General features: G+C 47.6%; 3 protein-coding genes and 1 long non-coding RNA gene across 4 annotated transcripts; 3 read left to right on the top strand and 1 right to left on the bottom strand.

The window, feature by feature from the left end:
• The first annotated feature begins 3,413 nt into the window (after positions 1-3,413).
• NGRN (neugrin, neurite outgrowth associated) lies at positions 3,414-22,901 on the top strand. Its single transcript, XM_075342797.1, has 3 exons — positions 3,414-3,713; positions 12,067-12,177; positions 22,237-22,901. Exons 1-3 carry the CDS (start codon positions 3,541-3,543, stop codon positions 22,859-22,861), a joined length of 909 nt encoding a protein of 302 aa, XP_075198912.1. The 5' UTR covers positions 3,414-3,540; the 3' UTR covers positions 22,862-22,901.
• Positions 22,902-32,118: 9,217 nt separating this feature from the next.
• On the top strand, positions 32,119-46,209 carry HDDC3 (HD domain containing 3). The gene is made up of 4 exons (XM_075345904.1): positions 32,119-32,320; positions 35,392-35,447; positions 40,057-40,297; positions 42,373-46,209. The coding sequence occupies exons 1-4, from the start codon at positions 32,203-32,205 to the stop codon at positions 42,501-42,503; spliced, it is 546 nt and encodes a 181-aa protein (XP_075202019.1). The 5' UTR covers positions 32,119-32,202; the 3' UTR covers positions 42,504-46,209.
• A 4,740-nt stretch (positions 46,210-50,949) lies between these two features.
• On the bottom strand, positions 50,950-58,554 carry LOC142303975 (uncharacterized). Its single transcript, XR_012753059.1, has 3 exons — positions 58,473-58,554; positions 58,149-58,375; positions 50,950-51,657 (listed from the first exon to the last, which is right to left on the bottom strand). It is a non-coding gene; the product is annotated as an uncharacterized LOC142303975 (long non-coding RNA).
• On the top strand, positions 58,252-222,644 carry VPS33B (VPS33B late endosome and lysosome associated). The gene is made up of 24 exons (XM_075345903.1): positions 58,252-58,325; positions 73,201-73,317; positions 89,787-89,867; positions 92,568-92,629; positions 109,563-109,612; positions 112,174-112,241; positions 112,330-112,375; positions 127,756-127,850; positions 153,539-153,643; positions 156,206-156,302; positions 160,470-160,547; positions 161,264-161,337; positions 182,137-182,223; positions 182,921-183,011; positions 186,106-186,180; positions 188,548-188,612; positions 188,704-188,758; positions 188,833-188,879; positions 205,685-205,817; positions 206,097-206,170; positions 216,954-217,055; positions 217,882-217,951; positions 218,057-218,173; positions 220,777-222,644. Exons 2-24 carry the CDS (start codon positions 73,225-73,227, stop codon positions 220,854-220,856), a joined length of 1,845 nt encoding a protein of 614 aa, XP_075202018.1. The 5' UTR covers positions 58,252-58,325; positions 73,201-73,224; the 3' UTR covers positions 220,857-222,644.
• The last annotated feature ends 22,099 nt before the right edge of the window (positions 222,645-244,743 follow it).

Raw genomic sequence — 244,743 nt, 5'->3', positions numbered from 1 at the left:
CTAAAGGAAGAGCTCTGCAGACATGTGACCAGGGCCTAAAGGAAGAGCTCTGCAGACATGTGACCAGGGCCTAAAGGAAGAGCTCTGCAGACATGTGACCAGGGCCTAAAGGAAGAGCTCTGCAGACATGTGACCAGGGCCTAAAGGAAGAGCTCTGCAGACATGTGACCAGGGCCTAAAGGAAGAGCTCTGCAGACATGTGACCAGAGCCTAAAGGAAGAGCTCTGCAGACATGTGACCAGAGCCTAAAGGAAGAGCTCTGCAGACATATGACCAGGGCCTAAAGGAAGAGCTCTGCAGACATATGACCAGGGCCTAAAGGAAGAGCTCTGCAGACATGTGACCAGGGCCTAAAGGAAGAGCTCTGCAGACATGTGACCAGAGCCTAAAGGAAGAGCTCTGCAGACATGTGACCAGAACCTAGCAGAAGAGCTCTGTGGAGAAGTACATGTGACCAGAACCTAACGAAGAGCTCTGCGGACATGTAACTAGAACCTAACGGATGATGTTATGATTCAGTGACCGAGGAGGATCTGAAAAAGGACAAAAAGTCAGAAACCCAAAAAATAACCAGAGTGGCTGGAACCTTAACGGACTGCAGACCTAATACTGACACACAACTAGGAGTAGCCATGGGGCGTGGCTACGATGACCTGGTCGCCTCGACACAGCCGGAGAACTAAATATTCTTACAGAGAGAAAAATTAGAAAAGCTAATCTGCCTCAAAGCAGTTCCCAAAGATATAGATAGCCCCCCACATGTAAAGACTACGATGAGATAAGAAAACACAATACATAGCTAGAAAACAGATTCAGCAAAGATGAGGCCCAAACTATCTGCATAGGAAAGGATAGGAAAGAGCACTGACTGCAGCCGTAAAAACCCTAGTAAATACCAGCATGCCGGATATGGAAAAATACTGAGCCTACACAGGCTATCCCCCACTAAATCAGTACTCTGGTGTTACTGGGATCCAAGAAAAACACTGATATAGAGGAGGGACTGAATTTTGTACCAAGCATGACAAAACACAATACATAGCAGAACATGGAGCAAGGTACACAGATACTCCCAGCAGGGAATGATCCAACTCCACCAAGAACTCCACACAGGCAAATAACAAGAAAGTGGAAACCATAAGCAGAGGTACAAAGACCAACTTATCTGAGAGGAGTTCTGGTAGACATAGAGAAAAAGGCTGGTTTCAGAATGTCCTTAGCACACAGGAGATACATTGAGCACCGGCAAGGAACAGGCGGAAACTACTCAGTTATATAGGCCCAATCTGAATGGCCTGATTGCCAATCCTCCTCAGCTGGCTGGTTCCCATTCAGCAAGTCAACTGCACTACCAGCACTGACAACAAGAGGGAGCCCCAAACTGGAATCTAATTCAAATGTATTCACAACAGGATGAGCTGTGTGGACATGTGACTAGAACTTAATGGAAGAACTCTGTGGACATGTGACCAGAATCTAACAGAAGAGCTCTGCGGACATGTGACCAGAACCTAACGGATGAGCTCTGCGGACATGTAACTAGAACTTAATGGAAGAACTCTGTGGACATGTGACCAGAACTGAAAATAAAAGCTGACAGGTGAATACAGCCTTAGGCCTCTTTCATACGTCCGTGAAAATCACGCACGTTTTTCTCGGATGTACATTTTTCACGGACGTGTCAAAGATGCGTATTGCCCTCCGTGTGCCGTTTATGGCTCACGTGTGTTGTCTGAGTGCTGTCCGTGATAACACATGGAGAACAGGAACTTTCTACTCGCCTGTCCCTGGCGTTCCTCCGATGCGTGTCACACGGATCACATTCGTGCGGTCAGTGTGCGGTCCGTGTGACACCAGTGATGCCGGAGAAAAACGGACATGTCTACGTGTGGAGCATGCATACGTATGCTCCACACGGACACATGGTCCATGGCAAAACACGCACTTGAGCACAGACCCATTGATTTTAATGAGTCTACGTGTGCCTGTGTCTCCGCCACGTGAGGAAATGGATCAAACGTACCGGAGACACAGACGTGTTAAGGATGCCTTAGTGAAGGTGTGGTACTGGCCAGTGGGGATGACTATTACAGAGCAGACAGGATGCCCCATCATGAGAGGTGAAGATTAGGCGGCTTTCACACTACGCTTTTTTAACATGCATCCTAAACGTTTTTTTAATGTAAAAACGGATTCAGTGCAAATGCGTTTTCATTTCAATGCATTTGCAATGGACTCGCGTCAACATGCGTTCACCTGCGTTTGCGTGCAGTTTAGTCAGGATCCAACGAGTTGCAGTTGTTTAACTTTTTTCAAGAACGCTACTTGTAGCGTTTTTGAGCTGCGTCCAAATACGGCAAATTGCTGGATCCTGACTATACTGCATGCAAACGCATGTGAACGCTGGCATGCTGATACAGGATCCTGCTTGGCCAGAAACCAGCCTGGCATGATCACAGTCTCTCTCTCTCTTCTCTCCTCTCTCTCTTCTCCCCTCTATTCCTCTCTTCTCTCCTCCCTCGCCTCTCTCTTTTGCCCCCAGCTGTGTCTGAATTTCCAGTCTATCACGTTCAGTTCCTGTCACTCCCAATCACATGACTCCAATGCCCGCCCATAAACTTCAAATGACAGGATCCTGTAAAATAACCCAGGCATTTGCATGCGTTTCTCTTTGCAAAAACAGGATCCGCTTTTGGCTACTTTCACACTTGCGTTGAACGGGATCCGTAGCATTGCGTTGTGTGACGCATGCAACGGATGCGTTGCATATAGTGGCACAACGCAATGCTACAGATCGTACAAAATAACGCAGTCCGTTGTAGTTTTTTTTCCTTGACTTTACACATCTGAGCATGCGCAGTTGTGTAAAGTCAGCTGCGTTAACGGAATCAGTCAAATGACGCATTCTAACGGAATCCGCCACCATAGGCGTCCATTATAAAAACAACGGACGCCTAACCGATTCCTGCAGATTGCGTTTTTTTGACACTCCGTCAAGCGCAGAAAAACGTTACATGCTGCGTTCAATCCACTAGACGCGTCAAAATAACGACGCTGCGTCGTCTAGCGGATGCAACGCAGACACTTGCTTAACAGTGCGTCGTCCATACAACTCTATGGAGAATAGCGCGGTCCATTAACGGACTGCGCTATTTTCCATAGTGACGGAATGCGCTGAACGCAAGTGTGAAACTAGCCTTTGCAGCAAAAGAAAACGTTCATGAGGCATGTACGTAGTGTGAAAGCAGCCTATAATTCATAAAACGTGATTTACAGGGGGTGTCCACTGAAATTAAGTTATCACCTATTTTGTAGGCGGGACATCATTTATTGTCACTGCACAGCCCCTCTAATTACAATGCGCTGTAATGTGCGATTGCTAAGCTTCTTCTGGTCACTCCTGCCCCCCGTCCTAATAGCCCCCCCTGATCCGACACCACCGCGCTCTGCACTCTACAGGTCACGCCTGGCCGCTACAGGAAGTGGATTGGATCAAAGATAATATCGCTGAGCTCAGACTGAAGCAATCGATGTCTCGATATGGCGGCCTCCCTGCTGGCTGCAATGTGGAGACTCCGTATCTTCGGTGCCTGTCATCCGTCTCTTGCTGGCGGCCGCGGTTTGCGGACCCGTGTCCCAGGAAATCCGTTCTCCGGAGACGAGCAGGAGCTGGAGAGTGACGAGGAGGAGAACGTGGAGCAGGAGATAAGGAGGTAACGAGCGCCTGTAACGTGGTCACTCCATCAGCTGTGAGTAATCACAACACGGCACTACCACACTCTGCACCCATTATCCTGCAGACTGTGCCCCCCCCCCCCATTATCCTGCAGACTGTGCCCCCCCCCCCCATTATCCTGCAGACTGTGCCCCCCCCCCCATTATCCTGCAGACTGTGCCCCCCCCCCATTATCCTGCAGACAGTGCCCCCCCCATTATCCTGCAGACTGTGCCCCCCCCCCATTATCCTGCAGACTGTGCCCCCCCCCCATTATCCTGCAGACTGTGCCCCCCCCCCCATTATCCTGCAGACTGTGCCCCCCCCCCCATTATCCTGCAGACTGTGCCCCCCCCCCCATTATCCTGCAGACAGTGCCCCCCCCATTATCCTGCAGACTGTGCCCCCCCCCATTATCCTGCAGACTGTGCCCCCCCCCATTATCCTGCAGACTGTGCCCCCCCCGTTATCCTGCAGACTGTGCCCCCCCCCATTATCCTGCAGACTGTGCCCCCCCCCATTATCCTGCAGACTGTGCCCCCCCCATTATCCTGCAGACTGTGCCCCCCCCATTATCCTGCAGACTGTGCCCCCCCCATTATCCTGCAGACTGCCCCCCCCATTATCCTGCAGACTGTGCCCCCCCCATTATCCTGCAGACTGTGCCCCCCCCATTATCCTGCAGACTGTGCCCCCCCCATTATCCTGCAGACTGTGCCCCCCCCCATTATCCTGCAGACTGTGCCCCCCCCCATTATCCTGCAGACTGTGCCCCCCCCCATTATCCTGCAGACTGTGCCCCCCCCCATTATCCTGCAGACTGTGCCCCCCCCATTATCCTGCAGACTGTGCCCCCCCCATTATCCTGCAGACTGTGCCCCCCCATTATCCTGCAGACTGTGCCCCCCCCCATTATCCTGCAGACTGTGCCCCCCCCCATTATCCTGCAGACAGTGCCCGCCCCCCCCATTATCCTGCAGACAGTGCCCGCCCCCCCCATTATCCTGCAGACAGTGCCCGCCCCCCCATTATCCTGCAGACAGTGCCCGCCCCCCCCCCATTATCCTGCAGACAGTGCCCGCCCCCCCCCCATTATCCTGCAGACTGTGCCCCCCCCCATTATCCTGCAGACTGTGCCCCCCCCCCCATTATCCTGCAGACTGTGCCCCCCCCGTTATCCTGCAGACTGTGCCCCCCCCCCCATTATCCTGCAGACTGTGCCCCCCCCATTATCCTGCAGACTGTGCCCCCCCCATTATCCTGCAGACTGTGCCCCCCCCATTATCCTGCAGACTGTGCCCCCCCCATTATCCTGCAGACTGTGCCCCCCCCATTATCCTGCAGACTGTGCCCCCCCCATTATCCTGCAGACTGTGCCCCCCCCATTATCCTGCAGACTGTGCCCCCCCCATTATCCTGCAGACTGTGCCCCCCCCATTATCCTGCAGACTGTGCCCCCCCCATTATCCTGCAGACTGTGCCCCCCCCATTATCCTGCAGACTGTGCCCCCCCATTATCCTGCAGACTGTGCCCCCCCCATTATCCTGCAGACTGTGCCCCCCCCATTATCCTGCAGACTGTGCCCCCCCCATTATCCTGCAGACTGTGCCCCCCCCATTATCCTGCAGACTGTGCCCCCCCCATTATCCTGCAGACTGTGCCCCCCCCATTATCCTGCAGACTGTGCCCCCCCCATTATCCTGCAGACTGTGCCCCCCCCATTATCCTGCAGACTGTGCCCCCCCCGATTATCCTGCAGTCTGTGCCCCCCCCCCATTATCCTGCAGACTGTGCCCCGCAGGCTCCGCTCCCCTCTGTCATCAGTAGATTGTTCATTGTACAGTATATCCGTATATTGTATGTCACCTCTTCTGTACAGCACATGCGATCAGTGGTGATCTATAAATAATAACAATGTGATGAACTAAAATGCTCAATACCGGAATGGAGCAGTCGGATGGGCTCGACTATACGGAGTATAATGGAAGTCAATGGGAAACTCCAGCATTTTTATGGCAGATCCTAAAAGGAGGGTCCGGGGGGAATCACTGAGATGGATGGAAACAGCCTGGGAAGATCTGACTGCCAGGTCACTGCTAAAAGCGTAGTACACCACTTTTACCGACTGACAATAATAAAATATACAAAAGCGATGATAACATGGATTTTACAGGAAAAATGTTAGGAAACATTATGTCCTGTATAATGATGTCTATATTATTTATAAGGTAAATTAAAGAGAAATAAACAAAACTCCTCCGCGCCCCACCCCCGTCGGGTATGTGCTCATTATCAGGTTTGTTCAGGCCTCACGCAGCTGAATTTCCGCATGAACCTCTCACCTCCACTCATCTGGCGTTATTTCAATGAAGTTGGTCAAAAGACATGAAACAGAACAAAGTAATGTCCACCCCCAACATATTATGGTCTTGCACAGTTTAGTGCTTTTCATGTGGAAGTAAAGGGCGTTTGGCCTGGTTTACTGTAATAAATAATAAAAAAAAAACCCCGCTGTGGAGTCCCTCCTATTTTTGATAACCAGGAAAGGAAAAGCAGACATCTGATATTATCAGGCTGGGAAGGTCCATGATTATTGGGCCCTTCCCAGCCTAAAATTACCATTCTGCGGTGGCCCCAGAAGTGGAGCATCACATTAGATGCAGAATTTCTGGCGTTTTAGGGTACTTCCACACTTGCGTTTTTTTCCTTCCCTCACAATCCACCCTTTTGGAAAACAGCAGAATACATTAACGGATTCCGCTGTTTCCCATAGACTTGTATGGATGACGGATTGTGCCAAAAGGACCTGCGTTGCTTCCGCTGGCCAACGCTGCGTTGCTTCCACCGGGCGGAAGGAACGCAGCATGTAACGTTTTTTTGAGCAGCGGAATCCTTAGGATTTCACTGCGCATGCTCTCTCTGGCTCCCTGCACTCGTAACCAGGGTACAAATCGGGTAACCAAGCAAAGTGCTTTGCCTAGTTACCCGATATTTACCCTGGCTACGTGTGCAAGGAGTCAGTGCTAAGCGATGTACGCTGGTAACCAAGGTAAATATCGGGTAACCAAGCAAAGTGCTTTGCTTAGTTACCCGATATTTACCCTGGCTACGTGTGCAGGGAGCCCGACACTTCCCCGCTTGGCTCCGCCCCCTCCTGCACTCCACATGTACACATGCGTACACGCGCGCAGGCGTGCGTACACGCGCGCAGGCGTGCGTGCGCGCACACACACTCACCTGTCCTCAGCGCCATGGCCCCGCTCGGCTCCACCCACCCCGCACTCCACCCCCCGCACAAATTCTCAGCGGCCGAACAATCAGCTGATCGACCGGCTGCTGTGAGCGATCAGCTGAGCGCCTGGCAGCTCGGTGATCAGCTGATCATTCACAATAGTCTGCCGCCGGTAAAACTGTTAAAAAAAAAAAAAAAAAAAAAGCTGATTCCGATGGTTTGTACGATCCGTTGCATCCGTTATGCCACTATATGCAACACATCCATTGCATCCGTCACACAGCGCAATGCAATTGATGCCGTTCAACGCAAGTGTAAAAGTAGCCTTACTCAGCGCTTCCCTATGGCCATGGTGCGGTAGCAATCTAGGTAATGGTCTTTGGGGATGGTGTCAGCTGTGTAGTGTCAGTTGGCAAGAAGCCCATGGATTAATAAGGGAGAGGTGTTTATTAGACACCCCCATTACTAACCCAGTAAGTTAAAATTAAAAATATTTTTTTTTATTTAAAAAAAATAAAAATTAAACACATCCCAACTTTAGACATAGTTCACAAATTTATTAAAAAAAAAAAAAAATGCAGATCCGAAGTAGTCCACCAAAGCTGATGTAGTCTACAAATGGAAGCCTGAAAGACCTAAAAAGACTAGAATACTGTTCCTCGGTCAGCAATTTACAAAAAAAAGTACCACCCATGACGTCCACCAATTGTCTAGTACAACCTATAGAGCCTTGTTCGAAGAACGCAGGGTCACATAGAGGGCAGCACGTAACCCAGAATATATCACGAGCGGTGACATCAGTGACTCCATGACGTCACTGTTCTCGCCGGGTCACACAGAGGACAGCGTGAAACTCGTAATGTCTCACAGGCGGCGATGTTACTGAGTATCTGATGTCAACACTTGAAAGACATTCTGAACAACACTGATCGCGTGCACATACCCTAATGCAATAAACCCTGCCTATATGCCTCTAATCCAAAACTATCCCTCCACTATCCCTACACTGATTGCAGCTAAGAGTGGGTTTACTGGATAAATGCCCTGAAAAAGACTCTTGCTTTAATGGTGCAGCGGTATACAATCACTGCAATAAACAATTCAATGATATCTATATACCTTCTCTAACCTAAGCTCTCCCTGAACTGATTCCAGAGGACAGTGGGCCTAGTGTCTCGTCACCAGTTATTCTATAAGACGCAATGCAGTCAGCCAATCACAGTTATGCCAGCAGCCAACATGGCTACAGCTTTACCATGTATTGCAGGTAACCCCACATATTGATGGGCTAACAGCTGTGAAACGTGGGGCGGTGACTTGAACATGGCGATCGAGTACCCATGACACTCTGCCAAGTAACGAGCAGTGCCAAGCACACTCATCATTAGTTGTGGCAGTTGAGCCGCAGTTCATACAGTCGCCACTAGCTGGCGCCAGACACATTTGCTATGTATTACTCTATCTCACACTTGGGTTACCGCTGTAGACAATTTGTCTAATATTCTTAAAAATATTACAAAACAATAAAATATTAGCAACCTACCTGGGGTGATGCCTGTGTTCCATGTTACTGGTTTGTGGCCCAGTATCTCCAGTTGCATGGATGTTATGGCTTCACCAGTTCTATTACTGACAGTCATTATGGATGCCGATTACACTTGGCTGCATTTTGTTTGCATTCTGCACATCCAGCTAAGTATCAGCATAATACAGGCACAGCCTGCAGTCTGAGCATGGACCCCGCACAGGAGAATCTGTGACGTTTGCTTTACCGCTCATTCAGACAAGTGTATTGTCACACAGACCACACATACACCTTTGGTGGGGTACTGCAGATGAATATATTTACAGGTGGACCACGCACTACTCTGATCGCCCATTAAACTAAAAGTGAATATAAAAAAAAATGGCTACAATACAGATGAAAAATCATCCATCAGACGTATACTCATCTGACCCTGCCATTGCCATATACAGTAAAGTATACATGAAACCTGCAAGGAAACAACCTCTCCACAGCCCTGCAGCGTTATTCTCCGCATCGTTCCCTACACTTCATGTAAAGTGCTTTCATATCAAAAGCAGGACTGGATTGTTGCACAGGGGAGAGGAGTTACATCAGATCCTGTTTTTAAGTGAATGTTGACGGTAGGATCTTATCTGCAGGTAAATTGTGTATATGTAATACAGCTGGGGGAGCTGACCAGATTGATATATACTTTTATGGGAAAAGTTTCTGTAAAACTTGCATTTCATTAATTAAAATTGCTGGCGTTTGTGTGTATAGTCCAGTGGGCGGTCCTATCCAGTGATTATGAAATACAACCTACACTTAATCTTTTCCCATAAACCTTTAGGCTATGTGCACACGTTGTGTTTTTTCAGCACGGAAAAAACGCACCCTCTGGCAGAGGGGAGAATTGTAAACAATGCGTTTTGGAACAAACGCATCAAAAACGCGTGCGTTTTTCGTGCGTTTTCCATGAGTTTTCTTCAGGTGCGTTTTTGACCACATGATCCAGTGACAGTGCCACAGTACATCCAGTACACAGTGCCAGCCTTCCTGCAAAGATGTGAGTGTTGTCCACGGGAGAACGCAGCTGCCCATGCCCACGATTTGGGTTCAGGCTGCTGTGGAGCTCTATGCTACCTGCAGAGAACACTCTTGTCTCCGCAGCATAAATTGATATGCTGAGGCTCGGGAAGCTGCACCACAGGTCAGTTTATGCTGCGGAGAAGAGAAGCACAACGAGCACAGGATTTCTAATATTCCTTCCACTGTGCTTCTACTGCACAACCTAGCGTTATGGACGCAGGGAAAACACTCTGCGCCCATAACGCTGCAAACCCTGATTGTGGGCACACAGCCTAAAATGTGTGAATGGATATCAAACATATATATAACGTCCCCCCCCCCCCCCCCTGCATATTCTAAGCTGGCGCCCTTTAGTGCCTTTCATGTGGCACTAAAGGGTGCCTAGCCTTGTATTTAGCCCAAGAAAAAAAAATTAAAATAAATGACGTGGGGTCCCCCCTATTTTTGATAGCCAGTCAGGGTAAAGCAGACAGCTGTAGCCTGCAAACCTCAGCTGACAGCTTCATCTTGTCTGGTGATCAATTTGGAGGACTCCCCAAGCTGTTTTTGTTTTTTTTTGTATTTATAAAGAATTAAAAAAAAAACAACAAACGTGTGGTCCCCCCCAAATTAGATCACCAGCCAAGGTGAAGCTGACAGCTGGGGTCTGGTATTCTCAGGATGGGAAGAGCCATGGTTATTGGACTCTTCCCAGCCTAAAAATATCAGGCCACAGCCGCCCCAGAAGTGGCGCATCCATTAGATGCTCCAATCCTGGCGCTTCGCCCCAACTCATCCCGCGCCCTGGTGCGGTGGCAAACGGGGTAATATATGGGTTTGATACCAGATGTGTAATGTCACGGCGTCTATTTGATACCAGACATAACTAATTGACAGTAATAGCAAAAAAAAATTGACAACCAAAAAAAAATTTATTTGAAAAAACACTCCCCAAAACCTTTCCTCTTTCACCAATTTATTGAAAAGAAAAAAAAATTGGGTCCGCAGTATCCATTTTTGACGTCCCACGTCGCCTCTGGACCTTTTAGAATATGGGGGGCACGCTCAGGGAACGTGTCCCCCATTTTCTAGTAGTGCAGACCCTCCATTTGAGGAGAGTGCGTGCAAAGAATCTGCACCCACTCTCCCCGGGTCACAGCTGCACAGTGCCGAGCAGCAGCCAGCGCAGCTCACACTGAACACAGGAAGCTGTCAGCTGCTCGGCACATGTGACCGGCGCGCACTGTGAAGGAGGAGGGGGCCGCGGGGGATCAGCGCTGTGACAGGTACGGGGGTTACCGGGGGACACCGGGGGGAATAGGGGGTGACCTGGCAGGGCCTGGGGAGCAGTTTTCTGTCGCATGTGTTATTGCACATGCGACAGAAACAGAGGAGTAGGGCGGCCGGTGCGCTGCTGTGTGCGCGGCCATGTTGGATTTTCGGGAGGGGGGTCGGGGCGGCCACTTTGGCGACACCGGGGGCTTTCCTGAACTTTGCCAGGAAGTGAGGTCAACAGGAAACCTCTTGACCTCACTTCCAGGTAAATGCCTGCGTTCTGTATGCCGACAAAGCTCGCGGACCGCAACAAAAAAAGCAGCTCACTGGGGTGTAGCTGCGTTCTGACCCGCGTGATTGATTTCAATGGGGGGAGAACGCAGCCACAACGCACAAAAGAAGTGACATGCTGCTTTTCTTTCCGCACCGATTTTTGGCATCCAAAACGCTGCGTTTAGAAACGCAGCGTGTGCACTGATTTTTTGGCTTTCTCATACACTTTGCTGGGAAAGCTGAACGCATGCAATTTGCCACTGAAACGCTGCAGTTCTAAACGCAGCGTTTCCGCGGTAAAAAAAACCAACGTGTGCACACAGCCTTATAATATTCTGATCCTCTTCCGTATACTGTGCTGTCCACAGATTGCACTGCATGTATAATCTGACAGGCTCCCTTTAATCTAAAAAGGTATAGAAAAGCAGAGATCGTGTATGTGTAAGGAGGCCTTCTATAGACAGTCAGTGAGCTTCTGCTGCTGAGAACTCGCTTATGTCCACAACCTTTCACTTTTCTTGCTGCTCCTACATGCCCTTTATGCCTGGGTTCACACATTGCATATTAGGTATGCATTTTATTTTCTAGATGTTCTGAAAATAAAATTCACAACGTTTTTCAGTACTAGTAAAATAATCAATGTGCTGGGAAAACCAGAAAATACATAAATAATCCAATATTCCATGTTTTCTCTCATGTATACGACTAGAGAATCCTTAGATTGGTATGCCATATAAGTATGAGAAAAAACAGGTACTAAAATCTTCAAAGGTACTGAGGGTTCCAGGAGCTGTGAAGCGTCTCACAACACCCATTTTTCTGATATTCGTGTGGTTGTGGTCTTGAGAGGAGCACAGTGTAAGACATGTCTTCTCTAATGCCCACAATAGGCCTCTGTCACCAAATAGTCCCATTCAGCTACAATACTGTCGTATCTGGAAGCTGTGGAAGAAATCTAATGATTCAGTCTTTTTCTGGCTGATTTGTGTCCTCAGTGCACTGAAGAGAAGTCGGAAAGCAATCCTGCTGAAACGAATGAAGAGGGAGATGGAGCCTCCGGAGCCGGCGGAGAGGCGTCTAACCTGGAACGCAATCCAGCAGATTAGGTAGGAAATGAACATACGAGGCCCGATTCATCATTGGTTATTAGTGATGACGAGCACTACCAAGCTTGGGTGCTCGGCACTCATAACGAACAGTTGGTCGCACGGACGGGCACGACTCATGTACCGAGTATAATGGAAGTTACTGGGCAACTCCAGCATTTTTTCTTTAGAGCTTCTGGAGACTGCTCAAGTTCACCATTGACTTCAATTATACTTGGTACACGAATCGTGCCCATCCATGCAATCCACTGCTCGTTACGAGCACTGAGCACCCGAGCATGGTAGTGCTCGCTCATCATCATTTGTAATTTGTTGAAGTCGCCTCTTTTTCTCTTTTTGTTTTGTAGTATTTGCTGACTTTTTTGCGCCAACATCATCAAAATGGTGCATGCGGTTCATCGATTTGTTGCAAAATCAAACTACTTTTTATTTTAGTCTTTAGCCAGTTTTGTTACTTTTTAGTACCAAAAGTACAAAGTCTGTTTAAAAAGTAACAAAAATGAGCCAAATTGAAAACTCCTCCAGTAACCTTAGGCCGCTTTCGCATTGCGTTCAGCTCTCCGTTCAGTGATCCTGTTGGGGCTTCCATCTGAACCCCCTGCAAAATGGGTTTCAGACATCTGCGCCAATGACAGGGCCATTGACTATAATGATGCAGATGGAGTCACCGTGTGCTGTGTCGTGCACCATTTTTAGGAGTATACGCTTACTGGAGATGGACACTCAGATGCAGTCTACTACGTCTGGGTGTCTGCCTCCAGTAAGCGTATACTCCTGAAAATGGTGCACGACACAGCACACGGTGACTCCATCTGCATCATTATAGTCAATGCCCCGTCGGCACATAAGTCCGTAACCTGTTTTGCGGGGGGTTCGGACGAAAGCCCTGGCTGGGCTTGTGATCGTTGAGAGGAACGCAGTGTGAAAATGGCCTTACTTCAGGGCAACACTGGAGTGAGATTCACCAAAAAAATGCAGCAAATGGTAAAAGTCACATTTCATGAATTAATCTAAAACATTTGGTTAAGCAGAATTGTTAAAGAAAAAAAACCCCAAAACTTAAAAATGAAGACAACTTAAAAATGACGTAAATACTAAAGCCACTTAAAAGGAGCAAATTATTCCAGAAAAATAGAGGAACAAAAATGATGAATTGGGGCCAAAGACTCTCTAAGGCCTCATGCACATGTTGAGTATTTGGTCAGTATTTTACCTCAGTATTTGATCAGTATTTTACCTCAGTATTTGATCAGTATTTTACCTCAGTATTTGATCAGTATTTTACCTTAGTATTTGGTCTATATTTTACCTCAGTATTTGGTCTACATTTTACCTCAGTATTTGGTCTACATTTTACCTCAGTATTTGGTCAGTATTTTACCTCAGTATTTGGTCTACATTTTACCTCAGTATTTGGTCAGTATTTTACCTCAGTATTTGGTCTACATTTTACCTCAGTATTTGGTCTACATTTTACCTCAGTATTTGGTCAGTATTTTACCTCAGTATTTGGTCTACATTTTACCTCAGTATTTGGTCAGTATTTTACCTCAGTATTTGGTCAGTATTTTACCTCAGTATTTGGTCAGTATTTTACCTCAGTATTTGGTCAGTATTTTACCTCAGTATTTGGTCAGTATTTTACCTCAGTATTTGGTCAGTATTTTACCTTAGTATTTGGTCAGTAGTTTACCTCAGTTTTTGGTCAGTAGTTTAGCTTAATATTTGGTCAGTAGTTTACCTCAGTATTTGGTCAGTAGTTTACCTCCGTATATGTAGCCAAAACCAGGAGTGGAACAATCCACCACTTCTGGATTTATCACCCACTCCTGGTTTTGGCTACAAATACTGACCAAATACTCAACGTGTGCATGAGGTCTAGGATTTAATGTAGATGGTTTTCTTTTTCGCTCCTAATTGGGAGACCCAGACAGTGGGTGTATAGCTACTGCCCTCTGGAGGCCGCACAAAGAACTACACTTAAAAGTGTAAGGCCCCTCCCCTTCTGGCTATACACCCTCCCGTAGGAGTACAGATTCCTCAGTTTTAGCTTTGTGCGCAAGGAGGTCAGACACGCACGCATAGCTCCATTGTTTTTAGTCAGCAGCAGCTGCTGACTATGTCGGATGGAAGAAAAGAGGGCCCATAAACAGGGCTCCCAGCATGCTCCCTTCTCACCCCACTGTATGTCGGAGGTGTTTGTAAGGTTGAGGTACCCATTGCGGGTACGGCGGCAGGAGCCCACATGCTGATTCCTTCCCCATCCCTTTTTACAGGGCTCTGGGTGAAGTGGGATTTACTGGTCTCCAGGCACTGAGACCGTGCTCCATCTACAGCCCCTGGAGAAGATGCTGGATGGAGCGGAGTACATCAGGGACATGGCCCTGCTTCCTCAAGGTACTCTGTGTCCCCGTGCAGGCGCTCACACCGCAGCATGCTGGGTGTTGTAGTGCGCCGGGGGACATCAGCGCTACGGCGCTTGTGCCATGGCCTCATTCAGCTTCGCTGAAGCAGGCACACTTCTAGGAATCGGTCGCGCCGGCCGCTGGGACTGCGGCGCGGCTGGCACTTGTGGTGCGCCGGGGACTTCAGCGCGGCCCGCGCTTTTACGGCGGCCGCGCTGATAACTCGAGTCCCCGGCTTTTGCGGCCTGCTTCCGTTCGTTCCCGCCCCCGGACCTGCCAGTCAGGAGAGGGGCGGGACGCTGGCCACGTCTAGGAATCGGTCATGCCGGCCGCTGGGACTGCGGCGCGGCTGGCACTTGTGGTGCGCCGGGGACTTCAGCGCGGCCCGCGCTTTTACGGCGGCCGCGCTGATAACTCGAGTCCCCGGCTTTTGCGGCCTGCTTCCGTTCGTTCCCGCCCCCAGACCTGCCAGTCAGGAGAGGGGCGGGACGCTGGCCAGTGCATCAGCGCTGAGGGCTGGAGTCGTTTTTACATACTCCAGCCCTCACAATCGGCACAGAGGGGACACTGTTTCCCGCACTTTCGTTTGGGAACTCCCACGGACCGCCCCTCTCCACAGACGCCGGCAGCCATTCCTGCTGACACGCTGAGCTGCAGAGGGGAGCCGGGGAGACCCAGACAAGGAATTCTGCAGCCTCTTACCCGCTATTCAGCGGGCGGTAAGCAGCCCTCAGGGCTCACCCCCTCTTGTGCCAGTAGTATTCTTAGTATTTTGTTTCTACAAATACTTTGTATTGCATAGCGCTGGTCGCCCTTTGGCTATAGACTCTCTCACATTGCAGAGAGCCAGCAGCATGTCGTCCGTAAAACGCAAGGGTGCCAAGGCACAGACATTATATGCTTCCTGCACCGCATGTGGGACTTTTCTACCGGCAGGCTCCACGGACCCCCATTGTGTGCAGTGCTCGGCCCCTGCGGCGCTTGCACAGTCGGGACCTCTGCTGGACGTGACCCAGGGTGTACCACCTGTGAATGCTGTCCAGGTGACAGGAACTGAGTTTGCAGCTTTTGCTGACAGAATGTCTCTCACTATGTCACAAATTCTTGACACATTGCGAGCTAGGCCTGTACTTCAGGCCACGGACACTGTGCAATCATTGCCCCCTGGTCCCCCTCAGCTCCAAGCTCCGGGACGGGCATATACACCTCAGGGTGAAGACTCTGACTCGGACGATGGCCCCGGGCAGCCTAAGCGGGCTCGCTATGACGGGCCTTCACATTCATCTCAATGGTCAGGATCCCAGCGAGATGAATCTATGGGTGATGAGGCGGACGTAACTGATCAGGATTCTGATCCTGGGACCGCTCTCAATCTAGATACACCAGATGGTGACGCCATAGTTAATGATCTTATATTTAACATCAATAAGATGTTAAATATTTCCCCACCAGCTCCTCTTGTGGAGGAGTCAGCTTCGCAGCACGAGAGAATCCATTTCAGATACCCTAAGCGTACTTTAAGCACTTTTCTGGACCACGCTGACTTTAGAGACGCAATCCAGAAACCCCACGCTTATCCTGAAAGGCGTTTTCCTAAACGGCTTAAAGATACACGCTATCCTTTTCCCCCTGAGGTGGTCAAGGGTTGGACCCAGTGTCCAAAAGTGGATCCTCCAATTTCCAGGCTTGCAGCTAGATCCTTGGTTGCAGTTGAAGATGGAGCGGCACTTAAAGATGCCACTGACAGGCAGATGGAGCTCTGGCTGAAATCCATCTATGAAGCGATTGGAGCGTCATTAGCGCCTTCTTTTGCAGCCGTATGGGCACTCCAAGCTATCTCAGCCGGGTTTGCGCGAGTTGACTCCGTCACACGTGCATTTGCCCCGCAGGTAGCACCATTGACCTCGCAAATGGCGGCATTCGCGTCGTACGCGATTAATGCTGTTCTTGACGCTACAAGCCGCACGGCAGTGGCGTCAGCCAACTCCGTTGTTTTGCGTAGGGCCCTGTGGTTGAGACATTGGAAAGCAGATTCTCATTCCAAGAAGTGCTTAACCAATTTGCCTTTTTCTCGTGACCGATTGTTTGGAGAGCGTTTGGATGAAATCATCAAACACTCCAAGGGTAAGGACTCATCCTTACCGCAACACAGACAAAACAGACCCCAACAGAGGAAGGGTCAGTCTGGTTATCGATCCTTTCGAGGACCGGGCAGGTCCCAATTCGCCTCGTCAAAAAAGACTCAAAAAGACCAGAGACGCTCAGATTCTTGGAGGTCTCAGTCACGCCCAAAAAGGACAGCCGGAGGAACCGTTGCCAAGACGGCGTCCTCCTGACTTGCGGTCTCCGATTCCCACACCCGCGGTCGGTGGGAGGCTTTCCCACTTTGGCGACATCTGGCTGTCACACGTCAAAGACCGTTGGGTGAGGGATATTCTGTCTCACGGGTACAGGATAGAGTTCAGTTCTCGTCCGCCAACTCGTTTCTTCAGAACTTCTCCACCACCAGACCGAGCCGATGCTCTGTTGCAGGCGGTGGCCGCTCTAAAGGCGGAAGGAGTGGTGACCTCCGTCCCTCTTCAGGAACAAGGTCACGGTTTTTACTCCAATCTGTTTGTGGTCCCAAAAAAGGACGGATCGTATCGGCCCGTCCTGGATCTAAAGTTGCTCAACAGACACGTAAAAGTCAGGAGGTTCCGGATGGAATCCCTACGCTCCGTCATAGCCTCAATGTCTCAAGGAGATTTTCTAGCATCAATAGATATCAAAGATGCGTATCTCCACGTGCCGATCGCACCAGAGCATCAGCGTTTCCTACGCTTCGTCATACACGACGAACACCTGCAGTTCGTAGCGTTACCTTTCGGTCTGGCAACAGCCCCCCGGGTCTTCACCAAGGTCATGGCAGCAGTAGTAGCTGTTCTGCACTCGCAGGGTCACTCGGTCATCCCGTATCTAGACGACCTGCTTATAAAGGCACCCTCTCAAGAGGCATGCCAACACAGTCTGAAGGTGGCACTAGACACTCTCCAGAGTTTCGGGTGGATTATCAACTTTCCAAAGTCTCATCTAACCCCGACCCAATCTCTGACTTATCTTGGCATGGAGTTTCATACTCTCTCAGCGATAGTGAAGCTTCCACTGGACAAGCAGTGCTCGCTACGGACTGGAGTGCAATCTCTCCTTCAGAGCCAGCCGCACTCACTGAGGCGCCTCATGCATTTCCTAGGAAAGATGGTAGCAGCAATGGAGGCAGTCCCGTTCGCGCAGTTTCATCTGCGCCCTCTACAATGGGACATTCTACGCCAATGGGACGGGAAATCGACGTCCCTCGACAGGACTGTCTCCCTCTCTGACTGCCAAGGACTCTCTGCGTTGGTGGCTTCTCCCTACCTCATTGTCACAGGGAAAGTCGTTCCTTCCCCCGTCCTGGGCAGTGGTCACGACGGATGCGAGCCTATCAGGGTGGGGAGCGGTGTATCTCCACCACAGGGCTCAGGGGATGTGGACTCTGGAGGAGTCCACCCTGCAGATCAATGTTCTGGAAATCAGAGCAATCTATCTTGCCCTGCGAGCCTTCCAACAATGGCTGGAAGGCAAGCAGATTCGGATTCAGTCGGACAATTCCACGGCGGTGGCGTACATCAACCACCAAGGGGGAACACGCAGTCGCCAAGCTTTTCAAGAAGTCCAACGGATTTTGACGTGGGTGGAAAGCAGAGCGTCCACCATATCCGCAGTTCACATCCCAGGCGTGGAAAACTGGGAAGCAGACTTTCTCAGTCGCCAGGGCATGGACGCAGGAGAATGGTCCCTTCACCCGGACGTGTTTCAGCAGATCTGTTGCCGCTGGGGGACGCCGGACGTCGATCTGATGGCGTCACGACACAACAACAAGGTCCCAGTTTTCATGGCACGGTCTCACGATCACCGAGCACTGGCGGCAGACGCCTTGGTTCAGGATTGGTCGCAATTCCGACTCCCCTATGTGTTCCCACCTCTAGCATTGTTACCCAGAGTTCTCCGGAAAATCAGGTCCGACTGCCATCGAGCCATACTCGTCGCTCCAGATTGGCCAAGAAGGTCGTGGTACCCGGATCTGTGGCATCTCACGGTAGGCCAACCGTGGACACTACCAGACCGTCCAGATTTGCTGTCTCAAGGGCCGTTTTTCCATCTGAATTCTGCGGCCCTGAACCTGACTGTGTGGCCATTGAGTCCTGGATCCTAGCGGCCTCAGGTTTATCTCATGAAGTTGTTGCCACAATGAGACAGGCTAGAAAACCATCCTCAGCTAAGATCTATCACAGAACGTGGAAGATATTCTTAGCGTGGTGCTTGGCTCAAGGGTTTTCTCCCTGGCCATTTGCATTGCCAATTTTTCTTTCCTTCCTGCAGTCTGGGTTGGAAAAAGGTTTGTCGCTTAGCTCTCTTAAGGGTCAAGTCTCCGCGCTATCCGTATTCTTTCAGAAACGCTTGGCACAGCTTTCTAAAGTACGCACGTTTCTCCAAGGAGTTTGTCATATCGTTCCTCCTTACAGACGGCCATTGGAACCCTGGGATCTGAACAAGGTTCTCATTGCTCTCCAGAAGCCGCCTTTCGAGCCTTTGAAAGAGGTTCCCCTTTCTCGGCTTTCACAAAAGGTAGTTTTTCTTGTGGCGGTCACGTCTCTTCGAAGAGTGTCCGAGCTAGCGGCGTTATCTTGCAAATCTCCCTTCCTGGTGTTTCACCAAGACAAGGTAGTACTGCGTCCAATTCCAGAGTTTTCTCCCAAGGTGGTTTCTTCTTTTCATCTCAATCAGGATATCACTTTACCATCTTTGTGTCCGCATCCAGTTCACCAATTTGAAAAGGGTTTACATCTGTTGGACCTGGTGAGAGCACTCAGGATTTACATTTCTCGCACGGCGGCTCTACGCCGTTCTGATGCGCTCTTTGTCCTAGTCGCTGGTCAGCATAAGGGATCGCAAGCTTCCAAATCCACCCTGGCGCGGTGGATCAAGGAACCAATTCTTCACACATACCGTTCTGCTGGGCTTCCGATTCCATCTGGACTGAAGGCCCATTCTACCAGAGCCGTGGGTGCGTCCTGGGCATTGCGGCATCAGGCTACGGCTCAGCAAGTGTGCCAAGCGGCTACCTGGTCGAGTCTGCACACGTTTACCAAACACTATCAAGTGCATACCTACGCTTCGGCAGATGCCAGCCTAGGTAGACAGGTCCTTCAGGCGGCGGTGGCCCACCTGTAGGAAGAGGCTGTCTGACAGCCCGTTCATGTGGTATCTTTTTACCCACCCAGGGACTGCTTTTGGACGTCCCACTGTCTGGGTCTCCCAATTAGGAGCGAAAAAGAAGAAGGGAATTTTGTTTACTTACCGTAAATTCCTTTTCTTCTAGCTCCAATTGGGAGACCCAGCACCCGCCCTATTTGTTCTTAGGGTTTCGTTTTTCGGGTGCACATGTTGTTCATGTTGTTTCTTAAGTTCTCCGATCGTGTTATCGGATTGAATTTGTTTTTGAAACTGTTATTGGCTTTCCTCCTTCTTGCTTTGGTACTAAAACTGAGGAATCTGTACTCCTACGGGAGGGTGTATAGCCAGAAGGGGAGGGGCCTTACACTTTTAAGTGTAGTTCTTTGTGCGGCCTCCAGAGGGCAGTAGCTATACACCCACTGTCTGGGTCTCCCAATTGGAGCTAGAAGAAAAGGAATTTACGGTAAGTAAACAAAATTCCCTTCTTTGTTTTTCTCTTGTACATGAAAAAAGGGAGTGATTTTCAACAGTGTTTTACTAAGTTTTTCTCCTATGCAAAAACCCCCTAAAAATTAGAGAGGTTTCCTCTGGTCAGTGAGAAACGAAAGCACTCGGCTGCAACTAAGATGCCACCCACACACTTTCTAAGTTTCTCATGGACACATAGACTTGCATTGGTGAGTTTGATCCATGACCTGGAATAAAATCTTATGTCTGCTTTTCAGTCAGCAAAAATACACAGACAAGTGAACCGCCCCATAGACTAAAATGTGTATGTGTGTTTCATTGATGGAACATATGTCTGAATGAGGCCTGAGAAGGTGTGAGTGATAATGATTCATGGGCCCTTTTCATCAAAGACAACCTCTTCTCTGGGAGTCTTGCTTCCGGGATCCCAACAAACCTCTGATTTTCTTGAAATACACCATGGGCAGTCGGGCAGGCAGGCAGTACAGTGCTCATCTACTTAATGCAAAGATGGTTTAAGTACACTATAATAGGAGCTGCTGTACAGAGTGGTCCTCTACACCTGTTTATAAAGGGGCGTCCTACTGGAAATTCCCCTTTCATAATGTCCACATAACATAATAGGCCATAAATGGGGTTGTCTTTTATTAGCCACATAGAAAAATAGTAAAAATTCCAGCACCGGGCCGTGGGCAATTAAAAGTCCATTTTATCAGAATACATTAAAAAACAGAGTACTACTTACGCGTTTCAGAACTAAAAACCAGGTCCTTAATCATAGGCGATTATTACTATTATTAAGGACCTGTTTTGTTTTTTTTGTCTGAAGAGTACTGTTTTTAAAGACGTGTGTTTTTTATTATATTTTATAAAACTGGACTTTTAATTGCTATTTTTAATTTTTAAAAGCAGGCTCCAGTGCTGGAATTTTTTTTATTTTTCTATGAGCTAGTTACCCGAGACTGCCACCTCGAATGTCCGTGTGTCAATATTGACTCAATTCTGGCTAAGGCATGGTAGGCTGATATATTTGGCTGATATATTTTTCTTTCTTCTATACAATTTATTAGAGACACCTTTTCTTGAAAAAGCAATCCCCAAAAAGTATTGTAACCTCTTAGGCCCCTTTCACACTGCATTCTGACCTATGTTTAGTGGTCCGTCGGGGCTTTCGTCTGAACCCCCCTCAAAACGGGTTTTGGACGAATGCGCCAACGGAGCCATTGCCTATAATGGTGCAGACAGAGTCACCATTTTCGGGCGTATACATTTTCTGGAGGCGGACACCCAGACTTACTAGACTGCATCCAGGTGTCCGCCTCCAGAAAGCGTATATGTCTGACAATGGTTCACGACCGAGCACACGGTGACTCAGTCTGCAGCATTATAGTCAATGGCCCCGTCGGTGCATGGGTCCGAAACCCCCGTTTTGGGGGGGGGGGGTTCAGACGGAAGCCCCGACGGGACCACTGAACATAGGTCAGAACACAGCATGAAAGCGGCCTTAGCAACATGTATTCATATGCAGTGTAATGTGCATGTGTTTACATTCTTACTTCTTGCCATCTTCTCTGGATCTTAATCTCCTTTAGTCCCATCTGACTCCAGTTCTATCTAGTTTGCATAATTTGCTTTCTCAGTGATGTCAGTCTTGTTGTGATTCTTATAGACTTAAATTGGGAAAACAACTACCGATCCGCACAATACGCTGTGTGATGGAGCTAGTAAGCTCCTACTCATCTCTGATTTTGCGTTGGTCCAAACATCCACAACCAAAAAAAATACTTTTTAACTGTTTGATGCCATTTTCTGGACGATGGTAAAAACTGTAGAATCAGGCACATGATATAAACTGAATGATTGATTTTTTACATTCATCTTTAAATGTTGTCCCTTTTTAGGGTGGAAATTACATTGTCATTATGTTTTGCAGGTATTTAAGACAGGAGTTTCCGGAAGAATGGCCACTGTCACGACTGGCTATAGGTTTTAATGTGAGTACCGATGTCATAAAAAAAGTACTGAAGTCAAAATTTGTACCAAGCGAAGCAAGAAGAATGAAACAAGATGCATCTGCTTTCAGAATTCTTGGACAAAATCCTCAAGTTTCCACAACCAACCAGCTACAGCTTGAGTCATCTTCCAAAAACCCAGAGCAGCCATTATTACCCCTTGAGCGGAATAAAGGACAGTTACTTCTCAGCCAGTCTGCCCACCTTCTGCCTCCACCAAAACCATCAGGCTCTTCAGAATTGGCTTTAAGGACTGGACATCTCACAAAATCTCCTGCCTTAGCACAGGGTTCTCAAGACATGGTGCAAGGTGTCTTACCCACTGTGCCTAGTCAGGGTCCGGCAACACGTACAAAGGCAGAACCTGACCAGACTGTGAACAAGGAAAGGGACGAAAGAACGGTGGATGAAAAATGGGACAGAGAAGTATTAAGTGACAATGATCTGGAAGAATTGGCCAACGTTGGTGCTCCGAATACCATGAAGGTTGTGCGACAAGGAAGAGAGTTTTTTGATAGTGATGGTAACTTTCTGTACAGAATTTAATTTTAATATCTAAGAATAATAATTCATTCTAATTATAAAATGACATTGTGCTTGGTTCTTATTTTTCAGATAATTAGCTGGTTTTGTAGTTTTTCACTGGTGAAATTGAAAACTAATGTTCTAAGTAACCAACTCCTTGGTGAAATTTGGTAGACCCCAATATGAGACAGGTGGACAGAAGCTACTCCAGGTGTGGGGACACCGTTACATTTACTGTTTTCTCGCAGTTTTTTTAAAGCCAATCGACAGTAGACATAAAGAGAAGAGAAGTATACAGGAGAGGTTCTACCTCTTCTTTTTTTAACATATTATTTAAATCCACTCTTAGTTTTCGCTTTAGTGTCGCAATCAAATAGGCATGTGAGGAATCATCAGAACTCCTCGCCATCCTGACGGTCTCTCTATACTATGGTCTCCAGCTGTGATTGGGCAGGGAATGGTGACAATGTCACAGGGAGGCTGAGGAAGCAGGTGGGGTACCTAAGCCAGGCCGGCTGTGGATGTGCCGAGGATCTGGTTTATTTGGGTTTTTCTCACTGCAGACGGCTGTCCACTGATTGTCAGCTAAGCTCAGCACTGAGGAGCTTTTTCAGATATGAGAGCAGTTTTTGCATATGGATAAGTGGCAGTGGACACATCTGGTGCCATTTTTTTTACCCAGGAACAAAGGCTTGTAAAATACACATGTCCAATGCTTGTTCCTCCTGATAGAAAAAACCCTTAAAGGGAACCTGTCATGATGAGAATGGCATCTGATCTGCAGGCAGGATGTTATTGAGCAGGTGGAGCTGATCAGATAGATGTACATTTATTTTCCCGACGTTTCAGTAAGTCTTATTGATTGAAATTCCTGGAGTTTGTATACATACAAGTCATGCTAATGATTGGCAGTCTTCTATGTATGATTGTGCATGCAGACAGCTGGCAATCACTAGTAGGACCGCCCACTGGACTCAAGTTGGCAAACACCAAGGATTTCATAAATAAAATAAGTTATACTGAATCTTTTCTAACAAACATATTTCTCATTCTACATCTGTGCCCTTCTCTATACAGTGCTGTGTACAGACCGAACGGCATATTGAATGTGACCGGTTCCCTTTAAAAGGGACTCTGTCAGCACAGAACGAGTGTTCAAGCCAAGTACAGGCGCTTGTTAATGATGAGCAAGCGTACTCAATGGAGCATCGGGTCTGCTCTGTACTTTACCGAGTATCGTGGGTGCTTGGATGTGTAATTTGTAAACCAGCAGTTATAGATCCGGCTCACTTCACTGCATGATGTGTACTCGTACCCCAGTGACGGCAGCTTACAGTCTGAGTGGCTCTCACTGGGGGTCAAAATAACGTGTTTAGATGTAGTGTTAAAATCTCCCCAGTCCACCCTGTCTCTGAGAAACTCTCTTTATGGCTGGCTGTATGTGGATGGAGAGCCGACCTGTCCAGTGACTTCAGTTATACTCGTTACTGTAGTTGAGCCCGTCAGAGCATCCAACCTGCTCTACTCGAGTAAAGAGCACTCATCATTAGTGCTCATGCATCATGGCATGGCCAAACACCTTAAAGAGGATTATCTGGACCTATTATTATACTCTGCCTAAGCACTAACAGGCAGGTAGTTGCTGTCTGCCTGTTGTGACTGGCATCGGAGGGGTCACAGATCGCTTCTTCCAGCAATTCAGCGGCTTCCATTGACGTTACTGTCTGCTCTGTTGACGAGGTGTGACTGCTGACATCATGCTCATTTACAGCCGGCTACACGCTTCCTAACTGCATGGAGCCAGCTGTCCGTCAACATGACAGTGTCCTTCATGCCTGGTATCAGCCTGGTAAACTAAAGGTGGCTTTATACGCTACGAGATCGTTAAAGCGATCTCGTTGGAGTGACGGAATTTGTGACGCACATCCGGCCACTTTAGCGATGTCGTTGTGTGTTACACCCATGAGCGATTTTGAATCGTCGCAAAAACGTTCAAAATCGCTCATCGGTGACATCCCCCCTATTCCCAATTATCGTTGCTGCTGCAGTAACGATGTTGTTTGTCGTTCCTGCGGCAGCACACATCGCTATGTGTGACGCCGCTGGAACGACAAACATCTCCTTACCTGCGTCCACCGGAAAAGGAGGAAGGAGTTGGGCGGCATGTTCCGGCCGCTCATCTCCTCCCCTCCTTTTGTATTGGGCGGCGGTTCAGTGACAGTGCTGTGACGTCGCTGTGACGCTGAACGAACCGCCCCCTTAGAAAGGAGGCAGTTCGCTGGTCACAGTGACGTCGCAGAGCAGGTATGTGCGTGTGACGCTGCTGTAGCGATAATGTTCGCTACGGCAGCAATCACCACATATCGTGCCACCGACGGGGGCGGGTGCTATCGCACGCGACATCGCTAGCCGATGCTAGCGATGTCGCAGCGTGTAAAGCACCCTTTAGAGTTGCTCTGACAAGAAGCGGTTCAAATGCCAGCAGGAGCGGTCAGTGAGTGCTCTGTGCTGGGTATAACATCCTGGGAGTTGCCGCTGTTAGCAACTACCTCCAGCCCCACCTGTAATGTACATGCCCCAGCCTCTCCTGTGATGTATATGCCCCTCCAGCCTCGTCTGTGATGTTTGCCCCATCCCCTCCTGTGATGTATATATGCCACTAGCTACTCCTGTGATGTATTTGCCTCTTGTGTCTTCTATGTGATGTATATACAGCAGTCCCAGTGTCTCCTATGTAATGTACATGATATACCAATCTTATTCTCACAAAGAGTTGGCTGGGCTCCAGACTGAGACAAACCTGGAAAAACAGTTGTGTGAAACAACATGATCAATATCACAGCGGCACCAAAGAGAAGCCGCTCCGGCCATCATAGTAGGCGTGAGTTTATTAACTGTTTGACTAAATATAGCGGGGTCATTTTCACATTGATAATTTTGTGCGGCCCCCGAAGGTTGGTAGAAACTTCCAAATGGCCCCCGGCTGAAGAAAGGTTTCCACCTCTGCTGTAAAGCATAGAACCTGCTCATGCTGTGCTGCTTACCTAGGTAACTGACCAGGTTAGTATTGCAGGGTCGCTGGTAACCTAGGCAACAAGCTGTACACTATAAAATTATAAATCCTTATGTTCTTGAGAATGGATGGGATTTTCAAATATTAGGAATATACAACGTTGCTTGTTTCTATCAAACACTCATACACATGTAAACTTGAAATGAATAACAAAATGATCACACAACTTGTAATATAAAGAAGAGAAAGAAAGCATTGCACCATTGATATGCTCACCTTAATTTTATTATACAGAAAACATGTAAACACCACACCATATAACATCAATTAGAACAGATATGTGGAATTCATATCAAACAAAACAGTGCAATCACACAATAGAACAACAATATAGCGGTCAGAGGTTACCTAAAAGAACAGCTGTAAGTATCAATCCTGAGTGTGCTAATATGTAATGCTGACCAGCAGGCAATGCACAATACACACCACAGACCATGTTAAGGGTGCAGTTCCCTGAATACAAGGCTATGGCAAACAATAAATGAGTCTGTATCAAAATACATGAATAAATATCCATAGAAAATTCACACAACCTGAATGGTTATCAAGGTGCTGGATTAAAGTGCCGAATACCTATAGGCTGCTATTACGATATAGCAATAAAATATAATAATCCTTATGGCAATGGATAAACAGCCATGAGAGTATAAACAGCCAGGGGAATGCCAGACATAGTTCATATAGAATAGATTCCTTCACCCGGGTTCCAACGCGTTTCGCTGTGCTACTCACAGCTTCATCAGGGGAATGTTTGTAACATTGTGGTGTTTATATCCAGGGAGGAAGTAGACGAACTCTAGCGCCACCTATTGAAAGTGGCAATCCTCAAAGTCAAAAGTGACTCTCCAACGAACCTTTTCATATGACTTAGGATTTATACCAGATCAGAACCCCAATTTGCAGACATGGTGTTTTGGGGTGATTGCCCCTCGTCAGTGCAAAGTATTGGAACTGATCTGGCTTATGAGACGCTATCGTGGGATCTAAAGCCTGCTTTACACGCTACAATATATCTTAGGGCTGCTTCTCGCTTGCGAGTTTCTCGCAGTAGAGCAATGCAAGAAAATCTCGCATTGGAATCGGACACATGTTAGTGAATGATTCAGCTCTCATCTGCGATTTTTTTTTCTCAGTCCTAATCGGACTGAGAAAAAAATCGCAGCATGCTGCTTTTTTGCGAGTTTCTCCAATGCAAGTCTATGGGAGCGTGTAAAAAATCGGATGTCACGGGACAGCACTCACACCATCCTAGTGACATCCGATTTTCTAAATACATTTCTCGCATGTTTCCTAAAACACTGGAAACGAGCGATGTCTCCCAATGTCTGTCAATCACTATTCTCTGTCAGTCGGTCTCTCCCTCTCGGTCTCTATTCTCTCTCTGTCGGTCCGTCACTATCTCTGTCCCTCTCTCACAGTCTGTCGGTCATTTTCCCCTCCTCTCTCATACTCACCGTTCCCCGATCTCCGGCGCGGCGCTGCACGGCTTTCTCACTGCTGCGGCGGCTTTTACTATTGTGAAAAAGCCGGCCGCTCATTAAACAATCTCGTATTCCCTGCTTTCCCCGCCCACAGGCGCCTATGATTGGTTGCAGTGAGACACGCCCCCACGCTGAGTGACAGGTGTCTCACTGCACCCAATCACAGCAGCCGGTGGGCGGGTCTATACTGTGCAGTGAAATAAATAAATAAATAATTAAAAAAAAATGGCGTGCGGTCCCCCCCAATTTTAATACCAGCCAGATAAAGCCATACGGCTGAAGGCTGGTATTCTCAGGATGGGGAGCTCCACGTTATGGGGAGCCCCCCATCCTAACAATATCAGCCAGCAGCCGCCCAGAATTGCCGCATACATTATATGCGACAGTTCTGGAACTGTACCCGGCTCTTCCCGATTTGCCCTGGTGCGTTGGCAAATCGGGGTAATAAGGAGTTAATGGCAGCCCATAGCTGCCACTAAATCCTAGATTAATCATGTCAGGCGTCTATGAGACACCCTCCATGATTAATCTGTAAGTTACATAAATAAACACACACACATGAAAAAATCCTTTATTAGAAATAAAAAACACAAACACATTCCCTCATTACCAATTTAATAAGCCCCAAAAAGCCCTCCATGTCCGGCGTACTCCACGGACCTCCAGCGTCGCTTCCAGCATGAAGGTGACAGGAGCTGCAGAAGACACCGCCGCTCCGGTCACCTCCAAGCAGCAACTGAGGTGAGTAGTGCGATCGGCTGAGCTGTCACTGTTGGAGGATCCAGCGGTGTCCGCGATTAACCTCAGTGACAGCTCAGCTGATCGCGCTACTCACCTCAGTTGCTGCTTGGAGGTGACCGGAGCGGCGGTGTCTTCTGCAGCTCCTGTCACCTTCATGCTGGAAGCGACGCTGGAGGTCCGTGGAGTACGCCGGACATGGAGGGCTTTTTGGGGCTTATTAAATTGGTAATGAGGGAATGTGTTTGTGTTTTTTATTTCTAATAAAGAATTTTTCGGGTGTGTGTGTTTATTTACTGTCACTTACAGATTAATCATGGAGGGTGTCTCAGACGCCTGACATGATTAATCTAGGATTTAGTGGCAGCTATGGGCTGCCATTAACTCCTTATTACCCCGATTTGCCAACGCACCAGGGCAAATCGGGAAGAGCCGGGTACAGTTCCAGAACTGTCGCATATAATGTATGCGGCAATTCTGGGCGGCTGCTGGCTGATATTGTTAGGCTGGGGGGCTCCCCATAACGTGGAGCTCCCCATCCTGAGAATACCAGCCTTCAGCCGTATGGCTTTATCTGGCTGGTATTAAAATTGGGGGGGACCGCACGCCATTTTTTTAAATTATTTAATTATTTATTTCACTGCACAGTATAGACCCGCCCACCGGCTGCTGTGATTGGGTGCAGTGTGACACCTGTCACTCAGCGTGGGGGCGTGTCTCACTGCAACCAATCATAGGCGCCTGTGGGCGGGGAAAGCAGGGAATACGAGATTGTTTAATGAGCGGCCGGCTTTTTCAAAATAGTAAAAGCCGCCGGAGCAGTGTGAATGCCGTGCAGCGCCGCATCGGGGATCGGTGAGTATGAGAGAGGGCTGCTAACTTCAGTCACTCGGGGGATTAGTGGTCACCGGTGAGCCCTTCACTGGTGACCGCTAATCAGGACGCGGCACAGACAGAGCCGCAGCATGACAATGAAGTCGGGTTAAGTTCACCCGAGTTCATTCTGATTGTGCGGCTCTGTCTATGTCTGCTGTCATCTGCCGTTCAGCTCTGCTACATGGCTGTCTGTGTCTGCTGTCAGCGGCCATGTAGCAGAGCTGAATGGCAGATGACATAGTAAAAAATACGCATTACACACGCTAGTAAAATTATTAATTTATTCAGAAATAGCATCGCACTTGCGTTGCACTCGCACCTAACATGAACTAAAATCAGCCGAGTTTTTTTTCAGCCCAGTCGGACCGATTTTACTCGCATAGATGTGTTTCCATCCTTACAATGTGTCGGCGGGGTCACGTCGTAAGTGACGCACATCCGGCATTGTAAGTTACATTGCAGTGTGTGACAGATACGTGTGATTGCGATTGAACATTAAAACGTTCATCGCATACACATCGTACCTTTCTCTAGAATTGCATGTCAGATTGTTCATCGTACCCGGGGTAGCACACACCGCAGCGTGTGACACCCCGGGAACGATGAACAGATCTTACCTGCGGCTCCCGGCCCACAATGCGGAAGGAAGTAGGTGGGCGGGATGTTTGTCCCGCTCAGCTCCGCCCCTCCACTTCTATTGGCCGGCTGCCGCGTGACGTCGATGTGACGCCGAACGTCCCTCCCACTCCAAAAAGTGGATGTTCACCGCCCACATCGAGGTCGTACGGAAGGTAAATGTGTGTGACGGGGGTTAATCGTTTGTGCGGCACGTTCAACAAATTGAACATGCCACACATACGTTGGGAGCGTTGCAAATCGCATACGATATCGTATGCGAAATTGCAACGTGTAAAGCAGGCTTTAGGGGAAAACTTTTCTCCTTGCAGAGACCTGACAAACTAGTTTGGCTGCCAGTGAGGGGTCTTATAGCTTCAATGCCCCTCTGGGAAATATTCAAATTGTATCTTCAGGGAGGAAGGAGGCAAACTCTAGCGCCACCTATTGAAAGTAGCAATCCTAAAAGTCAAAAGTGGCCCTATAACAAGCCTTTTCATAAGATTTAGGATTTATACCAGATCAGAACCCTAATTTGCAGACACGGTGTTTTAGGGGTGATTGCCCCTCGTCAGTGCAAAGTATGGGAACTGATCTGGCTTATGAGATGCTATAGTGGGATATGTTTTCTGTAGAATACAATTATTGCATGTCAATGATATAAAGCTGTTTTTCTTCTTCATTGCTCCTATGGTGGCTGGATATTTAGCACCCTACATTGTTGCTGTGCACCTCTTTTCGATTACACAACCTATAATTTCGCCCAGTCCTGCACTTAAAAAAACGGTCACACGGGGCACTATTGCGATCCTCGCATGACACTGCTCACGCTGGCAGCACAGTGGGAGCTGAGTGTTATTGCGACTGAGGTCCGATCGTGCGATCAGACCTCTGCTGTGGAGGGGAGAGAGGGATTTATCTCCCTCTCTCCTCCGTAGCCGGCCATTGCCACTCGCCCTGCACTTGCAGAACACCGGTGTATCGCGAGTGCAGTGCGACTTTTCTCTCGCCCCATAGACTTGAATGGGTGTGAGAGAATCTAGGATCGCATTAGGCCGGGGCCACACGGGGCACTAGTGCGATGCTCGCATGACACTCGGCGCACGCTGGAAGCACAGCAGGAGCTGAGTGTCATGCTAGTATCCCTGCGACTGAGGTCCGACTGTGAGATTTTTCTCCCTCTCTCCTCTGTAGCCGGCTATTGCGATTCTCGCTTTGCACGCGCTGTATACTGGTGTACCGCGAGTGCAGTGCGATTTTTCTCTCACCCCATTCACTTGAATGGGTGCGAGAGAGAGTCTCGCATTACAATCGTAGCATGCTGCGATTGTTTTCTCGGTCCGATTAGGGCTGAGAAAATAATCGCTCTTGGTTGCTGGCACACAGACTAATATTGGTCCGAGTAGAATACGATGTTTCATCGCACTCCACTCGCTCCAATTTTCATGCCGTGTCTTAGAGTGCTGCCCAGATTCATCAGGGGATTACGCCAGAAATGTGACAGAAAACAACTTTGAAAAGTTGCATGTTTTTTGTGCCGTGTGGTGCAAAACTCTTGCAACATTTGGTGCGGCGCCAAAATGGAAGATTTTGGGGAGTGGGGGTGGACAAGGGCATGATCTGGGTGTGATGCCTTGGCTCGCCTCATTTATGGTGTCCTGGACTGAAAGGCGCAGGGCACAAAGAATTGGAGGCGACATGGACCGGTGTGTGAGTGACCTGCAAATGACAAAAATCTGCACCAAATACGTGACTCTTCAGATTTTGTGTTATACCATGCCTGATGAAGAGACCTGAGTAGTCTCGAAAGCTTGCAATTATTACCATCTTTTCAGTTAGCCATTAAAAGGTATCAACCACTGAGGACTCTCTGTTCTTTTAAACAATTTTTTCACCAAACTCCAGTGATTTCATTATTTTTTTTTTCTTGTACAAATCATAGGACTGAATCTGCAGCTCCAGCGCTGCGTGTCCGGGGCGCTGCGTGTCCGGGGGCGCTGCGTGTCCGGGGGCGCTGCGTGTCCGGGGGCGCTGCGTGTCCGGGGGCGCTGCGTGTCCGGGGGCGCTGCGTGTCCGGGGGCGCTGCGTGTCCGGGGGCGCTGCGTGTCCGGGGGCGCTGCGTGTCCGGGGGCGCTGTAATCCCAGGCTATGGGCTCTGGAGGCAGCATCCTCCATCCGTACTGAACTCTCCGGAAATCTGTACAATACAATCAGGTCTTATAAACCTCATCCAAATACAGTGCACAAACTGCATTGTCCCCATCCTGGCTGCTATTCACACTGGGCAGCTCCGTGTAATGGAAAAACTGCTCAGTCAAAGCCGGAAAGATATGTGACCTCAGGCACAGAGACCTAGGAGTCCCGCCTGAATCTGTGACGGACAGCAGCGGTCACACTCGTCCTGTGATAACAGGTGTCACTGTCCCTGCTGGGCGTTGTAGTCCCACCACTGCCGGTGCCCGCCCTCCTGACACACCCCGGGGATTCCCGGAAGTAAAGTGTGAAACAGCGAACGTCCTGCGCATGCGTACTGAAGAAGCCGGCGTGTGGATAGTAACCTTGTAAATGCCGGGCTGGTGATGACGGTAATGGCTGAGGTTGCCGCTATTCTGGAAGCAGCGAACTTTGCTGCTGAAAAGCATAAAGCACAGAGGAGGAAGGATGCGGAGCAGACGCCATATATAAACCACCCCATAGGTGAGTGTGTGGTATAGCCTGTGTGCCCGGGCCGGCCATGCTCCCAGCATCCTGATTCTGTGGGGTGAGTGGAAAGGTGAAATGCAAACGAATGGTGGGGAGCAAAGTAGCTGTCCAGACCCCATGATATTAGGGACGTCAGTGTGACTGCGGTGGGCGCCAAAGCAATATGTCCAAATTAATGATATTCAGCATTAACATATTATATTATTTCATTGCTTACATGTGATCAGACAGGGGCGTACATAAAAATCATGGGCCCCATAGCACAAGTCCTAACTGGACCACCCCCCTTCCCCCACACACACACAATTAAATAATATTGAGTGGGTTCATAGAAGAAGAGTATCACACAGCCATTACAAAGTAACCATCCTCCTATTGAAGCCCCTTCGTGTTCTTGCACATTATGGGGGCAACAAAAGAGGTATAATACCAACAGTGTACCCCCCCCACACACTGTAAGATGCCCCCACAGTGCCCTCCACACATGTACTGTGTGAGGATCTTACCCTCCACCTCATAAGGCATTGCAACCCCTACCCAACACAGCATGGCTCCCATATGTCTGCACCCTGTATGATGGGCCCAACACAGCAATGCAAACTGTATAATGCTCCCCATTTAGTTAAAGGGAACCTGTCATCAGAAATTTAGCTTTAAACCTAAGATTCCCCCTCTGCAGCTCCTGGGCTGCATTATAGCAAGGTTCCTGTACTTTTTGTGCCCCCCTTTGAAACCAAATTAAACACTTTATAAAGTTGTACCTTTTTGTCTGTAATACTTGTAAATTATCCATGGGGGCAGACTCTCTTGCGTCCGTTGCTGTCCCTCCTGCAGATTGACGCCGACCCCCAATGCTCCATTTCATATCTCTGGATGCCGCCCACTGCGCCTGAGGTCCCGTGCACGCGAGGACCGCTGGTGACGTGGTCACAGGCACGAGAGTATGGGCGGCGCTGTGATTGCATCGCAAGTGCCCGCCCTTTCCCCTCTGCCTCCAGTGTTCTGCGCAAGCGCTGGCCAAATGACCCGACGTCACCTCCTTCCCATCCTGCCCTGCAGCAGGAAATAGATGGGAGGAGCGGAGCAGCACGGCACAGGATACGAGAAGATGCGGAGAGGATCTGAGCGATGTACACAGTAAAAAAACGTAAAATCAAACAAAGACACACATTGTCTTCTGAAAAGTACTAAACGTTTTTGTTTTTTTTTTTGTATCCTGTGCTGTGCTGCTCCGCTTCTACCATCTATTTCCTGCTGCAGGGCAGGATGGGAAGGAGGTGACGTCGGGTCATCTGGCCAGCGCTTGCGCAGAACACTGGAGGCAGAGGGGAAAGGGCGGGCACGAGATTATGGGCGGGCATTTGCGATGCACTCACAGCGCCGCCCATAATCTCGTGCCTGCGACCACATCACCAGCGGTCCTCGCGTGCACGAGACCTCGGGCGCAGTGGGCGGTGTCCAGAGATATGAAATGGAGCATTGGGGGGCGGCGTCAATCTGCAGGAGGGACAGCAACGGACACCAGCGAGCCCGCCCCCATGGACGATTTACAAGAATGGCAGACAAAAAGGTACAACTTTATAAAGTGTTTCATTTGGTTTCAAAGGGGGGCACAAAAAGTACAGGAAGCTTGCTAGAATGCAGCCCAGGAGCTGCAGAGGGGGAAACTTTTAGGTTTAAAGCCAAATTTCTGATGACAGGTTCCCTTTAACAAAACCCTTCCCCCTCCCCTGTTGCTCCGGTCTCTGCACCGCACTCGCTGTGTAGTGATGTCATCGCACCCGCTGCACTGAGATGTCAGAGCTCAGATTCACAGGGAATGGAGCTGCTGCCTCCATCTTCCATCATTGCTTTCAATAGTGTCAGCATCCATGATGGAGAGTGACCGCACCTCTGGGGCTCTGTGTACTAGCGCTCAGGCTCCCACTAATATTACAATTATTCATCTCAAACCCTATAAATGTGTGACGTAAGATGTGCGGCAGCAGGGTAGGTGTATGCCGTATGTTTGCTTTGTGTGTGGAGTAGGGGGATGTTCTCCCTGGAAGCTGTTATTTAGGACCGTCCTGAGCGCAGAATAAACCCAGCATGTGAAGTGCAGAACGCTCTGAGTTACTTAGTTCAGTACCATCCTATACTGTGCGGATTCTTACTGCGTGCCCACTCACTGCTCAGCGAAGTATATTAACTGTAACAGAATTCTTGGAGAAATTCAGTATCGAGGTGGGAAAATAAGATGTTTAACATCTGGATCCGGCCATATGATGAACAGTTCATTAGTAAAGTCCAGATAACAGAAGTAGCGAGCAGAGGTGGTAAATCCGAATAGCTTCTTAATCCTGCTTCTATATAATGTGAGGAAAAGACGTCATGTTACAATACCAAGGATGTTAGGCTGCTTTCACACCTCCGGTTTTAGCAGAGCCGGCCAATCCGGCTCTAAAACCTATGTGGCGACAAAACCACATCCTTTGCATACGTTTTTTACATGCTGTCCGTCCGATTTTTGCCGCTTGCGGCAGGCTACTGAGCATGCAGAGTGGAAAAAACCTCATGCGGCAGCCGGATGCGGTGTTTGCCGCAGGACGCCGCATGCGTGCATTGCAAATCGCGCCGCATCGGCTGGATGGGGAGCGATTCAGGGGTTTTTTTTCGGACAAAAAACCGTGCCAGGCAACGTTCCATCCGGCCGCCGCATTGGCTAAATATGCAGAAAAAAACGGACGGAACACAAGCCCATGCGGCACAATACGGCACTAATGTAAGTCTATGCAAAAAAAACGCAATCAACGGCAAAAAAAAATGGTTGCGGTTTTTCTGCGAAGCACCAGATTGTGCCGCACAGGAAAAACCGGATGTGTGAAAGCAGCCTTAGAAAGACAGGAAAAAGTACAAAGATCAAAAGTACCAAAATATAAGCACAATTTGTAGAGTTGAAATTGGTTTAGTTATGGAGTGGAGTGGCTTAATGCACATGTTACATTGTGGATCATAAAGGAGGACTGTCATCCCTATAGCTTTCTGTAATAGCGATATATGATTGTTTATCCTTCTTCACACTGTAGGTGTCGCCAGAATCCTGTCTCATGAGGCTGGTGTCAGTGATGTGGCGGTGCTGCAGGTAATCGTGTGCCGCATTAGCCATTTTAGAATTAAAAATTCTGTCTTAAAATGTATATACATTCAGTGTGGGAACTTAACTTTAATGTAAACCTGTCAAAAAACGCTATTGTGGTATGTGGCCACGATCAGCACTCATTGTGTCCTGGACGCAGCAGGTCCTGACCTGCGGGGCCACGAGTCTCCTCTGCAGGAGACCGCAGCTGCTTCTGCCCACGATCAGGGTTCAGTGCGAGGCGGTCTCTCGCTTGTGTTCTCCCTACGGAGGACGCATGCAAATCCGCAGCAAGGAATTGACATGCTGCAGTCTGGAAAGTCAGTGTTTGCTGTGAAAAGAGAAGCACAATGGGCACGGGATTTCTAGATATCCCATCCACTGTGCTTGTACTGTACAACACAGCGTTTTGGATGCAGCTGAAGCATGCTACATCCAAAACACTGCAAACACTGATCGTGGGCATAAACCCTTAACTTTGAGATATGGAGTAAATCTACAGGTCAGTAGAATTTGGAAGCTTCCTGGCTGACAGCCCGGCTACTGGGAGGAAACGAACATTATTCCTCCCAGCAGCCATCGGCTTTCAGTGGTAGAGGCGTGACATCAGTAACCGCTCAGTAAACAGTAAGCGGTGGCTATAACCACACCCCCGGCACTGACTGACAGCCGGCTCTGCAGTGCATTATTGAGCAGTGACTGAAACTACTCGGAATGCCATTAACCTGTAGATGAATCCCACATGTCTAAGTTGTAGGTTGTTTTTTTTTTTTTACAGGTTCCCTTCAGTGTATCTGCACACGCTGCAGAAAATTTCTCCACCTGCGTTTTTGTGTAAAGTTTTTTTTTTTTTTTTTTTTTTTTTTTTTTTTTATTCAATGGCTGGAAGGGCTAAAACTGCAGAAAAAACACGCACAAAGAATTGACATGCTGCTTCTTTTTTCTTCACCCAAAACGGCAAGGGAAAAAAGAAGTAACGTGCGCACAGCCTTTCTGATCTCATACACTTTGCTGGGAGAAGAAGAGATATACAGTTTTGGGCAACAAACTATACCAAAAAAGCGGCAAAAAACGCAGCGTACAGTAAGTGCTCAGCATAGAGCACAGGATAAATGTGATCCAAAAGTTTATGTAAAATGCGCCCAATAAAAGCTTCAACTTAATACAGAAAAAAAAAAAGTTCCCACTCAGGTCAGTCATCTGTCAATGTAACGGGGGTTTTCACATTACTGTTAACAAAGGCTCTGGAAAGGTGCTATGGCTTCCCCCAAAAGAAATCCAGCAAAACCTGCACTCCCAAATCCAAGCGTACCCTCCTTATGAGCCCCACAGTGTGCCTAAACCACAGTTGGCATTACTGTAGTGATGAAGCACACTTAATTTACGGGGTGTATGACCCCAGAAGCACGTGCTGAGCACAATGTAGAGCACTACAATGGCAGATTTGCAATATTCACTCATTCAACATTCATTGGTGTTTGTTTCTGGGAAAACACCCATGGAGTCTAAATCGCCACTACACCTGTAGTTAAATTCTCAGAGGGTTGTAATTCCCAAAATGGGGTCACTTGAGGGGGTTTCTGCTTTTCTGACACTTAGTTGCTCTGTATATGGAGTGTGCAAAATATTCTTGGAAAACCTGTGCTAAAAGAGTCAAATAACACTCTTTCCCTTCTCAGTTTTGCCGTGTGGCTAACCAGTACTGTACAGCCACATGTGGGATATTGCTACATTTATCAGAAATTGTTACAAATTTTGATGCCATTTTTTTCCCCGTTTTCCCATGTGAAAATATTAAATCTAAGGCTAAAGCCAAGTTTTTGTGATTTTTTTTTTTTTTTTTTTTTTTTTTTTTTTTTTTAAAAAAAAAAAAGTAATGACTTTTTTTTTCACTGCTCATGGTATAAAATTTACTTTTACATCTGTGGCATTAATATGCTCAATGCACCACTAGATTAAATTATTGAGAGGTGTAGTTTGTAAGATGGGGGCACTTTTGGGGGTACTGTTAGCTAGGGAACTCTGCCAAAGTGACAGGGCACCCACAAACCATAAAAGAAAAATTTGCACTGGTGCTATTTCCCTTCTGAGCTTTACACTGTGCTTCAAATAGTAGTTTCTAACCACTTATATGGTACTGGTGTACTCACTAGAAATTGCCCAACAAACTGTGCTTCCAATTTTTCCTATTTAATCCTTTTGAAAAATTAAAAACTTGGACGCTAAACAACATTGTAGTGAAAACAATACAATTTTTTTTTTTCACCTCCCAGTGGTATAAAATTCTGACACATCTGGGGTGTCAATATGCTCACTGCACTCCTAGATACATTCATTGAGAGGTGCAGTTTGTCAAATGTGGTTGTGGGACCTCAGGGGTACTGGCAAAGTCACATGGCACCCTCAAACCATTCCAGCAAAATCTGCACTCCAACATGGCGCTCCTTCCCTTTTGAGCTTTTTTTGCATTGTGACTCAAAAGTAGTTTTCGACCACATTAAGGCCTCTTTCACATGTCATTATTTTGCATCAGTGTTTTATCAGTATTTGGGTGCCAAAACCAGGGGTGGAACTTACACAGAAGAACTATAAGGCCAGAGTCACATTTGCGAGAGACTCGCGTTGTCACTCGGTACGGCCTGCCACCCCCTGAACAGGAGCGGGTCTGCTGTATAGAAATACATGCCGGAGAGCAGCAGGCCGTGCCGAATGACGCAATGCGAGACTCGTGCGCGTCACTCACAAGTGTGACTCCGGCCTAATTGAAATACTGACTCCTGTTCTGTGTTTTGGAGACACTCCTGGTTTTAGCATCTAAATACTGATGCAAAATACTGACATGTGAAAGATGTCTAACAATATCAGCGTATAAGTATCCGGTTTAATGGCACAAAAAAATTCAAAGTTCACAAATTGCAAAAAAAAAATGTTTTTTTTTTTTTTTTTTTAGAAATGCAAATAATATTAACAAAATTTACCACTAACATGAAGCACCATATATCATGAAAAAACCTCCGAATAACTGGGATTTGTTGAAGCGTTCCAGAGTTACCAAACCAAAAATGAAGACACTGGGGAGCAAAGGCTCAAATAGGGTCTTATCTGACATACATGGATCACCTATTTAAGTTGTGTGACACACCAATACGTGTAACTGCTGCAGATACTCGTTTACACCAATACAGGTAGATGCAAAAAGAAAGGGAACGTGTTACATTTGTGTGCTGCTGTAGACCTCTGATAAGAAGATCCAGGACACACCAGTGGAGATAATGCGGTATTTTGTTTCAACACGTTTCAATGCTTCTTCAGGAGAAGAACCACGATTTCCTGAAGAAGCTTTGGAACGCGTTGAAATAAAACATCCCATTATCTCCACTGATGTGTCCTGGATCTTCTTACAGGAGGTCTGCAGCAGCAGCACAGATTGCCACATTAAGTGACACTGGTCAGAATTGAAAAAAACAAATGGCCCGTCCTGAAGGCAAAAACAGGCTCTGCCGAGAAAGGGTTAAATAACATCCAGTCTTATTTCGAGCACTACTGTGTTTTTCCAAAAATAAGACTTCCCCCAAAAATAAGCCCTAGCAGGGATTTTCAGCATTTTTGAAGCAAGACTTAAATATAAGCCCTCCCCTGAAAATAAGCCCTAGTCGCGGTTCAATAATAAAGTGTCCGTGCAGCTAAAAAAGTTAGATACTGCAGAACACTTCATTATAGACAGTGGACACCCCGCAATCACACTCAGACGCAAGGGCAGAAGACCTGCAGTGATCGCACACCCACACACATCCGATCTCAAACACACAGGTCTCACACACAAACACCCGATCTCACACATAATCAGATCGCACACACAAATATCGGATCTCACACACATCGGATCGCACACATACTCCCCACATCCAGCAACACTGATTTCCTCTCGCCGGCAGAATCCTGAGAGGCTGTGCAGTGGAGCGCAAGGACCTGCCGCAATGCTTGCTTACAGGACCTGCGGACACGTGACTTCCTCCCATCATTCCCTGCGGCCGGAAGCATTCTCTAACGCTGGATGGGATGGGATGTGATGTGTGTGTGTTCATTCTGCGATCTGCTGTGTGTGTGTGTCAGCCAGAAGCTGGGGAGGAGGCGTGGGTGCTGGGGAGGAGGCGTGCAGCACCCACAGGAGGACCTGGGAGCCACGCAGACGTCCGGATCTGGTAAGTATGACTCTCCTGAGAAGTGGGGGGATCTTCTTTTTTGGGGGGTAAACTAACTCCCCAACCGTGTTTCTCCAAGAATAAGACCTCCTCCAAAAATAAGCCTTAGTGATTTTTTGGGAGGCAAAAAAAATATAAGACAGTGTCTTATTTTTGGAAAAACATGGTAGTAATCTTCTGTATCTGCCAAGAATGTCTGTGTATTATAGAATTTATTCAGATTTGTTTAGCTACTATATAATATTTTTTGCTGCGTATTAGATTTGTGGTCCCAGAAGTAAAATTATCAGAAATATGGAACCCTCCCAGTGGTACTTCACTTGGTACATGGGCTATTTCGGCTAGAATGCAGCACCATGGACTTTATTGACCAGACAACCCCCGACTACTCATTTGATTACCTTGTTTCCTAGGCAGCTCTTCTGCACGATACAGTTGAAGATACAAACACAACGTTCCAGGAGATTGAGGAGCAGTTTGGCCTAGAGGTCAGGCGGATAGTGGAAGAGGTGACAGATGATAAGACCCTGCCAAGGATGACAAGAAAACAGCTGCAGATAGAGCACGCGCCACACTGCAGCCACAAAGCCAAGCTGGTTAAATTAGCCGACAAGCTGTACAATCTGCGGGACCTGAACCGCTGCACCCCAAGAGGTACTGGGACCAGCAACACACTTGTTTTTAGTTTTGTTTTTCAATTTTTAGCCAGTTTTATTGTTTAGCCCTTTGTAGCAATTTTGCTTAAAGGAACCAACTACTAGTATTTTTCTATATGAAGTATAGGCACTAGGACGCTGAATGTAAGCATACCTGTTATAGAAAGATCCGATGCTTTGTTGTGGAAGTATCTGTAATCAAAGTTGCAGAAATGTGCTGTACTTTGACAGGTGCAGCGGTGCGGGCCTTTTGTGGGTCAGGTCCTCGGTGTTTATTCCTCCTCCTGCTTCTTGTATTGCATTCCCCCCTTTTCCTTACTTAAATGTAGCGCCATGCCGCCATTGCTACTGTTGGCATGCAATACATAATGCAGGAGGAGGAATATACACAGAGGACCCGACCCATAAAGGCCCGCACCGCTGCACACGTCAATCAAAGTGCAGTGCATTTCTGCAACTCTGATTTACAGATATTTCAGCAACAAAGCATCCGATCTTTGTATAACAGGTATGCCCGGATTCAGTATCTTAGTGCCTGTATGGCACTGCCTTTACTTCATATAGCAAAATCCTGGTGGTTGTTTCTCTTTAAAACTGTGACTGACATTACCTTTGGGTTACTCTACTTTTGTCACTAAAGGTCCAGTTGATAACTACAGAAAGAGCATTCCAACTGCATGCGGATATCAAGGATTAGCTGGCATGGGGAAGGGTTGGCACACTTTTTTTCCCTTCTCTTTTTAAATGCATATACTTGGAGCTAAAAAATAAATTTTGCAAGTCTAAGAATTATTTTTTTTTTTAACCATTTGCCTTTTATAGCCTTTCTGTTGTACTATTGCTGGTTGCAGAATGAGTTTACCAAGGATCTGTCAGCGAGCTCATTCTGACCAATTTATAGACGAGTTTGTAGATCTTGTATCTATTGGTATTTTTTCATGGCTGCCTCCTAGCTGATTAAGGCTATGTGCCCACATTGGTTTTTGTAGACGCTGCGTTTTGTACGTTTTTTGCCGCTAAAAACGCACTCGCAGCATAAACGCATGCGTTTTTGCCGCGTTTCGGTGCATTTTTGGCTGCATTTTGCTGCGCTCTTGATCAGTTTTGCTGCGTTTCTCCAATGCATTGCATGGGTGGGAAAACGCAGTAAAACACAAAAGAATTGACATGACCATTTTTTTCTTTTATTATTCTTATTTTTTTTTTTTTTTCAGCTCAAAAATGCAGCTAAAAAAAGAAGCTGTGTGTGGACAGCAAAAATGAATACTCAGACTTTGCTGGGGAAGCAAAGTCATGCAGTTTGGAGCCCAAAGACGCACCCGAAAAACGCGCAAAAATGCACCGTGCACACATAGCCAAAAGGGTTCTTTACACGCTGCGACATCGCTAGCGATCTCATTAGCGATGTGACACACCAGATCACAGATGCGATCTGCCGAGATCGCACATGTGACCGGCGCTATAAAATCGACCTATGTGGGATCTCGGCAGATCGCATCTGTGATCTGGCATGTCACATCGCTAATGAGATCGCTAGCGATGTCGCAGCGTGTAAAGAACCCTTAAGGCTAGGTAGCGATAGTGTCTGCTATATCTCAGCGCTATACAAGTGAATGGGGTAGCATTGCAACACTTACACAACTGCAACAAGAATTTTACAAAAATCATTGGACTTCTTGTGACTTGTCGCACTCGTGTCAGAATGCAAGCCTATTCACTTGTAGAGCTCAGAGATGTCAAAGGCACAAAGTGAACTTCGGTGACACGATAGCGGTCGCAGTCAAAATCACTGTATAGCCCTCGCCTTATGAATATAGACCACATCAAAGTTCAGTGTACAAGGGAAGTAAAGAGCCTCTATAAGCCAACTAATGCAACATTTTTAAAGAAACCCAATTGCAAAAATATTAGCCCCAAATACCCTGCATTTAAATATTTTATTTCTTCTTCAAAGATGGACAGCCCTTTTAACAGAGGCTCCCACTGCTGAAAAGCAATTATATATTTGTTTTTTGCTATTTTGTCAACATTATTATTTTTTTTCCGGTCTTAACCCTAAACCTTGTTTTGTAGGCTGGTCAGAAAAGCGTGTACGAGAATATTTCCAGTGGGCATTCCAGGTTGTGAATGGTCTACAAGGCACAAATATGGCGATGGAGAAACAACTGGACCAGTTATTCAAAGAGAGGAGAGTTTCAGCTTAAGTCTACTGTATGAGAATCCACGTGACCGGAGGGGAAGGGCTGCGTGCCATGTACTGTCCCACCAAATGTGTGATTTGTAGGATACAATAGTGATGAGCGAGCACATCTCTACAACAATGAACCACTTGTTGTAATCAGCGAGGACTTAAAACTATAGGCAGGGTTACTTCATGGGATGTAGGCCACATAAAGTGGTCAAATTGTGTTTAATTTGCCACTATTTTGTTAAAAATTAAATTGGACCGCGACAGATGATCTCCCTTACATTGAAGCTTTATTATGCTGATTGGAGATAGTAATATTCATCCACTATATATTTTCCCTTATCTCTTGCTTAGCTTCATTTATAACTCCATCATATCAGGAAAAAAGCTGTGATCTATGACTCCAGCTTATCAAGTAGCAAGGGGTAGTCTGAGACACGCCCCCTGTCTTACCATTGGTTCTGAGTGCTGCTCTTTTTTGACTCTACCTTCTCTGATTGATTTGCTAATATACAAGTCTATAACCGGATCACCAGGAAGTGAGCAAGGAATGGTTACAGACAGATTACTGATTAACCAGTGAGAAATGGATAATTGCACCATATACTAAAGGCCCCGTCACACTAAGCAACATCGCTAGCAACATCGCTGCTAACGAACAACTTTTGTGACGTTGCTAGCGATGTTGCTGTGTGTGACATCCAGCAACAACCTGGCCCCTGCTGTGAGGTCGTTGGTTGTTGCTGAATGTCCTGGGCCATTTTTTAGTTGTTGGTGTCCTGTTGTGAAGCACAGATCGCTGTGTGTGACAGCGAGACAGCAACAACTAAATGTGCAGGCAGCAGGAGCCGGCTTCTGCGGAGGCTGGTAACCAATGTAAACATCGGGTAACCAAGAAGCCCTGTCCTTGGTTACCCGATATTTACCTTCGATACCAGCCTCCGCCGCTCTCACTGTCAGTGCCGGCTCCTGCTCCCTGCACATGTAGCTGCAGGACACATCGGGTTAATTAACCCGATGTGTGCTGTAACTAGGAGAGCAAGGAGCCAGCGCTCAGTGTGCGCTGCTCCCTGCTCTCTGCACGTGTAGCGCCGTGCGGTGGTAACCAAGGTAAATATCGGGTTGGTTACCGATATTTACCTTAGTTACCAAGCGCAGCATCTTCCACGCGGCGCTGGGGGCTGGTCACTGGTTGCTGGTGAGCTCACCAGCAACTCGTGTAGCCACGCTCCAGCGTTCCCTGCCAGGTCAGGTTGCTGGTGGGATCGCTGGAGCGTCGCAGTGTGACATCTCACCAGCAACCTCCTAGCAACTTACCAGCGATCCCTATCGTTGTTGGGATCGCTGGTAAGTTGCTTAGTGTGACGGTACCTTAAGAGGCACAAAGATTAAGATTTGATTACAGGGAAAAGGATTTTCCACTAGATTAACTAAAATTTGATTTGGCCTTGTTGTGGGTGTAATAAAATACAAAAAAAAAATCATATTGTCTCCAGCCATTACGTGACACTCTGCTCTTTAAGGGATTACTGGATATTATCTTTTATAACACCACATTAGGCCAAAAGAGCTTTAGTTAGTGTAGTGGAAAAAAATCATAAGTATGAAGCATTTTTAAATATTGTTTTCTTTCCATTACTGATTTGTGCAAAAACTGCATTTAAACAGTACGGTGAAACCTCGGTTTACGAGTAACCTGGTGTGCGAGCATTTCGCTATACGAGCAAAGCTTGCTGTAAATTTGTAACTGTTTATGAGCAAGCTTTGCTGTACAAGCAAATACCGCACACACTTCCGGGTCAGTACTTTCACCGCGCTCTTGCAGTCCGCACAAACACGCGCACACACATACAGTGCTGGCCAAAAGTATTGGCACCTCTGCAATTCTGTCAGATAATACTCGGTTTCTTCTTGAAAATGATTGCAATCACAAATTCTTTGGTATTATTATCTTCATTTATTTTGCTTGCAATGAAAAAACACAAAAAGAGAATGAAACAAAAATTAAATCATTGATCATGTCACACAAAACTCCAAAAATGGGCCAGACAAAAGTATTGGCACCCTTAGCCTAATACTTGGTTGCACAACCTTTAGCCAAAATAACTGCGAACAACCGCTTCCGGTAACCATCAATGAGTTTCTTACAATGCTCTCCTGGAATTTTAGACCATTCTTCTTTGGCAAACTGCTCCAGGTCCCTGAGATTTGAAGGGTGCCTTCTCCAAACTGCCATTTTGAGATCTCTCCACAGGTGTTCTATGGGATTCAGGTCTGGACTCATTGCTGGCCACTTTAGTAGTCTCCAGTGCTTTCTAGCAAACCATTTTCTAGTGCTTTTTGAAGGGTGTTTTGGGTCATTGTCCTGCTGGAAGACCCATGACCTCTGAGGAAGACCCAGCTTTCTCACACTGGGCCCTACATTATGCTGCAAAATTTGTTGGTAGTCTTCAGACTTCATAATGCCATGCACACGGTCAAGCAGTCCACTGCCAGAGGCAGCAAAGCAACCCAAAACATCAGGGAACCTCCGCCATGTTTGACTGTAGGCACCGTGTTCTTTTCTTTGAATGCCTATTTTTTTTTTTTTTCCTGTAAACTCTATGTTGATGGCTTTTCCCAAAAACCTCTACTTTTGTCTCATCTGACCAGAGAACATTCTTCCAAAACGTTTTAGGCTTTCTCAGGTAAGTTTTGGCAAACTCCAGCCTGGCTTTTTTATGTCTCGGGGTAAGAAGTGGGGTCTTCCTGGGTATCCTACCATACAGTCCCTTTTCATTCAGATGCTGACGGATAGAACGGGTTGACACTGTTGTACCCTCGGACTGCAGGGCAGCTTGAACTTGCTTGGATGTTAGTCGAGGTTCTTTATCCACCAACCGCACAATCTTGCGTTGAAATCTCCCGTCAATTTTTCTTTTCCTTCCACATCTTGGGAGGTTAGCCACAGTGCCATGGGCTTTAAACTTCTTGATGACACTGCGCACCGTAGACACAGGAACTTTCAGGTCTTTGGAGATAGACTTGTAGCCTTGAGATTGCTCATGCTTCCTCACAATTTGGATTCTCAAGTCCTCAGACAGTTCTTTGAGCATGGAGAAAAGAAAGAAGACCAATGTGGTACACACAAGGACACAGGACAGAGGTTGAGTCAACTTTAACACTAGAAGTCCCAGAGAGGGGTCATTTAACATTTCTACCTTTGGAACCCAGAGACTGGTCGAATGACCTGAAGGATTTTAGCTAACATCCTATAATCAGTCTTTTTTTCTGTAATTAAGGTCATTACTGTTGCACCACAGGAGGTTGTTGTTTTCCATTGAGTTTAGCCATTTAGTTTCTAGTTAGTTCTATTCAGTTTATTGTATTTGATAATGTAATTGACTTAGGGTCATTTGACCCTCTTTCGGGATTTCAGGGGGAAGCTCGAAATTTCTGGGACTTCTAGTGATAATCCATGTCAACTGGCTGCAAGTGTGATTTAGTTATTGCCAACACCTGTTAGGTGCCACAGGTAAGTTACAGGTGCTGTTAATTACACAAATTAGAGAAGCATCACATGATTTTTCAAACAGTGCCAATACTTTTGTCCACCTCCTTTTTTATGTTTGGTGTGGAATTATATCCAATTTGGTTTTATGACAAATTATTGGTTTTTGTTTCATTGAAGACAAATTAAATGAAGATAATACCAAAGAATTTGTGATTGCAATCATTTTCAAGAAGAAACTGAGTATTATCTGACAGAATTGCAGGGGTGCCAATACTTTTGGCCAGCACTGTATTATGTTCACCTATCCTCCATTCCCTCGGCGGCCTCTTCCCTGGTTCTTGCAGTCTGCGGGTATGTTGATCCCATAACCAATCGCGACTGATGCAGCGGCTGCTACTGTCAGCACTTCCCAAAGGCAGCGTGCTGACCAATCAGAGGCAAGCGGCTCATGCCAATAACATAAGCTGCTGAAGCACTGACAGCGGCAGCATTGGTTGCGATGGTTACCGGGTCCGCATGCCTGCGGACTGCAAGAATCAGGGAAGAGGCCGCCAAGGGAATGGAGGATAGGTGAGAATAGTGTGTTTGTGTGTTGGCACAATAGGGGACCAGGATGGGACATTGCTACAAGTTGTGGCACGAATTGTCTGAGTTTATTTCCTATGGGAAATTTTGCTTTGCTATATGAGTAACTTGGTTTACAAGCACACTCCCAGAACGAATTGTTCTCGTAAACCAAGGTTCCACTGTACAGTGTAAATGTAACCCGAAGCTTGCTGTAATGTATGTATTTTTTAGTGTTTATTGGAAACTACAATTGGGTTCAATGAAAGAAAAGTCTCTCTATCATTGTACATGACCAACTTCAGTTTTGTTTTTTGGAGAAGAAAATTCACAACTGCATCCAGCTGCTCAGAGTAGATAAGGCCTAAAAGCCGGGCGTCCTCTCCATTTATGACAGTGCCATATGAGGATCTGTCTTGGCAGACTGCAGACACTGGTCTAATGCACTCTTATTAAATATGTATTTGGGCAGTAATGTTTAATCTATAATTTTAGAAATAAAATACATGACACTTTACTGTTGCTGACTTTGCAGGCACGAGAACATTGTTCCTTTTGTGCTCACTGTTAATGTCAATGATGGGCATATACTTCTCATGATATGACCATACTGTATAAGGCTATGTACGCATGCTGGTGGATTTTACCACGGATTTGCTGCAGAAAATATGTCTAACATTTGTGCAGTCATTCCTCAGCAAAACCTATGAGTATAAAAAAAAAAGCTGTGTGCACACTGCGTTTTTTTTTATACCTGCGGATTTACCCACAAAATTTCCGCTGTGGAATTAATGTGCATGTCACTTCTTTTCTGCAGGTCCCTGCAGTTTTGCCATTAATTGTTGGTAAAAACCCGCAGGGACCAACCTGCGGAAAAACCGCAGCAAAACCACGTGCGGATTTCGTTGCGGTTTTGATGCGTTTTTTTCCCGCAGGTCCGAGATTCTTTCAGAGGGTCCGTTTTTTTCTTAAGAGAGTCATGTTCTAGTGCGCACATAGCCTAAAGGGGGTATTTTTAAGTTTGGAAATGATCCCCTATCCCAAATCTTGTGGCAGTGCCGAAGACCAGCTCAATGTAGCATCCAACTATCTTCCGCGGTTTCATTTAGAATGAATGGGGTGATAGTGCACATGAACAACCACTGCAAAATTTATAGCGGGTGCCTCAAAGCCCGGCTCTCTGTATGATTGGGGACTCCAGCGATCAGAAAGTTGTTCCCTATCCTATGGACAGGTGATAACATCCAAACTCCTGAACACCCCTTTCATGAAAACCACTTCTACACTTGCCAAATTATATTAAAGGGGTTTTATGGTTTCTAAACACCCCAATACCCCAGATGTAGTTTGTGTTTAAGAATGCTAAGTCTCCGCCATTGCTCCTGGTGTCTACTATCATCTACAGGGCCGCAGGCGATGACTGAGCTTAGCGGATTATGTCGTCAACTCTGCAGATCCGCTGAGATCAATTATTGGGTTCAGTGATGTCCGTAATGAAACAATAACGGGCACTGGCAGCAGCAGAGAGCGCTGGATTCAGGAGGAGGAGTAAAGAACAATGATGTTTTTGAAAACAAATTGCGTCAGGATAAAAGGGTTTTACAATTTAAGAATTGTGAATTATATTTGAAGTAAAATCAGAAAAAAATAAATGAATAATAAGATGTTGAGTGTGAAAATAACTAATTTAGGTTTTATTTTGTATTCATATTTATTGATTTTTTTTGACCACCAAAAATCTATTAAATTGAACTGCAGTACAATGTAAGAAATTCTCACTCACAGCGATATATACATGGCTGAAAGTGTTGGCACCCTTGAAATTGCGTCTGAAAATTAAGTATTTCTCCCAGAAAACTATTCCAATTACACGTTTTGTTATACACTAGTTTATTTCCTTTGTGTGTATTGGAACAACATTAGAAATAAAAGAGGGGAAAAAGGCAAATTGGACGTAATTTCACAAATTCCCCAAAAATGGACTGTATAAAATTGTTGGCACCCTCCACTTAACATTTAGTTGTACACCCTTTTGAATAAATAACTGCAATCAATCACTTCCAATAACCATCAACAAGCTTCTTACACCTCTCAACTGGAATTTGGGACCACTCTTCTTTTGCAAACTGCTCTAGGACTCTCATATTTGAAGGCTGCCCAGACAGTTCTCTTCTGCCCTCTATGCTCCATGCTTAATCTGGCACACAGAGACCCACTTCTCCCCTTTTTATCTAGTTTCAGGTGTGATTTTCATATTGCCCACACCTGTTATTTGCCAGAAGTGAGTGTAAATGAGCATCACATACTTGAAACAAAGTTGTTTACCCACAATTTTAGTAAAGTGCCAACAATTTTGTCTGACCCATTTTTGGGGTTTTGTGTGAATATACATCGAATTTTGTTTGCCTTTTCTTTGTGGGTATTGGAACAAAAAAAAACCAAAAAAAAAAACCTGTATATACCAAAACATGTGTAATTGCAATAATTCTGGGAGAAATCCTTCTTTCAAGGGTACCAAGCCTTTTGGCCATGACTGTAAAACCACACACATTTCTTAGAGCAGTCAGTGTTTCTTTGTAGATCTGTAGCATGCTCTAAAGCATGGGTCCCCAATTCCAGTCCTCAAGGGCCGCCAACAGTGCATGTTTTCAGGATTTCCTTAGTATTGCACATCTAATAATTTAATCACCTGCACAGTTGATTATTCCAACACCCCTGCAATGCTAAGGAAATCCTGAAAACATGCACTGTTGGCGGCCCTCGAGGACTGGAGTTGGGGAACCCTGCTCTAAAGGCCCCGTCACACACGGAGATAAACTTTGGCAGATCTGTGGTTGCAGTGAAATCATGGACATATTATACCATTTGTACAGAGCCACAAACCTGGCACTGATTGTCCACAATTTCACTGCAACCACAGATCTGCCGCAGATTTATCTCTGTGTGATGTCTCAGATTTCAGCACAATGAGTTTAATTTGTCTCAGATCCATTGCAAAATGTACACATTCTGAATAAAGAATACATTTTATTCCAATGCAGCTAATTTGGGAAGTGAACGGGTCTTTTACAAATGTTCTCATTTTGAAATGCATTAATTTGATGTGGATAAAGGTCATAATTCAGTACATTATAATAAATCGGGGTGAACTGATCTTAATTTTGTATGAGCCATTGGTTGCCTATACTTTCTGGACTTTTAATTACATATAATTGAGTCCTAAAATGATGCTGCTTGTATAATGTGATATGAAAGATTATATGTGAGTGATAAATAAAATATATAGCTCAATAACTGGCTTGGCATGTGATCTTGATTTTCTAAATTATGTGATGCCACTAGAGAATAAAGTAGAAATTCGCCTGTGTCTCTTAGGCTATGTGCGCACGTTGCGTACTAGCCCTGCAGATATTTCTGCAGCGATCTGAAGAGCACATGTGCGCTTTAGATCGCTGCAGAAATGTCCGTAGTGAAAGCCGATTCCATGCGCTCTGCCTGCAGCTCCTGCCATAGACAGAGCAGGAGCTGCCGGCAAAGCGCAGGAAAGAAGTGACATGTCACTTCTTTTTGCGCAGCGCTTCGGCAGTAGCCGAAGCGCTGCGCTCTTAGACGCCACGTGCGCACGGCCCCTGCACAATCTCCATAGACTGTGCAGGGGACGCAGGACGCATGCAGTTACGCTGCGCTACAAAGCGCAGCGTAACTGCATGTTTTTACGCAACGTGCGCACATAGCTTTAGGCCTCTTTCACACAGCGGGGTCTCTGGTACGTATGTGACAGTTTTTATACGTACCAGAATCACGGACATACGCAGACCCATTAAAATATCAATGGGTCTGCGCACACATCAGTGATGTTTCACTGACCGTGTCTCCGTGCGGCATACACGCGTGTCCATGTGCTCCGCACGGAGACGTCCTTTTTTTTTTTTTTTTTTGTGGCGTCACTGATGTCCCACGGACCACACTATGGTGTGATCTGTGAAACATGTACCAGAATAACACGGACATCAAAAATAAAAAGCTTTTTATACTTACCTTCTCCAGCGACGCGGTCTCTGGCCTCTCCTGCCTCCTCTTCCTATCCCAGCTGCTTATTCTCATGCACATTCATTTATACACTGAGCAGCTGTCCCGGAAGTAGCTGCAGCAGAGATCAGTGGTGGCCGGATACACAGCAGAGTCGAAGAGTTAAGCACCACGGACAGCAGGAGCAGAGACACCTGTGCGGTGAGTGTACGCCCATGTGCTATGATGAATAACAGACACGGATAGCACATGGACAACCCACGTGTGTCGTGAATCACGGCACATGGAGGGACATATACATTTTTTACACGTCAGTGAAAAAGTGTGTTTGCTTTTCACTGACGTGTAAATCAGAACTTACAGGTACAGGATATTCTGTTGCTCAATTTTAACTGATATTATGGTGACAGTCATGATTAGGAAATAGATCACGGTAGAGAATTAAAGGGGTTATCCCAGAATAATGAAAATCTGCACAGTGGTAGCAATAGAAAAAAGTATGTCCGCTCACCTCTTGTAGCAAATGATGCAAAATCTTTGGGGAGTGCACATATAGAAAATCCAGATAAAGGATGAATATGAATCAGAGGTAGAGGAAAAAGCCAGCACTAGGCCTCAGATAAAGGATAAACCAGTAATGTTTATTAGCACATCCAAAAAAGGAAAATATCACACGTTAAAAGAGGACATCCTAATAGAAATAGCATTGGCCTACGCATTTCAAACCTGTGTGTGGTTATTTGTGGCACACTCCTGCAGGTGATTTCCTGTGTAAATATACACCCATGAACCTGTTAAACAGCTGCAACCTCTGTTAGCAATGGGTGTGTAAAGAAAAAATAACCCTAATGATGGTAAAAGCCTTGGGGTTAATTTAGATGTATGTATACAGCGATGTTGTCCAGCCTTTGCTTACAAGTTTGCAGTCACTGAATTGACAACCGACGCATGCTCAGTAGAGCAGGGACTACCCCAGCCGATGAAACTGGCATCACTGATGGCGCTGCGTTTCAGGGCATGGACCGTGACCGCAGCCTCTGCCCCTGATGAGGACTCATTTCACTATCAGATTCTCAAGCGTCATCTGAGGAAGCAGTAAAAAAAAAAAGAGTAGTTTGGGAACAGTAAAGACTTTTGAATTAAAGTACAGTATATTAGAAAAGAGATTAGCGTGTGACATTAAAAAGCTAGGCATTCAAGATTAAAATAAGTTTTAGTTTTGGACCACCCCTTTTAATTAAATTTTCTTGTGATCCCTGGCAATCAAACCCATAACCTATATTGTTACAGGCAACAGCTAAGGCTGCTTTCACACCTCCGGTTTTTGCTATGCGGCACATTCCGGCACTTTGCAGGAAAAACGCAACCGTTTTTTTTTTTTGCTGGCGGTTGCGTTTTTCCTGCATAGACTTTAAAGGGGTTATCCGACTTAATTAGTTGTTTTTTTTTATTACCCTATTGGGCTACATTGGGGCAGGTAAGTAGATAGTGAGCACTTACCTGCCCTGCTTTCAGCTCCTCTCCCCCGGCTCAGAGTGGTCATGTGACCGCTCCTGCCGCGATTTTGCTGCTTCCGGTCATTTCATGTCAACATGGGCAGGACCATGATGACATGCAAATCTGGAACAGCATGTCGCTTCCCTGCTGGGCGGGTACAGTGTGATGAGCCCCGCCCCCTTCCCTGCACCTTCCCACACATTCCCCCGCACCCTACTCCCTGCGACCTCCCCCTGCACTGCTGTGGGGTCCGTGACCTGGGGGAGGGGCCTGGCGGCGGTTGCCGTGGTGTCAGCGCCAGCACCGGGCCCCTGCTCAGGATCATACATTCAAATGTACCGAGATCACAGATGCCGGTACATTTGAAAGCGCTGATGAGAGGGAGCGCTGCTTCTCATCACTGTCTCGATGTCTGTGTCTGACAGATCAGGACAGCGGTGACGTCACTACTGTGCTGATATGGCCAGACCAGACAGCGGACGAACGTGCAGGAGCGGCGTGGACCGAGGAGGGGTGAGTATGTATTCCCTACATGTGTTCCCTATGGGGGTAGGGGGGGTCGGTACAGAGCGCCGTGTGTGTGTGTGTGTGTGTGCGGTGCAGAGCCCTGTGTGTGTGTGTGTGTGTGTGCGGTGCAGAGCCCTGTGTGTGTGTGTGTGCGCGGTGCAGAGCTATATGTGTGTGTGTGTGGTGTGCAGAGCCATATGTGTGTGTGTGTGGTGTGCAGAGCCATATGTGTGTGTGTGTGTGGTGTGCAGAGCCATATGTGTGTGGTGCGGTGCAGAGCCCTGTGTGTGTGTGCGGTGCAGAGCCCTAAGTGCGTGTGCGGTGCAGCGCCCTGTGTGCGGTGCAGAGCCCTGTGTGCATGTGCGGTGCAGAGCCCTATGTGCGTGTGTGTGGTGCAGAGCCCGATGTGCGTGTGTGTGGTGCAGAGCCCGATGTGTGTGTGTGGTGCAGAGCCCGATGTGCGTGTGTGTGTGGTGCAGAGCCCGATGTGCGTGTGTGTGTGGTGCAGAGCCCGATGTGCGTGTGTGTGGTGCAGAGTCCGATGTGCGTGTGTGTGGTGCAGAGTCCGATGTGCGTGTGCGGTGCAGAGCCCTATGTGCGTGTGCGGTGCAGAGCCCTATGTGCGTGTGCGGTGCAGAGCCCGATGTGGTGTGGGGTGCAGAGCCCGATGTGGTGCTGTTATTTGCAATGCTGTAGTGATAACAGGTCAGGTGCTGGGGCAGAATACTGGCAGGGAATGTGTGTGCAGGGGGCGGGGCTGGACAGTGAGGCCGGGCAGGGGGCGAGGCTGGACACTGAGGCCGGGCGGTGCAGCTCTAACTGGGAAGTTTAGCACAGGAAGTTATCATGTTTGCTGGAGCTGAATGTAAACAAAGAGCTGCAGAGAATAAAGGGCGACTTCAAGAGGAGCAAAAGTTAGAAAACAAAAAATAACAATGTAGGGGTGTTTTATATGACAATACAGCACAGATTAGCTTACCAAAAATTTTTGAGTTTATGTCGGACAACTCCTTTAATTAGTGCCGCATTGTGCCGCATGGCCTTGCGTTTGGTCCGGTTTTTGCCGCATGCGGCAGATTTAGCCGATGCGGCGGCCGGATGGAACGTTGCCTGGCACGTTGTTTTGTGCGGCAAAAAAACCCGCATCGCGCCACATCCGGCCGATGCGGCGCTTTTCTCAATGCATCCCTATGGATGCCGGATGCGGCAAAAACCGCATCCGGCCTCCCCATGCGGTTTTTGCCACTGCGCATGCTCAGTAGCATGCCGCAAGCGGCAAAAACCGGACAGGCGCATGTAAAAAACGTATGCAAAGGATGCGGTGTTTTCACCGCATCCGTTGCATAGGTTTCACAGCCGATTGAGCCGCACAGCTCAAGCCGGATGTGTGAAAGTAGCCTAAAGCTATGAGCCACAGGCTTTTCTGGTAAGATTGGGAGGCTTTGCAAGCTCTGAACACAAACACATGATATTTGTACATAGAGATACATTGTACATAGCAGTGAGAAACCAAGGTGAGCTTGACATTTCATTCTGTGAATCCCCCTGACTGTGTGTGTCCTGTTGGGACCCGGTCGCTCTCAGCCCTTAGCCACATTGAGGCCTATTTTAGACCCATGGTAAGGTTTTAATATTAGAGAGTGTAGGTACTATCCCAACTGGGTACACCTTGACGTTTGGTGGGATAGCTTTATGCTTTTTTTGATCAAAAACAGTGTTTACTAAGTACCCTATATTTATATGCACTATGCTTTTATTTAGTTACAGCAGGGTATGTTTTCACAATTTTTCCCTTGGTTTCTCTTTGTCTAATGGCCAGTGTGAACATGAGCTCACAAGCTCCATGTATACCATCTCATACTCTGGCTCACTTTTTTGTTTTTATTGTACATAGCAGTGTATTTTTATGTCCCTGTATTCTAGAGGGAAAATAAAAAGTAATTTTTTTTCCTATAACATTTCTAAAAAAAAACTAAAATAAAATAATCACATTTTTAATTTGCTTTTTAAAATAATTATAACAACTCTTCCAACACATCGATTATTTATGGTGATCGGTAAATGGTGTAAAAAAATGTAACGCTGAAGTCGTGGTCACACAGTGTAAATGCTTTTTTTTCTGCACATTTTCTTCTGGCTCATACAGCATGATGTAGTAACAATCTTCTCTTATTATCGCGTTTGCTGCATTTTTTTGCGTTTTCTCGGTTATTTGATGCGTTTTTGGTGAAGATATGAATCCATGTTCTTAATAGTCTGAGTCTCAGTCTGATACCGCACCGCACAACCAGTTCTACCCTCACCTACTGTATCCTCCCCTATCCCTTGTAGACTGTGAGCCCTCGTGGGCAGGGACCTCTATCCTCCTGTACCAGTCTGTGCCTTGTATTGTTTATGATTATTGTACTTGTCCCTATTATGTGTACCCCTTTCACATGTAAAGCGCCATGGAATTGATGGCGCTATAATAATAATAGCACATGGCTTTGATTCTGCACTAAACGTTTTTGTTTGCTCTTGCTTGTGTTTTGTTCAGGCTCCACATAGAAACCTACAGAGGGGAAAAAAAAAAAATTAAAAGCGCCCAGTTCAGCAGCGTCAAAAGCAGGGGTTTTCATGAAATCCCATCCACTTTACTTTGACATTTAGGCTGTATTCATATATAGCGTAAATATTTTGTGAGTTTGTGTGTGTGTGTGTGTGTGTGTGTGTGTGTGGGCACAGAAGTTCTGTGTTTTAATTGTGATTTCATAAAAGCTTCTACCCACTATGCATCTAAGGCCGGAGTCACACTTGTGAGTAACTCGCGCGAGTCTTGCATCACATCACCCGGCATGGCCGCACACTCTCCTGACAGGAGCGGGTCGGCTGCATGTATTTCTATGCAGCTGAGACGCACCTGTCCGGAGAGCATCAGGCCATGCTGGGTGAGGCAATGTGAGATACACGCAAGTGTAACTCCAGCCCTAACACTGCTGAACTGTACAAATTTGTTGCTTTTTTTTTTCCTCTCTTCTCTTTAGAGGCTTCTATGTGGAGCCTAATCCTATGTGTGCAAGCAGAGTATTTGGTGCAGAAATGTTTCGCATCTTCTGGCAGAAAAATGCACCAAAAACAGTTTTTTGTTTTTTTTTTTTAATTTAATGCGTTTTTCATAAGTCAATGGGTGGAAGAACTGAACATGGCAGCCAAAAACACATCAAGAACTGACCTGCTGCAGATTATATTCTGCATGAAATCTGCAAGGAAAAAAATAAGCAACGTGTGCACAACACTTCAGAATTCTCATGGATTTTGCTGGCATAACAATAGGCATGTGGATTTGTGACAAATCTGCACCGTGAAAACACACAAAAAAAACCTGTGTGAATGTGGCCTAAAAAAAAGCGTGAAAAAACTGCATTTACTTTTTGTTTCGTGCAGAACCAAAGCTTTTCTGTAATATAAACATCAACAACCAGAGAGGATTGATGTTCCGTAGTTTGGTGTGGACACCTGCAGAAATCCATAGATCCTCACTAGATATGAGCAGGATGCACAGATGATGTTGCATCAGTCCTGCCTTATGAAATGCTGTGCCAGGGACACTGGAGGGCAAGAGATGTGGACTCCTACCCGGATGCCGGGTACCTCTGACCAGGATGCCGGACAGGAATCCTGTGCATGGATCCGCTCATCTCTAGTCCCAACCATCACAGATACAGCGGACAGTCCCGGATCTGGGTCTACACCCTGCAGTCCTAGGCGTCTGCTGAATCTCCCTCACTGCCCCTCTGCCATCTCCTGCCAGGGTAGAAACAAATGGCAGATGGGTGCGGACAAAGTTTGCGGCATGGTTTGTCCCTCTTTCTTTTCTAGTAAAGATGGTGGGTATGGAGGTATATAGTCTGGGCCAGTGTGTGTCCGGTATAAAAGCCCCATATCCATAACGGGTAATCATTTACTACAGAAAATTGTGTAGGGTGATCAGACGCTGCACCTTGCTGAGTGACACCTGCCGCTGTGATGCCCAATGGCCACACAATTTTAAAAACAAATCCTGGATCCATCAGGCAAATGCAGCGAGGTGTCTGCCATCATCCGAATATATTGTGATGATCAATGCCTATGTAATTCACAGCAGGGCAGACATATAATTGGTGCAACCTGCGCAGCTGGGTCCAAGAGGTCAGAGGGCCATGACCATCTCCAAAGCAGTAAGGAATAACGTTTGGAACACCATTCTAAGTCTGAACTGGGTGCAAAAACCTAAAAAAACATCACTATGGGGAGATAAGGTATGCACACCAGTGACTATGTAAGGGGAATACATAAAATAGCAGAAACTGCTGTGTGAATACTGACTTGAAAAATCCAATAGCTATATGTAAGAGTGAAAATGTGAAAAATGGAATCTGCATTACTGCCATGAATATATGAATCAAGAGAAATTTAGCTACTGAATTGATCAATGCAATAGAGCCCCAACACTACGCCAAAGTATTTCTCTACGTTGGGGTCCCTAGCTTGTGTGTGTCCTCTCATGCAGTTAAAAAACTTACCGTGTATGGGAGGCTGAGACCCAGGCTATATATGCGTATGATATGGATTGGCAATAGGTGTGGTTGGGGAGGGTTCACAAACGAAAAACTACTAACAATAAGGAATAACGTTTGGAACTCCATTCTAAGTCTGAACTGGGTGCAAAAACCTAAACCTTAGGTTTTTGCACCCAGTTCAGACTTAGAATGGTGTTCCAAACGTTATTCCTTATTGTTATTGTTAGTAGTTTTTCGTTTGTGAACCCTCCCCAACCACACCTATTGCCAATCCATATCATACGCATAAATAGCCTGGGTCTCAGCTTCCCATACACGGTAAGTTTTTTAACTGCATGAGAGGACACACACAAGCTAGGGACCCCAACGTAGAGAAATACTTTGGCGTAGTGTTGGGGCTCTATTGCATTGATCAATTCAGTAGCTAAATTTCTCTTGATTCATATGTTCATGGCAGTAATGCAGATTCCATTTTTCACATTTTCATTCTTACATATAGCTATTGAATTTTTCATGTCAGTATTCACACAGCAGTTTCTGCTATTTCATGTATTCCCCTTACATAGTCACTGGTGTGCATACCTTATCTCCAAAGCAGGGCATTGTGCATTATGATGAGACCCTGGGCTGCAGAGGGCCATATTGGTTCACAGATCTCAGGTCAGTGAATACTCTGGGTATGACTGGCACAAGAGCAGGGCTGGGTATAGGGCAGCTCTGGTGAATGCTGGCAGCACAAAAACCCAACCTATAGTAGTGGCAATATCTATGGATCCCCGTACAACTACAACTCCCAGCATGCTCTGCCAGCACAAAGGCCTGATAGAGCTGTCTTCCTGTGACTGCACATAACACAGGTGGACTGTAAACAGCTGTTGTCATTGGTTGGAAGCAAGCAGAGGTGTTACACTGAGGCAGCCGCTGTACACAGTGGAGGATTATGGTTCCAGAATACAGTGCTGTTCAGTATACTGTGCTATAAACCTCACTCTACACCAGTGCACGGACCCGGGGCTGGGAACGAATTACTGACAGGACAACTTCCGCTTCTGGCCGTTTCCATGGTGATGGACACTCCTTTGGAACGCATGATTGCACCGGAAGTCGTACGTTCCACTTTTCTTTCCCTTTGAGATGCTCTGACTTTAGTTCCTAGCGGAGATCTAGCCTCGTGGTTTCCTCACGGTGTGGAGTCACTGAGGCGCCCGAGGTGAGTGCAGGGGCTTTATCCAGGGAGGAGCACTGCTCTGAGAGGGGGGGCTGCGAAGGGAAGGAATATTATGTAGGTGGGACATGGCCGGAAGTCCGCCCCGCACCAGGTACCGCTGTCACCTGCTCAGCACTGCTGTGTACTTACCTGTATCTGTGGGGAGAGTATGTCATATACGTGCTCCTGTGTGGACTGGTGCGGGGGAGCAGCCAAGCAGATCTCCACTCATCCTAACCAATAGTGGAGAATGAATGCAGAGATCTGATTGGTTGCTACTGGCAACTGCTCATCCCCCTATCGCTGCGCCAATATCCCACTGACAGTGTAGACATCGCTGTCCTCTGCTGATATCAGTAATATATGAGGACGGCTCCCCTATAATAAGACTCATCAGTCAGTTATAGGTTATTGAGTCTGACAAACCTGTATGGGGACAGGCGGCTTGTCACCAGCGATGAGCGAGCACCACCATGCTTGGGGATCGGAACGAGCAGGTCAGATGGGCGCGACTCAAGTATAATGAAAGTTAATGGGGAACTCAAGCATTTTCTGAGAAATCTTCATGAAAAATTGCTCGGGTTTCCCATTAACGTCTGTTATATTCAGTACACGAGTCGCCCCCATTCGAGCGTGTGACTGCTCATTACGAGCCCCCGAGCATGGCAGCGCTCGCTCATCACTAGTGTCACTCTGATCGCTCGCTCCCGTACACTTTGCTTGTAGTTTGCGAACACTGATTTACCGATTTGACTGATGGTAATATGGCTGCTGTTATGTATTCTAAGGGTTTGTGTGCCACCCCCGTGGAAGCAGCCGAGCTGCTCGGATCCAGGTTCGCTGTGGCTCGAGGGTCTCCGGACCCGGGGGTCGTGCGGCCACTCGATTAAAAGGGGTATTTACAGGCGAGTTGATGTATAGTTCGTGACGCCATCCGTGGTGTACAGTAAATTGGGGAATACTGCCGCTGCCAGTACCCGGGGTGATGGAGTGGGGCAGCAAGGTGTTGTAACCCTCCATGGGTAGGGGGAATGCCCCGGAACTCGGTGGGGTGCAGGGGTCACTTTCGTACTCACTCAGTTCATAAGCAGACACTGACAACCGGGTAAACCAAGTCTCTGGGTACCGCTGCCGCTGAGGGGAGCTCGTCCGGGTCCCATCCCCAATGGTGCTGCCTGGTGATCCATGACCTGCCAGACAGCTGTCTGTGGATGGATACCTGGCCTTGGTATTTCCCTTGTCATATCTTTAAACTTGTCAAAGAGTTGGATATTGACTAAAAGGGCCACTTCATATGGTGGTTTCCTAAAAAGAGCCACTCCTTGGCTATGTCCTTCCCGGAGAAATATCTGGCTAGTTTCTGTGTCGAGACTCCTAACAGAGGCTCTACAGACTTTTTTGATTTGCATATTTCCCCGGGGGCAATGCACCTAGGATTTCACTGTATTGAGCGTCCTCGTTGGCTGCCGGCAGTGTTTTCTCTGGCTGGTCTCCCCGAGATCAGTGATTGTTTAGTCTTATGACCCGCCTCCTGGCACTTAGTTTGACTTCAACTTGATGGCCCGGTAGCTTGGAACGAGCCGTGCCCCGCTCCCTACTATGGCTAAGTATGGGAGTTTGCTCTCAGGGCTCACGCTTGGGATTTTCTGGACCGTTTTGGGTTGGAAAGTCCTATCCCCCTCGTTGCGCTAATGCCTCGATTCTGGAGCGGGTGGGAACAGATCATAAAGGCTCCGTTCTCCTCAGGTTAATTGTTGGGTTGCCTGAAGCTACTCCCCGACCTAGGGTCTGTGTACCCCGTCGTGCCTTCTATCCCGGACCGGAGATAGTGCTAGGCTGCGGGCTGTCCTCCTTGACAGGTCCGAGCACCTCTCCACAATCCCCTGCGACCTGGGATCAGACTCCTCTAGGCCCAGACCACCGTCTGCAACCTAGACAGTTCCTTCAGGAGTCACCACTCCCGACTGACTACACTCCTCCCCTCCCTGACCCCCCCAGGTGGGCGACTCTATTCCACTCAAACCGTCCACTGGTGTGTCTGGTGGGTGTGGTGCAGGGTGTATCTAGGATTTGATTTGCTGTTGGAGGCAACACCATATAGTTAGGGACCCAGAACCAAGAGGGAGGCGGAATACTGCACGGTAGGGCAGCCTGTGCAGTTCCCTGTGACGACCTGATAGTCCAGGGGCGTCACATTTGCACACATGTTCTTTCAAGCAACTAAAAATGTCTGTGTTTCAAGTATAATATGTTAGCATGGTGGAAAAAAAGATTGAGTGCTCTCAGTGGGAAGAACAAAATAGTAATCTAGTGGTTATAGTACCTTTTAATGGCTAACAAACATAACAAGTGATGTTACAGAGCAAGCTTTCAAGACTACATACAGTTGTGTTCAAAATAATAGTGTACAAAAACACGAGTTAAGCCCAAAAATTGTATAATATATAATATTGCCATGCACTGGTAACGTTGCTCACTCTTTTCTACATCAAGAAATGCAGATAAATATATATAACTAGAAGGTGGCCCGATTCTAACGCATCGGGTATTCTAGAATTTATTGTGTAGTTAATGTATGATTTTTGTTATATATATAGATGTTGTTGTGTGTAGTTACCAAGTGTTTGTGTAGGGGCTGTAAATGTTCTGGGTGTTGTCTCGGTGTGGGGGTCTGTGAGAGCTGTGTTGTGTGTGTTGCGTTGCTTGTGGAGCGCTGTGTGTCTGCCGCGTTGTGTGTGTGTGGTGCTGTGTGTGTTGCGCGGTTTGTGTGGGTGTGTGTGTGTTTTGGGGGGGAAGGTATGTTTTGTGCAGTGTGTGTGTGTGTTGGAGGAGTAGTCCTGGGGAGAGAGGAGTATAATAGGAGGAGTAGTCCTGGGGAGAGAGGGGTATAATAGGAGGAGTAGTCCTGGGGAGAGAGGAGTATAATAGGAGGAGTAGTCCTGGGGAGAGAGGAGGATAATAGGAGGAGTAGTCCTGGGGGGAGATGAGTATATTAGGAGGAGTAGTCCTGGGGGAGAGGAGGATAATAGGAGGAGTAATCCTGGGGAGAGAGGAGTATAATAGGAGGAGTAGTCCTGGGGAGAGAGGAGTATAATAGGAGGAGTAGTCCTGGGGAGAGAGGAGTATAATAGGAGGAGTAGTCCTGGGGAGAGAGGAGTATAATAGGAGGAGTAGTCCTGGGGAGAGAGGAGGATAATAGGAGGAGTAGTCCTGGGGGGAGAGGAGTATATTAGGAGGAGTAGTCCTGGGGAGAGAGGAGTATAATAGGAGGAGTAGTCCTGGGGAGAGAGGAGGATAATAGGAGGAGTAGTCCTGGGGGGAGAGGAGTATATTAGGAGGAGTAGTCCTGGGGGAGAGGAGGATAATAGGAGGAGTAGTCCTGGGGAGAGAGGAGTATAATAGGAGGAGTAGTCCTGGGGAGAGAGGAGTATAATAGGAGGAGTAGTCCTGGGGAGAGAGGAGGATAATAGGAGGAGTAGTCCTGGGGGGAGAGGAGTATATTAGGAGGAGTAGTCCTGGGGGAGAGGAGGATAATAGGAGGAGTAGTCCTGGGGAGAGAGGAGTATAATAGGAGGAGTAGTCCTGGGGAGAGAGGCGTATAATAGGAGGAGTAGTCCTGGGGGAGAGGAGTATATTAGGAGGAGTAGTCCTGGGGGGAGAGGAGTATATTAGGAGGAGTAGTCCTGGGGGGAGAGGAGGATAATAGGAGGAGTAGTCCTGGGGAGAGAGGAGGATAAAAGGAGGAGTAGTCCTTGGGTGAGACGAGGATAATAGGAGGAGTAGTCCTCGGGGGAGAGACGAGGATAATAGGAGGAGTAGTCCTGGGGGGAGAGGAGTATAATAGGAGGAGTAATCCTGGGGAGAGAGGAGTATAATAGGAGGAGTAGTCCTGGGGAGAGAGGAGTATAATAGGAGGAGTAGTCCTGGGGAGAGAGGAGGATAATAGGAGGAGTAGTCCTGGGGGGAGAGGAGTATATTAGGAGGAGTAGTCCTGGGGGAGAGGAGGATAATAGGAGGAGTAGTCCTGGGGAGAGAGGAGTATAATAGGAGGAGTAGTCCTGGGGAGAGAGGCGTATAATAGGAGGAGTAGTCCTGGGGGAGAGGAGTATATTAGGAGGAGTAGTCCTGGGGGGAGAGGAGTATATTAGGAGGAGTAGTCCTGGGGAGAGAGGAGGATAATAGGAGTAGTAGTCCTGGGGGGAGAGGAGGATAATAGGAGGAGTAGTCCTGAAAAGGGGGTAGCATAAAAGGAGGAGTAGTCCTTGGGTGAGACGAGGATAATAGGAGGAGTAGTCCTCGGGGGAGAGACGAGGATAATAGGAGGAGTAGTCCTGGGGGGAGAGGAGTATAATAGGAGGAGTAGTCCTGGGGGGAGAGGAGAATAATAGGAGGAGTAGTCCTGGGGGGAGAGGAGTATATTAGGAGGAGTAGTCCTGGGGAGAGAGGAGGATAATAGGAGTAGTAGTCCTGGGGGGAGAGGACGATAATAGGAGGAGTAGTCTTGGGGGGAGAGGAGGATAATAGGAGGAGTAGTCTTGGGGGGAGAGGAGGATAATAGGAGGAGTAGTCTTGGGGGGAGAGGAGGATAATAGGAGGAGTAGTCCTGGGGAGAGAGGAGGATAATATGAGTAGTAGTCCTGGGGGGAGAGGACGATAATAGGAGGAGTAGTCCTGGGGGGAGAGGAGGATAATAGGAGGAGTAGTCCTGGGGGGAGAGGAGTATAATAGGAGGAGTAGTCCTGGGGAGCGCTGTGTGTCTGCCGCGTTGTGTGTGTGTGGTGCTGTGTGTGTTGCGCGGTTTGTGTGGGTGTGTGTGTGTTTTGGGGGGGAAGGTATGTTTTGTGCAGTGTGTGTGTGTTGGAGGAGTAGTCCTGGGGAGAGAGGAGTATAATAGGAGGAGTAGTCCTGGGGAGAGAGGAGTATAATAGGAGGAGTAGTCCTGGGGAGAGAGGAGTATAATAGGAGGAGTAGTCCTGGGGAGAGAGGAGGATAATAGGAGGAGTAGTCCTGGGGGGAGATGAGTATATTAGGAGGAGTAGTCCTGGGGGAGAGGAGGATAATAGGAGGAGTAATCCTGGGGAGAGAGGAGTATAATAGGAGGAGTAGTCCTGGGGAGAGAGGAGTATAATAGGAGGAGTAGTCCTGGGGAGAGAGGAGGATAATAGGAGGAGTAGTCCTGGGGGGAGAGGAGTATATTAGGAGGAGTAGTCCTGGGGGAGAGGAGGATAATAGGAGGAGTAGTCCTGGGGAGAGAGGAGTATAATAGGAGGAGTAGTCCTGGGGAGAGAGGCGTATAATAGGAGGAGTAGTCCTGGGGGAGAGGAGTATATTAGGAGGAGTAGTCCTGGGGGGAGAGGAGGATAATAGGAGGAGTAGTCCTGGGGAGAGAGGAGGATAATAGGAGGAGTAGTCCTGGGGAGAGAGGAGGATAAAAGGAGGAGTAGTCCTTGGGTGAGACGAGGATAATAGGAGGAGTAGTCCTCGGGGGAGAGACGAGGATAATAGGAGGAGTAGTCCTGGGGGGAGAGGAGGATAATAGGAGGAGTAGTCCTGGGGAGAGAGGAGTATAATAGGAGGAGTAGTCCTGGGGAGAGAGGCGTATAATAGGAGGAGTAGTCCTGGGGGAGAGGAGTATATTAGGAGGAGTAGTCCTGGGGGGAGAGGAGTATATTAGGAGGAGTAGTCCTGGGGGGAGAGGAGTATATTAGGAGGAGTAGTCCTGGGGAGAGAGGAGTATAATAGGAGGAGTAGTCCTGGGGAGAGAGGAGGATAATAGGAGGAGTAGTCCTGGGGAGAGAGGAGGATAAAAGGAGGAGTAGTCCTTGGGTGAGACGAGGATAATAGGAGGAGTAGTCCTCGGGGGAGAGACGAGGATAATAGGAGGAGTAGTCCTGGGGGGAGAGGAGTATAATAGGAGGAGTAGTCCTGGGGAGAGAGGAGTATAATAGGAGGAGTAGTCCTGGGGGGAGAGGAGAATAATAGGAGGAGTAGTCCTGGGGGGAGAGGAGGATAATAGGAGGAGTAGTCCTGGGGGGAGAGGAGGATAATAGGAGTAGTAGTCCTGGGGGGAGAGGACTATAATAGGAGGAGTAGTCCTGGAGGGAGAGGAGGATAATAGGAGGAGTAGTCCTGGGGAGAGAGAAGGATAATAGGAGGAGGAGTCCTGGGGGGAGAGGAGGATAATAGGAGGAGTAGTCCTAGGGGGAGAGGAGTATAATAGGAGGAATAGTCCTGGGGGGAGAGGAGTATAATAGGAGGAATAGTCCTGGGGGGAGAGGAGTATAATAGGAGGAGTAGTCCTAGGGGGAGAGGAGTATAATAGGAGGAGTAGTCCTGGGGGGAGAGGAGTATAATAGGAGTAGTAGTCCTGGGGGGAGAGGAGTATAATAGGAGGAGTAGTCCTGGGGGGATAGAAGTCTAATAATAGGAATAGTCCTGGGGGAGAGGAGTATAATAGGAGGAGTAGTCCTGGGGGGAGAGGAGTATAATAGGAGGAGTAGTCCTGGGGGGAGAGGAGTATAATAGGAGGAGTAGTCCTAGGGGGAGAGGAGAATAATAGGAGGAATAGTCCTGGGGGGAGAGGAGAATAATAGGAGGAGTAGTCCTGGGGGGAGAGGAGAATAATAGGAGGAGTAGTCCTGGGGGGAGAGGAGGATAATAGGAGGAGTAGTCCTGGGGGGAGAGGAGGATAATAGGAGGAGGAGTCCTGGGGGGAGAGGACTATAATAGGAGGAGTAGTCCTGGAGGGAGAGGAGGATAATAGGAGGAGTAGTCCTGGGGAGAGAGAAGGATAATAGGAGGAGTAGTCCTGGGGGGAGAGGAGGATAATAGGAGGAGTAGTCTTGGGGGGAGAGGAGTATAATAGGAGGAGTAGTCCTGGGGGGAGAGGAGTATAATAGGAGGAGTAGTCCTGGGGAGAGAGGAGGATAATAGGAGGATTTGTCCTGGGGAGAGAGGAGTCTTAATAGGAGGAGTAGTCCTAGGGGGAGAGGAGTATAATAGGAGGAGTAGTCCTGGGGGAGAGGAATATAATAGGAGGAGTAGTCCTGGGGGGAGAGGAGTATAATAGGAGTAGTAGTCCTGGGGGGAGAGGAGTATAATAGGAGGAGTAGTCCTGGGGGGATAGAAGTCTAATAATAGGAGTAGTCCTGGGGGAGAGGAGTATAATAGGAGGAGTAGTCCTGGGGGAGAGGAGTATAATAGAAGGAGTAGTCCTGGGGGGAGAGGAGGATAATAGGAGTAGTAGTCCTGGGGAGAGAGGAGGATAATAGGAGGAGTAGTCCTGGGGAGAGAGGAGTATAATAGGAGGAGTAGTCCTGGAGGGAGAGGAGGATAATAGGAGGAGTAGTCCTGGGGAGAGAGAAGGATAATAGGAGGAGTAGTCCTGGGGGGAGAGGAGGATAATAGGAGGAGTAGTCCTAGGGGGAGAGGAGTATAATAGGAGGAATAGTCCTGGGGGGAGAGGAGTATAATAGGAGGAGTAGTCCTAGGGGGAGAGGAGTATAATAGGAGGAGTAGTCCTGGGGGAGAGGAGTATAATAGGAGGAGTAGTCCTGGGGGGAGAGGAGTATAATAGGAGGAGTAGTCCTGGGGGGAGAGGAGTATAATAGGAGGAGTAGTCCTGGGGGAGAGGAGAATAATAGGAGGAATAGTCCTGGGGGGAGAGGAGAATAATAGGAGGAGTAGTCCTGGGGGGAGAGGAGAATAATAGGAAGAGTAGTCCTGGGGGAGAGGAGGATAATAGGAGGAGTAGTCCTGGGGGGAGAGGAGGATAATAGGAGGAGTAGTCCTGGGGGGAGAGGACGATAATAGGAGGAGTAGTCCTGGGGGGAGAGGAGGATAATAGGAGGAGTAGTCCTGGGGGGAGAGGAGGATAATAGGAGGAGTAGTCTTGGGGGGAGAGGAGTATAATAGGAGGAGTAGTCCTGGGGGAGAGGAGTATAATAGGAGGAGTAGTCCTGGGGGAGAGGAGTATAATAGAAGGAGTAGTCCTGGGGGGAGAGGAGGATAATAGGAGTAGTAGTCCTGGGGAGAGAGGAGGATAATAGGAGGAGTAGTCCTGCGGAGAGAGGAGTATAATAGTAGGAGTAGTCCTGGGAGGAGAGGCGTATAATAGGAGGAGTAGTCCTGGGGGGAGAGGAGTATAATAGGAGGAGTAGTCCTGGGGGAAGAGGAGTATAATAGGAGGAGTGATCCTGGGGGGATAGAAGTCTAATAATAGGAGTAGTCCTGGGGGAGAGGAGTATAATAGGAGGAGTAGTCCTGGAGGGAGTGGAGTATAATAGGAGGAGTAGTCCTGGGGGGAGAGGAGTATAATAGGAGGAGTAGTCCTGGGGGAGAGGAGGATAATAGGAGGAGTAGTCCTGGGGGGAGAGGAGGATAATAGGAGGAGTAGTCCTGGGGAGAGAGGAGGATAATAGGAGTAGTCCTGGGGGGAGAGGAGGATAATAGGAGGAGTAGTCCTGGGGAGAGAGGAGGATAATAGGAGGAGTAGTCCTGGGGAGAGAGGAGGATAATAGGAGGAGTAGTCCTGGGGAGAGAGGAGGATAATAGGAGGAGTAGTCCTGGGGAGAGAGGAGGATAATAGGAGGAGTAGTCCTGGGGAGAGAGGAGGATAATAGGAGGAGTAGTCCTTGGGTGAGAGGAGTATAATAGGAGGAGTAGTCCTGGGGTGAGAGGAGTATAATAGGAGGAGTAGTCCTGGGGGGAGAGGAGTATAATAGGAGTAGTAGTCCTGGGGGGAGAGGAGTATAATAGGAGGAGTAGTCCTGGGGGGAGAGGAGTATAATAGGAGGAGTAGTCCTGGGGGGAGAGGAGTATAATAGGAGTAGTAGTCCTGGGGGGAGAGTAGTATAATAGGAGGAGTAGTCCTGGGGGGAGAGGAGTATAATAGGAGGAGTAGTCCTGGGGGGAGAGGAGTATAATAGGAGGAGTAGTCCTGGGGGGAGAGGAGTATAATGGGAGGAGTAGTCCTTGGGGGAGGTGTCTAATAGGTAGAGTAGTCCTGGGGAGGTGTATAGGTGCCCAATGTGTGTGGGGGGCGTGGCCGAGAGGGCAGAGCGTGTGGGGGCATGGCCGAGCGGGCAGAGTGGGTGTCTATTAGGTGGAATAGTCCTGGGGCGAGGTGTATAGGTGCCCAATGTGTGTGGGGGGCATGGCCAAGCGGGCACAGTGTGTGGGGGCGTGGCCGAGCGGGCAGAGTGTGTGGGGAGCGTGGCCGAGCGAGCAGAGTGTGTGGGGGAGTGGGCAGAGTGTGTGCGGGACGTGGCCGAGCGGGCAAAGTATGTGGGGAGCGTGTCCAAGCGGGCAGAGTGTGTGGGGGGCGTGGCCGAGCGGGCAGAGTGTGTGGGGAGTGTGGCCGAGCGGGCGGAGTGTGTGTGGGGCGTGGCCGAGCGGGCAGAGTATGTGGGGGGCGTGTCCAAGCGGGCGGAGTGTGTGTGGGGCGTGGCCGAGCGGGCAGAGTGTGTGGGGGCGTGTCCGAGCGGGCAGAGTGTGTGTGGGGCGTGGCCGAGCGGGCAGAGTGTGTGGGGGGCGTGGCCGAGCGGGCAAAGTGTGGGGGTCGTGGCCCAGCGGGCAACTATGCAAAGCGGTTTCCATAGTTACCCAATGTGTATCATGGTTACCAGCGTACGCCGGCTTCGGGACACGTGTGCCGGGAGTCGGGGTAAGCTAGTAAGCATGGTGCACATCAGGTAACTATTCAAAGCGACAGTGCTGGTTCACTTTTTGTTTGTTGGTCTTTTGCTGTGCAGCACGCATCGGCGTGTTTGACAGCGGGAGACCAACAATCTGAATGTGCAGGGAGCCGGCATACGTTGGTAAGCATGGTACACAATCGGGTAATTAAGCAAAGTGGTTTCCATGGTTACCTGATGTGTACCATGGTTACCAGCGTATGCCGGCAACCCCAGCAACGCGAGGGTATGTCTTGTCTGGGTTGCCGGTGTGGGCTCCCGGGGGTGCAGCACTCACCTGGGAGTCGGGGCTCCGTGTGGGTTCGGGGAATGTGTGCGGGGGGCGGGGCCAGGCCGAGCGACCAATCCGTGTGGGGGGCGGGGCCAGGCCGAGCCCAGTGGCCAATGCGACGGTTGTCACTGTAATGACGTCATTTTGGTGACAGACAGAATAAGGCAATTATATATATAGATTCTTAACTAATATCAAAAAATGAACATTGGGCTGTTCCAAAAACAGTGTCTGCATTTGTCTTTACATACTCAAAATCTGCCCTCTTTTTATTTAGGATTTAGCATTCATGTGAATCACTAAGGCTCACCTCACATTAGCGGTATTTTGCCGCAGGGTGGATCCGTTGCAGATGTGTTTCGGTTCATTTCCAATGGAGTCGTGGTGGGATGTGGTCACATGCGGTTGCGTGTGTAATACGCGGCCGCATCCCGCCGCGACTCCATTGGAGGTGAATTGAGCTGAAATGCATTTGTATTGGATCCGGTTTTGCGGCAAAATACCGCTGATGTGAGTGGCGCCTAACCTAATATTTCGTTGTATAACCACAGTTTTGTTGAACTGCGTCACATCTATGTTGCATAGAGTCAACCTACTTCTGCCCCCTGTCACCTATTAATTCCAGCCCAGGATGCGTGGACTACAGTCCACAACTTATTTGCATTTGTTGGCTTTACCTCAGAAATTATATTTTTTATGTCACCCTACAAGTGTTATATCGGATTGGGCTGGCCATTCCATAACGTTAATTTTGTTGGACTGGAACCAATATTTTGCTCGTTTACTGGTGCGTTTAGGGTCGTTGTCTTGTTGAAACACCCATTTCAAGAGCATTTCCTCCTCAGTGTAAGGCAACATGACCTCTTCAGGTATTTGGATATATGCAAGCTGATCCAATAAATAGGTAAATAGTCTCGGCACCATAGTAAGAGAAACATGCCCATATCATGATGCTTGCACCACCATGCTTCACTGTCTTCAGAGTGCACTGTGGCTTGGATTCAGAGTTTGGGGATCGTCTGATGAACTGTCAGACGATCAATTTTAGGCGGGCTTTGCACACTACGATATCGCAGGTGCGATGTCGGTGGGGTCAAATCGAAAGTGACGCACATCCGGCGTCGCTCTCAACATCGTAGTGTGTAAAGTCTTTTACATACGATGAAAACAAAAAATAGAAGGGCACCACCCAGAAGGGATCTCCTGGTATACTAAAGAGACATGATGAGAAACAAAAAAAGGAGTATACCGGTATAACTGGTTAGGGTATTTACGCCGGAACCCTCCCACCTCTGTGATAACTACCCGGCTGGGTCTGTGGTATCTGCGTTCTCCTCTTTTTTTTTTGGTCTCCTGGATGCATTGTTCTCTTTTTTATTAGACCATTGAGATTAGCACTGAGATGTGCACACTTGATTACCACTGTCACTATAATATGATGGCTTTCCTAGTTAGTCCACTTTGTACATTCTTTTAAGGATCTTATACTGTTCTAGGAGCCTATATATGTCAGTATATTAAGCCTGTGCTATTGTACTATAATTTGTTGCCTCAGGGACACAGGTGCACCTGTTGTCTCTGAGTACTATATTTGATCTGACATACTATTTCTATCAGTGACAGTTTCTCTAGGAGATAGTAATTATATTTACGCATTTACTATTGTGAAATATTTTGTGATCTGTTGATGTTGTCACAGAGGGGTTTATAAACTTATTATTGCTATCTATCATCTTTAACCGAGGGCTCCGACTCTGTATCTTATGCCTTTTAGGCTTTTTAAATGATTTTATTATTGGTGTGTCCTTTCACCGAGTGTGTTTTATTAGTTGTTGCTGTGCTGTACCAATAAAGTTACAATTTTTTGCCAACTGTCTGTATTTGGTGATCCCTGTACCGGTATACTCCTTTTTTTGTTTCTCATCATGTCTTTTACATACGATTAACGAGCGCAAAAGCGTCGTTATCGTATGATCGGTGTAGGTTCCGACATTTCCATTATGCCGCTGTTGCAACGGTACGAGGTTGTTCCTTGTTCCTGCGGCAGCACACATCGCTGTGTGTGAAGCCACTGGAGCGAGGAACATCACCTTACCTGCGTCCCGGCTGCAATCCGGAAGGAAGGAGGTGGGCGGGATATTTACGTCCCGCTCATCTCCGCCCCTTCGCTTCTATTGGCTGCCTGCCGCGTGAAGCCGCACGACCCGCCCCCTTAGTAAAGTTCGCCGGCCAGAGCGATGTCGCAGGGCAGGTGAGTACGTGTGAAGCTGCCGTAGCGATAATGTTAGCTATGGCAGCAATCACAAGATATCGTACCTGCGACGGGGGAGGGGACTATCGCTGCAGCGTAGGTAACACATTGTTACCGATGTCGCAGCGTGCAAAGTACCCCTTACTGTCATCAGTCCACAAAATGTTTCTCCATTTTTCTATAGGCCAGTTATTTTAACCACTTGGCATCTTTGGAATCAAGAAACTAGTGAAAAACGCTTAGAAAACTGAACCTATGAGCAGCAAGTCGTTTTTTCCATATAAATGCATGTGGTCATTCTATGAGAGCTTTTTCAGGTGGGTTTCAGAGCAGACCTGCTCCAACCCATGTGACCTAAGACAAAGGATAAATTATAACACTTCTCCTATACTTTTGCAATCTTAAACATGTACAAAACATTGATGTCATCCGTGTGCTATTCATGTTTTTCATGGACCCATAGACTTATATTGGTCCTTGTCATCCATGCTGCCTGAACAACAGACATGTCTCGTGGATCACACGGACAGTGTAAGAACATGGACATGTGAAGTTCACCATAGGTTATAATGCGTATTTATGGTATCTGTGAAAAAAATAGATGCCACACGTACTGGTGTAGCACGCTAAATTAACCCCTTCCCAAATTAAGCCCGCATATAGTTTAGCCCAAGCCAAAGTATACCCCAGGGATTAACTGTTCTAGGCCAAACTATACCCCAGGGTGTAAAATAGTCAAGGAAAAACTGTAACCCTCCAGGCCAGAATACAACGTGGAACCCGGCTATAACCTGGCCCAGGCCACAGTAAACCTCGGGCATAAACTCTATACCTCGGGTGTAAAATAGTACAGTGATTACATTGAACTGACAGTGTCCCATCAGTGCATAGTTAATGTTATGTATTGTACCCTATGTATTTTCTCTCTGCTCTCTATAGCATCAAACCATATCCTGCAAGAGGAACAAAAGTTATAAAACAAAAAAAAATAATAATGTAGGGTTGTTTTTTCTGACAGTACAGAACAGATCAGCTTAAAAAATTTTTGTGGAGTTTATTTCGGACAACTCCTGTAAATCTATAGTACATCTGAAAATAAGTAACTTCGTAATATTTCTTATTAGAGAAATCTGCTTCTTTCTCTGTCAGAATGGATCAGTCATTATCAAAATTCTCAATTCTGGGGTAAAATCTGTATTCAGTGATGACTTTCCCATTACTGAGATAGGCGATGGCAGTTGGTGCTGAAGACATTCTATGGAGATAGAAGACAGAGGGGCTAGATACAGCACTCCATCCTCTTCTATCTACATGCGGACGTACCTGCGACTATATCCGCAGGTACAAACTCCCGTGGGCACATAACCTTAAGCCCGCTTTACACACTACAATATATCTTACGATGTGTCGGCGGGGTCACGTCGTAAGTGACGTACATCCGGCATCGTAAGGTACATTGCAGTGTGTAACAGCTACGTGCGATTGCGATTGAACAGTAAAACGTTCATCGCACGCACGTCGTTGATTCCTCATGAATTGATCGTCAGATTGTTCATCGTACCCGGGGTAGCACACATCGCAGTGTGTGACACCCCGGGAACGATGAACAGATCTTACCTGCGTCCTGCGGCAATGCGGAAGGAAGGAGGTGGGCGGGATGTTTACGTCCAGCTCATCTCCGCCCCTCCACTTCTATTGGCCGGCTGCCGCGTGACATCGATGTGACGCCGAACGTCCCTCCCACTCCAGGAAGTGGATGTTCGCCGCCCACATCGAGGTCGTATGGAAGGTAAGTACGTGTGACGGGGGTTAATCGTTTGTGCGGCACATTCAACAAAATTGAACGTGCCGCACATATGATGGGGACGGTTACGATCGCATACGATATCATATGCAGAATCGTAACATGTAAAGCAGGCTTTAGGCTATGTGCCCATGGAACAATGTTTGTCCGCAGGTTTCCCGCAGCAGCTCCCTGGAATCTGCAGCTATCCATTGCTGCGGGATTTCAGCGAAATAGCTGCGGTAAACCTGCGGGCATTCATGCGACTTACCTGAGGAAGTCCCGGCCTCTATCTCCATAGTGGAGGGCCTGGATTTCCACAGGTAATGCCGCAGAAATAATTGACATGCAGTTATGTGCGGCTGCGGGACATCCGCAGCATATTCTGCAGCCGCACATACCGCAGCATGGACACAGACACTCCCCATGTCCCATAGGATAACATGGGGAGTGTCTGTACTTGCTAAAACCTGCAGATTTATCTAGAAAATCCAGATAAATCCGCAGGTTTTCCACGGCAAAATCCGCGGGTACAGAGTCCCGTGGGCACATAGCCTAAATCTCTCAGATAAACATTTTAGTGTCTATGTAGTCAGGGGCTGCACAGAATAGCATTACAGGCTATATGCGGTTCCCGGCCACAGGTTGTGCACCCTTGATTTAGAAGAAGGGCAACGCTGGATGAGAGGCTTTGTAGTTGGAATAATGGCCATAATGGTTGTAATTTAAATTTCCCAGACATAAAATACATGGCACTAGATAGGAAATGTACTTTTACTACTCAATATATTAAGTGCAAAGTGTATAATGTGTATGATAAAATGAATTTGTGTGTGAAATTAGGAATTATTAACTTCTTGTTAGTCTTTCTCTTTTAGGTGGGCTAAAAAGAGAGGGCGGTGATGGCATCAGAACGAGTCGATGCTCCAGAGCTTCCTGATTTTACCATATTAAAGCGGGTGGCACGAGACCAACTTATCTATCTTCTAGAGCAGGTCGGTGTGTGCGCATATACAGTGCCTTGCGAAAGTATTCAGCCCCCTTGAATTTTTCAACCTTTTCCCACATTCAGGCTTCAAACATAAAGATAAAAATGTTAATGTTATGGTGAAGAGTCAACAACAAGTGGGACACAATTGTGAAGGTGAACGAAATTTATTGCCTATTTTATACTTTTTAAAAAAATAAATAACTGAAAATTGGGGTGTGCAATATTATTCGTCCCCTTTACTTTTAGTGCAGCAAACTCATACCAGAAGTTCATTGAGGATCTCCGAATCATCCAAAGTTGTCCTAAATGAATGATGATGATAAACATAAGCCACCTGTGTGTAATGAAGTCTCTGTATCAATGCACCTGCTCTGTGATAGTCTCGGTATTCTGTTTAAACCGCAGATAGCATCATGAAGACCAAGGAACACAACAGGCAGGTCCATGATACTGTTGCAGAGAAGTTTAAAGCCGGATTTGGTTCCAAAAATATTTCCAAAACTTTAAACATCCCAAGGAGCCTTGTGCAAGCGATCATATTGAAATGGAAGGAGTATCATACCACTGCAAATCTACCAAGACCTGGCCGTCTATCCAAACTTTCATCTCAAACAAGGAGAAGACTGATCAAAGATACAGCCAAGAGGCTCATGATCACTCTGGATGAACTGCAAAGATCTACAGCTGAGGTGGGAGAGTCTGTCCATAGGACAACAATCAGTCGTACACTGCACAAATCTGGCCTTTATGGGAAAGTGGCAAGAAGAAAGCCATTTCTCAAAGATATCCATAAAAAGTGTTGTTTAAAGTTTCCCACAAGCCACCTGGGAGACACCAAACATGTGGAAGAAGGTGCTCTGGTCAGATTAAACCAAAATCGAACTATTTGGGCACAATGCCAAACGTTATGTTTGGCATAAAAGCAACACACACCATCACCACTGTCAAACATGGAGGTGGCAGCATCATGGTTTGGGCCTGCTTTTCTTCAGCAGGGACAGGGAAGATGATTAAAATTGATGGGAAGATGGATGGAGCCAAATACAGGACCATTCTTGAAGAAAACCTGTTGGAGTCTGCAAAAGACCTGAGACTGGGACGAAGATTTGTCTTCCAACAAGACAATGATCCAAAACATAAAGCAAAATCTACAATAGACTGGTTCACAAATAAACGTATCCAGGTGTTAGAATGGCCAAGTCAAAGTCGAGACCTGAATCCAATCGAGAATCTGTGGAAAGAGCTGAAAACTGCTGTTTACAAACACTCTCCATCCAACCTCACTCAGCTCCGGCTGTTTGCAAAGGAAGAATGGGCAAGAATTTCAGTCTCTCGATGTGCAAAACTGATAGACATATACCCCAAGCGACTGCAGCTGTAATCGCAGCAAAAGGTGGCGCTACAAAGTATTAACTTAAAGGGGACGAATAATATTGCACACCCCAATTTTCGGTTTATTATTTTTTTGTAAAAGTTTAAAATAAGCAATAAATTTCGTTCAACTTCACAATTGTGTCCCACTTGTTGTTGATTCTTCACCATAACATTAACATTTTTTAACTTTATGTTTGAAGCCTGAAATGTGGGAAAAGGATGAAAAATTAAGAGGGGCCAAATACTTTTGCAAGGCACTGTATAATACAATGAGGGGGCTTTGTACGTTTTACCATCACTTACAGTTAGGTCCAGAACTATTTGGACAGTGACACAATTTTCCCGAGTTGGGCTCTGCATGCCACCACATTGGATTTGAAATGAAACCTCTACAACAGAATTCAAGTGCAGATTGTAACGTTTAAATTGAAGGTTTGAACAAAAATATCTGATAGAAATTGTAGGAATTGTACACATTTCTTTACAAACACTCCACATTTTAGGAGGTCAAAAGTAATTGGACAAATAAACCAAACCCAAACAAAATATTTTTATTTTCAATATTTTGTTGCGAATCCTTTGGAGGCAATCACTGCCTTAAGTCTGGAACCCATGGACCTCACCAAACGCTGGGTTTCCTCCTTCTTAATGCTTTGCCAGGCCTTTACAGCCGCAGCCTTCAGGTCTTGCTTGTTTGTGGGTCTTTCCGTCTTAAGTCTGGATTTGAGCAAGTGAAATGCCTGCTCAATTGGGTTAAGATCTGGTGATTGACTTGGCCATTGCAGAATGTTCCACTTTTTTGCACTCATGAACTCCTGGGTAGCTTTGGCTGTATGCTTGGGGTCATTGTCCATCTGTACTATGAAGCGCCGTCCGATCAACTTTGCGGCATTTGGCTGAATCTGGGCTGAAAGTATATCCCGGTACACTTCAGAATTCATCCGGCTACTCTTGTCTGCTGTTATGTCATCAATAAACACAAGTGACCCAGTGCCATTGAAAGCCATGCATGCCCATGCCATCACGTTGCCTCCAGCATGTTTTACAGAGGATGTGGTGTGCCTTGGATCATGTGCCGTTCCCTTTCTTCTCCAAACTTTTTTCTTGCCATCATTCTGGTACAGGTTGATCTTTGTCTCATCTGTCCATAGAATACTTTTCCAGAACTGAGCTGGCTTCATGAGGTGTTTTTCAGCAAATTTAACTCTGGCCTGTCTATTTTTGGAATTGATGAATGGTTTGCATCTAGATGTGAACCCTTTGTATTTACTTTCATGGAGTCTTCTCTTTACAGTTGACTTAGAGACAGATACACCTACTTCACTGAGAGTGTTCTGGACTTCAGTTGATGTTGTGAACGGGTTCTTCTTCACCAAAGAAAGTATGCGGCGATCATCCACCACTGTTGTCATCCGTGGACGCCCAGGCCTTTTTGAGTTCCCAAGCTCACCAGTCAATTCCTTTTTTCTCAGAATGTACCCGACTGTTGATTTTGCTACTCCAAGCATGTCTGCTATCTCTCTGATGGATTTTTTCTTTTTTTTCAGCCTCAGGATGTTCTGCTTCACCTCAATTGAGAGTTCCTTAGACTGCATGTCTGGTCACAGCAACAGCTTCCAAATGCAAAACCACACACCTGTAATCAACCCCAGACCTTTTAACTACTTCATTGATTACAGGTTAACGAGGGAGACGCCTTCAGAGTTAATTGCAGCCCTTAGAGTCCCTTGTCCAATTACTTTTGGTCCCTTGAAAAAGAGGAGGCTATGCATTACAGAGCTATGATTCCTAAACCCTTTCTCCGATTTGGATGTGAAAACTCTCATATTGCAGCTGGGAGTGTGCACTTTCAGCCCATATTATATATATAATTGTATTTCTGAACATGTTTTTGTAAACAGCTAAAATAACAAAACTTGTGTCACTGTCCAAATATTTCTGGACCTAACTGTACATGTTAAAATGAAAACTCCCCTAGATGCAGTCTATGGTTTACAACACTCTTCATCCTGTACTTCATGGGCAGACTATAGACTAATCAAGACATAACAGAGAAAGGAGGAAACACTGGCACCATTCAGCGAGCTAACCGCTCAATCTTCCTATTTCAGGTTTATACACGCATTATATGGCTTGTAAATTTCCTTGCATTCTGGTCCTTGTGCTCATTCCAATAGACAACAATCCATACAGTCCATGTGAAAAGAGACAGAAGGCACTCAAATATGCAGTAAAAAAAGTTGTTTTATCCGACGGATTGTGTGTTCCCACCTCCCTCACGCCTTTCCCCCTGATCTGATGGTCGAATAAAACAGCTTTTTTTACCGCATATTTGGTGAGTGCTTTCTGTCTCTTTTCACATAGACTATAGACTAATGTATATAACGGTGGACTATAGCCTGCGTGTAAAGCACTATATGTATGCAGTTTCCTCTGCTGATCTGTTTTATATGCAGATTTTACAAATGTTGTACAAATGTTACGCTTTCTATGAGTTGCACCACACCACATACTATTTTCCTCTACGGTGTTTCCAAACACATAGTGTGAATTTAGGAGGTCAAGGGGAAGATCCATCCTTATTAACTCTTGATTGGTTAGATTGAAAGTCGATCCCAGAAAATATGGCACTGTAGTTGGGCATGTGATGAAGCATTGTACTATGGGGCCATAGCTGGCAATGCCATGGGGCATTCTGGGTTTCTTGCAGTCTGGCAATAGGATCGCTAGGCCAATAAAATAGCCACAAGAGACCCTACTAAGGCTGTTTCACACTACGTTTTTTTAACATGCGTTATGAACGTTTTTTTGCTGTAAAAGTGGATCCTGTTTTTACAAAGAAAAACGCATGCAAACGCATGTGTTATTTTGCATGATCCTGTCACTTGAAGTTTATGGGCGGGCATTGAAGTCATGTGATCGGGAGTGAGGGGAACTGAACGTGATAGACTGGGAGCCGGCATCTGACAGCTGCGGGCGCTGGTAACCAAGGTAAACATCAGGTAACTAAGCGAAGTGCTTTGCTTGGATACCGATATTTACCTTGGTTACGAGCGTCCGCAGCTGCTAGAAGCCGGGCTGCCTGCTCCCAGCACACGTAACCAAGGTAAACATCGGGTAACTAAGCGAAGCGCTTTGCTTGGTTACCCGATATTTACTTTGATTACGAGCATCCCCCGCTCTCAGGCGGGGGAGAGAGAGGAGAGGGAGGGGGAAGAGAGAGGGAGGGGGAAGAGAGAGGGAGGGGGAGAGAGAGACTGATCACACCAGGCTGGTTTCTGGGCATGCTCAGTAGAGCAAGCAGGATCCTGTCTATCAGCATACCAGCGTTCACATGCGTTTGCGTGCTGTTTAGTCAGGATCCAGTGAAAAACAGTATTTGGATGCAGCTCAAAAACGCTACAAGTAGCGTTTTTGAAAAAAGTTAAAAAACTGCAAGTCGCTGGATCCTTATTATAACGCACGCAAACGCATGTGAATGCATGTTGACGCGAGTCCATTGCAAATGCATTGAAATGAAAACGCATTTGCACTGGATCCGTTTTTGCGTTAAAAAAACGTTCATGACGCATGTTAAAAAAAACGTAGTGTGAAAGCCGCCTTATCTGCTTCTTATTGTTTTATTGTTTCTCAAACAAAAATGTGGTGTCTAGTTAGCTTGTAACTGTCCAAATGTATCACTGTCCATTCCAGTATATTCTCTCTCATCCATTCTGCTATTTAGAGCACCAGCTTCCATTTGGCTGAGAGAGCATTATTTCAGTGTACTTCTATGCTGCATGCCATGTGCACTGACCCCCTCGGACCACTCAGGCCAGCGATTCTCAATCCATTTTTACTTCCCTTTTCTTTATCGTTCCTATGGGAGACCCAGACATTGGGTGTATAGCTTCTGCCTCCGGAGGACACACAAAGTACTACACTAAAAAGTGTAGCTCCTCCCTCTGAGCATATACACCCCCTGGATAACCAGATCTAGCCAGTTCAATGCTTTGTGTTCAGGAGGCATACATCCACACATGCATTCTCATCTGATTTTTCATTTTTGGAAAGAGTTTGAAGAAAAGCGGGTCCAAGCCTGGACTCCCGGCATGTCCCTTCTCACCCCACTGTGTCGGCGGTGCTGTTAAGGTTGATTCCAAGGCTGGAGCCTTACATGCCGCGCTCCTTCACCATCCCTTGGGCTCTGGCTTGAAGTGGGAGCCAGCACGGTTCTCCATGCTTTGCAGGAGACCGGTCTCCCTCCGCAGCCCTTCAGGATCCTGCTGGACGGAGCACTCATCCCCAGGGACATGGCCCTGCATCTCAGCAAGCTAAGTACCTGAGATGTTTATGTTGGGGGGTCCCTGTACTTTATTATGATGGGAGAGTGTGCTGTGTAACTTTTCTGACATTTCCGGCCGGTTCTCTGGTTGTCGCCTGAGAACCGCGCCGATGGTGCCTGCGCGCCGGCCGCATCGCTTAAATTTAGGCCCCGGCTTCGCTGGAGGCCTACTTTCGATTTCACTGCCCTCGCATGTCAGTCATGCAGAGGGACAGTGCGGCTCCGCCCAGCGGCCGTTCGGCACAGGGGAGGGACACTCCTCTCTGAGTACATGTCCCCTCCCCTGTAAATCTCCTTGGCCCTCCAGATCCCGCTCTCAGAGCAGGTCCCGCCCCCTCTCCTCGCTCCGGCGCCATTGTCTCAGCGTTTTTCTCTGGATCAGCACTGGCTGCAGCATCCCTGCTAAGCTGCATGGGGGTCCGGGCTGTGGGATCTGGAGGGCACACAAACGGTCTGGTAAGCCACAACCTCCGGTTGTGGACCTTCTTATATACTCTCTGGGGGTCATTCTGGCTCAGAGCCCCCGCTTCAGCAGCATGTCTCACACGAGGAGCAAGGCTGCAAGGCTGTACTCAATATGCACTGCATGTAAGCTCGTGCTGCCTGAACCGAGCACATATCCACATTGTGATGCCTGCTCAATGCCTCAGCCTGGAATCGCACCCACAGTGGTCCCTCCGGCTGCTCCGGCTCCGGTGGCTGAACCCCCGGCTTGGGTAGAATCCTTCTCTAGGTAAATCTCCCAGTCTTTTGCCGACTCCATGGGACAGCTGTCCCGGACTTTGCTGAACATGCATCAGCCCCCTTCTCAGGGCGCCTCTGCTGCTAGGGCTCTCTCAGCGGAGCTCACAGAGGATTCTTCATCTGGTCCCAGACCCCGTCCTCCTAAAAGGAGACGCAGGGTCCCCTCTCCTTCCTCGTCCCGCGGCTCTGATTCAAGAGCTGACTCGCAGGACGAGGAGGATGCCTTTACGGGGGGCTCGGAAGCTACCTCCATGTGCCCCATTGATCTGTCCGAATGTGACTCAGATGTTAGTGATTTGATTGCGTCCATTAATTCTGTACTGGACCTCAATCCGCCAGTATCAGAGGAGCAACCCTCTCTGGCAGAAAAGCACCAGTTTACCTTGCCTAAAAGGACAAGGAGTGTGTTCTTTAACCACTCCAGTTTTCAGGCCACTGTGACCAAGCCTAGGGCCTGTCCTGACAAACGCTTCCCAAAGCGTGGTTCTGATGACCGTTTTCCCTTTCCACCTGAGGTGGTCAAGGAGTGGGCTCATTCACCAAAGGTAGACCCTCCGGTGTCTAGACTCTCAGCCCGGACCGTTGTATCAGTGGCTGATGGCACCTCTCTTAAGGATTCCACTGACCGCCAGGTTGACCTTCTGGCCAAATCTGTATATGAGGCGGCAGGGGCCTCGTTCTCCCCATCTTTTGCAGCAGTGTGGGCTCTCAAAGCCATCTCTGCTTCTCTAGAGGAGATGCATTCCCTCACCAGGGAATCTATGCCCGAAATGGTTGCCTTGACTTCCCAAGCTTCAGCTTTTTCATCCTATGCCATGTCTGCCATGCTGGACGCTTCTCACCGCACTGCGGTGGCTTCGGCTAATTCCCTCGCTATCCGCAGGATTTTGTGGCTTCGAGAGTGGAAGGCAGATGCTTCTTCAAAGAAGTACCTTGCTGGGCTCCCTTTTGCTGGATCCAGGCTATTCGGTGAACAACTGGATGAAATTATTCAGGAAGCTACTGGCGGGAAGAGTACTTCCATGCCACAAACCAAAACCAGGCGTTCCTCCAACTGGTCATCCTCTAAGCCCTCGGCCTCGGGGCCGCGCCAGCAACGTCCTTAGTCGGTGGCAGGCTCTCCCACTTTGGCGACGTGTGGTTTCAACACGTCTCCGATCAGTGGGTGCGGGATATCATCTCCCACGGCTACAGGATAGAATTCTCTTCCAGCCCGCCAAACAGATTTTTTCTGTCAACTCCCCCCTGCTCCAAGGCCGCCGCCTTCTCTCAGGCCGTGGCATCCTTGCAGGCCAACGGAGTAATTGTTCCGGTTCCCGCCCGGGAACGGTTCAGAGGTTTCTACTCAAATCTCTTCCTAGTCCCCAAAAAGGACGGTTCCTTCTGGCCCATTGTTTTGCTAATATTTTTAACACTAAGGTTCAGATACGGCTTTAAAGAAGGCAAATAAGTAATTTTATTATAAAGGTTAATATGAAATACAAACTTAAAGGAAAAATATGATATTGCGTACACTTTTGTATAATCAACATACAAAGGTTAAGTACAGTTAAATATACTTACATCACCAAGGAGCTTTGGACATCATCTGTCTGGAATATTAAGAATCAGAGAAGCATGACATAGACAGAGGACTCCTGGAAATCCCAACACTGACCGGACATCTCGGTACAGGTAACACGAGCTTCTGTCTGTGCTATATTTCAGCTGATCTTAAAAAGGCTTGAACAATATTACAAGCCTTAAAGTTAATGTGTTGTAGTCTTATTGATCCATGCCCTTTGATGGCCAGTCATTGGGCATAGATGGACCAGAGATACACCACACATCAGACAATGGGGTAATAAACCCACAGCATTCAAGTCTCCCAAGAACACACATCAGGTATTTGAGCTAGGTAAATGGATATATTGTTTGTCTGTATATTCAAGACAAACACACAGAAATCCTTAAGTATATACAAGATTTTGTAACCATGTACACTTTGTCTGTCTGATTAATCAATGTTATAGTATAACATAATTTATAAACTCAAAAATAGCCATTTTTATATTTGCAATACATTCCACCCTTGGCTGTTTTGAGCCATACATTATTTATACAATGTCCCATACCCTAACGGCATAGTTTTAGCGGATGATACAACAACACAAAGCAATGCATGCACAATAGCAAAAATTACTCCTAATATATATAATGCATATATCAAAAAATCAGGTAACTAAGAAAATACACATTCCCACCATCTACCATTATCTTGTGTAATGTAATTAATCTAGTATAAATCCATCTCTACTTGTGATAAATATAGCCACCAAACAAGAGAATCGTCCTATTGCTTTAGCTGCATATGCCGCTGCAGTGAGTGTTCCTACAATTATTATAGATAATCCTTGTATCTATGATTTCGTTAACAATTTTACATTTTTTGTATATAATGAAACAGTCATTATATTGTTAATCTCATATTATTTCCTGCCCTCATACGTTTGCATTTTTTATTTGTATGAGAGACACAAATAATAGCAATCTGTTTATGCCCTGTCTTATTCTGTATTTTTAATTGTTGACATCTGCCTATTTTGCTTTAACAAGTCCTCTGATAGATCAGCTCATGTAACCCTTTGAGTCCTTAGGGCAATCATCTCTTCTGTTAGAGAATGTTCCCCAGTGCAGTTCATATAGGCACAATACAGATTGGAGATGAAGTTTTGGGTCACATCTTCTTCTTCTAGGTCTTCATTTATGTAAAGGGGTCAGTAGCGCCTCGATACAAGTTTCTCATATATTGTCATCACTGGTAGTTTGTTATACAAAAATGGCTCGTATTCATCAGCTGAGCCAGGTAAACCCATAGATTCTGTTTGATTTTCAATAAGGCCACATTTTCCATGGTTGGTCTCTCTGTTTTCGGTCTGAAGGTTGCTTGGCTTCTGACGGAAGTAGATCCATGCCCATGGTGGCGCCAATGATGCAACATTTCCAGAGTTTGTTCTAAAGGGACAACAATACACATATTACTCATCTGTCAGTTGGGATGTATTCCCACTTTTCTTGTTTCATAACTGTCAGCACATTGTCTGCTCCTCGAGCAATGACTTCAGCAGGTTCTGGAATACCTTTGTCACTCAATTGTTTCACCCAAATGTTTGCACAATCATTGATAGGATGTGAAGATCCAAATCATTTATCTTCTCTGCAGAACTGAAGGAACCCTCCCTCTGACTATCTACATTTTAGAAATAGACAGTACCATCAACTGATTAACATGTCACTGTCTCCACTATTCATTAGAATTACCTTAATTAATAATCCTGATCTATCCCTTCTCTTATTAACTGAGTTCAGTTGAAGGCCAAATCTGACCTTTGGACTATGAGACCATCATACTGAGAGGGCATTTACAAGCCTACTGTGGTCCTGATTGAACATACACATAAAACAAACAACAACCATTAGGTAAATACAATACCCATTCATCACAATGGGATGATTACTTGTTTCATTGTTTTAGCCTGATGGCTCTAATAACATGTAATGTAAAACTCTGGTCTCCAGTCTAAAAAGAAAGCACAAACATGATTAGCATACAAGCTCAAATAATACACAAAACACAATTTTATCCAGTCCATTATCCATATGCTAAAAGATTCACATCTAACTTGACAGCCTAAAAAGTTCACTATTTACCCAACCATATTGGTATATTGTGCTGTATTAATTAGCAGCATGGGTATGTAAATATGAGACCAACCAAACAATAGCAAAAATAATTGCCCTTCCAATAGACTGAACACAGGAATCCTCCTGGTTTCTAGTCTCTCCTTTGTGAACATTTGTATGGCTCTGTATTGTTTATGAGCAGGAATGGCTTTTGTAATACTTATCTCTTTACATATCTCTGTACATTCTGTATTGGTGGCAATCTCCTCTGTGGTCTCAATATTACCCTTATCTTTTTCAATCTCCTCTGTGGTCTCAATATTACCGGCAATCTCCTCTGTGGTCTCAATATTACCCTTATCTTTTTCAATCTCCTCTGTGGTCTCAATATTACCCTTATCTTTTTCAATCTCCTCTGTGGTCTCAATATTACCCTTATCTTTTTCAATCTCCTCTGTGGTCTCAAAATTACCCTTATCTTTTTCAATCTCCTCTGTGGTCTCAAAATTACCCTTATCTTTTTCAATCTCCTCTGTGGTCTCAATATTACCGGCAATCTCCTCTGTGGTCTCAATATTACCGGCAATCTCCTCTGTGGTCTCAATATTACCGGCAATCTCCTCTGTGGTCTCAATATTACCCTTATTAATTTCAATCTCCTCTGTGGTCTCAATATTACCCTTATCAATTTCCCCCCATCTATCTTCCATTTCAGATGGAGACATCTTGGTGGAAGATGATGACAACCTCTTCTGTTGGGCTTTGATTTCCTGCACCAAACATTTGACTTCAGCGTAAAGATCCAACACCCCCGGTGGTATAGGCTTTGCTGGTGACGATGAGAAAGTGGGCCCTCTTTCTCCCCGTGTCCTGCTTCGCCTGCGCTGTGGAGATTCAGAATCTTTTGCTGCACCCTTTTTATTATGTGAAACCCCTGACTTTTTATTGAGTCCTCTCCTTTGATACAATTTTCTCTTTTGATACAATTTCCACATCTCGTCAGTACTAATCCCATCTATTTTATCCCAGGCAACACCATCCTTTATCAGGGCCATAAACATATCTCTCCTGGTAACACGGGATCTACGATTTGTACTACTTTTGACGTTGTTACACTGTTCTTCAAAATTAAGCTGATCTCTCTGTTTGGGACCCCATTCTCCCAGACCCTCTAACTGTCGGATCGCCTCCAATGTATTGGAGATGGGTTTCCCAGTCTGATTTACCATTAATGCCATCATGACATGTTTATAAGCTGCAGGGGCATTTCTAATGATACAATTTCTAATAGAAACACTTACAACAACTTGCATGTAATTGTCATATGCACTTGCTGAAATAGCATTTTTCATAGCCTCCTCCTTCAATCTCCAAGCACAATCTTTCAATGTAAACCATGGTTTTTCATTAGGCGGCCAGTCCGCCTCAGATGGGTATTTATGCTGCAATGCCATAGCCACAACATCCATCATACTACACACCACATGTGGTCGCTGAACTATCAAGGAACAAAATGCTTCCTTCACTACAGGCTCATGGCTGAGTTGAACAAACTTTGGGCCATCCACAGCATCCAGCTGTACTCCATGAGCCCCCATCTCCCATAATCTGACTATCCAAGTTATCAAAGATTCATTTGACCTTTGTGAAAAACGATCAAGAAGCTGACTGCAATCCTCTACCATATTCCTGTTCTGTTTACCTCTAGCTGTTTCTAAAACTTGTCTATGGTATATTGGATGAACTCTTATTGGGTTAAGATGAGGATCAATTTCCTTCTCCCCACTGACATGTTCATCCTCCTGTTCTGGGTCGGTGACGTTTTCAGAATCAGTTGAGTTCCATACGTCACCATTCCACTCATCTGAGTTCCCCTCTGACCCCGCTTTGGCTATGGCCAAAGTTACTTCCTTTCTATTCTCCTTCCCGCTCTTCTTTCTGTATTTATACTGCTCTATACATACAGCAGACTTGTCTGCATCATGCAGATATCCATCACATTTGTCCACTGACAACTTATTCTGACACTGTGCTGTGACCAATGCAGTCTGGACCTCACACAACTGTCTCTCTAATTCCTGAACTTTTGTTAGCATACGTATCTTTTCCTGATGCTGTTTTCTATATGCAGACAACAGGATCCACCCACGCCTACCAACAGCACCCAATTCTTTACCTTTCTCCACTTTCACTTTCTGCAAGCATTCAACCACATCTACAGGTTCAGCATTTTTCAAACATTTGTCCCATGGTTCACTCAAACCAACACTGTGCGACCACTTGGTTGCTAAAATATCATAGGGAGTCTGTTCCCAACCTGGAATCTCAATGCATTCACTCACAACCACTTTTTTCTTAAAAAGAGGCATATTTTACGCAATATCACACTAACAAAAGTACTCAAAGCCTTCTGCGTATATCCTGCCGACTACGCCAAATGTTTTGCTAATATTTTTAACACTAAGGTTCAGATACGGCTTTAAAGAAGGCAAATAAGTAATTTTATTATAAAGGTTAATATGAAATACAAACTTAAAGGAAAAATATGATATTGCGTACACTTTTGTATAATCAACATACAAAGGTTAAGTACAGTTAAATATACTTACATCACCAAGGAGCTTTGGACATCATCTGTCTGGAATATTAAGAATCAGAGAAGCATGACATAGACAGAGGACTCCTGGAAATCCCAACACTGACCGGACATCTCGGTACAGGTAACACGAGCTTCTGTCTGTGCTATATTTCAGCTGATCTTAAAAAGGCTTGAACAATATTACAAGCCTTAAAGTTAATGTGTTGTAGTCTTATTGATCCATGCCCTTTGATGGCCAGTCATTGGGCATAGATGGACCAGAGATACACCACACATCAGACAATGGGGTAATAAACCCACAGCATTCAAGTCTCCCAAGAACACACATCAGGTATTTGAGCTAGGTAAATGGATATATTGTTTGTCTGTATATTCAAGACAAACACACAGAAATCCTTAAGTATATACAAGATTTTGTAACCATGTACACTTTGTCTGTCTGATTAATCAATGTTATAGTATAACATAATTTATAAACTCAAAAATAGCCATTTTTATATTTGCAATACACCCATCCTGGATCTCAAGCTTCTCAACAAGCATGTTCAGGTGCGGCAGTTTCGCATAGAGTCTCTGCGATCAGTCATTGCCTCAATGACCCAAGGAGATTTCCTGGCATCCATCGACATCAGAGATGCCTATCTGCATGTGCCAATTGCAGTTTCACACCAGCGTTGGCTACGTTTTGCAATCGGAGAGGAACATTTCCAATTCGTGGCTCTCCCCTTCGGGTTAGCCACGGCCCCTCGAGTATTCACCAAGGTCATGGCAGCAGTGGTTGCGGTTCTGCACCTCCAGGGGTTGGCAGTGATTCCTTACCTGGACGACCTTCTAGTCAAGGCTTCATCCAGCGCAGACTGTCAGCGGAGTGTCTCGCTCACTCTCGCCACTCTAGCCCAATTCGGGTGGCTTGTCAATCTGCCCAAATCCACTCTGACTCCGACCCAGAGGCTCACATACCTAGGGATGCAGTTCGAGACTCTGCCGGCACTTGTGAAGCTGCCCTTAGTCAAACAGCAGTCCCTCCATCTGGCGGTGCGCTCTCTGCTGAGGCCCCGCCGTCATTCCATCAGGCACCTAATGCAGGTGCTGGGTCAGATGGTGGCGTCAATGGAGGCTGTTCCCTTTGCCCAGTTCCATCTGCGTCCTCTACAGCTGTACATTCTCCGCTGTTGGGACAAGCGGACTTCCTCCTTGCACAGGCTAATGGCTCTGTCGCCACAGACCAGGGGCTCACTTCAGTGGTGGCTTCGGCCCCTCTCTCTGTCTCAGGGACGCTCCTTCCTGGCCCCGTCCTGGGTGATCCTCACCACGGATGCCAGTCTATCTGGCTGGGGAGCGGTATGTCTCCACCACCGAGCACAGGGCACTTGGACTCCGTCTGAATCAGCCCTCTCGATCAATGTGCTGGAAACCAGAGCTGTGCTTCTAGCTCTCCTAGCCTTTCACCACCTTTTGGCGGGCAAGCACATCCGAGTCCAGTCAGACAACGCGACAGCGGTTGCCTACATAAATCACCAAGGCGGGACACGCAGCCGCCTGGCAATGTTGGAGGTTCAACGCATCCTTCAATGGACGGAGGACTCCAAGTCCACCATATCCGCAGTCCACATCCCAGGCGTGGAAAACTGGGAAGCAGATTATCTCAGCCGTCAAACTGTGGACAGTGGCGAGTGGTCCCTGCATCCGGCAGTGTTTCAGTCAATCTGCCGCAAGTGGGGCACTCCGGAAGTGGATCTAATGGCATCCCGGCACAACAACAAGGTTCCGGTTTACGTGGCTCGTTCCCACGATCCTCAGGCCTTTGCAGCGGACGCTCTGGTTCAAGATTGGTCCCAGTTTCGTCTGTCCTACGTGTTTCCCCCTCTAGCTCTCTTGCCCAGAGTTCTGCGCAAGATCAGAATGGAGGGCCGTCGGGTCATCCTCATTGCTCCAGACTGGCCCAGGCGAGCTTGGTACCCAGACCTGCTCCATCTGTCCGTAGAGGTGCCGTGGCATCTTCCGGACCGTCCAGACCTTCTCTCACAAGGTCCGTTTTTCCGCCAGAATTCTGCGGCTCTCAGATTGACGGCATGGCTCTTGAGTCCTGGATCTTGACGGCTTCCGGTATCCCCCCTGAAGTCATCTCCACTATGACTCGGGCTCGGAAGTCTTCCTCGGCCAAAATCTATCACAGGACCTGGAGAATTTTCCTGTCCTGGTGTCGCTCTTCCGGCCATGCTCCTTGGCCTTTTTCCTTGCCGACCCTTCTGTCCTTCCTACAGTCCGGTCTGCAGCTAGGACTAACCCTCAAGGGACAAGTCTCGGCTCTTTCAGTGTTGTTCCAGCGGTGTATCGCCCGGCTGGCTCTAGTGCGCACCTTCATGCAGGGCGCGTCTCACATCATTCCGCCTTACCGGCGGCCCTTGGATCCCTGGGACCTCAATCTGGTCCTCACGGCCTTGGAGAAACCCCCCTTTGAGCCTCTTAGGGAGGTTTCTTTGTCTCGTCTTTCACAGAAAGTGGTCTTTCTAGTGGCCATAACTATCCTCAGGAGAGTCTCTGATTTGGCTGCGCTCTCTACGGAGTCACCTTTTTTGGTTTTTCATCAAGACAAGGTGGTTCTCCGTCCGACTCCGGACTTTCTCCCTAAGGTGGTTTCTCCTTTCCACCTTAACCAGGACATTTCCCTGCCTTCCTTTTGTCCGGCTCCTATTCATCGCTTTGAAAAAGCGTTGCATACTCTGGATCTGGTGCGGGCGCTCCGGATCTATGTGTCTCGCACCGCTGTTCTCAGGCGGTGCACCTCTCTTTTTGTGCTAACCACAGGTCGGCGTAAGGGCCTCTCGGCTTCTAAGCCGACCTTAGCTCGTTGGATTAGGTCGGCCATTTCCGATGCCTACCAGTGTACTCAGGTGCCTCCCCCGCCGGGGATCAAGGCACACTCGACCAGAGCTGTCGGTGCCTCTTGGGCTTTCAGGCACCAGGCTACGGCTCAGCAAGTCTGTCAGGCTGCCACTTGGACTAGCCTGCATACCTTTTCGAAGCACTACCAAGTGCATGCTCATGCTTCGGCAGATGCGAGCTTGGGCAGACGCATCCTTCAGGCGGCGGTCGCCCATTTGTGAAGTTAGGCTCCGCCTACTTCTCAGTTTTCTGTTTATTCCCACCCATGGACTGCTTTGAGACGTCCCAATGTCTGGGTCTCCCATAGGAACGATAAAGAAAAAGAGAATTTTGTTTACTTACCGTAAATTCTTTTTCTTATAGTTCCGTATTGGGAGACCCAGCACCCTCCCTGTTGCCTGTTGGCAGTTTCTTGTTCCGCGTGTTATCACCGGCTGTTGTCGTAGACAGAGGCTCCGGTTGTTCCGGTTCTTGCTCTGTCTTTACTTGTGGGTGGCTATTCTCCTTCAGCTTTTGCACTAAACTGGCTAGATCTGGTTATCCAGGGGGTGTATATGCTCAGAGGGAGGAGCTACACTTTTTAGTGTAGTACTTTGTGTGTCCTCCGGAGGCAGAAGCTATACACCCAATGTCTGGGTCTCCCAATACGGAACTATAAGAAAAAGAATTTACGGTAAGTAAACAAAATTCTCTTTTTTGTAGCCGGTTATATGATGGCAGAGAGATGCCTTTCTGCATATATTCTTTATGTATAAAAAACAGTCTCGTAATCAGTAAGTTAGCTTTTGACAATGACATTAGATTATGTACAATTTAAATGTTTTGTACTCAACCTTATCAATCATTATAATGTTTTAACATATACTTATATATTTACTTACAGCTCCCTGGGAAAAAAGATTTGTTCATTGAACCTGAGTTGATGAGCCCATTGGATCGAATTGCTAATGTCTCAATATTAAAGGTACCAGAAAGTATATTTGTCTTGGAACATTAAAAGGGTTGGCTGGTTACTGGAGAAACCCCCATTCACCTGTTTTAATGTCCCCAATGTGCTGAGTAAAATGAGAAAAAAAAAAAACATACTTAACTCACTGATAAGTGCTGCTCCTCCGCTTTGAGCTTCTTGTTCCTCCGGCAATCTTGTGACATTAACATCTTCACATGAGCGGACACTGATCGGCTGCAGTCTTTACAGTTCTGTTTGAGCCAATGTCACAGTCCTGTCAGAGAGAAGGTGCCCTGCTGGTCCAGGAGGTAAATACAGCAGGTGTCGCACACATGGGTGTGAACCTACTGCGCCATAGACCGGGTTTACCTTGGAGGGGTGTAACTAAGTGCATACTGGGTATTCACCAGAGCCTTTCATGGTGAGGTTGGATTTGGCTGTCGGTAGACACCAGGTACCACTCTAAGGCAGTCCCTGGGCTGCAGCTACTGACCCAGTGATCAAGGACGCAGGTAACAGGCAGGAGTAGATCATGATTATAGGCAGGGTGACTACAGATACTGGTTTTAACTGGACAGCTGGTACTGACAGGATGACTGATTCAGATAGGACAGATGGTATGGTGTGCTGGCTGACAGGATGGACACGGGTACAGTCAGGCAGGACATGCTTGAGTACTGACTGGTAGGTCAGGTTCAGATACAGATAGGCAGGACAGGTAAAAGTTTGGAGAACCTGACAACTAGTTAGCAGGCAGAAGACTTCCTAGCAACTATGTTGCTCAGGCACCTCCCAATGGAGGAAGGTGCCTGAAATACCTAGTGCCTCCCAGCAATAGGCTGGGGACACTTTTGGTTCCAGTTTGTGTGTGCTGTCCCTTTAAGAATTGGGAGCGAGCACGTCCCATATGGGAGTTTCTAGGAGACCAGTGCAACATGCACAGGCCATGGGAGGAGAACCGACATATGTAGAGGAGAAACAGCAGTACGGTCGCAGCAGTGTGTTGACGTCCCTGTGGGGACACCAACATTACAGCAGGTGAAATAAGTAATGAAGATGTCACCAATTTCCTAACTATGTTTCTAAAGATGCTATGGACATGAATTTCTCACCAGATGGCGATAACAAACCATCCAGTTCCCACAGGCAAAGAAATCAAACCATAGATGTCTATAAATTTAAGTGGTGTGTAATAATGAGAAATGACACAGGGAAAAAGTATTGAATAAATGAAGAAAGAGAAGTGCAAAAATGCATGGAAAGTCATGACACCAGCTGAAATCTATCAGTATTTAGAAAGCAGTCATGCCATTTAGTGAAAAATAATATCATCTTGTTCAATCAATATCTTAAAAAAGGTGTCTCATTACCCTGGTTTACAACAAGAAACATGTCATGATGGGTAAAACCAGTGAGCTGTCCCAAGACATTTGCAACCTTATTTTTTGCAAAACATACTGATGGCATTGGTTACGGATGAATTTCTAAACTACTAAAGGAGCCAGTGAGCCATAATAAGGATAGGAATAGAACATACTTTCATTATCCGGCCACCAGAGGAGTGAAAAAAAAAATATCAGAAGAGCTGTCCAAGAGCCAAGGACCACCTGTGTAGAGCTACAGAAAGACCTGAAATCAACAGGTACAATTGTTTCAAAGAAAACAATAAGTAATGCACTGAACCTCCATGGCCTGTATGCAGCCCACCATGCAAGACTCCATTGCTGAACAAAACGCATGTCTAAAGTTTGCTCACCAACATTTAGACAAGCCGGTGAAATACTGGGAGAATATAGTCTTGTCAGATGAAAACAAAATTGAACTCTTTAGATGGCATAATACACAGCATGTTTGGAGGCCAAAAGGCGCTGCTTATCACACCAAAAACACCATACCAACAGGGACGTTTGGAGGTGGGAACATCATGGTGTGGGCTGTTTTTTCAGTACATGGTACTGGCAAACTTCATGTAATTGAAGGAAGGATGAAGGAACTAAAGTATTGGGACATTCTTGATAAAAATCTGCTGCCATCTACCAGAATGATGAAGATGAAGCGAGGATGGACATTTCACTAAGATAATCATCCCAATCTCACAGCCAAGGAAACTCTCAATAGCTTTCAGAGAAAGAAAATAGGCTGGGCCATTCTAGCAGCTTTATCACCTGACCTAAATCCAATAGAAAATGTATGGAAGGATCTAAAGCTCAGAGTTCATAGAAGGCGACCATGTGACCTTCATAATTTGAAGTGTTCGTGTGGAAGAAAGAGCGGAAATCACACCTGAGACTAGTGCGACTAGTTTCTCCATACTGGAGGCATCTTAAAGCTGTCATCACCAACAAAGGCTTTTGTACAAAGTATTACATAAATTTCAGTACTTTTTTTCCCTGTGTTATTTCTCATTATTACACTACAGTAAATTTATGGACAACTATGGTTTGATTTCTTTGCCTGTGTGGATTGGATGGCTTGTTACTGACTTCTGGTGAGAAATTCATGTCAATAGCACATTTAGAAATGTACTTAGATTAGAAAATTGGTGACGTCTTCAATACTTTCTTCACCCGCTATATGTTTGTTATTTATTTTATTTAGCACTTTAGGGATATTCAAAACGGGTTTGCTAGTAAAGGACAACACTATTCAATGGATTTATGATGAATTTAGACATATCAATAAATCTGAAGATTAAATAATTTCTTTATATTATAGCAACATGATGTTGACAAACTGTATAAGTTGGAGAACAAGCCCATTTATACCAACGCTGATCAGTAAGTGATTGTTTTTCCTCTTCTCTTTCATATATACATATCTATGACATAAATCTTGAAGTTGCCATTTTCTTTTTTTCCTTCCTGCTTTTTTTTCCTTTTTTTTTTTGTAATACTAGAATACTATTGATTTAGAAGATACTGCTACAGCATGTATTAAATCTCCTGAGCAAAGATCTATTTTTAAAAGGAACCTCACAGATTCATGTTGCCTAAATCACAGTATGAATCAGACACTGGTTGCATTATTATAACTGTGTATGCTTTAGTCTGAAACTTTGCAACATTTCCAAGAAAACATACTATTAAATCCCTTCCCAACTTTGGACGTACGTGTATGTCCTTGGCTGTGTCAGTCCCTTTATTTTTTTCTCTCACACGTCCGCTGATCTGATCAGCCGTCCCGTGCAACTAACAGGAGTGGGGGAATCGGAGATCCACCCACTCCTGTTAACTAGTTAAATCCCGCCATCAAACTCTGACAGCGTGATTTAACGCACGCGGAGAGCCTGCCATTCACCGCTGCCATGGCAGCCCCGTGACCATGATCAGCAGGGCGCTGATAGGTTATCATGACAGCCAGGGGTCATCTCATGACCCCTGTCACTGTCATGACAAAGCGCCAGCATTCACAGGAGAGCAGCATTTTTGCTTTTCAGAGGGATGCTGAAGCATTGCTCTGAACAGCAAAACAGCAAAAGCGATTGGACGGTTCAGACTGCAAGTCCCCTAAGAAGACTAGTAAATTCAATAAAAAGTAAAAAAAAAAATTAAAAATCTGAAAAAAAACGTAAGAGTTCAATTCATCCCTCTTTTGCCCCATTGAAAATAAAACAATGAAAAAAAACAAACATTTGAATGCCGATCGTGCTAAATCTTTACTCGCCCGGCTCCATCGGCGGCGCAATGACGTGTTCAATGTGAGCCGATGGTTGTCATGGAAGCACAGGGTCATGTGATGACTCCTGTAGCCTACATGAGTCACTTCCGGTTTCACTCAGCCGGCTGCTGCCAGAGACAAGAGATGAGTGTTTCTAGTGATCACAGCTGCGTAGCTGTGATCTAAAGAAATGCACAGGTGATCAGACTGCTGATCCTTATAGTCTCCTAGGGGGACTAGTAAAATAAAAAAAGGAAAAAAAAAAAAGTTTTAAAAAATTTAAAAAAAATACGTTCAAATCACCCCCATTCGTCCCATTAAAAATTAAAGGGTTGAAAAATATATATATACACTGATTTGGTATTAACGCTTTTAGAAATGCCCAATGTATAAAAATATAAAATAAATTAATCTGATCGGTAAACGGCGCATTGCAATAAGAGATGATCAAATCATTGCATCTACACGAAAATGCTATAATTAAAAACATCAAGTCAGGACGCAAAAAATAAGCCACAACTCTGACCCAGATACTGAAAAATGAGAAGACTATAGGTCTCGGACTGTGGCAACAAAAGCGCAATTGTTTGTTTTTTTTGTTTTGTTTTTTTTTTGTTAATTTTCTGAATTTTTTTTCACCAAGTAGATAAAAGTAAAACTATACATATTTGGGATCTACATAGTCATACTGACCTGGGGCATCATATTGCCAGGTCAGTTTTACCATAAAGTCAACATTGTAAATGAAAAAACAAAACCATCATGCAATTGCACTTTTGTTTGCAACTCCATTGCACTTGAAGATTGTTTCCTGTTTTCCAGTACATTATGTACCAGAATGCATGATGTTATTCAAAAGTACAACTTGTCCTGCCAAAAAACAAGCCCTTATATAGCTATATTGCTGGAAAAATAAAGTTATGGCTCTTTGAAGAAGAAGAGGAAAAAACTTAAATCGCTGAGTGGTGAAGGGGTTAAAAGCCAACAGGAATGATTCTTCGAGGATGACTAGATGAGATGTACTAATAAATGTGATGTAGGCTGATTGTTTCTTCCCATACAACTCCCAAAGACTAGCAAAACTTTCCTTATGTATGTTAATAGGGAAAGACTTATCAGTCTATTGAAGAGATATGGGGAGTGGCTGCTGGGACCAGCCTCTTAGATTAGTCATCTGAGATGCGTGGTCCTGGAATGACTTTTTAAATCTGTTTTCTCTGAAGTGCCATACTATTTCAGAGTGAAAATGACATGGCTACAAGGACACGTCCTCTTAAGGGCGCTTTACACACTACAAGAAATCTTACGATGTGTCGGTGGGGTCACGTCATAAGTGACGCACATCCGTCATCGTAAGTTACATTGTTGCATGTAACAGCTACGTGCGATTGCGAATGAACGGTAAAACGTTCATCGCATGCACGTCGTTCAATTCCTAAAAATTGAACGTCAGGTTCATCGTACCTGGGGTAGCACACATCGCAGTGTGTTACACCCCGGGAACGATGAACAGATCTTACCTACGTCCTGCGGCTCCCACTGCCAATGTGGAACGAAGGTGGTGGGCGGGATGTTTACGTCCCACTCATCTCGCCCCTCCGCTTCTATTGGCCGGCTGCCGCGTGACGTCGATGTGACGCCGAACGTCCCTCCCACTCCAGGAAGTGGATGTTCGCCGCCCACATCGAGGTCGTATGGACGGGTAAGTACGTGTGACAGGGGGGGGGGGGGGGGTTATTCGTTTGTGCGACATATTCAACAAATTAAACTTGCCGCACATACGATGGGGGCGGGTACGATCGCATATGATATCGTATGCTGGATTGTATGGTGTAAAGCAGGCTTTAGTCATGCTGTCCGTGATTCGAGCAGCATGAGTCTGCTCCAAGAATCCATTTAATAATATCAGTTAAGTTGTGGACATCGATAGCACAAGTGAATATAAGACATTTTGTAATATAAGAATCTGCTTCTTTCTCCACTTATTTCGGTTCCCTATCTTGTGAACTTGCCATCCACTCTGTTAAAACAGCTAAAATCCATTTTGTTCAAGACGGGATGGACTGTCAGTACGGTGTGGTGTCAGGATACACCTATTATACTTTATGGGGAAAGGAAGGGTTAAGAGGAGAGGTAGACAAAGATTGTGTTGAGCTTTCTAACAAGTCTTTTACCTCATCCCAGAGTTGGATTCAGATGTACATTTATCAGTTCTACTGTATAATTTCTACTTTGTTGCTGCTCCTCTCTGCGAGCTAAGAATTGAAGAGCAGGAATTACTCCCTGTTTAGTAGTTTAGACGTCACAGTAACTAGTCCTCTTCCACCAGCTCAAAGTCAATTGCAAATTAGAGATAGAGCCCGCAGAGCAGAAAACTGGTGCAATTGCAGGATACGAGTCATATCATGGCTAGACATAGTTATTTTTCATGTACACACACGACAGCTTATACTTAAAAACTTGAAAATACATTTACATACTCCCTCTAAACCTGATGTTACATGGTAACTCAATCTCCAGCCTTTACTATTTAATATAGTCTTTTTTTCTCTGACGCCTCATTGGGGGACACAGGACCATGGGTGTTATGCTGCCTATCCATAGGAGGACACTAAGTAAATGCAAAAGCATAGCTCCTCCTCTGCAGTATACACCCCCTGGCCGGGCCAGGCAGTCTCAGTTTTAGCTTAGTGTCTGTAGGAGGTACATCTTTCAAGGTTTTGTTATTTTTTGAGGTCGACGGTTTCCTTTTGGGACCGATCTCCCACTACCATCAACGGGCGGGAACGTGAAGTGTTGCCTACACGTACCCCCTCCCGCGACGCTGGATCCTGGGTTGGACGACGGGTTCCATAGACACCGATTTTCCAAAGCCCAGGGCAGAGTCACAATTCCTCAGCCCCTCTTTGCAGGCTCTGAGTTGAATATGGCATCAATTCCTCAGCCCCTCTTTGCAGGCTCTGAGCTGAATATGGCACCGTTGTGACCGGATACAGCAAGCTGACTCTGCTATTGTCACTGCCTGGATTGAAGCAGTGTTTAAGGTGAGATCCCTCCTGACTGGTTTCCCAGACAAAGGGAGAAAAGGCTGTGCAGGAAAGGCTCCCAGGGCTGAATATACAGTATTTATTATGAGAAAGTCCCTGGCTAATGCACGGAAGAGAGCCCCAGGAATCCTGAACACACAGTGTTAACTTTTCCATAGCTTGCTGGCTGGAGGAGGGGGGAAGTCCCTCCTTTTTGCAAACTCCTGCACAGATAGGGGAGGGGGTGGCTAGAGAATCACAGAGCTCAGGGACTCACGCTGTTTATTATCTGCTCTGTTTATTTGATCTAGCAGAAAGGCCGGCTGATAACCACCAGTGACTAGAGGGAGAGGGAGGAAAACTATCAGAAGCTCCTTTCCCGCCGTTTTTTTACTACCCACAGCGGGGGGCACACTGACTACTTCTTCGCGCTCTTTTAGCGATAAGCCCCCCCCCCCCCCGCAGGAAAGCGTGGGAAGATCTCCAGCCATCAACTGATTCTGGTAAGGTGCTGCTCACTGTAGCTCTGCTGAGCATTGCTCCCCCTCCTAGCATACTCCTATTAGGAACATGCAGAATTCAAAAGGCACTAAGAGGGCTAAGGCTCACATAGTCTATTATTCAGCCTGCACTGCCTGCCACGTTGAGCTACCACGTAAACACACCTCTTCTCTCTGTGAGTCCTGTGCCCCTATAGCCCTCCAAGACCCCCCTGCCACCACCGCCACAACTGTCAGCCCAGAGCCTAGGGCTCCCAGCCCACCGGAATGGGCACAGTTTCTGTCCCAATCCATGGAATAACTGTCACAGAACCTGGTGCTGGCTATGCAATGTTGTCCTCCACACCCTTCTGGGTCCCTGGACGGAACGCAGCCTGAGAATACCCCTATTGAGGATCCTTCTGAGGTACTCCGGGCACATGCTTCACCGGTTGCAGGGATCAGGAAAAGAGCACACGGCCGGGTGTCTCCAGCAGGCTCTCCCTCGGGAGCACACAGGGCAGGCTCTCCCACACGCTCCATGGCTTCTGAAGAGCTGGAGGAGGGAGAATGCTGTTTGTACCAGGAGGATTCCTTGGTTTCAGCCTCCCTAGGTGATCAAACTGCAATAGACTCCCTTATAGCAGCAATCAACCAAACTCTGCATGTGGAGGATCCTCCATCCACTACCACTGACCATGCGGTCTCCTTTAAGAGGGCAAGGAAACCCCAAAAGCTTTTCGCTGATCACCCTGAGTTTCAGGATATACTCACAAAGCAAAGTGAGAAGCCTGGCAGGCGCTTCGATAACCGAAAACTCATGGAGTCCCGGTACCCTTTTGCCTCACCTGCCCCTAAGGGCTGGGCCGATCCGCCCTCGGTCGACCCCCCCCCCCGGTCTCCCGCCTTACCACAAAGATGCTCCTGTCTTTACCCGATGGTTCCTCCATCAAGGACCCGACAGACAGACAGGTGGAGCACCTCGCCCGCTCTGCTTTTGAGGCTGCGGGTTCCTCCCTCTCACCCTCCTTTGCCTCTGTGTGGGTCGCAAAGGCAATCTCGGTCTGGGCAGAATCCCTTAACACTTCGCTTGAGGAATCCCAGTTCACTCATACCTTCACAGAGGTAACAGCTCAAATTGCCGCTGTGGCGGAGTACCTCATGCAGGCCTCCATGGACGCTGCTACCTGCGCAGCGTTTGCCGCCTCAAATACCATAGCCATCCGTAGAGCTCTCTGGCTCCGACAATGGCGAGCGGACTCTGCCTCCAAGAAGTCTCTCACGGGCCTCCCCTTTTTTCCAGACCGATTGTTTGGCGAACGTCAGGACAAGCTCATTTCTGACGCCACGGGAGGAAAGAGTACCTCCCTCCCCCAGCTGAAGTCCAGGACGTCCTTCTCCAGACGTCCACAGTCCTCGTTCCGCTCCTTTCGGAACTCATTTGGTTGGTCGACACCCCGTGCTGTCCACGCCACCAGCCGCGGACTACGCAGGGACCGACCTTCTCAGCTCTCCCCAAAACCTACTTCATCATGGCAGCCTAGACCGAAACAGTCCAGGACTAGGGAGACTCGTCCACGACGTTTTCCCCCCTCATGACTCCTTCGGCGCCCCGGAAGACACACTCATTGTCGGAGGTCGACTGCGGCTCTTTCAACACATCTGGGCTGCCGCCTCAGACGACAAATGGGTGCAAGACCTTGTGTCTTCCGGTTACCACATAGAATTTCGGACCCGACCCCCGAGTCGGTTCTAACAGCAGGAGTGATAATACCTGTCCCAGACGACGAAAAGTTCGAGGGTTTTTATTCCAACCTCTTTGTGGTCCCCAAAAAGGATGGGTCAGTTCGACCCATCCTGGACCTCAAACACCTAAACAAGCATGTGCACGTACGGAGATTCAGAATGGAGTCCCTAAGGTCCATTATTGCATCCATGGTCGAAGGGGAATTCCTCGCATCCATAGACATCAAGGACGCGTACCTGCACATACCCATCGCCCCAGATCACCAAAAGTTCCTCCGCTTTGCAATTCAGGACTCCCACTTTCAATTCGTAGCTCTACCCTTCGGCCTTGCCACCGCACCAAGGGTCTTCACCAAAGTCATGGCGGCCGCCATGAGCGTCCTTCACGCCAGGGGAGTGGTCGTTCTCCCTTACTTGGACGACCTCCTCATCAAGGCCCCCTCCTTCCGCGACTGCTCAACCAGCGTACAGATCACTGTGGACACCCTATCCCGCTTAGGGTGGCTAGTGAATCTGGACAAATCATCCCCGGTCCCATCACGATCCATCACCTTCCTGGGCATGTCCCTGGACACCCGTCGGGGCTTGATCCTTCTCCCTCAGAACAAGGCGATTGCTCTTCAACGAGCGGTACGCTGCCTTCTACGTCCTCCGTCTCGCTCCATTCGATTCAGCATGAAAGTGCTCGGCAGGATGGTGGCGACTATGGAAGCAGTACCCTTTGCTCAACTGCACCTCCGCCCACTCCAGCTAGCCCTTCTAGCGGCCTGGGACAAGAGCCCCTTCTCCCTGGACAGACATCTTCACCTGACGCCTTCAGTCAGGTACGCACTCCGCTGGTGGCTTCGGTCCTCATCCCTATCGAAGGGGAGATCCTTTCTCCCAGTGAACTGGCTGGTCCTGACCACGGACGCCAGCCTCCTAGGCTGGGGAGCAGTATACCGGTACCACACTGCTCAAGGACGTTGGACGCCCCAGGAGTCTTCCCTACCCATAAACACCCTGGAACTCCGCGCGATCTTCCTCGCGCTCAGAGCGTTCTGCCCTCTGCTAGCGGGTCGTCAGATTCGAGGCCAATCGGACAATGCGACAGCTGTAGCCTATATCAATCGGCAGGGGGGCACCCGCAGCATAGCGGCTTATCTCGAGGCCCACAAGATCCTCAGCTGGGCCGAATCGGCGGGATCAGTGATATCAGCGGTACACATACCGGGGGTAGAGAACTGGGCAGCAGACTTTCTAAGTCGCCAAGGCCTGGCCGCCGGAGAATGGTCTCTCCACCCAGATGTGTTTCTACACATCTGCACTCGCTGGGGCACACCAGACGTGGACCTAATGGCCTCAAGGTTGAATGCAAAGGTACTCGCGTTCATAGCCAGGTCACGCGACCCGCAGTCCATCGGCGCGGATGCTCTAGTCTGCTCCTTGCACCACTTCCGCCTGCCTTACATATTTCCACCTTTACCCCTGCTGTCGCGGGTAATCAGGAAGATCAAGGAAGGGGGAGTCCCGGTGATACTGATAGCACCGGACTGGCCCAGGCGCGCCTGGTACGCCGAATTAGTACAAATGCTCACACACGCACCGTGGCGCCTTCCAGACATCCCAGACTTGCTGACCCAAGGGCCCATTTTCCATCAGAACTCCAGAGCCCTGAAGCTGATGGCATGGCCATTGAGACCTGGGTATTAACAAGAGTTGGATTCTCCCCCCGCGGTTATTTCCACCATGATCAGCGCCCGAAAGCCTGCTTCATCCCGCATTTACCACCGTACGTGGAAAATCTTCCATTCATGGTGCAGAGAAACTATCGTCCAGCCTATGCCTCTGGCCATCCCCAGAATTCTCGACTTTCTACAGTCTGGCTTGCAAGCGGGGTTGGCTCTCAGTTCCCTTTAAAGGGCAGGTCTCAGCAGCTTTCAATCTTCTACCAATGCCGCCTGGCTCAAAAACCGCAAGTCAAGACCTTCCTCCAGGGCGTTTCCCATTTAGTTCCCTCGTACAAACGGCCGCTGGACCCATGAGACCTCAACCTCGTTTTGGACGGTCTCCAGAGGTCTCCCTTTGAACCCCTCAAGGAATCCTCCCTTGCTCTTCTGTCCTGGAAGGTAACATTCCTGGTGGCAATTACGTCCATCAGACGGGTTTCGGAGCTAGCAGCACTCTCTTGCCACAAGCCTTTCCTGATCTTTCACCAGGACAAGGTGGTTCTGCGCCCCCTTCCGGATTTCCTTCCAAAGGTTCTTACCCCATTTCATTTGAACGAGGACATTGTTCTGCCTTCATTTTGTCCACACCCAGTTCATAGGGTGGAAAGGTCTCTGCATTCGTTAGACCTCGTCAGAGCTCTCAGATATTACATATCCAGGACAGCCCCCTTTAGGAAAACGGACTCTTTGTTCGTCATTCCTGAGGGGCCTAAGAAGGGACAGGCAGCTTCAAAGGCGACTCTGGCTCGCTGGATTCGCTCTGTGATCCAGGAAGTCTACCGCCTGCAACTCAAGCCCATTCCTAGTGGGCTGCGGGCTCATTCCACGCGAGCAGTTGGCGCTTCGTGGGCCATTCGGTATCAGGCTTCAGTAGAACAGGTGTGTAAGGCTGCGACCTGGTCTAGCCTACATACTTTTTCAAAGCATTACAGAGTCCATACCCAGGTTTCAACTGAGGCAAATCTGGGTAGGGAAATTCTGCAAACGGCAGTAGAGCACCTCTCTCAGTAGGCGCTCCAGGCTGTCTGGGACTGGTTCCTAGTCCTTGGGTTGTGTTGTCTTCTTTTATGTTTCCCACCCATGGACTGCTTTAGGACGTCCCATGGTCCTGTGTCCCCCAATGAGGTGTCAGAGAAAAACGGATTTTTGTGTACTCACCGTAAAATCGTTTTCTCTTAGCCATCATTGGGGGACACAGCACCCACCCTGTTGCCCTGCGGGGCCTTGGTTCTCTCAGTACCTTATTTGGTTTTGACTCTTCTTTTCTCATGTTCCTCTGTTGAGAAGTTTTTTACTGCTTTTTTCTCCTACTGATTGTGTACTAAAACTGAGACTGCCTGGCCCGGCCAGGGGGTGTATACTGCAGAGGAGGAGCTATGCTTTTGCATCTACTTAGTGTCCTCCTATGGATAGGCAGCATAACACCCATGGTCCTGTGTCCCCCAATGATGGCTAAGAGAAAACGATTTTACGGTGAGTACACAAAAATCCGTTTTTTTTAATCCACAAAAGGTTTTCTCACTAAATATATACCTCTTTGAATAGAGTGATATTCTGACTGCCCGGCCACTGTTACATTCACTTCTATGGGACTGGCCGATCCGTTACGTTTTCCACTCCAAAAAATGTGTATAGAGTATGCACACTACAACTACAGTGTCAGAGGAGTTTTTGGGATCACCATTCTCAGACTTAAGGGTGCTTTACACGCTAATTATATATCGTCAGGGTCACGGTGTTTGTGACGCACATCCGGCATTGTTAGCGACATCGCATCATGTGACACGATCGCAAAAACGTCAAAAATCGTTGATCGTTGACACGTCGCTCCTTTTCATAATATCGTTGGTGGTGCATGCCGCTGGTTATTCGTCGTTCATGCGCATCACACATCACTATGTGTGACACCACAGAAACGACGAACATCTCCTTACCTGCGTCCACCGGCAATGAGGAAGGAAGGAGGTGGGCGGGATATTTCACCCGCACACTTCCGCCCCTCCGCTTCTATTGGACGGCTGCCGTGTGACGCTGCACGAACCGCTCCCTTAGAAAGGAGGCGGTTCGCGGCCACAGCGACGTCGCAGGGAAGGTAAGTCCATGTGACGAGTGTAAGCAATGTTGTGTGCCACGGGCAGCAATTTGCCCGTGACGCACAACCGACGGGGGCGGGTACGCTCGTTAGCGATATCACTAGCTATATCGCAGCGTGTAAAGTGCCCTTTAGCGATGGTCCTGGTGGTCAAAATTTTCAAGTGAGAGCAGCAAGGCAACTGACAGTATAATAATGGTGCTGGATTCCTAGATATTGGAAAAAAAAATGGTCTCGGCTGTTTACTTGCCGGTTTCAGACGTGCTTTGCGCATGGTCTGAATCGCAGGAGTCTTCTGATCATGCAGTGCCTATCTGAAGCCGAGAAGCGAGCACCCAAATAACAATGCTGCGGCAATGGCAAGCGCACACGCGCCGGATCTCAAGGAGTTGACTGGGACGTTGCTTGTGTAAATCCATGGTATCACACCCACAGGGGCATGATACCACAGAAAGCATGCAAACGCCCACGGGGCGATGCGACGCCCAGGGGACTAGCCCCTCTGATCATTTACATAGGGAACATGTAAGTAATAAAACTTTTTTTTTTTCTTTTTTTTATGCATTCATATTACAGACTATCACAACACAGAGACGGGTAGGAAGGGGTTACTAGGCCACACATCACCCTGCTTGTAGGTCAGAATGCATAAGGGACCTGACAGGTTCCCTTTAAGCCCACATAGACCAAGTTTAATGATTGGAAAATCACTTAAAGAATTTGAAAACGGAATGGACTTTGTAATTGCATCAGACAAACGAAAAATGATCAATGTTATACATCTCATTTTCACTGATTATTTCTTTGTCGCTCCATTGGGAGACCCAGACAATTGGGTGTATATCTTCTGCCTCCGGAGGCCACACAAAGTATTACACTTTAAAAAGTGTAACCCCTCCCCTCTGCCTATACACCCTCCCGTGGATCACGGGCTCCTCAGTTTTATGCTTTGTGTGGAAGGAGGCACACATCCACTCATGCATTCTCATATTAGTTATATCGGTTGGAAGAAAAGAGGGCCTCCACGGGGCCCCCGGCATGTTCCCTTCTCACCCCACTACGTCGGCGGTGTTGTTAAGGTTGAGGTACCCATTGCGGGTACAAAGGCCGGAGCCTCATGCCGTCTCCTTCACCATCCCTTAGCGGCTCTGGGAGAAGTGGGATCCTGAGCGGTCATCCATTTACTGGGACCGTGCTCCCTCCACAGCCCCTGTGGGAATCTGCCGGACCGGAGTCTATTCAACCTCAGGGACCGGGCCCTGCAACTCTAAGGTACTCTGTGTCCCCATTGGGGACTGTGCAGGGAGCGCACCTTCTTCCCGGACGCTGCGGCAGCTGCTGAATTGAGAAGGCCGGCGGACTTCCGCGCCGACCGTGCCTGCTTGTCGGGCGCGGTCTCAAATTTAGTCCCCGGCTTCATCACGGCCTAGTCGCAAAAATCCCGCCCCCGGGCCTGCCTGTCAGGGGTAAGGGCGGGACTGCCGACCTGACGTCGGATGTGAGGGCCGGAGCATCCTGTATGTTTCCTCCCCCCTCACTGATCACTGTGGGGACCCCAGATTCCCACACTTTCCTGGCGCCTCCCACGGCTCCACTCCTCCCCTGAGAGCTCCGGCAGCCATTTTTTGGCATTCTGCCGGTGGAGGATTCTCAGTGAAGAGCTCTGCAGCTCCGGGGGACCTAAGGCAGGGAATCTGGAGGACACACACTCCGCTTTTTAGCGGTCGGTAAGCCACACCGGTCACCCGGAGCTGGTCCCCCTATGGTGCCGGAATAGATACGTATTTACATATATATTTCTGTTCGGTCGGGCTGTATACCCTTTTTTGCCCATATACCCTCAGTGATCATTCTCCTAGGAGACAACAGCATGTCGTCCACAAGGAGCAAATCTGTTAAGGCACAGGGTTTTTTTGCGGCCTGTACCTCTTGTGGGGCTATGTTACCTGCGGGTTCCACCTACCCTCACTGTGAGCAATGCTCGACCCCTGTTTCGCTTGCTCAGCCGGAGCCTCGGTCACCAGTGGGCCCCTCGGCTCATGTAGACCCCCCTGCTCCCCCTGTCCAGGCGGCAGGGACAGAGTTCGCCTCTTTTGCTGAGAAACTCTCTGAGTCACTTTCACAATCCATGGCTCAGTCTATGGACAAATGGTCTGCCAAGCTGCTAGAAGCTTTGCAGTCCAGACCGGTCCTTACACAGGCCCCGGCCCCTGTTGGATCGTCGCCTCCAGGCCCCTCTCGGTCCGCGCCGCAGCGCGCTCCCAGGTTGGGCCCTAGGTCTCACGTGGAGGACTCCTGCCCGGACCACAGTCCTAGACAGGCTAAGCGGGCTCGCTGGGAATCTTCCCCGACTTCTTCACGCTGCTCGGGTTCCCAGCTTGAGGACTCGCTGGTGGACGAGGCGGACGTCGCAGCTCAGGGCTCTGACCCTGACGTCGCCCTCAACCTTGATACACCTGAAGGGGACGCCTTAGTGAATGATCTTATCTCGTCCATCAACCAGGTGTTGGATCTCTCTCCCCCGCCTCCTACTGTAGAGGACTCGGCGTCTCAGCAGGAGAATCACCAGTTTCGGTTCCCCAAACGTACACGTAGTGCGTTTTTTGATCACTCTAACTTCAGAGATGCTGTCCAGAAGCCCAGAGCGGTTCCGGACAAGCGCTTTACTAAGCGCCTCACTGACACGCGTTATCCCTTCCCCTCTGAAGTCGTTAAGGGTTGGGCTCAATGTCCCAAGGTGGATCCTCCAGTCTCTAGATTGGCGGCTAGATCTGTGGTATCGGTTGCAGATGGCTCATCGCTAAAGGATGCCACTGACAGGCAGATAGAGCTCCTGGTGAAGTCCATCTATGAAGCCACGGGCGCATCTTTTGCCCCGGCCTTTGCAGCCGTGTGGGCACTCCAAGCTATCTCAGCTTGTCTGGCTGAGATTAATGCTGTCACACGTAATTCTGCTCCGCAAGTTGCGTCTTTGACTTCTCAAGCGTCAGCTTTTTCTTCCTACGCCATGAACGCAGTCCTAGACTCTGCTAGCCGTACAGCGGTGGCATCCGCTAACTCTGTGGCAGTCCGCAGGGCCATGTGGCTGCGCGAATGGAAGGCAGACTCGGCCTCCAAGAGGTTCTTAACCGGTTTGCCGTTTTCTGGCGACCGCTTGTTTGGCGAACGATTGGATGAGATTTATTAAGGAATCCAAGGGAAAGGACTCCTCCTTACCCCAGTCCAAACCTAAGAGACCGCAGCAACGGAAAATACAATCGAGGTTTCGGTCCTTTCGTCCCTCCGCCAAGCCCCAATCCTCTTCGTCCAGCAGGCCGGAGAAAGGCCAGAGGAACTCCTATGCGTGGCGGTCCAAGTCACACCCCCAAAAGGCCGCAGGAGGCACTGCCTCCAAGGCGGCCTCCTCATGACTCTCGGCCTCCCCGAGCCGCATCCTCGGTCGGTGGCAGGCTCTCCCGCTTTGGCGACGCCTGGTGGCCACATGTTCAAGACCGATGGGTGAGAGACATTCTGTCTCACGGTTACAGAATAGAGTTCAGCTCTCGTCCTCCGGCTCGTTTCTTCAGAACCTCTCCGCCCCCCGCTCAGGCCGACGCACTTTTTCAGGCAGTGGACGCTCTGAAGACAGAAGGAGTTGTGATCCCCGTTCCCCTTCAGGAACGTGGTCGCGGCTTTTACTCCAACTTGTTCGTGGTGCCAAAAAAGGACGGATCATTCCGTCCCGTTCTGGACCTCAAACTACTCAACAGACATGTGAGAACCAGACGGTTTTGCATGGAATCTCTCCGCTCGGTCATCGCCTCGATGTCACAAGGAGACTTCCTAGCATCGATCGACATCAAGGATGCTTATCTCCACGTGCCGATCGCACCCGAACATCAACGCTTCTTGCGTTTCGCCATCGGGGACGAACACCTTCAGTTCGTGGCATTGCCTTTCGGCCTGGCAACAGCCCCACGGGTTTTCACCAAAGTCATGGCATCCGTTGTGGCGGTCCTACACTCTCAGGGCCACTCGGTGATTCCCTACTTAGACGATCTCCTAGTCAGGGCACCTTCTCGGGTGGCGTGTCAACACAGCCTTACCGTCGCTCTGGTGACTCTCCAGCAGTTCGGGTGGATCATCAACTTCCCGAAATCCAAGTTGACGCCGACCCAATCACTGACTTACCTCGGGATGGAGTTTCATACACAGCCAGCGGTAGTCAAGCTACCGCGGGACAAACAGCTTTCTCTGCAGGCAGGGGTGCAATCACTTCTTCGGGGTCAGTCACACCCCTTAAGGCGCCTCATGCACTTCCTGAGGAAGATGGTGGCAGCGATGGAGGCAGTGCCGTTCGCACAATTCCATCTGCGGCCACTCCAATGGGACATTCTCCGCAAATGGGACAGGAGGTCGGCTTCCCTCGACAGGAACGTCTCTCTTTCCCTTGCAACCAAGACGTCTCTTCAGTGGTGGCTCCTTCCCAATTCTCTATCGCAGGGAAAATCCTTCCTACCCCCAACCTGGGCTGTGGTCACCACGGACGCGAGCCTGTCAGGGTGGGGGGCGGTTTTTCTCCACCACAGGGCTCAGGGAACCTGGACTCCGATAGAGTCTTCCCTTCAGATCAATGTTCTGGAGATAAGGGCAGTGTATCTAGCCCTATTGGCTTTCCATCGGTGGCTGGAGGGCAGGCAGATCCGTATCCAGTCGGACAACGCCACTGGCGTCGCATACATCAACCACCAAGGCGGCACTTGCAGTCGTCAAGCCTTCCAGGAAGTCCGGCGGATTCTGCAGTGGGTGGAAGCCACAGCCTCCACCATCTCCGTAGTTCACATCCCGGGCGTAGAAAACTGGGAAGCAGATTTTCTCAGTCATCAGGGCATGGATGCGGGGGAATGGTCTCTACACCCAGAAGTGTTTCGAGAGATCTGTCGCCGCTGGGGAACGCCGGACGTCGATCTCATGGCGTCACGGTACAACAACAAGGTCCCGGCCTTCATGGCACGGTCTCAGGATCACAGAGCTCTGGCAGCGGACGCGTTAGTCCAGGATTGGTCGCAGTTTCGACTGCCTTATGTGTTTCCTCCTCTGGCGATGCTGCCCAGAGTGTTACGCAAGATCAGGTCCGACTGCCGTCGCGCCATTCTCGTCGCTTCAGACTGGCCGAGGCGGTCGTGGTACCCGGATCTGTGGCATCTCACGGTGGGTCAACCGTGGGCGCTTCCAGACCGCCCAGACTTGCTGTCACAAGGCCCGTTTTTCCATCTGAATTCTGTGGCCCTCAACCTGACTGTGTGGCCATTGAGTCCTGGCTCCTAGCGTCTTCAGGGTTATCTCAGGATGTCATTGCCACCATGAGACAGGCCAGGAAACCAACGTCCGCCAAGATCTATTACAGGTCTTGGCAAATCTTCTTATCCTGGTGCTCTGATAGCGGTTTTCCTCCATGGCCGTTTGCCTTACCCACTTTTCTTTCCTTCCTTCAATCCGGAATGGACAAGGGTTTGTCACTCGGTTCTCTCAAGGGCCAAGTATCGGCGCTCTCCGTATTTTTTCAAAAGCGCCTAGCCAGGCTTCCGCAGGTCCGCACGTTCCTGCAGGGAGTTTGCCACATAGTCCCACCTTACAAGCGTCCGCTGGAACCCTGGGATCTTAACAGGGTGCTAACGGCTCCTCAGAAACCACCTTTCGAGCCGCTGCGGGATGTCTCTTTATCACGTCTTTCGCAGAAGGTGGCCTTTCTAGTGGCAGTTACATCACTCCGGAGAGTGTCTGAGCTTGCAGCGCTGTCATGCAAAGCCCCCTTCCTGGTGTTTCACCAGGATAAGGTGGTTCTGCGTCCTGTCCCGGAATTTCTCCCTAAGGTGGTATCTCCTTTTCATCTCAATCAGGATATCTCCTTGCCTTCATTTTGCCCTAATCCAATTCACCAATGTGAAAAGGATTTGCACTCCTTGGATCTGGCGAGAGCACTCCGACTCTACGTGTCTCTCACGGCGCCCCTGCGTCGTTCAGATGCGCTTTTTGTTCTTGTCGCTGGCCAGCGTAAGGGTTCGCAGGCTTCCAAGTCAACCTTGGCTCGGTGGATCAAGGAACCGATTCTCGAAGCCTACCGTTCTTCTGGGCTTCCGCTTCCTTCAGGGCTGAAAGCCCATTCTACCAGAGTCGTGGGTGCTTCCTGGGCATTGCGGCACCGGGCTACGGCTCAGCAGGTGTGTCAGGCAGCTACGTGGTCTAGTTTGCACACTTTCACGAAACACTATCAAGTGCATACCTATGCTTCGGCAGACGCCAGTCTAGGTAGGCGAGTCCTTCAGGCGGCGGTTGCCCACCTGTAAGAGGGGGCCGTTTCGGCTCTTTTTATTGAGGTATTCTTTTACCCACCCAGGGACTGCTCTTGGACGTCCCAATTGTCTGGGTCTCCCAATGGAGCGACAAAGAAGAAGGGAATTTTGTTTACTTACCGTAAATTCCTTTTCTTCTAGCTCCTATTGGGGGACCCAGCACCCGCCCCTGTGCCCTTCGGGCTGGTTGTTCTTTTGTGTACACATGTTGTTCATGTTGAATTGTTCTTTTGGTTCATGGTTTTCAGTTCTCCGAACATCCTTCGGATTGAATTTACCCTAGACCAATATATAAGTTTTCTCCTTCCTGCTTTTGCACCAAAACTGAGGAGCCCGTGATCCACGGGAGGGTGTATAGGCAGAGGGGAGGGGTTACACTTTTTAAAGTGTAATACTTTGTGTGGCCTCCGGAGGCAGAAGCTATACACCAATTGTCTGGGTCTCCCAATAGGAGCTAGAAGAAAAGGAATTTACGGTAAGTAAACAAAATTCCCTTCTTTACATTTTTCCATTACAATATAACAGACACTTAAAAAAAGTATTTGTAAATGGTGTAATAGACATGTACATTTAGTTATGTTTAGGATGATGATGGCGGTCTTTCATTATTGCAGATTATCATCATTTCATACGTTGTTATAACTCCTTTGTGGCATTATCTATTTCTAGATTGTGTTTTCTCATTAGACCACGTGTCAACCATGTGAAGAACATTACTAGTAAGTCATTTTCCTTTTTCCAGCAAATGGATGATAATGTTGCAGACACTGCCTCATTTTATGTTGCCTGCTTATCAAATATTTGACTTTCCTTCCAAGTAATCGTGTGAAAGAAGGTTCTGCTGTGAAATCCGGCTGTACAAGGCTCAAGGTTTCGTTCGTTTGTGACTTGGAAATACAGAGCTACAGTGGTGAAAAAAGTATTTAGTCAGCCATCCGTTGTGTAAGTTCTCCCACTTATAAAGAGGAGAGAGGCCTCTAATTGACATCATAGATAGACCACAACTATTAGAGACCAAATGAGAAAATAAATTCAGAAAATCACCGTGTCTGATTTGGCAAGATTTTATTTTTGCATATTATTGTGGAAAATAAGTATTTGGTCAATAACAAAAGTTCATCTCAATATTTTCTTATATATCCTTTGTTAGCAATAACAGAGGTCAAACGTTTTCTGTAAGTCTTCACAAGGTTGGCACACACTGTTGGTGGTATGTTGGCTCATTCCACCATGCAGATCTCTTCTAGAGCAGTGATGTTTTGGGCCTGTCGCTGGGCAACACTGACTTTCAACTCCCTGCAAAGGTTTTCAATGGGGTTGAGATCTGGAGACTGGCTAGTCCACTCCATAACCTTCATATGCTTCTTACGAAACCACTCCTTTATTGCCCTGGCAGTCTGCTTGAGATCATTATCATGCTGAAACAGCCAGCCATGTTTCATCTTCAATGCCCTTGCTGATGGAAGGAAGTTTGCTCTCAAAATCTCTCAATACATGGCCCCATTCATTCTTTCATGTACACGGATCAGTCGTCCTGGTCCCTTTGCAGAGAAACAGCCCCAAAGCATGATCTTGCCACCCCCATGCTTCACAGTAGGTATGGTGTTTTTCGGATGCAACTCAGCATTCTGTCTCCTTTAAACGCAACAAGTTTGTTTCTACCAAACAGTTCTACTTTAGTTTCATCAGACCATATGACATTTTCCCAATACTCTTCTGGGTAATCCAAATGCTCTCTAGGAAACTTTAGACAGGCCCAGACATGTACTGGCTTAAACAGGGGAACACGTCTGGCCCTGCGGGATCTGAGTCCCTGGCGGTGTAGTGTGTTACTTATGGTAACCTTTGTTACGTTGGTCCCAGTTCTATGTAGGTCATTCACTACATCCCCCGTGTGGTTCTGGGATTTTTGCTCACCGTTCTTGTGATCCTTTTGACCTCACGGGGTAAGATCTTGTGTAGAGCCCCAGATCGAGGGAAATTACCAGTGGTCTTGTATGTATTCCGTTTTCTTATTATTGCTCCCACAGTTGATTTCATCACACCAAGCTACTTGCCTATTGCAGATTCAGTCTTCCCAGCCTGGTGCGGGGCTACAATTTTGTTCCTGGTGTCCTTCGACAGCTCTTTGGTCTTCACCATAGTGGAGTTTAGAGTGTGACTGTTTGAGGTTGTAGACAGGTGTCTTTTATACTGATAACAAGTTAAAACAAGTGCCATTACTACAGGTAATGAGTGGAGGACAGAGGAGCCTCTTAAAGAAGATGTTACAGGTCTGTGAGAACCAGAAATCTTGCATGTTTTTAGATGACTAAATACTTATTTTCCACCATAATTAAAAAAAAAAATCTTGCCAAATCAGACAAGGTGATTTTCTGTGTGTTTCTCATTTTGTCTCTCATAGTTGTGGTCTATCTATGATGTCAATTACAGGCCTCTCTTCTTTTAAAGTGGGAGAACTTACACAATTGGTGGCTGACTAAATACTTATTTCCCCACTGTATATTAATCCAGGAAGATGGTGTGGATTGTTAGAGTTGTTCATTAGATATTCTGTACGTTCTACAAATAAGTTTAACTCAAGTCTCATTACATATTCTGTTAAAGTGGCCATACAAAGTATGACCCAGGATCTGTGTTATGTAGGGGATGTGGTGACATCTAGAAATACTTCATGTGACACAAGGAAATATACAAATATCTTATTAAATCCTCAATGAATGTGGCTTTTTAAAATGACCTAATAAATAAGACCCTCCTTATTTCTAGGCTACTAACACCCACAAAGTTAAAGGAGTTTTCTGGTCTAAAAATGTTAATCTTCACTAAATCTATGGAACTGCAGACTTGTGAATCTTCACATTATGCACTATAAGGATTCTCTGGTGTTGGTGTTGGGAACAGTGGTCACATGACCGCAAGTGTGCAATCTCCATACTCCCGGCCAGAATCCGACTAGACTGTTTCCGGTGCTTTCAATGTAAGTGTATTGCTCAAGGCCAGAAATGTTGTTAGTCGGGTTATGGCCGGAAGTATACATATCTAAAATTTGCAGTCACATGATTATCGTTCCGGGTGTTGACAGCGCAGAATCCTCACAGTGTATGCAATGTGAAGATTCACAAGTCTGCTGTCACATAGAGTGATACATAGAGTGACTGCAGATTTGCCGCTTTAAACCGGACAAACCCTTTACGGATAGTAGGAAGGCTCACCAGAGATATATGTTGACATACAGATATATAAAATGCACATAAAATGTCTTATTTTTCCTCTGTAGATCTCATCAATGCAGACAAGAAAGCGGGAGTAAGCAGGAAGTACAAGATAATTTTTAGTCCTCAGAAGGTAAGCACCGTACATATTTTATTTCTAAATTGATATCATGTGAACATTGGAATTAAAGTTCCAAATATTTTTCTACTGTTTCCTTTAGTTTTACACATGTGATATGATTTTGGAGCAGGAAGGTGTTTATGGAGGTAAGTTGGACCTTCAGATAATTATAGACAGAATTTATTTTATTTCTGATAGGGATCATTTACATTAAGATTAATCTCTTCTTCCCACAATTCTGCAATTGTTTTTTTCGGTTATTTATTTACAGGTAAAAATGACCTGGTAATATGAATCTCTGGGTCAGTACGATGAGGGTGATACCAAACGTACATCGTTTGCTTGTATTTCATTTTAATTTATATTTGTGAAAACATAAATTTCGTTTGTGTTGCATTTCTCCAAGAGTCAAAAGGCTTTAGAGTTTTCAGTTGATATGGCTGTATGATGGCTTGTTTTTTGCACCATGAGCCGACGTTTTTATTTATATCATTTTGGGGTAAATTTCAATTTTTGGATAGCCTCTTATTGCATTTTTTTTTGCATTGTTACGGAGGCCCAAACAAAACGCAATTCTGTCATTTTCATAAATTTTATATTTTGATAAATCAGACTTTTACAAACATGGAAATACCAAATGTGTTGTTTTTTTAATTTATTATTTTTTAACTACCGTATTTTTCGTTTTATAAGACGCACCGGATTTTAAGATGCACCACAAATTTAGAAAAAAAAAAGTAAAAAAAAAATAAAAATGGGGTCCATCTTATACTCCGGTGTTGTCTTACCGGAGGGGGGCAGCAGTGGTGGTGAAGCAGGGTCACAGGAGTCAGAGGTTGTGCTGGCAGCGGTGGCGGGTCCGTGGCGGCAGCAGCAGCGGCGAGTCAGTGGTGTCAGCAGCGGCGGGTCAGTGGAGTCAGCAGCGGCGGGTCAGTGGCGTCAGCAGCGGCGGGTCAATGGCGTCAGCAGCGGCGGCGTATCAGTTGCGGAAGCGGGTCAGTGGTGGAGCAGGCAGGTGTGACGAGTGTCCCAGTCTGTCCGCGGTTCTAGTTCAAATGATGGCGCCTGGAGCGTCGCATGCGCAGATGGAGCTCTCATCCAAGGGCTCCATCTGCGCGCACGCGCTGACTCCCGGCGCCATCATTTGAAACTGGGACTGCGGACACACTGGGACACCTGCCGCACAGCCACCGCAGTCCGCACAGCCACCCGCTGGCATGCACATAGTGGTAGCTAGCAGGCCACCCACCCGCACAGAGAGGTAGCCGGCCTCCAGGACAGAGAGGCAGCTGGCACTGATAGGCACCCGGCCGCCCGCACATAGCCACAGGCACCCGGCCACCCGCACGCAGCCACAGGCACCCGGCCACCCGCACGCAGCCACAGGCATCCGGCCGCCCGCACGCAGTCACAGGCACCCGGCCGCCCACACGCAGCCACAAGCACCCAGATGCCCTCACACAGCCACAGGCACCCGGCCGCCCACACGCAGCCACAGGCACCCGGCTGCCCAAACGCACCCAGCCCCCCCCCGGTAAACTATATTCGGATTTTAAGGCGCACCCCTCATTTTCCTCCCAAATTTTTTGGGAAGAAAGGTGCGTCTTATAATCCAAAAAATACGGTATTTATTCCAATGTTTTTATATGTTCACAAACATTAAAGTTAACAAGAAATCAAATACAGAGTCAATTGGAATTCTTGCTCAATTAAGACATATATGGGGGAATACACAAGATAGACACATACAGGGGGATGAAGATAAGGTCAATTAAATTTCTTAATTTTTAATGGGGGAAAAAGCGTGTGATTCCAACTTTCTCTGACGCCTCATTGGGGGACACAGGACCATGGGTGTTATGCTGCCTATCCATAGGAGGACACTAAGTAGATGCAAAAGCATAGCTCCTCCTCTGCAGTATACACCCCCCTGGCCGGGCCAGGCAACCCCAATTTCTTCATCGTTCCTATGGGAGACCCAGACCATGGGGTGTATAGCTTCTGCCTCCGGAGGACACACAAAGTACTACACTAAAAAGTGTAGCTCCTCCCTCCGAGCATATACACCCCCTGGATAACCAAATATAGCCAGTTCAATGCTTTGTGTTCAGGAGGCACACATCCACACATGCATTCTCATCTGATTTTTGATTTTAAAGAGTTTGAAGAAAAGCGGGTCCAAGCTGGACCCCCGGCATGTCCCTTCTCACCCCACTGTGTCGGCGGTGTTGTTAAGGTTGATTTCAAGGCTGGAGCCTTACATGCCGCGCTCCTTCACCATCCCTCGGGCTCTGGTTTGAAGTGGGAGCCAGCACGGTTCTCACTGCTTTGCAGGAGACCGGTCTCCATCCGCAGCCCTTTCAGGATCCTGCCGGACGGAGCACTCACCCCTCAGGGACCTGGCCCTGCGTCTCACAAGCTAAGTATTTGAGACGTTATTGTCAGGGGGTCCCTTGCATCTTTATTGTTGGGGAGAGTGTGTCAGTTTACTTTGGTGACATTTCCGGCCGGTTCTCTGGTTTTCACCTGAGAACCGCGCCGAGGGTGCCTGCGCGCCGGCCGCATTGTAAAATTTAGGCCCCGGCTTCGGCTGCGGCCTACTTTCGTTTTCACTGCCCCTGCATGTCAGTCATGCAGAGGGACAGTGCGGCGCCGCCCACCGGCCGTTCAGCACAGGGGAGGACACTTCTCTCTGAGGAGATGTTTCCCTCCCCTGTATATCTCCTTGGCCCTCCGGTTCCCGCTCTTGGACTAGGCCCCGCCCCCCCTCCTCACTCCATGACCTGAGGAAGGCGTTCCGCCGAAACGCGTAGTAATATACATCTGCCATGCATCAGTGTGAACAAGCCGGTGTCTTTACTTGAGAAATGGATATATATTTTTAATCGAGTTGATACAAATAAAGAAGCATTTTTATTTATCCCTTTGGAGTCCAGCTGGATTTTTTCCACTGCTTTCTTCTATTATCTTCCCGGCTTGCTGCCGAAATCCGTGCCGGACCAGAGGGGACTAACAGGAGGATATACTCAGGCTTGTCTCTGCAGTGGTGAGCGGTTTTGTTCCTTTTTTGCCCTCCTCACTCCGGCGCCATTTTATCAGCGTTCTCACACTGATCGGCGCTGGCTGCTGCATCTCTGCAACCTGTCTGGGGGTCCGAGCTGTGGGATCCGGAGGGCACACAAAACGGTCTGGTAAGCCACAACCTCTGGTTGTGGACCTTCTTATACACTCTCTGGGGGTCATTCTGAAGGAGTGTGTTCTTTACTGCAGAGCCCCCACCTCAGCAGCATGTCTCACACTAGGAGCAAGGCTGCAAGGCTGTACTCAATATGCACTGAATGTAAGCTCGTACTGCCTGAACTGAGCACATATCCTCATTGTGATGCCTGCTCTAACATGGTGGTGCCTCAGCCTGGAGTCTCCCCAGTGGTCCCTCCGGCTGCTCCGGCCCCGGTGGCTGAACCCCCGGCTTGGGTAGAATTGTTTTCTAAGTCTATCTCCCAGTCCTTTGCCGACTCCATGGGAGAGTTGTCCCGGACTCTGCTGAGCATGCATCAGCCCCCTTATCAGGGCGCCTCTGCTGCTTCGGCTCGCTCTGCAGAGCTCACAGAGGATTCTTCATCTGCTCCCAGACCCCGTCCTCCTAAAAGGAGACGCAGGGTCCCCTCTCCTTCCTCGTCCCGCGGCTCCGATTCACGAGCCGACTCGCAGGACGAGGAGGATGTCTTTACTGGGGGCTCGGACGCTACCTCCATGTGCCCCATTGATCTGACCGAGGGTGATGCAGATGTTAGTGATTTGATTGCGTCCATTAATTCTGTACTGGACCTCAATCCGCCAGTATCAGAGGAGCAACCCTCTCTGGCAGAAAAGCACCAGTTTACCTCGCCTAAGAGAACAAGGAGTGTGTTCTTTAACTACTCCAGTTGTCAGGCCACTGTGTCCAAGCCCAGAGCCTGTCCTGACAAACTCTTCCCAAAGCGTGGTTCTGATGACCGTTTTCCTTTTCCACCAGAGGTGGTCAAGGAGTGGGCTCACTCACCAAAGGTAGACCCTCCGGTGTCTAGACTCTCAGCCCGGACAGTTGTATCTGTGGCTGATGGCACCTCACTTAAGGATCCCACTGACCGCCAGGTTGACCTCCTGGCCAAATCTGTCTATGAGGCGGCAGGGGCCTCGTTCTCCCCATCCTTTGCAGCAGTGTGGGCTCTCAAACCCATCTCTGCTTCCCTAGAGGAGATGCATTCCCTCACTAGGGACTCTATGCCTGAATTGGTTGCCTTAACTTCCCAGGCTTCAGCCTTTTCAGCCTACGCCATGTCTGCCATGCTGGAGGCCTCTCACCGCACTGCGGTGGCCTCCGCTAATTCCCTCGCTATCCGCAGGATCTTGTGGCTTCGAGAGTGGAAGGCAGATGCTTCCTCAAAGAAGTACCTTGCTGGGCTCCCATTTGCTGGGTCCAGGCTGTTCGGTGAACAACTGGATGAAATTATTAAGGAGGCCACTGGCGGGAAGAGTACTTCCTTGCCACAGACTAAAACCAGGAAACCTGTCCAGGGCAGGAACCAGTCGAGGTTTCGTTCCTTTCGTTCCTCTAACTGGTCGTCCTCTAAGCCCTCGGCCTCGTCCACTAACTCAGCCAAGGACCAGAAGCCCACCTGGCGCAAGAAGCCGTGTCCACAAAAGTCCGCAGGAGCTGCTGCCACCAAGGCAGCCTCCTCTTGACTATCTGGCCGAGCCAGCAACGTCCTTGGTCGGTGGCAGGCTCTCCCACTTTGGCGACGTGTGGTTTCAACACGTCTCCGATCAGTGGGTGCGGGATATCATCTCCCACGGCTACAGGATAGAGTTCTCTTCCAGCCTGCCAAACAGATTTTTTCTGTCAACTCCCCCCTGCTCCAAGGCCGCCGCCTTCTCTCAGGCCGTGGCATCCTTGCAGGCCAACGGAGTAATTGTACCGGTTCCCGCCAGGGAACGGTTCAGAGGTTTCTACTCAAATCTCTTCCTAGTCCCCAAAAAGGACGGTTCCTTCCGGCCCATCCTGGATCTCAAGCTTCTCAACAAGCATGTTCAGGTGCGGCATTTTCGCATGGAGTCTCTGCGATCAGTCATTGCCTCAATGACCCAAGGAGATTTCCTGGCATCCATCGACATCAGAGATGCCTATCTGCATGTGCCAATTGCAGTTTCACACCAGCGCTGGCTACGTTTTGCAATCAGAGAGGAACATTTCCAATTCGTGGCTCTCCCCTTCGGGTTAGCCACGGCCCCTCGAGTATTCACCAAGGTCATGGCAGCAGTGGTTGCGGTTCTGCACCTCCAGGGGTTGGCAGTGATTTCTTACCTGGACGACCTTCTTGTCAAGGCTTCATCCAGTGCAGACTGTCAGCGGAGTGTCTCGCTCACTCTCGCCACTCTTGTTCAATTCGGGTGGCTTGTCAATCTGTCCAAGTCCACTCTGACCCCGACCCAAAAACTCACGTACCTCAAGCTGCCCTTAGTCTAACAGCAGTCCCTCCATCTGGCGGTGCGCTCTCTGTTGAGGCCCCGCCGTCATTCCATCAGGCACCTCATGCAGGTGCTGGGTCAGATGGTGGCGTCAATGGAAGCGGTTCCCTTTGCCCAGTTCCATCTGCGTCCTCTGCAGCTGGACATTCTCCGCTGTTGGGACAAGCGGACTTCTTCCTTGCACAGGTTGGTGGCTCTGTCGCCACAGACCAGGAGCTCTCTTCAGTGGTGGCTTCGGCCCCTCTCTCTGTCTCAGGGACGCTCCTTCCTGACCCCGTCCTGGGTGATCCTCACCACGGATGCCAGTCTATCCGGCTGGGGAGCAGTATTTCTCCACCACCGAGCACAGGGCACTTGGACTCCGTCCGAATCAGCCCTCTCGATCAATGTGCTGGAAATCAGAGCTGTGCTCCTAGCTCTTGTAGCCTTTCACCACCTGTTGGCGGGCAAGCACATTCCAGTCCAGTCAGACAACGCGACAGCAGTTGCCTACATCAATCACCAGGGCGGGACTCGCAGCCGCCTGGCAATGTTGGAGGTTCAACGCATCCTTCAGTGGACGGAGGACTCCAAGTCCACCATATCCACAGTCCACATCCCAGGCGTAGAAAACTGGGAGGCAGATTATCTCAGCCGTCAAACCGTGGACAGCGGCGAGTGGGCTCTGCATCCGGCTGTGTTCCGGTCGATCTGCCGCAAGTGGGGCACTCCGGAAGTGGATCTAATGGCATCCCGGCACAACAACAAGGTCCCGGTTTACGTGGCTCGCTCCCACGATCCTCAGGCCTTTGCAGCGGACGCGCTGGTTCAGGATTGCTCCCAGTTCCGTCTGTCTTACGTGTTTCCCCCTCTAGCTCTCTTGCCCAGAGTCCTGCGCAAGATCAGAATGGAGGGCCGTCGGGTCATACTCATTGCTCCAGACTGGCCCAGGCGAGCTTGGTACCCAGACCTGCTCCGTCTGTCCGTAGAGGTGCCGTGGCATCTCCTGGACCGCCCAGACCTTCTCTCACAAGGTCCGTTTTTCCGCCAGAATTCTGCAGCTCTCAGATTGACGGCGTGGCTCTTGAGTCCTGGATCCTGACGGCTTCCGGCATTCCTCCCGAAGTCATCTCCACTATGACTCAGGCTCGGAAGTCTTCCTTGGCCAAAATTTACCACAGGACTTGGAGAATTTTCCTGTCCTGGTGTCGATCTTCCGGCCATGCCCCTTGGCCTTTTTCCTTGCCGACCATCCTGTCCTTTCTACAGTCCGTTCTGCAGCTAGGACTATCCCTCAATTCCCTTAAGGGACAGGTCTCGGCTCTGTCAGTGTTGTTCCAGCGGCGTGTCGCCCGACTGGCTCAGGTGCGCACCTTCATGCAGGGCGCATCTCACATCATTCCACCTTACCGGCGGCCTTTGGATCCCTGGGACCTTAATCTGGTCCTCACGACCTTACAGAAACCCCCCTTTGAGCCTCTTAGGGAGGTTTCTTTGTTTCGACTTTCACAGAAAGTCGTCTTTCTGGTGGCCATAACTTCTCTCAGGAGAGTCTCTGATTTGCGCTCTCTTCGGAGTCACCTTTTTTGGTTTTTCATCAAGACAAGGTGGTTCTCCGTCCGTCTCCGGACTTTCTCCCTAAGGTGGTGTCTCCTTTCCACCTTAACCAGGACATTTCATTGCCTTCCTTTTGTCCGGCTCCTGTTCATCGCTTTGAGAAAGCGTTGCATACTTTAGATCTGGTGCGGGCGCTTCGGATCTATGTGTCACGCACCGCTGTTCTTAGGCGGTGCACCTCTCTTTTTGTGCTGACCACAGGTCAGCGCAAGGGTCTCTCGGCTTCTAAACCGACACTAGCTCGTTGGATTAAGTCGGCCATATCCGATGCCTACCAGTGTACTCAGGTGCCTCCCCCGCCGGGGATCAAGGCACACTCGACCAGAGCTGTCGGTGCCTCTTGGGCTTTCAGGCACCAGGCTACGGCTCAGCAGGTCTGTCAGGCTGCCACTTGGTCTAGTCTGCACACCTTTTCGAAGCACTACCAAGTGCATGCTCATGCTTCGGCAGATGCGAGCTTGGGCAGACGCATCCTTCAGGCGGCTGTCGCCCATTTGTGAAGTTAGGTTTTGCCTACTTCTCAGTTTTCTGTTTATTTCCCACCCATGGACTGCTTTGAGACGTCCCATGGTCTGGGTCTCCCATAGGAACGATGAAGAAAAAGAGAATTTTGTTTACTTACCGTAAATTCTTTTTCTTATAGTTCCGTAATTGGAGACCCAGCACCCTCCCTGTTGCCTGTTGGCAGTTTCTTGTTCCGCGTGTTATCACCGGCTGTTGTTGTAGACAGAGGCTCCGGTTGTTCCGGTTTTTTGCTCTATCTCTACTTGTGGGTGGCTATTCTCCTTCAGCTTTTGCACTAAACTGGCTATATTTGGTTATCCAGGGGGTGTATATGCTCGGAGGGAGGAGCTACACTTTTTAGTGTAGTACTTTGTGTGTCCTCCGGAGGCAGAAGCTATACACCCCATGGTCTGGGTCTCCCATTACGGAACCATAAGAAAAAGAATTTACGGTAAGTAAACAAAATTCTCTTTTTTAGCTTAGTGTCTGTAGGAGGCACATCTTTCAAGGTTTTGTTATTTTTTGAGGGCGACGGTTTCCTTTTGGGACCGATCTCCCAATACCATCAACGGGCGGGAACGCGGAGTGTTGCCTCCACGTACCCCCTCCTGCGACGCTGGAAACCGGGCTGCCTTTTACTGGACAACGGGTCCCACAGACACCGATTTTCCAGAGCCCAGGGCAGAGGCACAATTCTTCAGCCCCTCTTTGCAGGCTCTGAGTTGAACATGCCACCTGTGTGGCCGGACACAGCAAGCTGACTCTGCTATTTCCACTGCCTGGACTGAGGCAGTGTTAAGGTGAGATCCCCCCTGACTGGTTTCCCAGACAAAGGGAGAAAAGACGGTGCAGGGAAGGCTCCCAGGACTACTGAATTTACAGTATTTATTATGAGAAAGTCCCTTGCTGATTGCAAGGAGGAGAGCCCCAGGGATCCTGAACACACAGTGTTAATTTTTCTCTAACTGCGTGCTGGCTGGAGGAGGGGGAAGTCCCTTGCTGTTTGCAGAAAATCCTGCACAGATAATTTACCTGTGGCGGGGGAAGGGCCCAAAGCTCAGGAACTCACACTGTTTATTTGCTCTGCTTATTTGCTCTAGCTGCATGCTCTGATTGCAGGAAAGCCGGCAGAGATAATCCACCGTTGACAAGCTGTGAACTGACTGGAGGGAGGGGGAGAAAAACTGTCACAGAAGCTCCTTTCCCGCCGTTTTTTGCTACCGACAGCAGGGGGCACACTGACTTCTTCTTGGCGCTCTTTTAGCGCTAAGCCCCGCCCCCCCAGGAAAACGTGCGAAGTTCTCCACAGAGCTTACTCCTTCCTGAGGACGCAGGGCCATCGGCTGATTCTGGTGAGGTACCTGCTTCACTTGTAGCTCTGCTGAGCATTGCTCCCCCTCCTGGCATAGTCCTATTAGGAACATGCAGAATTCTAAGGGTACTAAGAGATTATTCAGCCTGCACTGCCTGCCACCCTGAGCAACCTCCTCTCTCTGTGAGTCCTGTGCCCCTATAGCCCCCCAAGACCCTCCCGCCACCACCGCCGCAACCGTCAGCCCAGAGCCTAGGGCTCCCAGCCCACCGGAATGGGCACAGTTTCTGTCCCAATCCATGGAAAAACTGTCACAGAGCCTGGTGCTGGCTATGCAATGTCGTCCTCCACACCCCTCTGGGTCCCTGGACGGAACGCAGCCTGAGGATACCCCTATTGAGGATCCTTCTGAGGTAATCCGGGCACATGCTTCACCGGTTGCAGGGATCAGGAAAAGAGCACACGGCCGGGTGTCTCCAGCACTCTCTCATGGCCCCCATGGCTCTCCCTCGGGAGCACACAATGAAGGCTCTCCCACACGCTCCACGGCTTCTGAAGAGCTGGAGGAGGGAGAATGCTGTTTGTACCAGGAGGATTCCTTGGTTTCATCCTCCCCAGATGATCAAACTGCAATAGACTCCCTTATAGCAGCAGTCAACCAAACTCTGCATGTGGAGAATCCCCCATCCACTACCACTGACCATGCGGTCTCCTTTAAGAGGGCAAGGAAACCCTAAAAAGGTTTTCGCTGATAACCCAGAGTTTCAGGATATCCTCACAAAGCAAAGGGAGAAGCCTGACAGGCGCTTCGGTAACCGAAAACTCATGGAGTCCCGGTACCCTTTTGCCTCACCTGCCCCTAAGGGCTGGGCCGATTCGCCCTTGGTCGACCCCCCAGTCTCCCGCCGTGCCACAAAGACGTCCCTGTCTTTACCCGATGGTTCCTCCATCAAGGACCCGACAGACAGAAAGGTGGAGCACCTCGCCTGCTCTGCTTTTGAGGCTGCGGGTTCCTCCCTCTCGCCCTCCTTTGCCTCTGTGTAGGTCGCAAAAGGCGATCTCGGTCTGGGCAGAATCCCTTAACACTTCGCTTGAGGAATCCCAGTTCACTCATACCTTCACAGAGGTAACAGCTCAAATTGCCGCTGCAGCGGAGTACCTCATGCAGGCCTCCATGGACGCTGCTACCTGCGCAGCTTTTGCCGCCTCAAATACCATAGCCATCCGTAGAGCTCTCTGGCTCCGACAATGGCGAGCGGAGTCTGCCTCCAAGAAGTCTCTCACGGGCCTTCCCTTTTTTCCAGACCGATTGTTTGGCGAACGTCTGGACAAGCTCATTTTTGACGCCACGGGAGGAAAGAGTACCTCCCTCCCCCAGCTGAAGTCCAGGACGACCTTCACCAGATGTCCACAGTCCTAGTTCCGCTCCTTCAGAACTCATTGGTTGGTCGACATCCCGTGCTGTCCCCGCCACCAGCCGCGGACTACGCAGGGACCGACCTTCTCAGCTCTCCCCGAAACCCACTTCGTCATGGCAGCCTAGACCGAAACAGTCCAGGACTAGGGAGACTCGTCCACGACGTTTTCCCCCCTCATGACTCCCTCGGCGCCCCGGAAGACACACTCATTGTAGGAGGTGGACTGCGGCTCTTTCAACACATCTGGGCTGCAGCCTCAGACGACAAATGGGTGTGAGACCTTGTGTCTTCCGGTTACCAGGACCCGATCCCCGAGTCAGTTCTTTCTCTCAAACCCCCCAAAGACTCGAAAACGACGCAAAGCTTTTTTCTCAGCAATCCACTCGCTCCAAACAGCAGGATTGATAATACCTGTCCCAGACGACGAGAAGTTCAGGGGTTTTTATTCCAACCTCTTTGTGGTCCCCAAAGAGGATGGGTCAGTTCGATCCATCCTGGACCTCAAACACCTGAACAAACGTGCACGTACGGAGATTCAGAATGGAGTCCCTAAGGTCCATTATTGCATCCATGGTCGAAGGGGAATTCCTCGCCTCCATAGACATCAAGGACGCGTACCTGCACATGCCCATCGCCCCAGATCCCCAAAAGTTCCTCCGCTTCGCAGTTCAGGACTCCCACTTTCAATTTGTAGCTCTACCCTTCGGCCTTGCCACCGCACCAAGGGTCTTCACCAAAGTCCTTCTCACGTCCTACTCACGCCAGGGGAGTAGTCGTTCTCCTTTACTTGGACGACCTCCTCATCAAGGCCCCCTCCTTCCGCGACTGCTCAACCAGCGTACAGATCACTGTGGACACCCTATCCCGCTTAGGGTGGCTAGTGAATCTAGACAAATCATCCCCAATCCCATCACGATCGATCACCTTCCTGGGCATGTCCCTGGACACCCGTCGGGGCTTGATCCATCTCCCCCTGGACAAGGCGATCGCTCTTCAACGAGCGGTACGCTGCCTTCTACGTCCTCCGTCTCGCTCCATTCGATTCAGCATGAAGGTGCTCGGCAGGATGGTGGCGGCTATGGAAGCAGTACCCTTTGCTCAACTGCACCTCCGCCCACTGTAGCTAGCCCTTCTAGCTGCCTGGGACAAGAGCCCCTTCTCCCCGGACAGACATCTTCACCTGACGCCTTCAGTCAGGTACCACTCCGCTGGTGGCTTCGGTCCTCGTCCCTATCGAAGGGGAGATCCTTTCTCCCAGTGAACTGGCTGGTCCTGACCACGGACGCCAGCCTCCTAGGCTGGGGAGCAGTGTACCGGCACCACACTGCTCAAGAACGTTGGACGCTCCAGGAGTCTTCCCTACCCATAAACATCCTGGAAATCTGCTCGATTTTCCTCTCGCTCAGGGCGTTCTGCCCTCTGCTAGCGGGTCATCAGATTCGAGTCCAATCGGACAATGCGACAGCTGTAGCCTACATCAATCGGCAGGGGGACACCTGCAGCAAGGCAGCTTATCTCGAGGCCCACAGGATTCTCAGCTGGGCCGAATCGACAGGGTCAGTGATATCAGCGGTACACATACCGGGAGTAGAGGACTGGTCAGCAGACTTCTAAGTCGCCAAGGCCTGGTCGCCGGAGAGTGGTCTCTCCACCCAGAAGTGTTCCTACACATCTGCACTCTCTGGGGTACACCAGACGTGGATCTAATGGCCTCAAGGTTGAACGCAAAGGTACCCGCGTTCATAGCCAGGTCAGGCGATCCGCAGTCCATCGGCGTGAATGCTCTAGTCTGCTCCTGGCACCACTTCCACCTGCCTTACATATTTCCACCTCTATCTCTGCTGCCGTGGGTAATCAGGAAAATCAAGGCAGAGGGAGTCCCGGTGATACTGATAGCACCGGACTGGCCCAGGCGCGCCTGGTACGCCGAATTAGTACAAATGCTCGTAGACGTACCGTGGCGCCTTCCAGACATCCCAGACTTGCTGACCCAAGGGCCCATTTCCCATCAGAACTCCAGAGCCCTGAAGCTGACTGCATGGCCATTGAGACCTGGGTATTAACAAGAGCGGGATTCTCCCCCGCGGTTATCTCCACCATGATCAGCACCCGAAAGCCTGCTTCATCCCGCATTTACCACCGTACGTGGAAAATCTTCCTTTCATGGTGCAGGTAAACTAACGTCCAGCCTATGCCTCTGGCCATCCCCAGAATCTCGATTTTCTGCAGGTTGGCTCTCAGTTCCCTTAAAGGGCAGGTCTCAGCGCTCTCAATCTTCTACCAATGCCGCCTGGCTCAAAAACCGCAGGTCAAGACCTTCCTCTAGGGCGTTTCCCATCTAGTTCCCCCGTACTAACGGCCGCTGGACCCATGGGACCTCAATCTCGTTCTGGACGGTCTCCAGAGGTCCCCCTTTGAACCTCTCAAGGAATCCTCCCTTGCTCTTCTGTCCTGGAAGATAACGTTTCTGGTGGCAATTACGTCCATCAGACAGGTTTTGGAGCTAGCAGCACTCTCTTGCAGCAAGCCTTTTCTGATTTTTCACCAGGACAAGGTGGTTCTGCGCCCCCTTCCGGTTTTTCTTCCAAAGGTTCCTACCCCGTTTCATTTGAACGAGGACATTGTTCTGCCTTCCTTTTGTCCACACCCAGTTCATAGGGTGGAAAGGACTCTGCATTCGTTAGACCTCGTCAGAGCTCTCAGATATTACATATCCAGGACAGCCCCCTTTAGGAAAACGGACTCTTTGTTCGTCATTCCTTAGGGGCCTAAGAAGGGACAGGCAGCTTCAAAGGCGACTCTGGCTCGCTGGATTCGCTCTGCGATCCAGGAAGTCTACCGCTTGCAACTCAAGCCCATTCCTAGTGGGCTGCGGGCTCATTCCACGCGAGCAGTTGGCGCTTCGTGGGCCATTCGGCATCAGGCTTCAGTGGAACAGGTGTGTAAGGCTGCGACCTGGTCTAGCCTACATACGTTTTCAAAGCATTACAGAGTCCATACCCAGGTTTCAGCTGAGGCATATCTGGGTAGGACAATTCTGCAAACGGCAGTAGAGCACCTTCTCTCAGTAGGTGCTCTAGGCTGTCTGGGACTGGTTCCTAGTCCTTGGGTTGCATTGTCTTGTTTTAATTTTTCCCACCCAAGGACTGCTTTAGGACGTCCCATGGTCCTGTGTCCCCCAATGAGGCGTCAGAGAAAAACGGATTTTTGTGTACTCACCGTAAAATCGTTTTCTCTTAGCCATCATTGGGGGACACAGCACCCACCCTGTTGCCCTGTTGGGCCTTGGTTCTCTCAGCACCTTATTTGGTTATGACTCTTTTTTTTCTCATGTTCCTCTGTTGAGATAAGTTTTTACTGGCTTTTTCTCCTACTGCTTGTGTACTAAAACTGAGGTTGCCTGGCCCGGCCAGGGGGTGTATACTGCAGAGGAGGAGCTATGCTTTTGCATCTACTTAGTGTCCTCCTATGGATAGGCAGCATAACACCCATGGTCCTGTGTCCCCCAATGATGGCTAAGAGAAAACGATTTTACGGTGAGTACACAAAAATCCGTTTTTTTATATTCTTTTATTTGTCTCATATTTTTTTAAATATTTTTTTTTCTTCTTATTGTATTTGTTAGTCCCAATGAGACTTGAGCCCAGTGATTGTCTGATTACTTGTACTATACAGAGCGATACTACAGTATAGCTGCAATCAGCAAAAATAACAGTCTCTTATGAACACCAGTCTCTAGCTGACCTTCATACGACTACCATCATGACAGATGCTGTGGTCTTCCACAGACTCCCAGGGTCATTACAACCCAATGGTGCCCCATGATCTTGTCACACACACGTTTATGGTCAGTTAGAACAGCATGCCCTTTGGGACGCGGTCTGTAAATGCTACTGTCACAGATTGACAGAAATATTTCACAGGTTAATCGCCATGAGCGGCCTCTCCGCTCCACGAGCGACTGTTAGAGGCAGATGATGGCTAAATAAGTGAATAATACAGTTTCTCGAGCCTTCATATGATGTACCTCTATATTAGTAGGGCGTCAACACATAACAGCTATGCAGTGTTAGAATAGGTAATCCGAAAATGAAAAAAAGGGCGGGCTTCTGGGCGCTGCACTAATCCAACACACACCGCAGAGAGGAGTTTAACCTGTTGAGGAGGACTTTTCCATCAAATACTTAATTAACCTCTTGACAAGGGATTGTGGGAAATATGTCGATTTGCTTACCTAATTCAGGTTTCAGATCATACACATGACACAGATTTAAAGATGGCTGCCATTTCCTGTTCTCCACACCTTGCCTGGAACGCAAGTAATGTCCAGATGAAGGAAGACCACCATATATGGAAGGACCCCTGGCCAAGCTAGAGGACCAACCCACAGATCAGATGACACCATGGATTCATCCACTGACGTCAGATCCGCCCATCAACAGCAACACGGATCTCCCCATTGGCTAGCCCATGAACTGTCCCACTAAATGGGCATATCTAAACTTGTGAACGCCCCTAGCCTATATCAGAAGACGCACACTCTGTAGTCAGTCTGTTCGGTGCCATTTTTACTGTGACCAAGAAGAGATTTTATATCCGACTGTGTCTGGTGTGAATTCTTTACACATGCACTTGGTATATACCAATTAAGCCAGGCAGTAGGCAACTAGTGATCTCTGATTAAGAGTTCACCCCAACAATGCCTTTATTGCACTGGTGTGTGTTGCGTTAGTGCAGCACCCAGAACATTGCCCCTTTTTTAGTTTTTGGATTACCTATTGATACAGCTCCTGGTGACAGGGAGCGGGCGGCTGGTGCGGCAGCGTGATCCAGAGTCTGCAGACTAGTTTGAGGTCCTTACGCAGTGCTACTCGGTGGACAGCGGCGGTGAATGTGATTGATCTCTGGGAACCTCGCTCCACTGGACTGACTTCGCAGGAGGACGTAGGTAAAAAAAACAAAGATTACGCTATACTCCAGAGTTATGCCTGATAGCACAACGGGAGGAGGTGAGTGAAACTACCACTGCTCCTCATGCATAATGGTACAGATTGACACAGGAGCGTTCTTTTTTTTATGCAGTGTTAGAAGGCAGTATGAGCTGTATGAGGATTTACATATATGAAGATCGTAAAACTATACTGCAATATCCTAAGCCAAAAAGTTTTTTGTTTTTATTTTTACATAGATGTAACCAGTGATGAATGGGCTTTCTATCTTCTCCCCTTGGATGATGATATTATCAGTATGGAGCTGCCAGAATTTTATCGAGACTATTTTCTTGTGAGTAATACAGATAAAATCACCGCAATATCAATCTCTACTATAAATAAATCGATGGAAAATTTATCTAGACATGACCTTAACAGCATTATTCAGAAAAATCACATTTTTTTCAATCACACTTGCTTTTTGGTAAGCTTATTCCTGCTATATTGTGAAGAATGGAGGAATTAAAGGGGCATCCAGAGGCTGAAGAAATTTTCATTTGAGACCCTGTGCGCACACGTTTTTTGCCGCGGTTTTGCTGCATGAATTGCTGCAGAAAATGTTCATAACCTTCCTGCAGTCCTTCCCCAGCAAAACCTATGCTAAAAAATAAAATGGTGTGCGCACACTGTGGTTTTTTTCCCTACAGCTTTTGCTGCAGAATTTCTGTAGCAAAAAGAATGTGGATATCACTTCTTTTCCGCAGGTAGCTGCGGTTTTTGCCATAGATAATGGTAAAAAACAGCAGGGAACAACCTGCGGAAATTTACGGCAATACCGTGGCAAAACCGCATGCGGTTTTCGGATGCGGTTTGTGGCGTTTTTTTACAGCAGGTGCGGTAATCTTTCAGAGGGTGTGGAATTTTCTTAAGAAAATTCCATTTTCTAGTGCGCACAGGGCCTTAATCCTTACCTATTTGTTGTCGTAATCTAAATTATTTTCTAAAATGGAAGCATGAAAAATCCCCTATCCTTCCCTCACTACACTATCTTAGGCTATGTGCGCACGTTGCCTTTTTTTGTGACCACAAAGATGCAGCGTTTTTCGCCGCAAAAAACGCACCCGCGGTAAAAACGCATCCAAAAAACGCATGCGTTTTGTGCGTTTTTCCTGCGTTTTGCTGCGTTTTTGTTGCTGCGATTTTTTTCCAATCCATTGCATGGGTGAAAAATGCTAGCAAAAACGCAGAAATAATTGGCATGTTGCATCTTTGTGGTCACTACAAAAACGAACCTAAAACAAAACTGCGGACAGCAAAAATGAGAACTCAAAGACTTTGCTTGGGAAGCAAAAAGTCATGCAGTTTTTAGACCAAAAACGGACCCGAAAAACATGCAAAAACGCCACGAAAAACGCAGTGTGCGCACATAGCATAACTGCTATTGACTTTTTTTTTCTACTTCCTGTGTGATGACTCTTCATTTGAGAATCCCAGTGCATGCTGGGATACTCCAACAAGTTATCAGGGAACAGAGGCTGCAGTCACTGCCACAGCCTCAAATCCCTCCCTGAAACAGAGAGTCATCAGTGATACTCGTTTCAGGGACTGGTCTAGTCCCTGCTGTGTCCATGTCCATGCAATTTACACAATGACAGCACACTCTGTACTACCGGCTCTGTTCAGTAAAGGCGGCAACAGAGCAGCACGCACAATCAGTATACGGTGTCAAAGTTCCTGGTGGCATTCAGAGACCAGCACCACCCCCACAGTGACATCACTTGCGGAATGCTCTGGGCTGTGCAGACCAGGGATTCTGTCAATGCTCTCTGATAGTGTGCTGTGTTGCTGGCCCATTAGTACCGATCTGAGCCGGCAATAAAGAGCGCGCTGTCACTGTGCAAATCACACAATGGCAGCGTGCAGGGAGCAGACCAGCCCCTGAAATGAGTGTCACTGATGTTGTTTTGCTTGAGGGAGAGATCAGAGGCTATGACAGTGACCACAGCTTCTGCCCCTGATAACGCTTCATTTGTGTATACTAGCATGTACTGGTATTCTCAAATGAAATGAAGCGTCATCAGTGAGAAAGAAGGGGGGAAAAAATCAATGGCACTTGTTGTTGTGAGGGAGGATAGGGAATCTTTAATTCAGCCATATTAGAAATTTGTTTTGATTACAGCAATAATAATTGGATAGGGACTTAGGCACCTTTCACACATCACTTTTTTGCCATCAGTCACAATCCGTTTTCTCGACTGATCCGATGCAGATTGTGGCTAAACTGATGTGACTGAACGTTTTTCGACAGATCCGACTAGCTGGGGGCTATATAATAATTGGAGCATGCTCAGTTAAAAAAAACGGAATCCGTCACTGGATTCTGTCATTTGACGGATGACGACGGATCCTGCGCCCATAGGCTTCCATTCTACCAAATGACAGACGGCGACGTCGCTGTCCGTTTTTTCGACGTACACAAAAAAAGTTACTGTGGATGTTGTCTCCGTCCGACAGACATACATTTTTCGACAGACATACATTTTTCGACGGACATACATTTTTCGACAGATAAAACGTGAGGCAATCCGTCGCTAATACAAGTCAATGAGAAAAAAACGGATCCAGTGGCATTAGTAGCTGGATCCTTTTTTTTTTTCAAAATTCGACGGATTGTGACTGACTGCAAAAACTGATGTGTGAAAGGGGCCTTAGATGAAAATTTCAGTAGCTTTCGGACAACCCTTTTAAAGGTAATCTGTCACCAGGTTTTTGCCAAAAATAGCATATAAAATACACCTTTATTCCTGAACTTGCAAGAGCAACATTGATTACTCCAGAGCACGCAAGTCAGGTACTGAAAGCCATCACTAACAAAGGTGAAAACACCCTGGCCACATGGATTTAGCCAATTATGTGCACACCCAGAGGGGTCACGTCTAGTGATGGCCACTGGAAATAACAAACACAACAAAAAAAACAAACAAACATAAAGAAAATTTGATGTTGCTATAAGCAAAGGACAGTGGTCCAATTGACAGAATAAACACAACAAACAAAATAATACCTAAAAAAACAAAACAAAGTGCACTCCATTGACTGACAATGGTCAGTCATACAAATACATAAAGTGCAATAAGTCTTTAGGCATAATAAAAGGAATGGTCTCACCCAATCCCTTTGGAAGGAGGGACATGCAGTCTCTTGATCCTGAGTAGTGGATTCGTCCGCCATGTACTGGCCCTACCAACTACCAGATATAAAATAACAAAAGACTGCTGCCCCAAACTTCCGTCCTAACAAGGACGGACCACAACTAGGTCTCAAGCTGGACCCCTATGCTGACCCTGATGACATCCCGGCGTCCCGACGCGTTTCGTCACTCAGACTCCTCAGGGGACATGATAGTCGTCAGTCAGGTCCTTTCTGCCAGCCCTCACAAAACCATAATGTCAGAGGTTTTTGCCACCTAATCTGAGAGCTGACAAAGGCGTACAGCCAAAACGCTCATCTGGCCAGACGTGTGCCCGGAGGACTCTGCTGTGCACACTCCCTACCTCATCACAGGCAACACGCATCACACTTTGTGCAGGGCACACATTACATCTACCTGATAGATCTAATAGGGACATTGGCAGTCTGCACTTACAAGAGCCATATCATCCAACACTATTACTGCTACAGTTAGGTCCAGAAATATTTGGACAGTGACACAAGTTTTGTTATTTTAGCTGTTTACAAAAACATGTTCAGAAATACAATTATATATATATATATATATATAATATGGGCTGAAAGTGCACACTCCCAGCTGCAATATGAGAGTTTTCACATCCAAATCGGAGAAAGGGTTTAGGAATCATAGCTCTGTAATGCATAGCCTCCTCTTTTTCAAGGGACCAAAAGTAATTGGACAAGGGACTCTAAGGGCTGCAATTAACTCTGAAGGCGTCTCCCTCGTTAACCTGTAATCAATGAAGTAGTTAAAAGGTCTGGGGTTGATTACAGGTGTGTGGTTTTGCATTTGGAAGCTGTTGCTGTGACCAGACAACATGCGGTCTAAGGAACTCTCAATTGAGGTGAAGCAGAACATCCTGAGGCTGAAAAAAAAGAAAAAATCCATCAGAGAGATAGCAGACATGCTTGGAGTAGCAAAATCAACAGTCGGGTACATTCTGAGAAAAAAGGAATTGACTGGTGAGCTTGGGAACTCAAAAAGGCCTGGGCGTCCACGGATGACAACAGTGGTGGATGATCGCCGCATACTTTCTTTGGTGAAGAAGAACCCGTTCACAACATCAACTGAAGTCCAGAACACTCTCAGTGAAGTAGGTGTATCTGTCTCTAAGTCAACAGTAAAGGGAAGACTCCATGAGAGTAAATACAAAGGGTTCACATCTAGATGCAAACCATTCATCAATTCCAAAAATAGACAGGCCAGAGTTAAATTTGCTGAAAAACACCTCATGAAGCCAGCTCAGTTCTGGAAAAGTATTCTATGGACAGATGAGACAAAGATCAACCTGTACCAGAATGATGGGAAGAAAAAAGTTTGGAGAAGAAAGTGAACGGCACATGATCCAAGGCACACCACATCCTCTGTAAAACATGGTGGAGGCAACGTGATGGCATGGGCATGCATGGCTTTCAATGGCACTGGGTCACTTGTGTTTATTGATGACATAACAGCAGACAAGAGTAGCCGGATGAATTCTGAAGTGTACCGGTATATACTTTCAGCCCAGATTCAGCCAAATGCCGCAAAGTTGATCGGACGGCGCTTCATAGTACAGATGGACAATGACCCCAAGCATACAGCCAAAGCTACCCAGGAGTTCATGAGTGCAAAAAAGTGGAACATTCTGCAATGGCCAAGTCAATCACCAGATCTTAACCCAATTGAGCATGCATTTCACTTGCTCAAATCCAGACTTAAAACGGAAAGACCCACAAACAAGCAAGACCTGAAGGCTGCGGCTGTAAAGGCCTGGCAAAGCATTAAGAAGGAGGAAACCCAGCGTTTGGTGATGTTCATGGGTTCCAGACTTAAGGCAGTGATTGCCTCCAAAGGATTCGCAACAAAATATTGAAAATAAAAATATTTTGTTTGGGTTTGGTTTATTTGTCCAATTACTTTTGACCTCCTAAAATGTGGAGTGTTTGTAAAGAAATGTGTACAATTCCTACAATTTCTATCAGATATTTTTGTTCAAACCTTCAAATTAAACGTTACAATCTGCACTTGAATTCTGTTGTAGAGGTTTCATTTCAAATCCAATGTGGTGGCATGCAGAGCCCAACTCGCGAAAATTGTGTCACTGTCCAAATATTTCTGGACCTAACTGTATGTACATGTAGTGGGATGTTCAAGACCACTATGCTGGGTTGTGCAATGATTGTTTTTGGAGTTAGGGTACGTGCCCACGATCATGACTCACTGTGTCCTGGACTCAGTGGTCCTGACCTGCAGGGCTACGAGACTCCTCTGCAGGAGACTGCAGCTGCTAGTACCCATGATCAGGGTTCAGTGCGCTGCGGTCTCTCACTTGTGTTCTCCCTACGGTGGACGCATGCAAATCCGCTGCAAACAATTGACATGCTGTGGTCTGGAAAAAAGCTCCGCAGGTCAGTGTTTGCTGCGGACAAAAGAAGCACAGTGGGCACGAGATTTCAAGAAATTCCATCTACTGTGCTTGTACTGTACAATGCAGCATTTTGGACGCAGCTGAAGCCTGCTACATCCAAAATGCAGCAAACACTGATCGTGGGCACGCACCCTAAGGCCTAGTGCGCACTAGAAAAAGGATTTTTTTCAAGAAAATTTCTTGAAAAATTTCTTGAGAGTGAAAGATTAGCGCACCAATAAAGCATGCGTTTTTGGCGCGTTTGTGATGCGTTTTTGGTGCGTTTTTCCACAGGTTGGTCTCTGCGTTATTTTACCATTATCTATGGCAAAAAACGTAGGTACCTGCAGAAAAGAAGTGACATGCACATTCTTTTTCTCAAGAAATTCTGCAGAAAGAATTTTCTTGAGAAAAAAACGCAGTGTGCGCACAGCTATTTTTTTTGCAATAGGTTTTGCTGGGGAATGTCTGCAGAAAGGTTACAACCATTTTCTCAAGAAATTTCTGCAGCAAAAACGTGGGTAAAAACGCAGTGTGCGCACAGGGCCTTAATCTCCCCTTGAAGCAACATTATTGTATTATTGTATTTCTTCATCGTTCCTTATGGGAGACCCAAACCATGGGTGTATAGCTTCTGCCTCCGGAGGACACACAAAGTACTACACTCAAACGTGTAGCTCCTCCCTCCTAGCATATACACCCCCTGGTAGCCAGTCCTAGCCAGTTTCAATGCTTTGTGTTCAGGAGGTCACACACACATGCATTCTCTGATTTTTGATTTTTGATTTTTTGGATTTCAAAGTTTTGGAAGAAAAGCGGGTCCCATCTGGACTCCCGGCATGTCCCTTCTCACCCCACTGTGTCGGCGGTGCTGTTAAGGTTGACTTTACAAGGCTGGAGCCTTCACATGCCGCGCTCCTTCGCCATCCCTTAGGGCTCTGGCTTGAAGTGGGAGCCATCACGGTTCTCACTGCTTTGCAGGAGACCGGTCTCCATCCGCAGCCCTGTTCAGGATCCTGTCGGATGGAGCGTTTAACCCCCCCCCAGGGACCTGGCACCTGCGTCTCAAAAGCTAAGTATGAGACGTTTTTACCACAGAAAGTGGTCTTTCTTTTTCGCTCCTAATTGGGAGACCCAGACAATTGGGTGTATAGCTACTGCCTCCGGAGGCCGCACAAAGTGCTACACTTAAAAGTGTAAGGCCCCTCCCCTTCTGGCTATACACCCCCCCGTGGGAGCACGGGTCCCTCAGTTTTTGCTTTGTGCGAAGGAGGTCAGACACGCACGCATAGCTCCACTGTTTAGTCAGCAGCAGCTGCTGACTATGTCGGATGGAAGAAAAGAGGGCCCATACTAGGGCCCCCAGCATGCTCCCTTCTCACCCCACTTTCTGTCGGCGGTGTTTGTTAAGGTTGAGGTACCCATTGTGGGTACGGAGGCTGGAGCCCACATGCTGATTCCTTCCCCACCCCCATTAGGGCTCTGGGTGAAGTGGGATTTACCGGTCTCCAGGCACAGGAGACCGTGCTCCATCCGCAGCCCCTGGAGAAGCCGCTGGATATGGAGCTGAGTATCGTCAGGGACATGGCCCTGCTCCGTCAAGGTACTCTGTGTCCCCGTGCATACGCGCGCACACCGCAGCATTGCTGGGTGTGTTAGTGCGCCGGGGACATCAGCGCTGCTGCGCTTGTGCCATTTCCTCACTACAGCTCGGCTGAGTGGGTAGATCAGGGCGAACGGTCGCGCCAGCCGCTGGGGTCAGTCGCACTGTGACACGGCTGGGACTTGTGGTGCGCCGGGCACTTCCGCGCTGGCCATGCATATATCTCGGCCGCGCTTATTACTACAGTCCCCGGCTTTTTGCGGCCTAGTTCGTCTCGTGCCCGCCTCCGCACCTGCCAGTCAGGAGGAGGGCGAGACGCTGTACAGAGCATCAGCGCTGAGGGCTGGAGTCTTTTTTACATACTCCAGCCCTCACACTAGGCACAGGGGGACGCAGTTTCCCGCACTTTTGTCTGTGGCACGCCCACGGTCCGCCCCTCTTCACAGGACGCCGGCAGCCATTCCTGCCTGCACGCTGAGCTGCAGAGGGGAGACGGGGAGACCCAGACACGGGATTCTACGGCCTCATACCCGCTGTTCAGCGGGCGGTAAGCAGCCCTCAAGGGCTCACCCCCACTTGTGCCGTTTGTGTACCTGGTATTTTGTGTTTGCAAATACTGACACTGTACGGTCGCTGGTGTTCTCGGCTATATACCCTCCTAGATTACAAGGAGGCAACAGCATGTCGTCCGCAAAACGCAAGGGTGCCAAGGCACAGACGTTATATGCTGCCTGTACCGCATGTGGGACTGCTCTACCGGCAGGTTCCACTGACCCCCATTGTGTGCAGTGCTCGGCCCCTGTGACACTTGCACAGCCGGGGCCTCTGCTAGACGTGACCCAGGGTGTACCACCTGTGAATGCTGTCCAGGTGACAGGAACGGAGTTTGCAGCTTTTGCTGACAGATTGTCTATGACTATGTCTAAAATTCTTGAAACATTGCAGTCTAGACCAGTAACTCAGACCACGGACACTGTTGAATCATTGCTCCCTGGTCCCCCTCAACTGGAACACTTCCGTGCTCCGGGGGTGTCACACGCACCCCAGGGTGACGTCTCTGACTCGGACGACAGTCCCAGACACCCTAAACGGGCTCGCTATGAGGGGCCCTCAACTTCGTCTCACTGGTCAGGATCCCAGCGGGATGAATCTATGGGTGATGAGGCGGATGTAACTGACCAGGATTCTGATCCTGGGACCGCTCTCAATCTGGATACACCGGATGGTGACGCCATAGTGAATGATCTTATAGCGTCCATCAATAAGATGTTAGATATTTCTCCGTCAGCTCCTCCTGCGGAGGAGTCAGCTTCACAGCATGAGAAATTCCATTTCAGATATCCCAAGCGTAAATTAAGCTCTTTTCTGGACCACGCTGACTTTAGAGACGCAATCCAGAAACACCACGCTTATCCTGATAAGCGGTTTTCCAAACGGCTTAAAGATACACGCTATCCTTTCCCCCCTGACGTGGTCAAGGGCTGGACCCAGTGTCCCAAGGTGGATCCTCCAATCTCCAGGCTTGCAGCTAGATCCTTAGTTGCAGTAGAAGATGGAGCGGCACTTAAAGATGCCACTGATAGACAGATGGAGCTCTGGTTGAAATCCATCTATGAAGCTATTGGAGCGTCGTTGGCGCCAGCATTTGCAGCCGTATGGGCACTCCAAGCTATTTCAGCTGGGCTTACGCAAGTCGACTCAGTCACACGTACATCTGCTCCGCAGGTGGCACCATTGACCTCTCAAATGTCTGCATTCGCGTCTTACGCGATTAATGCTGTCCTAGACTCTACGAGCCGTACGGCGGTGGCGTCAGCCAACTCCGTGGTTTTACGCAGAGCCCTATGGTTGAGAGAATGGAAGGCAGATTCGGCTTCCAAGAAGTGCTTAACCAGTTTGCCTTTTTCTCGTGACCGATTGTTTGGTGAGCGTTTGGATGAAATCATTAAACACTCCAAGGGTAAGGATTCATCCTTACCTCAACACAGACAAAACAAACCCCAACAAAGGAGGGGTCAGTCTGGTTTTCGGTCCTTTCGAGGCTTAGGCAGGTCCCAATTCTCCTCGTCCAAAAGGACTCAAAAGGATCAGAGAGGCTCAGATTCTTGGCGGACTCAATCACGCCCAAAAAAGACAGCAGGAAAGAACCGTTACCAAGACGGCTTCCTCATGACTCTCAGCCTCCTCTCTCCGCATCCTCGGTCGGTGGCAGGCTCTCCCGCTTTGGCGACATTTGGCTGTCACAGGTCAAAGGTCACGGGTACAGGATAGAGTTCAGCTCTCGTCCTCCAACTCGTTTCTTCAGAACTTCTCCACCGCCCGACCGGGCCGATGCTCTGCTGCAGGCGGTGGCCGCTCTAAAGGCGGAAGGAGTGGTGACTTCCATTCCTCTTCAGGAACAAGGTCACGGTTTTTACTCCAATTTGTTTGTGGTGCCAAAGAAGGACGGGTCGTTTCGTCCCGTCCTGGATCTAAAGTTGCTCAACAAACACGTAAAAACCAGGAGATTCCGGATGGAATCTCTCCGCTCCGTCATCGCCTCAATGTCTCAAGGAGATTTCCTAGCATCAATAGACATTAAAGATGCTTATCTCCACGTACCGATTGCGCCAGAGCATCAGCGTTTTCTACGCTTCGTTATAGGAAGCGAACACCTGCAGTTCGTAGCGCTTCCTTTCGGGCTGGCAACAGCCCCTCGGGTCTTCACCAAGGTCATGGCAGCAGTAGTAGCAGTCCTGCACTCACAGGGTCACTCTGTGATCCTGTATCTGGACGATCTGCTGATAAAGGCACCCTCTCTAGAGGCATGCCAACACAGTCTGAACGTGGCACTGAAGACTCTCCAGAGGTTCGGGTGGATTGTCAACTTTTCAAAGTCAAATCTAACCCCGACCCAATCACTAACATATCTTGGCATGGAGTTTCATACTCTCTCAGCGATAGTGAAACTTCCACTGGACAAGCAGTGCTCGCTGCAGACAGGGGTGCAATCTCTTCTTCAGAGCCAGTCGCACTCCTTGAGGCGCCTCATGCATTTTCTAGGGAAAATGGTGGCAGCAATGGAAGCAGTCCCTTTCGCGCAGTTTCATCTGCGCCCTCTACAATGGGACATTCTCCGCCAATGGGACGGGAAGTCGACGTCCCTCGACAGGGATGTCTCCCTCTCTCACACAGCCAGGGACTCTCTCCGGTGGTGGCTTCTTCCAACCTCATTGTCAAAGGGAAGGTCGTTTCTACCCCCATCCTGGGCGGTGGTCACGACAGATGCGAGCCTATCAGGGTGGGGAGCAGTGTTTCTTCACCACAGGGCTCAGGGTACGTGGACTCAGAAAGAGTCCACCCTTCAGATCAATGTTCTGGAAATCAGAGCAGTTTTTCTTGCCCTGCGAGCCTTCCAACAGTGGCTGGCAGGCAAGCAGATCCGGATTCAGTCGGACAATTCCACAGCGGTGGCGTACATCAACCACCAAGGGGGAACACGCAGTCGGCAAGCCTTCCAGGAAGTCCGGCGGATTCTGACGTGGGTGGAAGACACAGCATCCACCATATCCGCAGTTCACATCCCAGGCGTGGAAAACTGGGAAGCAGACTTTCTAAGTCGCCAGGGCATGGACGCAGGAGAATGGTCCCTCCACCCGGACGTGTTTCAGGAGATCTGTCGCCGCTGGGGGATGCCGGACGTCGACCTGATGGCGTCACGGCACAACAACAAGGTCCCGGTTTTCATGGCACGGTCTCACGATCACCGAGCTCTGGCGGCAGACGCCTTAGTTCAAGATTGGTCGCAGTTCCAGCTACCTTATGTGTTCCCACCTCTGGCATTGTTGCCCAGAGTGCTCCGCAAAATCAGGTCCGACTGCCGCCGCGCCATTCTCGTCGCTCCAGACTGGCCAAGGAGGTCGTGGTACCCGGATCTGTGGCATCTCACAGTAGGCCAACCGTGGGCGCTACCAGACCGTCCAGACTTGCTGTCTCAAGGGCCGTTTTTCCATCTGAATTCCGCGGCCCTGAACCTGACTGTGTGGCCATTGAGGCCTGGATCCTAGGGACCTCAGGTTTATCTCATGAAGTTGTTGCCACCATGAGACAGGCTAGGAAACCATCCTCCGCCAAGATCTACCACAGGACGTGGAAGATATTCCTATCTTGGTGCTCTGCCCAGGGAGTTTCTCCCTGACCATTTGCATTGCCTATTTTTCTTTCCTTCCTGCAGTCTGGGTTGGAAAAAGGTTTGTCGCTTAGCTCCCTTAAAGGTCAAGTTTCCGCGCTATCCGTATTTTTTCAGAAACGCCTAGCGCGACTTCCTAAGGTACGCACGTTCCTGCAAGGGGTTTGTCATATCGTTCCCCCTTACAAGCGGCCATTGGAACCCTGGGATCTGAACAAGGTTCTAATTGCTCTCCAGAAGCCGCCTTTCGAGCCTATGAAGGAGATTTCTTTTTCTCGGCTTTCACAGAAAGTGGCTTTTCTAGTGGCGGTCACGTCTCTTCGGAGAGTGTCCGAGCTGGCGGCGTTATCTTGCAAATCTCCTTTCCTGGTGTTTCACCAAGATAAGGTAGTTCTGCGTCCAATACCAGAGTTTCTTCCCAAGGTGGTATCTTCCTTTCATCTCAATCAGGATATCACTTTACCATCCTTGTGTCCGCATCCAGTTCACCAATTTGAAAAGGGTTTGCATCTGTTGGACCTGGTGAGAGCACTCAGGATCTACATTTCCCGCACGGCGCCTATGCGCCGTTCGGATGCACTCTTTATCCTGGTCGCTGGTCAGCACAAAGGGTCGCAAGCTTCCAAATCCACCCTTGCGCGGTGGATCAAGGAACCAATTCTTCACACCTACCGTTCTGCTGGGCTTCCGATTCCATCTGGACTGAAGGCCCATTCTACCAGAGCCGTGGGTGCGTCCTGGGCATTACGGCATCAGGTTACGGCTCAGCAGGTGTGCCAGGCGGCTACCTGGTCGAGTCTGCACACTTTCACCAAGCATTATCAGGTGCATACCTACGCTTCGGCGGATGCCAGCCTAGGTAGACAAGTCCTTCAGGCGGAGGTGGCCCACCTGTAAGAAAGGGCTGCTTGACAGCCCTATCACGAGGTATTCTTTTACCCACCCAGGGACTGCTTTTGGACGTCCCAATTGTCGGTCTCCCAATTAGGAGCGAAAAAGAAGAAGGGAATTTTGTTTACTTACCGTAAATTCCTTTTCTTCTAGCTCCAATTGGGAGACCCAGCACCCGCCCTGTTTTTTTCTTAGGGTATTTGTTTTTCGGGTGCACATGTTGTTCATGTTGATAAGTTGTGTTCTCCGATATTGTCTATCGGATTGAATTTGTTTTTGAAACAGTTATTGGCTTTCCTCCTTCTTGCTTTTGCACTAAAACTGAGGGACCCGTGCTCCCACGGGGGGGTGTATAGCCAGAAGGGGAGGGGCCTTACACTTTTAAGTGTAGTACTTTGTGCGGCCTCCGGATGCAGTAGCTATACACCCAATTGTCTGGGTCTCCCAATTGGAGCTAGAAGAAAAGGAATTTACGGTAAGTAAACAAAATTCCCTTCTTCCAGGGTTCCCTGTACTTTATTTATTGGGGGGAGTGTATTATATGTCTGGGGTAACATTTCCGGCCGGTTCTCCAGTTTTCACTGGAGAACCGCGCCGATGGTGCCTGCACGCTGGCCGCATGTTTAAATCTAGGCCCCGGCTTTGCCTGAGGCCTAGTTTCGGTTTCACTCCCCCTGCATGTCAGTCATGCAGGGGGACGGTGTGGCTCCGCCCAGCGGCTGTTCAGCACAGGGTAGGGACACTCCTCACTGAGGAAAGATTCCCTCCCCTGTATGCCTCATTTGCCTGCTCTCAGAGTAGGCCCCGCCCCCTCGCCTCGCTCCGGTCGCCATTTTCTCAGCGTTCTCAGTGTCTGCATAGGCACAGAGATACCACATTGTGACAAGTTGGGGCCAGGGCTGGGGGACTGGAGGCATGGAAATGTATGTTAAACGGTCTGGCAGCCACAACCTCCAGTTGTGCAGCTGCTTATATTCTCTGTTTATATACTCTGCTGGGGTCATTCTGGAGATGCATTCCCTCACAGAGCCCCCACTTCTGCAGCATGTCTCACATCAGAGCAAGGCTGCAAGGCTGTTCTTAATATGCACTGCATGTAGACTCGTACTGCCTGTACTGAGCACATAAACACAGTGGTCCCTCAGCCTGGAGGCTCGTCAGTGGTCCCTCCAGCTGCTCCGGGGGTGCTGAGCATGCATTAGCCCCCTTCTCATGGCGCTTCTGCTGCTACGGCTCGCTCAGCAAGCTCTTAGAGGTCACTTCATCTGGTTTCAGACCCCGTCCTCCTAAAATGGAGACGCAGGGTCCCCTGTCCTTCCCCGTCCCGCAGCTCTGATTCACGAGCTGACTCACTGGACGAGGAGGATGTCTTTACTGGGGGCTCGGACGCTACTTAATGTACCATTGATCTGTCCGAAGGTGACGCAGATGCTAATGATTTGATTGCGTCCATTATATTTGTACTGGACCTCAATCCGCCTGTATCAGGGGAGTATCCCTCTGGCAGAAAGGCATCAGTATACCTTAAGAGAACAAGGAGTGTGTTCCGTACCCACTCCAGTTTTCAGCACACTGTGACCAAACCCAGAGCCTGTCCTGACAGACGCTCCCAAAGCGTGGTTCTGATGACTGTTTCCTCCTTCCACCAGAGGTGGTCAAGGAGTGGGCTCATTCACCAAGGGTGGTCCCTCCGGTGTCTAGTATTTCAGCCCGGATAGTTGTATCAGTGGCTGACGGCACCTCTCTAAGGATCCCCCTGTACATTAATTCTGTACTGGACCTCAATCCGCCAGTATCAGAAGAGCAAACTTCTCTGGCAACAGGACACCAGTTTACCTTGCCTAAGAGAATAAGGAGTGTGTTCCTTAACCACTCCAGTTTTCAGGCCACTGTGACCAAGCCCAGGGTCTACTCTGGCACACGCTTCCCAAAGCGTGGTTCTGATGACAGTTTTCCCCTTCCACCAGCGGTGGTCAAGGAGTGGGCTCATTCACCAAAGGTGATCCCTCCGGTGTTTAGACTCTCAGCCCGGACGTTGTTTCAGTGGCTGATGGCTCTTCACTTACGGTTTTGCTGTCCGCCAGTTTGTCCTTCTGGCCAAATCTGTATGGAGGCGGCAGGGGCCTCGTTCTCCCCATTTGCAGCAGTGTGGCTTTCAAGCCATTTCTGCTTCTCTAGAGGAGATGCATTCCCTCATAGGGACTCTTTGCCCGAAATGGTTGCCTTAGCTTCCAGACTTCAGTCTTTTCATCCTATACCATGTCTGCCATGCTGGAGGCTCTCACCGCACTGCGGTGGCCTCGGCTAATTTTCTCGCTATCCGCAGGCTCCTGTGGCTTCGGAAGTGGAAGGCGGATGCTTCTAAAGAAGTTCCTTGCTGGGCTCCCTTTTGCTGGGACCAGACTGTTCGGGAACAACTGGATGAAATTATTAAGGAAGCTCCTGGCGGGAAGAGTTTCTTCCATGCCTCAAACCTAAACCAGGAAACCTGTCCAGGGCAGGAATCAGTCGAGGTTTCGTTCTTTTTGTTCCTCCATTTGATCATTCTCTTAGCCCTCGGCCTCGCCCACTGGCTCAGCCAAGGATCGTAAACCCAAATGGCGCCCGAGAAGACCGCAGGACATGCTGCCACTAAGTCAGCCTCCTCCTGGCTATCTGGCCACGCCAGCAACGTCCTTGGTCGGTGGCAGGCTCTCCCACTTGGCGACGTATGGTTTTAACACGTCTCCGATCAGTGGGTGCGAGATACCATCTCCCACGGCTACAGGATAGAATTCTATCCAGCCCGCCAAACAAATTTTTTTCTGTCAACTCCCCTCTGCTCCAAGGCCGCCGCCTTCTCACAGGTTGTGGCATTCTTGCAGGCCACTGGAGTAATTGTACCGGTTCCCGACTGGGAACGGTTCTGAGATTTCTGCTTAAATCTATTCCTAGCACCCGAGGAGGGCGGTGCCTTCCGACCTGGATCTCAAGCTTCTCAAGCATGTTCAGGTGCGGCAGTTTCGCATAGAGTCTCTGCGATCAATCATTGACCCAAGGAGATTCCTAGCATCCATCGACATCAGAGATGCCTATCTGCATGTGCCAATCGCAGTTTCACACCAGCGTTGGCTACGTTTTGCAATCAGAGTGGTCCAATTCGTGGCTCTTCCCTTTGGGTTAGCCACGGCACCTCGAGTATTCTCAAGGTCGGGGCAGCTGCGATTGCGGTCCTGCACCTCTAGGGGTTGGCAGTGATTTTTTTGTCCAGGACAGCCTTCTACTCTGGGGTTTTCATCCAGTGCAGACTGTTAGCGGAGTGGCTCGCTCACTCTCGCCACTCTCACCAATTCGGGTGGTTTGTCATTCGGTCCAAGTCGACTCTGACTTCGACCTAGAAGTTCACAGACCCAGAGACGCAATTCGAGACTCTGTCGGCACTTGTGAATATGCCCTTAGTCAAGCAGCACTCCCTCCGCTGGCGGTCGACGTCGTTCTTTCAGGCACCTAATACAGGTGCTGGATCAGATGGTGGTGTCAATGGAAGCATTCCCTTGCCCAGTTCCATCTGCGTCCTCTACGCTTGGATATTTTCCGCTGTTTGAACAGGCGGACTTCCTCCTTCCACGGGGCGGTGGCTTTGCCACAGACCAGGGGCTCATTTCAATGGTGGCATCGTCCCCTCTGTCTCAGGGACGCTCCTTTTTGGCTCCGTCCCGGGTGATCCTCACCAAGATGCTAGTCTATCCGGCTGGGGAGCAGTATATCTCCACCATGGAGCGCAGGGCACTTGGACTCTGTCCTAATCAGCCCTCTGGATCAATGTGCTGGAAATCAGAGCTGTGTTTCTAGCTCTCTAAGCCTTTCACCATCTGTTGGCAGCCAGGCACATTCGAGTCCAGTCAGACAACGCTACAGCGTTTGCCTACATCAACCTCCAGGGCGGGGCACTCAGCCGCCTGGCAATGTTGGAGGTTCATCGCATTCTTCAGTGGACGGAGGACTCCTAGTCCAACATATCCACAGCCCACATCCTAGACGTGGGAAACTGGGAGGCAGATTGTTTCTGCCGTCAAACCGTGGCTCCACGATCCTCAGGTTTTTGCGGCAGACGCACTGGTTCGAGTTTGGTCCCAGCTTCGTCTGTCCTACGTGTTTCACCCTCTAGTTCTTGCCCAGAGTCCTGCGCAAGATCAGAAGGGAGGGCCGTCGGGTCATTCTCATTACTCCAGACTGACCCAGGCAAGCTTGGTACCCTGACCTGCTCCGTCTGTCCGTAGAGGTGCCATAGCATCTCCCGGACTGTCCAGATCTTCTCTCACGAAAGCCGTCCTTCCGCCAGAGCCTACGGCTCTCAGTTTGACGGCGTGGCGTTTGAGTCATGGATCTTGCTGACTTCTGGTATCCCTCCTGAAGTCATCTCCACTATGACTCGAGCTCGGAAGTATCCTTGGCCTTTTGGCCTTGCCGTCCCTCCTGTCCCTTCTGCAGTCCGGTCTGCAGCTAGGACTATCCCTCAATTCCCTTAAGGGACAGCTCTCGGCTCTGTCAGTGTTGTGCCAGCGGCGTATCGCCCGGCTGGCCCAGGTGCGCTCCTTCATGCAGGGCGCATCTCACATCATTCCGCCCTACCGGCGGCCCTTGGAGCCCTGGGACCTTAATTCGGTCCTCATAGCTTATGGAAACCCCCCTTTGAGCCTCTTAGGGAGGTTTCCTTGTTTAGTCTTTCACAGAAAGTGGTCTTTCTAGTGGCCATGACTTCCCTCAAGGGAGTCTCTGTTTTGGCTGCACTCTCTTCGGAGTCCTCCCTTCATCAAGTCAAGGTGGTTCTCCGTCCGACTCCGGACTTTCTCCCTAAGGTGGTTGCTGCCACCTTAACCGGGGCATTTTCCCTGCCTTCCTTTTGTCCGGCTCCTGTTCATCGCTTTGAAAGGGCGTTGAATACTCTGGATCTGGTGCGGGCGCTCCGGATCTATGTGTCTCGCACCGCTGTTCTTAGGCGGCGCATCTCTCTTTTGTGCTGACCGCTGGTCAGCGTAAGGGCCTTTCGGCATTTAAGCCGACCCTAGCTCGTTGGTTTAGGTCGGCCATTTCCGATACCTACCAGTGTACTCAAGTGCCTCTCCCGCCGGGGATCAAGGCACACTTGACCAGAGCTGTCGGTGCCTCTTAGGCTTTCAGGCACAGGCTACGGCTCAGCAGGTCTGTCAGACTGCCACTCGGACTAGTCTGTATACTTTTTCGTAGCACTACCAAGTGCATGCTCTTGCTTCGGCAGATGTCAGCTTGGGCAGACGCATCCTTCGGACGGCTGTCGCCCATTTGTGAAGTTAGGTTTCCCCTACTTCTCAGTTTTTCTGTTTATTCCCGCCCATGGACTGCTTTAGAACGTCCCATGGTTTGGGTCTCCCATAAGGAACGATGAAGAAAAAGAGAATTTTGTTACTTACCGTAAATTCTTTTTCTTATAGTTCCGACATGGGAGACCCAGCACCCTCCCTGTTGCCTGTTGGCAGGTTTCTTGTTCCGTGTGTTATCACCGGCTGTTGTTGTAGACAGAGGTTCCGGTTGTTCCGGGTTTTGCTCTGTCTCTACTTGTGGGTGGATGTCCTCCTTCAGCTTTTGCACTAAACTGGCTAGGACTGGCTACCAGGGGGTGTATATGCTAGGAGGGAGGAGCTACACGTTTGAGTGTAGTACTTTGTGTGTCCTCCGGAGGCAGAAGCTATACACCCATGGTTTGGGTCTCCCATGTCGGAACTATAAGAAAAAGAATTTACGGTAAGTAACAAAATTCTCTTTTTTTCACTTAAGATGGACATGTGATCTGTTTGTTTGTTTTATTTCTCTTATCTTCTTGAATTACACAGTAAAATCTACCCTGCACATGTTTAATCAATAATAAAAATTGGAAATGACTCACAAAAGACATTTGATCGCATTTGTTCTTTCCTCTCCCACAAACTATTCTCAGCGATTTGTCCTGACATATATACAGTATGTAGTCATTGTATTTTTGGGTTGCTGACTAATATGTTTATGATATCGCAATATAGTACCTACACCCAGTTAGTCCTGTAATCATTCTCACAGTATTTTTCTATATGTCTAATCAGAAAGCAGCATTATGAAGGGGCAGAAATCCTGATTTCAGCGATGTGTCACTTACTGGGCTGCTCAGGGTAGTTTTGATAAAATAATTGTTTAATCAGCAGTAGATTATTATTAGAGGACTACTTAGCGTGCTGCCAGGTAGTCCAGCATATTCATGAGCTCTGTATAACTTGAATGGTGGCCTGAAAAAAAGTGAAGAAGCCTAGACTTCCATATTATCATAAGAAGCGTCGGCTCGAGTTTGCAAACAAGGATGAAAAGTGGACAGTAGAAAATTGGAAATGGATAATTTAAAGCAATAAAACAAAATTCAATAGACTAGGCTCTGATGGGTGAAAATGGGTTTGGAAGAAACAAGGGAAAAACCTAAGGGATCGAGATTATGGAGTGGGGTGGTTTGGAGGGGGATATTATGTAGAGGGGCGGTATGGAGGGGGATGTTTTGTGAATGAAAAACAATGAAGCGCAATTATTTTTTCTTGATCGTTCCTTATGGGAGACCCAAACCATGGGTGTATAGCTTCTGCCTCCGGAGGACACACAAAGTACTACACTCAAACGTGTAGCTCCTCCCTCCTAGCATATACACCCCCTGGTAGCCAGTCCTAGCCAGTTTCAATGCTTTGTGTTCAGGAGGTCACACACACATGCATTCTCTGATTTTTGATTTTTTGGATTTCAAAGTTTTGGAAGAAAAGCGTGTCCCATCTGGACTCCCGGCATGTCCCTTCTCACCCCACTTTGTCGGCGGTGCTGTTAAGGTTGACTTTACAGGCTGGAGCCTTCACATGCCGCGCTCCTTCGCCATCCCTTGGGGCTCTGGCTTGAAGTGGGAGCCATCACGGTTCTCACTGCTTTGCAGGAGACCGGTCTCCATCCGCAGCCCTGTTCAGGATCCTTGAACCACAAATAAATATAGAACCGAGGTATGGTATCAGCATAAGACCACAGAAAAAAACAATACCTCTAAAAATATTTAAGTTTTATTTAGAAAGTTATAAAAAATGACAAACAGTGTCTCTCTAAAAATACATAAAGGACAACACAGTGCCAGTGAGATGTTGGGAGGAGATAGTTTCAGCGTGAAAAGGATAGCGATAGATAGATATTCACAGAGTCGTCAGATTACTGATCTCATAGCCTTTATTGACCCTTCCTGACGACGGAGGGTGTCCTAAGTTATTGGACACTCCCCGTTCCGGGTGGCTGTCCCTCCCTGTCCCTATCTCTAGCCAAGGGGTGTCCACCACCAACCCAGGTGATTAGTGCAAAACCATAAATATACACATAAACACAAATGCGTTAAATTTGGTTCCTGACTCAATAAGATACTTCAGTCAGATGAATTTAAATTTTGTTAGGTGGAGCTGTAGGGGACCCGCTACAGTAGCTGTCACCCCACGCTCTCCCCAGAGAGCGTGGGGTGACAGCTACTGTAGCGGGTCCCCTACAGCTCCACCTAACAAAATTTAAATTCATCTGACTGAAGTATCTTATTGAGTCAGGAACCAAATTTAACGCATTTGTGTTTATGTGTATATTTATGGTTTTGCACTAATCACCTGGGTTGGTGGTGGACACCCCTTGGCTAGAGATAGGGACAGGGAGGGACAGCCACCCGGAACGGGGAGTGTCCAATAACTTAGGACACCCTCCGTCGTCAGGAAGGGTCAATAAAGGCTATGAGATCAGTAATCTGACGACTCTGTGAATATCTATCTATCGCTATCCTTTTCACGCTGAAACTATCTCCTCCCAACATCTCACTGGCACTGTGTTGTCCTTTATGTATTTTTAGAGAGACACTGTTTGTCATTTTTTATAACTTTCTAAATAAAACTTAAATATTTTTAGAGGTATTGTTTTTTTCTGTGGTCTTATGCTGTTCAGGATCCTGTCGGACGGAGCGTTTAACCCCCCCCAGGAACCTGGCACCCGCGTCTCAAAAGCTAAGTATGAGACGTTTTTACCACAGAAAGTGGTCTTTCCAGGGTTCCCTGTACTTTATTTATTGGGGGGAGTGTATTATATGTCTGGGGTAACATTTCCGGCCGGTTCTCCAGTTTTCACTGGAGAACCGCGCCGATGGTGTCTGCACGCTGGCCGCATGTTTAAATCTAGGCCCCGGCTTCGCCTGAGGCCTAGTTTCGGTTTCACTCCCCCTGCATGTCAGTCATGCAGAGGGACGGTGTGGCTCCGCCCAGCGGCTGTTCAGCACAGGGAACGGAACCCCTCACTGAGGAAGGATTCCCTCCCCTGTATACCTCATTTGCCCGCTCTCAGAGTAGGCCCCGCCCCCTCGCCTCGCTCCGGTCGCCATTTTCTCAGCGTTCTCAGTGTCTGCATAGGCACAGAGATACCACATTGTGACAAGTGGGGGCCAGGGCTGGGGGACTGGAGGGCACAGAAATGTATGTTAAACAGTCTGGCAGCCACAACCTCCAGTTGTGCAGCTGCTTATATTCTCTGTTTATATACTCTGCTGGGGGTCATTCTGGAGATGCATTCCCTCACAGAGCCCCCACTTCTGCAGCATGTCTCACATCAGAGCAAGGCTGCAAGGCTGTTCTTAATATGCACTGCATGTAGACTCGTACTGCCTGTACTGAGCACATAAACACAGTGGTCCCTCAGCCTGGAGGCTCGTCAGTGGTCCCTCCAGCTGCTCCGGGGGTGCTGAGCATGCATTAGCCCCCTTCTCAGGGCGCTTCTGCTGCTACGGCTCGCTCAGCAAGCTCTTAGAGGTCACTTCATCTGGTTTCAGACCCCGTCCTCCTAAAATGGAGACGCAGGGTCCCCTGTCCTTCCCCGTCCCGCAGCTCTGATTCACGAGCTGACTCACTGGACGAGGAGGATGTCTTTACTGGGGGCTCGGACGCTACTTAATGTACCATTGATCTGTCCGAAGGTGACGCAGATGCTAATGATTTGATTGCATCCATTATATTTGTACTGGACATCAATCAGCCTGTATCAGGGGAGTATCCCTCTGGCAGAAAGGCATCAGTATACCTTAAGAGAACAAGGAGTGTGTTCCGTACCCACTCCAGTTTTCAGCCCACTGTGACCAAGCCCAGAGCCTGTCCTGACAGACGCTCCCAAAGCGTGGTTCTGATGACTGTTTCCTCCTTCCACCAGAGGTGGTTAAGGAGTGGGCTCATTCACCAAGGGTGGTCCCTCCGGTGTCTAGTATTTCAGCCCGGATAGTTGTATCAGTGGCTGACGGCACCTCTCTAAGGATCCCCCTGTACATTAATTCTGTACTGGACCTCAATCCGCCAGTATCAGAGGAGCAAACTTCTCTGGCAACAGGACACCAGTTTACCTTGCCTAAGAGAATAAGGAGTGTGTTCCTTAACCACTCCAGTTTTCAGGCCACTGTGACCAAGCCCAGGGTCTGCTCTGGCACACGCTTCCCAAAGCGTGGTTCTGATGACAGTTTTCCCCTTCCACCAGCGGTGGTCAAGGAGTGGGCTCATTCACCAAAGGTGGTCCCTCCGGTGTTTAGACTCTCAGCCCGGACATTGTTTCAGTGGCTGATGGCTCTTCACTTACGGTTTTGCTGTCCGCCAGTTTGTCCTTCTGGCCAAATCTGTATGGAGGCGGCAGGGGCCTCGTTCTCCCCATTTGCAGCAGTGCGGCTTTCAAACCATCTCTGCTTCTCTAGAGGAGATGCATTCCCTCATAGGGACTCTTTGCCCGAAATGGTTGCCTTAGCTTCCAGACTTCAGTCTTTTCATCCTATACCATGTCTGCCATGCTGGAGACTCTCACCGCACTGCGGTGGCCTCGGCTAATTTTCTCGCTATCCGCAGGCTCCTGTGGCTTCGGAAGTGGAAGGCGGATGCTTCTAAAGAAGTTCCTTGCTGGGCTCCCTTTTGCTGGGACCAGACTGTTCGGGAACAACTGGATGAAATTATTAAGGAAGCTCCTGGCGGGAAGAGTTTCTTCCATGCCACAAACCTAAACCAGGAAACCTGTCCAGGGCAGGAATCAGTCGAGGTTTCGTTCTTTTTGTTCCTCCATCTGATCGTTCTCTTAGCCCTCGGCCTCGCCCACTGGCTCAGCCAAGGATCGTAAACCCAAATGGCGCGCGAGAGGACCGCAGGACATGCTGCCACTAAGTCAGCCTCCTCCTGGCTATCTGGCCACGCCAGCAACCTCCTTGGTCGGTGGCAGGCTCTCCCACTTAGCGACGTATGTTTTTAACACGTCTCCGATCAGTGGGTGCGAGATACCATCTCCCACGGCTACAGGATAGAATTCTATCCAGCCCGCCAAACAGATTTTTTTCTGTCAACTCCCCTCTGCTCCAAGGCCGCCGCCTTCTCACAGGCTGTGGCATTCTTGCAGGCCACTGGAGTAATTGTACTGGTTCCCGACTGGGAACGGTTCTGAGATTTCTGCTTAAATCTATTCCTAGTACCCGAGGAGGGCGGTGCCTTCCGACCTGGATCTCAAGCTTCTCAAGCATGTTCAGGTGCGGCAGTTTCGCATAGAGTCTCTGTGATTAATCATTGACCCAAGGAGATTCCCTAGCATCCATCGACATCAGAGATGCCTATCTGCATGTGCCAATCGCAGTTCCACACCAGCGTTGGCTACGTTTTGCAATCAGAGTGGTCCAATTCGTGGCTCTTCCCTTTGGGTTAGCCACGGCCCCTCGAGTATTCTCAAGGTCGGGGCAGCTGTGATTGCGGTCCTGCACCTCTAAGGGTTGGCAGTGATTTTTTTGTCCAGGACAGCCTTCTACTCTGGGTTTTCATCCAGTGCAGACTGTTAGCGGAGTGCCTCGCTCACTCTCGCCACTCTCACCAATTCGGGTGGTTTGTCATTCTGTCCAAGTCCACTCTGACTTCGACCCAGAAGTTCACAGACCCAGGGACGCAATTCGAGACTCTGTCGGCACTTGTGAATCTGCCCTTAGTCAAGCAGCACTCCCTCCGCTGGCGGTCGACGTCGTTCCTTCAGGCACCTAATACAGGTGCTGGATCAGATGGTGGTGTCAATGGAAGCATTCCCTTGCCCAGTTCCATCTGCGTCCTCTACGGCTGGATATTTTCCGCTGTTGGAACAAGCGGACTTCCTCCTTCCACGGGGCGGTGGCTTTGCCACAGACCAGGGGCTCATTTCAATGGTGGCATCGTCCCCTCTGTCTCAGGGACGCTCCTTTTTGGCTCCGTCCCGGGTGATCCTCACCATGATGCTAGTCTATCCGGCTGGGGAGCAGTATATCTCCACCATGAAGCGCAGGGCACTTGGACTCTGTCCTAATCAGCCCTCTGGATCAATGTGCTGGAAATCAGAGCTGTGTTTCTAGCTCTCTAAGCCTTTCACCATGTGTTGGCAGCCAAGCACATTCGAGTCCAGTCAGACAACGCTACAGCGTTTGCCTACATCAACCTCCAGGGCGGGGCACTCAGCCGCCTGGCAATGTTGGAGGTTCATCGCATTCTTCAGTGGACGGAGGACTCCTAGTCCACCATATCCACAGCCCACATCCTAGACGTGGGAAACTGGGAGGCAGATTGTTTCTGCCGTCAAACCGTGGCTCCACGATCCTCAGGTTTTTGCGGCAGACGCACTGGTTCGAGTTTGGTCCCAGCTTCGTCTGTCCTACGTGTTTCACCCTCTAGTTCTTGCCCAGAGTCCTGCGCAAGATCAGAAAGGAGGGCCGTCGGGTCATTCTTATTACTCCAGACTGACCCAGGCAAGCTTGGTACCCTGACCTGCTCCGTCTGTCCGTAGAGGTGCCATAGCATCTCCCGGACTGTCCAGACCTTCTCTCACGAAATCCGTCCTTCCGCCAGAGCCTACGGCTCTCAGTTTGACGGCGTGGCGTTTGAGTCTTGGATCTTGATGACTTCTGGTATCATCTCCACTATGACTCGAGCTCGGAAGTATCCTTTGGCCTTTTGGCCTTGCCGACCCTCCTGTCCCTTCTGCAGTCCGGTCTGCAGGTAGGACTATCCCTCAATTCCCTTAAGGGACAGCTCTCGGCTCTGTCAGTGTTGTGCCAGCGGCGTATCGCCCGGCTGGCCCAGGTGCGCTCCTTCATGCAGGGCGCATCTCACATCGTTCCGCCCTACCGGCGGCCCTTGGAGCCCTGGAACCTTAATTCGGTCCTCACAGCTTCCGGAAACCCCCCTTTGAGCCTCTTAGGGAGGTTTCCTTGTTTAGTCTTTCACAGAAAGTGGTCTTTCTAGTGGCCATGACTTCCCTCAAGGGAGTCTCTGTTTTGGCTGCACTCTCTTCGGAGTCCTCCCTTCATCAAGTCAAGGTGGTTCTCCGTCCGACTCCGGACTTTCTCCCTAAGGTGGTTGCTGCCACCTTAACCGGGGCATTTTCCCTGCCTTCCTTTTGTCCGGCTCCTGTTCATCGCTTTGAAAGGGCGTTGAATACTCTGGATCTGGTGCGGGCGCTCCGGATCTATGTGTCTCGCACCGCTATTCTTAGGCGGCGCATCTCTCTTTTGTGCTGACCGCTGGTCAGCGTAAGGGCCTTCCGGCATTTAAGCCGACCCTGGCTCGTTGGTTTAGGTCGGCCATTTCCGATACCTACCAGTGTACTCAAGTGCCTCTCCCGCCGGGGATCAAGGCACACTTGACCAGAGCTGTCGGTGCCTCTTAGGCTTTCAGGCACAGGCTACGGCTCAGCAGGTCTGTCAGACTGCCACTTGGACTAGTCTGTATACTTTTTCGTAGCACTACCAAGTGCATGCTCTTGCTTCGGCAGATGCGAGCTTGGGCAGACGCATCCTTCGGACGGCTGTCGCCCATTTGTGAAGTTAGGTTTCGCCTACTTCTCAGTTTTTCTGTTTATTCCCGCCCATGGACTGCTTTAGAACGTCCCATGGTTTGGGTCTCCCATAAGGAACGATGAAGAAAAAGAGAATTTTGTTACTTACCGTAAATTCTTTTTCTTATAGTTCCGACATGGGAGACCCAGCACCCTCCCTGTTGCCTGTTGGCAGGTTTCTTGTTCCGTGTGTTATCACCGGCTGTTGTTGTAGACCGAGGTTCCGGTTGTTCCGGGTTTTGCTCTGTCTCTACTTGTGGGTGGATGTCCTCCTTCAGCTTTTGCACTAAACTGGCTAGGACTGGCTACCAGGGGGTGTATATGCTAGGAGGGAGGAGCTACACGTTTGAGTGTAGTACTTTGTGTGTCCTCCGGAGGCAGAAGCTATACACCCATGGTTTGGGTCTCCCATGTCGGAACTATAAGAAAAAGAATTTACGGTAAGTAACAAAATTTTCTTTTTTAGGGGTGCAGCATAAGAGTTATTTTTATTTATGGGGCAGTATAATGATACCTTATCTTTGAGGACACCGTGTCGTGAAGTGCTGTTGAAGACTGAGAAGAGGGAAGTCTGCAGAGACTAGCTTTTGGACAAAATGTAAGTACCCCTTTAAAATGACGGCCCTTTGGATTGGTTCAGTATGGCAATGTGGCCCTTGGACCAAAAAATGTTGTGCACTGCTGTAAAGGATATAAATTGGTTAGTTGTGTCATAGCGGTTAGGTTGGTATATGCAACTTCTACATGTGTGGTTCTCAGCTGTGCTGATAATGCCCGGTGTGGGTGAGCTCTAAGTGATTTCCTTGCCTCATTAGTGACTTTCTTTGATGAAAGCTAAAATGATTTTCTTTATACATATTTCCAAGGAAGGAGACCAACGGTGGTTTGGAACTGTGGTCAAGGCTCTTCAGTTGCTGAATTCTATCTTTGGACCAATGTCAAAAATTTATGGAATAGGAAGGTGTGCTAAGGTATTACTTTCATTACGGGATTGTGCTTCTTAGGTTAAGTATGGTTAATTTGGGGCAAAACTTACCTCAAAAATGGCTATTGACTATTCCTCATATTACGTTTGAAGCCTACAGTATATCACAAAACTAAGTACACCCCTGACAATTTTGTAAATATTGTATTATATCTTCATGGTACAACACTGACGATATGACACTATGAGGCCCTGTGCGCACTTACCGGATTTTGCCGCGGATTTTCTGCGGATTTGCTGCATGTTTCGCTGCAGATAATGTTCAGAACATCTCTGCACTGAATCACCAGCAAAACCTATGGGAAAAAAAAATCCTGTGCGCACTAGGCAGATTTTGACAGCTGCATGTTTTGCTGTGGGATTCCCGCAGCAAAAACAATTGCATGTCAATTCTTTTCCCCACATCGCTGCAGGATTTCACTCCATTGACTCCAATGTAATCGTGAAATCCTGCAGGGAATAACGCAGGCAGCAAATTCTGTGCGGTTTTCCTGCGTTATTCCCTGCGGTATTTCGCGGTTTACCTGCGGTAATGTATATCGCTTGCCTGCGGTTTTGCAGGGAAGTGATGTCATTACAGGAAGAGGAAGCAGAGCAGAGAGTAAACACACAGACACATCACACGCACAGATCACACACAGACATCACAGACATAGAACACAGACACATAGAACACACATAGAAAGCAAACGGAATTATAGAAAACAAAGCACGTGGGCTCCACTGTATATTTATCGTCCAGCCGAGGTAAGCACACAGCGGCGGCCCGGTATTCTCAGGCTGGGGAGGGCGAGGGGCAGGGTTAATGTCCCCCGCCTGCCTCCCCCTCCCGCAGCCAAGAATATCAGCCGCAGCTGCCCCGGTACTGTTGCATGCATTATGCGGCACTACCGGAGTGTCCCCGGCTCTTCCTGCTGCCGTGTAGCAGTGGCAGTCAAGGTAATACAAGGAGTTAATGGTGGCGGATGACCGCCATTAACTCCAGGCTTGATCATGGCAGCGTCTATGAGACTGCTGACATAATCAACCCGTAAGTAAAGTGAAAAAAACACACCCCGAAAAATCCTATATTTTAAATAAAACACAAATAAGCCTCGTTCACCCTTTTATTAACCCCTCCCGAAACAAAGCTCCGACGTAATTCACAGCTCCGGCGTCCTGCGATGCTTGCATCCAGCCGCGACTGACACAGACACTGCTGAATGCAGCCTCGCAGCGAGACAGCAGAGGTAACTCCAGGGCATTTCCCAATGTGAACTCACTGCCGACCGTGAGAAATGCAGAGTGTGCTCACAGGGACTCTATCTATCTATCTATCTATCTATCTATCTATCTATCCCTCTATCTATCTATCTATCTATCTATCTATCTATCTATCTATCTATCTATCTATCTATCATCCTTCTATATATCCCTCTATCTGTCTATCTATCTATTCTTCTATCTATTCTTCTGTCTATTTCTCTATCTCAGACTGAAATGACTTTTTTTTTTTTTCAATGTGCTTTATTGCATTGAAACCGTGGCAATACCGCGAACAATACCGCGGTAAAACCGCGGCAAACCACATGCGGTTTTTGGGTGCGGTTTGCCGCGTTTTTTTTTACCGCGGGTGCGGTAATCTTTGAATACCTGCGAAATTTTCTTGAGAAAATTCCATTTTCCAGTGCGCACAGGGCCTGATACAATGTAAAGTAGTCAGTGTACAGCTTGTATAACAGTGTAAATTTGGGGTGCCCTCTAACTTAACACATAGCCATTAATTTACACTATTACAGAAGCTGTATACTGTCTACTTTACATTGTATCAAAGTGTTTTCCCATGAAAAGATATAGTAAAATATTTACACAAAAGTGAAGGGTGTACTCACTTTTGTGGTGTCATGTCTTACGGCACAAAAGCTCTTCAGGCATAGACTGAACGGATCCATTGGGCTCCATTCACCCTATCAATACCAAACGTGTATCATTTTGTCTTCTGTCTCCATTCTATAGTGGTATGCCTTTTTCCAACAGTATAAAAGACTGTATCTTACACTTTTCTAAACAGAGGCATCCCATACACAAAAATGGTATCTTGTGCAATACCATAAGTTACCATCTTACAACAGGTATTAGGGATGATCGAATACCACAAATATTCGGCTTCACGAATATTCGCCAAATAGATCGCCACTTTTCAACTATTTGCGAATATTTGATGCGCAATGTAAGTCTATGGGAAACCCGAATAACAATTATTCTGCCTTCCCATAGACTTACATTGCGCATCGAATATTCGCATAGCGGCGACCTATTCGTCGGATATTCATGAAGCCGAAAATTTGTGGTATTTGATCATCCCTATTAGGTATCCATCAGGAAATTCTCCCTGTGTGATGGTGGATTTCCTGAGTGTAATTTGAAATGAGCCTAATGGGGAACCAGGCGTTGAATCATTGGGTTTGTCGCACCTGGAGAAATTTTGCATAGTTCCTGTAACGGTGAGCACGTTCTTCAAGAGCAGTCAGTTTACTTACCTGTATTGTAATACGTATATTTCTTACAGATGACTTATGAAATGTGGAAAGACCTCCTTGACGATGAAGAGAATACTCAAAAGGAGAGAAAGCCAGATCTGGGACTTGTCTTCATGATTGACCGAGGTTAGAATTGTTTTGGAGAATATATTTCAGATCCGCTGAAGAATTATATCAGATTGAGTTTGACGATTCACTGTTTGAGAGGTCAATCCTAATAAAAGAACACACCAAAAAAAGCTGATACACTCTGCCATGCCTAGCGCTGGGCATGAGGTTCGGCCACAATAGCTTTTGATTGACGTTTCTTCTAATGTATCAGAAATGATTATTCGTTTTTAGTATAAATGTGAAAATCTGCAGCTTAAGATTCCAGATCGATGATGAGAAGACATTCATGATTCTGTAGAAGAAAGACTAATTAGCTCCCAGTATGCTTTTTCCACTGTGTGCAGAATTATTAGGTAAGTGATTGATTTAACCATGTCATCATTTTTACGCAGATTTTCCAACTCCATGCTGTACTTACCTGAATTCTTATTGGATGAAGCAGATCAGGTGATGTGTATTTGTGTAATGAGGAGGGCACAGCCTAAGATACAACACTGTTTATCACGGTCTGCAGAATTATTAGGTTTCTTTTTACCCTCAGACAAAATTGGCCCAAAATAAGATTTACCTGAATCTGGAAAGTCAAAAATTGTTACAAGTCTTACAGAGAGAGGCAGCACTGTTGAAATTGCTAAGATATTGGGGTGAGATCACAGAAACATCAAATGTTTTGTTGAAAATAGTCAACAGGTTCGCAAAAAATATGTTGAGAAAAAAAGATGCACAATAATTGACAAATAATCAAACATGAAGCGACCAGGAACCCATTATCCTCCAGTGCGGATATTCCAATATCTCAGCCTCCCTGGCGAGCCCAGAAATACAAGGTGTTCAGTGCTCATAGTCATGGCTGAGGAGAGGAAGAAACCGACCACCACAGAACAAGATACCTAAGGAGAAACATCAAGACTGGGCCCATAAATAGCTGAAGATTGATTTTTCAAAGGTTTGATTGATTGATGAGATGAATGAATCTTGATGGGTCAGATGGATGGGCCTGTGGGTCAGTCAGTAATGGCACAGACCTCCACTTTGACTCAGATTCCAGTAAGATGGAGGTGGGTACTGCTATGGACTCTTGTTATTAGGGTGCATGCCCACTATCAGTATTTGCAGCGTTTTGGACGCATCATGCTTCAGCTGCATCCAAAATGCTGCGGTGTACAGTACAAGCATAGTGGATGGGATTTGTAGACATCCCATGCCCACTGTGCTTCTTTTTCCCACAGCAAACACTGACCTGCGGTTCGTCTTTCCAGACCGCATCATGTCAGTTGTTTGCTGCGGATTTGCAAGCTTCCACCGTAGGGAGAACACAAGCGAGAGACCGCAGTGCACCGAACTCTGATCATGGCCATGGTCAGCTACGGTCTCCTGCGGAGGAGACTCGTGGTCCCGCAGGTCAGAACTTGCTGTGCTCTGAACGCAACAAGTCCTGATCGTGTGCACACACCCTTAAAGATGAGCTTGTTGGACCTTTTCAGGTTGAAGATGGACTCAAAATCAACTCCCAAACCTACTGCCGGTTTCTAGAAGACACTTTCTTCATCAATGATACAAGAAAAAGTTTGCATCTTTCCAGAAAGCTATGATCATTATGCAGGACAATGCTCCATTGGATGCGTTAAAGTCTGCACTGCTACGCTAGCCATTTAGGCCCAGTCCTGACATTTACATTTCTGTGCGATATACATAGGCTGGACTTCATTACACAAATACACATCACTTGATCTGCTTCGTCAAATAAGAATTCAGTTAGAAAGTTGGAAAATTTGCATAAAAATTATGATATGATCAAAATAGTCACTCGCGTAATAATTGTGCATACGGTGTAGTTTATAATGTCTTACATGGCAATTTCATCTTATTATTACTATTATTACTTTAGTTATAGAGCAAATACCAATCTTGAGATACTAAGGTAGAACCTTCTAATCAAGTACCACAATTTCACACTACCTTAAAACCAATTACTTTAATGAACATTAATGCCATAAACATAGTACATATAATACATATAATAATTTAATTTCCGCATGCGGATAAATGAAGAGAAAGGTGGGAAATTCATATACACCCTACTCTCTCCCTTCCTATAATGCTGAGGTCGGCGTCCTAATTGCTGTTAACGCCCCTGTTCCGCGTCGACTAATCTCTATACTGTCCCTACTCTGTCTTTTGATACCCAGTGCTTTTATTTTATAGCGGGTAAGGTGTATCACCAAAAAGGAAAGCCCACAAGAAATAGTATGTGCACTGTCATAGAGAGTACATTCGTCAGTACTTTTCTGTCAACATCTAGTGGGGTAGTCCTAGATTAGTCAACTGCCAGTTAGAATAATCATGTATTTGTATCAATTAAAATCAATTTAAAGATTGCTGTAATTTAGTCCAAGAATCTCCCCTCTCTATGACAGCGCACATACTATTTCTTGTGGGCTTTCCTTTTTGGTGGTATGGTATACCTTACCCACTATAAAATAGGAGCACTGGGTATCAAAAGACAGAGGAGGGACAGTATAGAGATTAGGCTACTTTCACACATCAGTTTTCTGCATTCAGGCACAATCCTTTTTTTTCCTGATCCAACGGATCCGGCAAAAAATATAAAAACCGTATCCACCGGATCCGTTTTTTAACGGATCCGTTATGCCGGATGCGTAAAAAAAACGGATTTGTTGGATCCGTTTTGCATCCGTTTTGTCCGTTTTTTTTTTTTTTTGCTGGATCCGTTTTTTCAAAACATTGGAGCATGCTCAGTTTACAAAAACGGATCCGGCAGCCGCATCCGTTTTTTGCCGCATTACGCCAGATCCGGCGTCCATAGGCTTCCATTGTAAAACACGCCGGATCGCAACAGATCCGGCGCAATGCGTTTTTGTTGTCGGACAAAAAACCGTTATAAGATACGTTCCCTCCGGCCGCTGCTTTAGGCAATTATGACGGATCCGGCAAAAGCCGGATGCAACGCAAGGCCATCAGGCACAATTCGGCACTAATACAAATCAATGGGGATAAAACAGATCCGGCGCCGAATCCGTTTTACCCGTTTTTTTCCGGATTATGCCTGATGGAAAAAAACTGATGTGTGAAAGTAGCCTTAGTCAACGCGGAACAGGGGTGTCAACAGAAATTAGGATGCCAACCCCCGTATCATAGGATGGGAGAGAGTAGGGTGTATATGAATTTCCCACCTTTCTCTTCATTTATCAGCCCACGGAAATTATTATTTGTATTATATGTACTATGTTTGTGGCATTAATGTTCATTAAAGTGATTGGTTTTAAGGTAGTGTGAAATTGTGGTACTTGATTAGTTCTAGAGCGCCATGGCTGTAAGGCTATGTGCCCACGGGAGCTCGTACCTGCGGATGTATCCGCTGGTACAAGCACATGTTTCCCGCAGCTGCCCGCCGGCGTCCGCAGCTATTTTTAGCTGCTAGATTACAGCGGAATAGCTGCGGGAAACATGCGGACATTCATGCGCCTTACTTGCAGACGTCCCGGCCTCTATCTCCATAGCGGAGGGCCGGGACATCCGCAGGTAATTCCGCATGAATAATTGACATGCAATTATACATGCGGATGCCTACTTCCGCAGCATGGTCGGCAGCTGCACTTTCCGCAGCGTGGACACAGCACTCCCCATGTCCCATAGGATAACATGGGGAGTGACTGTACATGCTAAAACCTGCGGATTTATCTGGAAAATCCAGAAAAATCCGCAGGTTTTCCGCGGCAAAATCCGCAGAAACAAGGTCCCATGGGCACATAGCCTAAGGAGAAGGGGTTACATACAAACTACAGATATAAGTTACCATAAACAGACTAACAATGACAGCCTGGTACAGGAAAAGAGGACCCTTGTGGCCCTACATTCTATGATGTACTTATAGTGGTCCTTAGTGGTGGAATAACTTATATTATGGCCTTTTCACATTTAATGTTTGCATTACATTTGATTTCTGCACTGAGAATGCTCCTAGATCACACCTAGAATGTATCTGTCGGCCCTATACTCCGCACCGATGTTGAAATGATGTCCTTTTGAAATGCGCTCTGCCAGTATCCATGGGCATGTTTTTTATTTTTCTCTGACATTTTGGCTCTTCCAGCATCTATTAACATTTATGATTATGAACGTTCAGTGAGAGGTAATGCCTATGTGTTTATTGCCTTGCAGATGTGGACTACATCACTCCCCTGTGTTCTCAGGTCGTGTATGAAGGACTGGTTGATGATATTTTCCGAATTAAATGTGGTAAATTGAATTTGATTGACAAGATATATTTACACTATGTAATTAACATTGTGCTGTTATAATTTGGCATCCTCTTCCCCACATAATGAAAATGTTATGATCTGTGAAAGCGTAAAAATATTATCATTCCATCCTACTGGATGAACCCTTCTTTCCTTCATGTCCCTTTCTTTTTCTTTTCTCTCCATTTTTTTCCACTGTTCCTCTCGGGCCTTTTTTTCTTCCATTTCTAGGTTTTCTAGTTCTTTGGCCTATTTCTTACATGCTGTCTCCTGGAATTCCATGATAGATCAAGTATCCTGTTAACTACTCTTTATTTTCCCGGAAACATACTTTTACATTTTAAGGGTTATTTCCATCTCAGACTCTCATGGCAGAGATCTAAGTACCGTACGTGCCGCTCTGAAACCCTGTAGGTGGAACTACAGAGACAGCTAGCTCAGCCGCCTTGGGTTGTCTCCTTTCCTATTCCTTCAGTGGTCAGAGCCTGGATGGAGCTGTTCCCGTATCAGCCATGAAGGTCTAAAATTGGAAAAGTCCTTTAATTTTGCCAATGCCAAATATCTCGCTTTTCTCTTTTTGGCTGCATTTTTAACTATGTTTTTGGAAATTCCATAAAAAACATAATAAACAGAAAGAAAACAACTTATCAATATAGCCTTTGTAATTCCAAACAAAATGTGTATCTTTAGCTTCCTCTATATATTATGTTTCAGGAAGTGTGGAATTTGGACCTGAAGTGACCTCGTCCGATAAAAGTGTGAAAATTCTGCTGAACGCTCAGGATAAGGTAAGAAATTAGGAAGTTGCTTTTTATGAGACTGTAGGAGGGAGCCGGGTGATGAGTGACAGGCTCTACTCCACTACATTAGTTTGAAATGCTGCATGTGTTCTTCCCAGGCTGGGCAGTGCGACACTTACTTGAGTCTTCAGGGATATGTCTGCCACCCCACCGCAATGTCCGCAACCTCACCGCCATGTCCGAGACCTCACCGACGGTCAACGTTGTAGATGTAGCAGGATCACACATCACACTGAGAGATTCTTTGCAACACAACAAGAAACACTTAATTTTACTTGCAATCATCATGGCTATACAATCCAGTTCTGCTGTTTTGGGTACTTTTCCTGTTTAGTCCTTGGCTGGGTATTAGACTTCCAGCAACCGAGTCCAAACTTATACTTTTCCCCATTTTAATCTTTGCGGCTTCTCGTATTCTTTAATACCCCAAATGGTTCTAGGTCGCTCAATACAAGGGGAGCTTTGGGCTCAGGACACAATGAAGGAGACCTCCCAGTTCCCTGACGGACCCCACACCAGGGCACGTCCACACCTCAAGACCCTCTCTGCAGAACTACCCTCCTTCCTGGCCTGTCTGGCTATCTCACTCCTGTCGCTCCTCCCTCTGTGCTCCAAGTCTCGTAGGTTACCAAATAATCATTCTCGGGGCCTGCTGCACCTGCATATAACACTCTTCTTTACAAACTCTGTGTATATTATATCCTACTTAGCATTCTTACCTTACTCTTATATCTATCTGCTAACATTCCTATGCTTTAAATTGCTATGCTCTACATTATACCGTTATCATTAGTCATATATGTAATACACATTATATTGTAAAATACAGTAAAATACAATATGCAATAAAACGGTCACTAGAGGGCGCCGATCGCTGCACTGCTCCGGCTCTGCTATATCTCCTGCCTTACACATTAGCAGCAGCAATAAAACATCAACTTTAATATACATTATATGTACATTGTAGAAGGGTGATCCAACCACATCCTACAAGGACACCTGTTAGTCAAAATAGTGATGTAAATCTTTTGTATGTAGATCAGTTCTTGTGTGGAATATATCATTGCTTCAGTAGTGGAAATGAATATGCTGATCTTTAAAGGGAAGCTGTCACCAGAATTTTTCTACCCCATCTGAGAGCAGCATGATGTAGAGACCCTGATTTCAGTGATGTGTCACTTACTGGGCTACTTCCTTTAATATTGATAAAATCACTGTTTATCTGATGCAGATCTAGTAGTTCCCTGAATGCTGAGCTCTGTATATCCCGGCCCTCATGACTTTTTATACACTGTACATTAGTAGAAAGTTTCCAATCAGTTGTGGGGGTGGGGTCATACATCTGTCATGATTATGCAGGACTACATGGCAGCAGGTTTACTAGTCCTCTAGTGATAAAAAAGATATTTTCTCTGACGCCTCATTGGGGGACACAGGACCATGGGTGTTATGCTGCTTATCCATAGGAGGACACTAAGTAGATGCAAAGATGTTAGCTCCTCCCCTGCAGTATACATCCCCTGGCTCAGCCAGGCTATTTCAGTTTTAGCTTAGTCTCTATAGGAGGCACAACTCTGCAGCAAGAATTTTTTGTTTTTAGAAGTCGACGGTTTCCTTCGGGGACCGATTTCCCAAAACCATCAACAGGCGGGAACGCGGAGTGTCGCCTCCCCGTACCCCCTCCTGCGACGCTGGATCCTGGGCTACATCTTACTGGACGACGGTTCTCACAGGCACCGATTTTCCAGAGCCCAGAGCAGATGAAAACTTCCTCAGTCCCTCTTGCAGGCTCTGAGTTGATAAACGCTCCGCACCAGCATGACCAGATCAGACTGCCATCTCCACAGGAGCTGAGGTGAGAGCCTTCCGATTTCCAGAGCAGATGAAAAACTTCCTCAGTCCCTCTGGCAGGCTCTGAGTTGATACAAGTTCTGACAGCAGGCATCAGAATGTCCACACTGGCTCCCTGACAGGAATTGGAGCAAAGGTCACACTGACTGGATTGGGCTGATTGCAGACTCCTGCATAGCATTCCACCTGTGGTGGTGGGAGGGGGAGAGCTCCCAGGACTCAGTGCACCCGCAGCTGCGGTGCACTTATAGAGTTTTTTCTGTCCACCATTGTTGTGCAGGGCTGGAGGGGGAAGGGGAGTCCCTTCCCACCATTTTTTTTGTTTATTAAATTTTCTCATGCCTTCTTGTCAGAGCTAAGCCCCGCCCCCTCCGACACTCGATAAGCCACGCCCCCTCACGAAAGCGTGCGTAACACTCCTCACACAGGATCTACAGAGCATTGCTCCCTCTTGTTATGATCAGAGCCTGTGGGTGTCTCTCAGAGCTGGCTTCCTCCTTCCCACAGGAACTGGGACGCAGGAAGGAGGGGGAGGGAGGGGTCATCAGTGTTCTGGGTGAGTTATATCCTCACTTGCACATTAGCTCTGCAGAGCATTGCTCCCTCATTACAATCAGAGTTTGTGGCTCATCAGCCAGAGGCTGCAGTCACATGTTTTATGCCCTGCACAACTACAGCAACAACTATAAGACTTTTTTAACGTATCCTGCCACGCTGAGCTACTAGGGGATGATAGCACCTCTTCCTTCTGTGAGTCCGGTGCCCCTGTAGCTCCCCACCACCACCACCACCACCACCGCAGCAATCGCTGCCAGCCCAGAGCCTACGGCTACCAGTCCCCCGGTATGGGCACAGTTCCTGGAACCTGGTGCTGGCTCTGCAACATCGTCCTCACACCCCTCGGAGGCCCTGGACAGAATGCAGCCTGATGACACCTCTATAGAGGGTCCTCCTGATAAGAATCAGCCCTCTGCTTCACCGGTTGCAGATCAGAAAAAGGGTATGACCCCCATGGTTCTCCCTCTGGGATACACAGATGGGGTTCTCCCACATGTTCCGCAGTCTCTGAGGAGCCGGAGGAAGGGGAATGATGTTTGTACCGGGATGATTCCTTGGTTTCAACCTCCCTGAGCGATCAAGCTCCGATGGACTCCCTTATTGCAACAATTATCCAAAACTCTGCATGTGGAAGATCTCCCATCCACTACTACTGACCATGCGGTCTCCTTTAAAAGGGTGAAGAAACCTCAAAAAAAAAAAGTATTTTGACGGCGCCTCGGTATCCGTAAACTCGTGAAGTCCCGGTACCCCTTTAGCTTAGCTGTCTCTAAGGGCTGGGCCGATCCGGCCTCGGTGGACTCTCACCCGGCTTCCGCCTGCCTGAAGGACCCTCCTGTCTTTTACTTGATGGATCCTCCTTCAAGGACCCGACAGACAGACAAGTGGAGCAGCTCGATCGCTCCGCCTTGAGGCTGCGGGTCCCTCTCCCCTTCCGTGTGGGTCGCACAGGCACCAGGACTACCAGTTTCCCTCAGACCCTTACAGATGTAACAGTTCACATTGCTGCGGCGGCAAAGTACCTCATGCAGGCCTCCCTCGACGCTGCTACCTGCGCAGTTATTGCCGCCTCAAATACCATAGCCATCTGTAAGGCCCTCTGGTTCCGATAATGGAGAGCGGATTCTGTCTCTAAGAAACCTCTCACAGTACTCCTTTCCAGACAGATGGTTTGCCGATCGTCTGGACAGGCTCTTTTTTTGTCTGACACCACGGGAGGAAAAGAGTACCTCCCTCCCCCAACTCTAGCCCAGGATGTTTTTTACTAGACATGCAGGGCCCGACCTTCTCAGCCCTCCCCGAGTCCACCTCGTCCTGGCAGTCTAGACAAAGACCACGAAGTCTCGTCCTTCTCCTTCTGGGCTGCCGCCTCTGACCACAAATGGGTGCGATACCTTGTGTCTTCTGGTTACCACATTGAATTCCGGACCCGATTCCCTGGTCAGTCTTTTCTCTCAACATCCCCCAAAGGCTCCAAAACACCGCGAGGCCTTCTCCTCAGCGATCCACTCCCTCCAAACGGCAGGGGTGATGGTACCGGTTCTGGACGGCGAGAGGTTCAAGGCCTTCTATTCCAACCTCTCGTGGTCCCCAAAAAAGGACGGGTCAATTCGACCCATCCTGGACCTCTAACACCTGAGCAAACATGTGCACGTAAGGAGATTCAGAATGGAATTCCTAGGGTCCATTATTACCTTTATGGTTAAAGGAGAATTCCTTGCCTCCCTTGCTATCAGGAACGCGTACCTGCACATATCCATCGCTCAAGCTCACCAAAAGTTCCTCCGCTTCGCTGTTCAGGACTTCTTTTTTTTTTTTCATTTGTGGCCCTACCCTCGGCTCTGCCACAGCACCAAGGGTCTTATCAAAGGTCATGACGGCCGCCATGAGTGCCCTTCACGCCAGGAGAGTGGCTGTTCTGCCTTGCGTTGATGACCTCCTCATCAAGGGCTCAACCAGCGTGCAGATCTCTGTGGGCACCCTATCCTGCTTAGGGCGGCTTCTGACTCTAGTCAAATCATCCCCGGTCCCGTCAAAATCCGTCACCTCCCTGGTCATGTCCCTGGACACCCTTCGGGGCTTGATATTTTTCCCTCAAGACAAGGCGACCGCTCTACAACAAGCGGTACACTGCCTTCTACATGATCCTCTCGCTCCATACGATTCAGTATGAGAGTGCTAGGTAGGATAGCGGCGGCTATAGAGGCAGTACTGCTCGCTTAGCCACACCACCGCCCACTGCAGCTTGCGCTTCTAGCTGCCTGGGACAAGAGCCCCTTTTTTCCTTTGACGAACTTTTCACCTGACACCTTCAGTCAGGTATGCGCTTTGCTGGTGGCTTCAGTCCTCTTCCATATCGAGAGGGAGTTTTTTTCCCCCAAGTGGACTGGCTACTCCTGACCACGGACGCCAGACTCTTAGTCTGGGGAGCAGCGTACTGACTCTACACTGCTTGGGGACATTGGACGCCCCAGGAGTCTTCCCTTCCCAGAAATCATCCTGAAAATCAGTGCGATCTTTCTCGCGTTCAGGTCATTCCCCCCTTCTGCTAGCAGGTCGTTTGATTCGGGTCCAATTGGACAATGCAACAGCTGTGGCGTAGGTCAATCGACAGGGAGGTACCTGCAGAAAGACAGCTTATTTCAAGGGCCTCAGGATCCTCACCTGGGCTGAATCGACGGGGGTCTGTGTTTTCAGTGTTACACATATTGGGAGTAGAGAAAAGGGTGGCGGACCTTCTAAGTCGCCAAGGCCTGGCCGCCGGAGAGTGTTTTCTCCACCCAGAAGTGTTCCCACACATCTGCACTCGTTGGGGTACACCAGACGTGGATCTAATGGCCTCAAGGTTGAACGCAAAGGTACCCGCGTTCTTAGCCAGGTCACGTGATCCACAGTCCATCGGCGCGGATGCTCTAGTCTCCTGAAGTCTCTTCCGTCTACCTTACATGTTTTTCACCTCTGCCCCTGCTGCCGCGAGTAATCAGGAAGATCAAGGTAGAAGGAGTCCCGGTGATACTAATAGCACCGGACTAGCCCAGGTGCGCCTGGTATGCCGAATTAGTACAATTGATCATGGCGCCTCGTAAGCATCCCAGACCTGCTGACCCAAGGGCCCATTTCCCATCAGAACTCCAGAGCCCTGAAGCTTACAGCCTGGCCATTGAGACCTGGACTTTAACAAGAGCGAGATTCTCTCCTGCGGTCATCTCCATCATGTACAGTGCCCGAAAGCCGTCCTTCATCCTGTATTTACCACCGTACGTGGAAAACTTTCCTTTCCCAGTGCAGGGAATCTAATGTCCAACCTATGCCTCTGGCGCTCCCCAGAATTCTTGATTTTTTTGCAGTCAGGTTGCAAAAGGGGTTGGCCCTCACCTCCCTTAAGGGGCAGGTTTCATCTCTCTCAATATTCTATCAATACCGCCTAGCTTACAATCCGCAAGTCAAGACTTTCCTCAAGGGCGTTTCCCATCTAGTTCCCCCGTATAAACGGTCGCTGGACCCATGGGACCTCAATCTCGTTTTGGACGGTATCCAGGGTCCCCCTTTGAACTTTTGAAGGAATCTTCTCTTGCTCTTCTCTCCTGGAAGGTAACATTCTTAGTGGCGATTACGTCCGTCAGACAAGTTTCGGAACTGGCAGCACTCTCTTGCCGCGAACCCTTTCTGATCTTTCATCAGGACAAGGTGGTTCTACGCCCCCTTCCGGATTTTCTTCCGAAGGTTACTTCTCCGTTTCATATGAACGAGGACATTGTGCCTTCCTTTTGTCCACACCCAGCCCATAGGCTGGAAAGGTTCCTATATTTGCTAGACATTGTGAGGGCTCTCAGATATTACGTACCCAGGACAGCCCCTTTAGGAATATGGACTCCTTGTTCGTCATTCCTGGAAGGCCTAAGAAAGGAGACGCAGCTTCATAGGCAACGCTGGCTCGCTGGATTCGCTCTGCGATCCAGGAGGACTACCGCTCGCAACTCAAGCCCATTCCTAGTGGGCTGCGGACTTTTTCCACGCGAGCAATTGGCGCCTCTTGGGCCATTAGGCATCAGGCTTCAGTGGAACTGGGGTGTAAGGCTGCGACCTGGTTTTGCCTACATACTGTTTCAAATCATTACCGAGTCCATACCCAGGCTTCGGCTGAGGCGAACCTAGGTAGGAAAATTCTGCAAACGATAGTGGAGCACCTATCTCAGTTGGCGCTCCTGGCTATCTGGGACTGGTTCCTAGTCCTTGGGTTGCGTTGTTTGTTTTCCCACCCAGGGACTGCTTTAGGACGTCCCATGGTCCTGTATCCCCCAATGAGGCGTCAGAGAAAAACGGTGTACTCACCGTAAAATCGTTTTCTCTTAGCCATCATTGAGGGAGACAGCACTTTCCCTGTTGCCCTGTTGGGTCTTAGCTTTTTTCTCTCTCAGTACTATTTTGTTATGAGTATTCACTCACGTTTTTTGTTACTTGTTCTCCTACTGCTTGTGTACTAAAACTGAAGTAGCCTGGCTGGGCCAGGGGGTGTATACTGTAGGGGAGGAGCTAACATCTTTGCATCTACTTAGTGTCCTCCTATGGATAAGCAGCATAACACCCATGGTCCTGTGTCCCCCAATGATGGCTAAGAGAAAACAATTTTACGGTGAGTACACAAAAATCCGTTTTTTTATCAACATGAGATTATCAAAACTACAGCAAAGCAGCCCAGTAAGTGACAGATCTCATGAATCAGAGATTATACATTATGCATATCTCAGATTAGATTGCAAAAACCTGGTGACAGATTCTCTTTAACCCTTTCACGACTTATGACGTATATTTACGTCAAAGGTTGTGTCCCTGTCGTTGATGGGGCTGAGCTTGCATCTTTCCCTGCAGATAAAGACTGATCTGATCAGCCGCATTTGTATCAACGATCCGCTGCAGCTGTTAAGTATTTAAATCCCGCTGTCAATCTCTGACAGCAACATTTATATACGCCGGCAGGCGGCATGTCGTTTTTTGCTCCCATTGGTGCCCCATGATGTGACCGTCCGGCGCTGATGGGTTGTGCTGACAGCCATGGATTAGCTGATGAACCTCATGCCTGTCTTCACGATCCTCATGTGAACGTTGGATGCAAGCCAGCATTCATTGGAAGTGATCATTTATGCTGTACAGAGCAATGCTGATGCACATTTCTGTATAGCAGAAATGATCAGATGATCACAGCTTCAAGTCCCCTAAGGGCACTAGTAGATATAGTAAGTGAAAAAAAAGTTTTTAAGGGGAACCTGTCACCAGATTTGTCCCTCATAACCTGTGGCCACCACCAGTAGGCTCTTACATACAGAATACTAGAATGCAGTATATAAGTACCCAGGCTACTCTGTATAATGTAAAAAAACACCTGTATTATACTCACCTTATGGGGCAGTTTGATCCAAGGGGCGTTGCGGCTCACGGGTCCGGCACCTCCTCTCCTCTGTGATCACCATCCTCCTCCTTCCCAGCCCCACATCCTTCATCGTGCACACAGGCCGGCATTGTTCTCCTGCGCAGGCGCACTTTGAGCTGCCCTGCTGAAGGCAGATCAACGTACTGTAATGTGCAGATGAGAGGAAGACCATCCGTGCATGCGCATTGCAATGACGTAGGACATAGGGCTCTTATATTCTTATATATAGTATTCTAGAATGCTGTATATAAGGGCTCACTGGTGGTGGCCGCAGCTAATAATGGAAAAACATGGTGACAAGTTCCCTTTAAAAATATGGAAAAGAAAAAATACAAAGTTCAAATCACCCCCAATTTGCCCCATTGAAATTACATTTAACACCCTACCCCCCACATATTTAGTATCGCTATGTTCAGATATGTCTAATCTATCAAAATATAAAATAAATGAATCCGATTGGTAAACCGCCTAGCGAAAAATATTAAAATCTCAAGAATTACATTTTTGTGGCCGCTACAACATTGCATTAAGACACAATAAGAGGCGATCAAAGCATTGCATATACTGAAAAATGGTATCTGTAAAAAAACAGAAACTAAGGGCACAAAAAATAAGCCGACATTTAGCCACAAATTTAGAAAATGGTGCCAAAAGTGGACATTTTTTATTTTTTTTGCAAACCTCTGAATGTTTTTTCACCACTTAAATTAAAAGAAAACCTATACATGTTTGGTATCTAGGTATCTAGCTTGTACTGACCTGGAGAATCATATTGACAGGTCAGTTTTTACTATGCAGTGTGTCCACCCATATCCTGTCCACCGCCATTAACTTGAGAACGGCAGAAGCTATAGGCATAGAAGTGGTGTCTAAGTATAGTAAAGTAGCCATGCGCTACGCAATGAAACCACCAATAGCACCACCTGGTGCAAAACAACAGCGTTAGCATTTTTATCTCGAAAATGGAACGAGATAGAGAAAAAAAAGTGAATTAAAAAGTTGTAGGGCATCATCAATTCAATATAAATCGACACCTTGCATACAGAAATGCTGTGATTAGAACGTGTAAAACTCACAAGGCTGCGGACGTGAAGCGATACCTCATGGAGACCTTCCTACAAGTCATTGGGTATGATGGCTGCGTGGAGTGGCCTCCACGTTCACCTGACCTGACCCCATTGGACTTCTTTCTGTGAGGTCACATCAAACAGTAGATGTATGAGACCCCTCCACCAACATTGCAGGACCTACGACGACGTATCACAGATGCTTGTGCAAACGTGTCACCTACCATATTGCACAACGTGCAGCAAGATACAGTATGCTGTCCAGAGTCCAGATGTGCACTGCAGCTGACGGTGGCCACTTTCAGCATCAAAGTTAAATGAGCTCCATATGCGTGATCAACATGCAATGTTTTGGGGGGTTCATGGGTTTCATATCATAGCATTTCTGTATGCAAGGTGTCGATTTGTATTGAATTGCTGATGCCCTACAATTTTTCAATTCACTTTTTTCTCTATCTCGTTCCGTTTTCGAGATAAAAATGCTAACTCCGTTGTTTTCCACCAGGTGGCGCTATAGGTGGTTTCATTGCGTAGCTACTTTACTATACCTAGACACCACTTCTATGCCTATAGCTGCCGCCATTCTCAAGTTAATGGCGGTGGACAGGATATGGGTGGACACACTGTATAATGAACATAGTAAATAAAAAAAAACTTGTGGAATTGCACTTTCTTTGTCGCTCCATTGGGAGACCCAGACAATTGGGTGTATAGCTTCTGCCTCTGGAGGCCACACAAAGTATTACACTTTAAAAAGTGTAACCCCTCCCCTCTGCCTATACACCCTCCCGTGGATCACGGGCTCCTCAGCAGGGAATCTGGAGGACACACTCCGCTCGTTAGCGGTCGGTAAGCCACACCGGTCACCCGGTGCTGGTCCCCCTAGGGTGCCGGAATAGATACATATATATATAATATATATATATATTGTGAGACTCATGTGGGATTAGTGGATGAGGGCAGGTATATCTCACCCCGGTATCGGTCCTATGTGACTTAGCCTGGCCAGGATCACCTGGCTACTAATGGATTAATGGGAGGTGAAGGACGGAGGTAAAAGGAATCTGGGAAGTTGGGGGAGGGTCTCCATCTGGGAACGCAGTAAGTCTGTCTGTGTAGGAGACACTTGTGAGGAGCAGTGCTTTATGTCTGTATGGTTTAGCTGGAAGGGAGAAGCCCTCCAGTTGGTAGTTAGGATAACACCGTGTATAGTTAGTGCCGGACAGGCAAGGATTTATTTTGTTGGTGTTTTTTTTTCTTTTTGTTTATGCTTCACTGCAATAAACCTGACCAAGCGTCAGTTACACCTTGAATTCGGCTGTCTGCCTGAGGTGAATACGTGCCCTTTGAACCCAGCAAAGGCGATCCCGGAGCGTGTTATCACATTGTGGTGGAGAATGCGGGCAGCACGTTACAGCGCATCATAATGGATGACGTGGTGAAAGCGCTGGTACAATCCACAGCTGTGCAGCAGGAGGCTAATCGCTTGATGTCGGCACAGTTGAAGGAACTGGTGGAATCGACGGTTAAAGACCGCCAACTTTTGCAGCAGGTGGCGCAGCGTCTGGCGACCGTACCGGAGAGTAATGCGGAGGCTGACCAGAGGGTGATTCATGTGAGTCGGTGCTGGCAGAAATTAACCACAGAGGACGATGTGGAAGCTTACCTGACCACGTTTGAACGGACGGCGGAGCGGGAAAAGTGGCCAAAGGAGCGATGGGCCGACTTGCTTGCACCGTTTCTGGCAGGTGAGGCACAAAAAGCCTACTTTGATCTTGAGCCTGAAGCAGCGCATGACTTTGATAAACTAAAAGCCGAGATCCTTGCCCGGCTGGGAGTGACGACGGCCGTGCGAGCACAGAGAGTTCATCAATGGACTTATCAGCCCGATAAACCACCGCGGTCACAGATGTTTGACCTCATTCATTTGACCAAGAAATGGCTACAGCCCGAGGTTCTGACGGCGCCAGAGATGGTACAAAGAATCGTTCTTGATAAATACCTAAGAGCTCTACCGCCATCTCTGAAGAGGTGGGTAAGCCATGGAAACCCCACGACAGCAGATCAGCTAGTGGATCTAGTGGAGCGTTATTCCTTGGCAGAAGGACTTATGGACGATGCTACACATCCTCGCTCTTCCCCTTCTCGACGAGGATCTGGTAAGACTGTTCCAGGGTCATGGGGAGGAGGAAAATATCCTAAGGCAGTGGAGGAGGAAAACAGGACTGCTGGCCCTGTGAGGGCTAAGGTGCCAAACTATGGTCTTAGCAAGGGGCCCGTGAGGTGTTTCCGCTGCCAGGAGGCGGGCCACATTGCTGCAAACTGTCCAGTAACTGCAGAACCGATGCAGTGTGATGTCACGGACTTTGAAAAACGCAGGGCTATGGTTGCACGGGTAGTGTGTGTTGCTGCATGTCAAGGCGATATGAAAAAACACCTGTGTGAAGTGTCCATTGATGGCAATACTGTTGTTGCACTATTAGACTCGGGAAGTGTGGTGACTTTGGTAAAGGCCAATCTGGTGGCAGTCCCGATGGGACCGTCAGATAAATTTTCTGTGACATGTGTGCATGGAGACACCTGCTCGTACCTCACAACGGTCTCCTGCATTACTACGCCCTATGGGTCTGTGCATCATAAGGTGGGACTAGTGCCAGCACTATTGCATGATATCATTTTGGGCAGGGATTTTCCCCACTTCTGGCAGTTGTGGGAGAACCAATTAGTACCCCAGGGTAGCCGCACGGATGATCCTTCTCCCACACCTTGTGTGGGCCCGGAGCCACTAGAGGATGCCCCACAAGAGGGTTCAGAGGAGGAATCCGCTGAAAACAACCCCCAGTTCCCCTTTTCAGTTCTGGCGGGTGATTCCGATGAACCCGGGGCAGAGGCGGACACGGGTGGCTGTCCCCCTTCCTCTTGGCTGAATTTGGAAGTCCAGAAAGATGACTTCCAAAGTGAGCAAATGAGAGATCCTACCCTTTCTCAGGCTATAAAAAATGTTAAAATGATAAACGGGGTGCAGGTGGATGCAGGTACTAGGCTGTCTTACCCCTACATGGCACTGGAGAATGACTTTCTCTATCAGATAGAGAAGAAGGGGGATGACACAGTACAACGATTGGTTGTGCCGAGAGCCTACAGGCGGAGAGTGCTGGACCTGGCACACGGACACATGATGGGGGGACACCTGGGGGTCCAGAAAACTACCGAAAGGATATTACACTGTTTTGTTTGGCCCGGCATGCATCACGATATTCGCACCTATTGCGAGTCTTGTCCTGACTGCCAAATCTCTGCGCCTAGGCCCCGTTTCTGTAGCCCCTTAGTACCTCTGCCTATCATCGAGATCCCATTTGAGAGAATTGGGATGGATTTAGTTGGACCCCTCCCCAAGTCTGCACGAGGACACCAGCACATCCTTGTCATCTTGGATTATGCCACTCGTTACCCCGAGGCCATCCCTTTGCGTAACACGGCCACCAAGACCATTGCCAAGGAGCTGGTCCATGTGTTTAGTCGGGTTGGTGTCCCAAAACAAATACTCACAGACCAAGGAACCCCCTTTATGTCTAAAGTAATGAAAGAACTCTGCAGGCTGTTACAAATAGCACAGTTACGCACCTCCGTGTATCACCCTCAAACAGACGGACTGGTCGAACGGTTTAACAAAACTTTGAAACAGATGCTCCGTAAGGCGATAGACAAGGACGGGAAGAACTGGGACTACTTACTCCCGTATTTGCTTTTTGCCATCCGGGAGGTGCCCCAGTCTTCCACCGGGTTCTCTCCTTTCGAGCTTCTGTACGCCCGACGTCCCCGTGGACTGTTAGATGTCGCTAAAGAAACCTGGGAGGGACAGGTCACCCCGTTCAAAAGCGTAATAGACCATGTAACCCAAATGCAGGACCGTATTGCGGCGGTGATGCCCATTGTTAAAGAGCATATGATACAGGCTCAAGGAGCACAGAAAAGGATTTATGATAGGGGGGCCAAGATCCGTACTTTTGCACCCGGAGATAGGGTGTTGATCCTGGTCCCCACGGCAGAAAGCAAATTTCTGGCAAAGTGGCAAGGCCCCTTTGAAATTAAGGAACGGGTGGGTGAGGTAAACTACAAAGTGTACCAGGCTGGTAAAAGGAAGCCTGAACAGATTTATCACGTGAATCTGATAAAACCCTGGAAGGACCGTCCAGCTCTGTCAGCAGGTCTGGCCCTTCCGGTCTGCAAGCAGACCATACCGGATGTCGGGACGGCGGAGACTCTGTCGGAGCGGCAAAAGACCGACGTCAAGCAGTTTGTAATCAACAATCACGAGTTTTTCTCGGAAAAGCCCGGGCAGACCACTCTCATTAAACATGACATCATAACAGAGCCTGGGGTAACAGTTCAGGTAAAGCCCTACCGAATACCGGAGGCTCGGCGGGAAGCTGTCTCCCGAGAAGTGAAGACCATGTTGGAGTTAGGTGTAATCGAGGAATCGCATAGCGCCTGGTCGAGTCCGATTGTGTTAATACCGAAACCAGACGGCTCCATTAGATTCTGCAATGACTTCAGGAGATTAAATGCGGTCTCCAAATTTGATGCATACCCTATGCCACGGGTCGATGAATTAATAGATCGGCTTGGAAAAGCCCGGTATATCACGACCCTAGACTTAACGAAGGGCTATTGGCAGATCCCGCTAACAGAGGCCGCTAAAGAGAAAACCGCGTTTTCTACACCGGAAGGTTTATACCAGTATGTGTATATGCCGTTTGGCCTACACGGGGCACCGGCAACCTTTCAAAGGTTGATGGACCGAGTCCTGAGGCCCCATAGGCAGTATGCTTCTGCGTATTTGGATGACATAGTCATTTACAGCCTGGACTGGGAGACGCACCTCCAGAAACTAGAGGCTGTGATTGAGGACCTGCGGGAGGCGGGTCTAACAGCAAACCCCAAGAAATGTCATATCGGGCTGGAAGAAGCCCGGTATTTGGGATACGTAATTGGGAGGGGAATTGTTAAACCCCAGATTGACAAGATACAAGCCATTCAGAAATGGCCGCAACCAGTCAACAAGAAGCAGGTGAGAGCGTTTTTGGGAATAGCCGGCTACTACCGACGGTTCATTCCCAATTTTGCGGCTACCGCTGTTCCCCTGACGGACCTTACCAAAGGGAAAGACTCTGTCATGATCAAATGGACCACGGCAGCCGAAGAAGCCTTCCATAACTTAAAACTAGCTCTTTGCTCTCAACCTGTGCTAATGACTCCTGACTTCCGCAGCGAGTTCGTGGTCCAAACGGACGCTTCTGATGCCGGTATAGGGGCTGTATTGTCACAACTGAAGGACGGAGAGGAACATCCGGTCCTGTATCTTAGTCGGAAACTTAATAAGCATGAACGCAACTATGCCATAGTGGAAAAAGAATGCTTAGCCATTAAGTGGGCTCTAGAGTCCCTTAAATATTACTTGATTGGAAGGAAGTTCCGGCTGATCACTGACCATGCCCCTCTCAAGTGGATGCACTTGAATAGGGAACGGAATGGCCGAGTGACCCGGTGGTTCCTTGCACTTCAGGCCTACCGCTTTACAGTGGAGCACCGCCCGGGGGTGCGGATGGGGAATGCTGATGCCCTGTCTCGTGTGCACTGTTTTGTGGGTGCTGTTGCTCAGCCGAGGTGGTCTGAGCAGAGGGGGGGGATATGTGAGACTCATGTGGGATTAGTGGATGAGGGCAGGTATATCTCACCCCGGTATCGGTCCTATGTGACTTAGCCTGGCCAGGATCACCTGGCTACTAATGGATTAATGGGAGGTGAAGGACGGAGGTAAAAGGAATCTGGGAAGTTGGGGGAGGGTCTCCATCTGGGAACGCAGTAAGTCTGTCTGTGTAGGAGACACTTGTGAGGAGCAGTGCTTTATGTCTGTATGGTTTAGCTGGAAGGGAGAAGCCCTCCAGTTGGTAGTTAGGATAACACCGTGTATAGTTAGTGCCGGACAGGCAAGGATTTATTTTGTTGGTGTTTTTTTTTCTTTTTGTTTATGCTTCACTGCAATAAACCTGACCAAGCGTCAGTTACACCTTGAATTCGGCTGTCTGCCTGAGGTGAATACGTGCCCTTTGAACCCAGCAAAGGCGATCCCGGAGCGTGTTATCACAATATATATATATATATCTGTTCGGTCAGGCTGTATACCCTTTTCCCATATACCCTCAGTGGTCACTCTCCTAGGAGACAACAGCATGTCGTCCACAAGGAGCAAAGCTACTAAGGCACAGTTTTTTTCGCGGCCTGTACCTCTTGTGGGGCTATGTTACCTGCGGGTTCCACCTACCCTCACTGTGAGCAATGCTCGACTCCTGCCTCGCTTGCTCAGCCGGAGCCTCGGGCACTGGTGGGCCCCTCGGCTCATGTAGATCCCCCTGCTCCCCCTGAGCAGGCTGCAGGGACAGAGTCACCGATGTTGGCCTCTTTTGCTGAGAAACTCTCTCAGTCACTTTCTCAATCCATTGCACTGTCTATGGACAAATGGTCTTCTAAACTCCTTGAGACATTGCAGTCCAGACCGGACCTTCCACAGGCCCCTGCCCCTATTAGCTCGTCTCCTCCAGGCCCCTCTCGGTCCGCGCCGCAGCGCGCTCCCAGGTTGGCCCTAGGTCTCAGGCGGGGGACTCCTGCCCGGACCACAGTCCCAGACCGGCTAAGCGGTCTCGCTGGGACTCTTCCCCGACTTCCTCACGCTGCTCGGGATCCCAGCTTGAGGACTCTCTGGAAGACGAGGCGGACGTGGGAGCTCAGGGCTCTGACCCTGACTTCACCCTTCACCTTGATACACCTGAGGGGGACGCCTTAGTAAATGATCTTATCTCGTCCATCAACCAGGTGTTGGATCTCTCACCCCCGCCTCCTCCTGTAGAGGAGTCGGCGTCTCAGCAGGAGAAACACCAGTTTCGGTTCCCCAAACGTACTCGCAATACGTTTTTTGATCACTCTAACTTCAGGGATGCTGTCCAGAAGCCCAGAGCGGTCCCGGACAAGCGCTTTGCTAAACGGCACACTGACACGCGTTATCCCTTTCCATCGGAAGTCGTTAAGCGCTGGGCACACTGTCCCAAGGTGGATCCTCCAGTCTCCAGATTGGCTGCTAGGTCCGTTGTGTCTGTTGCAGATGGCTCATCCCTGAAGGATGCCACTGACAGACAGATAGAGCTCTTGGTGAAGTCCATCTATGAGGCCACGGGCGCGTCTTTCGCCCCGGCCTTTGCAGCCGTGTGGGCTCTCCAAGCAATCTCGGTTTGTCTGACTGAGATTAATGCTGTCACACGGAATCCTGCTCCGCATGTTTTGTCTTTGACCTCTCAGGCGTCAGCCTTTTCGTCCTACGCCATGAACACCGTCCTGGACTCCACTAGCCGTACGGCGGTAGCCTCTGCTAACTCCGTGGCACTCCGCAGGGCCATGTGGCTGCGCGAATGGAAAGCAGACTCGGCTTCCAAGAGGTTCTTAACCGGTTTGCCCTTTTCTGGCGACCGTTTGTTTGGCGAACGATTGGATGAGATTATTAAGGAATCCAAGGGAAAGGACTCCTCCTTACCCCAGTCCAAACCTAAGAGACCTCAGCAGAGAAAAATCCAATCGAGGTTTCGGTCCTTTCGTCCCTCCGCCAAGCCCCAATCCTCTTCGTCCAACAGGCCGGAGAAAGGCCAGAGGAACTCCTATGCGTGGCGGTCCAAGTCACGCCCCCAAAAGGCTGCAGGAGGCACTGCTTCCAAGACGGCCTCCTCATGACTCTCGGCCTCCCCTAGCCGCATCCTCGGTCGGTGGCAGGCTCTCCCGCTTTGGCGACGCCTGGTGGCCACATGTTCAAGACCGATGGGTGAGAGACATTCTGTCTCAGGGTTACAGGATAGAGTTCAGCTCTCGTCCTGCGGCTCGTTTCTTCAGAACCTCTTCGCCCCCCCGCTCTGGCCGACGCACTTTTTCAGGCGGTGGACGCTCTAAAGATAGAAGGAGTTGTGATCCCCGTTCCCCTTCAGGAACGTGGTCGCGGATTTTACTCCAACTTGTTCGTGGTGCCAAAAAAGGACGGGTCATTCCGTCCCATTCTGGACCTCAAGCTTCTCAACAGACATGTGAGAACCAGACGGTTTCGGATGGAATCTCTCCGCTCGGTCATCGCCTCGATGTCACAAGGAGACTTCCTAGCATCGATCGACATCAAGGATGCTTATCTCCATGTACCGATCGCACCCGAACATCAACGTTTCCTGCGTTTCGCCATCGGGGACGAACACCTTCAGTTCGTGGCATTGCCTTTCGGCCTGGCGACAGCCCCACGGGTTTTCACCAAAGTCATGGCATCCGTCGTGGCGGTCCTGCACTCTCAAGGCCACTCGGTGATCCCCTACTTGGACGATCTCCTAGTCAGGGCCCCTTCTCGGGTGGCGTGTCAACAAAGTCTAACCGTCGCTCTGGCGACTCTCCAGCAGTTCGGGTGGATCATCAACTTCCCGAAATCCAAGTTGACACCGACCCAATCACTGACTTACCTAGGGATGGAGTTTCATACCCAGCAAGCGTTAGTCAAGCTACCGAGCGACAAACAGCTTTCTCTGCAGGCGGGGGTGCAATCACTTCTTCAGAGTCAGTCACACCCCTTAAGGCGCCTCATGCACTTCCTGGGGAAGATGGTGGCAGCTATAGAGGCAGTCCCGTTCGCGCAATTCCATCTACGGCCACTCCAATGGGACATTCTCCGCAAATGGGACAAGAGTGCGGCTTCCCTCGACAAGAACGTCTCTCTTTCCCTTGCAACCAAAACATCACTTCAGGCTCCTACCCACTTCTCTGTCGCGGGGAAAATCCTTCCTACCCCCAACCTGGGCTGTGGTCACCACGGACGCGAGCCTGTCAGGTTGGGGAGCGGTTTTTCTCCACCACAGGGCTCAAGGAACCTGGACTCCGATAGAATCATCCCTTCAGATCAATATCCTGGAGATAAGGGCAGTATATCTAGCCCTATTGGCTTTCCATCGGTGGCTGGAGGGCAGGCAGATCCGTATCCAGTCGGACAACGCCACTGCCGTCGCCTACATCAACCACCAAGGAGCCACTCGCAGTCGTCAAGCCTTCCAGGAAGTCCGACGGATTCTGCAGTGGGTGGAAGCCACAGGCTCCACCATCTCCGCAGTTCACATCCCGGGCGTCGAAAACTGGGAAGCAGATTTTCTCAGTCGTCAGGGCATGGACGCGGGGGAATGGTCTCTGCACCCAGACATGTTTCGAGAGATCTGTCGCCGCTGGGGAACGTCGGACGTCGATCTCATGGCGTCACGGCACAACAACAAGGTCCCGGCCTTCATGGCACGGTCTCAGGATCACCGAGCTCTGGCGGCGGACGCGTTAGTCCAGGATTGGTCGCAGTTTCGACTGCCTTATGTGTTTCCCCCTCTGGCGATGCTGCCCAGAGTACTACGCAAGATCAGGTCCGACTGCCGTCGCGCCATTCTCGTCGCTCCAGACTGGCCGAGGCGGTCGTGGTATCCGGATCTGTGGTATCTCACGGTGGGTCAACCGGGGGCACTTCCAGACCGCCCAGACTTGCTGTCACAAGGCCCGTTTTTCCATCTGAATTCTGTGGCCCTCAACCTGACTGTGTGGCCATTGAGTCCTGGCTCCTAGCGTCTTCAGGGTTATCTCAGGATGTCATTGCCACCATGAGACGGGCCAGGAAGCCAATGTCCACCAAGATCTATTACAGGTCTTGGCAAATCTTCCTATCCTGGTGCGCTAATAACGGTTTTCCTCCATGGCCGTTTGACTTACCCACTTTTCTTTCATTCCTTCAATCTGGAATGGACAAGGGTTTGTCCCTCGGCTCTCTCAAGGGCCAAGTATCGGCGCTCTCCGTGTTTTTTCAAAAGCGTCTAGCCAGGCTTCCGCAGGTCCGCACGTTCCTGCAGGGGGTTTGCCACATGGTCCCACCTTACAAACGTCCGCTGGAACCCTGGGATCTTAACAGGGTTCTGACGGCTCTTCAAAAACCACCTTTCGAGCCGCTGCGGGATGTCTCTCTCTCACGTCTTTCTCAGAAGGTGGCCTTCCTGGTGGCAGTCATATCACTTGGGATAGTGTCTGAGCTTGCAGCGCTGTCATGCAAAGCCCCCTTCCTGGTTTTCCACCAGGATAAGGTGGTTCTGCGTCCTGTCCCGGAATTCCTCCCTAAGGTGGTATCCCCTTTTCATCTCAATCAGGATATCTCCTTGCCTTCCTTTTGCCCTAATCCAATTCACCAGTGTGAAAAGGATTTGCACTCTTTGGATCTAGTGAGAGCACTCCGGTTCTACGTGTCTCGCACGGCGCCCCTGCGCCGTTCAGATGCGCTCTTTGTCCTTGTCGCTGGCCAGCGTAAGGGCTCTCAGGCCTCCAAGTCAACCTTGGCTCGGTGGATCAAGGAACCGATTCTCGAGGCCTACCGTTCTTCCGGGCTTCCGCTCCCTTCAGGGCTGAAAGCCCATTCTACTAGAGCCGTGGGTGCGTCCTGGGCATTGCGGCACCAGGCTACGGCTCAGCAGGTGTGTCAGGCAGCTACGTGGTCTAGTCTGCACACTTTCACGAAACACTATCAAGTGCATACCTATGCTTCGGCAGACGCCAGTCTAGGTAGGCGAGTCCTTCAGGCGGCGGTTGCCCACCTGTAAGAGGGGGCCGTTTTCGGCTCTTTTTATCGAGGTATTCTTTTACCCACCCAGGGACTGCTCTTGGACGTCCCAATTGTCTGGGTCTCCCAATGGAGCGACAAAGAAAAAGGGAATTTTGTTTACTTACCGTAAATTCCTTTTCTTCTAGCTCCTATTGGGAGACCCAGCACCCGTCCTATGCCCTTCGGGCTGTTTGTTCTTTTGTGTACACATGTTGTTCATGTTGAATTGTTCTTTTGGTTCATGGTCTTCAGTTCTCCGAACATCCTTCGGATTGAATTTACCCTAGACCAATTTATAAGTTTTCTCCTTCCTGCTTTTGCACCAAAACTGAGGAGCCCGTGATCCACGGGAGGGTGTATAGGCAGGGGGAGGGGTTACACTTTTTAAAGTGTAATACTTTGTGTGGCCTCCAGAGGCAGAAGCTATACACCAATTGTCTGGGTCTCCCAATAGGAGCTAGAAGAAAAGGAATTTACGGTAAGTAAACAAAATTCCCTTTTTTTTCTTTTTCCAATTTCACTGAACTTGGAATTTTTTTCCCAGTACACCATATAGTAAAGTGAATGGATTCATTCAAAAGTACAATGCATCTCGCAAAAATCAAGCCCTCATACGGCTATATTAACTGAAAAATAGAAAAGCTATGGTTCTTTGAAGGTTAGGAAAAAATGAAAACTAGAAAATGGAAAGTGTCAGGGTCATGAAGGCGTTAATAGTAGCTGCAGCTGACTTCAGCTCACATCTAGTATATACTATGAGATGTCATACCCTGTATTCGTTTTGTAAGGGGTCGTCTTCTGGAATTCAGAATTCCTCGATGTTGTGATCTCCTGCGCATTCACAGCATTGACCCTCCCTGATCACATATCTGTACATTGCAGACGGAGCATATAACCAGATGTACTGCCTTTGCTTATCCAGCCTGTAAATTGAAGGCTCTCGTGCACATTAGATAATGTTATTCAAACTGTCAATCTTGGTGGTACTAACTGATGTTTCGAGTGGCCACCCGATTCATCATCAACAGATGGTATACATTAAGAGGAGTCTGACAGAGACTGTATCTCTGCTATCCATTGAAAATACATGAATGCTCAACCGAGCGGAGTGTTTAAGTGAATGGTGAAGGTGGTCGGCTATGTATTGAAAATCCTTTATATTGTTATATACATTTCTCTTATTTTCCTAGGTATTTGGACAAATTCGTAATGAACATTTTTCCAACGTCTTTAGCTTCCTGAGTCAGAAAGCTCGCAATTTGCAAACCCAATATGATGTAAGTATATTGTATGGATTTAATCAGTCCCTAAAAGGGAATATGTCAGCAGATTTTTGCTATTTAAATTGAGAGCGAAATAATGTAGGCATTGAGCCCCTGATTCCAGGGATGTGTTACTTATCAGGCTGTGTGCTGTAGTTTCAATACAACCTGTCTTTTATCAGCTGGAGATTATCACTACAGTTCTAGCTAGGTCTCATGTGCAAGTCAGATCAGCTAATCTGTATAACCCTGTCCCCACCACTGATTTGTAGGTTGCTGACAGGAATCTGCCAATCAGGGCTGTGGGCGGGGTTATACACAGTAAAGCAGTTTGAGCACTGCTACATCTACAGCAAAGAAAACAAGGATTCTAACAAAACTGCACCAAGCAGTTCAGTAAGTGACCCATTACTGGAATCAGGCTCTCCATTTGTACTTTATGCTGCTCTTAGATTACATAGCAAAAACCTGCTGACAGATTCCCATTCAAAACTGTGAATAAACATGCACCATTTTTGATAGTTGAACTTTTTTCTCCTTGCAATTCTTTTATAGATATGTAATTTATAATGAAAGTAATATTATAACTCTATTGTTTAATCCATCATGTATGACACATAAGGGCACGTCATTATGAAAGATTTCTAGTTTCTCCCTATTGATGTGTTAATTGTAGATCTAAGCTGTGAATAATTAATGTTATATATTCCAGAAACGTAGAGGAATGGACATCAAACAAATGAAAACTTTTGTTGCTGAGGAACTGAAAGGATTAAAGCAAGAGCATCGGATGCTGAGTTTACGTACGGACTGACACATTTCTTCTATGCTTTTATATGCCGGCGTCACACGGTACGATATATCGGGCGATATGTCGGTGGGGTCACGTCATAAGTGACACACATCCGGCATCGTTTGACATATCGTAGCGTGTGACAGCTATGAGCGACTGTGAACGAGCAAAAATACTCACCTTATCGTTGCTCGTTGATACGTCGCTCATTTTCAAAAAGTCGTTTCATCTTCTGTGCGTCGGTTGTTCATCGTTCCTGAGGCAGCACACATCGCTCCGTGTGACCCCCCGGGAACGACGAACACAGCTTACCTGCGTCCCGCCAGTAATGCGGAAGGAAGGAGGTGGGCGGGATGTTACATTATATATCATACCCAATGTCTGTATTAACGAAATTTACTTTATTATAAATGCAAACTAGTTCACATCCCTATGCCTGGCACTTGGAATCTGTTTGGAGCAGCCTTTTCTATACTTATGACCTAAGTAGCCACATATAACCCTGAATACGAGGTGTTCCAATGGTAGTATATTAGATCAGCTAGAATGGTTATGGAATTACTGCAGATCTAGGCATGCCTTAATTGCCTAAATACATTTTTTAACAAAATTTGAACGGATTTATACAAAATAATCTGTATAGAAAGTTTGTTAAAACATACTGCACTTAAAAAAAAAAAAAAAGTGTTGGGCTATGTGCGCACGTTGCCTTTTTTTGTGACCACAAAAATGCAGCAAAACAAAGAGAACAAAAACAAAGCAACACGCAGCCAAAAACACACAAAAACGTGGTAAAAATGCATGCGTTATTGCCACGGGTGCGTTTGTGCGATTTTTGCGGCCACAAACGCACCCGCGGCAAAAATGCATACGTTTTTACCATGTTTTTGTGTGTTTTTGGCTACGTGTTGCTTCACTTTTGTTCTCTTCATTTTGCTGCGTTTTTTCAATGCATTGCATGGGTGGAAAAACGCAGAAAAGAATTGACATGTTGCTTTTTTTTTGCCACCTCAAATAAGCAGCTTAAAAAAAAAAGCACTGTGCAGACAGCAAAAATGAAAACTCATAGACTTTGCTGGGGAAGCAAATTCATGCAGTTTTTAGGCCAAAAACGCACCTGAAAAACACGCAAAAACGCACTGTGCGCACATAGCCTTATAGTGCACTATAATTGTTTTTCAAAATAACTTTATTAAAGTTTTTTGCTGTTGAAGGCATTTGTCCACTACATGGACAACCCCCTACTCATTCATTATGTTCCCCCCAAATAAAATAATAGCAGCTGTACTTCTCAATCTAGTAAAATAATAACACCTATACTCCCCTCCGGTACGTCGGTGTTCCAGCTATGTCAGCTCTGGTTCTCCTGGGGGTTACGTGACATAATATCATGCTGTTCCTGCAGCCAATCAGCAACTGGTTTATGTTCCCTTCCTTCTGACATCCGGTGGCGCGGAGAGACTTCCCCCGGATGTCTGATTTGTCCAAAGTAGGGGACAGTGAATCGGTCGCTTTTTCTCCTGAGAGACCAGGCGCTGACGTCACTGGAACAACACTGGCACCGGAGGTAAGTGTAGCTATTATTATTTTACTTGAGGAAAATATCAGGCTTGAGAAGCGGTTGTCTGCTTAGTGTTCATCCCCTTTATTCTGCAGCGCGGGCCACGGGAGTCTGTGCTGCAGGCTGCTATAAAGTTGGCACCATTCTGCCCGTCACTATTAACTACAGGTTTCAGTGCGGGAGCAAGTGCTGTTAAATCCTATCCTGCTCGTTCCTGCACTGAAGACAGTAGCCCAGCAGCGGGAACAGGACGCCCCTTAGCTTAGTGCAGTCCGCAGCACAGACTGTAAGGTGGTTGGTGCTGCTCGTAGACATCAAAAACCTCTAATAGAACAGTTTAGAAGAACGTTCGTACTGCCAGGCCTTGCTCTTTGTTTTTGTTTTGAAAGTGGAGACACTTTTTAGTACTTGCCTTGTGTAGATTCTGTGCTAAAGCCTTTATTAGCCCAGAGCTGAAATCATAATGCTGACACTGCTGAAATCACACAGCATTTCTTCGTTTCTCAATATCATCTCAAAAGCTTGCTGTGGTGATTTGTATTCTTGATGTGCAGTTTATCATCCACTTCATAGTAATCTCCTGTCGGAACAATCAGAATCCACTGCCTCGAAAGATACCTGCTGCAGCCATATATATATACAGTGTGTGTAATATATATATATATGTGTATATATATATATATATATATATATATATATATATATATATATAAAATATATACAAAGAGTGAAGTTTTTTTATATATCGGCTTATGCTTACTTTATAAAGCGTAGCCAGCAATGATATCTAACAGAGATAACTTTTTCATCCCCTCTGTGTCAGGAAAGTGTAACACCAGTGTCTAGCTTAGGAATAAAAATAGCGGTTTGGAGCATGCAGCCTCTGTGGCTGATAAGATAGTTTACTATTGCACTTTGCCTTAAAGGGGTGGTCGAAAGGCTGCATCTTAGATTAAATGATAAAATATTCAGCCACATGCAAAAAAAAAAAAAAAAAATTAGGCATATACTCTTAAAGGGGTGGACTGATGGATGAAGACATTTTCATCTAAATCCTTATTTATTGCCCTAATCTAAATCAATTTCTAGTATGGCTGTTTTAAAAATTCCCTATCCTTCCCTCACTGCACTATCACTGTTTTTTGATTTTTTTTTTCTCTACTTCTTCTCTGATGATGCTTTGTTTGAGAATTCCATTTCATGCTAGGATAGTCAGAGTGTCATCACTGCCACAACTACAGCCCCCTCCCTGAAACAAAGCGTCATCAGGGATGCTCATTTCAGGGGCTCGTCTGTTTCCTATTGTATGCCTTGCAGGGGCATCGCTGGTCTCTGCACATCACCAGGTACTCCAATTCTGCGCACTAACAGTGCTCTCTGATTTGAGCCAGCAACACACTGTGTAAATAGCACAATGACAGCACACCGGGGCCAGACCAGCCCCTGAAACGCAACATGTGTTTGAAACAGTGTATAAATCAAATGACCATCTTGTACACTTAGTAAATAGGAGTCATTTTTTGTTTGTTTCTTATTATAAAAGATATTGGAGCCTGTGAATCTATCATGAAAAAGAAAACCAAACAGGACTTCCAGGAGCTACTGAAAACTGAACATTGTAAGTAGAGATTCATTACTTCCCAGATGTTCACAGCCGCTACGTTATCCCGTTACTAATTGGTGGATAAAAATTGGGCACAAAGCAAAAAAAAGAAGGTCAATACATAGGTAAATCGTGCTCATCAAGTTGTGTTTCTTTCTCTATAGTAGACTACCATCATATTGTCACCCAACACTCAGACTCTTACATGGTGGATTTTTTTTGCTAGGATGCAATATAGTCCCATCATAATTTAGATTTGACTTCAGGACACCTAAAAAAATCCAAATGGCAACCCCTCTATTAATGGGTTGTCACTCATCTTTCCTAGCAGATATAATCTACAAATATCAGTGAGATTTTTAATATCCTTAAAGAAAGGTGTTTCCCGTAACTGATTTTCTTAAGAGAAAAATACTATGTTTTCTAAACATTTTCGAGAAATTACTGGGAATATCTGGACGGACATTTAATCAGTACGAATGACTTAGAGTTTACTGACAGTAAAATAGCATCTATAGTGTGTATATGTGTGTGTGTATATATATATATATATAATATATATATATATGTGTGTGTGTATATATATATAATATATATATATGTGTGTGTGTGTGTGTGTGTGTGTGTGTGTGTGTATATGTATGTGTATATATATATATAGAATATATATATATGTGCGTGTGTGTATATATGTATGTATATGTATAGAATATATATATATGTGTGTGTGTGTGTGTGTATATAGAATATATATATAGAATATATATATGTGTGTGTGTGTGTGTGTGTGTGTGCTCACTGTTAATGCATTTCTGCATACATTGTCATTTTTGAGAAAAAAATCATTACAGTGGAACCTCTGTTTACGAGTAACTTAGTGTGTGAGCATTTCGCTATACGAGCAAAGCTTGCTGTAAATTTGTAACTAGTAGTTTAAGTAGTTTATTAGTAGTTTATGAGCAATGCTTTGCTGTACAAGCAAATACTCACCGCACACACTTCTGGTTCTGTACTTTCACCAAGCTCTAACCCGCTCTTGCAGTCCACACAAACACACATATTATGTGCGGTTGTTTCATTCTCCCTATATTGGCTATTGAGGCTCCTTATCCTTTCAACACGCAGCCAGGAGCGTTGAGTGAAATGGGGTGCCGTGAGATGTCCATGCCCCCCAGGACTATTGTCAGGCTGGTTGCGGCGGTGCAGAACAGTCTTTTCTTTTCTAACATATTATGCTCACCTTACCTTCCGTTTCATCGCTGGCCTCATGGTTTTTGTAGTTTGCCGGTACAGGATCTGTATCGGGTAACCATCGTGAAGATGGAGGAACTTCCACTGTCAGCCACTTCTCAAAGGCAGTGCGCTGGCCAATCAGAGGCAAGCGGCTCCTGCCTTTGACGTCAGCGCTCTGGCAGCGGAAGCTCTTCCATCGTTGCGATGGTTACCGGATACACAGCCCGTACTAGCGAACTACAGGAACCGGGAGGCCGGCGATGGAACGGAAGGTAAGGCGAGCATAATATGTCTGTGCGTGTTTGTGCATGTGTGGAATGGCACAATAGGGGACCAGGATGGGACATTGAACAAGTTGTGGAACGAAATGTCTGAGCTTGCATTATTTCCTATGGGAAATTTTGCTTTGCTAGACAAGTAACTTGGTTAACAAGCACACTCCCAGAATGGATTGTTCTCGGAAACCAAGGTTCCACTATATTAGTATTTAAAGATTACGTGACTGCCTAAAAATCACTCTGAAGTACCAGACACACGGTGCCTCTCTTCTATATATCTTCTATATATCTTTCCACTGCCTGTTGTGAAGTGTAATCTGCCCCTAACATTAGATACACCCAGACGAATTACAAGATGACAGGTCTATGCATAAAAATATCGGCTGTGAAGTCCGAGTCGTGGAGTCGGAGCTCATTTTGGTGGAGTCGGAGTCGGTACAAGGGAAATTGAGGAGTCGGAGTTGAAGGTTTGGCTTACCGACTCCACAGCCCTGAAAAATATTTCTAAGAGATGGGCCTTCACTAGAGGCAGGAAAGACAGTGGACAGTCGCAGGCACAATGCATGTTGGAAGTGAAGGACAGGAGTTCCAGTACCTATAGTGCTGTCACAATGATAATAAAGAGTAACCTCTAATTTGAAAAGAGTGGAGTGGACTGGTATTTGCATCCATAGCAGTTTTAGCTTGTAAGAATTAAGGACAACAAGACCATAAATTTCTATACAGATTTTATGTGAAAGGACGGGTACACTTGAATTGATATTTAAGAAACCGGTATTAAAGTGAGCAGCAGAAATAAGAATGACATGGATATGGCTCCAACTTTCAAAGTACTAAATCTGATCATATTTAATTGCTTTTGTACATGCAGCATTACTGGAAGGATTTGATATTCGAGAAAGCATCAATGTAATAGAAGAACACATAAACCGGCAGGTTAGTCCATCACTTCCTCTGATTTAGCACCTTTGTGGCTCATAATACTGCTATTTTCCATACATATACTTGGGTATCTCTTCATTTGCAGGTTTCTCCCATCGAGAGCTTACGTTTGCTGTGTCTGCTGTCACTCACAGAGAATGGTAGGCCTTGTCTCTTGTCAATAGTCACACTCAATTTCTTCTATAGACTGAATGCCTTATGTTTATTCCCTAAGGTTTGGTAACGAAGGATTACAGATCTCTGAAGACTCAATACCTACAGGTCTGTGTGGCTCTTTTTCTTTCATATACTAAAATGTTGTCTGGGAAATGTGTCTTCCTTAGTTTTATGTCTAAGGGGTACTTTGCACACTACGACATCGCAGCTGCGATGTCGGTGGGGTCAAATCGAAAGTGACGCACATCCGGCGTCGCTGTCAATGTCGTAGTGTGTAAATCCTTTTACATACGATTAACGAGCGCAAAAGCGTCGTTATCGTATGATCGGTGTAGGGTCCGACATTTCCATAATTTAGCAGCAGCGACGGTACGATGTTGTTCCTGGTTGGTTCCAGCAGGCAGCACACATCGCTGTGTATGAAGCCGCAGGAGTGAGGAGCATCACCTTACCTGCGTCCTGATTGCAATGTGGAAGGAAGGAGGTGGGTGGGATGTTTACGTCCTGCTCATCTCCGCCCCTCCGCTCCTATTGGCCGCCTGCCGTGTGACGTCGCTGTGACGCCGCACGACCCGCCCCCTTAGGAAGGAGGCGGGTCACCGGACAGAGCGACGTCGCAGGGCAGGTGAGTGCACGTGAAGCTGCCGTAGCGATAATGTTCGCTACGGCAGCAATCACAAGATATCGCTGCTGCGACGGGGGCGGGGACTATCGCACTCGGCATGGCAAATATCGGCTTGCGATGTCGTAGTGTGCAAAGTACCCCTTATTCTATGCCTATTCCAGACAGTAAGAGCTGTGGGAATCGATCTGGGAATACAGTATAGTACAGTCTTACATACGGGGTCCTGCACAGTAAAGCACCAACAGCTACTCCACACCCCTCCCCCCACCGTGCCTACCAAACATGCTCAGCTCATCTGAGTGGGCATATATTCTCAATGGAGAGAGGACAGTAAATCGCTACCAGGCAAACAGATCAGCATGTTGAAATTTGACACGCTGACCCCAATATGTTCCGAAATCTGCCATCAACAGGGATTTGGGACACCTAAGTGAAAATTAGATGGTTGTTGAGGGCTGACAAAATGGGTTAGGTTTGTCTGACATTCATCTAATGTACAATAGATGACCACCTTAAGAGGCTGCGTGTAATGTTAATCCTTCTTTTATATTTCAACCCCCTTAAAGATGCTGTTTTCCATTCACTAAATGGCAGTATTCCTCAGCGATATCTTATTACAATGCTAAGGAATAAATGTAAAGCACCCCCGTAAGAAGCAAAAATGTTATAGCACTGTCCACAATCGCTGTTATCGCCCATCGTGGCCGCATGCCCCATAGAATCCGCTGTCAGTAGCAACAGTGGCATCTAGATGGTTAAGAGAACAAAAGCATTCTCTTATTAAAATGGTTATTTTTTTTCTAAATGGTATCACTTTGGAGGGTTCACCATGATAAAGGCCCCTAAAAGTCACTGAAAAACTGAAAAGACCCATAAAAAATAGGATTTGTACATTTCGTTGGAATAATAAAAATGAAAAATTGCTGCTAAAAAACCTCACAAAATAAAGAAAAAAATATACCAATAAATAAATTTATGTAAAAACAAAAAAGTACACATATTTGGCATTGCAGCGTTCAGAATGACCCACTGTATAAAACTGTCATGCTAGTTACCCCCTTCACTGAACACAGTGTAAAAATAAATAAAAAACGTGGCAGAAAGATGCTTTTTCATTATTCAGCCAAAAAAAGTAGAAAAGAATGCAATAAAAAAGTTGCACGTAAATATAAATGGTATCAATGAAAATGTAATCTTGCCCTGCAAAAATATCAGCCCCTACTCAGCTCTGTCCACAGAAAAAGAAAAAAGCAATAGCTCTCAGCAAATAGCAATGCAAAAACAATTCTTTCTTTATCGCTCCTAATTGGGAGACCCAGACGATTGGGTGTATAGCTACTGCCTCCGGAGGCCACACAAAGCACTACACTTAAAAGTGTAAGGCCCCTCCCCTTCTGCCTATACACCCCCCGTGGGATCACGGGCTCCTCAGTTTTCATGCTTTGTGCGAAGGAGGTCAGACATCCACGCATAGCTCCACTGTTTAGTCAGCAGCAGCTGCTGACTATGTCGGATGGAAGAAAAGAGGGCCCATATAGGGCCCCCAGCATGCTCCCTTCTCACCCCACTTTTGTCGGCGGTGTTTGTTAAGGTTGAGGTACCCATTGCGGGTACGGAGGCTGGAGCCCACATGCTGCATCCTTCCCCATCCCCCTTAGGGCTCTGGGTGAAGTGGGATTTTACCGGTCTCCAGGCACTGAGACCGTGCTCCATCCACAGCCCCTGAAAGGAACTGCTGCATATGGAGCTGAGTATCGTCAGGGACAGGACCCTGCTTCATCAAGGTACTCTGTGTCCCCACACAGACGCAGACACACTGCAGCATTGCTGGGTGTGTTAGTGCGCCGGGGACAACAGCGCGCACGCTTGTGCCACTGCTCACTACAGCTCTGCTGAAGGAGTATATGTATTTGGAACTGCCGCGCCGGCCGCTGCTGTCAGTTTGCTGCGGCGCGGCTGGGACTTGTGGTGCGCCGGGGACTTCCGCGCTGGCCGTGCATGTATGACGGCCGCGCTTATTACTCGAGTCCCCGGCTTTTGCGGCCTAGTTTCGTTTCGTTCCCGCCCCCAGGCCTGCCAGTCAGGGGAAGGGCGGGACGCTGTGCAGAATGTCAGCACAGAGGGCTGGAGTCTACTTTACATACTCCAGCCCTCACACTGGGCACAGTGGGACACCAGTTTCCCGCACTTTGTCTGAGGCACGCCCACGGTCCGCCCCTCTTCACAGAACGCCGGCAGCCATTCCTGTGTGCAGTCTGAGCTGGAGAGGGGAGACAAGTTTTGGGAGACCCAGACACGGGATTCTGGCGACCACACACCCGCGTTTGAGCGGGCGGTAAGCGGCGCCTCTGGTGCTGAACCCACTAGTGCCGAAGTGTACATTTGTATTTTTATGCTTGTACGCTATACATTGCACTGTACGGTCGCTGGTGCTTCCTGGCTATATACCCTCCTAGATTGCTCAGAGGAGACAACAGCATGTCATCCGCAAAAAGCAAGGGTGCCAAGGCACAGGCTTTCTATGCTGCTTGTACCGCATGTGAGGCTTCTTTACCGGCAGGTTCCACTGACCCCCACTGTGTGCAGTGCTCGGCCCCTGTGGCAACTGCTCGGCCGGGGCCTCTGCTAGAGGTGACCCAGGGAGAACCACCTGTGAATACTGTCCAGGTGACGGGGACAGAGTTTGCAGCTTTCGCTGATAGATTGTCTGTGACTATGACTAGAATTCTAGAAACGTTGCAGTCTAGACCAGTAACTCAGACCATGGGCACTGTTCAATCATTGCTCCCTGGTCACCCTCTGTTGGAACAGCCCCGGGCTACGGGGGTGTCCCATGCATCCCAGTGTGACGGTTCGGACACGGACGACAGTCCCAGACAGCCTAAGCGAGCTCGCTATGAGCGGCCCTCGACTTCATCACACTGGTCAGGGTCCCAGCAGGAAGGCTCTCTGTGTGATGAGGCGGAGGTAGCTGATCAGGATTCTGATCCTGAGACCGCTCTCAACTTGGATACACCTGATGGGGACGCCATAGTGAATGATCTGATAGCGTCCATCAATAGAATGCTGGATATTTCTCCCCCAGCTCCTCCGGTGGAGGAATCAACTTCACAGCAGGAGAAATTCCATTTCAGATATCCCAAGCGTAAATTGAGTTCTTTTCTGGACCACTCTGACTTTAGAGAGTCAGTCCAGAAACACCACGCTTATCCAGATAAACGTTTCTCCAAACGGCTTAAGGACACACGTTATCCCTTTCCTCCTGACGTGGTCAAAGGCTGGACCCAGTGTCCCAAGGTGGATCCCCCAATCTCCAGGCTTGCGGCTAGATCCATAGTTGCAGTGGAGGATGGGGCTGCACTTAAAGATGCCACTGACAGACAGATGGAGCTCTGGTTGAAATCCATCTATGAAGCTATCGGCGCGTCGTTTGCTCCAGCATTCGCTGCCGTATGGGCACTCCAAGCTATTTCAGCTGGTCTTACACAGGTTGACACTGTCACACGTGCATCTGTGCCGCAGGTGGCATCCTTAATCTCTCAAATGTCTGCATTTGCGTCTTACGCGATTAATGCTGTTCTGGACTCTACGAGCCGTACGGCAGTGGCGTCCGCCAACTCCGTGGTTTTACGCAGAGCCTTGTGGTTAAGGGAATGGAAGGCAGATTCTGCTTCCAAAAAGTGCTTAACCAGTTTGCCATTCTCTGGTGACCGACTGTTTGGTGAGCGGTTGGATGAGATCATTAAACAGTCCAAGGGTAAGGATTCATCCTTACCTCAGCCCAGACAAACCAAACCCCAGCAGAGGAGGGGACAGTCGGGGTTTCGGTCCTTTCGAGGCTCCGGCAGGTCCCAATTCTCCTCGTCCAAAAGGACTCAAAAGGATCAGAGGAACTCAGATTCTTGGCGGGCTCAGTCACGCCCAAAAAAGACAGCCGGAAGACCCGCTACCAAGGCGGCTTCCTCATGACTTTCGGCCTCCTCTCTCCGCATCCTCGGTCGGTGGCAGGCTCTCCCGCTTTGGCGACATTTGGCTGCCACAGGTCCAAGACCGTTGGGTGAGAGACATTCTGTCCCACGGGTACAGGATAGAGTTCAGTTCTCGTCCTCCAACTCGATTCTTCAGAACGTCTCCGCCTCCCGACCGAGCCGATGCTCTTCTGCAGGCGGTGTGCACTCTAAAGGCAGAAGGTGTGGTGATCCCTGTTCCTCTTCAGGAGCAAGGTCACGGTTTTTACTCCAATTTGTTTGTGGTGCCAAAAAAGGACGGATCCTTCCGTCCCGTTCTGGACCTAAAACTTCTCAACAAGTACGTAAAAACCAGACGGTTCCGGATGGAATCCCTCCGCTCCGTCATCGCCTCAATGTCTCAAGGAGATTTCCTAGCATCAATAGACATCAAGGATGCTTATCTCCACGTGCCGATTGCTCCAGAGCATCAGCGTTTTCTACGGTTCGTTATAGGAGACGAACACCTTCAGTTCGTAGCTCTGCCTTTCGGTCTGGCGACAGCCCCACGGGCCTTCACCAAGGTCATGGCAGCAGTAGTAGCAGTCCTGCACTCTCAGGGACACTCTGTGATCCCTTACTTAGACAATCTGCTTGTCAAGGTTCCCTCTCAAGAGGCATGCCAACACAGCCTGAACGTTGCACTGGAGACTCTCCAGAGTTTCGGGTGGGTCATCAACTTTTCCAAGTCAAATCTGACCCCGACCCAATCGCTAACATATCTTGGCATGGAGTTTCATACTCTCTCAGCGATAGTGAAGCTTCCGCTGGACAAACAGCATTCACTACAGACAGGGGTGCGATCCCTCCTTCAAGACCAGTCACACCCCTTGAGACGCCTCATGCACTTCCTAGGGAAGATGGTAGCAGCAATGGAGGCAGTCCCTTTCGCGCAGTTTCATCTGCGTCCACTACAGTGGGACATTCTACGCCAATGGGACGGGAAGTCGACGTCCCTCGACAGGAACGTCTCCCTTTCTCAGGCGGCAAAGGAATCTCTTCAGTGGTGGCTTCTTCCCACCTCATTGTCAAAGGGAAAGTCCTTCCTACCCCCCATCCTGGGCGGTGGTCACGACGGACGCGAGTCTGTCAGGGTGGGGAGCGGTTTTTCTCCACCACAGGGCTCAGGGTACGTGGACTCAGCAAGAGTCCACCCTTCAGATCAATGTTCTGGAAATCAGAGCAGTGTATCTTGCCCTACAAGCCTTCCAGCAGTGGCTGGAAGGGAAGCAGATCCGAATTCAGTCGGACAACTCCACAGCGGTGGCATACATCAACCACCAAGGAGGAACACGCAGTCGGCAAGCCTTCCAGGAAGTCCGGCGGATTCTGACGTGGGTGGAAGACACGGCATCCACCATATCAGCAGTTCACATCCCAGGCGTGGACAACTGGGAAGCAGATTTTCTCAGTCGCCAGGGTATGGACGCAGGGGAATGGCACTAGCACGGCTTCCTCAGGTACGCACGTTCCTGCAAGGGGTTTGTCATATCGTCCCTCCTTACAAGCGGCCGTTAGAGCCCTGGGATCTGAACAGGGTTCTAGTTGCTCTCCAGAAGCCGCCTTTCGAGCCTATGAGGGATGTTTCCCTTTCTCGACTTTCACAGAAAGTGACTTTTCTAGTAGCGGTCACCTCGCTTCGGAGAGTGTCCGAGCTAGCAGCGCTCTCATGCAAATCTCCCTTCCTGGTGATTCACCAGGACAAGGTGGTTCTGCGCCTGATTCCGGAGTTTTTCCCTAAGGTGGTATCCCCCTTTCATCTCAATCAGGATATCTCCTTACCTTCTTTGTGTCCTCATCCAGTTCATCAATGTGAGAAGGATTTGCATTTGTTGGATCTGGTGAGAGCACTCAGAATCTACATTTCCCGCACGGCGCCCCTGCGCCGCTCGGATGCACTCTTTGTCCTTGTCGCTGGTCAGCGTAAAGGGTTGCAAGCTTCCAAATCCACCTTGGCTCGGTGGATCAAGGAACCAATTCTTGAAGCCTACCGTTCTGCTGGGCTTCCGGTTCCCTCAGGGCTGAAGGCCCATTCTACCAGAGCCGTGGGTGCGTCCTGGGCATTACGGCACCAGGCTACGGCTCAGCAGGTGTGCCAGGCGGCTACCTGGTCGAGTCTGCACACTTTCACCAAGCATTATCAGGTGCATACCTACGCTTCGGCGGACGCCAGCCTAGGTAGACAAGTCCTTCAGGCGGCGGTTGCCCACCTGTAGGAAAGGACTGTTTTTACGGTCCTGTCACGAGGTGTTATTTTACCCACCCAGGGATTGCTTTTGGACGTCCCAATCGTCTGGGTCTCCCAATTAGGAGCGATAAAGAAGAAGGGAATTTTGTTACTTACCGTAAATTCCTTTTCTTCTAGCTCCAATTGGGAGACCCAGCACCCGCCCTGTTTTCTTAGGGATTTTTGTTTTTTCGGGTACACATGTTGTTCATGTTAAATGGTTCAGTTCTCCGATGTTTCTTCGGATTGAATTTGTTTTTAAACCAGTTATTGGCTTTCCTCCTTCTTGCTTTGGCACTAAAACTGAGGAGCCCGTGATCCCACGGGGGGTGTATAGGCAGAAGGGGAGGGGCCTTACACTTTTAAGTGTAGTGCTTTGTGTGGCCTCCGGAGGCAGTAGCTATACACCCAATCGTCTGGGTCTCCCAATTGGAGCTAGAAGAAAAGGAATTTACGGTAAGTAACAAAATTCCCTTCTTTTTCTATAAAAAAAAAAAGTGTCGTGTAAAAACAGCAAAACATAAAAAAATTACATACATGTAGTATTGCTGTTATGTACTGATCCGAAGAATAGAGATGTCTTATTAATTTCAGCACACTGTGAACGCCATAAAAACAGAAATCAAATCCTGAATTCATGTATAATGTTCATTCCGCCTCCCAAACATTGGAATAAAAAGCGATCAAAAAATATTATTGTAACAATGAAAACGTCAACTCATCAGGTAAAAACAAGCCCTCACGTGACTCCGTGGGCAAAAATACACAATAATTATAGCTCTTATAATAAGGCTATGAAAAAAATTTAGAGTAAAAAAGCGTTTTTCTTTGTCGCTCCATTGGCAGACCCAGACAATTGGGTGTATAGCTTCTGCCTCCGGAGGCCACACAAAGTATTACACTTTAAAAAGTGTAACCCCTCCCCTCTGCCTATACACCCTCCCGTGGATCACGGGCTCCTCAGTTTTTTGCTTTGTGTGGAAGGAGGCACACATCCACTCATGCATTCTCATATTAGTTATGTCGGTTGGAAGAAAAGAGGGCACCCACGGGGCCCCCGGCATGTTCCCTTCTCACCCCACTACGTCGGCGGTGTTGTTAAGGTTGAAGTACCCATTGCGGGTACAAAGGCTGGAGCCACATGCCGTCTCCTTCACCATCCCTTAGCGGCTCTGGGAGAAGTGGGATCCTAAGCGGTCATCCATTTACCTGGACCGTGCTCCCTCCGCAGCCCCTGTGGGAACCTGCCGGACCAGAGTCTATTCAACCTCAGGGACCGGGCCCTGCAACTCAAAGGTACTCTGTGTCCCCATTGGGGACTGTGCAGGGAGCGCACCTTCTTCCCGGAAGCTGCGGCAGCTGCTGAATTGAGAAGGCCGGCGGACTTCCGCGCCGACCGTGCCTGCTTGTCGGGTGCGGTCTCAAATTTAGTCCCCGGCTTCATCGCGGCCTAGTCGCAAAAATCCCGCCCCCGGGCCTGCCTGTCAGGGGTAAGGGCGGGATTACCGACCTGACGTCGGATGTGAGGGCTGGAGCATCCTGCATGTTTTCCTCCCCCCTCACTGATCACTGTGGGGACCCCAGATTCCCGCACTTTCCTGGCGCCGCCCACGGCTCCACTCCTCCCCTCCTCCCCTGAGAGCTCCGGCAGCCATTTTTTGGCATTCTGCCGGTGGAGGATTCTCAGTGAACAGCTCTGCAGCTCCAGGGGACCTAAGGCAGGGAATCCGGAGGACACACTCCGCTTGGTAGTGGTCGGTAAGCCACACCGGTCACCCGGTGCTGGTCCCCCTAGGGTGGCGGAATAGATACGTATATATATATATATATATATATGTTCGGTCGGGCTGTATACCCCTTTTTTCCCATATACCCTCAGTGATCACTCTCCTAGGAGACAACAGCATGTCGTCCACAAGGAGCAAAGCTGTTAAGGCACAGGGTTTTTTTTGCGGCCTGTACCTCTTGTGGGGCTATGTTACCTGCGGGTTCCACCTACCCTCACTGTGAGCAATGCTCGACCCCTGTTTCGCTTGCTCAGCCGGAGCCTCGGTCACTAGTGGGCCCCTCGGCTCATGTAGACCCCCCTGCTCCCCCTGTCCAGGCAGCAGGGACAGAGTTCGCCTCTTTTGCTGAGAAACTCTCTGAGTCACTTTCACAATCCATGGCGCAGTCTATGGACAAATGGTCTGCGAAGCTGCTAGAAGCTTTGCAGTCCAGACCGGTCCTTTCACAGGCCCCGGCCCCTGTTGGATCGTCGCCTCCAGGCCCCTCTCGGTCCGCGCCGCAGCGCGCTCCCAGGTTGGGCCCTAGGTCTCAGGTGGAGGACTCCTGCCCGGACCACAGTCCTAGACCGGCTAAGCGGGCTCGCTGGGAATCTTCCCCGACTTCTTCACGCTGCTCGGGTTCCCAGCTTGAGGACTCTCTGGAGGAAGAGGCGGACGTCGCAGCTCAGGGCTCTGACCCTGATGTCGCCCTTAACCTTGATACACCTGAAGGGGACGCCTTAGTGAACAGGGGTGCAAAATGAACGCAGTCCTGGACTCTGCTAGCCGTACAGCTGTTGCATCCGCTAACTCCGTGGCAGTCCGCAGGGCCATGTGGCTGCGCGAATGGAAGGCAGACTCGGCCTCCAAGAGGTTCTTAACTGGTTTGCCGTTTTCTGGCGACCGCTTGTTTGGCGAACGATTGTATGAGATTATTAAGGAATCCAAAGGAAAGGACTCCTCCTTACCCCAGTCCAAACCTAAGAGACCTCAGCAGAGAAAGATCCAATCGAGGTTTCGGTCCTTTCGTCCCTCCGCCAAGCCCCAATCCTCTTCGTCCAGCAGGCCGGAGAAAGGCCAGAGGAACTCCTATGCGTGGCGGTCCAGGTCACGCCCCCAAAAGGCCGCAGGAGGCACTGCCTCCAAGGCGGCCTCCTCATGACTCTCGGCCTCCCCTAGCCGCATCCTCGGTCGGTGGCAGGCTCTCCCGCTTTGGCGACGCCTGGTGGCCACATGTTCAAGACCGATGGGTGAGAGACATTCTGTCTCACGGTTACAGGATAGAGTTCAGCTCTCGTCCTGCGGCTCGTTTCTTCAGAACCTCTCCGCCCCCCGCTCAGGCCGACGCACTGTTTCAGGCAGTGGACGCTCTGAAGACAGAAGGAGTTGTGATCCCCGTTCCCCTTCAGGAACGTGGTCGCGGCTTTTACTCCAACTTGTTCGTGGTGCCAAAAAAGGACGGATCATTCTGTCCCGTTCTGGACCTCAAGCTACTCAACAGACATGTGAGAACCAGACGGTTTCGGATGGAATCTCTCTGCTCGGTCATCGCCTCGATGTCACAAGGAGACTTCCTAGCATCGATCGACATCAAGGATGCTTATCTCCACGTGCCGATCGCACCCGAACATCAACGTTTCTTGCGTTTCGCCATCGGGGACAAACACCTTCAGTTCGTGGCATTGCCCTTCGGCCTGGCGACAGCCCCACGGGTTTTCACCAAAGTCATGGCATCCGTCGTGGCGGTCCTGCACTCTCAGGGCCACTCGGTGATCCCCTACTTAGACGATCTCCTAGTCAGGGCCCCTTCTCGGGTGGCGTGTCGACAAAGCCTTACCGTCGCTCTGGCGACTCTCCAGCAGTTCGGGTGGATCATCAACTTCCCGAAATCCAAGTTGACACCGACCCAATCACTGACTTACCTCGGGATGGAGTTTCATACACAGCCAGCGGTAGTCAAGCTACCGCGGGACAAACAGCTTTCTCTGCAGGCAGGGGTGCAATCACTTCTTCGGAGTCAGTCACACCCCTTAAGGCGCCTCATGCACTTCCTGGGGAAGATGGTGGCAGCGATGGAGGCAGTGCCGTTCGTGCAATTCCATCTACGGCCACTCCAATGGGACATTCTCCGCAAATGGGACAGGAGGTCGGCTTCCATCGAAAGGAACGTCTCTCTTTCCCTTGCAACCAAGACGTCACTTCAGTGGTGGCTCCTTCCCAATTCTCTATCGCAGGGAAAATCCTTCCTACCCCCAACCTGGGCTGTGGTCACCACGGACGCGAGCCTGTCAGGGTGGGGAGCGATTTTTCTCCACCACAGGGCTCAGGGAACCTGGACTCCGATAGAGTCTTCCCTTCAGATCAATGTTCTGGAGATAAGGGCAGTGTATCTAGCCCTATTGGCTTTCCATCGGTGGCTGGAGGGCAGGCAGATCCGTATCCAGTCGGACAACGCCACTGCCGTCGCATATATCAACCACCAAGGCGGCACTCGCAGTCGTCAAGCCTTCCAGGAAGTCCGGCGGATTCTGCAGTGGGTGGAAGCCACAGCCTCCACCATCTCCGCAGTTCACATCCCGGGCGTAGAAAACTGGGAAGCAGATTTTCTCAGTCGTCAGGGCATGGATGCGGGGGAATGGTCTCTGCACCCAGAAGTGTTTCGAGAGATCTGTCGCCGCTGGGGGACGCCGGACGTCGATCTCATGGCGTCACGGCACAACAACAAAGTCCCGGCATTCATGGCACGGTCTCAGGATCACAGAGCTCTGGCGGCGGACGCATTAGTTCAGGATTGGTCGCAGTTTCGACTGCCTTATGTGTTTCCTCCTCTGGCGATGCTGCCCAGAGTGTTGCGCAAGATCAGGTCCGACTGCCGTCGCGCCATTCTCATCGCTCCAGACTGGCCGAGGCGGTCGTGGTACCCGGATCTGTGGCATCTCACGGTGGGTCAACCGTGGGCGCTTCCAGACTGCCCAGACTTGCTGTCACAAGGCCCGTTTTTCCATCTGAATTCTGTGGCCCTCAACCTGACTGTGTGGCCATTGAGTCCTGGCTCCTAGCGTCTTCAGGGTTATCTCAGGATGTCATTGCCACCATGAGACAGGCCAGGAAGCCAATGTCCGCCAAGATCTATTACAGGTCTTGGCAAATCTTCTTATCCTGGTGCTCTGATAACGGTTTTCCTCCATGGCCGTTTGCCTTACCCACTTTTCTTTCATTCCTTCAATCCGGAATGGACAAGGGTTTGTCACTCGGCTCTCTCAAGGGCCAAGTATCGGCGCTCTCCGTATTTTTTCAAAAGCGCCTAGCCAGGCTTCCGCAGGTCCGCACGTTCCTGCAGGGAGTTTGCCACATAGTCCCACCTTACAAGCGTCCGCTGGAACCCTGGGATCTTAACAGGGTGCTAACGGCTCTTCAGAAACCACCTTTCGAGCCGCTGCGGTATGTCTCTCTATCACGTCTTTCGCAGAAGGTGGCCTTGCTAGTGGCAGTCACATCACTCCGGAGAGTGTCTGAGCTTGCAGCGCTGTCATGCAAAGCCCCCTTCCTGGTGTTTCACCAGGATAAGGTGGTTCTGCGTCCGGTCCCGGAATTTCTCCCTAAGGTGGTATCCCTTTTTCATCTCAATCAGGATATCTCCTTGCCTTCATTTTGCCCTAATCCAATTCACCAATGTGAAAAGGATTTGCACTCTTTGGATCTGGTGAGAGCACTCCGGCTCTACATGTCTCGCACGGTGCCCCTGCGCCGTTCAGATGCGCTCTTTGTCCTTGTCGCTGGCCAGCGTAAGGGATCTCAGGCCTCCAAGTCAACCTTGGCTCGGTGGATCAAGGAACCGATTCTCGAGGCCTACCGTTCTTCCGGGCTTCCGCTCCCTTCAGGGCTGAAAGCCCATTCTACCAGAGCCGTGGGTGCGTCCTGGGCATTGCGGCACCGGGCGACGGCTCAGCAGGTGTGTCAGGCAGCTACGTGGTCTAGTCTGCACACTTTCACGAAACACTATCAAGTGCATGCCTATGCTTCGGCAGACGCCAGTCTAGGTAGGCGAGTCCTTCAGGCGGCGGTTGCCCACCTGTAAGAGGGGGCCGTTTTTCGGCTCTTTTTATTGAGGTATTCTTTTACCCACCCAGGGACTGCTCTTGGACGTCCCAATTGTCTGGGTCTCCCAATGGAGCGACAAAGAAGAAGGGAATTTTGTTTACTTACCGTAAATTCCTTTTCTTCTAGCTCCTATTGGGAGACCCAGCACCCGCCCCTGTTCCCTTCGGGCTGGTTGTTCTTTTGTGTACACATGTTGTTCATGTTGAATTGTTCTTTTGGTTCATGGTTTTCAGTTCTCCGAACATCCTTCGGATTGAATTTACCCTAGACCAATTTATAAGTTTTCTCCTTCCTGCTTTTGCACCAAAACTGAGGAGCCCGTGATCCACGGGAGGGTGTGTAGGCAGAGGGGAGGGGTTACACTTTTTAAAGTGTAATACTTTGTGTGGCCTCCGGAGGCAGAAGCTATACACCCAATTGTCTGGGTCTCCCAATAGGAGCTAGAAGAAAAGGAATTTACGGTAAGTAAACAAAATTCCCTTCTTTTATTGTGTGATAGTAGCCAAACATAAAAAAAATAGAAATCTGTATCGCTGTAATCGCACTGACCCAAAGAATAAAGATGCCTAATCACTTATACCACATGGTGAATGAGAAATAAATAAAAGCAATTCTTGGCCTACTGTTGATTCATTCATTCTGCCTCCCAAAGATCACAGTAAGGCGCTACTCAAATTTATCCTGCGCTCTACACTGAGCACTTACATCAGGGTTTACATGCAAATTTCTGCAATTCTTCATTCACACTAAACCCCTGACAGAAGATTCCCTATACTGAAACAGGTAAAGTCACTTTAGACTCAATCTGTGCTTTGGCCTGGCAGTGTACGTCTTTTCAGTGGTACAATACTGAACAGAGGCCAGACAGAGTCCAAAGTAACTCTGTTGCCTTATCATAGTGAATGGATCCCCCAAGGTGTCAGCTGAGTCCCGTAATTCGTAGATTTAGATGGACACCCTTATGTAAGTGCTCAATGTAGAGCACAGGATAAATGTGATCCAAAATGTATTCCCAATAAAAGCTCCACCTTCAAATTTCCGATATTCTTCCAAATAAATGAAAAATAATATTGTCCTTAGTTTACCAGTAAAATGAAGTACAGTATGTCATAAAAAAAAAAAAAATCTCAGAATCACTGGGATCCATTGAAGTGTTTCAGAGTTATTACCGCATAAAGAGACACTGATCATAATTGAAAACATTGGCCTGTTCAGGAAGGTGAAAACTGGCTTCAAGGGCGAAGGGGGTTAAAGAAAATCTGTGAGCAGGTTTTTGCTTTGTAATCTCAGGATAGCAGGAGATAGAGGCTGAGTCATAGATTTCAGTGATGTGTCATGTCCCTTATTAGGCTGTGTGTTATTATTTCCATACAATGAAGGTTTTATCATCAGGAGATTATCACAGCTGGAACTACAAGACATGTGATCCCTGGTCTAACCTTGCCCCCTCCTCTGATTAGCAACTCAATATCTATAGACAATGTATTTAGACAACTGTGGTGCCACAACTACTGCACCCAGTAATGTAAGTGATACATAACTGGAATCAAGGTCTCTGTCTCTACATTATGCTGCTCTTAGATGAGGTAGCATAAACTTGGTGACAGATTCCCTTTAAAAAGAACCTGCCAGCAGGATTTTGTTAAAGTACAGACATGGCCATACTGGCTCTGTAATACTGATTAAAATTTTGCCGAAATCCATTCTGTGGTTTTTCTGTAATCATTCTTTGAAGCTTTGTTGTAATCATATTTCCGTGCATTGGGGCAGGACGAGGGGTAGGGTCTTATTTTGGTGCTTTGGCCCCTCCGTCTGCTTCCTGTTTTTGAATGGTAGGTCACTGATTAGTCTGTGACCTGCCTCCTATTTTAACCCCTTCACGACCATGGACGGATATATCCGTCATGGAGCGTGTCTCGTTAAGCCCCGCCCCGGGGATCGGCGCACATATCAGCTGTTATCAACAGCTGACATGTGTGCCTACATGTTCCGAGTGGAATCGCATTGCACCCGGAACATTAACCCCTTACATCTCGCTGCCATGTTTTTTACTTACCGCCGCCCCCACCGGAAGTCACGTGAGTGATCACGTGACTTTCGGGGGTTGCCATCGTAGCACAGGGTCATGTGATGACGCCTGCAGCTATGACGTTTTACTTTCGTTTTCACCCGGCCGAGAGCAGGGTGAAAACAAAAGTGACTGAATCTGCTGTTTACAGCTGTATAGCTGTGATCAGCAGATAGATAATAGCGATCGGATTGCTGATCGCTATAACCCCCTAGGGGGACTAGTAGAATAAAAAAAAAGTAAAAAAAAACAAAAAAACAAACAAAAAAAAAAAAAACCTAAAAGTTCAAATCAGCACCCTTTCCCCCATTGAAAATTAAAGGGTTAAAAAAATAAATAAATATACACATTTGGTATCACCGCGTTCAGAAATGCCCGATCTATCAAAATATAAAATCAATTAACCTGATTGGTAAACGGCGTAGTGGCAAAAAAATTCCAAATGCCAAAATTACGTTTTTTGGTCGCCGCAAGTTTTACGCAAAATGCAATAACAGGCGATCAAAACGTAGCATCTGCGCAAAAATGGTACCATTAGAAACGTCATCTCGAGACGCAAAAAATATGTCATCACTGAGCCATAGGTCCCAAAAAATGAGAACGCTACGGGTTTCGGAAAATGGCGCAAAATGTACGCCACTTTTATTGGACAAACTTCTGATTTTTTTTAACCCCTTAGATACAAGTAAACCTATACATGTTTGGTGTCTACAAACTCGCACCGACCTCAGGCATCATACCCACACATCAGTTTTACCATATAGTGAACACGGTGAATAAAACATCCCAAAAACTATTGTGCCATCACACTTTTTTTGCAGTTTTTCCCCACTTGGAATTTTTTTTGCTGTTTTCCAGTACACCATATGGTAAAACGTATGGTTTCATTTAAAAGTACAACTTGTCCTGCAAAAAACAAGCCCTCATATGGCAAGATTGACGGAAAAATAAAAAAGTTACGGCTCTCGGAAGAAGGGGCGCAAAAAACAAAAATGCAAAAACGGAAAGTGCCCCGGGGCAGAAGGGGTTAAATATCACACCAGTGCCTACATTAGGTCTCCATTAAAGTGGCGTCACCTTTGGTGCATACGCGGTCGCATCCACATCGGTCCCCAATAAAATGGCGCCAAGAGCCACTGCACTAATTTGTGGATTCGACCGCACATGCGCCATTGACAACATTTTGTAGAAGGACTAATGTATGCACCTGCGCAGATTTCTTCAACACAGGTATTGTTTTAATCAGTATTAGGCTATGTGCCCACGGGAGTTTGTACCTGCGGATATATCCGCAGGTACGGCTGCATGTTTCCCGCAGCTGCTTATTGGAATCCGCAGCTATTTTTAGCTGCGGCAGTACATCGAAATAGCTGCGGAAAACCTGTGGACATTTATGCGGCTTACCTGCGGATGTCCCAGCCTCTATCTCCATAGTGGAGGGCCGGGATTTCCGCAGGTATTTCTGCAGAAAGGATTGACATTTAATCACGTGCGACTGCGGGATGTCCGCAGCATGTTCCGCAGCCGCACGTATCCGCAGCATGGACACAGACACTCCCCATGTCCCATAGGATAACATGGGGAGTGTCTGGACATGCTGAAACCTACGGATTTATCTGGAAAATCCTGAAAATTTGTGGATTTTCCGCAGACAAATCCGCAGATTTAATCTCCCGTGGGCACATAGCCTTACAGTGCCAGTATAGCCTTGTCTGTATTTTACTTACCAAAATCCTGCTGACAGTTTCTCTTTAGCGCCACAATTGGCTCTGTCAGTAAGGAGTTAAACTATACAGAGCTGTACTTCCCTCGTTATATGTCATGTCTTCCTTGAGCTCAGTTGACCCTTTTTTTTTAGATAGTTTAATTATGCAGAGGCTTTAAATAGTATACTAATGACATTAATATTAGGAAATGCAGAATTCACATGATTACAGCTCTGGCTGACTGATGACTTATCTGCTTTTGGGAACACAATTATCTCCAAGTTCATTGATTTCCTGCGATGTGTTCAGTTTTAATACGGTAAGTTATTATAACTGGTTAAGTAATAATATTCTTTTCCATATCGTTCTTCTCGCCTTGAGTTGAACTCTGCATCTTGCGCTTCCTGCAGAGCTATGGCCCTGAGCATCTGCTGACGTTTTCCAACCTAAAACGCGCCGGGCTGCTGACTGAACAAGCTCCAGGAGAGGCGCTGACTGCGGTGGAGAGCAGAGTCAGCAAACTGGTAACGGACAAAGCTGTAGGTGAGGATGGGATTTTTCATGGTCTGACTAATTCTTCCATTTGCATCCGAGTCTTGTTCTATTCCTACCATTCCGTCCATCCCAACAAGCCGCATATAATAAAACACTTCAGCCTAGTTAATAGATTGCAGCAGTGGCACTTATGGCAGATGCATATGAAGTCTATTCTGTACAAATTTACCATGTACATTATAACGTTATCGGCATCTTCAATGATCAGCAGTGACAGAAATCGGAATTTCTATTGTTAAACTTGTGTCTTTTTTGTATGGTTTGCAGGAAAGCTTACTGATGCTTTTTCATCTTTGGCAAAAAAGAGTAACTTCAGAGGAATCAGCAAAAGGCTCGGACTAGTAAGTAATATGTTGTAACAGTATATTGTACTATTAGCCTTTCCTGCTCTTAAATGTCTAGATTAACTTTAAAGGTGTTGTCCAGTTTTGTGGTTATAGTCTGCAGTCACTCTGCATGCATACCACCCGCTATCATGATTCTCTGGTGTTACCTCCAAAATCAGGCCATTACGCGATCACAACTATTCCATTTGCATACTTCCAGCCACATTCCAACTAGTCGTGCCCTGCCTCATTTAATTCACTTGTATTGACTGAGGACGAGCATGTCTAGTTGACAAGTAACTGCATGTATACAAATCACATACTTACAGTCACATGACTGCCCTGACCATGCTGTGCGCAAGTTGTAAGGGTTTAGAAGTCTGCATTCACATATAGAGTGACTACCTACTTTCACCACAAGAGTGGACAATCCCTTTAAGGCACTGGTTAGTTTTAGTTTATTAAGATTTCCATTCACAAAGACTAAAGTTTGCCAATTCTGACAATGATCCTATGTGTGCAAGGGGCCTCACAACATTACTCCATCAACAGATAATGGGGATAATAAAGATTGGTCATGTTGTATTTCAACATGCTTGATCCTGTTGTCCATGGGTGATGTCACTGCCTGAGGTATCAGATAACAGCTTCTTCTTCTCTAATTAACTGGGTAATTTATTTGTAGAGGGAGAAAAAGCTGAAATGTCTAGAATTAGCTCTCAAATATTTATTATCATTTATCATGCTTGCTTATAGAGCGCCATTATTTCCACAGCGCTATACAGACATTATCAATACTGTCCCCACTCACAATCTAAATTCCCTATCAGTATGTCTTTGGAGTGTGGGAGGAAACTGGAACGCTCTGGGAAACCCATGCAAAAATGGGGAGAAAATACAAATTCCTTCCAGATGTCATGTCACAAAGTGTGAATTGACAGTACAGGGGCTCCTAGGCTGGCCCTCAGACTTTAAACCCTGTGTTGTCCCTTATCTCAAAGTTAGGCTTGATGGTAGCCAGGTCTGAGCCTCCAACATTACCCTGACTCCTGTTCAAGCTCTGATCTTACTGTACACTCTCCGCCACCCTTAGGGCTAGCCGGAACCACAGTAACAAAACCCCACAGAAACGACACGGACAAGGGTGAACGAAAACTCATACACACTGCACTCAAACACAAAGGAGAGACAATATGTGTACAGGGGAATAAAGGAAAAGGAAGGAGGTAAACGCACAACAGGAAAACTTCCACACCACTCAAAATAGCAACTACAGATCACCACAAACAGGATCACCTCTAAAACCTAAATCGCTGGAGCTACGCTGAAGCAATTATCAGCTCTGAGTAGCAAGGTCCAGAATGTTATATAGGAAAGATATGGCTATGATTGGTAATTAGCAACCTGAGCTCCTAGGAGAGTTCCCCAGGACAGCAGGAATTAACTCCTGCAGGACTGAGGAACAGAGTACATAAAAGTGCCGACCCCAGCTCTGGCTGAACAACTAGGACACATCAGGTGCCTGTCAGGCTCTGCAGTGTGAACAGAGCCTGATGACACCTAATGAGTCTGGAACCGAACATCGCATGACATATCGTTGGAGGAATTTGATGACAGAATCACTGTAGCTTTGCAGCGCTGGGGTCTTGGATTCAAAATCCCTCCAAGAACAAGATCTGCAAGGAGTTTGCATGTGTTTGGGCAAAGAACTGGTACATACAATGAGCATATAGTATCTAGCAAAAGAAGGCAGGACTTTCTATGGTACATGGTGATGCTCAACTCAATACACAATTCAATCATCACAAAAAGAATTCAGAAGTGGCACTCATGTTCCTTTACTTCATTGCAAACAGCATAATATAATCATGCACACTCTTTTTGGTTTACATTGTGTTCTCTGGCCTATAACCCAGGGAAAATGCACTCCTGCTTTTTTGTGTCTGATATGCAGTCTAATAATAATATGGTGCCGTATAACAGAGAACACTAATTGGGCAATGACCATCTGTACTAGTGATGAGTGAGCACTACCATTCTTGGTTCTCGTAATGAGCAGTCAGTCTTTCGGATGGGCTCGACTTGTGTACCAAGTATAATGAAAGTCGTTGGGAAACTCTAGCACTTTTCTGGAAAATATTAGAAAAAAATGCTTGTTTCCCATTGACTTGTATTATACTCGGTATATGAGTCGAGCCCATCCAAGGGTCCGATTGCTCATTATGAGACCCGAGCATGGTCATTATTACTACCTACATAACATAGTAGCAGGACAGAGAAGCGATCATTTCTCTGACGCCTCATTGGGGGACACAGGACCATGGGTGTTATGCTGCCTATGCATAGGAGGACACTAAGTAGATGCAAAAGACATTAGCTCCTCCTCTGCAATATACACCCGCTGGCCGGGCTAGGCAAGCTCAGTTTTAGCTTAGTGTCTGTAGGAGGCACATCCTTTCAAGTTTTTTTTTATTTTTTGAGGGCGACGTTTTCCCCTAGGGACCGATCTCCCAATACCATCAACGGGCGGGAACGCGGAGTGTCGCCTTCACGTACCCCCTCCTGCAACGCTGGATCCTGGGCTGCCTTTTACTGGACGACGGGTCCCACAGACACCGATTTTCCAGAGCCCAGGACAGAGGCACACTTCCTCAGCTCCTTTTTGCAGGCTCTGAGTTGATACATTGCACCTGTGTGGCCGGACACAGCAAGCTGACTCTGCTATTTCCACTGCCTGGACTGAGGCAGTGTTAAGGTGAGATCCCCACTGACTGGTTTCCCAGGCAAAGTGAAAAAGACGGTGCAGGGAATCCTGCAGAGACAATACCAGTGGCGGGGGAAGACTCCCAGGACTACTGAATTTACAGTCTTTATTCCCACCATAGCTGCGTGCTGGCTGGAGGAGGGGGAGACCCTTGCTGATTGCAGGGAATCCTGCAGAGATAATCTACCGGTGGCGGGGGAGGGCTCCCAGGGCTCATGAACTCGCAGTCTTTATTCCCACTAGCTGCGTGCTGGCTGGAGGAGGGGGAGACCCTTGCTGATTGCAGGGAATCCTGCAGAGATAATCTACCGGTGGGGGGGAGGGTTCCCAGGACTCATGAACTTGCAGTCTTTATTTCTACTAGCTGTGTGCTGGCTGGAGGGAGGGGGAAATAAACTATCACAGAAGCTCCCTTCCCGCTGTTTTTTACTACCAACAGCAGGGGGGCACAGTGACTTCTTCTTGGCGCTCTTTTAGCGCTAAGCCCCGCCCCCCGTGGGCCGCGATAAGCCCCCCCCCCCCGCAGGGCCATCAGCTGATTCTGGTGAGGTACACCGAAGCAAATACAATCCTTGCTTCCCACTGCTTCACTTGTAGCTCTGCAGATCATTGCTCCCCCTCCTGGCATACTCCTATTAGGAACATGCAGAATTCTAAGGGTACTAAGAGTGCTAAGGCTCACATAGTCTATTATTCAGGCTGCACTTCCTGCCACGCTGAGCTACCACGTAAACACACCTCTTCTCTCTGTGAGTCCTGTGCCCCTATAGCCCCCCAAGACCCCCCCCGCCACCACCGCCGCAACAGTCAGCCCAGAGCCTAGGGCTCCCAGCCCACCGGAATGGGCACAGTTTCTGTCCCAATCCATGGAAAAACTGTCACAGAACCTGGTGCTGGCTATGCAATGGCGTCCTCCACACCCTTCTGGGCCCCTGGACAGAACGCAGCCTGAGGATACCCCTATGGAGGGTCCTTCTGAGGTAATCCGGGCCTATGCTTCACCGGTTGCAGGGATCAGAAAAATAGCACACGGCCGGGTGTCTCCAGCACTCTCTCATGGCCCCCATGGCTCTCCCTCGGGAGCACACAGGGCAGGCTCTCCCACATGCTCCACGGCTTCTGAAGAGCCGAAGGAGGGAGAATGCTGTTTGTACCAGGATGATTCCTTGGTTTCAACCTCCCCAGATGATCAAACTGCAATAGACTCCCTTATAGCAGCAATCAACCAAACTCTGCATGTGGAGGATCCCCCAACCACTACCACTGACCATGCGGTCTCCATTAAGAGGGCAAGGAAACCCCAAAAGGTTTTCGCTGATCACCCAGAGTTTCAGGATATCCTCACAAAGCAAACGGAGAAGCCTGACAGGCGCTTCGGTAACCGTAAACTCATGGAGTCCCGGTACCCTTTTGCCTCACCTGTCCCTAAGGGCTGAGCCGATCCGCCCTCGATCGACCCCCCGGTCTCCCGCCTTGCCACAAAGACGTTCCTGTCTTAACCCGATGGTTCCTCCATCAAGGACCCGACAGACAGACAGGTGGAGCACCTCGCCCACTCTGCCTTTGAAGCTGCAGGTTCCTCCCTCTCGCCCTCCTTTGCTTCTGTGTGGGTCGCAAAAGCGATCTCGGTCTGGGCAGAATCCCTTAACACTTCGCTTGAGGAATCCCAGTTCCCTCATACCTTCACAGAGGTAACGGCTCAAATTGCCACTGCGGCAGAGTACCTCATGCAGGCCTCCATTGACGCTGCTACCTGCGCAGCTTTTGCCGCCTCAAATACCATAGCCATCCATAGAGCTCTCTGGCTCCGACAATGGCGAGCGGACTCTGCCTCCAATTAGTCTCTCACAGGCCTTCCCTTTTTTCCAGACTGATTATTTGGCGAACGTCTGAACAAGCTCATTTCTGACACCACGGGAGGAAAGAGTACCTCCCTTCCCCAGCTGAAGCCCAGGACGACCTTCACCAGACGTCCACAGTCCTCGTTCCGCTCCTTTCGGAACTCATTTGGTTGGTCGACATCCCGCTCTGCAGTACCCTTTGCTCAGCTGCACCTCCGCCCACTGCAGCAAGCCCTTCTAGCTGCCTGGGACAAGAGCCCCTTCTCCCTGGACAAACATCTTCACCTGACGCCTTCAGTCAGGTATGCACTCCGCTGGTGGCATCGGTCCTCATCCCTATCGAAGGGGAGATCCTTTCTCCCAGTGAACTGGCTGGTCCTGACCACGGACGCCAGCTTCCTAGGCTGGGGAGCATTGTACCGGCACCACACTGCTCAAGGACGTTGGACGCCCCAGGAGTCTTCCCTACCCATAAACATCCTGGAAATCCGCGCGATCTTCCTCGCGCTCAGGGTGTTCTGCCCTCTGCTAGCGGGTCATCAGATTCGAGTCCAATCGGACAATGCGACAGCTGTAGCCTATATCAATCGGCAGGGGGGCACCCGCAGAAAAGCGGCTTATCTCGAGGCCCACAAAATCCTCAGCTGGGCTGAATCGACGGGGTCAGTGATATCAGCGGTACACATACCGGGAGTAGAGAACTGGGCAGCAGACTTTCTAAGTCGCCAAGGCCTGGCCGCCGGAGAGTGGTCTCTCCACCCGGAAGTGTTCCTGCACTCGCTGGGGTACACCAGAAGTGGATCTAATGGCCTCAAGGCTGAATGCAAAGGTACCCGCGTTCATAGCCAGGTCACGCGATCCGCAGTCCATCGGCGCGGATGCTCTAGTCTGCTCCTGGCACCACTTCCGCCTGCCTTACATATTTCCACCTCTACCCCTGCTGCTGCGGGTAATCAGGAAGATCAAGGCAGAGGGAGTCCCGGGAAAACTGATAGCACCGGACTGGCCCAGGCGCGCCTGGTACGCTGAATTAGTACAAATTCACACAGATGTACCGTGGCGCCTTCCAGACATCCCAGACTTGCTGACCCAAGGGCCCATTTCCCTTCAGAACTCCAGAGCCCTGAAGCTGACGGCATGGCCATTGAGACCTGGGTATTTAAAAGAGCGGGATTCTCCCACGCGGTTATCTCCACCATGATCAGCGCACGAAAGCCTGCTTCATCCCGCATTTACCACCGTACGTGGAAAATCTTCCTTTCATAGTGCAGGGAAACTAACGTCCAGCCTATGCCTCTGGCCATCCCCAGAATTCTCGACTTTCTGCAGTCTGGCTTGCAAGCGGGGTTGACTCTCAGCTCCCTTAAAGGGCAGGTCTCAGTGCTCTCAATCTTCTACCAATGCCGCCTGGCTCAAAAACCGCAAGTCAAGACCTTCCTCCAGGGCGTTTCCCATCTAGTTCCCCCGTACAAATGGCCGCTGGACCCATGGGACCTCAATCTCGTTCTGGACGGTCTCCAGAGGTCCCCCTGTGAACCTCTCAAGGAATCCTCCCTTGCTCTTTGTCCTGGAAGGTAACCTTCCTGGTGGCAATTACGTCCATCAGACAGGTTTCGGGGCTGGCAGCACTCTCTTGCCGCGAGCCTTTTCTGATCTTTCACCAGGACAAGGTGGTTCTGCGCCCCCTTCCGGATTTTCTTCCAAAGGTTCCTACCCCGTTTCATTTGAACGAGGACATTGTTCTGCCTTCCTTTTGTCCATACCAAGTTCATAGGGTGGAAAGGTCTCTGCATTCGTTAGACCTCGTCAGAGCTCTCAGATATTACATATCCAGGACAGCCCCCTTTAGGAAAACGGACTCTTTGTTCGTCATTCCTGAGGGGCCTAAGAAGGGACAGGCAGCTTCAAAGGCAACTCTGGCTCGCTGGATTCGCTCTGCGATCCAGGAAGTCTACTGCTTGCAACTCAAGCCCATTCCTAGTGGGCTGCGGGTTCATTCCACGCTGTCAGTTGGCGCTTCGTGGGCCATTCGGCATCAGGCTTCAGTGGAACAGGTGTGTAAGGCTGCGACCTGGTCTAGCCTACATACTTTTTCAAAGCATTACTGAGTCCATACCCAGGTTTCAGCTGAGGCAAATCTGGGTAGGAAAATTCTGCAAACGGCAGTAGAGCACCTCTCTCAGTAGGCGCTCCAGACTGTCTGGGACTGGTTCCTCGTCCTTGGGTTGTGTTGTCTTTCTTTTATTTTTCCCACCCATGGATTGCATTAGGACGTCCCATGGTCCTGTGTCCCCCAATGAGGCGTCAGAGAAAAACGGATTTTTTTGTACTCACCGTAAAATCGTTTTCTCTTAGCCATCATTGGGGGACACAGCACCCACCCTGTTGCCCTGTTGGGCCTTGGTTCTCTCAGTACCTTATTTGGTTATGACTCTTTTTTTCTCATGTTCCTCCGTTGAGATAAGTTCTTACTATTTTTTTCTCCTACTGCTTGTGTACTAAAACTGAGGTTGCCTGGCCCGGCCAGGGGGTGTATACTGCAGAGGTGGAGCTAATGTCTTTTGCATCTACTTAGTGTCCTCCTATGGATAGGCAGCATAACACCTATGGTCCTGTGTCTCCCAATGATGAAGAGAAAACGATTTTACGGTGAGTACACAAAAATCCGTTTTTCTAGGCAGAACAAGGAGTAAAGGCTTCACTAAAGCAATTTATTACATAGAAATAAAGCAAGGCTTTCATATAAAAAAGATGAAATATTCTTTTAGCTTTCTCTAATGTAGCCCATTAGCACTGGTTGTTATTCTGGAAGTTAAAAATAATTGGCACAGAATTTAGAGGTTGCCAATTCTAAAGGAAATTGCATTGTAAAAATCCATTATTACATTTAGGCTGCATTCAAACATCTGTGTGTCTCAGCCGGGGTGCATGGACTGGCCGCGAGGCTCCTGAACAGAATTCAACAGCTTCTTGGGCATATATGAGGCTATCCGGTTTGGGTCAGGATACCCATGGCCAGTCTGTGTGCATCACAATCCACACTTGGACGGTGACTCACCAGTGTAACCATAGCAACTATTGTAGTTTATTTTTTTAGGGAACAGGAACTTAAAATGGACAAAGCTACACAGTCCAATCACAGTAAATTGCAAGTTATGCCCTGTATACAGCTTTTGCCCTTCACAGTGCTTTTAAATTTGTAAAATAATAGCCCAGTAAATGCCACAGATGTGCCACCTCTGCATTCATTTTATGGTAAATGTATCTAAACAGCTATTTCCTGGCTATGGAGGGTGTAAGTGAAAATATTTTTCAGAAGATGAGAATAGCATGCATTAACTAACTTCTTTCTCATCCAAGACAACTCTACGTAAAAATTAATATCAAAGTAGGTGCAGTTCTTGTAACCCTACACTATGCTGTGCCAGGGTAAAGCCAGTGATTGCATCCTTTAGAGAAAGGGGGGCGGATTCATCCAGACCGGTGTAGTTTAAGTTCACGCTACGCCCGTCTTGTCAGAGTACACAGCCCCAAATTCATTAAGAGGAGCAGGTCACTTGTTGTATTTGGTGCATCTGGTAAGTGGTGTGCGCCTCTGTGCGCTGCGCCAGAAATGTTACTCGAGTTATGACCGCAGATCTGGTGAATTCAACACAGGGCGAACATACACCTCAGCAGAGCTGATCCAAAGTGGCGTGAAAACACCAAAAGTCACAACATTATGTCGCCAAAATTTTACAGCTTTTCAAAGTGTTACACTGCTTTTGTGGTGTAAAGGCTTTGATCTCTATAAAGGCGTGAATCTGTGCTTTATTCTAATTGTTATTCAGTCAGGTTCAGTGTAATTTCCTAATTATTTCAGTTATATTTCAAGCACCACTCTATCAGTTTTTTATATTATTTCAATGCTGGAGCGGTGCTTTAAATTTAAACCCCCTGTCTTACTCACCTTCCGTCTTCATCATCTTTTTCCAGCGTTGCTCCGGTCAGTCTCCGGCAATTTATGACCTGCCGGCAGCTCCAGTGTTTCATGGACCTTGCTGGAGATCACCAATCAACACAAGTCTATGAGAACTTTGTTCTTGCCCTCTTAAGCGAGCTTTACACGCTACAACATATCTAACGATGTGTCGGTGGGGTCACGTCGTAAGTGACGCACATCCGGCATCGTTAGTGGTGTTGTAGCGCGTGACAGCTATGTACGATTGCGATTGAACGTAAAACCGTTCATCGCATACACGTCGTTCATTTGCTAAAAATTGCACGTCTGGTTGTTCAATGTTCCCGAGGCAGCACACATCGCAGTGTGTGACACCCCGGGAACGATGAACAGATCTTACCTGCGTCCCGCCGGCTATGCGGAAGGAAGGAGGTGGGTGGGATGTTTACGTCCCGCTCATCTCCGCCCCTCTGCTTCAATTGGCCGGCCGCATTGTGACATCGCTGTGACTCCGAACGTCCCTCCTACTCCAGGAAGTGGATGTTCGCCCCCCCATCGAGGTCGTAAGGAAGGGTAAGTACGTGTGACGGCAAGTAATCGCTTGTGCGACACGGTCAACAAATTGAACGTTTCGCACATACGATGGGGGCGTGTCACATCGCATACGATATCGTATGCTTAATTGTAAGGTGTAAAGCAGGCTTTACACTTGCATTCAGTGTTTGTGATGTAACTTCTGACTTTGGCCAGTGAGAAGTTCGGGCTACAAGATGGCGCCTCAGGATTGGAGCGGCGCTAAAAAACTATGAAGCCACTGGATGGTAGGTACGAGGGGCTGCTGATAAGTCTAAAAATTGAGATAGCATGATGAAACTTTACATGTATTCCACATACTCTCCACTGATGTCAACACACTTCTTACATTGGTATTCCAAGTTCTGTAAGCCTAGCAAAAAGAAGGATTTCAGTTGTGCCTCAAACCAGGAATCCGTAGCAGCCATGGCATCAGAAAAGGTGTGAAATTTGGTACCCTTGAGGTGTTTCTTCAGGTGTGGAAACAGATGATAGTTGTAGCGAGCTAGATCTGTTGAATAAGGTGGGTGTTCAATCAGCTGGAAGCCCAGCTCTGCCAGTTTTGCCGTGGTTGCTTGTACAGTTGTACAGTGTGAGCGGAGGCGTTGTCTTGCAAGAACAAGATTCCTTTGGACAGCTTGCCACGCCTTTTGGCCTTCATAGCTACCTTCAATTCGTCCAAAAGTTCTATGTAATACATGGCATTGATGGTGGAACCCTTTTGAAGGTAGTCCACTAGCAGCACGCCCTCCTTATGCCAGAATACAGACGCTATCACCTTAGTGGCTCATTTTTGCACTCTGAACTTCTTTGGACGAGGAGAACCACTGTGCCTCCACTCTTTTGACTGCTTCTTGTTTTCAGGGTCATACAAATGAATCCAGGTCTCATCCATAGTGACCAGTTGATCGAGGAAGTTCTTATCAGTCCGGAAACGCTGACAAATGGACCGGGAGGTTTTCACTCACATGCTTCTCTGATCTGTTGTCAAACATTTGGGGACACACTTTGCAGATAGCTTTCTCATGGCTAAATGTTCATGGATAATGACACAAACATGTTCACGGGAAATCCCCATGATGTCTGCTATTGCTTTTGCTGAAATTCGTGGATTTTCCAGTATGAGGTTGTTCACAGCATTGACGATCTCCAGAACAACAACCACTCTCGGTCGTCCAGGACGTTCCTCTACATTGGTGCTGAAGTGGCCCGTGTGAAATTTGGCAACCCATTTCTTAACTGTGGAATATGAAGGGCATTAATTTCCCAATGTCTGCGACATATCACCATGAATATCCTTTGCAAACTTTCCTTGCAGTAACAAGAATTTTATCACTCCTCTGCTCTCAGTTGCTGTCAATACCGCATTAGACTCCGCCATTTTGTTTTCCCACGTGCGTAGAACACTGTTGCCATAAGCTACAAACATAAAATTTTCAAAACATATATTAGATACATAAGGCTTTCATGTGATGTAACATTTGTTAGCATAGAAACAAAAAAAAATTACAAAACCAAAGACTTATCAGTAGCCCCTCGTATAATACAATGAGTAGGGGGCTTAATTTTAAAGCGTCACTCTAGTGCTGAAAAGATAAAACCTTACTGGAGTGGTGCTTTAATAAAAGGAATGTATATGAAGGCAGTTTCCTTCTACTGAACCTTACATTTATTTGGCAGATTCCTCGTGTTGATGGAGACTATGACTTGAAGACCCCAAAAGATATGGCCTACGTTTTCAGTGGGGCTTACACGCCACTAAGTTGCAAATTAATAGAACATGTAAGTCAGCCGTCTGTTCTTTTGTTTGCCTGTTGAGGGTGGGTGCACGTACATATTTAAATAAATATATATAATTTCACATAGATTCTTTCGTTCAGCTAATCAGTTTGTCTGTAATGTTCTTGAAACTATTCTCTAAAGACCTTTCCTTGGTGAGATAATGCCATTTACCATTGTACAGTGTCCCTGTTGATATCAGGGAATTTAGAGTTCTAGAAAAAGATTCCTCCCAACCATAGTACAACCGATAATATCTTTAAGGCTCCTTTCACATTGCGTTTTTCTCTACGTCCACAGGTCCCGTCGGGGCATCCGTCCGGACCGCCCCACCCCCACTCTGCAAAGCGTGCTCCGGTCGCATGCGCCCGACAGGGCCATTCACTGTTATGGAGCACACTGCATTAGCGTGTGCTCTGTTTTGTGCCATTTTGTGCACATATACGTTTCTGCAGACGGACACCCGAACGTAGACCACCTACGTTCGGGTGTCCGTCTTCAGAAACGTATATGTGCAAAAAATGGCACAAAACAGAGCACACGCTAATGCAGTGCGCTCCATAGCAGTGAATGGCCCTGTCGGGCGCATGCGTCCGGAGCACACTTTGCAGAGTGGGGGAGGGGCGGTCCGGACGGATGCCCCGACGGGACCTGTGGATGTAGAGAAAAACGCAATGTGAAAGGGGCCTACCTAACACATGGTTCTTACTCGGGTTATGTCTTTGGGGTCCACTTTCCAAAAAGTAGAAAACCACTTTAAGTATTCATTCTGTACTATTTCAGTATTTATAACAGTTCACTGTGTGTTTATAAGTGCATTGATTTTTAGGTTTTGGTGCGTAAAAGTTGGACCGGTCTTGAAGAAGTGACACGTCTACTGAATAGCAATGAATTTTCAGGTATTTCTTTTTCAATTTATTTGTGATTTAAAAAAAAAAAAATAGCAGCCTGACAGAAGTTTGTGAACCTCTATAATAAATGTTATATTTTGCTTTTATATGCAGAACAAATCTCGGAGAGGAACTCTTTCTCGGATTCTCATAGGACCATTGTTGTGGTTTTCCTTGGTGGATGCACATTTTCAGAGATCTGTGCTTTGAGGTTTTTAGGAAAAGACATAGGTAAAATATAAGCAATTTAAAACATTAAGGGTTTGTCAGAGTTTTAGACCATTTTCTGCAGTCACTGCAGATTACTGAATCATGACAGTGTGCAATGTCCACACAGTCACAAGTCTCCTATATTTCCAGCTAGAGTTTCTGTGATTTTCCCGTCACATCAACTAGAGTCTCAGTCACTTTTCCACATAGAAAATTGAGAGGAGCGGCTGAGACTCTACTCATATGGCTGCCACCTCTCACTGGAAACACAGCGGAATTGTGACTGCAGAAGTTGTCTACAGCATGGACAGCCTTTTAATATTCAAATTTATGTTTTTGTTCACATTACTTTTTTTGGAGATTTTTTTTGTGTTCATCAAAGTACTATTTTGAAAGGAGGCTAAGGTTTCTAATTCAGAAAAAAAATGCTAACCATACAGACCTAGTTTATGCCTTTTTATGGGCTACAGATCCTGTCACGTTGGACCGTTGTCTAGTGTTTGAATGCCTGAGAGTCACTCTGCCCTTTATCTTCCAGTATGTGTATGTAGGATCACTCTTCTTCATCAAACCTGTCCAATGCTTCCACCACAGAGAGTAGATATTCCAGTGGTGGCAATAGCTGCAGTTTCTTAAGACAGTAGACAATTACCAGACTGCTTCTTCCAATGCACGCCAAACTGGGGACAGATGGTAACATAGGATAAATTGTTGTGAGGGGGTCTTTGACTTTTCTATTAGCGTAGTAGAAAAAGATGAATGCATGATGTGACTAGGAAATAAATAGGTAGCAGGTTGCAGTTGCAGTGTTGGCCTAGGCTGTAAGGTGCAGTTGTAACAGTAACTACTGCCAGCCTATAGTTTCACATAGTTTAAAAGGGAAGAATTACATATTTTGCCATTTTTTCCCCCATTGACTTCAAAGGGATATTGAGAAAACTGCAGGTACAAACTCCATATTTAGTATTTACATGCCAGCCCATTCATTGCTATTTCAGCAGGTAACAATGCTAGGAATACACCGTGTGCAGAATTATTAGGCAAGTTGTATTTTAGAGGATTTTTTTTATTATTGATTAACAACTATGTTCTCAATCAACCCAAAAGACTCATAAATATCAAAGCTTAATATTTTTGGAAGTTGGGGTGGGTTTTTTTTTTTTAGATTTGGCTATCTTAGGAGGATATCTGTTTGTGCAGGTAAATATTACTGTGCAGAATTATTAGGCAACTTAATTAAAACCAAATATATTCCCATCTCACTTGTTTATTTTCATAAGCTAAACCAATATAACTGCACAAAATTTAGAAATAAACATTTCTGACATGCAAAAACAAAACCCAAAAAAATTAGTGACCAATATAGCCACCTTTCTTTATGATGACACTCAACAGCCTACCATCCATCGATTCTGTCAGTTGCTTGATCTGTTTACGATCAACATTGCGTGCAGCAGCCACAACAGCCTCCCAGACACTGTTCCGAGAGGTGTATTGTTTACCCTCCCTGTAGATTTTACATTTTATGCGGGACCACAAGTTCTCTATGGGGTTCAGATCAGGTGAACAAGGGGCCATGTCATTATTTTTTCATCTTTTAGATCTTTACTGGCCAGCCACGCTGTGTAGTAGTTGGATGCATGTGATGGAGCATTGTCCTTCATGAAAATCATATTTTTCTTGAACGATTCCTGTACTACTGCTTGAAGAAGTTGTCTTCCAGAAACTGGCAGTAGGTCTTGGAGTTGATCTTTACTCCATCCTTAACCCGAAAAGGTCCCACAAGTTCATCTTTGATGATACCAACCCATACCAGTACCCCCCCTCCACCTTGCTGGTGTCTGAGTCAGAGTGGAGCTCTCTGCCCTTTACTGATCCAGCCTCTGGCCCATCCATCTGGCCCATCAAGAGTCACTCTCATTTCATCAGTCCATATAAACTTTGAAAAATCAGTCTTAAGATATTTCTTGGCCCAGTCATGACATTTTATCTTATGTTTCTTGTTCAAAGGTGGTCATTTTCAGCCTTCCTTACCTTGACCATGTTCCTGAGTGTAGCACACTTTGTGCTTTTTGATACTCCAGTAACGTTGCAGCTCTGAAATATGGCCAAACTGGTGGCAAATGGCATCTTGGCAGCTTCACGCTTGATTTTCCTCAATTCATGGGCAGTTATTTTGCGCCTTTTTTGTCCAACACGCTTCTTGCGACCCTGTGGGCTATTTGCCATGAAACGCTTGATTGTTCGGTGATCACGCTTCAAAAGATTGGCAATTTCAAGACTGCTGCATCCCTCTGCAAGACATCTCACAATTTTGGACTTTTCAGAGCCCGTCAAATCTCTCTTCTGACCCATTTTGCCAAAGGAAAGGAAGTTGCCTAATAATTAAGCATACCTTATATAGGGTGTTGATGTCATTACACCACACCCCTCCTCATTACAGAGATGCACATCACCTGATTTACTTAATTGGTATTTGGCTCTCAAGCCTATACAGCTTGGAGTAGGACAACATGTAGAAAAAGTATCATGTGATCAAAATACTCATTTGCCTAATAATTCTGCACACAGTGTATGTTCTAGGGCTACAGTATATGATAGAAGTATTGTGTTTTTATTTTCAGGTTGTAAATTTGTCTTCCTGACAACAGCAATTACAAATGGAGCACGGCTACTGGAATCAATGGCCGAAACCAAGTCATGAGCCGTGGGAGTCGCCTTTCTTTCCTAGACCGACCATGGTGTGAATTGTCAGACTCTGGGATTTATTTTATAACCTACACACGGGAACTTTATTTTAGTATAAAACATGAGGTTTCTGTCGAAATGATCATTCTTCTGGAAAATGAGTGAATATATCTAGAAATATTTCTAGTGCTTGTTGAAGAGAATATGGGGTAAGACTATCGGAGAGATGACTGTCCTGGTGTTAGTCTTATATAATGAAATAAGGAAATTCATCAGTCTGATCCCTACAGAAACGGCCTCCAAATTGGATTGAGCCCGATGTCGCTAATTGTGGTAATATGTGTAAATATACCCTTGTCTAAAGTTCTTTATTTGACCTGTACTGTCCACTGATTGTTCTCATGTGCCATTTTATGACTCAGGTAATTACAGAAAATGACAGTACACATAAAACATAGTATCTGTATCATCTGAATATTTTAAAGAAATTTCCATTTGCCAAAAAAATAAAATCTGATGACCAACTACAATAACATTGCCATTAAAGTAAGAGGTAGCAATAGGGAAACCTAGGTTTTTGTCTTTGCTTTTTAAATCCTTTCACTTTTTATATTGTATATAAAAGGAAAAGAGATGTGCAACCCCAATTCCAGAATAGTTGGGACACTGAGTACAATTAAAGAAAACAAGAATGCAACGATTTGGAAATTTCATGGCCGTATTTTACGAACAACAGAACATAGGACACCAATCAGATGGGGGATGTTAGATATTTTTCTATTTCATTTGAAAAAAACTAACTCATTTCGAAAATTTGGTAGCAGCAACAGATCTGGAAAATAAGTTGGGACTTGGGACAGACCCCATATCTACCACTGTGGAGCAGCTCCTCTTCTTTTTAAAATAGTGTGTAAACGTCTGCTCAATGAGAGACCTAGAGATTTGGGAGAGGAACGTTGTCACACTCTTGTCTGATGTAAGATTCTAGCTGCTTAATATTCCTACGTCTTTGCCGGATTTTTCATTTCATAATGTGCCAAATGTTGTCTATTGGTAAAAGATCTGGACTGCAAACACCAGGTTCATCACCCAAAGTTCTGTGAAGCCATGATGTGATGGATGCAGTATGTGATTTTACATTGTCTTGTTGAAATATGCAAGGCCTTCCCAAAAATTGATATTGTTTGGATGGGGGAATATGTTGTTCTAATACCTCTATATACTGCTCAGCATTGATAGTGCCTTTCAAGATATGTAATCTGCCCATGAATTAGGTTAGTAATACATCCCCATACCACAGAAACCCAGCTTTTGAACTGTGCGCTGATAACAAGCTGGATGGTCCCCTTCCTCTTAAGTTCTCCAAACACAGCATCCGTGGTTTTCATAAATCCTTCATATGATCCCAAACAGTTTTCCATCTTGCCTGCGTCCATTTTAAATCAGCTTTGGCCAGGAGAAGATGGCAACGTTTTTTGGATTGTGTTGATATATGGCTTCTTCTTTGCATGACTGAGATTCCAATTGAATATATATATTGCACAGCGAACTGTGTTTAGAGACAATTTATGGAACTATTTCTGAGCCCATGGAGTGATTTGTGTAGCTGAGGATAGAAAGCGCAGATAGGGTCTTACCAGATATTATAGGAAATTTATCAGAAAGAGAAACTCTCCTAATGAGGTTGTGATAGTCACAACCTCTATGTACGCCTGAGAAATGGCAGCTGCTGCAGCCCCACGTGAATTAAACTTCAATGCTGGAGAAGTGAATTGGGTTAATGCCGCGCTGTCGCTGAATGAATAAAAGTGTTGATTATAAAATCTTTTTTTATTTAGGTCTACATGTTTCGAAGAACGAAGTCTCCTTCCTTAGGACAAAGGAAAAATCAACAATATCTCAATAATGAGATATTGTTGATTTTTCCTTTGTCCTGATGAAGGAGATTTCGTTCTCCGAAATGTGTAGACCTGAATAAAAAAGAAGATTTTATAATCAACAGTTTTGTTCATTCAGCGACAGCGCGGCATTAACCCAATTCTCCTCTCCATCATGGAGTAATTTGCACTGTCCTTGTCCCTTGTGTACATGGAGAGCTTCAGAATATCTTTATCTTTTAATATCACTTGCTGTAGATGGTGAGATATTCTAAGGGCGACTTTGCACGTTGCGACATCGCAAGCCGATGCTGCGATGTCGCACGCGATAGTCCCCGCCCCCGTCGCAGGTACGATATCGTGTGATAGCTGGCGTAGCGAACATTATCGCTACGGCAACTTCACATGCACTTACCTGCCCTGCGACCGTCGCTCTGGCCGTTGACCCGCCTCCTTCCTAGGGGGGCGGGTCATGCGGCGTCATAGCGACGTCACACGGCAGGCGGCCAATAGCAGTGGAGGGGCGGAGATGAGCAGGATGTAAACATCCCGCCCACCTCCTTCCTTCCGCATATCCTACGGAAGCCGCGGTGACGCCGGTAGGAGATGTTCCTCGCTCCTGCGACTTCACACACAGCGATGTGTGCTGCCGCAGGAGCAAGGAACAACATCGGACTGTCGCGTCAGCGTAAATATGGATTACGCCGACGCTGCACCGATGATACGATTACGACGATTTTGCGCTCGTTAATCGTATCATCTAGGCTTTACACACTACGATGTCGCATGCGATGCCGGATGTGCGTCACTTTCAATTTGACCCCACCGACATCGCACCTGCGATGTCGTAGTGTGCAAAGCCCGCCTAAAGGCTGCTTTACACGGTACGACCGATTGTGCAATTTCACAATCGATCGTACCCGCCCCCGTCCTTTTTGCGTCACGGGCAAATCGCTGCCCGTGTCGCACAAAGTCGGTAACCCCCGTCACACATACTTACCTCTCGTGCGACCTCGCTGTGGGCGGCGAACGTCCACTTCCTGGAGTGGGAGGGACGTTCGGCGTCACAGCGACATCACACGGCCGCCGGCCAATGGAAGCGGAGGGGCGGAGATGAGCGGGACGTAAACATCCCGCCCACCTCCTTCCTTCACATAGCCGGCGGCGGCCGCATGACGCAGGTGAGCTGCTGTTCATCGGTCCCGGGGTGTCACACGGAGCGACGTGTGCTACCCCGGAAACGATGAACAACTAAATTAAACGATATTATGGAACCTAGCGAGCAGTACACGACTCACGATTTGTGAGCGATACTGCGTCGCTAGGAGGTGTCACACAGGCCGGCATCGCCAGCGATGCCGGATGTGCGTCACAAAAACCGTGACCCCGACGATCTATCGCACGATAGATTGTCTGGTGTAAAGCAGCCTTAAGTCTTCACAACTTTAAGTTGATCATCAATTTTCAGTAATTGTTACAAAATAATTAGAAACGGTTCACAGACTGGTGAACCTCTGACCATCTTTGCTTCTGAGAGACTCTGCCTCTCTAAATTGCTCCATTTTTACACAGTCATGTAACTTAGTTGAAAATTGACCCTCCAGCTGTTTTTCATTAGTACCGCTTACTTTTCCAGCCTTTTGTTATCACTGTCACAGCTTTTTAGAGATATGTTCCTGCAATCATTTACTAAATGAGTTAATTTTTTTCAAATGATATGGAAAAATGTCTAACTTTCACTTTCTGATTTGTGGTGCCATGAATAAAATATGGTTATAAGAGATTTCTAAATCATTGTATTCTTCATTTATTTACATTCTACACAGCAGCTCAACTTTTTGGGAGTTGAAGTTGTATTTAAAACATAGTATACTGAACTTTGCACTAATTTACCATGCCACATAGGAGAAGAAAAGTAAATAAATATACACTGTGTACACAATGAATGTACACATTTTACTCTAATATTAAGTGGTCGCTTCTCTTGCCTACGTACCAAAGTTGCCAACCATCTCTGAACTCAGACTGTCTATATTGAAATAGAGGGATTTTCAACAGTGGCAATGATTAATAGGTTTATATAGATATGTCTTTTCTTTTTCTATGTGGTTGTGCCAATAAGGACTTCTTTATATTTTTGGATTTAGTTTAGGTCTGAGAAAATGCTTTCATAAATTACCCACAGGCTCATGTTGACAACAATGTTTCTGGGCAATATATATAAAAAAACAAACTTAATTGGAAAACAAAGAAGCGCAAAATAGGATCTTATCTGTGGAGTTGACATAGCATCAAAACACTGACAAGGGTTGTGATAGTCACAACTGCTGTAATAGCATAAGACCACGACTGCTATAGCCTGACGTGGAAAAAATGAAAACGGTATAAAAAGGGTCAATGCCGTGCTCTTGTGTTAAAGAATGTCTCTGGTGATTTTTATTTTTCTACGCATTTCAACGAAATATACTTTCCTGAAGAAAAAGAAAGATTATCCGAAACGCGTAGAAAAAGAAATCACCAAAGACCTTCCTGGATGTTTCTTTAACACAACAGTGCGGTATTGACCCTTTCTATACCGCTTTCTCTTGGGAATATATGAATGGGTGTGCTACAAGCCTAAACTAAATCCCAAAATAAAAGAGGCTCAAATATTAATGAACAATGCCTATATTAATAAAAGGTGCATACATCGAAGCTTATTACTGCAGGTGAAAAAGGGTTTGGTGAAACATACTCCTCAAGGGTATGCCAAACAGACCCTTTAGATGCGTTTGGAGCATTCCTAAAACGTATGTCTAGTGTAAAGTAAAAACACTGATCCTGATTTTTCAAGGAGTAACATTTCTGGTGGAAGCACACACCAGTTGTTATATGCGCCTCATTCATTAAGCGGTATACTCCTTAAAGGGAACCTGTCAGATGTAATATGCACCCAGAGCCACGAGCAGTTCTGGGTGGATATTGCTAATCCCTGCCTAACTGTCCCTGTATACACTAGCATAGATAAAGAGATCTTTAGAAAAAGTGTTTCTAAAGATGTATTATCATATGCTAATGAGCGAGGGGACTAGCTCCTTAAGGCCCCGTCACACTAAGCAACATCGCTAGCAACATCGCTGGTAACGAACAACTTTTGTGACGTTGCTAGCGATGTTGCTGTGTGTGACATCCAGCAACAACCTGGCCCCTGCTGTGAGGTCGTTGGTTGTTGCTGAATGTCCTGGGCCATTTTTTAGTTGTTGCTGTCCTGCTGTGAAGCACAGATCGCTGTGTGTGACAGCGAGACAGCAACAACTAATGTGCAGTGAGCAGGGAGCCAGCTTCTGCGGAGGCTGGTAACTAATGTAAACATCGGGTAACCAAGAAGCCCTGTCCTTGGTTACCCGATATTTACCTTTGATACCAGCCTCCTCCGCTCTCACTGCCTGTGCTGCCGGCTCCTGCTCTGTGCACATGTAGCTGCAGCACACATCAGGTAATTAACCCGATGTGTGCTGTAACTAGGAGAGCAAGGAGCCAGCGCTCAGTGTGCGCTGCTCCCTGCTCTGTGCACATTTAGCTGCAGCACACATCGGGTTAATTAACCTGATGTGTGCTGTAACTAGGAGACTGGGGGCTGGTCACTGGTTGCTGGTGAGCTCACCAGCAACTCGTGTAGCCACGCTCCAGCGATCCCTGCCAGGTCAGGTTGCTGGTGGGATCGCTGGAGCGTCGCAGTGTGACAGCTCACCAGCAACCTCCTAGCAACTTACCAGCGATCCCTATCGTTGTTGGGATCGCTGGTAAGTTGCTTAGTGTGACTGGACCTTAAGGCGTTAGTTCTCCGGTCAGTCGCCCCTATTTAGCATGTTAGTACACCCCTGTGGGCGTGCTAACATGCTAATGAATACGCATCGTCACACGATTATCTCACTCACCTCTCCGCCGCTATCGCTGCCCAACCCTGGATTTCGGCACAGTGCACATGACCCGGAGTTTCAGTCATGTGCACTATGAAGCCGGGTGTACGCGTTCTAGCTTCAAACTGAAGTAGTGCGCATGTCCCAAACTCCGGGGTCATGCGCACTGAGCCGAAATCCAGCGATGGCGGCAGAGAGGTGAGTGAGATCATCCTGTGACGCTGCATATTTATTAGCATATTAGTCCACCGACAGGAGCGTACTAACATGCTAATGAGGGGCGACTAACACCCAGGGGACTAGTGCCCTCACTCATTAGCATACAGTAAAAGAACTTCAGAAATACTTTTTCTAAAGACCCCTTTATCTATGCTAGTGTATACAGGGATGGTTAGGCAGGGATTAGCAATATGCAGCCAGAACTGCTCATGGGTCTGGGTTCATAGTGCACTTGACAGGTTCCCTTTAATGCATTTGGTGCATTGTATTTTGGCGCACCTTTCAATTTGACTGGCGTGAATAAACGGCATTCTTATTAAATCGGGGTCTATATGAATATTGTCCACAGTAAATGCCGCCTATTTATTCTTTATATACAAGCTTTCTCTACATGTACAGCATAACACATATATTCAGCTAGAATACATTTTTTGTGATCGTTTTTGAACCAAAACAAAGAGTGGAAAAAAAAAAGTCTTAAGGACCTCTCTTCTATTCCCCCCCCCCAAAAAAAAATAAATGTTAGTAATTGTTTGTCTTGAAATGATGGAACATCTGTTTCTTAAGCTCTGTTTCTGTGATATTATTTACCCTGAATATGTGTGGATAAATTGACATCTGGGTGTGACTAGTTAGGGGTGTAATTGACATCTGGGTGTGATTAGTTAGCGTTGTAATTGACATCTGGGTGTGACTAGTTAGGGGTGTGTCTCTACACATTCACACTGTCCAATGAAGGATGACAGTGTCATACTCTGAAAAGACACCCCCCCCAAATGGTAACGCCCAGTTGTCATTGTGTTCACTCATATTCAGGAAGAATAATAGAGGAACGGTGCAGCACACAGTTGTGAAAAAAATCCTCTGCAGAGTTGATATTTCATGGGAAACGCAAGTATTTACTGACAGATGTGTCAGGAGTGATGTCAGGCTGATACTTCTCTTATTTTATATCCACTCCTTTGTTGCTCCAAAAGCTACATATGTGACTCCAGACATAATTATTTTTTTTTGCATGTATACTATTTAGTTTTCTAACACTTCATCATTTAGCATGCTACAGTTGCCATGATTTTAGGAACCATGCAGTTTGGAGGTGTGTGCTTATACATGTATATCCATGCAGTAAGATCATAGCTATAGCCAAAAGTGAATACGAAGTAAGGGGTTCTAAAATGTAGTTTCCTACCCTATGAGATGCAAATGGACCAAATGTGAGGAGGGCAATGGTGCTGTAATGATATGTGAATGGACAGCTTGTGCTTTTGACATGTTGAAGCACCACTCCAGCTGGGATTTTTTTTCCACCGCTGGAGTGGTGCTTTAAACCTAAATCCCCAACCCCCCTGTCTTATATTCACCCTCCAGCGTCTTCACCTCTTTTCAGTGTCACTCCAGTCCCTTTGCACCATCTTATGACCGTAACTTCTAACTGGTCGCAAGTCAGAAGTTACATCACAGGCTCACAATACAAGTCTATGAGAGCCAGAATGAAGGTCTCATAGACTTGTATTGAGTTGTGACCTCTGGCGCGCTCCATGAAACACTGGAGCTACCGACAGGTCACAAACTTGGAAAGATCAACATTGATAACATATAAAGACACCGAAAGGGGAGTATAAGACCTGAGGTAGGGGACTTGATTTAAAGCACCACTCTAGCTGTACAATAAAACAAAAACGCTGAAGTGGTGCTTCAACAGCTGCTTATAATGTGATGTTTAAATGAAAGCTGTCGCTTGCCCTAGTCCCCCAATCTGTCACACTATATCTACTTTCTAACAAGGCTTATTAATGGCTGAATCACCATGAAATCAATTTTAAAGGGAACGTGTCATGTAAAAACATGCTATTAATTTGCAGATATGGGGTTAATCTGCAGGTTAAGGCCTAGGCCACATGGCGATAAAAACTGAGTGAGTGGAATGCAATAAAAAAAAATCGCATTCCACTCGGACCAATTTTAGCCTGTGTGTCAGCACACATGAGCGATTATTTTCTCAGCCCTAATCGGACCGAGAAAACAATCACAGCATGCTGCGATTGTAATGCAATCCTGTTTTACTTGCACCCATTGAAGTCTATGGGGCGAGAAAAATATCGCACTGCACTCGCGTTACACCGGTGTAATGCGAGTGCAGTGCGAGAATCACAATAGCCAGCAACTGAGAGAGGGAGATAAATCCCTCCCTCACCTCTGCAGCGCTGGCCCCCCTTGCAGCTGTAGTCTAATTGCACGATCGGACCACAGTCGCATGACACTCTGCTCCCGCTGTGCTGCGAGTGTGAGCCGAGTGTCTTGCGAGGACTTGCACATAACCCCGTGTGGCCTCAGCCTTATAGTGTGGAAACCTTATAGATGCCGCATCAAAAGCCTTGCTGCCAGGAAGATATGAACTTTATTCCTCCTGGCGGCCTCGGGCTGTCAGTTATGGAGGCGCCACTTCAGTCACCGCTCAGTACATAGTGAGCAGTGGCTGTATCCACATCCCAGAACTGACTGACAGCCACCTCTGCAGTAGGCAATATTAGTTTGAAAACCTTTTTAAGAATGATGTAAAATAATAAAAGAAACCATGCTTTCCTTCTCGATGCTCCGCCTTTCCAGATACATCGCTTACAAGGCTTCCTGCTGTTCTTTGCTTTAGTTATGATGGCCCCAACCTGGTCATGTGATCACTGATGAACTGTTGACTCAGATGATTTACAAGAGGCACATCACTACCGCCACATTAGGAGAAATGCAAATCACGCCTGTGTCACTGCTGACATTTGCAATGAGCCGCTGAACATCCCGAGGAGCATACAATGGGCTTCACTGTGCATTGCCAAGGAGGCAGAATGTCGCTCTTTCAAATCATGTCACTTGTGCCCACAGATGTGTGATAACATGATTAGAGGGAGGTTTATTCTGCGGGAATCAATGCCCTCAGGACTAGTCACCCTCTAACTACTATGTCACATGGTGATTTAACAGTCAATAAGCCACAAAAAGGGGCTTGTTATAAAGTAGATAGAGTTCAATAAAGACATAGTATTTTGGGGGCTTGGGCATCTGACAGGTTCCCTTTAATTTTACTCTATGTATGTTTACTGTGCCGATATATTAATCAGTTTTGGTGATCCTATGCATATAAGTGACTGACAAGAGCTGCACAAAAATAAATGACAAGGATTTGTGTATTTGCAATGTCTACAAAAGAAAAGTACAAATAATTAAACTGTCACTTTTTTGTATTCCTTCCTGTTTTGGCTCAAAAACCATAAAAAAAACTAATTGCGTGAATCCAGCACTAAAGGGTTATCCAGTAGGCAATACTAGTTTGAAAACCTTTTTAAGAATGATGTAAAATAATAAAAGAAACCATGCTTTCCTTCTCGATGCTCCGCCTTTCCAGATACAACGCTTCCTAGGCTTCCTGCTGTTCTTTGCTTTAGTTATGATGGCCCCAACCTGGTCATGTGATCACTGTAGCCAATCACTGGCTACAGTTGGGAACTGCTATAGCCAGTGATTGGCTGCTGAGGTCACATGTCCACTTGAGCTGTGATTAGAGACCAGTGGAACCTGCAAAGTGGCAGAATAGGAGCAGCCGGGATTGGTATGAGGTGCATGGTTCCTTTTCTTATTTTACACCTTTCTGACCATTTTTTTGTCTGCCTGGATACCAAATGTACAATGTCTGCCCTTTTTATTTATTTTTGTCGGAGCTATAATGATGATGATGATGGATAATTGTTGGAATGTGACTGCAAGAAAACAAAATATTATAATGTATATCGATGTACACATTTGAGAATATTAAACAAGTTTCTTAATGTATATTGTGTATATTACTGAACGCATATCATTAAAAGCATTCTTAATTTACCATGATAAGGACTAAGTTGCACGTTTCTTATGTAATTTCTCCACTATTTTAGTGTAAATTTGTGTCTTCTCCATCTTGTGCATCTCTTACCTCAACAAAGCAGAACATAAGTGCTTCGCAATGTGAATAATGCCGAGATAGACTGCCGGGTAACAGCTTTTTTCTAGGTCATAATGCCTGATATGAGGGAAAAGTCATTTTGAAGTAAATGACGGATAGTTATTATTTACCACAAGACAAAATCGATTTTCAATTTTTAGTGCATGTATTTGGCAGAAGGAAATGCTTTTACTGAAATACACCTGCTGATCAAAGCCTTTGTAATCTTGCTGTAATGTTATACTGTGTCAAAACGTGGAGAATTTAGAGGAGTGCTGCTGACTACAAGAGGTGGGGGAGGCAGGGGCGATGCAGGGCTTTCTTCTTGCGCTCTGCTCCCATATGTGCTCTGGATTTTGTATTTTTTACAGCAAGAGTAGCACAATCTGGAATAATATTTTTGCTGTCAAAAATACCCAAACACGACTGATTTCATAACGGCATAGTTGTGACTTCTCTGGTATTAACAGAAGCCATAACTAATGTAGACAGACTCTGTACCACTCCCTAAGAACATAATAAATTATAAAGGGAACCTGTCTATTCTTAAAACACTATCTGCAGATATCGAGTTAACTTGTAGGTAAATAGCATTACAATAGTGCCCAAGCTACCTTACTGAAAGTGCGGCTACTGGGAGAAAATTAACTTATTTCATCTCAGGAGCTGCCGCCTTTCAGTCAAGCACTCCAGAGTGAGCCATCAAAGTACTAGGGAGTTATTTCTTCTGGTGCTAATGCTATAGCAAGTGGTGCTGTGAGTTTCATCAAACAATTTTCATAGATATAGAATGAACATGAGAGTCTAACCCGTATTATATAGAAAAACAATGTAATAAAAAGGACAAAAAAGCAGAGATGGATTTCTAAGCCTGTTAGTAAGCCTTAGGGTATTATAAAGCTCTATATGCAGACATTATCACTGAGAAAAATACCAAAATTAGCCAGCAAATCTATAATTAACACTGGTACTTAGCTCCAGGTGGCCAGATTGCCACTATCCTTCCCGGTACTTAGCTCCACGTGGCCAGATTGCCATTATCCTTCCCGGTACTAAGCTCCAGTTGGCCAGATTGTCACTATCCTTCCCGACGCGTTTCCCCCTGGCATACAAAATCTCCAGGGTTCATCAGGGGCTCCCTCAATGGGGTTCCTTTAGACCTGCAGCAACACAATCCTGGCGCTCTCCTAACCAGGTCAGTATTCTTGCAAGTAAAAAGCTTAGAAGCCATATATGACAGTTTATCACTGAGTATTTTTGTTCCCTGATTATCAGTGTTATAAGGGACATTTTGTGTGTCTGATTTCGGAGAATATATAAGAAAAATAATTTTTGTCCTATAGACCGATAGGGGTTTGCTGAATTTTCACTGACCCTTTGGTTTTGGTGTTTGACTCACTTTTTGAAGATTTAATAGATGTGATGTCAGTATTTATGTAGAGGTAATCCCAGCACTCTCTTAATAACCAGATTAGCTGCACGCTTAGACTAGTGCAGGTGAAGAACGCCAAGCCGTCGTTGAGTGGGGTCGCCATTTCGTGACCTTACTGTGCCAACCTCCGCGGTTAAGTAGTGGAAGAAAGAGGGCTATTGGCCCAATCCCTACCAAAAAATATTTGAGCACTTTACCCAAAAATATTTGTTTTTTGGATACCAGATTTTAAATTAATCTAATAAAAATTGTTTTTAGGGATTTTTTTATGGTTTGTTAAGTAGAGACACAACTGTGGATTTATATGAAAAACACTGCTTCTTTGTGTAGCATCATAGGAAAGACAAAAGAAATAAGCCCAGATCTCAGGAAGAAAATTCTGGACAGTCTGGTTCATCCTTGGGTGCAATTTGCAGATGCCTCAAGGTGCCTCATTCATGTGTACAAACAATTATATGTATTTATAAACAAGATGGGAATGCCAGCCATCATACTGCTCAGGAAGGAGGGTTCTGTGTACCAGAGATGAACGTGCTTTGGTCAGACATGTGCATAGTAACCCAAGAACAAAAGCAAAATGAATTGTGAATTTTTTGTTTGAAAATTCTTTAATAAAAACATTTGATTTAAAAAAGCTTTTTTTGTGAAGATGCTGGGAGAAACAGGTAAGACTGTGTCATTAACCACAGTGAAACGAGTACTGGATCAACATGGGCTGAAAGGCCACTGTTTGGCCATAATGACCATTGTTATGTTTGGAGGAAAAAGGGAGAAACTTTGAAGCCTAGAGAACACCATCTCAACTGTGAAACATGGTGTCGACAGCATCATGTTGTGGGGTTGTTTTGCTGCAGGAGGGACTGTTGCACTTCACAAAATAGATGGCATCATGAGGAAAAAAGATTATGTGGCAATACTGAAGCAACATCTCAAAACATCATCCAGGAACTTAAAGCTTGGCCGGAAATGGGTCTTCCAAATGGACAATGACCTGATTCATACTGCCAAACGGGTTACAAAGTGGTTTAAGGATAAAGTCAATGTTTTGGAGTGGCCTTCACAAAGCCCTGATCACCAGTTCTATTGAAAATGTATGTGCAAAACTGAAAAGGCAGGTGCGAGCAAGGCAACCTACAAACATGGCTCAGTTACACCAGTTCTGTCAGGACAAATGGGCCTAAATTCCTACCAGGTATTGTGAGAAGCTTGTGGAAGGATATCCAAAAATTTTGACCCACGTCATACAGTTTAACACTAGAACTACTGGACTCGTGACACCTATATAGAAATACATAGTGCAAAGTAGTCAAAATGACTACCTCAGTAGTTCTAGTGTTAAGGGTAATAGTACCAAATAGTAATGAAATGTATATAAACTTTTCACTTTGCAGAAAGTAATAAAAATACCTTAAAACATTCTCTTCCATCTTTCTGGCATTTGGGAAATATGAATAATTTTTGTTCGTAATTGACCAAAAATTGGTAAGGTTTTATTCTGATTTTATGTTACATAGTTAGAAATAAATGCATATGTGTCTTTGTAGATAGTGTATGCAAACTTATGGTTTCAACTGTATTACTGTATTTTTCGGATTATAAAACGCACTTTGGCTCCCAAAAATTTGGGAGGAAAATGAGGGGTGCGTCTGAAAACCCGAATATAGCTTGTTTACCGGGAGGAGGAGAATTGGCGGGGTCTGTCTGTGTGGTGCCTGTCTGTGCGGGTGGCCAGGTGCCTGTCGGTGCGTGCGGGCGGCTGCCTCTGTGCCGGCAGCCGGCTGCCTCTCTGTGCGGCTGGCCTGCTGCTGGCTGCCACTCTGTGGGCGGCCGGCTGACTGTGCGGACTGCGGTGGCTGTGCAGCGGGTGTCCCAGATGGTCTGTTTGCGGTCCGGGCTTCAGATGATGGCGCCCGGAGTCAGCGCATTCGCAGATGCAGCTCTTGGATGAGAGCTCCATCTGCGCACAAGCCGCTCCGGGCGCCATTTCTTTGAAGCTCAGACCGCCGACAGAGCATCTGGGAAACTCGCCGAACCGGCCTGCTCCACCACACAGACTCGCTGTTGCCAGCACTGACCCGCCGCCACTGCGAGCACAGTCTCTGCCTCTTGTGACCCTGCTCCACCATCGCTGCTGCCCCCTGCCGGTAAGAAAACACCAGAGTATAAAATGGATCCTTTTTTTTTTTTAAACCTATTTTTAATTTCTAAATTTGGGGTGCGTCTTATAAAACAAAAAATACAGTCGGTACGGAAATTATTCAGACCCCTTTAAATTTTTCACTCTTTGTTTCATTGCAGCCATTTGGTAAATTCCAAAAAGTTCATTTTTTTTCTCATTAATGTACACTCTGCACCCCATCTTGACAGAAAAAAAAACAAATGTAGAAATTTTTTCAAATTTATTAAACAAGAAAAACTGAAATATCATATGGTCATAAGTGCTCAGGCCCTTTGTTCAGACACTCCTATTTAAGTGACATGGTGTCCATTTCCTTGTGATCCTCCTTGAGATGGTTCCACTCCTTCATTGGAGTCCAGCTGTGTTTAACTAAACTGATAGGACTTGATTTGGATAGGCACACACCTGTCTATATAAGACCTCACAGCTCACACTGCATGTCAGACCAAATGAGAATCATGAGGTCAAAGGAACTGCCCAAGGAGCTCAGAGACAGAATTGTGACAAGGCACAGATCTGGCCAAGCTTACAAAAGAATTTCTGCAGTACTCAGGGTTCCTAAGAGCACAGTGCCCTCCATAATCCTTAAATGGAAGAAGTTTGGAACCACCAGAACTCTTCCTAGACCTGGCCGTACAGCCAAACTGAGCAATCGTGGGAGATCCTTGGTGAGAGAGGTAAATAAGAACACCAAGGTCAGTGTGGCTGAGCTCCAGAGATGCAGTACGAAGATGGGAGAAAGTTGCACAAAGTCAAGTATCAATACAGCCCTGCACCAGTTGGGCCTTTATGGCAGAGTGGCCCGACGGAAGCCTCTCCTCAGTGCAAGACCTATGAAAGCCTGCATAGAGTTTGCAAAAAATCACATGAAGGACTCCCAGACTATGAAAAATAAGAGTCTCTGGTCTGATGAGATGAAGATAGAACTTTTTGGTGTTAATTCTAAGCGGTATGTGTGGAGAAAACCAGGCACTGCTCATCACCTGCCCAATACAATCCCAACAGTGAAACATGGTGGTGGCAGCACCATGCTATGGGGGTGTTTTTCAGCTGCAGGGACAGGACGACTGGTTGCAATTCAAGGAAAGATGAATGTGGCCAAGTACAGAGATATCCTGGAAGAAAGCCTCTTCCAGAGTACTCTGGACCTCAGACTTGGTCGAAGATTCACCTTCCAACAAGACAATGACCCTAAGCACACAGCTAAAATAACAAAGGAGTGGCTTCAGAACAACTCTGTGACCATTCTTGACTGGCCCAGCCAGAGCCCTGACCTAAACCCAATTGAGCATCTCTGGAGAGACCTGAAAATGGCTGTCCACCAACGTTCACCATCCAACCTGACAGAACAGGAGAGGATCTGCAAGGAAGAATGGCAAAGGATCCACAAATCCAGGTGTGGAAAACTTGTTGCATCATCTCAAGAAGACTCATGGCTGTGGTAGCTCAAAAGGGTGCGTCTACTCAATACTGAGCAAAGGGTCTGCATACTTATGACCATGTGATATTTCAGTTTTTCTAGTTTAATACATTTGCAAAAATTTCAACACTTGTGTTTTTTTCTATGAAGATGGGGTGCAGAGTGTACATTAATGAGAAAAAACTGAACTTTTTTGAATTTACCAAATGGCTGCAATGAAACAAAGAGTGAAAAATTGCATCATTCCCAAGAAGACTCATGGCTGTACTAGCTCAAAAGGAGCTCCTACTCAATACTGAGCAAAGGGTCTGAATACTTATGTCCATGTGATATCAGTTTTTCTTGTTTAAAAAATTTGCAAAAATTTCTACATTTGTTTTTTTTCTGTCAAGATGGGGTGCAGAGTGTACATTAATTAATGAGAAAAAAAATGAACTTTTCTGAATTTATCAAATGGCTGAATGAAACAGAGTGAAAAATGTAAAGGGGTCTGAATACTTTCCGTACCCACTATATATATATATATATATATATATATATATATATATATATATATATATATATAATTTATTTATTTTTTTTTCTCAATGTAAATATTTGTCCCTTTAATTTTTAATCTTTCTTTTTAAGCCTGCAATATTAGGTATTAATATGCCTGTGCCCATCCATATAGGTAATGATATGAGTAGGACTTGAGTATCTGTCTGTCCCTAATATACCCTAAATTTGATGCTACCTGTCTGCAGAGGTTAGCACCCTATACAGTGCCTTGCGAAAGTATTCGGCCCCCTTGAATTTTTTTGCCGCTATTACAGCTGCAAGTCGCTTGGGGTATGCCTCTATCAGTTTTGCACATCGAGAAACTGAAATTCTTTCCCATTCTTCCTTTGCAAATGGCTCGAGCTGAGTGAAGTTGGATGGAGAGTGTTTGTGAACAGCCGTTTTCAGCTCCACAGATTCTCGATTGGATTCAGGTCTGGAATTTGACTTGGCCATTCTAAAGGCTGCTTTACACACAGTGACATCGCTAGCGATGTCGCTGCCGGTCGCACCCGCCCCCGTCGTTTGTGCGTCACGGGCAAATCGCTGCCCATGGCGCACAATATCGTTAGTCTCTGTCACACATACTTACCTGCCTAGCGACGTCGCTGTGGCTGGCAAACTGCCTCTTTTCTCAGGGGGCGGTTCGTGCGGCGTCACAGCGACGTCACACGGCAGGCGGCTAATAGAAGCGGAGGGGCGGAGAGCAGCCGAAGGAAAGCCACGCCCACCTCGTTGCCGGAAGACGCAGGTATGGTGTTGTTCGTCGTTCCCAGGGTGTCACACGTAGCGATGTGTTCTGCCTCAGGAACGACGAACAATCTGCGTCCACAACGAGCAACGATATTATGAAAATGAACGACATCTCAACTATCAACGATTAGGTGAGTATTTTTGATAGTTAACACTCGCTCGTAGGTGTTACATGCAACAACGTCGCTAACGAGGCCGGATGTGTGTCACGAATTCTGTGACCCCAACGACATCTCGTTAGCGATGTAAATGGGCCTTAACACCTGGACATGTTTATTTGTGAACCATTCCATTGTAGATTTTGCTTTATGTTTGGGATCATTGTCTTGTTGAAAGACAAATCTCCGTAGCAGTCTAAGGTCTTTTGCAGACTCCAACAGGTTTTCTTCAAGAATGGTCCTGTATTTGGCTCCATCCATCTTCCCATCAATTTTAGCCATCTTCCCTGTCCCTACTGAAGAAAAGCAGGCCCAAACCATGATGCTGCCACCACCATGTTTGACAGTGGGGATGGTGTGTTCAGGGTGTTGCTTTTACACCAAACATATCGTTTGGCATTGTCCCCAAAAAGTTTGATTTTGGTTTCTTCTGACCAGAGCACCTTCTTCCACATGTTTGGTGTGTCTCCCAGGTGGCTTGTGACAAACTTTAAACAACAATTTTTGTGGATATCTTTGAGAAATGGCTTTCTTCTTGCCACTCTTCCATAAAGGCCAGATCTGTGCAGTGTACGACTGATTGTTGTCCTATGGACAGACTCTCCCACCTCAGCTGTAGATTTCTGCAGTTCATCCAGAGTGATCATGGGCCTCTTGGCTGCATCTCTGATCAGTCGTCTTATTGTTTGAGATTAAATTTTTGTTTGACGGCCGGGTCTTGGTAGATTTGCAGTGGTATGATACTCCTTCCATTTCAGTATGATCACTTGCACAATGCTTCTTGGGATGTTTAAAGTTATGGAAATCTTTTTGTAACCAAATCCAGCTTTAAACTTCTCCACAACAGTATCATGGACCTGCCTGTCGTGTTCCTTGGTCTTCATGATGCTGTCTGCGCTTTAAACATAACACTGAGGCTATCATAGAGCAGGTGCATTTATACGGAGACTTGATTACACACAGGTGGCTTATATTTATCATCATCAGTCATTTAGGACAACATTGGATCATTCAGAGATCGTATACCAAGATAAGTCATATAAAGTAGATGTTAATTCAAAACCTTATAGTCTTCACTACTTATTATAAAATTCAATTTTATTAAATAATCAATCACAAACATACATAAACACTTAAAATAGAAGTAAAGACTTCCTGTTCCTGTCCTGGCTGAGGTGGCAGCTTAGGGGAGAAGCTCCTGCCACCCCTCACAGAAACCGACTAAAAACAGACCCCCCCGGACGAGCCACCAAACAGAGAGCAGCACAGGAGGTTACCTAAAGCAGACAGCTATGGAACGGTACCTCCTGAGAAGCTCTGGGAGCGGTGAGTCAGCCTGGAGAAGCTTTGATATGGACAGAGGAGAAGATAAGATAATGGCACCGAGCCTGATGGGGGAGGAGCCTGAACGCATGGTGAGAGACACAGAAAAGCAAACACAGAGCTGGAAGGGGAGAGATAAGGGAGATATGAGCGAGGAGACAGGAGATAAGGAAGATATGAGCAAGGAGTCACAGGAGGACACAGCAGGAGAGAGGTGGATGCAGGGGACTGATGACTGTGGATCGCAATGGGAGGATGAAGGAGATATGGAGGCAGAGGGGAGAGAAGATGCAGGCAAAGCAGGGCAGCTCAGAGACACAGCAGTGTTGGAGGATGAAACTGACAAACAGCACAGGGAGATTAATCCCACTCAGACTCACAGGAAGTCAAATGCAAGAATTCATAGTACCCCTTCCAAAGGAAACAAAAAGCAGCCTACTACACCAACATCACAAGCCTGCAAGCTATTGGGGGATGGAGGTGGTGGCCCAGTCCAGACAAAGAGAACTAAGAAAACAGCACCACCTGCAGGCCAAGACAAGTACACACAAAAGCTTAATGTGGACTATAAAAAACTGGCTGAAGAAGTGACATCACACTTGTCAAAAGAGGTTAAAGTGGCTATTGAGGCAGCCATACAAACATCATTAGCTAATATGCAAAAACAGATAAATGCCCATGCCTCTAGACTGGCAGAATCAGAGCAGAGAATATCTGACTCCGAGGAGACAATACTGGCTATGCAAGCACAAATAGCAGCTCTAGCAAAATCTAATGAATACTTGAAGGATAAAGCAGACGATTTGGAAAACAGATCGAGACGAAACAACCTACGTATAGTCGGGTTGCCAGAGTCTGTATCGATTGGACAGTTGGATAATATATGCGAGTTGGAGCTACCGCAGGCCCTGGGCATAAAGGCGAAATTCAGAGTTGAAAGAGCCCACAGAGTGGGTCCACTGAGACACCAGGAGGCGAATAAGGGAGAGGGCCAAAACTCAAACAAGAATACCCCGATAAGAGCCAGGCAGGTGATTGTCAAATACCTTGATTATAAGCATAAGGAGGAAATATTGAGGGCCTTTAGAGAACGAAAGCGTCCACTACAATATCAAGGCAACAGACTGCTAATTTTTGGGGATTATTCAGCGGAAGTATCCAGAAGGAGAAAAGAATTTACCAAAATTTGCTCATTTCTGTACAACAAAAAAGTAAAGTGCCAGCTATTATACCCTGCTACACTGAAAGTTAGAAACCCCAATGGCTCGTTTGTATACTACAAGGACTACAAAGAAGCAGAAAACATTCTCATGGCAGAGCTCGACAAGACTAGGTCAGAAAGGCAAGAAAAAGGAGCTAGTGGAGAAGGGAATAATAGAAGAGGATCCCCCACAAGCTCAGGAAGAGATGTGGGACGTTTTGGGGGACAAAAGCAAGTCGAGACCAGGGAGGAAAGGAGGCCAAGCCCGGGTCGACAGCATAATTCTCGCCTGGAACACAGGAACCAACCCTTGGAGAGAAACCATGATACCTGAACTGGAACTCGCTCATTGTTTTTCCTTTTTTTGCCTGTTTTTTTTTTTTTTTTTTTTTCTCTCTTCCCAAACAGGGAGAGGCGTTGAGGAGGATGCATTACGGAGAGAGGGTTGGGGAGGTGAGAGGAGGAGGGGGAAGGGAGAAAAGAGAGGAAAACATCCCAAAGTCTGGGTCCTCTCCCCCCCCCCCTCTCTTTTTTTTTTTTTTTTTTTTTTTTTGTTCTTCTCCTTTCTTTCTCCATCTTCTCTCCCCTTGGTCTTTTTTTTTTTTCTTTTTTTCTTTTTCTCCTTTGTCCAGGAACATCATCCAAATTCAAATGAAGTGGGCCTGTTCTGGGCGGACTGATGGCTACCTGGAGTCAGAGATAAGTAGGACTGGAGAATCTTGCTGAGGTTTTGACATACTGTGCTAATTTTTGCATAATTTTCAAAGGCTTATTCAAGTTAGTCCGGGGATAGAACATATATTTTTTGGGGGGTGATTAGGGAGCTACATATTTTGGCTAGGAATAGGGGAGCTCACCAACGTGGCGGGAAGCGCCGTGGATTTCTCGGAAGGGAAAATATGTTTTACAGTTACATGCTTTTTGTTGTATTTGTTATATTTGCAAGGTGGGGAAAGGGAGTGTCGATTTTGTGGTACCAACTGCGATTCTAGTGTCGAACATCTCGTCTTCCTTGATGCAGGGGCCCATAGGGGAGGGAGTAGTAAAAGCAGAATACACAGGTTAACATGATACAGATAACTACGTGGAATGTTAAAGGGCTGAGATCACCTAACAAACGAGCAATGATATTGAGACATCTGAAAAGACTAAAGACAGACATTGCCTTATTACAGGAAACCCACTTGGGGGGGGAGGACTTTTTCCGCATGAAGAAACATTGGGTGGGCACCGTTTACGGGGCAGCGGCACAAGGTAGAAAAGCGGGCACTATGATTCTAATAAATAAACAATTCAGTCATGAGGTAGTGGCACATGAGGCAGACGACCATGGAAGGTGGCAGCACTTAACAATCGTTAGTCCAGCGGGTAAACTCAGTATTTATAATGTCTATGGCCCAAATTCACAACAAAGCACATTTCATGATGACATAAAGGCCACCATATTAGCAGATGGGGAGGCTAACATTATAGTGGGAGGCGATTTTAACACTGTCCCAGACTCAGCTGAAGATAGGAGGAGGGGCGAGGAGGGGACAGCTAATGTGGGCAGGAGTTTAGACAATAGGGATGTAACATTAGAAGACGTAGGACTGAAAGACATCTGGAGACTAACTCACCCACATGACAGAGAGTATACACACTTCTCTCACCCTCATGATAGCTGGTCACGTATTGATCAGTTCTGGATCTCGCAAGACTTACTGAGTGGAACGCAAGATTGTGTGATAGAGAATATGGTGATCTCTGATCATAGTCCGGTGAGATTGGGCATTAGAGAGAAATTCAGGAGAGGTACAGATATCATATGGAGATTCCCATCGTTCCTTCTCAGGCAAGATAATTTCCATAAGGTGCTACAGGAGTGGTGGGGAGAATTCGCAGAGGACAATAAGGAACATAGAGAGTCCCCAGTGATATTTTGGGAAACGGCAAAAGCGGTCCTAAGGGGCCGTCTGGTGGGGTACGTAGCCATGATCAAACGGAAAACCAATGAGAATTATAATTTCCATAGTGAAGCAGTACGGGTAGCATATACAAATTATGTGACAAATAGATCTCCCATGACAAAAGGCAGATGGTTGGAGGCAAAAGAGGGATTTGACGAATGGGCCAAAAAAAAGGAACAACTATTCTGGTCGCACAAGGAGGTTGACTTACATAGGTTTGGCAACAAGGCGGGAAGGATGTTGGCCAATCTGGCAAGGGGCAGCAGAAAGATGACAGTGATCTCTAAACTGAAAACAAAGGGGGGAGAGGTGACTACGGATCCTAAGGACATTAATAAACTGTTGGGAGATTACTATAGAAAACTATATGGGTCAGGGAATAACGACATGACTGATGAGGCAGAGTGGCTAAGACAAGCCCAAATGCCTAGCTTGACGGAGGAAGATTTGAGTGCCTTAAACGCAGATATCACAGTAGAGGAGGTGACGAGAACAATTGGGGAGCTTAACACCAACAAGGCACCGGGACCTGACGGTTTCAATAGTGAATTCTATAAGGCTCTGAAGGATCTGATCTCGCCGGATCTAACCTCAGTCTTTAATGCTTTCCTGGGAGGGGCGGAAATACCCAAAAATTCCAACATAGCATATATTAAATTACTCCCCAAGGGAACCAAGGACCTGGATGATCCCTCTAGTTATAGACCTATATCGCTCATAAATCAGGATTTAAAAATTATGTCCAAGATCATGGCTAATAGACTGGCCGAGATCTTACCTAGGATCATTACGAATCACCAGGTGGGGTTTATCAAGGGGAGAAATGCCGTTACCAATATCCGAAAGACAATTCTAGTGGTAGACGCGGTTAGACTGGGTCTCACTGAGGGAGGGGCTAGACCTGCCCTAGTTACACTTGACGCAGAAAAAGCGTTTGATAATGTAAATTGGGGGTGGTTAGACAGGGTAATGGAGGCCATAGGGATTGTAGGCAAGATGAGACTTTACATTAGAAACCTTTATGCCAACTCGGGAGCTAGGGTACACACTCCGGGCTTTCTATCAGACGTGTTCCCTTTGATGAAGGGAACAAGACAGGGCTGCCCATTATCTCCTCTTTTATTCAACCTGGCAATCGAGCCGTTGTCAAGAATACTACAGGGACAAAATAGCTTTAAAGGAATCAAGATAAGGGGTTCAGAAGTAAAGACAGCGCTTTTTGCTGATGACATCATACTTTATATGGGGGACCCCGGTGCGGATTTGCCACAGACTCTTGCCTTGATTGAAAAATTTGGCTCATTCTCCGGTTTCAAACTGAACAAAAAAAAATGCGAGATCATGTTCCTAAAGGGGCATCATGGGACAATGGGGGGACAAATAAGGGATGGCTGTCTATGTGGAATTCCTATAGCACAATCTTCAATTAAATACCTGGGAGTGCATATAGGAAGATCGGTGGAAACAATCTATAACTTGAATTATGGACCGCTAATCAGGAAAATTATAGTTCAATTAAAGGGATGGAAAGGTCTGCCACTTCCATTACTGGCAAGATGCCACCTGATAAAAATGATGAGCTTTCCTAGGCTGCTGTATCCCTTCCAGACAATCCCGCTATTGCTAAAACTAAAGGATGTGAATAAGCTCAACTCCGCGTATACAGAATTTCTGTGGAGGGGAAGGAAACCCAGAATAAAGCTGCGTACGCTGATGAAGTCAGCAGAGGAGGGAGGTCTAAACTTTCCAGATGTCCAAGGGTATAATCTTGTATGTATCATGAGGCATGTAATTGATTGGGTGAGAGGAACGAGTAGGCACTCAGATCATGCGATGGAAACTAAATATGCGTCACCGTGGGATCTGACGTCCATTCTGCACTCCCCACTATCCAGGGTTGAAGGGCACATAAGGAACTCAATTATATTCCGAGACACCATGCTAACATGGAAGTCGGTAAGGAAAAAACTGGGGCTCTCATGGAAAGTGTCCAAGTACTTGAACCCCTGGGCATTCCCAAATTTTCCCCTGGGACGAGAAAACAAGCTATTTACTAGATGGAAAGAGAGGGGAGTCAGGAGAATGATAGATGTTATGAATGTGGAGGACAGGAGGTGGATGACAGGTCGGGAAGTGTTGGATAAGTACAACCTTAATAGCTCACATGTCATCCAGTATGAACAATTGAAACATGGAATAATAGGAGACCTGGGTGTGGTTGGAAGAGAGCTGAACAGAAGTTCGATTGATGAGTTACTGGAATGTGATGTAACAAGTATAAATGTCTCTAAAATTTATCGATCGCTAAGGGGGGTGCTTATCTCACGGGAGGATAGTCGGACTTTAAAAGCGTGGGGGAAACAATTGGGAAGGGAAGAAGTGGTGGATGATATACTGAGAGGATGGGTACAAGTGCGGAAACATATTACCAATGAGAGATGGAGAGACACTCAATTCAGAATTCTACATAGGGCCATTATAGGTTTCAACATACCAGGTAGGGATAGGTGGTGTCCTAAGTGTCAAAAAGAAAAAACGGATATGCTGCATGGGCTATGGGAATGTGAGACAATCGCTAGGTTCTGGAACCAAGTCAGACTATTTGCCCAGTCAACATGGGGAATTTTCAGCAAACTAGACTTAATGGTGTGGATTTTCCACTCCTTTGAGGGAGGAGTAGGAGGAGGACCGAGCACGCAGGAAAAGAGGAAATACGCAATAATGCATGACATAGCCATGATAGCTAAGCGTTGCATCTTAAAACACTGGATTCAAAGGGAGGGCCCATCCATAAAGGAGGTTGTGGGCGAACTACACAACCTTCTGAAGTGGGAAAAACTAGAAGCGGAGAGGGATAAAGATGGGTTGACAGCCAAGTTTTTTGTGAGATGGAGACATTTTATTGAAAGCCAATTCACACAGGGAGAAATAATTAACCTGATGGCACCTTTTGTTCACTCGGAGTGGTATATCCTGAGCGATA

The sequence above is a fragment of the Anomaloglossus baeobatrachus genome, chromosome 4 (genome assembly GCF_048569485.1).
Source record: "Anomaloglossus baeobatrachus isolate aAnoBae1 chromosome 4, aAnoBae1.hap1, whole genome shotgun sequence".
Lineage (NCBI taxonomy): Eukaryota > Metazoa > Chordata > Amphibia > Anura > Aromobatidae > Anomaloglossus > Anomaloglossus baeobatrachus.
Note: the sequence above shows the minus strand (reverse complement) of the source record. Positions and strands in the feature narration are given on the sequence as shown.

What these genes read in the sequence shown, in the direction of transcription:
- NGRN (XM_075342797.1), top strand. Translation starts at nt 3,541, where the DNA reads ATGGCGGCCTCCCTGCTGGCTGCAATGTGGAGACTCCGTATCTTCGGT. An exon ending in GTGGAGCAGGAGATAAGGAG is followed by an intron (nt 3,714 to 12,066) that starts GTAACGAGCGCC and finishes TTGTGTCCTCAG; the next exon opens with TGCACTGAAGAGAAGTCGGA. An exon ending in AACGCAATCCAGCAGATTAG is followed by an intron (nt 12,178 to 22,236) that starts GTAGGAAATGAA and finishes TATGTTTTGCAG; the next exon opens with GTATTTAAGACAGGAGTTTC.
- HDDC3 (XM_075345904.1), top strand. Translation starts at nt 32,203, where the DNA reads ATGACGGTAATGGCTGAGGTTGCCGCTATTCTGGAAGCAGCGAACTTT. An exon ending in ATATATAAACCACCCCATAG is followed by an intron (nt 32,321 to 35,391) that starts GTGAGTGTGTGG and finishes TTCACACTGTAG; the next exon opens with GTGTCGCCAGAATCCTGTCT. An exon ending in GAACCGCTGCACCCCAAGAG is followed by an intron (nt 40,298 to 42,372) that starts GTACTGGGACCA and finishes CTTGTTTTGTAG; the next exon opens with GCTGGTCAGAAAAGCGTGTA.
- VPS33B (XM_075345903.1), top strand. Translation starts at nt 73,225, where the DNA reads ATGGCATCAGAACGAGTCGATGCTCCAGAGCTTCCTGATTTTACCATA. An exon ending in TTATCTATCTTCTAGAGCAG is followed by an intron (nt 73,318 to 89,786) that starts GTCGGTGTGTGC and finishes ATTTACTTACAG; the next exon opens with CTCCCTGGGAAAAAAGATTT. An exon ending in GAATAGGAAGGTGTGCTAAG is followed by an intron (nt 153,644 to 156,205) that starts GTATTACTTTCA and finishes TATTTCTTACAG; the next exon opens with ATGACTTATGAAATGTGGAA.